The sequence below is a fragment of the Pleurodeles waltl genome, chromosome 3_1 (genome assembly GCF_031143425.1).
Source record: "Pleurodeles waltl isolate 20211129_DDA chromosome 3_1, aPleWal1.hap1.20221129, whole genome shotgun sequence".
NCBI lineage: Eukaryota > Metazoa > Chordata > Amphibia > Caudata > Salamandridae > Pleurodeles > Pleurodeles waltl.
Genome location: NC_090440.1, coordinates 1786979783 through 1787238753, shown reverse-complemented (window position 1 = coordinate 1787238753; position 258971 = coordinate 1786979783). Strand labels below are relative to the sequence as shown.

Below are 258971 nucleotides of genomic sequence, written 5' to 3'. Positions count from 1 at the left end.
ATTTGTCCCCTAAAGGGAGGGTCCAAGAGCGCCTCTGGACGGAGCTTCCATGTGGGTATGAGCGGAGGGTCTGTGCCCCAGCGCACATACAGTAGTACAGGGTTGTGATCAGATACGGTTCCAGTCAAGTATTCTACATCATGAATCTTCTGATGAAGGGGCAGGGAACCAAGGAATTTGCACATGTAAATTGTAAACTGAGGAGAAATATGAATATTCCCGGCCATCAGGGTTAATAACCCACCAGGTGTCCATCAAGGCCCAGATGCTCTCCCAGTCCTGAAGTCTGCGAGCTAGTTTACGGATAACAGTCCCATACAGAGGAGGGTGTGATCTGTCTTTGTCGGGGTCACTTACACAATTGAATTCACCTCCATTTAGTACTTCCCCAGTGATGTAGGAAGCCGATTGTCGGGATAGCTCGTTAAGGAAACCTGCCTGATTAACGTTTGGGGCATAAATGTTAATGACAGTGATTTGTCTCCCAGCCAAGCGTCCCCGGAGCGCCACAAAACGCACCTGTGGGTCCACCCTATGATCCGTGCATTGAAACGGGACCCCAGGTTTGACCCAAATTAGCACTCCTCTCGCAAATGCCAAGTATGTCATATAGTACAGCTGTCCCCTCCACCTCCTCTGTAGGGCTTGTCCTTCCTTCTGCAGTAGGTGTGTTTCCTGGAGTAACGCAATATGTGCACCCCTACGGGACAGATATGAGAATACTTTATACCGTTTAGTAAGTGTATGGAGACCCCTCACTACTGATAGTTCATCCTTGACATTTTTTTATTTCTGATACTATCTATCACTGGTAAGAGACTGAGGCCCTCATTACGACCCTGGCGGACGGTGATATTTTGGAGAAAAGTACTGCCAACATGCTGGCAGTACTCCTCCCCAAAATATGACAAACCGCCAATGTACCAGCCCTTGGCTTCAGTCTCCAGGCAGACGGCCGTCACTGTCCCACCCATGGGAATATGACCCCGCCTACCGCCATGGTTTTCGTGGCTTCCTTACCGCCACGAAAACCATGGTGGTACGATCCCCCCTCCGCTCCCCAGAGTCCTCCCCCACCCTCCCCCTCTCACTCCAGACCCCCCCATGACAGAAATGCACATTCCTGCACCATCATATACACACATACACACACTCATACCCACATTCACCCACGCATGCATACATCCATTCACACACACAGTTACATACATACAAGCACCCACGCATTCACACAACTCAACATACACGCACACTCATTACCATGCATGCACACACGCATTCCACACCCCACACACACACCTGCATGCACGCACACACAAACATACACCCACACCCCCACACACACACAACACCCCACACCCCCTTCCCCTGTCGGAGCACCCGACTTACCTGACTGCGGGGGTCTTCCGGCAGGAGACGGGACCAGGTGCTGCTGCCAGCAGAACACGGCCAGGCCGTATCATGTGTCATGATACTGTCTGTGGCGGTCTACTGGCGTGGTGCTGCTGCTGGCAGCAGCGCCCACCGTCCGCCGCCATAGCCGCAGCCTGGTGGAGTTCCGGCTATGGTCATAATATGGCGGACGACAGGTAGCCGCGGCAACGGTATTTTGGCAGCCGTCACCGCAGCGGTAGGCGGTCAATACCACCTTTGTCATAATGAGGGCCTGAGTATGTCAGTTCCATGACTGATCTGTAATAATGTCTTTCAACATAATACATGTCACTAATTTGACTCATGGCAGTGACAATTTGTCCTTACGAAGCACCAGCTAGTGTGTTTGATTTCACAATTAAATTTATGTAGGCTTCAGCAGTCTTAGACGGGGTACCATGACATTGTATGGGCACTCAAGAAGTAGTTAGAAGAGTTTTTCCCTGGCCTGTAGTTGTAATCTTGCAATCGCATACCACATTTCTCAATTTGAGGAAGCATCTTGGCTTTTGGATTGCTAAATATAGTCAGTAATGCTTGATGATCTGTCACAAGTGAAAGGTTTTCCATACAGGAATACATTGAAATGTTCACAAACCCACACCACAGCTAACCTTGCTTTTTCTGGTTGTGAAGAAGCATGTTCAGTCTGACAGAAGCTTTTTCTTGCATAAGCCATATTGGGGGTCATTCTGACCCCGGCAGGCGGCGGTAGCCGCCGGCCTGGCTGGGCCCGCCAGAATACCACTGCGCGGTCAAAAGACCGCCGCGGGTATTCTGGGTTTCCCGCTGGGCTGGCGGGCGACCGCCAGAAGGCCACCCGCCAGCCCAGCGGGAAACACCCTTCCATGAGGATGCCGGCCCGAATGGAGCCGGCGGAGTGGAAGGGGTGCGACGGGTGCAGTTGCACCCGTCTCGATTTTCAGTGTCTGCATGGCAGACACTGAAAATCTTTGTGGGGCCCTGTTACGGGGGCCCCTGCAGTGCCCATGCCATTGGCATGGGCACTGCAGGGGCCCCCAGGGGCCCCACGACACCCCATACCACAATTCTCTTCCTGGCGGTCACAACCACCAGGAACAGGATGGCGGTATGGGGCTCGGAATCCCCATATTCCCCAGGGCAGCGGGAAACCGGCAGTACACCGCCGGTTTTCTGTTTCTGACCGCGGCTGTACCGCCGCGGTCAGAATGCCCATGGGAGCACCGCCAGCCTGTTGGCGGTGCTCCCGCGGTCGTTGGCCCTGGCGGATTTTACCACCAGGGTCAGAATGACCCCCATTGTGTCTTCAAGCATTTGGCTATCTGCTATATTGTGCAAGGATAGTGCCTATCCTGACAGGGATAGCGCCAACAATGACTATGCCATTTCAGTAGTGTTTTGAATAGCTTATTTCATGTTTTTAAAAACTCTGCTCACCTGTGAAATGGAACATTATTTTTTGTAAGTTCTCTCAGTGGAGCACACACCGTAGCAAAGTCTTGTATATGTCATGAACATTAACTGTCCATGCCAAGGAATGAACGCAACATGGAAACATGATGGCAGTTGACAACACTTGTACTTTCACAGGATAAGGTGTCATACTCCCATTAGAAAAGATATGGCCAAAAAACTTTAACTGTGTCTTCACATTTTAAAATATTTAACGTTAAACCTGCATCAACAAGTAAATAACACACTTGCCATAAAGATTTGTCATGTTCCTTCTGTGTAGCTCCAAAAACCAATATGTTAATGCTGTAGTTAAAAGCATTCACAACAGACTGTATGATAAGTCTGATGACATCTTGAAAACCTCTACAGCTGATGTCACACCAAAACCTATGGCCTATATTAGAAGTTGGTAGACTGGGTACTCTGTCATAACAGTGACGGATATCCCGTCTTCCGAATTCTAAATCCCATAGGATTTAATGGAAATTAGATTTTGGCAGAGGGGATATCCATCACCGTTGTGACAGAGTCACCCATTCACCAAGTTCTAAATCAGGCCCTTCGTCTTTTGTATCAAAACAGACCAATATGTCCCAAAAATGCTTTAATGTGCCTGCCATTTTCCTTAAGTTCCAAATGATGATTTCCTTTGTTTCCTTTGTTTAAATCAAGGCTAGAGAAGACTTTCACACCGTTCAATTGTGTTATCATATCAGCAATGTGCGGACCTGGATGTCATTCTCTTTCAATTGTCTTGGTCGCTTGACCCATATCCACACAGATGTGTACAGCTCCTTCACTGTCCTTTTTGAGCACTATCACTATGGGAGAAACCCATGGCATCAGACCAGCAGAAAGCTCATTAATATCATGCTTAAGTAATGATTTGAATTCCTTTTCAACAGCCTCTACAAATGAGCCTATACTTTTCAGAGGCATTTATCCAGCCCATGTATATACTTCAGTTTTCAATGGTATCAGTCACAGTAATGGAGACAGGTCATTGTATTTCTCCTCAGACATAGGGGGTCATTCCGACCCTGGCGGTCATGGCCGCCAGGGCCGGGGACGGAGGAAGCACCGCCAACAGGCTGGCGGTGCTTCTGGGGCAATTCTGACCGCGGCGGTAAAGCCGCAGTCAGAAAAGGGGAACCAGCGGTTTCCCGCCGGTTTTCCCCTGCCCCAGGGAATCCTCCACGGCGGCACTGCAAGCAGCGCCGCCATGGGGATTCCGACCCCCTTCCCGCCAGCCTGCTCCTGGCGGTTTACACCGCCAGGAAGAGGCTTGCGGGAACGGGTGTCGTGGGGCCCCCTAACAGGACCCCATTCAGATTCAGATTCATTCAGATTCATTCAGATTTTCAGTGTCTGCAAAGCAGACACTGAAAATCGCGACGGGTGCCACTGCACCCGTCGCACACCAGCAACTCCATTCGGAGCCGGCTTCATCGTTGCTGGGGCTTTCCCGCTGGGCGGGCGGGCGGCCTTTTGGCGGTCGCCCGCCCCCCCAGCGGGAAAGTCAGAATGACCGCCGCCCGCCGGGGTCGGAATGACCCCCTAAATATTGATTGTCACACCACTATCAATGATAAATGGTATTGCACAACCATTTATTTTCAGTGTAATCTTTGGACAATGTTTGAATGACTTGGGTGCTTTCTCATGTCGACTTTTGACTTGTATTTCTCTTCACATGCAGCCAGTCCAACATGTGCATGTTTCTCTGAGGTAAACATTGACATTGGACAATCATCTTCTTCACTTCTACTACATACTGAAGAACTTTTTGAAGATGATTTAGATGACGATAGACTTAATTTGGTGTTGATTTGTCTTAACTGGTGTGGGCACATGAATGTTGCTTCTGGAACGTTCGGTTGGCCATTTTGTTACCTCACTGCGACGTGCTTCTTTTTCCCTTCACTTTGCAGACTGTTTAAAAAAAGGTTCTCTTTACCACAGCCTGTGCATATCTGTCCAATGGCAGAACATTTACCTTTGTATGGAAATGGTAATCCACAACTGAAACACAACTTCTTTTTCTGTGGAGACATCACCTTGTGTCCTTCATCTTTGTGTTTCTGCTTACTTTTCATGTTCATAAATCAATCAATCAGTGTTTGTTAAGTGCAGCTACCCACCCACAAGGGTCTCAAGGCGCTGAGGGGGGGGAGGGTGTGGAGCGTCCATCAGTGCGGAAGTTCTTCAAATAGCCATGTCTTTAGCTCCTACGTGAAGTTAAGGAGGGGTGTAGCGTGTCGAGGTGGAGTGGTAGGGCGTTCCAGGCTGTGGCGGCGAGGTAGGAGAAAGAGCATTCCCCTGTTCTTGTTTTCTTGATGAGGGGTACTTTGGCAACAGAGAGCTGGGCTGAGCAGAGGGTCCTGTGTGGTATGTGGAAATTGAGTAGCCTATTCAGGTAGGCTGGTCCAGTGTCATGGAGGGCCTTGGGTGTGTGGGTGAGGATCTTGAAGGTGATTAGTTTCTCTATGGGAAGCCAGTGTAGTGTGCGCAGATGCTGAGAGATGTGACAGTGTCGAGGTAGGTCGAGGACCAGTCTGGCAGCGCCATTCTTGATGTTTTGTAGTTTGCAGGTGAGTTTCTTGTTGATCCCGGTGTAGAGCGCGTTGCCGTAGTCCAGTCTGCTGATAACAAGGGCCTGTGTGACAGTCTTTCTGTGTTCGAGGGGGGATCCATTTAAAAGTCTTGCGTAGGAGGCGGAGGGTGCAGAAGCAGGTGGATGTGACTGAGTTGATTTGGCAGTCCATGTTGAGTTTGGAGTCCAGGATGATCCTGAGGTTGCGGGCTTGGTTCGTGGGGGTGGGCGGGCTTCCGAGGGTGGGTGGCCTCCAGGAGTTGTTCCATGCGTTGAGTTGAGGGCCCATGATGAGTACTTCTGTTTTGTTTGCGTTGAGTTGTAGGTAGGTGTTTTTCATCCAGTTGTCGACAGCTGCCTTCACAGACATTGTGTCTGGCTGTGTTGGGTTAGTTGGAAAGGGAGAGAATAGGGAGAGGATGTTCATGACTTACTGACTTTGGGCACCTACGACCTCCATGTCAGGAGCTAGTTGATTATCACGCTCTTCAGCTCTGGCAGCCATGAGAACTCACTCTAAACTAAGAGTCTGTCTCAGCATTTGTTGTCTGAATGAATAACTCACTCCAGACTAAGGCCCTCATTACAACCTTGGAGGTAAATGCCGCCTACCGCCGTGCTGACGGGTGCCAACATACCGTGACCGCAGCAGTAAACCGCCACAGGTATTATGACCCACACAGATAATACCGCCACAATACAGACACCCACACAAGTCCGCCACACCAAAGGTCAGTGATAAACTGGCGATAGCAAAACCCACACCGTCACGCCAACAGGAACACATCCACAGTATCACGACCCACGAACAACGCAGCGGTCATTCAACCGCGGTAAACCATTGGCAGTACACACCGCTGCGCTCAAAATGCACACACACTTACAAAACCACACCACATTGGACAAATCGAAATACACACACCTGACACACATACACACACCACACCCTCACACTCATACCACTATAAAACACACACCCACATTATCCACAACTCTTTCAATGAAAAAATTAGAACAAGCAGAGAGAGAAAAGCACCTTCACTGAGAGGCACAGAACACCATCACTCAGACACCATCCACGCACATCACATAATACATCACAACACATCACCCCACACATCACCTCACACATATCACTCACACCACATCATGGCACCTCAAAGACACCCCAGGTTTTGTGAGGAGGAGCTAACGGTCATGGTGGAGGAATTCATCTGGGTAGAGCCACAGCTACTCGGATCACAGGTGCAGCAGACCTCCATTGCAAGGAAGATGGAGCTATGGCGGAGAATCGTCAACAGAGTCAACGCCGTGGGACAGCATCCAAGAACCAGGGATGACATCAGGAAGAGGTGGAACGACCTACGGGGGAAGGTGCGTTCTGTGATATCACAACACCAGATTGATGTACAGAGGATTGGCGGTGGACCCCCACCTCCTCCCCCACAACTACCAACATGGGAGGAGCAAGTCTTGGCAATCATGCATCCTGAGGGCCTCGCAGGAGTAGCAGGAGGACTGGACTCTGGTAAGTCAAATTTTCACTACTGTATTTCCCCCACCCTGCCTGCATGCTGTCACTAACTCCTATCCCTACCCTCACCTCCATCACTCCACCACCTCACATATACCCCACCATCACAACCCACACATCCCAATACCAAGCCCTGGATGCTCCACCAATGCATGGACCCCCATTACAGACCTCCATGGACACCCATCATCACAGCATGCACACTAGAGAGACTCACTCACCCCCACACAATCAGCAATCACACAAGGCCAAAGCGACAGGGAAAGCACAATTCTATAAGGGAAAAATACCCATTGCACAAGATGGCACACACAGATACAATAACAATGCATTTGCATCCCAACAGGACCCCTACCCAACGTCACCGGACAGTAAGTGCCAGATACATCCAGTCCCCCCACAGAAGAGGCCCACAGTGATGACAGCAGCTCTGCACGCCTGGATCAGGATGACCAGCCTGGCCCATCTGGGACCTCTGGACAGTCGGTTCCCCTGCCACAGTCCCAACCCACCACAGACCCTCCCCCCTCAGGGAACACCACCACAGCACCCACCCAGCAGGCCCATGCCACTGTCCCCACAATCAGCAGTGTGTCCACCACTATAGGGACCCCAGGCAACCCAACTAACCCAGGACGATCTGGGACCTGGGGTCAGTGGCAGTTGGCACACGGTTCAGGGGACAGAGGCACAGGACAGCAGGGAAGCTAGGAGGACTGCTGTGCCATAGGGGGAGGACAGGCCCAGGGAACCCACCCTCCAGGAGGCACTCTCCAACATCATGGGAGCATACCACCATTCCCAGGAGACCATGGGCACGGTACTGGCCAAGTTTAAGGAGACCCAGCGGCTCCAGGAGGGACAGTACATGGGGATCAGGGATGACCTCACCATAATCTACACCATCCTGGTCACCATAGCAGGGGTGCTGGCTGATATGGGCATGACCATGAGGGAGGCAGTGGCTCAACAAAGGGCCCCTGACACTAGTCAAACCAAGGAACAGCCTTCCACCTCCGCCAGCGCTAGTGGACAGGAGGCACTGCCACAGGACCAACAGGCCACCAGTACCCAACCCCCTGCAGAAGGAGAACCACCCCGCAAACGGTCCCTGCGATCCAGGCAGAAGACAGAGAACATTGCTAAGACCCCCGCCTGGAAATAGGACCCTCCTGATTGTCACCCTTCTGTCCTACTCTGTTTCCCTGTCCACCATGAACTAACATTGCTCCAATTCATATGCCCCCTTGGACAATGCACCTGTGATACCAAGAGACTGGACTCGACCATGGACCTTCCTCCACCGTCACCCTAGCCCCTTGCACATACCCCTATACTCATTAGCACCTAAATAAACACCCTTTAATCAAATACCAATCTGGAGTCAGTCTGATGATTCACAAATGTATTACTACAACATTAGCAAAGCATTGCAAGGTATATGTTCATTTACTCATACCAATGTTTGACAGTTGTTGGGCAGCAGTACACATAGCAGAATGCAGAATGCAGAATGGGGTACACAAATCTGAAAAAAGGAAATCCAAAGGGAACAGTCAGTGTCCATAGACAGAGGTTAAGAGGCTGCCATGTACAATGTCCTAATGTAAACTGATATGTGAAGAGGAGTTACAGACTCTTACCTGTGTGTCACTGGAAGTACTGCAGGATGATGTTTGTCCTGTTGTCAACATCTTCTTCCTCTACCTCCTCTTCCTCACTGTCCACAGGCTCCACCGCTGCCACAAGACCATCACCAGGCTCATCCTCCAGCAGAAAATGCACCTGGCGTCTCAATGCCGGGTTGTGCAACATGCAGCATGCCACGATGATCTGGCACATCTTCTTGGGTGAGTAGTACAGGGAGCCACCTGTCAGATGGAGGCACCGGAATCTGGCTTTCAGGAGGCCGAATGTCCTCTCAATAATCCGCCTAGTTCGCCCATGTGCCTCATTGTAGCATTCCTCTGACATTGTCTTGGGACTCCTCACTGGGGTCAGTAGCCATGAGAGGTTGGGGTAACCAGAGTCACCTGCAAATATTGAGGGACGATTGTGAGACATACACTAACCCTTAGGGACAACCCCATACCCAGACACCTACTCATACTGTGTGGGGACCTTGAGCTCACCTATTAGCCACACCCGGTGCCTCTGGAGTTGGCCAATCACATAAGGGATACTGCTATTGCGCAAGTTATAGGCGTCATGCACAGAGCCAGGATAGTTGGCATTCACATGGGAGATGTACTGGTCCGCCAAACACACCATTTGCATATTAATCGAATGGTAGCTTTTTCTATTCCTGTACACTTGTTCATTTCTCCGGGGGGGGGTGGGGACAAATGCTACATGGGTACCATCAATGGCATCAATGATGTTGGGGATATGTCCCAGGGCATAGAAGTCAACTTTCCCTGTGGCCAAATCCTCCACCTGGGGGAACACGATGTAGCTGCTCATATGTTTCAGCAGGGCAGACAACACCCTGCTCAACACGTTTGAGAACATTGGCTGAGACATCCCTGATGCCATCGCCACTGTAGTTTGGAAGGAGCCACTTGCCAGGAAATGGAGCACTGACAGGACCTGCACAAGAGGGGGGATACCTGTGGGCTGGTGGATAGCTGACATCAGGTCTGGCTCCAATTGGGCACACAGTTCTTGGATTGTGGCACGATCAAGTCTGTATGTGATTATGATGTGTCTGTCTTCCATTGTCGACAGGTCCACTAGGGGTCTGTACACCGGAGGATGCCGCCATCTCATATGCTGCCTCAGCGGTTGTAGCCTATGGAGGAGAACGGTGAGCAGAAGGTCATTTACCACATAGATAGCACAACTGTGTCTGAACTAATGTTACAGAAGCCGTGTGTTAAATCGTGAGTCAGTATATGTGCCAATATGTGCTGTGACGCAGTTAGGTGCCATGCCATGTGCTCCCCTGGAATGGCGGCTGCCTGACTTGTGAGGAGGGACAAGGGGAAATGAGGTAACTGCGCTGGCGTTGTGCAGCGTCGCGGTAGGCGGTCGAAGATCGCCGCGCAACTCTGCATTGGTTATCATTGGGCCTTATGGGTCCTAGGAGCCAATGGCGATGTACGCCGGCGGTGACAGTATGCCCCACCACGGACGTCACCATCATTTTCTACCCATTCACTCACTTGATACCTGACCATCAACAGGAGAGGACCTACACTGCAAGTGCTGCTGTGACCTGAGTCTGGAAGCAACAATGGCTACAGTGTCTGGGGAAAGGGCCCCTGCCTTCACTGTGGAGGAGTTGGACAAGGATGGGGTCCTCCCCCAGTACACGCTACTCTACGGTCCTCCAGACAAACAGGTGAGTACACTGTAAGCATGATGCGTGGGCAATGCCTGTTTGGAGTGGTGTGGATGTAAGCCACATGTTGGGGGGTGGCATGAGTGCTGCATGTGAGGTGGTCAGTGTATGTGCATCAGGGCATGGGTGGGAACTGGTGGGCAATGAGTATGACGGTCCGGACGGGTGAGTAATTACATTTTTTCGCTCTGTTTACCCTCTAGGTCAGCGCCCACCAGAAGAAGGGTATTTGGCGTGCCATCGCCAAGGAGGTGAGGAACCTGGGGGTCTATCACAGGCGGAGCACCCACTGCCGCAAGAGATGGGAGGGCCTGCGCCGCTGGAGCAAGAAGGCGGCGGAGGCCCAGCTGGGGCTGGCCTCCCAACATGGAAGGGGGGCCCGTCGCACCATGACCCCCCTGATGTTCCACATCCTGGCGGTGGCCTATCTGGAGTTGGATGGGTGCTTGAGGGCATCACAGCAGCCACAAGGGGGTGAGTACAGTTTCAGAAAGCTGACTTTGCGCACTTTAGGAATTAGCTGGGTGGGGGATGTGGGCTGTGGGTGACCCTAGGCCAGGGCGATCATGCCAGGGTAGGTCCCTTGTTTGCAGGCTCAGAAGCACCCCTACCCCAATGGTACAATTGGGCAACTACTAGTGTGCAGGGTCCTGCGGGTGTCAGGTGTGCAGGTTCTCGCGTTAGGCATTGTACGCCATGAGCTAGTGACTACCATAGTGAGTGGTTGGGCAAGGCCTAGTGCATAGGGCAGCTCAGTGTGTATTGTTTCCGCCAACGGAAGTGGTGTTGCTGGCATTGACCATGTGTGTCCTCTGTCTTTCCCCCCTTCTTGTTTTGTCACCCTGTCCTTGTGTGCATTAGCATCATCTGGGGGAGGATCTAAGGCACCAGCGACAGAGGGCGCTACATCCCACATGGCCCATGAGGGTGAATCCATGGAGGGTGAAGGCACCAGTGGGACGGAGGGCGAGGGGAGCTCCATGACGGGGACAAAAGGGATACCAGTGAGAGCGACTCCTCCACTGATGGAAGCTCCCTGGCGGTGGAGGACACCTCTGTGCTCACCCCAAAAACAGGTACAGCCGCCGCCCCACCTACCAGCACCGCCCTCCCAGTAACCCCTCAGCGTGTTTCCCGTGCCCGCTCACCCAGGAGGGTGGGCATCTCCTTCGCCCCAGGCACCTCAGGCCCTGCCCCAGTCAGTCCTGCTGCCCTCAGTGAGGAGGCTATTGACCTCCTGAGATCCCTCACTGTTGGGCAGTCAACCATTCTGAATGCCATCCAGGGTGTCGAGAGGCATTTGCAACAAACATGGAGGGCATTCATTCTGGTGTGGCGGAGAGCATTTCAGGCTCTGGCCTCAGCACTGATGACAGTCATTGTCCCTGTGTCCAGCCTCCCCCCTCAAACTTCCACTACCCAGACACAATCCCCTCTACCTCAGCCTATCCCAAGCACACCTTCAGACTAGCGGGCACACACATCAACACACAAAAGTGGCTCAGGAAAACATAAGCACCACACATCATCACACAGGCACTCACACAAGCACCATACCCATGCACACATACCAACATCCACTTCCTCCACTGTGTCCCCCTCCTCCACGTCCTCCACGTCCTCCACCTCCCTCCCACTATCGTCTCCATTCACACCTGCATGCACTACATCATCAGCCACTGCCTCCATCACCAGCACGCCCATCACAACACACCGCTCACAAGCAATCACCACCCCCACAACCATTCACACGTCCCGTGTCCTCTCCCAGTGTGTCTGTGAGCCCTCCTCCCAAACTACACAAACGCAGCCACACACCCACTCAACAGCCACCCACCTCACAACAGCCTCCAGCCCATGCACCTTCACCCAAACTCAGCAGACGTACACCTCCTACAACCACTACCCCTTCCTCCACTCCCACACCCCTTCCATCTTCCCGTCCCAGTGTGTCAAAAAAACTTTTCCTAGCTAACATTAACCTCTTCCCTACACCTCCCCCCGGCCTTCCCCTAGGGCCAGGATGTCTAGATCCCAGCCCAGCACCTCAGCCACCAAATCTGAGTCTGCTGTGGTTCCTGCAATTCTGGGAGGATCAAAGGGGGCACCCGTCAGAGCTGCCAGTGTGCCACCTACAGATGGGAAGGACCACCCGATTCCGCCACCTGCCAAGGTCAAGAAGGGGCCGGCATGCAGCAGGGGAAAGTCGCACGACCCACCCAGCAAGGCCTCATCCAAACACAAAGAGGACAGTGCCAAGGTCCCAGCAGCGACTACCAAGGTGGGGAAGGGACACAAGACAAAGGCCAAGTCACCTCAGGGCACGAAGCCTCCTGGTGAAGGGCTGGTGACCATAATTTCCCCAGAGATGACAGCGACCTGTACCACGGTCCCCTCCGCTGCAACGACCGCCACCTGCACCGCCACCTGCACCGCTGCTGCCACAACGTCAGCCTGCAGCATCCTCCCCAAGGATCAGCCATCCGAGGCTGCCGGAGACGGTCTGGTGTCTCCCTCCACCACTACAGACACCTGCACCACAGACAGCAAAGCGGTATCTCCGCCGCAGCCACAGCCGCAGCTACCGCCACCTGCACCACCATCTGCGCCACCACGAGCCCAGCCGGTGCCACTACATCGAACGTCAGCAGCATCACCAGTGGGCAGCCTGTTCGAGGCTGCAGGTGACGTCCTGGACCCCGGACACACCACATGAGGCACCACCACCAGCACTGAAACTACCACCAGTTTGCAGCCCAAGTCGCAGCAGGATGGAGTGTGGGTCTGTCTCCATGGAGTATCATGCTACCTGTTCCATGTACATCTCGTGGCTCAGACACCCAGGTGAGAGGATGTTAACTGCCACACCCCTGGTGCAGCATCACTGGGCACGATGCCCCCTCCAGAACCAGTGGAGAAATGCATCCACCATCACTATCCTTGGCAGGATGAAGCACTCTGGGCACAATACCCCCTCCAGAACAGGTGGAGAAAGGCATCCACTCCTCCAATCCTTGGCAGGATGAAGCAGACTGGGCACAATGCCCCCTCCAGAACCAGTGGAAGAAGCTATCCACTTGAGAGACTGTGCCCTTGCACTCCCCAAGACCAAGCAGTGGGCAAAGCACCCACTTGAGAGACTGTGGCTTTGCACTCCCCAGGACCAAGCAGTGGGCAACCCACCCACTTGAGAGACTTGAGAGACTGTGGCTTTGCACTCCCCAGGACCAAGCAGTGGGAAAACCACCCACTTGAGAGAATTGAGAGACTGTGGCTTTGCACTCTCCAGGAGCAGGCAGTGGGCATGGAGCCCCCTCGAGGAGCTGTGGCGTCGTACCATCTTCCGGCTGAGGTGCCCCCCCTCCCCTTCCCCCTGAGGTGCCTGTGTTTTTTCGACCTGATGCCCCTGCAGTGTTCTCCCCGTTTTGAGGCAGGTGTCATGTGTGGGCTTTGCCTATGCTTTTTGGGACCACTGGTCCACGGACATTTACAAGGGACAGTGTACGGCCTTGTGTACATAATGTAATATTTTGTACATACTGATTATTTAAAATTCTATTGCTATATCTGAATGCTCCAATATAACACTGGTTAAACTCATTTCCTTTTGTCCTTGCGTTCTTCCAGGGGGTGACAGGGTGTATCAGTAATGTTGTTGGATGTGTTAGTGTGTATGGTGTTGTGGGTGAAGGGGGGGGGGTAGGTTGGATTGTGTGCCGTGTGTGTGTGTCACTCTCTTTTCCCTTCCCCCTCCCCTGTGTGCTAGGTGCAGTACTCACCGTCGCCGCCGTCTTCTTTCTACTTCCTGGTGTACGAGAAGATACACCAACATGGGAAGGATCTGCAATTCGGGCTCCATGGCATCCTGGTTCTTCGTGGAGTGTCGGAAGGTGAGTGGTTCCCCTTCAATGTACTGTTCCGCCATGCTTTTGATGTCGTTGGTACCGCTCCGGAAAAGCTGGCGGATTGGCCTCTCATGATATGGTGGGCGGTACATTGTTTTCTGCCTGTCTGTTGGCGGTGACCGCCATGGTGTTTGTTGCTACCGCCCTCACTGTCGGAGTGTTAAGGTGGCTGTCTATGTTGGCGGTTTCCGCTGTGGTCGTTATCCCATTTTTTTACCGCCGACTTGTTGGCGGAGTTACCGCCGCTTTAACACCGATCGCCAGGGTTGTAATGAGGGCCTAAGAGCCTTTCTGGGCACTTGTCTTAATGAATATGATAGGCGTCTGTCAATAACTCAGGGAGGTATTGCTTCTTTGTCATTAAAGTAATTGAATCTGGAGTGTTTTATGTGTGTATCCAGTCTCTCAACAAATTAAACTATGGCTTCACCAACTCTGTCATTCTTTACAGAAAATATATCTTTCATAATTTACATTTTACACTGGATTGAACCTGAGGGTCAAGGCTTTTTTAATTTGACAGTACATAACTTAATCAGCTTGAGTCATTTTCTTTATGACTTCTTTGACACCATCACCAGCAAGAATTTTGAGATACTTGATAATCTTTTTGTTATCTGTTTCTTCCAGTGCATCAATGAAATCATCAACTGCCTCTCTCCAAGCAGCAAATCTATCACCAATATTTTGCTTTTTGGCAGTATCGAGAGGTGGTTTCAGGAAGGCAGCATCATTTTAATTGTTCACAGGATTGGCTGACACTGTGACTGGAGCTCTCTCCAGCTCCCCTTTCCCAGAAATCAGGATCTGCTCCTCTGATGTCCCTACCCTATCCCTGCGATGTGCCGACCTCAGGGTCATCTTTTATGGGCTCCATTGGCAGAACAGCTTTCTGCCGGACCTCTCATTGCTGCAAGTATGGATGGCTTCCTAAGCACAACCCCAGGCACGTGTCTTGGAGTCACCCTTGGCAGTGGTATGATGACTCTCTTTAATTAGTTCAGGTAAGAAAATGACCCTTTCATGTACTTGAGGGGTCATGATTTCAGTCTCTCTTTTTGTTCTTTTAACACAGGGCTGGACAGGGAACACAAAGCAGACCCGGCAACCTGTCAGACCTGTCCCCTGTTGGAGAGGGGGCAGTTGGGAGTGGCAGGGGTTGGGGGATGGGGTCTCGGAGTGCAAGAGTGAAGAACTGCTGCTTTTCTTACTGGGGGTCTATATTGCAGCAATGCTAGAAAACCAGCCCCCAAAAACAAAACTAGACCCCACTGCTGCAGAACCGGGCCCCCACCATTCCAGCCTCCCGGGGAAACGTTTGATGCCTGCTACAGCCAGAACTGCCCTGTTTTAAGACCTGGTTGATATCCGTCTTACAACGCTTTTGATCAAAGCAGTATTACGTATTCAACCGTTGCTAAATGCTGCACTTTCAAAACCTGGGTGTATCGCCTTCAGCTCTAGCATTCCATATGCTGTATAGCTCTATATTACGTAGTAGCATGGTACCTTTCTGTATGCCCTTGTTTTTAGTTTCTTGACCACTGATGTGTAGACTTCTCAGTAAAGCTTTCTTTATCTTCAAGTGCTTTAAATCAGCTGGAATTGCACTTTGACGGTGACCGATGATTCAGCACTTCGACAAAGGGACTCATGGCACACACAAGCAGTTTGCTTGGATCACTGACATTCTTAAGGTTACTTATCCCCTATCTCTTCACCAGTTGTAGCATCCTCCCCAGCCTGGGTACCCGCTAATGAATATGGAGCTATGTAATTACACGTCTTTATTCTCAGCGTGTAGCGGCAAACTCAGCATTCTAAACTTGCCTTCACTGTACCACGTTCTAATACTTACCTCATCATGCTACAGAATCCTTCAGGATCCAAAAGGTTCAATCATTCATACTCATGAGACACAACAGTTGTAGCCCCTTTCCCTTTGAGGAGGTTAACAAAAATATTTCTCTTAAAAAATAAAAATGCAACTTTTCATCTTACATTTTTTAATGCATCCCTTTTTTCTTTAAGGAAAATAGGCTGCATTTTAAAAACATTATTGCTTTATTTAAAAGCATTCACGGACGTGGTGGTCTGCTGACCCCGGCAGGGCACTATACCTATATAGCGAATCCTAGTGGGTCACAGATTGCAACCTACCTCATTAAAATTCATGAGGCAGGGCTATTTGCAACCCATTAAGAATCACTACTGGGCCAGATATTGCACTTTTTCTTTGGTAATAGAGATTACGAAATAGTGATTAGCAAAGAACGCTCTTTGGTAATCACTATTACTAATCTTTGTACATTTAGCCCATAGTCACTAAACAATAAAGTCTGACAGAACAAAAGACCAAACATGAGAAGGGCAAGAGAAGCAAGTTACAAAAGTACTACTCAGCTTCAGTGCATCCCACTTTTCTTTGATGTTATTGATCTTCCTTTCTTTGTCAGGGTACAGCTATAGAGATAGGACATATTGGTAGTCATTTTGACCCTGGTGGTCTTCTGTCCACTAGGGTAAATGTGGCAGTCCCACCACCAACAGGCTGGTGGTGCAGACCGCCACATTATGAGTGTGGCGGGATGGCCGCTGCCAACCCGCCACATCTCCACTCATACCGCCATGGCGGTCATAACCGCCAGGCCGGAGATGATTATCTTCGACCCAGCAGTCCACAGAAGACCGCCGGCGGTATTATGAGCCTCCTTTCTGCCATGGTTCCCCCGGCGGTAGCACCGCCACGAAACCACAAAAACCATGGTGGAAAGGCTACCGGTGACAGGAAATTTCTTCCCTGTCACTGGTAGACGACTCCTCCCCCAGTAAGCACTAGACACCCCCCCAGCCATGTGTCCCCACCCCACTTTCTGACACAGCGCCTCCCCGAACCCCCATCCTCTTTTGGCACAGCGCCTCCTCCCCCACCCCTCTTTATGACACAGCGCCCCGTCCCACATACATGCACACGCACACGCACACAGACACCCACACACACAACGCATACATTAGTTCACCTACACTTACATGCACGCATTCACTTACACGCATCCATGCATGCATTCACTTCAACATTCATACACTCATTCAAGCAAGCATACTCACACCAATCCAAACACTCATACTCACACGCATCCAAATATGCATACTCACACTCAGACAAACAAGCATTCACCACAACACTCAAACTCGCGTACATACACGCATACACACTTACATGCATACACGCACTCACTATAACATCCAGACACGCATACAACCACGCATACACACATTTATGCCCACACGCAGACACCACACACTCACACACTCACACACGCACACACAACAACAAAATCCCTTGTCGGACGATCACCTTACCTGGTCCGGGGAGAAGGTCATTCGGCAGGGAACAGGAAGGGGCGCTTCCACCGCTAGCAGCAGGACACCGCCAGGTCGTATTATTTCCCATAATACAGGTGGTGGAGTCATACTGGAGGGAAGGTGCCGATGGTAGAATGCCCATGCATCTCTGCCAGCCAGCATGACTAATGCTAGATTTCCACCCAAAGTGTGGCGGAAATCCAGCAGTACCCGTGATATGGTGGGCGGAAGACCACCAGCACTGGTGCTCATCTGGCCCCCACGGCTTTGGTGGTCTTCTGTGTAGACCGCAAAAGTTGTAATGAGGGCCATTGTGTCAGCTGCCGGCTTCCTGGAAAGGGCACAGACATGGGAAAAGGATATGCTGTTTCTGCAAGCAGAGAGCTAAACAAATGCTTGTAAAAAATCTCTGCATTTTAGTTGCTGTATCATTCTTTTAATATTTGCCAGCACCATATTAGATTTCTGACAAATCGGTTTGCTGATTTCAGTCTCATCCTAGACTGCGCCTTTATCGCCACACACAGCATTGAGTGCATTGTGGTCAGAGGCAGGGTGGCTGCTAATGAGGGAGCAACAGGAAGCAAATAGGTATCTGTTCTCTGAAAAGGGGAGGGGCAGAGTATTGCCTTTAATTCTGATATAATGCAACATTTTTAATGGAAAGTGTTGAAAAATGGCCCTCTCTGAAGGGTCACTGTTAGTCCTGGCATCCTTGGCGTGGTCTTCCTTAACTTTCTGCCTCTACTTCCCAGGTTGTTGCCGTATGCTGGACTCTGTTTTTGCTGTTTTTGTTACTCTGGCCACTTTGTCATTGCTGACTAGTGCTAAAGTACAAGTGTTCCATTTGTGAAATTGTGTATGTGTAATTGGCTTTACCCTAATAGCCAGATTGGATTTACTAGTAAGTCCCTATTAAAGTTCACTAGTGGTGCATAGGGACTGTAAATCAAATGCTACTAGTGGGCCTGCAGCACTGATTGTGCCACCCACCAGAGTAGCCCTGAAGAGATGGCTCAAACCTGCCACTGAAGTGTCTGTGTGTGCAGCTTTTTAAACTGCTGATTCGATTTGGAAAGTGTACCCACTTGCCAGGCCCAAACCTTTCGTTTTTATGCATGTAAGGCACCACTAAGGTAGGCCCTATGTAGCTCCTTGGGTAAGGTGCAGTGTATGTTGGAGGTAGGGCATGTATTGATGTGTTGTACATGTCCTGACTGTGAAATACTGCCAAATTTGTTTTTCACTATTGCAAGGCCTATCACTCTCATAGGTTAACATAGGGGCTGCCTTTAAATATCCTTAAAGTTCAGTTTCCATTTGAGAGCACATAGGAATCAGGAGTTTGGGGTCTCTGAACTCACAATATAAAAATACATCTTTTAGTGAAGGTGGTTTTTGGATTGTTAGCTTGAAAATGGCACTTTTAGAAAGTGTGCATTTTCTTGCTTAAACGATTCTGTGACTCTGCCTCTTGTAGATTCCTTGTCTGGGTCACACTGGCAGTTGGGCTGTTTGTGCATCTCCACTAGATACTGACACAAAGGGTGCTGGGGTGTAACCTGCATATCCTGATGGGCCTTCTGGGCTAGTGGTCACTTACACCTGAAAGGGCTGAGCCTGTCCTTACTCAATGAAGTATCCAACCCACTGGTGTGTCCTCCTCCTTTTTTTCTGACCTCGTTTTTGTTGAGTTTAAGCCTCTGGGCACTTTACCACTGCTAACCAGTGCTAAAGTGCATGTGATCACTCCCTAAAACTTGGTAACATTGGCTCATACCCAATTGGCATATTAAATGCATTTGTAAGTTCTTTAATAAAGTGCAATATATGTGCCCAAGGCCTGTAATTAAATGTTCCTAGTGGGCCTGCAGCACTGATTGTGCCACCCACATAAACAGGCCCCTAACCATGTCTCAGGTCTGCAAATTGCTAGACCTGTGTGTGCCATATCACTGCTACTTCGACTTGGTATCTAAAAGTACTTGCCAAGCCTTAAATTCCCCTTTTCGTATACATAAGTTACCTCCAAGGTAGACCCTAGGCACCCCATAGGGCAGGGTGCTATGCAAGCAAAAAGCAGGACATGTACTTCTAAGTTTTACATGTCCTAGTAGTGAAAAGCTCCCAAAGTGTTTTTTCACTACTTTGAAGCCTGCTCCTCTTATTGGCCATCATTAGAGATTCCCTTCGGTAATTTATGATCTGAGAGGAATAGGCTTCTCATACTTGATATGGTTGGAATGGTAGTAAGAAATCCTACTTACTGGTTGAGTTGGATTCTACATTACTATTTCAGAAATGCCACTTTTAGAAAGAACTGCTAAATAAAATGGGGCCACACAATATTCCCCATGGAACTGGGTAATATAATGCTTAGAGAGACATTTTTCCAGTGGAATTATTTCTATATACTATAGCAATATACAATGTTAGTCACCATAAAGCTCCAACCAGAGCTATATCAGAAATGGTATATCATACAAACAAACATTGTGCAATGTATAAATGACTTAATTATATTATTATAAGCATAGAACAAATACATAGGGGCTTAATATGACTTCAGCAGGCGGAAAAGCCCGTCCTCCGTAGTCCTGATGGGCAGGTTGCCGCCAGTGTGGCAGACTCCCCACCAGGCCCATTACGAGTTTCCCACTGGGTCAGCGGGCGGAAACTCGGTTTCCGCTCGCTGGCCCAGTGGGAAATGGCCTACAGCATTGCTCCGACGCATAATAGAGCCGACGGCAATGCTGTAGTGCATAGGGTGCACCAGCACCTGTTGCAGTGTTCACTGTCTGTAAAGCAGACAGTGAACATTGCAATGGGGCTGGTCAGGAGGGCCCCTGCGTCTCTGCCAGCCCTTTCATGGTGGTGTTACCACCATGAAACCACTGGCGGAGAAGGAGGTTGTAATCCCCAGGGCAGCGCTGCTTGCACCGTCAGCACTGCCAGACTGTCGTGTAGTCGTAATCTGATGGTGCTGGCGGTCCGACTGCTGTGCTACAGCTACGGTCGTAATATGGCGCTCAGAACACTACATTGGTGGCAGTCTGACCGCGACTCTGGAGGTCATTAGGCCAGCATCAACAATCCCAATCCAGCACTAGCACTTCCTCATAGTATATGTACAGTTCGGAAAGAAATGCCCGATCCTCCTAACAATGTAAGTCCACAAAAGGCAATGTCCTATATCTTCAAGATTTGCAGCACTGGACTATTCCACCATATGTAGCCGTAATCATAGTTAGAGAGGCTATAGTTAGAGAGGCCCCATCGTTGAAGTTTCAGTCTCTCAACCCAGAGGGGTCCACAAGACCATCATCAGGACTTGTCAAGTAGGAAATAAAACCTTAAAAGCTAAGCCAAACCATAACAATAACCCACAATGTACTCAAGAAAGAACACCACACATATGTGCATCACCTGCCAACAATCCAAACGTGAAAAACCATACGCCAACTCAATATAGGTGTTCGGTGAACAAATCAACACCCAGGTGCCTTAAACCAAAAACTGCTACCAATGCACAAATACCCATGCATCGAATAATCAATGCAATGCCTGCAGAACTTGACGCAGTGCCTGCCTCACGGCTGAAAAGTAGCTGCATTACCTATTGGAATCATGCAGTGCCTGCTGCTTCTTACCAGCACGTCAATGATTTTCAACCCATTGTCCCTGGGGGTCAATATATCCTGCATTGCAGTGAGGAACCAAGGCTGCGCTCCTGGAAATCGACACATCACCTTGCAGCGTGGAAAGAAATGATGCATTGTCTTTGCTGCGCTGGAATATCCAATGCATTGCCTTACTTTTCAATGCATCTCCTCCTCTGCGTCCCCAGTGCACCGTTATTTTTTACGCATCCCAGGTACTGTGCGTTTAAAGGATATAACCTTTGAGTCTTAAGGACTAAGACTCATTTAAACCTTTAAAAATTGATATCTTGACTTTTGCATGTTGGATTTTTGTCATTGTGGCTTTATTTTATTCAGATAAATATTATCTATTTTCCTAAACTGCTGTGGAGTACTTTTTGTGGTGTTTCACTGTGTTACTACGAGTTACTGTACAAATACTTTACACATTGCCTTCTATGTTAAGCCTGCCTGCTCTCTGCAAAGCTACCAGAGCGTGAGCACAGGATACTTTAGATTGTGTAGTGACTTATCCTGACTAGGATTGTGGTCTCTACTTGGGCGAGGATGTATACCTCTGCCAACTAGAGACCCAGTTTTTAACATAAAGCTGTTACCTTCCACCCAGTAGCGATGTCACATCCGTTTAAATTCGGCCTGAAGGACCACCAGATTAATCCTGACGTCTCACTTTTTAGGTGCTGTTACTCCCTGTACAACACACCTGGAAATTAGAAAACACCTAATTCTAAAAAGTGGAAGAGGGAGTGTGGAATTAGAGACTGAGAGGGCATTTGTTTCCAGCAGGATGGTTAGTAGATCTTGACTGTACTCTAGGACATATTGGATGGCATACAGTCACAGAACCACAATGCGACTCACTGTCAGGAGAGAAAACAGAAGACTGTGAGGTTCCGATAATGAAAGAAGAGTTCTTATAACAGGTAAGTATTATAGTAATACTTACCACAGCCTATTCTGAGTGCAGTGAAGCATTGCTGTAACTAGTCCCCAGACAAACCAGGAATCTTTCATAAGCACCAAAGTCATGTTGCACTCCATTCCCCCAGAAAGCTGAATGGTAGTTGCCAACCAAAAGGGTAACTTAAAAGCAAGACAAAAAACAGGTTCCTAGTTGACCAAGGTAAATCAACTAATGTTGACAGACTCGGTGTTCTGTGTCAACTAACCCTTTAGAGTGTTCTGCTCTCTCTGATCTAGAAGTCAACCACCAATACTGTGGAGGCTGGGGAAGTATGTTTCAGACCCTATTCTGCAAGTTTTTGTCCACCATGATTGTAGTTTCCACTACGCCGTACTCCATCTCCTCCATGTAGTATGTTTCCTAACTTTCTTATGTGGCATCTAAACCCAATACCTGACAGTACCCTCCTTGCAAAAGCCCTCTCTCCTCTTGGGCCTAGGTTTGCTTTGGAACCTTTTATGAAATCGCCTCACTGATAATCAGGGCATGGACAAGGCTGCTTTTTACCAGGACTTGTCAGATGCATTATACCCAGTGCTATCAGATATTGGAGTTGTCCTCAATGGTATCTCTACTTCTGACTCACTTTTTCCATCCACTAAAATGGGGATAGAGAAGCAAAGAAGAGGAAATAGCCTTTTTTACTTTGGATATATGAACTACAGTATGTGTCCTCCAGTGATCATATATCCTTAATTCTAGTGCATGTTTTGATATTAGTCCGACAATCGGAAAGGGACCTACAAACCTTGGTGCAAACTTTGGATGGGACCCCAGAATGGACAGGTAATCAGTAGGTAACCAAATTTCTCACCTGTCTTAAACACTGTTCCTGTACTATATTTCCTGTATGGAAACCTTTTTATACTGAGCTTTTGCCATTCTTAAATGTATTAATGCTGCATCTTGTATTTTACACGTCTTTGAGTAGAGATTGTATGGAATAAAGTGTGGAGGAGAAAAATGTAGGTGGCCAAATGTGTTTATGGAGTCCTGTGGAACAGAAAAAAGGAGTGTATCCCAAAGAGATGTGCAAGATACTGTTGTAGAAAAATTCTGCAATATGAATCCATTGCACCTACATTAGAGAATGATTAATTAAAAACATCCTAAATACTGTTTAAGTATTTGATTCAGTCTTTCCGTCTGGGGATGGTAGCTAGTCAACATGGAATGTACTACTCCAAGTTGTTTAACCAATATTCTATCAAATCTGGCAATGAATTGAGACCTTCTTTCTGTAATGATGAAATGAGGAAATTATCTGGCAATTTCTTTGCAACTGTGGGAATCATTTCTAATGGAATAAAATGCCCCATCTTAGTGAGATAGCTAATTACCACTAACAATACAGTCTTTCCTTCTGAAGGGATCTGTGACTTGGGTTGCTGAGGTGTAGGCAAGGGCTGCAACAATCACACTGGCTTTCGTCAAGGGACCTTGACTTGCGCCCAGATGACACAGTGCTTTACAAAATTCACAACTTCTCCTTTTAATTTAGGTTACCATAATTCATGGGTTAACAAGTCCTGTGTTTCTTTTTTTTTTGTCCTCATTCCCTTAGTTCCCTGATCTGAACCGTTTCCAAATGCCTATGTAGTTTATCGTGAAAGAAGTCCAGACCTGGGAAAAAGTCCATCTTTGGGCTGGGTAACCCTCTGAAACAGTAAGTGTACCATTTCTTGGACTTCTAAGAGTATAAACATAGGACCAACTGCAACTTGCTACTATACAAACCAGTTAATTAACGGCTCCCAAAATCCAGAACATTTACTAGTTTCCCCTTCTCTAGCGTTACATACTAGATTATAGAATAACGAGCCCTTCCAGTCTTCAAAAGTTGGGGCAGTTGGGTAATCCACTTTCTACATATCTCTCTTCTGGCCAATAAGATCATATAAAACAGTAGCTTGGCACAGTCTTTTTTTATCCTGTTATCTCTCTGAGAACAACCAAAGATGATCAAGGAAGGACTTAACTTGCACTCCATGGGCAAAATCTGGTTAATACCTTCACCCACCTCAGACCAGAAGCGTTGGAGGCAGGGACAGTTTACAAACATATGCAGATCCCCTACTGACTCGGCCCCACACTTGCGGCAACAGATCTTATTGCCCGACTCCAGTCTTGACAGTTTTTCCTGGGTCCAGAAAACCCTGTGAATTGTAAATAGATGGTTCCTTCTTAAACAAGCCAGTTTTACTACAGAATACAACAAAGCTACAGATACTTGCCACAACTCTGTAATCTGCACTCCTGAGAGGTGATCTTTCCAAGTATCTTCCGGCAGCACAAAATCGCCATCCAGCGTATTCAGGAGGGTCCAATACCATCTTGATAGTTCTTTTTTGCCAATTCCCTCCTCCTGTAATAACTCCTCTACTGGATTTGTGCTGCCCACACATCCTTTGACTTGCATCACCCAGCTCCTTATTTGCCAGTATTTAAATTTAGATAGATTTCCTGCTGTGCCCCTTAAAAGTTCGCTGTAGGGGGTCAGACCTTCTTCCGTACATAGCTGCCCCACTTGCAACAACCCAGACTCCCGCAACGGAACAGGTAAAATATCCTTTGTCCATTCAGGTGAACCTGGAGAATTCCATATGGGTGCCCATTTACTGTAATATGGCAGGTTAGTACCTCTCCTTATTTCATACCAGATTTTTGCTAAATCGGCTAATACTCTAAGTCTCACTTTCTTGAAAAATTTAGGGTCTCAAAATTTGTATAGAAAGCCCTCTTCTGCAATCTTTGGCATTTTCATCATTACCTTTAAGAGTGACCCAAAATCAGAGGCGGCAGCGCCACTACAAGCCTTCCTCATATTCTTTATAAAAGTTGCCCACACATACAGTTGTAAAACTGGTAGTGCTAAACCCCCTTTCTCTTTCCTCTGCCTCAACTTTTTCCACGCTATAAGAGCGCTTTTGTTGCCCCAAATAAAGATGCCAATCTTGCCTTGAAATGTATGTATTCATTCTTTATCAAATCTTAAAGGTAGTGCATTGAAAATAAACAGCACCCTCGGCAAGAGCCGACTAACTTGTCCCTATGTAGAATCGTAAGAGGCAGGTTAACCCACTTCTTCATCTGCTTACATGCCTCAGTCATAATTCTCACAAAGTTTATTTCCGCTGTCGCCCCCAGGTCTTCTGTTATCATAATGCCCAAATACTTCACCTCTCTACTTATCTTAGCGTTCCCCAGAGCAGTCATCTTGGGCATGTTCCATATACCTCGCTATTCCCCCAAATTCCGTTATCAATTCTTCCAATACAGGTAGGGATTGATTTAAATTACTCGTATAAACCAACAAATCATCTGCATATAACGCTGCTTTCTTATACCAACTTCCGTGCTGGAAAGGGAGTATTGAAGAGCTGTGCCTAATCATATTAGCCAAGGGCTCAATATATAAATTGAATAACAAGGGGGATAGCGAGCATCCCTGTCTTGTTCCTCTCTCAATCCTATCAGGACCGGTTAGGGAGCCATTAACTAAAATTCTTGCCACTGGATCATGATATATCATCCTTATAAACCTATTCCCCAAATTAAGAGGTTCACAAAGCGTGACCAGGAAGGACCAATTAACCATGTCAAATGCCGTAGCGGCATCGATCATCACTACCGCAAGAGGAAGCCTACACGTGCTTGCTAAATCTATTATCCCTATCAAACCATGTGTTAATTCATGCATATATCTACCCTTCATAAACCCCCTTTGATCTGCATGAATCAATTTCCCAGCAAGCTTACCCAATCTATTTGCCAAGACTTTTGCGAAAATTTTATAGTCGCTAGTCAGCAGGGAGATGGGCCTATTTGATTCACACCTTGTAGGGTCTTTCCCTGGCTTAGCAATTAAAATGCTCATTGCCTCCCTCCAAGAAGGAGGGAATACTGCCCCCTCCTTAAAGATACTATCACACAACCCTACCAAAACATCAATTATGCTGTCTCCTAAAACCTTATACACCTCCAGAGGTAATCCATCAGGGCCAGGCGCCTTCCCCGATTTCCCCGAGGCAATCACTCCTTCCACTTCATCACGCCAAATTCCTTCATTCAGGTTCTCTCTATCCTCATCCTCATTACCCAGGGACAAGAGATCTACACCCCGCAACCAGGTCTGGACCCGCCCTGGGGGTACGTTTAACCTTTCCCCATAAAAATCCCGAAAGTACTCCCAGAACGCCTCTTCTATTTCCTTATTCCCTGTACAGGAAACCCCTCCATTCCCCCCTGAATTTCCACCACTCTATTCCTCGTCAGCTTAGATTTTGTTTGCCATGCTAGTATTTTTCCACAATTTTCCCCATATTCAAAGAAGATCTTCTTGTTAACCTCACATCTCTCCTTGACTCTTCTGTCTAGTTCAGCTACAAGTTCATTGCGATATTCTTGGAGTACCATAGCTAGTTGTTCCTTTTCTTCTACCTGACCATCTTTGCCTAAATACTGTTCCTCTGCTATCTGTATAAGCTCTTCCAAACCCGTAATCTTATTTTTATATACTCTCCTTTTGAAAGAAGCTGCTCTCATCAATCTGCCTCGCAAAAAAGCCTTATATGCATCCCGAACCACCTCTGGTGCCGCTGAACCACCATTTAACTTAAAATACTCTTCTGTGTCCTTCTTCAAATCTGCCACAATAGCTTCATCTAAGAGGAGAGTCCTATCTAACGTCCAACTTGACTGCCTAGCACTCCTGCAGAGCTTAAAGCACACACTAAATGCTGAATGGTCAGACAAATGCACATCAAAATGCAAAACCTCTTCAACGCACTCTCTCACCCTCCCATCCACTAACACATAATCAATCCCGGATTGATGTTTATAGTTCTTGTTATGAAAAGTATGCCCCCACCTTGTTCCCATCCTCTCTCTCCAGATGTCGTGTAACCCAAAATGGGACATCAGATTAATTACCTGAGATCTCATCTTCTCATTCATTTATGCTCTGCTCAACTTAGACCGATCAAGATCATAGACGAGCACAATATTAAAGTCTCCCGCCCAAATTATTGGATCTGTATACTGAGCAGGTGATGATATAATTCTCGCAAAGACCGGACATCATCCCTATTTGGCCCATAGTATCCCACTAACGTGAGGGGCTGATTAAACGCCAGAAACCTCCCTATTACCCATCTCCCAGCTCTGTCCACTATTCCTCCCTGAAAAGAAATCTCATGATGGTTCTTAACTAATAAAACCACCCCATTGCTACCTCCTGCCTGAGTGGAACATAGGATATGCTGAATTCAATTATGCAGCTTAAGCAACTTACTATACTCATCACCGGACAGATGCGTTTCTTGTAAAATTATCACCATAGCTTGAGAATATCTGCAATATTGCAATAACCTCTGTTGTCTGGCCCTTACTCTTAAACCATTTACGTTCCAAGAGAGAAACCTTAGTTCTTCATCCTTCATCCGTTTCCTCTCTTCACACACGCTCTGACCCTAGCCCTAGAAAAGAATGACCATTTCCTAACTGAATCAGGACAATTTGTTTTTTCCCACATGCTCCCCACCCTGTGCCCTTCTCCAACCTCCTCTCATCTCCCACTACCCCCTAAACCCACCACCCTTTCCCTGAGAGAACCCACCCTTTCTCGTCACACGGCACCTCGCCGTGGGAAGCTCCTGCCGGCCTAGAGTTAACCTTAAAGAGAACAAAAAATAAACGCGCTCCTTATCCCAAGGGCTGATGGTCCTTATCTAATGTCTTAATCAGACCGTCTACCTCTTGAGTGTCTCTAAATATATACATTTTATTGTTTGCCATCACCTTCAAAGATGCAGGGAATTTCAACTGGACCGTAGCCCCTAATTGCTTCAAAACATCAATTATTTTCCCTAACTCCCACTGGCTATTCAAAGTAGCGGTAGATAAATCTGATCTAATCTCATAATGGATACCCTCTGCTGTTAAAGTCTTATTCTTCAATGCTGTGCATTTGTTCTTTCATGGCATATGTGTGGAAGCATACTAGTATCTTTCTAGGTTTATTCCTATTGGTAGATTTCCTAAAAGGGTCTCTATGCACTCGCTGAATATCTTTTAATAAGACTTCCTCCTACTCTTCAATCTGGGTACCTTGCTTAATCAGACGGACTACCAAGCTTTTCAGATCTCCTTTTCCCAGTTCCACCGGGACTCTCAAGAGTCTCCAATTGTCTCTCCTCATTCTATTCTCCATTGTTTCAAGCTTCACTTGCAGACTTTCCTCCTCCAGTTTCACCTGATGAATCACCTCCCTATTTTCTTCTGTAACTCTCCTCAGATCAGAAACTTCGAATTCCAGAGCAGCCATCCGCTCTGCTAAATCGTCCAGTTTTTGCCCAAGAGTTTCACATAAACCTCTAATCTCTTTTTGATTAGTATTTGAGGTCTCAAAACCTCCTCTCAATTCCCCTGCTAAGTCCCATATCATCTCTGCAATAGATTTGACAAGAGGTTCATCCCTTGGGGACTGGCACTGGATGGGTACTACCTAATCATTTTGGTGGACCACCTCCTCACCTTGCTTCTCTGCTGGCATCCCATCCTGCAACATAATAGGGCCCTCAAAAGAGAGTCTGAGACCCTCCTCTTGACTTGAGACCCTGCTACTATCACTACTCTGGTGTAGATTACGAGACTCTAGCAACTGAAACCTATTAGGGGAGAATTCAATCTGTGAAACCGGGCTGCTCTCTACACCCTCTTCTGGACTATCATCGGGAGTCCCCAGACCTGATACCTCCATCCCCTTCTCTTTCTCCTGTGTACCAGGGAGGACGTTAAAGTATGTCCTAAGCATAATTCTTAAACAGGGTAATTCTTGTCCTCCTAGAATCTGAAACTGAGTGTCTGGGGTTCAGCCGGGCCCCACATAAATGACTGGAACCTCCGCTCTTCCCTGTGGCCTGGACCTCGACCACAGCCGATTCACTAGTTTTCCAGCTCTTTACGAGGGAGGGGGTACGACCTGAGGTACAAAACTTCTTTTTAGGCTTGGACTTTCCTTGCTACTTCTCAAGGAGTAGCCCAGGTCACCTCTCTTCCCACCTCCACCTCTTCTTCTACCTAGGCTCACCCCCTTTGTGCTCTGCATCCTAGAGTTAACAAAGGGATCCACTCCATACCGGGAGAGAAATAGTTGTAGGGGGATCAAAAAATGTGGCTGCCCCCCCCCCAGCAAAGTCCCAATACCTTTTTCTTCTGATGAAGTCAAATGAGGGAGTAAAATCTTCTCTATTCTTCTGTCCCCCTCGTTCGGCGTCCTCCTGGTCCTGAAAACAGGAGTGCAGCATGTGCTGACACTTCTCCTTGTTCCCCCGGAGGGGAACTCTAGCCACAATGTGTCTTCCTCGTTGCAATTCCTGACCGGCCTGCGTCCAAATCGCGGGCCGAAAAGCCGCCATTTCCCCGTTCACCCTTGACTCGACATTAGCCGCCGCCCGCGAGCAACTGCACGGGGGCGGAGCGCGATCTGTGTGTGCGCACCCAGACCGGCTCAGAGCTCCTCCGCAGCCCGCGTCAGCCGGCCGCCATGTTCTCCACTCCCCAAGCCCCCAAGTCCTGTGTTTTATGAATCCCTGGGTGCCCTGCCACAGGAGTTTCATGTCCCAAACTTTCATTCAATCAGTCATTCAGGATTTATAAAGCACAGCAAATCACTTGATAGGGTATTCAGGCACATGCTGGTTATGGAGGCTTATTTGAACACCCAGTTCTTGAGGGCCATTCGGAATTGCGGAAGTGAGGTCATGGTCCGGTGGTGCGCTGGAAGGCTGCTCTAGTTTTTGCTGTGATGTGAGGAGCGTCCTCCACTTCTGCTTCAGAGGCAGAATGTAGTCTTCTCAATGGTTGGCGGTAGCTCAGGCAGTGGTTAATGTGCACAAGTCCTTGGTTGTGTAGAGCCTTGTATGCATGGGTCAGCAGCTTGAATTGGCATCTCTTCTGTAAGGGGAGCCAGTGAATTTGCCTGAGGTGGGGTGTGGTGTGGCTTTGTCGGGGAAGTCTGGGGATGAGTCTGGGTGCAGCGTTCTGTAAAGTCTGAAGTCTCTGTAGGAGGTGAATGATGATTCCTACATAGAGGGCGTTGCCATAGTCCAGTCGGCTGGTGATGAGGGCCTGTGTCACGGTGCATCTCGTGTGTAGGGGTAGCCACTTGAAGATCTTACGTAGTATACACAAAGTGAGAAAGCATGTGGAGGAGAAAGCGTTGATCTGTGATTTCATGGTGAGCTTGTTGTCAATGAGGATTCTGAGGTTTCTGGCATGGTTGGAAGGAGTGGGTGTGGGTCCTAGGTCTGATGGGCACCAGGAGTCGTTCCATATGATGCTGCTATTGCCAATGATCAGTACTTCCATCTTGTCTGTGCTTAGCGTCAGGCAGTTGTTCTTCACCCAGTCAGCAACACTTGGTAATGCATCAGTGGAAGTTGGTTCTGGTGGTGCAGGTGTCTTTGGGGAGTGAGAGGATGAGTTGGGTGTCATCTGCATAGGAAATTATGTTGAGAGTGTGGGATCTGAGGATGTTGGCCAGCGGGATCATATATGCATTGAAGAGTCTGGGGGAAATCCAGGTGATCTCTTTGGGCGCAGAGGTAAAAGGTAGAAGGTGGATCCTCTGGGTTCTTCTGGTGAGGAGGGAGGTGATCCATCTGAGCATGTCCCCTTGGATGCGGATATGGTGGAGTCTTTCAATCAGCATTTGGTAGGATATGGTGTTGAAGGCTGCCAAGAGGTCAAGGAGAATCAAAGCTGCTGTTTTTCCTCGGTCGAGGAGGGTTTGGATGTCATAGGTGGCTGTGATCAGGGCAGTTTTGGTGCTGTGATTGCTGTGAAAGCTGGATTGGGAGGCATTGACCAGCTGGTTCTGCTCCAGGTATGTCATGAGTTGCTTGCTGATGATCTTTTCCAGTACATTCACTGGGAATGGGAGCCGGTAGTTTTGGGGTTTTCTGGAGTCTACGGAGGGTTTTTTGATCGTCCAGATTGTGTCCTGCGCTATGTGTCTAGGGTCGTAGATGATCTGGGTCAATATGAGGCGCCTCATGTTCTTTAGGAGGTGTGGGGTGTTGTTGTGGTTGTCGATGTGAAAATTTAGCTCGCCGAGGGAGATGTAGTCCTTGGAGTCTAAGGTTAGGGGCACAATGAAGTCTGTGACAATGTTGTAGAAGCTGGAATGTGGGCCTGGAGGTTGGTATGTGAGAGAGCCTCTAATGGTTGTTTTGATGTCCGTGTGGAACTTGAAGTTGAACTGTTCCATGGCATGCTTGTGTTGTCGGTGGTGCACCGTGTGCACTCTCTGTGGATGATAGCTGTTCCTCTTCCCAGCTTCTTGGTGCGGTCCTGGTGAATGATTTTATATCCTACTGGACTCGCTGTGGCAATGTTTAGGGTGTGTATGAAGGTGGCCTGGTGTGTGGTGGGTACCCAAGGTACTTACACCTTATTCCAGGTCCAGGTATCCCCTCTTAGTGAAGTGTAGGCAGTTTCTAGAAGCCAGACTCTCTAGAGGTAGCTGTGGATGAGCACCCAAGGCTGATCTAGGAGGCATGCAAAGCTCATGCAATACCACTGCGGTCACACAGCACTTACACACATGAAAGAAAACACTCAGTTGTACAAAAATAAAGGTACTTTATTTTTGGAACACAACACCACAACGTTCTAGAAGGGCAACCCTCCAATAGGAGGTAAGTAATACACTAAATATATACACTAGTAAACAGTAATAGGCATAGAAAAGGTTAGAAAATAGCAATAACCAATAGTGACCGTGGGGGGAGCCCAAACCAAAAATGGAATGCGAATACAGGACTCCCACCTAGGTTAGTGGGTTGTGTAGAGGTGAGCTGTCCCTACTAGAAAACCACAGAGGTAAGTAACACAGTACCCCACAGTGACCAGGGAAGCAGGAGTAAATCACTGGAACTTCCCCAAACCACCCAAAATGAGGAAAAATAAGAAAAGAAGACACACAAGAAAAGACTGCAAGAAACCAGCAGTGGATTGCCGGAGAAGAAGACCTGTGGAGAGAGTGGACCAAGTCCAGGAGTCACAGTGTGTAGGAAAGTACCCTCTTTCTTGCTATGGTTACCCCCTTTTTTGCCTGATGTCAGTGTGTATGACTGTGTTCACTGGGATCCTGCTAACCAGGACCGCAGTGATTATGCTCTCCCCTAAAACGCTGTACTTTATCCCACAATTGGCACACAGGCGCCCCACTATAAGTCCCTAGTCTATGGTACCGAGGTACAGGGCATTGGGGTTCCAGGGATCCCTATGGACTGCAGCATATTTGTTGCCACCCATAGGGAGCCCAAGCAAAGGGTTCTGCAGGTCACTTATAAGTCATCCCTTTGGCAGGCCTTCTAGCCCAGAGGGCAGGGTGCAAAGTACCTGTGTGTGAGGGCACCCTTGCACTAGCAGAGGTGCCCCCACGAACTCTAGGCCCATTTTTGCCGGACTTCGTGAGTGCAGGGACACCATTTTGTGCGTGTACTGGACATAGGTCAATACCTATGTCCAGCTACATAATGGTAATTCCAATCATAGGCATGTTTGGTATCAAACATGTTGGAATCATACCCCAATGCTTTTGCAAGCATTGGTTGTATGATTTCATGCACTCTGGAGGGCTCCTTAAAGGCCCCCCAGCATTGCAATTACAGCCTTCTGAGGTTTCCCAGGCAGCACAAGCTGCTGCCACCTCACAGACAGGTTTCGGCCCACCTGTTGCTTGAGAAGCTCAAGCCCAAGAAGGCAGAAAAATGGATTTCCTTTGGGTGAGAGGTGTGACAGCCTTTCCCTTTAAAAATAGGCGTTACAGGCTTGGAAGAGGTAACCTCCCCAAGCCACTGGCTATGCTTTGAAAGGAACATTTGGTGCCCTCCTTGCATAAACCATACCCCCAGTCCCTGCTCTGGCACGCAACTGGACAAAGGAAAGGGGAGTGACCACTCTGGTGCTCAGACCTCCTCCAGAGAGTCCTTGGGTTTTGCCATCTTGGATTCAAGGTAGGCAGGGAACTCTGTGAGCATCTGAGTGGGTAGTGCAGGCAGGTGACATCAGAGCCCCCTCCTGACAGGTTGTGTTGTATGTAAGATGTTGCATGGACTACTTATCACACTGCATACTGCCATTGCTGTTTTCCAAGGGGCATTTGTACATGCACATATGGAGAAACACATCATTACTGCCTTTACCTTTGCTGGTGCTGGGTGTGCCTGCGGTGTCAATGTCAGTGACACCACTGCCAGCTTCAGGAAGCAGTGTCGACTCCACCATGTCTTCCATTGGTGTAGACAGTGTCTGGGTGGGTGGTCCTCCTCCGGTGCTCCTTGCCTCCTTCAGCCTGCTTGCTACCATCTCTTTGGCACGTGAATGCAAGTCGTACTAGCACTTGCATATCTCCTCGACGGAGCGATGCGCAACACCCACTGTGCATATTTTGGTCTGGATGTCTGACCACAGTTTCCTCTTCTCACTTTCAGGCACCTGTAGTGTGTGTTTTCCAAAAGTCTGTCATGGTTCCTGACCACCTCCTCGATGAGCACCTCCAATTCCTATTCACTGAACTTGAGTTTGCGCTTCCTGTCTCCTTTCTCCTTCACATTCCCATCAGTAGCCATAATCCTGTTTGGTCCTGGCTGGCTCTCAAGACTGCCTCCCTGGTGCTTGGCTGGGTCTCTCTGCCTGCTCCTGTGGTGGGGTTTCTGGAAACAGCATAGACTGACTCACTTCCTGGTTGTGATGTCATCAGGCTCTTCCAGGTTTGCGTTTTCGCAATTTGCAAATACCGACTCACAATTTTCATACATCCCATTTTGCATTTCTTAAATAGTGATTTCTTAAAAAACGCTATTTAAGAAATGCAAACCGGGAGCTTGATACATCTGGCCCTTCGTCTCTAAAGTTTAGGTAAGCTAGGGTCTCATCATAGCCCTTGCTCCAAACGTCTTTCAGAGAGACCAGGAGTTAGATAGATTAGCTGAACCTTACACTATCCTAACACACACCATGTCTGCAGCTGGTCACACCTCTAAGGTCATGGACTCTCCCTATGAGAACCTGGCCTTCAAAGAACTGATGGGGGTTGTGTGCAGAGAGAAAGTTAGACATGGGGAGAAACCCTAACAACAGTCTGCTCTTGGGCCTTCTCTTCCAGGATGACCAGGCCCAAGCTGGTAGTCAGGAGGAGGAGGAAGAAGAAATATACCCTAACCCCACTGATGTAGAACATGACATTCTAGATCTGGAGGAGGGTACCTCAAAGGGTCTTGATGTTCCTAGCAGACCCACTAACATAGCTGGTAGTGGGAAGGGAAGTCACACTAGTTGGGCTCCCTTTACACCCAGAGGGCTAGTAGAAAGGGTTACTAAGCCTAGGAATAGATTCACCTCTGTTCACTCTCATATCACTTCAGTGTCTGAGGGATCATATTGCACAACTCCAGGAGAGTCATTGACTCTATAGATATGGAGTTCAGGAAACAGAGACTGGAGGAGGCCGGGTTGAGGCTGCAGCAGCAACAGCTGGCCCTAGATAGGGAGGCCTTGGCAGTGGAGTGAGAGAGGCAGGAGTTTGGGTTAACACCCAATGGTGGCAGCAGCTCTGGCTTCAGGGGTCACATTGTCAGGGAGGACTCCTTTGATTCCAGAAACCTGTACAAAATTGTTCCCCCATACAAGGTGGGGGATGACATCTACAAGTGGTTTGCTTCACTTAAGAGGGCCTGTAAAGTTCAAAGAGTCCCTCAAAGGGGAGGGATAGACTTCTCAATGTCAGAGAAGATGATGCAGACAATTACACCATTTTCAAAGCTGCACTCTTAGATGGTTTTGGTCTCACTACTGAGCAATACAGAATAAAGTTCAGGGAGACATGAAAACAGTCCTCACAGGATTTGGTAGACTTTGTGGACTGTTCTGTGAAAGCTTTGGATAGCTGGTTACATAGCAGCAAAGTGTCTGACTATGAGGGCTTGTACAATTTAATATTGAGAGAGCATATTTAGAATAATTGTGTCTTATTTGTTGCACCAGTACTTGGTAGACTCAGATCTGACATCACCCCAAGAACTGGGAAAGAAGTCAGACAAATGAGTCAGAACAAGGGTGGGTAGAAAGATTCACATGGGGGGGGGTTCAAAAAGAAAAGAAAAAGGAAGCAGGTACGTCTCATGACAAGGGTGGGGACAAAGATAAGAAATAGTCTTCATCAGGCCCACAAAACTCTTCTGGGGCTGGGTCTAAATCCTCTTCCAATAACAATGAGAACAAAAAGCCTTGGTGCTATATTTGTCAAAACAAAGGCCATAGGGCAGGAGACAGCTCCTGTCCTAAGAAAAGCGCCAAACCTCCCACCACTTCAACCCCCACTCCTTCAACTAGTGCCCCTAGCAAAAGCAGTAGTGGCGGTACGACTAATACTACTAATAGTCAGTCCAAGGGTGTAGCAGGGCTAACTCTGGGAAGTGTAGTGGGGCTGGTTTAGTTAGGGAAACCAATGAGGCTATTTTAGTCTCTGATGGTGGCATTGACCTTGCCACACTTGTTGCTTGTCCCCTTAATATGGATAAGTACAAGCAACAACCCCTAATCAATGGTGTTCACGGTGACTGAAAAACTGGTGTCCCCTGAGCAACACGTACTTGGTCATCAGTACCAAGTGACTGATGCCCACAACAATACTGTGAGCCACCCCATGGCAGTTGTTGATCTCAGCTGGTGGGGGTGAGAGAGGTTACTGGTCCTAAAACAATTATAGTGTGTAAAGACCTACTTGTAGAGTGTCTACTAGTGAACAACTTGGAGACTTCAGCATGGGCTGAAGTAGAGTTGGAGGCTAATGCAGCCATGCTGGGCAATCCTGGGCATATCTGTGCTTTGACCAGAGCTAAGGCCAAGAAGCAAAGAGAACAGTGAAACTTAGATCCTGGAAGTATAGACCAAGAGCTTCCCAAAAGTAGGGGTAGAAAGGGTAAGAAATGTGGCAATTTCCCTCCCTCCACTGATGATTCCCACTTCGAGGAGGGGGAATCTACTACTTGGACAGAACGTACACCTGAAGAACTCCAGTCTGACACAGCTGAGCTCTTTGGTGCAGGGGGGCCTGCCATGGAGGAGTTAAGTGTGGCTGAAAAGACTTTTCCCACTCTTGAGGGTTTGAGACAGCAAACTGTCAAACAGGAGACAAGGGATGTCAGTGGCACCCACAAAGTGTACTGGGAAGACAACATCCTGTATTCAGAACCTAGGGGACCCAAACCTGGTGCCACCAGGAGATTGGTAGTACCTCTGCAATACAGAGAGTTTTTGTTGACCTTAGAACATGACATTCTCCTAGCTGGTCACTTGGGGCAAAGCAAAACTTGGGGCAGACTAATCCCTCACTTTCACTGGCCCCATATGTCAGAAGACACAAAGGAGTTTTGTCGCTCCTGTGTCACCTGTCAAGCCAGTGGGAAGACAGGTGGCACTCCAAATCCCCCCTTAATTCCACTATCAGTGGTTGGGGTACCCTTTGAAAGGGTAGGTGTTTACATTATTGACCCCCTAGACCTTCCCACAGATTCTGGAAACAGATTTATTCTGGTCGTGGTGGACCATGTAACTAGGTATCCAGAAGCCATACTTCTTAGGACCACTACAGCTCCTGCAGTGGCCAAAACCCTCCTGGGAATCTTTTCCAGGGTGGGGTTCCCAAAAGAGGTTGTATCAGACAAAGGTAGCAACTTCATGTATGCATACTTAAAAGCTATGTGGAAAGAGTGTGATGTAACTTATAAATTCACGACCCTTACCATCCCCAAACAAATGGATTGGTTGAGCATTTTAACAAAACACTCAAAGACATGATTATGGAACTCTGAAAAACGTAGCAGGAGACGGGATGTCCTATTACCATGCCTACAGGGAGGTACCCCAGAAGGGAGTGGGCTACAGCCCCTTTGAACTTCTTTTTGGTCACCCTGTTAGGGGTCCACTTGCTCTTGTGAAGGAGGGATGGGAACAAGCCCTCAAACCCCCTAAACAAGACATAGTGGATTATGTACCTGGCCTCAGATCAAGGATGGCTGAATATAGGAAGAAGGCCAGAAAAAGCTTTCAGGCCAGCCACAAATTGCAGAGGCAATGGCATGACCAGAAGGCTGTCCTAACTGTGTACCAACCAGGACAGAAAGTGTGGATCTTGGAGCCTGTGGCTCCCAGAGCACTACAGGACAAATAGATTGGACCACACACTATTGTGGAAAAGAAGGGTGAGGTAACTTAGTTAGTAGACCTTGGCACTCCAATAAGTCCCCTCAGCGTACTTCATGTGAACGGCCTAAAGCCCTACTATGACAGAGCTGACTTAACCCTGCTCATGGCCACTGATGAGAGACAGGAAGAAGAGAGTGAACCTCTCCCTCATCTCTTCTCCAGTTTTGCAGCTGATGGCTCAGTTGAGGGGGTAGTCTTAGCAGATTGTCGTTCTGAGTCTCAAAAAGAAGACTGCAGAAATCGCTTAGGGCAGTTCTCAGAACTGTTTTCCCTCACACCTGGACAAACCACATGGTGTGAACACACCATTGACACAGGGGACAGTGTACCTGTTAAGAGTAAAATCTACAGGCAGCCTAACCATGTAAGGGACTGCATCAAAGCAGAAGAGCAAAAGATGTTGGTCCTAGGAGTCATTGAGCACTCTGATAGCCCATGCCTACCACAGTGGTCCTGGTCCCAAAACCCCACTCTCAGAATGGGAAAAGAGAGATGAGGTTTTGTGTTGACTATAGAGTGGCTCAATATAGTAACCTAAACTGATGCTCATCCTATCCCAAGGGAAGATGAGCTCACAGATACACTGGCATTTGCCAAGTATCTTAGCACTTTTGACCTTACTGCTGGCTATTTGCAGATTAAGTTGTCAGAAGAGGCTAAACCCCAAACTACATTTTCAACCATTGGATAGCACTATCAATTTACAGTAATGCCCTTTGGTCTGAAAAATGCTCCTGTCACTTTTCAGAGGGTGGTGAACACAGTCCTCCAAGGTTTGGAAGCCTAAAGTGCTGCATATCTAGATGATATAGCTGTCTTTAGCTCCACCTGGGATGATCACCTGGTCCACCTCTGGAATGTTTTGGAGGCTCTGCAAAAAGCAGGCCTCACTATCAAGGCTTCAAAGTGCCAGACATGGCAGGTGAAGGTGGTTTACCAAGGACACTTAATAGGTAGGGAACAGATTCAGCCACTACAGGGGAAGATCCAAACCATTTTGGTTTGGACTCCCCTACTACACAAACTCAGGTCAGAGCCTTCTTAGGCCTCATTGGTTATTACAGGAGGTTCATTAAGAACTACGGCTCCATTGTTGCCCCTCTTAATGAGCTCACATCGAAGAAAATGCCTAAAAAGGTATTATGGACAGTTAGCTATCAAATGCTTTTGAGGAACTGAAACAGGCCATGTGCTCTGCATCTGTTCTAAAACACCCTAACTACTCCAAGACTTTCATAGTACAAACTGATGCTTCAGAAGCAGGGGTTGGGGCAGTTCTCTCTCAACTTAATACAGAGGGCCAGGCTCAACCAGTAGCTTTCATTAGCAGAAGGTTGACCCCCAGAGAAAAGCGTTGTTCAGCCATAGAGAGTGAGGCCTTTGCTGTGGTCTTGGCCTTGAAGAAGTTGAGACCATACCTCTTTGGTACTCACTTAATTGTTCAGACAGACCACAAACCTCTCTTATGGCTTACACAGATAAAAGGAGAAAACCCCAAATGTTTAAGGTGTTCCATTTCCCTACAGGGTATGTACTTTACAGTGGAACATAGATCTGGGAGTAACACTCCAATACAGATGGACTCTTCAGATATTTCCACTTAGACAAGGAAGACTCATCTGGGCAAAGTTAGCCTTTTTGTCCTTCATTTGGGGAAGGGTTGTGTAGGAAAGTACCCTATTTCTTGGTATGGTTAACCCCTTTTTCTGTCTGATGTCAGTGTGTTTGACTGTGGTCACTGGGATCCTGCTAACCAGGACCCTAGTGATTATGCTCTCTGCCAAAACTTTGTACTTCATCCCACAATTTGCACACTGGTGCCCCACAATAAGTCCCTATTATATGGTACCTAGGTACCCAGGGCATTGTCGTTCCAGGGGATCCCATGGGCTGCAGCATATATTTTGCCAACCATAGGGAGCTCAAGCAAAGGGTTCTGCAGGACTGCCAATGCAGCCTGCTTGAAAAGGTGCAAGCGCCCTTTCACTGCCACTTTTCATTGCACCAGGTCACTTACAAGTCACCCCTATTGCAAGCCTTCTAGCGCAGAGGGGAGGGTACACAGTACCTGTGTGTGAGGGCACCCCTGCACTAGCAGAGGTGCCCCTACAAACTCAAGGCCCATTTTTCTGGACTTTGTGAGTGTGTGGACGCCATTTTACACGTGTATTGGACCTAGGTCAATACCTAGGTCTAGCTACATAATGGTAACTCCGAACTTAAGCATGTTTGGTATCAAACATGTTGGAATCATACCCCAATGTTTTCACAAGCATTGGTTGCAAGATTCCATGCACTCTGGAGGCTCCCTAGAGGACCCCCAGCATTGCCATTACAGCCTTCTGAGATTTTCCAAGCAGCCCAAGCTGCTGCCAACTCACAGACGGGTTTCTGCCCTCTGTTGCTTGAGCAGCTCAAGTCCAAGAAGGCAAAACAAAGGATTTCCTTTGGGAGAGGGGTGTTACACCCTTGCTCTTTGGAAATAAGTGTTACAGGCTAGGGAGGCTTTGCATCCCCAAGCCACTGACTATGCTTTGAAGGACACATTTGGTGCCCTCCTTGCATAAACCAGTCTACACCGGTTCAGGGACCCCCAGTCCCTGCTCTGGTATGAAACTTGACAAGGGAAAGGGGAGTGACCACTCCCCTGTCCATCACCACCCTAGGGGTGGTGGTCAGAGCTCCTCCAGAGGGTCCCTGGGTTTTACCATCTCGGATTCAAGGTTGGCAGGGAACTCTGGGAGCATCTGAGTGGCCAGTGCAGGCAGGTGACGTCAGAGCCCCCTCCTGATAGGTGGTCACAAAGCTAGGTGACCAATCCCCCTTTCAGGGCTATTTAGGGTCTCTCTTTTGAGAGGTTCCTCAGTTTTGGTTTGCAAGACTCCATCAGGATTCCTCTGCAACCTCCACTTCAACTTCAGACCAAAGAAACTGCATCTGGACACTCCAGGACCCGACAAGCCGCAACAAAGAAGCAAGACTCTGCCTGCAACATTGTATCCACAGCTCCTTCCAGCAACTGCAACATATTCCCTGTCGTGCATCCTCTGAGGACAGCCCGTCTTCAGCAGGCACAAGAAAGAAGAAAGAATCTCCCTTGGAGTGAAGGAGTCACTCCCATGCATCTGCAGGCACCAACTGCATTGACAACTGGCTCCGTGGATCCCCTCTCCTGCTGAGCTGCGTGGATCCTGCAACACGGGTGGTGGCCTGAAACTGGCCTGATGGTCCCCTCTTCCAGTTGTCCAACTTGGGTGGAGGTAAGACCGTACCTTCCCACACAGGACAGTACCCCCATGTCAGTCATCATTTGCAGCTGCCAAGGCTTGTTGGCATCCTCTGCAAGGGATCTTCAGGCATCTTGAAGCTTCATCCCCCAGGACTCCATCCTGTGATGCACAGCTTCCTGAGTGCTTCTTCTGCGGCGTGGGATCCCTTTTTGTAGTGCTGCGTGGGCTCCTTCTTCGACTTCTGCGTCCCCGTACTGTGGGACTCCTGGGGGTGCTGCCTGTACTTCTGTGGGCTCTCTGTGTTGCTGAGGGCCCCTCTGGGTAGAGTCCACCTGGTTCTTCCTGGTCCCCGGCAGCACCACTTTCAGCTAATCTCAAGTTTTGCGTGTGCCAAGGCTCAAGATGAGGGGAGATCCACGCAGACGGTCGTCGTTGCAGCAGGTGCATGCAAGGGAATGACTCCTTCACTCCAAGGGAGTTTCCTTCTTCGTCTTGTGCAGGCTGAAGAGTTGCAGTCTTCTGAGGATGCACAGCCGGGAAATGTTGCAGAGCTGGCAGGAGCCGTGGAAACAATGTTGCAGAAGACTCTGCTTCGTGGATTGCAGCGTTGTCGGTTCCTGGAGGGTCCAGTCGTGGTTCCAGTGGCCAGAAGTCAAAGTGGAGGTTGCAGAGGAGTCCTGCTGGAATCTTGCATGCTGAATCTGACAACCCACCCAAGAGAGAGACCCTAAATAGCCCTGAAAGGGGAATTGGTCACCTAGCCAGGTAAGCACCTATCAGGAGGGGGCTCTGACTTCACCTGCCTGGCCTGGCCACTCAGATGCTATCAGAGTTCCCTGCCAACCTTGGAAACAAGATGGAAGAACCCAGGGACCCTCTGGAGGAGCTCTGAGCAGCACCCCTGGGGTAGTGATAGAGAAGGGAGTGGTCACTCCCCTTTCCATTGTCCAGTTTCCTGCCAGAGCTGGGACTGAAGGTCCCTGAAATGGTGTGGACTGGTTTATCCACAGAGACCACCAAATGTGCCCTTCAAAGCATACCAGTGGCTTAGGGAGGCTACCCCCAAGGCAGTCACAACTATTTCCAAAGGGGAGGGTGTTACCTCCCTCTCCCAAAGGAAATTCTTGTTCTGCCTTCCTGGGCTTGATCACACCAAGCAGCAGGAGGGCAGAAACCTGTCTGAGGGGTGGCAGCAGCTTAGTCTGCCTGGAAAACCCTGTAAGACTGGTAGCAGCAATGCTGGAGGTTCTCTAAGGAGCCCCCAGAGTGCATGGAATCATACTTCCAATACTTGCAAAAGTATTGGGGTATGATTCTGACATGTTTGACACCAAACATGCCCAGGGTCGATTTTACCATTATGTAGCTGGACATAGGTAGTGACCTACATCCAGTACACGCGTAAAATGGCTTCCCGCTCCACAAAGTCCAAGAAAATGGGCCTGGAGTTTGTGGGGGCACCTCTGCTAGTGCAGTGGTGCCCTCACACACAGGTACCTGTACCCTGCCTTCTGGACTGAGAGGGCATAACATAGGGTTGACTTATAGTGACCTAGTGCAGTGACCTGTAATGAAAACGGGTGCATGCACACATTTCACACAGACTGCAATGGCAGGCCTGCAGAACCCTTTGCCTGGGCTCCTACAGGTGGCAGAATAACATGATCCCCTGGTAACCCAATGCCAAGGGTACCTGGGTACCATATACTAGGGACTTTCATGGGGGGACCAGTATGCCAATTGTGGGAAGAAAAAGGTACCGTTACCACGTTAGAAGGGAGAGAGCATAATCACTGGGGTCCTGGTTAGCAGGATCCCAGTGAACACAGTCAAACACACTGACAACAGGTAGAAAATGGGGGTAACCATGCCAAAAAAGAGGGCACTTTCCTACAGGGCAGATGTGGGGTGGAGCCAGGTCTCGGTGAGGAAGACGATGTCGGGTGCGAGGGTGGCGATGAGGTCCCATAATTCAGTGGAATGCTCGCATAGTGAGCATGCGTTGAGAAGGGCGCATGTGAGCTGGTGCTTTTTTATGTTCAGGTGGTGCCTGTTGTCTGTTCTGGGTGAGGCTGGTCAGTGGGCTGGTGTGTGTGTGCTGTGGCAGGTGAAATGGCAGTGGGTGCAGGTGAAAGGTCCTGATGTGGAGGTGGGTCGGCACAGCAGCATTGTTTGTTTCTCCATCTGGTGTCCTGGTTGTACAGCTCAGCTCAGAGGGAGGTCCAGCGGTCATGGACCTGGGTGCAGTCCAGACACGGACGGGCGCAGACATGCTTGCCTTTGGTGCGGCATTGGTGTGCCAGTGGCACACCCGCTGCGCACGTCCACTACACGGTCACACTGCAGCCTGCATTAAGTAGGTTCTGGGGTGGGTGCGGCTTCTGTTGGTGGGAAGAACAATGAGTCAGAAAACCCAGTCGGGGAAACCTCTGCGGGAAAACCCAGGCAGCTGCAATGTCACTGGATCAGTCTGGAACAAGCAGAAACTGGAAGCCATATGCAAGTGGCAGGCTAGGTGTCCAGGTGCCTACTAAATATAGGATCTGGAATGAAACTTTTCCTTTGTGCCACGAAAGCTCTGTCTGTCGTTTTCAGCATGTTGGACTTTCGGCAATTCACTCTGTTATGTTGAGGCTTTGATATTGTTCCATTATGGATTGCAAGAATGTTTCTGCATCTTCACTCATTTTTCCTGTTAGCACCAAGATCGAAAGAGGATGGATTTTTTTTTCTTTATTCTCCTTGACACAACAAAGCATCTGCTTTTCCATGCCTGTTACCTGCTCTATCCGTGATTTCATACTTGAATATGGAAAAAAAAGACCGCCTAGCATGCCCTTGTTTCATGCACATTATTGATTTGAGATATCCTACATGTATATGATCATTCTAGATTGCAATTAGATACTGAGATCCTAAGCTCCAAACAAATAGTGTAACCAATGGGTCAATGTGTCTTTGATAGCCAATAGACTTCTGTTGTAGAAAGTGTAAGTAATCGCTGCACTATTGAGGGTTTGGGAAAAAAACGTGCTACAGGATGTTCGGCCTCAGTCTTTTTTTGTAATAGAACCGCTCCAATATCAAATGATGAGGTATCAGCATCCAGGGTAAAAGGCAATTCACTGTCATGATGTTTCAAAATGGTTGCAATATTGAAGGCCTTTTTAAGTCTCTGAACTGCCTATTCTTTGTCAGTTCCCCAATTAAATAGGACCCGCTTCGGTTTAAATTGGGTTACAGGCTTCACAGTCTCTGGCAACCTGTGTACAAAATGCCTTTAAAATCTGTCAAATTCCAGAAAAACTTTCACTGACTGAGGGGACGGACATTCTTGTGCTGCCTTGACTTTGTCTTGGTCCATGGCGATTCCATTGTCAAAGATATTTAAAAAAAAGCCCACCTTAGTAACCTGAAGGAGACATTTTTCAGCTTTTGCAAATAAAGGGCTAGATATACGAATCATTTGTAATTCGCAAATTGCAAACAAATGGGTTAGTGTCTCATAAAAGGCAATTATCAAGACATCAAAACCATTCAAATTTTTTTGTGTGATAGCACAGTTTTGAGAATCGCTAATTTTTGAGACTCAGGTTTGCAAATCGCATTTATAGAATCTATAATTGCAATTTGAAACCCATATGTTGAAGGCTGTCGCAATTAGCGGCTAGTCGCAATAAAGCCTGTTTGTACATGCAGTTTACCACCAATTCAAATCAGATGTTAACTATGAGCAAACTATAAAAACTGGCCCACAGTGCATCAGGGGTTTCCACTCTGGCTGCATTGTATGTGATTGCGAGAAGGTTGTGAATACTGGCTGCTCAGCAGAGGAGGAAGCAGCAACAGGAGAGAATTTTCCGAGTCAGACTGACCATTTTCCAACAAACTGAGGAAGAAATGTTTTGCAAATGCAGGCTAAGTAACACTGTAATATTGGAGATTAATGCACTTTTAAAGCAACACCTATAAAGGAGTTTTCTGCACAGACATGTTATCCCTACCAATGTTCAGGCATTGTGCTCTTTACACCTTTGGGCCTTTAGCAGTTACCAGAGTGTGCTTGCTGTAGCTGGTGGTGTCTCTCAAACTGTGCTTTCACGTTTTTTCTGTAGATTCCTAGTTGCCATGCTTCTCTATATCAACCGCTAAATATGCCTACCCAGAAATGCACAGAAAATTCAAAGCACAAAATTAAAATTTTACAAGACTGCTAACTACCCCCATGTCATAGGGCGTCTAGATGGAATACAAGTTCCTATTTGTCCTTCATCTCATCTGGAGTATCTGTTTAGAAACAGGAAAAACAAACGATCCTTCAATATTCAAGTGGAATGTGATGCAAACAATTTAATAACTGTTACTGTGTCATAATATCTAGGAAGGACCCATGACTCCTCCATGTTAGGCACACTGGATAGATGGCTGGAAAGAGGGGCATTTGATGACGGCTATTTATTAGGTTATGATATTAAATACAATGGCATATTTTTGTGGTAATAAAATGAAAAATGAAAGAAATCTCTCAGTTATTTGTTTGCTTCAGGTGATAGTGTGTATGCCTTATGTCACCGGATTTTGACACCATACCTATCTCCCACAATCCAAAATGAAAAGGGATGCAACACATCGAGTCATCACACTATAGCTGTGACTGAGAGGACATTTGGGCTGCTGAAAACTCATTTCCGATGATTAGGCAAAAGTGTTGTGCCTTACAATATGCTCCGGAAACTGCAGGCATGATAGTGTCAACGTGTGCCATTCTACACAATATGGTGCCCAGGAGAGACCTATAAATCACCTACTGAGTCCCTGATTTGGAGGATGAAGATCCAGAGTTAAAATGTACACTTGCTTGATGCTTCAAAGTGCAGCAACCTTTATTGTTAGGTTTTGTCATCCAATGTAAGTTAGATCACCAAAAAGACAAATATACAGTACTAGTGGTACTTTGGGTACTGTCCTTGTCACTGCTTCTTTCGGCTGCATTCCAAATGGGTTGTGCCCACATGTTGATGCATCTGTGGCAAAGATGCTGCTGACACTGGAGATTTCCTTACGATCTTGAGGTTCAGCACCTACCCCACTAGCTTTTTGAGCAGTTTGTAGTGCCTCAGCTGCAGAGGTAATCTGCCTTTAGCCCTTTGAGATGTCACCAATAAAGTGACCTATTTACACTTGGAGAGTAACTGTCCACCTGGATACGGATAAAGTCGCATTAGCCAATCTCTCAATTGAATGGGTTAAAGCATTCATTTTGGCCCCAGTGCTTCTCTCTTTATGCTTTTGAGTGCATGGTGAAGCTATGTATTTTAGTGTCCATCTTTGCTCAGTTTTTGGCTAATTAATTGGCCACATTTGTGAACCCAAATGAAATGTATTGTTGCATGTTCTGTAGTTTTTTTCTCACTATTGTCATCTGCTTATGTTGCAGATGCTGTATTTGTAGAATGGAACACTGAAGGCCACCAATCAACTGGACCTGTTTTGCTCTAACTTCAGACAACAATGCTTGGTTGCCATGAGGCGTCTCAAGCTGCCGACTGCCAGCATGCACTGGGCCACACTGCTGTTGTGGCCTCACAAATGGCAGCAGGATTGAACTGTGAGGCTGCTGGACATCATTCACATCCTCTGATGGTGCATGTGCAGAGTATGAAGTGCTGCTAAAGTGAGTAGGAGGTGGGGCTGACCGACCCTCTATTTCTATAGGATCTTCCACCACCATGTATGAGTCATGCTTACCCTCCACATCATTGTCTTCCTCGGGTTGATCTGTTTAAAAAATGAACTAACAATTAATTTTTGTATGAGGGAAAATTACCTTTTCTATTTTGCTATCATTTTTTAAATACATTTCTAGCACTGGCTAAAGTGAGTGAAATTTTGATAGGATGTCACATAATGCACTCTGATGGTCTTTTTACAACTCCTTAATGACATCTCTGTCTTATGTTACTTGATTATTGCACGTAGAAGACAGTTTTAGGGTAAAAGATGTTAAAATACAAAGGGCCATATGTACGAAAGCTTTTTCCCATAGACACAGAATGGGTAAAATCCTTTCGTACATCGTGCCCAAAATGCTTTAGACTTACTTTGAGATGCTGCAGGTGCTGTTGTATCCAAATCCCACAACTGGCTCTGACTCCAATGTAGTCTCCACCATAGACTCCAGTGTAGTGGGTAGGGACACAATAGATGGGACACCTTCTTTTGCCTGGTACTCACTCAGCTGCATAACAATCTTCTCCTTTGTACGCGAACTGAGGTCATACTACCTCTTCCTAATTTCATCAATGGAGCCCTGGGTTACCCCTACAGCACTGATTTTCTGCTACCTCTACTGCCAGATTGTTTTCTGACACTTCGGGATAGTCGTGGTTGACCTTCCAACCAGAAGGTCATAGTTGTTGCAGCACTACTCAGTTAGGATCCCAAGTTCTTTGTCTGTAAACTTTAGTTTTCTTTTTCTTCCTTCGCCTCCTTCTCTGTGTCTTGACTGGCCACTGCTGAGGTTGAATGATGTTGCTCGCTAGTCCATGTTGCAATTAGCACTGCCAGCTGTTTAGAACCTCCACCCTGACTTTTTTTCAAGCTTGAAACGAGAAGCACGTAGTGGTTTTGATTTATTACCAAAACCAGGAATTACTCTTTGGTGTATGCGGTCACATTTGCAATTTGCAGGCCGGGTTGCAATTTTGGTAATCCCATATTGCGATTACCAAAATAATGAGCAACTATTTTGTGAGGCCCAAATTACTATGTGAATCACAGATTCTCAAGGCAAAATATAATGTACATATTGATTTGCAATTTCCTAATTGTGATTCATAAAAATCGCTATTTGGAAATCCCAAATCAGGACTTTCGTACATCTAGCCTTAATAGTGTTTCCTTAACCTCTTTTAACATTTCCTTTATATGTTTCCAGTGTTGTTCAAACCAGGTACAGTATAACACAGAGAACCAAGATATCTTTAAAAGTGCCATTGACACAATGTTTAAATACCGTAGGGCGTTGCACAGACCAAACGATTCAAAATGTCCAAACCGGGTATTAAAGACAGTCTTCCTCCTAGCTCCCTGTCTAAATCTCTTCAAATTAGATCTACCCCTGTTGAATCTGACATCCTTAGTGTGGTTTTCCGCAACCTTCTGCTTTCAATCCTCCTATTTTTCCTGACTTTTTTTTTCTCTGTTCATAGGACTCTGCACACTTTATGACTGCCTACCAGTGCCTAAGTATTTGCGCTTTCTTCCTAAAACAAAGTGACCCTAGCTTCCACCCAATTGCCCTCTTTACTTTGGTTGGAAGTCACTAGTGAAGTGGTACTACACGTACCCAAGGCTGAAGATCAAAAGCTACTATTAGGCATGCAGCAGGATTGTGCAACCCACTTTAGCATCCCTTTAAACATGTATCAGGCCTGCCATTGCAGCCTATGTGTGAAGTTCAAACTGCCATTTTGACCAAGCAAAATAAATCTCTAGCTAGGCCCAAATCTTTGGTTTTGATAGATATAGGTCACCCTTAGGGTAGGCCTTAAACAGCCCATAGGGCAGGCTGAAGTGTATTTAAAAAGTTGGACATATACTTTTAACTTTCACATGGACTGGTAGTGAAAAACTCTTAAATTCGTTTTTCACTACTGCAAGGCCTACCACTCTCAAAGGATAGCATTGGGTTAAATTATTATAACGGTAACTTATTAAGTGGTAACTTTCAATTGGTACCTAGTAGGAATATCGAGCTTAGTCTCTAAAGAATTGTATCTTAGAACCCTCCTTAATGGTAACATTGGATTTTAAATCACAATTCTGAAAATGGCACTTTTAGAAAGTTGAATTTTTTTGTCCTAACCATTTGGTACCTGCAGTCTGGATCCTGGGTCACATGACTAGGTGTAGCTGGTAGTTGGTCTTTGTGTATTACTCCCAGACAGTGGGACAAATTGGTACTAGGTGTTGGAAGGATAAGCCATCCCTGACTTGATAGGGGAACCGAGCTGTCACCTACCAACCACACTTGCACATCACAAATGCTCTGTCTCAGCACACTCGCAAATAATTTCACACTAATCTTTTGTGCCCCCAGACAAGCTGGGGCCAAGGCAGGTAGGAAATTCCAGACACTTCTGTAAGGGAAGGACTCTAGAAACTTATCCCACTTCAAAGCAGGCACCAGGTATGAATAATGGACCCATCTCTTCAGATCACTTCTGGACCTGTGAAATACTAAGAAGAAGGACTGCTCTACTGCATGCTAAAAAAAGGCCACTCTGCTGCCCTGCTGCTCTGCTGCATTGCTGCATGAGTAAGATAAGACTGGACTGGCACCTGGAACCCAAGACACCAGAGTGATTCCAAAGGCTAGTTGGCCGGCCTCTTGATCAGAAGTTCGGGGACAGAAAAGGCTCCAACCATCTTGAACTTTGCACCTGGACTCTGCCTGCCGTGAGTCATAATCCTCCAAATGGCATCTCCCTATTCCTGGAAGTGGGGATAAAGATGCTCAATTAGCCCAGCTACAGGCCACATCGGAACTGATCATCTGAATCAATGCTGAGTGACGCAAAACCTTGCTGAAGAACTGACAGCTTTTTCAAAACTCACACAGAATGATGCAAGCCCCTCCAAGGTTCACTGCACAGCTCACCAGTACGGATGCAGAGCAGTACAAAGCCTCACCACACAGCTGCATCAGAACAAACTCAGACGACACAAAGCCTAGCAAAGCAACATTGTGCAGACCGTGCACCAAAGACGTAAGGTACAAACCTCAGTGAACCAAATATGGCCATGTGCCCGGCCAGCGCTCAATCACTGTCACCCTGAACTTGTGAATTTGTCTTGGTACGGCACACCCAGATAACTACAGTCATTGCTTTGTGCTTTTAGCTACTATTTTAATAGAAATCATTAAAATTGCATATCTCTGATTGTACTTATTGGGTTTCTGTTGTTTTAGTAGCAAATCATTTATTACATTTTACTTTATATTTCTAAACTGATGTAGGGATTTTCTTGTGTTGTGTTTTCACTTTATTCCTGTTGGTGTGCTGTATAAATTCTTTACACATTTCCTCTCAATTACGTTTGACTGCTACCAGATGGTTAAGCACAGCTTAATTTGGGGTTTGCTTGTGTTTCACCTTGACAAGAATTGTGGTTGCTGCTTGAGTAGGGTTTTACCGCCCTTAATCAGCAACCCAATTTCCTACAACCACTCAAATCCAATGTTGAGAATATGTTATGTTAAGTCGATTTGTAGAGAGCTTTAATCACCCATGAGGGTATCCGGGCACTGAGCAGGTGTATGGGCGAGAGGCCCTCACAGAGTTATTCGAAGAACCAGGTCTTCAGCTTCTTGTGGAACTCAAGTAGCGAGGGCGAGGCTCTAATGGGTTATGGGAGGTCATTACATGTTTTGGGTGTGATGTAAGAGAAGGAGCGACCACCTGTTAGGCTTTTGTGGATGAGGGAGGAAAGGGGGAGTGCTAGTGGGAGTGAGGCTGAGCGCAGGTGTGTGATGGTTTGTTTAAGTGCATGTGGCTGTTGAGGTATGTGTGTCTAATGTCATGTAGGGCTTTGTAGTTATGCATGAGGAGTTTGAACTGGCTGGGTTTGTGGATAGGGAGCCAGTGAAGCTCTCTGAGGTGAGGTGAGATGTGGGTGCAGTGAGGAAAGAACAGTATGAGTCTAGCAGCAGCGTGCTGGATGGTCTGTAGTCTGTTCAGGAGCTGCTTAGAGATATTGGGGTGCAGTGAGTTGCTGTAGTCAAGTCTGCTTGTGATGAGTGTTTGTGTGACGGTTCGTCTGGTGTTCTGTGGGAGCCATTGAAGATTTTCTGCAACATCTGCAGGATGTGGAACCAAGCTGAGCTCACTGCATTGACTTGTGCAGTAATTTTGAGCTTCTCATCAAGGATGAGTTTCAGATGTTTGGCCTGGCTGGTGGGAGCTGGTGTGGGTCCTAGCTCTGTGGGCCACCAAGTGGTGACTCATGAGAGGGTCCTCTTTCCAAAGCCTCCTACTCCTGTTATACCACAGTTGAGTTTCAGGCAGTTGGTTCTCATCTACTCCACTACCAAGGTCATACAGTTGGTGAAGTTGGTCCTGGTGGTGGGTGTCTTGTCTGTCACTGAGATGATGAGTTGAGTGTCGTGTGCATAGATGATGATGTTGCAGTGCTACCTAGACATTGAACTGGGTCGGACTGACAGATGATCCTTGGAGGACTCTGCATATTAGGTTCTTGGCATCTGATGTGAAAGGAGGCAGTATGACCCTTAGGTTTGTCACATGAGGAAATAGCAGATACAGTTGAGTGCTGGTCCTTGGATACCAGTCTTCTGATGAATGTATGGTAAGAGACTGTGGCGGTCATTCCGACCGTGGCGGTCGGCGGTGAAGCGGCGGTAAGACCACCAACAGGCTGGCGGTCTTTTTTCTGACATTCTGACCATGGCGGTTACCGCCATGGCCAGCCGCCGCTTCACCTGGGTCTCCAGCCCGGCGGTCGTCACATACCGCTGGCGGTATTCCGACCCGCCTGACCCCGGCTTACCGCCATGGATTTCATGCGGTTTGGGACCGCCATGAAATCCATGGCGGTAAGCACTATCAGTGCCAGGGAATCCCTTCCCTGGCACTGATAGGGGTCTCCCCCACCCCCCACCCCAACTCCCTCCCCTCCCCTACCCCCCCACCACCCCCAAAAGGTTGCAGGACCCCCCTCCCCACCCCGATCCCCAACATGTACACACGCACGCATACATGCACGCAGTCATGCACATACACACACCCCCCGCATTCATGCACGCACTCATACACACAACCCCCGCATTCATGCACGCCGTCATGCACTTACGCACACCCCCATGCACGCACACAACTCACAACACCCCCCACCCCCTTTCCCTAACGGACGATCACCTTACCTGTTCCGGTGATCCTCCGGGAGGGAACGGGACCCATGGGGGCAGCTCCGCCGACACCGCCACGCCAACAGCACACCGCCACAGCGAATCACAAGTCGTGATTCGCTGGGCGGTGTTCTGTTGGCGTGGCGGTGGAGGTGGAGCTACCTCCACTTCCCCGCCTGCCGCCAGTATGGCTGTTGGCGGCTCTTCGTCCGGAAACGGTCGTAATGGCCCGTGCGGAAGAACGCCAGCACTGGTGGTCTTCCGTACGGCGGTCCCTCGGCGGTCTACAAAAAAGACAGCCGAGGTCAGAATGACCACCTGTGTGTTGAAAGCCGTGGAGAGGTCAAGCAGGATGAGGGCCGCTGTTCCCCTTAGTCTAAGATACTCATGATGCTGTTAGTGGCTGGGATGAGTGCTTTTATTGTGCTGTGGTTCTTTCTAAACCCTGGTTGTGTGCTGTCTAGCAGTCAGTGGAGCTCGGGACAGACGGTTGATAGCTGGCTGGGGTCAGCTGATGGTTTCTTGAGAAGAGTGTTGATTGCTGTGTGATTCCATGGTTCCGGGAAGGAGGCTGTGGTGATGGAGGTGTTCAGGATGTAGGTGTGTATTCTGCTGACTGGTGTAGTGCCAAGGTTAAAGATGTGATGGGGCAGTGGTCCTTTAGGGGTGCAAAGTGGACTATCTTCATGATGGTGGCTGTTTCTTAACTGTTGAGGGTCTTCCATGCGCTCAGGTAGTTGTCTTGATTGGTAATGTGAGGGTCGGCAATGAGTTTGCTGGGGTCTGGTCAGGGTGTGAATTTACTGTAGATGTTCATGATTTTGGTGTTGAAAAAGTGGGAAAGGGCAGTGCACAGGTATTGAGCAGGGGCGATGAGGTAGATGCACGGTGGCTCCTCCAGTAGGGCGGAGAAGTGTTGCCTTACGCCAGCAGCAGAAGCTGCAAACCTTTCACGACAAAGGGATAAGAAACTAGGTTTATTATTCCTTTGTGGCAAAAGGGGCGGGCCATGGAGTTGACGGGCAGTGAGAGAAGTGCACAGAGCACTTCCCTCAGAGCACATGGTTGTTTGGCCAGTCGTCTCAGGCCGACCAAACACACATGCAGTGTAGGCTCTCTGCAGCCCGGCACTGTGTTGCCGGGCTGGATACAGCCTGAACAGGCTCCCAGTCTGCCAGGGAGCCCCCAGCCAGGGCTCTCCCAGCCAATCCTGATACTGCTTTCAGCAGCGTTAGGATTGGCTCAGGGCATACTGGGAGCCTGTGCCTGCCTGTAGCGACAACGAGGGAGAGAGGAGCGGCGCGGCAACGGAGGAGGTAAGGTTTTATTATTATTATTTTTTAATTAAAGGTAACCCTCCTCCCCCCCACACACTGTACCCGCCCCTCCCCTTTACAGGTCAGCGAGCTGCAACTGTGTAGATGAAGGACATGGGTATAGTGGAATCCTTAATGATCAAGAAGACTACTTTGCAGCTTTTGGAGTTTACTTCAATGAGTTGAGCCAGCACTTTTTTGTTGGTGTCTCTTAGTTACTAGTGGTATTGTGTGGGGGCTGCTTTGTATGTGGTCCTGTCTGAATCTTCGCAGCTGGCTCAGTGTCTCTTGGTGTCACAAAGCTCCTCTGTTGTTGTCCTCCCTAACTGTAGTCTCCATTGCACCATGCTCCAGGCTCCACGTCCTCCATGTGGTATGTTTTCTAACTCTCTGGGGCCTGTCAAGTGTCTACCAGTACATTTGGCTCTTTTATTGAGTTTAATGAGGACATGTATGTGAGCAACATCTATTTACAGTGTTTTGCATGTCTTGGTTAGGAGCTATGTATGACAGAACTATGTGGATGTATGTACATGCACGTGTCTCTGTGTGTGTTGGTAGGACATATGTGTTTTAATTAAAGATCATGAATAAATCCTGGAAAAAGCACCCGCTTTGCTCTACGTGCCTCGTTTACTCTGTCTTTTTTTTTTTACTCTGAGCCTTCACAGAGGACAGTAAGTGTGGTATATATATCATATTAATATACTCACTGCACATTCTGTCCAGACAGTTCATTTCATGTTTTGTCATATGAGATCAGGACTACCTCTGTTTGCACTATGTCTGTGACTGCTTTTTAATGCAGCAATTAAACAAAAAGGCAGCCCATTTTCCCTAAAGGAAAACAGGATGCCTTTAAAAACAAAAAAATTAAACTTTGAAGTTTCATTTTTTAGGAGTAGGTAGTGGTCCCTCGACCACTGCCTGTTCATATAAATATTTTTTCAACATTCTCAAAGGGGCGGAACCACTACTTTTAAAATGGTGGCAAAGTATTACTATTTTGCAACCAGAATTCAGTTGCAAGACAGTAATACATACCATAACGATTCAATATCTGGAAGGGATACCCAAAACACACCCCTTCCAAATACAAAATCACAAATGCAAATAACAAGTTACTGAATCAGATTTTGCCTTTTTACATGTGAAAATGCATTTTTCTGGTCACAACCAGCCCAATTCTGTAAATGCTATGGACATCTGTCCCTAGGTCTCTCACTTGTTGCTCATTCTAATGCAAACACACTTCAATTTATTCTGGCACAACTCTAAAGAAAAATATCCCTCTCATACACTTACCCACACTGCCTTTCACACAAGCATTCATGTCCTACTTTTCTTGTAGGGGTGGATCCTTCATTAGGGCGGAGGTCCTCCCACCAGCAGCAGCAGCTGCAAAACCTTTTCAAGAAAGCAATAATCAACTGTATTTATTATTGTTTTCTTGAAAAGGGGCTGGGCATTGGGGGGTGACAAGCCCTTGAGGGGAGTGCACGGAGCACTCCCCTCAGAGCGCATGTGTGTTTGGCCAGCCATCTAGGGCTGGTCAAACACACATGCGCAGTAGGCTCTCTCCAGCCCGCAATACTGTTGCAATACTGTTGCAAATAATATCAGTGACCTCTGCCTATTTCTCCAATGTGAGGTCCTCTTTTGCTCTATAAGAATCTTTTTTTATGGACGTTGCTCCAAACATCAATGCAACATTTCTCTGCAAATTGTCTGTAATAGAGTCCCGCAGATCACCCACATTAAAAATAAATTAAAGGTAAATGGTGTTTAAAAGATTCTGCAGATCAGCGGTGGCTCTATTAGGGGACCCCCCCCTGAAAGGCTAGAGCCCTGAAGCATCCCCATTAGTGTCTATATAGAAATTCATTTTGTAGATTCTTTATCTCCATTGCAAATAATATGAGTTAGAGTGCAGGATTACATTAAACTACTTGTTACACTATTTGCTCTGCTCAATGAGAGCAGTGCATGACTCATACTGACATCACCCATAAATCAAGGCCTAATCCTAACTCAGTGGGTTAACGTATTACATTCCACTGTGTCTATCTGCACCCTTGTTGGTATATGTGTGTGGGGAGGGATGGAGGTGATGTGGGCATTTGAGTGAGAGAGTTAAACTTTTTACATGTGTGTCTTAGGATGAAACGCATGACAGAGAATATGGGCCTCATTACGACTCTGGCAGTCTGAAAACAGTCAGGGTGGCAGTGGTGGTCGGACAGCCGCCATTGTGGTGGTCCGACTGCCACATTATGACCGTGGCGGTAGTGCTACGGTCGTACCACCAACACCGCCAGTTTTCCTCCATAGGAGGGGCTGGCAGTGCTAGCGATCCTAATCCACCAGGGCTGCGCTGCAAGCAGTGCCACCCTGGGGATTATGGCCCCCCTCTCTGACAGTTTTTACATGGTGGTAGCACCGCCATATAAAGGCTGGTGGAGACAGGGTGCAGGGAGCACCAGGGGAGCCCCTGCACTGCACAGGCATGGGCATTGTAGGGGCCCCCATGGCCAGCCCCATCGTGTGGGCAACAGGTGCTGGTGCACCCTACGCACTGCAGCTTGCAGCCGGCTCAATTATGAGCTGGTGCTAATGTTGTAGGCTGTTTCCCGCTGACCCAGCGGGAAACTCCTAATGGGGCCCACCAGAAGGCAGCCATACTGGTGGCAACCTGACTGCAGGAGTTTGGGGGATGGCCTTTTCCGTCCGCCAAACTCATAATGGCCTCCTATGTGTCTGTGTATGCATGTGTCCATTTTAGCAAGCTGTGTGGGAGAGAGCATGTTGGTTAAATCTGATGAATGTCTGCATTGTTTGCTCCTACCTCCTCCCTGTATCTCATTTACTTTATGTCATGTTCAACTCAGTGTTTTCAGATAATACAAATCATTGCATGTGCATGGTACAAATCACATTGGATTGTGGCCGGCTGTTCCTTGCAGGCTACCATCTGCGTTTGCAGCCAACTGCAGGGAGTCACCAATTGCAAAAGGTCTAATAAATATATATTAGGCAGGTTGATCTGCAGTGCCCTGCAACTAGAGATGTTGTGGTGTGACCTAATAGTTCATAGGTCACATATCAAAATTAAAGACTGGTCTAAAAAAGTTGGTGCGTAATTTGTGACCATTTTTTGATACCAGTCTTTCAGTAAAACAGACCCTAGATAAGGCAATCATTTCTGCTATAGAGCAAAGTGAAATCTTTGTAATACATATAGGGCCTGATTTAAAAGTTGGTGGTAAGGGTCCAGCCATCGACTTTTTGACTGAAAACCCATCCGCTGCCATGACGGTCCACCCGCCGTATTTAGATGTTCCCGGTCCCATGAACGAAAGCCTGCATTTGAACTGCCGTTTCCGCCAAGAAACACCACCTGGTCAAAGGCGGGAGAGGTAAAAGTGGATGCCAGCAGAACCCCAGCCACCCTTCCTGCTGTGCAGATTTGGATGTGCCTTACTGCCACTTCTGAGTCTGACCTCCACTTCTGGGTTGGTGGACTGGAGGGAAAAGGGGTGAAAACTCACCTTTTTCCCCCATTCCACCTCAGTCTCTGACTGAACACGACTGGACAACGCATGCCATCACTGCTACCACCAACCCACGGAGAAAACATGACCCACACCCTGTCACCAGACTCAAAGTTAGGGACCCTGTATTGCCAGTGTATGTTGGGTGGGCACTGCACAGGAGGTCGGGACCACTGCAGACATATACATGTCACAGTATTTTTTTAAAATCATATGCCGGGGAGACATTTGTGTCACACATGCCTGGGGACACACTGGCATGGCACACATACACGTCATTGTGAGTGTCATCATACATTTCCAAATGAATGCTAGCACCACAATGACGGTACACTCAACCTGGACAGCAGTGTCCATGTGTGCGAATTGCAAGGGGACCTGCACACGTAGGTTTGTGCTATCTGTTTTCTTTGTGAGTCAATATGTGTATGTGTGTGTGGATTGGCTGATTGAGGTGGAGGAAGATGTTTATGCAGGCAGGAGCTATGCAGTTTATAGGATGACCATGTTCCTGATAGTGTAAGACACAATGTAAATTCAATTTGGCACCCCACGCTGGAGGCAGGGTCTTTCCAAATGTATACAGTTTCTACATCCAGGTTATTTAGATCCTGGCGAAGCACTCCCTGAGGTCAGTATTTCTTCAAAATAAGCAATCAAAGAACCCTAGAAAGGGCTGGATATAGGTTAGGTGCAGTCCCTCAAGGGTCGGGGAAGGGGTGGATCTCTTAGCAGCAAAAAGTAGCCACTGAGGCTAGGCAGAGTAACAGAACAATCCTCATCTATTAATAAGTCACTAGCAAAAGGTTTTGTGGGTTTTTTGACTGCTATCCTATGGTCACTGCAGGAACCACTACCAAAAGATATTTAGAAAAAATAACAATACTCCACAATAAGTTGGCAGCAGGTGATTGACACTGTTCAATTTAGGATATAGCCACCCATGTGGGACACTAAGGTTACATTTGTCAGCCGTGACCTAGAACAGAAAATACATTTGAATAGAGTACCAAAAAACAGGCGTGTAATATACCTCAATGGAAATAAAAAAATATGCAGGATTTTGTTGTTCCCGATAAGTAGTGGACTATGATATCCATGTTTTGAAGGTAAATGAAATGCTGTAGTGCCCTGTTCTACAAAATGTTCCTAATGCCACAAAGGGATGTCAAGGGCCGACCCCTTTGGGCTCCCTCAAAGCTAGATCATCTGTACCCAATCCCTTCACGTCCAGTGGAGGAAAGAGTAGTGGGAAGGAGGAAGACCTACACAGCAACCCCAGTCTCTTAATCAGCAGAAGACAAGAAGTGCTGTCCGAGATCTGGGCAGCAGCAGCAGTCACAACTTCGTGACCTCGGGATTGTAAGTACGGGTTCAGCTACTGACGCCGCTCATCTGGGGATCCAGCTCCACATCTGTTGCTGTAAGGGTCTGGAAGAGATCTCTCAACTGAAATAACTTCAAACTAACCGAGGAAGCGTTTATTCTCCATAGACTCCATACAATATTTTGATGACCTGAAAAATAACTGAAGCCTTTAGTTCTCCAGATACATTGTCATCTACACTTATGAGTTTGGAGAAAGGGCTGCGTTCAGTTTGTTTGCACTAAACAGGATTCCTCTTTTGAAGTTGTTTATGTGTTATGTTTGTAGTTAGTGCTTGTTTTACCAAGAGACAGGCACAGTAATAGGGGAAGAAAGAAATCAAAATAATCCTATATTTACTCATACCCTGGTTCAAAGACATGGACTGTTAACAATCGACACAACAGATACTATAACGTAATTTTAAAGAGAAAAACATGCCAAATCCAGGATGTAACAAACTGGAAAGATAAGCGTTTATTTACATTTCAAAGAATAGGGACATTAGAAAATAAGGAGAAAATAAAGTGCAGGGGTAAAAAGTACAACAAAGGCATAGAATTTGTATTTATCTACATGAACAAACACAGTCTTAGTAGCAATAAACTTTTTTCTAGGACCATAGAAACACAAGAGGGAGGATACGAAAATCCGGGCTGTGGACTGATCTGTTTATGTTTAGCAGTGATACCTAATAAATTATTATCAGTCGTATGACAGTAGAATAAAATTTTCTCATAGATATGCTCCGTTCTTGCAGAGAGATAAAACGTGTTTAGGCGATCTAAGAAAAAAAAAAAAGAAAGATTTAACAGATTTAAAAAACTATTCGGATTACATATAAAGACACCTCAAAGAATATATGAGATGGAAATCACAGCCTGGATGGAAACAACCCTTTTGGAAAAATGCATATGTTCTCTGTGGAACAATTCGAATTGTATGTAATGATATATTAAGTGCATCCATCAAAGATTACAGATTGTTATTACCACTTTACAACTTTAGCAATCAATGTCTTAACTCTTCTTCGTCATATCCTGGCCCTTCTCTTAACTTCATGCTTGCTGACTTCGCCAGTTGCAGGCCACGTTCTTCCTCAGCCTTATCCTTCCTTCACTTACACCCCGCATGTTCCTAAACGCCTGCCTCCTACTTTCCACAGCCACTACAGCCACTAGCGCTTCTCTTTCCCAAATGCAGCATCCCCACTTCCCTAACCTTGGATTCCACTTTTTTCTTCAATTGCCTTCTCGCTTTGACCTTGATGGAATCCTTCCCTTCAATAATGCTACCTGTTGATATAAGTACTACACATTACATATATGTTATTATGCAAATCAGAAAGGAACTACAACACTTCGTAAAATCCTGATCAGGCCCCTTCTCCTCACGATTAACGCCCTATAAATACCACTCACTCATGACAGACGCAGTTTTCAGCATTTCATGCTAATTTCAACCTCTACACCCCCATGGCCTACTGCAAAAACAAACTGAACTCTGCATTTGGCTAGGTTTGCGCTAAGGAAATACGATTTACATACATTTACATATTGAAATGTGTACAGACATGTTTGTGTGATAACAATGGGCCAGATGTACAAAGGTCAGGAATAGCGATTTCCTAATTGCAATTTCCTGCGAGTCCAAATTAGGAAATCAGTACTAATGTATGAAACTCTTGAGTTTCACTTGCGATTCCTAGTAGGTAGCAAATAGACATACCTCATGGATTTTAACGAGGCAGGTGACAATTTGTGACCCACTTGGAATCGCTGCCATCACAGGGGTGGTGGCCTGTGGGGGTCAGCAAACCAACATGTTTGTAATTGCTTTTTAATAAAGCAATCTCTTGTTTTTTAACTGCAGCCCATTTCCCTTAAAGGAACCCGGGATGCATTTAAAAAACTTTGAAGTTTCATTTTTTTAAAGCAGGCATTGGTCCCTGGGACCACTGCCTGCTTAAAAATATTTTTTCAACATTCTCAAAGGCGACCCCTTCTCATTTCTGAATAGGTTACCACCACTTTTTAAATGGAGGTAAAGTATTACTGTTTTGCAAACAGAAACTAGTTGCAAAACAGTAATGCATACCATAACGATTCTGTATTTGGACTGGACACCCAAAACCCACCCCTTCCAAAGACTGCATCCCAAGTGCAAATTGTGATTCAGTAACAAGTTATCGAATCACATTTTGTACATTTAAGAAGACATTTTTCTGATTGCAAACTGCCCGATTCACTAACCCAAAAAATCTTTGTACACCTGGTCCATTACCTTTTTATTTCAGTAAGTGTGGTTACACCAACTCTAATAATTCCTTCCTCTTGTCTCTGTTACTCACTTCTGTGGGTGCACCCCCCCACCTTCCTGCAAATTAGACCTTATCAAGACAAGCTGCATAACAGTGGCTCCCATGGTTTTATCCTCCAACTGTAAACAGTAGCAATTTTATTATTTTATGTGTATTTGTACAGCCCTCTACTATTTTTGGCTGGCTCACAGAACTTTCGGAAACAGAACATCAAATACTGTTCTGGGGTTCACATTGATCAGAGTCAAAGTGACCTTTTGGCATTGTAGGTAACTGTGTTTGATAATGTAAAGGTGGAGGATACATCGTACAGTGGTCGGCTGCATCCTTCTGTGTGTCTGTGTGGAGCATCATGGGCTTGGATCTGTGTCTGTATAATGAAGATAGTAAACCTCAGCTGGGATGCACTAGGTGACATATTCATTTGAGGAGGTTCAATGAAGGTTTAATGTATGTACAGGCAATATTCTTAGCATCTGGTTTTGCAATAATTCTCATATTCAAAATATTTATTTAAATTTTAAAGTGAAAAGGACAACACTAAAAAAGTACAGAAATGGTACATTGTGTATGAGGATATGAAAATATACAAAATCAATTAATATTGTATCAGTAAAAACTAAGGGCCTATTACAAGTCTGGCGGTCACAAGACCAGACTCGAGGTGTCGGTCAGACTCCAACGGCTACGGCGGTCCGACTGCCACATTATGAACCTGGTGGTCGGACTGCCATCTCCCCCAGGATCTTTGATCCCAATGGGATGATGGCAGTTGTGGTTGTAATCAGCCACGGCGGTGCTGAAGTCAGTGCCACAGTGCTGATTACAACAATGTTCTCCGCCAGCCTTTCCATGGCAGTTCAACTGTCAATGGCATAGGCCCCCTCTCCCCAGCACTGTTGGAATGTGCACTGTCAGCGGTGTGCATTCCGGGAGTGCTAGGTAGGCCCCCTGTGCAACGGCATTGGACTCGGCTCCATGTGGATCTGAGTCCAATGCCGCCACACGGTGGAAACCTTGCCCTTTGAAAACTTGTAATGGGTAGGAAGCCCACAATCACCACTGTGGTCTTCTCTTTAATAGCAGGTTTTTTTACACTTATTGTTTTCATTGATAGCAATATCAACATTCAAACACCATCTTGAGTGAGATTGTTTGCTTTATCCAGTTGTCAACAAAGAGAGGTCAAGGCATGGTCCGAAATATCAATGTTTCCAATAGTAGGGTCAGAGATAGCATGGACTAAGTATTTTGAGGATAATGAATAATCAATTTGTGAATATGAATTATGAGGATTAGAGAAAAGTTAAATCCGTATGTGTTGGAAAAGCCAGGTGCCATATATCAATAAGTTTGATGTTTTTAAATAGTGTTTTGAGCGCATAAGAAGCTCTAGGGGGTCTAAATTGAGAAGAAGGGATTCCAAATTAGGTTAAAGTCATCAAAACAATAAGCAAAACATTAGCCAAATTAACAATTTCAGAAGTAATATTATTCCAAAAAGTCGGGTCATCAGCCATTTGTCTATAAATATTAATTCAATGCAAAATGGTAGCGTAAAGTTTAACTTTAACAAGCAGAAATCTACCCTCATTATCGGAACGCTTATCTAATATCTGTAGTTGAAGCTTGTTTGAGAATAGAATTGCACTCCATTTATTCCTATGGTGGGAGAGAAGAGAATGTGACCTGCCTATTTTCTTTTCGCATAAGATAACATGTTGTCATCAACATGTGTTTCTTGAAGTAAGCAAATTTCAGCCTTATGTCTAACCAAATAATGTAATATTTCCACATGTTTAACTGGGTGTCGTAAACCTTTAACATTAAGAGATACAATTTTAATATTGCACAACTTATCATAACTGTAGACATTAAGAAATGAGGATAGGCAAAATACAATCATAAATAATAGGACTGGAAACTATGATAAAGTAATCATGAGATTGTACTAGCCCTGAGATAAGAAGAGATAGGAAAGAAAAAATACGGAGACTAACATATAGAAGACATCAACCAAATATTAATAGCAGTTTGGAATTTCACATAAGCATGTACATGAAGAACCAGTGGAAAGTGTGCCTGTAGGGTAAATATCATAATACCAGCAGGCCAACATTTGAAGAAAAGGTGGAGGCACAAGAAACATCAGTTGAAAGTCTGATGAGTATCGGTGGAGAGAGGGAAATGAAGATCCAGAAGTGCACAAACATCATCAGGGTGATAAAATGATTTAGAGATGTCATCTTTCTAAATGCCCATGGTTGACTGATTGAAGAGGGCATATTTGAATCCAGAATTCCGTAGCATAGTCGCAGAGCAGTGAATTCTTTGCATATGGTACCTTTTACATTAGCAAAACCTTGATGAATAAAGATTTGATTGCAATTAACCAGTAGAGAAGGAATATCTCTTGCAGCTCTTGCAGCTTTCCTTATCATCACTAAGTGGTAATTTTGAAAATAACTTTGGCTTGGCAAGGCTGTGATGTGATGGAGTATCAATCTCAAATTTTGAAGGAATTTGAAAATCAAAAGCTAGGCAGTACGTTCTACAGATACTGGCAACAATTATTGACCTATATAACCACAGGCAAATAAAATTTCCTATATTACATCACCTATTTTTATTTTTCAAATCTAATGAAAGTTTATTCAGACAAAAATGTTTGGCTGTGATAGGAAATATTTGTAATATTTTAGTTTTGTTGGCTTGTATTTTAATTGAATTGTCAGAAATGTTCATAGAGAAACCACTCATATCTTCACAAATATTTTTAATCTCTATAGCAGTGTTATCAGTATTAAACCTAACAGCCTATAACTCTTACGGAAGTGTGGTTAAGGTTCAACAGAGTCGACAATTTTGGATTTATTTGGTGGCAGAGAAACTGCATGTTTATGCTTATTAGTATTTACAGTGACATGTTTAAATCAAACCATTTGAGGTTTCAGGTTCAACAGCTAAAACCAGGTGTGAGAGGGTCTCAGGCCCAAGTGTGCCCTTTCCTGAAGTGAACTCCACCTCTCCTAATAGAAATCCCAGTTACAGGACCAGTGGAGCCTCAGAGCAATAGCTGTAATTCTATTTGGAAATCAGCAGAACACGTTGACTGCAGGCAACCAAATGCAGCTCCTGGTCACAACAGGCAGAGGAAGTAAGGCATTAATAATATTGGCCCCAAAATAAGTGTAAAAAAGATTGTTGGTGATTTGGGTGTCACGGGGGCTATCAGGAGACGTCAATCTTGTGCTCTCAAGTGACCGTTCTACAATCATTCTGATTACATTCAAGTTCATGTTGAAGCTTCTTGGGTCAAATGAAGCATCTAATAACATGTATGATTGTTGCTCCTGAATGGTACTTATTTATTTGTTTGTTTAATTTGTTTATTCCATTTTTAGTAACCCATACCAGACATCGGGTGCCAGAGAGGCTTAAAATAGGTATGCATATAACAACAGCGTATGCACAAAAATATATAGTGTGATAAAACATATGACAGAGGTGAAATTTTAATAAGAGGAGTATAACATTGTTCAGATTAATGTAGAGGCTTAGTACTATATCTAATTCTTGGAATATTGTTGAAGGTGGTTGTTTCAGGTCCTGTTTAAATGCCATGAATGAGGGGGTTGGTGTATACTGAGGGCGGAGATGAGTTCCAGATGTTGGGGGCATTCCTTGAAATAGATAGGACAAGACTCCACAGTCTTTAAGGAGTGGCTTGTGCCAGGTGTCTTGGGGTGCATGTTCAAAACATTTAATTCCCGTGATCAGTCTTGCTGCTGCATATAGAGTTGCTCACAGAGGCACTAGATGCAGTTTACGTATACCTGTATAAAGGGAAATTACCTAGTCACAGCTTGATGAAACTAAAGACTCCATCGCTGTTTTGGAGTCCATTGATCTGATATAGGGTTTAATCCTCCACAAAAGTGTCATCTAGTACTAGGCAGGCTTAGTTATTGAGCTTATTTGAGCTTGAAGGTTCAAACTTTTATCAAGTTTGATGCCAAGAGATGTATATTTGATACTCTGGGATTTGCAGCTGAGCAAGGTAAGAAAATCAAGCCATGATTACATTGAAATTACCACACTTCCCTTTTGCAGCCCTGTTTCTGCTTGTATTTTCTCTACAGTGTACCTTTCTATTTCTTGCCAGAACAACTGATTTCCAAATATGTGAAAATATAATTGATAAAAAGGCAACCGAATAACTTGAATAATACAAAGCAATGGCTGTTTCCAATTGTGAATTTTCTGTAGGGAACATATTCTGATGTAGTCCAGAAGATATGCCAATGCACCCAATTCACAAACTGCATTTTGCAGTATGTAAAGTAGCACTACAGTTGTACTCCTTACTTACTACACCATGGAGGGAGCAGGGTGGAGTGGTGGGAAGATGGGTGTATCTACTACAAAATGGAAGTGGTTTATCAAAATGTTAAAGAGAACTTGAGAGACAGGCAGGTTACTGCAATAACCCATACACCAAAGAGTAAGCCCATTGCTATTCACAAACCACATTTCTAAAGTTACTACATCCCTAAAGTTGACCAAACAGTTGCAAATGTAGTCCAGTCCAGCACTGAAGTCAGGCACCGCACAGGTACTGCAACATACCCTCATAGAAAATAATGGCGTCAGAAACTTAAACTAACACCTCATAGAAAAAATAAATAACTAGATTCTTTCAACTTGTACAGTTGATATCTATATTTTTTTAAAGTTAAAAATTACATAGAATTATTAAATATTTTTTTCTATAACAATAAACTTCATTTAAAAACAAAAATTAATTATTCTTTTAAACTTTTGTTAAAAACGTTAAGAATAATACAACAAATAACAAACGTTAATAATAGATAAAAACAGAAATGTTACTGTAAGCGAGTTTTTAAAATGATTCCTCTAGACATGGTCAACATCCACTTTGTTTATTTTGAAACACTGGAAACAATAAGTTTTGTAGACAAATGTGCTGTCAAGCCACACCTAAAAGGGAGGGACATAGATCAAGTACAGGGTTGGACTGGCCCATGAGGTAATCTGGCATTCCCCGAAGTGCTGGTTTGACAGGTCGATGTCTATGCTGGTTTTATGGCAATTGTTTACTGCTGATTTACCCGATACTACCACAAGCACTTCCTGCAACATGCACAAATGCATGCAGTCTCCCATACCTTGCAAATCACTTATACAGCATGTCTTCACAAGTGCAAATGTTGGCCACTGTTTACCTAATTAGGTGCATTTTTATTTTGGTGCTGGGGTCTGTTTTCTGTTCTAGTGATACCGGGACAATTTTCAGAGTGGGGATTCTCCCATCAATGTTACATCAAAGATGTCATAGGGATTGTGAAAAATCCAGGGGTTACACAAAGAACAAGTGTTGCAAATGATCCCATGCCCAATTAGCAGGAGAGTGGAAAGGATGTGGTATGTAGTCGATGGTGCATTTTGGAGCACACTGTCGTAAAGTTAATACTGAAGCATGGTGAGGTAGTGTTCTGTCATTTACAAGCAGCACATTTTCCATTAAAAAACAAATACAATTCACACTGCCATTCAGTTTTACTGATGAAAGTATACAGCACACAAATGATTATGGGCCTCATTGCAAATTTGGCAGTCGGACTGCCAGACTGCCATGGTGGCGGCTGCCAAAAGACTGCCATGTTGGCGGTCTCACTGACCGCTGTATTCTGAGTCACACAGCCAGGCCCATTTAAAGACAGCCAGAAACCCGACACCCATCTGGACTCGGGAAGGCAGGAAATAGGTGGTCCAATCCGAGGAACCACCAGCCCATCAACCTACCACCGAACCTATTACATGTCAAAAACCAGCATGGCAGTCATGCCATGGAGGTCTTCCAATGGCCGTGCGAACTGTAGCAGTCCTCACAGTAATCAACTACACCACATTGGTGAGCTTTGAAAATCACACACCTGACACACATTCACACACTTGACACACCTACAAATTACACTATAAAACACACCCCTTCACCCACCACAATTCTTTGCATCTACAATGGCCCACACAGAAGACAGAGCACCATTTAAAAGTACAGTCCTGGAGAATAGGCACCCCTCCATCTTTCACTGGGCACATATCCCACACCCTCACAGCACCCCCACCACACATAATAGCACCTCTACACCTAATTTGTTCTCAATTACTCCCTCATTACACAACACCTAAATTTCATTACTCATATTGTTCCTTGTTTCCCACCAATATGTCACCACAGAAACATCCCCGTTTCACAGATGACGAGTTAGGAGTCATGGTGGATGAAATCATTTGAGTAGAACCACATTTATTTGTAGCCCAAGTCCAGCAGACTACAATTGCAAGGAAAATGAAAATGTTATCCTGCATCCTGAGGGCTTCACAGGAATACCTGGGGGAGTGGAGTCAGGTAAGTCAAAACAATACAATTTACACAAAAATGTATTGTCATGCATGCTCACTGATCACCTTTTGCCGCTGTAACCGTCACTCCACTCACTACCCCTGTGTCCAGCTGTCCAAATACCTCTGTCTGGCATCTCACATGTGAAATAGACTCACCTGGGAGCACAGCATCTGTGTATGGTGTGTGTAGTACATGAACTGACAGCACTACAACTCCCAGCAGGCACATTATAAAAACCACAACAGTGTACCACACCCAAAATCACCTTGTTGTGCAAATCACTGTGAACTGTACTCACCTGAGAGGGTCCCATCTGTATAGTGTGTGGGTAGGACAGGCAATGACAGGAATTCTAAAGCCATTAGGCACTGGGATTCACACTCAAGTTAGCAACAACACTGTCCTCTGCTAATATGACCCTTCTCCCACTACTCAGCTATTGAACTCTAGTCATCTGAGAAGATCTCAACTGCATAGTGTGTGGGTGTAGGACAGGCAATGACAGGAATGCTAAGGCCAGCAGGCATTGGGACTCACACTCTACTCAGGAACAACACTGTTCTCTGGTACTATGCCCCTTGTCCCACTACTCAGCTATTGAACTGTACCCACCTGAGGAGATCTCAACTGTATGGTGTGGGTATAGGACAGAACATTACAGGAATGCTAAGGCCAGCAGGTACTGGGACTCACACCCTACTCAGCAACAACACTGTCACCTGCTACTGTGACCCTGCTCCCAGTACTCAGATATTGATATGTACTCAGCAAGAACACTGTCCTCTGCTACTATGACTCTTCTCCCACTACACAGCTATTGAACTGTACTCACCTGAGGGAATCTCAACTGTATAATGTGTGGGTAAAGGACAGGCAATGACAGGAATGCTAAAGCCATGCACTGTCTACCCAATGCAAAACAAAAGCCCACTGTGCATCTGTCCTAACATTCTTGTACGTTAAATTGCAATGGAGCTGTACTCACCTAAAAGGATGACTTATGTATGGTAGGTGTAGTACTTACTGTCACATGACTGTAAATCCCAGGAGGACCAGTCCCTCCAAATCCAATGACCAGGACAGGGTCCAAATGACATTGTGCAGCTGTCTGTGAACTCACAAATGAAGTTTACATACGGGGAAGGTACCCAAAACAGATAATGCTACACCCCTTGATGTGCCTAATCAATTAGATCCATCTTGATTAGATAAGCCAAGAGGAAAATAATGTGGATAGGAAGGAAAGTCCAACCAGTATGCCACATCAATGAAATACAAATCAAAGGTCACAAGATGCATCATCTAAATGCTTGTGGCAGAACACATATCCACAATGCACTGACCACATGATGACAACTAACAGATAAAACAACAAGGTTACTGGTCTGCCTGCATAACAGTCAACTAGACCTTAAGATGACCTAAACCACATCATGCCCAGCCGCTGTTTTCACTGCACTGCTAGAAATATACAAGTCTCTGGACAGACCTCCAAGTGCCAAGAGACACAGACATCCTGTAGCAAGTTGGCTTCAAATGGAAATGGTCTGTTCACCATATGTCAGCTCTAAACTGTTGACAGAAGGTGTCCCTGTCACATAAGGGAATACTGCAAAGCCACAGTGTACATGGCCCTAAACAAATGTCACTGTAAACTGTTGGAGCTACATGTAACAATACAACCTGTAACATTCTGTTTCTCACTTCAACATGTCTACCTAACATTGAGAGCACTCCAGAGACTGCCACTCCCTCCTGGATGAACCCCTCAGTGAGGATAGCACCCCTGGACGTATGGACGTTGAGGACAGCTCTGACCCACCTGGGAAAACTGGTCAGACGACACCTGTCAGTCTCACTCTGCCCACATCAACTCCTCCCAGCCCTGTTGCATCAACATTGCAGGCAACCAGTCGCCCGCAAACCTGTGTCCTGAGGACAGTTACAACCTACTTGTGCCCCCAGTCCTGGTACCGGAGTCACAACAAGACACCCCTGACAATGAAGGACCTGGAACCAGTGGTAGGGGGCAAGCTGTGCCAAGGGCACAGGCACGTGGGAATAGGGTGCATGAGAGGAAAGCTGTGGGCCAAAGGCATGAGGATGCTGGGGATAGTTCTGGCCAGGACACCATCACCCAAGTTTTGGCCGCTTACCAACAATCCCAAGGCTTGATGGGCCAGGTACTTACCATACTCGGGTAGATCCAGAAGCTGCAGGGGTATAACCATTATGCAACAGTGGGAGGTCCACAATGCCCACATGGCCTCTTTAACAGGGGTGCTGAGAGGCATCAACACCACCCTGAGCAGGGATCGTCAACAACACCAGACCCCTTCCATTGGCCACCTAACACTAGCACCTTCTACATCTGTGGCAGCCAGTGGAAGGAAGGCCCTGCCTCAGACACCTCTGCCTCTGTAGCTGAAGAACCCCCTGCAAGAAGGGACGTCCATCCAGACATTCAAGAGGTGCAGATGGCAAGACCACACTCACTGCCAGGAAGTGAGCTCTTATTAATGAAACCCCTTTGTGTGCCACAGATTTACTCTGTTGACTGTTCTTCAACCACTTTCCATTTTCCATGATAGTAGGACATTGGACTTTGGATTTCAAATGAAATGATGTGGCAGCTACTCGGATGATTACATCCACCATGACTGACCCCTTCACTGTTTGACATTTATTTTTCACATTTTCACCCTCATGCCCTGTGCAACAAATGCACATTCAATGTATACTAGTCATTGTGAGATGTTCAATCTGAAATTCATGTTATGCAAACGAGGTACTCATAACATGGTAATGTAAGGAGGGATATGTCACAGGTAGTGTCATGCTGAGGATCACTAACAACACAATGACACTAGTGACACACACACAAAACTTTGTATTTACACTGTGCAGCACATAGGCTGCCAAAAGGCCTGGACTGTTACAGTGAAGAATGACAAAACATTGTTGCTTCTGGCTAGATATCTCAAATTACTGTTCCCCTGACCACAGCAGAAAAGGCTACGTCAGACCATGTCCCATAGATTAGGCTAACAGCTTGGTGGATTTTGTCTTCAGCTTGACCCGCATCACATACCAAAACCATGTCTACCAACTTAACATTCCCTATGACACAGACAGAAGACAGTACAACATTTCCTACTCAGAGGTCCATCCTCTTACAATGGTCAGCCATCTGTTGGCATGTTACACACCTTTGTCAGTGTTGTGGCATAGGCACTGTGGCCTGCAATGAGGTAACACTTTGACAGCTACATAGAGGTCTTACACGATCCTTGTCGACACATTGAGAAGATAGAGGAAATGGTTTTCACAGAATGACATGTGGCTATGGCACATGATCATACATATGAAACCATTGTGCCAACATACTAGAGTAAACAGATTTTATTGCGTAGCTCACCCACTGTCCAGGCAGCCTGGGCATTGGATTCATACACCCTAAATCTGCAAACAACAGTACCTGGATCGATCCATGTCCACTTTACATGTCAGACCAGCAACAGACACCTGCCAATGACACAACTCTAAAATGCCCACATGAGGATGGCATGGTGAAGAGACCTGCAAGGAAAAAGTGATAAACAAGGACTTTAGGCCGGTAACGGCAAACATGAGACAGTAAACTCTTCTCTAGATACAGTAGTTACTCTGACAATGCAATGTGAGATGATGCCATAGAACTCTGCCTTCACATGGGCAAAATCCTCACGTTGAGGAAAACGGATGTAGCTGTCCAGGTGTTTCAACATTGCTGAGAGAACATCCTTCAAGACCAGACTAAACATAGGCTGGGACATCCCAGCAGTTAGGGCCCCTGTATTTTGGAAGGACACTGTGGCCAGGTGTGCAACACTGACATGACTTGTGCAATCAGTGGTATACTAGTTGGATGATTGATGGCTGGCATCAGATCAGGCTCCAACTGTCGACAGAGATCTATGATTGCTTGCCGATCCAGGCAGTAGATCTGAATCACATGTCTGTTCTCCATGGCCTGCAAGCCTTCTAGTGGGTGTTACACAGGAGGTTGTCTGAAACTTCTCCTCCCAGGGTAACTATGTGAGAAAAAAAGAAGATATGGCCCTCACTTATTGTGTCCCTTGCAATTTACATAAAGCATGTCATATACTCCCTGTGACATGTCATGTGAGTCAGTGTAAACATGATACACAGTAAACATGATACACAGCACACACCAAGGCTAACAATAGCACACCTGTATGACGTTACCCCCTTGCCTTTCAAAACATGTGTACAAATCAAGTATCTTGACTGCAACATTATGTGCAACTAACTTCCAACTCTGCTTGAGAGTCAGTGCCCAAGATCATGGATTGCCCAAGAGAGAGAGGGTGGTGACTGTACCCCCAATATGTTGTTATATGTGCTAGACAACATAACAATATGATCACTGAAACGATTGACCTACATGACAGGACAAAGCCAGCACCCGAAATTCAGCTGAACAGCATTTTCACCCTTGTGACGCATCCAAAATTAGCATCTAATAGCAATGTATGTCTCTAACATGGAGGCTGCCTGAACTACTCCACTGAACATTAGGAACCACTCGCGACCCCTAGCAGAAATCATCATGACGGTAGGTCCAATGGCAGTGTCCGCCGGTGGTGACAGTCACGTACATGGTGGACGTTACCGCCATCTTCTGCTGAATCTCTCACTCAACTCCTGAAATTGCTGCCAGCAAGACCTCCACAACCGGAGCTGCTGTGTACCACTTATGGGAGCAATCATGCCGCGTCCTACAGGTAATGGGGCCCCTGTCTTCTCAACAGAAGAGCTCGAGAAGCTTGTGGAGGAGGTCCTACCCCTGTACGGACAGCTCTATGGTGCACCACAGGAGCAGGTAAGTGCACCATGTGCACACTTTTCAATGTACCTCTACTTATCTTAGCTTTAGTTAGGCTAGGTTTTGGCCCACCTTGTCAGATTGTGTCCTCAATGCCCTGTAGGTGCTGTCACTGTGCATCAACAGTAGAGTCAATGAGCATGTGCCTATGTCAAGTGACATGTTTGGAGTCCTGAGGCAATGTGGTGAGTGTGCAATGAGTGTTTCCTGACCCAACCTGCGTTTGATGGACATAGCTAGGTGAGGTGTCATTACAGCCATCCCCAGGCATATCTTGCCAGACGATGTAGAAAATGTGTGGTCACATGTGGTTGTATGACAACAGGCGGGGTGAATGCATGTTGTATTGGTCGGTTGCTCACTATTTGAGGCCTTACTTTGTTGGCACATTGATCTCTGGCCACATCTGGCCTTGTCGGATTGTTATTCTGAAGCCAGGTAATGACTCACTAAGCCAATCAGCTCTGCAGATCGACAATTGGCTGTGGGCTACATAATGTTCTGTGAAGCATGTGGTTTATTGGACATGGTGTATTGACTGGGTATGCTGCCAAGAACGGGCATTGTCAATTGTTACTCACTGCAAAACTTGAAATCTGGGCTGCTATTTATTCCTTTCTGCACTGTAAGCGTGACACTGTGCCCACTCCCTGTATTCCTGGACAGCCTGTGATGCTGCCAGATCATGCCTCACTGCCAATGTGCAGCTTCATAAGTGATGTTGTTTCTCATTGTACAACAATTTGGTGTCCTCCTTTTAGTGATTGCAAGGTCTTTCTCTCTCCTTCTAGCACAGTAAGTTGTCAACTACAAACACACTCAGAAGTTGTCATGGAAATGGGTGTGAGACATTGGAGGGGGCTGTCCTGGGCCTTACAGGGCCATTCTTGTGTGTAACCTGGAGACATTTTTCCATGATGTTTTGCACCGGACTTCATTGTTGCCCCTTGCAACACCACATGTGGGCACGTCTGCGTGACCTTGCTGTTACCTCTTTGACTCAACTAGGGCAAGTGTTACTTGCAATGTGGTAATTTTTTGGGATGCGTCCATAGTGACATGGATGTTTCCATGTCACCTAATGAAGGAATAACATGTTGGTACCAGTGTTGTCTGCCTTTCCCTAGCAACATCTGTTTTTGTTGATACATGATATCAGTGCTAGGTAGATGTGTGCACAGGACTGTGTCTGTGTAATTGGTAGGGTACCTTACAATGGTATCCAATCGTTGGCTACCGGTTCACTGTGTTGTGCTGCATGTGGCACAGGTTTCGGGTGGAGTGGTCACCTAGTTGTGGTATGGTTAGTGCAGTAGCTAGACGCCTTCCCTGCTATTGTAGTCATCTGTGACCAAGATTTGCTCATGTATTACCTTTGTAATTCATGGTGGCATGCATGGTTGTGTGTTGGCACATGATGGTGCCACTTTACTGTCAAATCATGCGGGGGACCACTTGACATGATTATATGTTTTGTCCCTCACAGTTGTGATTGATGTATTTTCGTGTACATATTATGACCCAACTTCACTTTCTTTTGGCAGCATCAGCAGTGGCAGGTGAAGGAGATGGGGCCGAGCCAAGTGGGGAAACATCTGGCCAAGAAGCCTCAGGTCACAACACCACCATCACAGAGGGAACCGGTGGCCCAGAGGGAAAGGAGAGTGCCACGGGGAGACCAGAACAGACTCTGCATCCTCAGATTCCTCTTCCAGTGACCACTCCCTAGTGGATGCGGACCCCTCAGTCCCATCTTTGTCCGACACCCCCGTTTTATCACCCCAGGTGGCCGTGCCCGCTCACCCCAGAGGTTAGGAGTCTCCTTTGCTGCAGGCATCTCTGACCCAGCTCCTGTTCACCCTGCTACCCTCAGTGAAGAGGCTACAGACATATTTTCAGGCTCTGGCCTCCACACTGATGGCAGTCAGTCACCCCTTGTCTACTGCCCCCCCCCACCCTTCCTCTTCCCAGTCAAAATCCCCCCTTTCCAGACCCAGCCAACAGTCACGACTTGTCATGAGACCCCCCACATCCCCAGCATCACACACACAACATCTGGCACACCTACAGACACCATATCAACAGTCACTGATACAGCCACCACACCCATCCTACCCACAGACACCACCCCAGTAGAACCTCAGATATCCACCCCAGTCACCACACCCACAGACTCTACAACCACAGACACACCTGCATGCAGCGCACCCACCATACCTTCAGTCACCACCCCAAAAGACACCCACCCACATAGCACCCCCCGCAGAAACCCAGGCCAAACACCCTCACTCACCCGCCCAACAGACACCCACCACACACAAGCACACCTCCCACAAACATGCACCCAAACACCCGCACCCAAACACCCACACCCAAACACCCACACTTACACCTACATGTCAACCATTCACTCAACCTCCAAATCGGAACCCCATTTGTGATGACCGTCCCCATGTGTCTAAAATAGTTTTCCCTTGTGGTCTTGACCTTACCCCTGTTCACCACCTATGCCACCCCCAAAAGGACAGTTTCCCTCCCAAAGTCCCTTCCTTCCTCCTCCAAGGCCTCCCTTGCTCCCCCTGCAAGCACCCATGACCCTCCGCCCACCAAGAAGGCCACCCCTTCCCAGAAGGCTCCCCCCAGCCCAAACCCAACCCCCCTCAAAAGCAACCCCCTCCTGGTGCCCCCCCCCCCCAGGTAATCCCTGAGGTGCCTGCCTGTCCCCTTGATGCCCCTACCTGTGCAGGTTACATGGCAGCCAGGAGTTGAGTTGGGACCCAATGTTGTGCCTTTTGGGCTACAGACTTTGGACTGTCCTCTGGCCTTGGACAAAAACCCTTTTAATAGACGTATTTATTATTAAAGCCAACCAGTTGTCGTTTTTTTTTGGATACACCTTTGTCCTGCATTTCCTTCCCTAGGTTTCTGTTGTCCCAGGCTTACATTGGTTGTGTGCCTGTAGTTATGTGTGTTTGTGCTGGTTGCTGCTCCATGTTGTATTTTTTGCAGTTTGTGTGCAGTGCTGTTGCCCCCCAAAGTTAGGGTGTGTGAAGGGTATGTGTTGGTGTCATTGCACTGTGGTATGTGTTTGTTTTTGTGATGTGCGAAGAAAGCATGTATGGTGTATGACTTTTCCCATGATATGGCTATTGTCTACATGTGGTGTGTGTTCTTGAGTTTTGTCAGTGCAGACATGGAATGTGTTGAGTTGTGGTAGATTGACTGGCATTTGTATGCACATGTGTCTAATAGGTGCGTGTCCCTCTGAGCTAGTTGGTGTAGGAGTATGTCCCATAGAGTGTGAGCTGTGTGTGCTTTGTTGTCTTGCCCTTCACCCATTGTGTGACTGTGCATGACAATTGATATTGGTATTGCTTCTCTCTGGGAACCAATTGTAGGCAATTCCTGTGCACATGTTTTGTGGGGCCTGGTTAAACATGATATGAATCCCAGTGCAGCCTCCTTTCATGTATCCTGCTGCTCCCATTGCAGCTGTGCAGGTCTTATTGTAGTAGTGTGCTTTGTGTCATTTGTCTATGTGTGTATGTTTGCATGGCATTCTGCTTCCATTGTGAAATGTGTGTGCGATGTGTGTGTCGATTGCAGGGTTGTTTGATGGTGGTGTTGTGTGTTCCATGGCACATGGATGTATATATTTATGTATGTGTAGGCAGTCCCGGGCCAGTGTTGAGTGTGAGTGTGTGGAATGTATTTGTATGTGTGCAGTAGTTGTGTTGTGGTTGCTGTATATGTGTATGTTGTGTGGCTTTCAGTATCCCTGAGGCTGTGCTGTGTTACTCTGTGTATATGTGTAGTATTGCCTTGTAGTGTGTGTGTGCTGGCTGAAGTGTGTGTGTCCTTGTTGCAGTATATGAATGTGTGTGTCTAGAATGATCGGTGTAGCTGCTGTCCGTCGCCCCCCTATGATGTGTTTGCCAACTAAGCATGCTGCTTTTAAAGGGTTAATGTTACAGGTAAGTGTGTGTACTTACTGCTGGTGTCATCCGCGTTGATTCTGTTGTCTTTCGGGGAGCAAGAGCTGCAGCATGACATTGAGGAATGGCTCCATGGCGGCTCCAGATGTGTATGGCTCTCTGCAGGTGAGAGGCTACATTTATGCTGTTTGGGTCCACCTCCTGATACGTGGTGGTTGGACTTCCGTGGTCACATTGGCGGTGTGCAGCCACCTAATAGGTCGGTGGAAACATGGTCTCCGCCAGTCTGTTTGAGGCTCAGACATATCGCAGCGGTTTATGCTGCCTGGCGGTGGCGGCAGGCTGCCAGCGGTCTTCTGTTGCCTCCACCCCCAAACTCATAACATGGCAGTTCGCTCCTCCAGCCTGTTGGCAGTCGCACCGCCACCGCCAACATGGCGGTCCTCGGACCCACAAACTTGTAATCAGTCCCCATGTGTGGAAATTGGGTTTCAGCAAATAGTTACCATATGCACATCACCAAGTAAAGTGCCTTGATTTGCTTTGTTTCCACCATACTTCATAGTTACAAAAAATGAGCTTCATTTGTGCTTGCCTAATGTCTGTGTTTTGAAACGTTTGTACAGTTCATTTACATATTTAAATATTGAGTGTTAGACAAACTCTGACATCTTACAGCCTTTTCTTTCACACTCACTGTACCCCAGCAAGACTGTCGGATAGTTCACTTTACAGAATCCTCTAACTTTACAATCAGAGAAAGAAATGTAAACAGCAATCTACATGCTAAAAGAGTGATCAGCAATTTGCCATAAGACATATCCTGACATTTAACTCCTGCCCTTGAACACGTAGCAAATGTGACATAAATTAAAAGGCATGCTGATCGCTCATTCGCCTACAGTACTTCAGCATGTTTATTCTGTGGGTGCTGCAGCATCCCACCATCACCCCACAGCCCTACTTCCTGCACCTTTGTTCACTTCTATTCCGGCATTGGTCGAGTATGATGGATATCTTACTATTTGCTGTTCCAAAGATCTTAAAACAGAAAACAAGGGAAAACTGGGCACCACCTTGCCTGATGAACCAAGTAGGAACTATTCAGTGTCCACCGCAAGGAGAATATCAGAACCATACATTGGGTTATTTGTACTCACACACTCATCCACACTCACATATTTGTACACATTGTTCAATATCGCAGGACATTCAGAACACATACCTTTCAGCCCCCAGTGTTGCTTGACATTTTCACCCCTCCAGCAATATACAAGTTAAACTACTTAGCAATCCATCATTTCCATGTACTGCTAACAGACACAAAGGGTATTTCTGAAGCCCTACCCCATAATCATATGCTAATCTGTCATATATTCCTCCTGTTTTCAGGCGCTCTAGTGTTACATTTAATATCAGGCACGTAGTGGAAGTGTCTGCCTGTGGGTGTATGTGTGGTGTGTGACAGGAAGTATTAAATCTGCGCCCCTATATCTATGTTGTCTGTGTATACATACTTGCATACATGTTTCCTGTGCTGATATGTGTGTATATGCTGTGTGTGGATGCAGGACTGTGTGTATCTGTATTGTCTGTGTGCATGTGCTTCTATGCCTATCTGTAAGTTGTCTGTGGGAAAATATTTGTGTTGTCTGTGTTGTATGCACATGTGCCCTTATGTTTAGCACAGGCGCTGCTCCTCTGTTTGGCGGAGGAGCGTCACCCCCCTCTCCTGCCAGCAGCAACCGCTGCAAATCCTTTCCATGTGCACTCCCCTTAGAGCGCATGTGTGTTTGGCCAGCTGTCTCGGGACGGCCAAACACACATGCGCACAGGGCTGTCTCCAGCCCAGCAACCGTGTTGTTGGCCTGGAGAGAGACTGCACAGGCTCCCAGTCTGCCTGCGAGCGCCCTGGCTGGGCGCCCCCAGGCCAATCCTAATGCTGCTTTGAGTAACGTCAGGATTGGCCACAGGGCAGGCTGGGAGCCTGTGCCAGCAGCAGCAAAAGGAGAGGGGCGTTGCAGGAGCAAAGCAGGTTAGTGATTTTTTTGGTTGATTTTTTTATTAATTTTCTACCACCCCTCTCTTACCCCCGTCAGCCCCGACAAAGACCCGCGAGCCGCTCCTGGTTTTGCATATTTACATGTGCTCCTCTATAAATATTGTCTGTGCGGGCATATGTGCCTGATCATTGTCTGGGTGTTGTAATTAGCTCTGTATATTTGATAATTGTGTTTAGTAATATCTAATGATAAAACCCTCATCATATCCCGGTTATGACAGTATGTAATCAAATGCCTATCCGCCCACTACACCTGCCTGCCTACTTGCCCCCAGAATCTGGTGTTACAGCTTTGAAACTGGGAAACGGCTCAACATCCTGTAATTTCAGGCAAATTAATTGTTTATAGGGATGAGAAGATTAAGTAAGTGTGACCTTGAATAATGTAATTGGTGTGCATATAAAGCAGCTCCAATACCTTCGGGTCGTGTCCGCTGTGTATAAAAACTGTAGAAAAATGCACGAAGAGGTATAAACAATGCCTTAACATAAAGAAAGGCAAATAGATACCACATTACTGGCTGATTTGTTCAAAGTGAAACCAGAAAATCTGGATGAGTCATGGCTTCTCCCTTAGATTGTGTGATCTTAGGCAAATAATTTATTTCACCAAAACTCTTTTTCTTCATTATCAAGTATGAAATTCCTTTCAAACGTGAGTTCTGAATACCAGTTTTAAAAAAAACAATGTGTTTGATTTAATAGTCTATAATGTTATATTATAATAATCTGGGCCACTTACAGGGTTTCATGACAATTGCCTTGGCTCTTAGTTCACTAGTGGTTCATTTTCATAAACTATCACTTTTAAGTTCAATGTTATAATGTGACCTATTATTGTCAAAGCTTCCACATGTTAAAAATACACTTTTTTTGAAAGTTGAAGTGATTTCATCAATTCATAAGTGTCCAATGTTGTTTGATAACATAGCAGACATTTTCAGGGCTCGGCTCATACACCCAGGCTCTAAGATTCGAGCCAGAGCTTTGGCTCGGCTGTGGCTCGGTTCTCCCTTTTAATTTGTTGGCTCGCTCACCTCTTATGTCAAGCACACTGTGTGGGAGCAGGTTTCGTCATGACAAGTTAGGGCTCTGTAGGTACTTTGAGGGCACCTTCTGCAGCAGCCTGCAGTACCTGCCCTCACGCTGACAATAGTCCCATTAACACATTTATCTGGAAAGTCGTCGCTAGGGAAGCACCTCAAGAAGGTCCCCGAGAGTGCAAATGGAAGCCAATGAGTCGTGAATGAAATGATATAGCGCAGCCATCCCAAGGACTTGTGCGATGGGCAGGTAATTTCCTGAATATTAACACAGGTTAACCTCCTAATACCGAAGGAGAGCGGCTCTAGTCTGCATTAATTTATCAGTCTTGTCTTTTAGGCTTGGCTGACATTGATAATGGGCAAAACACTAAAAAATAAAGTAGCAGGAAAACCGTGTTTGGAGAAAGTGTTTATTGGATTTATAATCGGTGTCTCCAGATATTATAACGTGTATTAGTGGATGTAGTGGGCCAATGAACTCTATTCAGCTCCAAACAAATTCATTAAAACGGTGCAATATTTCTAGTCTGCTGAGGGGAAACATACAACAGTTCCCTATGTCCTAAATCCTACTCATCGACATCCTAAATGAGGTCCGAAACATCCTAGCGCCAGGCACAGACATTTTCCTTGGCCTTAATTGTACTCTGCTGGCCCTCATCACCAAACCAAACTCACCATGTCCCAATACACACAAGCCCGTATCACGAGCAAACAGCTAACAGGAAACTGAACAAAACAGTCACCCTTTGACTGCTCAGCGCCCCTCCTGTTTGTATCCAATCTGTAGATCACAGGTACTTGCAAACATTTTTCCAGGGGCCACAAAAGTGTGACTTGTAATATGGCTAAGGGCCGCATTAATGCCAACAAGGTGGTGGTGAAGGGGTGGGGTTCTGTGCTAAGGTGGGTGTAGGGGAAGCAAAGCATATACATCTAGTTGCTGAATTGACCAATGTGAATCCGAACAGCAGCTCATCCATTGGGACAAATTAATGTTGCCCCACCACTTAGAAGCTGGCAACGACAGACACTTCCTGATAGCCCTGCAATGTGAGTTACACAGGAGGAGGTGTGATCCTCCTCTCGTAATGTGCAAACAGGTATTCTACATGGCGAGTACCTACACTTCTAATTTTCCATTTAAAGCACTGGCTACAATGCTGAGTTAAGTATGCTTTTCTTCTGTGCCACTTCTAGAATCAATGGAATGCAAACTATTTTCCCCTCTCCCAGTGTCACTCAAATATGTAAATTGAAACATACACATATTTCAATAATGTAGGAAGAGGCGATTATAGTTTGCATTCCGTTGAATCTTGGAGTGATATAAAAGGAATATGCGGCCCCACCACTTTTAAATGGCACCAGCTGCCGCTGGTGAAAACAGATAACCAGGGATTAATCCTAGATTACCTACTTTACCAAACTGTGTGATCCTAGGCCATTGTTTCATTTAAATTCCCCTCCTTTTTTCTGCATTATCACATATAAAAGAATTGTGAAATACATGACTTCATATTGTGTACTGTACAACACCTTCTCCTGTGTTTGATTTAATAAACTATGAGGTTGTTCATGTATAATAGAAACTCAAACCAGCCAGACAGTGCACATGACAACTGACGTGTCTTAGTTCACTATGGACATTGTTGTCAGTTTGGGGGAAAGAATTAATGTTTCTAAATTCATATTTGAAAACCATCACTTTAAAAAATACTTCTCAATGCACTGATATTTGATAATCTGATGAATTTACCCAGGGGTCTTCTCCCCAGGGGGGCCTGCCCCGTAGTTTGGAGCTGAAATGATCCTGGGGGTGCGGGTTGCCAGACTCTGGCCTAAAGAAGCATTATGCTGATAACAAGGCTTTGTTTTAAGCTGAGAAAATGTGCAGCAGTAAAACGCTCTGTAAAGGGGCATAACTAATATGTTTTGACATTTATATCCAAGCTAGGAGTATGTGTCAAAACAGAAGAGACTCCACATACTCTTCAAAACCCAAAACCCCACCCCCAATAATCACACTGTGGTTCTTTTACATCTCGTATTTTGACACTTTTGTTGCAAGATGTCTTCAAAAATGAAGGTGGTCCTAAAGTCAAGAAGAGCAGGACAACCCAGTTACTTCCTTTCTTTGTCTTAAATTAACCTTTGAATAAATGCTTGCCTATTTAACATTTTCTAAATGTTATTACTGTCGAGTAAACAGCAGCCCATTTCTGCTGTTGACCAAGGGTCTGCATGTAAAAGTCAGGAGGGTCACATGAAGCCCCCGGGTTGTACTTTGAGTATCATTACTCTAGATCCACAAATACAAATTTATATCAAGATCATCTCTACTGTTGACAATGAGGACTAGGCTCTTTCCCATGTTGTAAGCACCCTCATAAATTATAATAACCAAAAATTGCACCGATCATCCAACACATAACTCAAAAACACACACATAAAGTTGAGTGTTTACAAAACATTATCCTTTCCAAGCTTATTGCCCCTCCAGCTTGTTTCTATTAATGAGCAGTAGCCTTATTTAGACCATGGGGGAGGCTTGCTTGTCTCACTAGAGGTCATAACAATGGCCACCCTTCTGGAGGACCATCTACCGGATTTAGAGATCCCCACCTGCCTGACGTGGATCTCTCTGCTGTGAAGGAAGGTGGTAGTTCCCTTAACAGCAATGAAGTTTGCTGTGCAAGTGCTTAATTTGTAGCACCCTCTCGGCAAAAAAAAATTTCATAGAAAAAAACTCTCAAACAAAAGTTTGTTTTGTCTGAACCAAAAAATTAGTTTCCAAACAAGTGCATGCTGGGGGTTTAACACTTACTTGTCCACAATAGGGAGGTACAATGAGTGACAGTCATTCTGCTCTGAACATGGCAGTCATTGTAACTCAGCAGTACAGTGGCAGACAGACCTCAGTGTCAGGAGTAACTGTCAGCTGATCCTTCAGAGTCTCTGTCAACAGTAACCTAGAAGTGCCCTACTCTAAACAGAGCAAGGGCAACCACGGTTTGGAGAGGATGGATGACAGGTGGTTTGCGCCATTCATTTTGCTCTGCCAAACCCTAAATAATGCCTCCACTCTGCAGCGTATAACCCCTAAAAGTGACTTTAAAGATGACACACATTAAAGAGGCCTTGACACAATATCTGGACACTATTAATGCCTCACACAGAAATGGCACTTTACCGTAATATGATCATCGGCCAAATTGTGACCGGTTCAAAAGTCCCAACAATGAATAGGACAGCCACATCCATTATCAATCAAGTACCTGTCTCATTTCATCAGCAAGAGCTGGGGCATTACAGCTTTACATTCACATCAATTGCCACAATCTATTCCAAGAATAACAATCAGCTATCTGCCCATGTTACCACACAGAAACTGCAGCCTCACAGCTTGTTGACAATTAGAACCCCTGCGCAATGATGGACTGGGACAGAAAATAGTCCAGGGCACCAAATTAAAAGTGACCAACCATTGGCGAATCAGATAGCTAAAACATAGTCCACATTTGTAAATCAGGGAAGTTTTATACTTGTAAAGACAAGCTGTACAGAAGTCTTGCAAGGTATGGGAGATCACATATGTTTGTGCCTGATCAGGCAAAGTTTGTAGTAATATCAGGGAAATCAATAGTAGAAACTAGCTCACCAGACCACAACCAGCAAAAAACAGCCCATGCACTGATCTGTCAGACCAGCCCTTTGGACACTGCCAGATTGCTCTATTGGTAGGACTGTTCCCACTGGGAACAAGGTCAAGGCTGATTTGTATTTGGCTGGGTCCAAACTGAGGTGGCATGGTGAGCAAAAGAATGATGGGTTGGGATGCTACCCGAAGAGATTGCCAGTGGTTAGACAAATTGCAAACATTCCTCCCATCACCTTTTGTGTGTTTGATGAATCATTTTGCATTGTCATCAGCAAGCTCATTTTGTACAACAATGGGCCCAATTATTAAAGCCATCACAGATGTAGACATATGTTTATAGACAAAAATGGCCCAACTTTCACTTAACAACTATCCACAAAACGTTAGTTGACAGAGTAACTTCGGAATTCCACACAACAACTGCATACAATTATGCAGCAGTGAGAACATCACATTAAAATGATGGGGAGTGGGAGGTTCAACTCACAGGTTGACACAAGAATTTATGAATGCCCACATAACTTCTAGTTTGGGTGATTCAAAAACTCCTCTCTGATACAGTTCCACCCTCAAACAAACGTTGGCAAAGCCAACAGGTCTCAGCGATCTGAGAGCTATTGGTGTGGTCAATGTCAAATGTCTTTTAGCCATGCTGAATAGTAGCATGGCAGCTTTTCAGCATCGCTGAAAGTCATGTAAAAATCCTAAGCTTATGGCAGCACCTTCAGTTTTTTTCCTGACGTATCACGCAGGCGTACAAATGCTCCAAAGCCACAGTGCTGCTGTTTTCGAAAGTGGGAGACAATTCCTGGGCACACAAATATAATGCAGGCTCTTTGTAATCAATTAAGTAAGCCAGAACAGATTTGCTGTAACATTTGTCTTTGTGACAATTTGTTAACAGTACATTTTTTAAAAATACATGTATAAGAAGACTGTCAAACTCTGCTTTTCAAGCCCCACCCCTATGATTGATTCTATGACTTTTGTATGCACATGTCTTCACTGTGTAAAACTTGACATGTTAATTTTGTGTAAGTGAGGGAAAAGGGGCACTTCATGTTTAAATTGTATTTGCAACCATCTGTTTAGCAAGTAGTTTACAGTCTCCCCAGAGCAGCCTCGGCTCTGGGAGCCCCCGTGGTGGTGGGGAGAGGTGCTCACGCTGACCCCACACGCTGGTGCTGCTGCCTGGGTGACAATATGTTTGTACATCTTTGTCTATTTCACGTTTGCAGCCATGTAGGACTGATGTGCTTGAGGCAGAGCAGTGTTTACAGCTCACTCCGGGTGCATTGGCTTCACTGATGGCTGCTGGCTCAAAGGCTCATTTGTAACTGATTACAAACAGTCTAAGTGAACCATAAGTGATGCAGTGCTGCTACGAACTTGCTTCTCTCTGGGCTGCTCTGACTCACTTTGAAGTCAAAGAAATAAAAGTAAACAGGTACCCTTGGAAAACAGCATCTGACCTGGGTATTTGAATGCACAGCAAATGTGCCGAGATAAGAACAAGATTGACGGACCTGTTTACAGAGGAGCTCAGAGCAAGTGGAAACACAAGTGCTCATGTGAAGTGCTCTTTCCCAAAGAAAAAAGTAGTTTCTAAAACAGTTCCTAAAATAGAAGCAGTAGACGGATAGTAGCAATTGGTCCATGCTCTTAGGGAGAGCTAAACACAGGCTTGATGGATGCATGCCATGGACAAATGGGTAGAAAGAATCTGAGAGCGATGATGGAGCCAGCAAATGGGAAGCCTATGGTGAGGTTGAGGTCCACAAAGTATATCCAAGAGTCTCTTGGAGACAGCACATGTGCTGTACAGCGGAGACCTAAAAAATTGGAAATTTTCTCCAGCCACAATCTGGAATAACGCACCTTCCAGAGTGGGAAGTGCAAAGGAACACTCACAGACTTTGTGGGCATGTAGGTAAAGGAGTTTCTCAACGGGCAATTATTTTCCCAGTTCTGAAAAAAAAAACATAAGGCCGTGGATTTGCCTACCTTCTGTTTTTTTTATATTTGTTTAGCACAAACTCAACCCAAAGGTATTGGAGCATTTTATATGAGCACAACTTACATTAGACAAAATCATATTCATGTTTTACGCACTTGGAGATTATTTGATTTGCTCAGAATCCCAGTCAGTTGAGCCAAAGCTGAGACTCAAACCTGGTTCCCCAATTCAAAAGTCATCCTCTCTCTTCTCCTGATCCTCCCCCGGTGCAGGATTGTACATTATGTATAATTATAAATTGAGGAAATAGAAGCCTTAAAGAAATTACATGGCTTGCTCATTAGTGAAATTGGGACAACTTCCGAAGCTTACTTAGTTTTGGGAATATGGGAAAAATTGTAAATCTGCACCTGTGATGATAAGTACTTCTATGAGAACAGATCTACTAATCCCTTTGTGAATTGAGCCTGAAATGCCCAGATGAAGTCTCCAAATCACTCTACGTATTTATAAAAGTTCCATTTTAAACCAGATATCTTTGGTCTTTACTGCCTTCCATTACTTTGTGACAAGGTGGCATTCCATAGGTGGTGCATGGACATTCTCATGCAACCACCCATGGGTTTTGAAGCATCCACAAGAAGTTATAGACAGGGATTTACCCCAAATTCCTGCGTCTTCCGGAGGAGAAAATTTAAATTCACAATTTCTTTCCTCTTTGCATGTGCGCATACAGCCCACATACCATGAGGAAAACATTTTAAGCATAGTTCTTGTACAGGACGGAGCCCCTTTCTTCACAAACACTATGCTGGCCACAACACAGTCATCTTTACACTATGGCGCAAGGGTGTCTGCATTAGCATATGGTACCAAAAACTGCACCGGCATAGGGAGAGAGCAAACAGTGCAGCCTCTTTGTAGACATGGTGCTGTTCTACTCTCTCCCTTTCACGCAACGCAGCGCAGAGCAGCAACTTTACTTGCTGCACTGTGTTGCATGACTTCTTTTTAAATCTGGCTTTGATTACTTACGTAATTGATGTGAACAAATAATACAACTAAACAAGGACCTAAATGTGAGACCCCGCCCACCACTGACATCCATCTGCAAATGCCCAAATCCTCAACCAGTTGTTGAACACGTAATGTCCATATGTAGTAGAATGCAGTAAAATCTCTCCTCCCCCAAATGGCTGCAGATTCTGACCAAAAAAAAACAGGAATAAAATCAGTTCTCGAGTAAACAAGGAGGGTTTTGACTCTTTTGCTTCAATGCAGTCCTCTTATGCAATGGCTACAGAAACAGCCCGGCATTTAGCATCCACTTTGACAGGGCATAACGAGAAGAGTGGCTATCCTGAAAGCAAAAGGCACAATCCCATTTGTGTAGCACAAGAAAGCAAGACCCTAGCACCACAGTAATTACCAGTGTCCCCAGCCCTCTACAACCGCCCCAGGGGAGTCGAATTTATCCTCCTCCCTTTCTTCAGGACTCGGAGTACTTTAATTGACAATCAGTCTTATGTGATGTACTGTTCAATTACATTAAAAACGAGAGAGGATAGTGCATCTTAAATAAAATGGAGAAGTACAATTTCATTGCCCACATTTAAAGAGGAGAACGTTTTCAGTTCAGCGAAAACAATAGTGTCAGTGTGCCACAGCAGACTTTGACTCCAACCCCTAAAAAGCTCAAGGTAAGGACCCCTGGCGAGCAATGACTACAGAATTATACCATTGCATCACAATTTTTATTTCATGGGATTCATCACTTTCACGTATAGGTCTAAAATGCCTTGCTTCTGGATAGGACTGTATTATTTCAGATAGCTTTTATATGTTGTAAAATTCTTTTGTGAAGAGGTAACTGGGTACTGCCATATATTTCTTTGTTATGTCGAAAAAATGGGGCAACCCAGTACCCTGGGACCTGGGTAAGTGAATAATATAACAGAAAGATGTTTGGTCCCTCCGGGGGAAGCATATGAATTAACTTCCACAACAGTGGTTGTACCATAAAGAACTTTCTGTACCGATTAAGTTTGTTAAAAATATGTCACATTTATTAGAAACTTAAATTACACAATTTAAAATAAAGTAATCAAGGTGCTCTTGTACAACGGCGCAGTACGAGTAAATTATGTGTTAGTATAAGGCTTTCAGTGCTATTTACATGAAAACTAAAGCCAAACTGTGGTTAAAAGCATGATGTCTCAGACAATAGGTACTGTGAGCCTGCTGAATTTTTCAAAAGCCAATCCACATTTTCAAATACAATGTCGACTTTTCGACCCCAAAAAAAGAAATTAATTCAGGCGGGTCATTATCAGGACAGAATATTGAAATATTGTTATAAATTGGAGTGGGGTATTGTACAGTAGAGTAGAGAGCTGTTTCATATACAAAAGTGTTGTATAGTGAAATAGAGTATTACACATTGGACCAATCTGAACCATTTTGGCCATTTCCAAGATGGCTGAAGTCTTGAGCCACACTAAACTTTGGCTCTGCTGGCTGGAGTTTTACCTGAGAAGGAAACTATGGTAATCCAGTGTCCTCCAGCATCTAATACTAAAATCATTAAAATTCGATTTAGACAGCGGCTGTACCCACAGGAACCCAGAAGTCTGGTAGTACTAAGCTGTGCTTTCAGCAATCAGACAGTGGATATGCATAAATTGTTTTGGCATGCTAGTTCCCTCCTTTGAAGTGTGCCATAAATGTCATATTAAAAAACACAGTAGACCTATCAAGCAGGTCTTGACATTCCAGCAGGATACTGCAATTGTAATTGTATTTATATAACTCTTACTATTCCTGAAGAGGCATCAAAGTGTTTTTCGGCGAGTAGCACACTACTCCGGAACCAAGAAGGAAATGACACTGTGACATCAACAAAGAGCCCACTGTGATGGGGGCCAGTCTGGCTGGAGGGACAAATTAAGGGGATAGGCTTGGGTGTTAGCTTTAACTGCTTGTGACAGGTTAGGTCTCGTTGAAGTTAATCAAGTCCTTGGACCAAGCCCACAGGCCATCCTCCAAAGGGCCCAATCACACCTCCCTGCACCCTCAGCCTTTTGTCCCTGTCACAGGAGCACATTCACACCTCTTGCACGTCTAAGGCAATGCTAATTACTGGCTGGCAGAAGGCATAGAGCAAAATGTAGATTTAGCTTCCAGTGACTTTAGTCAGGGCAAAGGTGACTTTTTAAAAGTCATCTTTTCATAATATTTTTTAGAAATCAGAGCTCACCAGTAAATTGGGCTTGTAATAAATATTTCAAAAAGTCAAAAAATTAAATTTGTAGCTGTTTCTGAGGCGGAAATAACATTTATTAGTCTTAGGTCCTGTTTTGGACTTTGGAAAAGAGGGTACTCCAGTGCAATGGCAACGGAGTAGCGTATCTGCCAAAGTGAAGTTCCACTTGCCACATTTAGAGTTAAGTGAAACTTCAGTATGTATATGGTGGAGATTAAACTGTCTCTGCCACCTACATACACCTCCGATGGCCAAAAGAGTAAGAGCCTTTGGAGCTTTGGCTATGTGTTCACCCACCCTACTGTGAGTCGGTAAACACTTGTAAAACCTGATGGTAACGGGCAATGAAAACTGCTACATGACACCCACAAAGGGGGTCATCTTTGTATATTTTAAAAAACAAGATCCCATTTTGGAATTCGGTTTTCGAAAATAAAAATAAGAATTGAAAGGTTCATGGATGGCTTGGTCATGTTGTCGGAGCCATCCGTCAAATTTTCAGTACATTTACAGGAATGGCTGTGATGGCGGTTCCTGGTATTGCAAGAAATGTATGATGGGCCGACCAACATCTCTAAATTTGGGAGCAAGAGTACCCTCACCATGGCAGGAGTAAAGTACCCCGCCATGGCCATGTCCACCAAATTATAAGCAGGACCTTAATATTGTATCTCAGTACCTTCCAATGGAACGGACAACCCTGCTTCAGTGAAAATAACTTTGAGGTGCTAGTCTCTGTCAGGACATTTTTAACAGTAACCTTTACATGTTTTATTTATAAATACCGTGTACCCTGCCTTAATGGCCAGCAAGGCTTATTTAGGGGTGATATAAATATTTAAAAAGAGTGTTTTAGGCCTTTCAAAAGGGGTAATTTTGACAGGTCAAATGTCCAGTTTAAACCTGCACCGCCAGGCTACTGGTGGCAGATCTGCAATCATGTTACTGCAATGGGTGGCACCATGAGTGCTGCTGCCCACCGGCGACAATATAACTTACAGGAACTGAGTACACTTTGGGCATCATATACTCAGGACTTAGAGGTAAGTTAAATATGCCAGTTAGGGATATGTAAATTACATCATGTCGAAAGGAGGAGCACAAGTACTTTGTCTCTGGTTAGCAGTGCACCGTGTTTTATAACCTGCAAAAATAAGGTTCAGCAAAAAGACTACAAAAAACGGAATGAACCTGCAGAAAGGTACAATTTCCAACACAGCTCCCCACCACCTCACCAAAAGCTGGGGAAAACCAATCAATACCATGATGGAGTTCCCTAGTCAGGTGATAGAACATGGAAAATGTGCCACTTCTGCAGTGAGACATCTCAGTTCTGTGCTCCTCTGAACCCATTTGTGCCCCTCTGTCACCATCCTCTTGGACCACTGAACTGGCCTTTAGGGAACACGGTGATGTGGTCCTTTCTGTCCCCTAAGTCAGACTTCTGTTCCCAGCATAGTAAAGCCTAGACCCACAGGGACAGATTCCAAAAGAGGCCACTGGTAGCTGTCAGTGTCAAGAGTCAGACACCTGGCCATCCACTGCCAAGTGGAGCTTCCAGTCTGATTCCTTGAGCAGGCCTCACTTCCAGCCTGGGGACAGACAAGGGGTCCATCCTTTGCTCCGGAGATCTCTCTGGCCTCTTAGGTATTTTCAGAGTGGAAGTCTACAACCTCAGATGGTAGACACTCTCCTTTCACTCTCAGTCCTGCCAGCTCAGGGGTGTTATCCTGGGACTGCCTTCTCACCCATGAGTGTGTACCTTGAGACTAAATCAGTGCCTAGCCATCCATGATTTCCATGGGGGAACCACAGCCCTCAAGGGCGACCCACTCTGTGAGTCATGCAAGGATCTGCCTATGACAGGTATCTTATCCCTCATTTCATTTCAGGCCAGAAGAGGCCTCTCCAGGGTCAGTCTTGGAGTAGTCTTCTCTCAGAGCAGGTAACTCCTTACCTGGTCTTCCCACTGTGGGTCGCCTCCAATGACCTACACCTTAATAGCCATCAGGAGTTTTTACTCTCTGCTTGGAAATAGTACCCCCAGAACTCTGGGGGTCTGGGCACCCGGCATGGCCAACCCAGCTGTTCTCTCACCTCTGGAAGTTCATTGCCAAGTATGCACTCAACTGGCACCTGGGGACTGACAATTACCCTCATCTGCCACCCCATTCCAGGGGTACCAGTTCCCAGGGTCAAAACAGTCTTGTCCATGGTCCTGGGGTACCCTACATACCTGTCCTGACAGATACAGCTCTGAAAAAAACAGCTTTTCCATCACTATAGTCTGGCTCCCACAGGTGTCCCTCAAAGCAGTGACAGGGATCCCATTCACAGTGATCTGATGAAAGTGAGGACTCCCACCCTTAGGGACCACCAGCTTATCTTTTGTGTCCACTTCCTAACCAAGGTGTGCTTGGGTATGCTCTTTCATCTCCTCTTGGGGTAAAGCTCCCCCCAATGCCACATTGGCCACCCCTGTGGGGCTCCCACCTATGGGTCGGTTCCTGGGACATCTCGTGTCCCCCTTAGGCCACTGATTTCAAACTAGCCTAGCTGAAGTGGGGTGATACCCCAAAACCGGTCCCAGGATCCTTGATTTACGGTCCAGGGACGTCCTGGCCTGGCAGTTCGGGCTTCACTATTCCCATGGGGAGCAGGGTAAAGGCTGATTTGCATATGGCTGGATCCAAACTGGAATGGCGTGGTGAGCAAAATAACGATGGATGAAATCCAAATCTGTGACTGGGGTGAATATTTGTCAATATTCAGCATTCAGTCCATCATCTTTTAGTGTTGCATTTTTGCCTTAAGTGGGAAAGGTATGCCCAGACATGGGTCCCGTGCTTGCTACACCACCGGTTTCAAGCTAGCCTGGCTGATGACGGGTGATACCCTGAAACTAGTCCCAGGATGCTTGTTTTCTGGTCCGGGGAGGACCTGGCATGGCAGTTCAGGATGGACTATTCCCATGGGGGTAAGGGGTCACGGCTGATTTGCAGATGGCTAGGTCCAAACTGGAATGGGGTGGCGAGCAAAATGATGATGGATTAAACCCATATCTGTCACTGGGGGTGAATGTTTGTGTCAACACCAGGGCAGTGCGTGCTCTATTGGCGACTAGAATGCAAAAACCCAGCACTCTCAAAACAACGTAATTTATGCATTGTGCTGAAATGTTGTTGTTTAACCTTTTGCATTGCAGAGTTCAATCCTGAAGACTTATTTTTAATGTGCTTACAAATGCTGTTCATTTGCAATGTATTGCTGCAGGCTTTCAGAGTGTGTTAGGGTGTGGTCCCTTTCCAGGGCCTTCTAGAGACTTTCCCTGCAACATGCCTGGGTGTGGTTGTGGGCTGGGCCAAGACTCTATAAAAAGGAGCGAGCCCAGCTCAAAGTGCTCACTATTCAGAGGTCCCGGTGCAAAGCAGCAGCTACTTCCTGAGCTCCTGTCCCGGTGGCCTATTTGATCTTCCAGACTTCTGACTTTCATTCTTCATTTGGAGATCCTTGTTCTGGGCGGTAAGATGATGGTTGGGCTGGCCTCCCGACGCTGTTATCGAGAACTCCTATGTTCGTGGGCCTAATTCTTTTATGATTTGACAGAGTACTTCGCGCGTGTGAAATATATGCTTGAGTGTTTGTGACATTTGCAGGATGACTTGCGAATCGGCAAGACGCGTGATGTGTTTCATGATAATTTAATCTTGTTATTCATTGCACGCTACCATTTCTTGACAGTTGCATGGTGGCTTAAGAATCGGTAAGACGCGCAATTCGTTTTATGGTGTTTTAACCTTGCTGTTCATTGCCCGCTACCATTTCTTGACATTAACATGGTGGCTTAAGAATCGGCAAAAGACGCGCAATTCGTTTCATTGTACTTTGATCTTGTTATTCATTGTGAGCTGTTATTTCTTGGCATTTACATCGTGGTTTACGAATCGGCAAGACGCGCGATTTGTTTAATGATAATTTGACTTTGATATTCATTGCGTACTACCATTTCTTGGCTTTTTACATGGTGACACTCGAATCGGCAAGACGCACGATTCTCTCCTCAAGTTTAATTTATGTTGCTTATTGTATGCCACTATTCTAAGATATTTATCATGCAATATTCGAGTTGACAAGTTATGTGATTTGTTTTTCCTGAATCCATATTGTGTTATTCATGGTGCACAATCCTTTTATGGTGTTTACTATATATATATATACATATATATATATATAAAAATCTACATTATGCGCAATTTGTGTTGAAACATTTTAAGAGTACACGGAAGATCAGAGTTTCTAGATGCAATATTGTATAGTCCTAGTATGCATTCTCAAAAAAAGGATTTATATGACTGGTTTAAAATTTAGTCAGAATGTTTTTTTTTATTCTCATGTAAAGGAAAGTACTTGAATAAGAAAGTTTTCATTTAATCCATCTTGATTCCCTTACAGGTATCCAGCCATCTTGAAACTTAGTCATTTTAAACTTAATTCTTAGATTGTTCATGTTTTCAGAATGACTATGCTTAGAATCATAGTCTAGTATTGATTTCAGGAGATATAATTTTCATATTGTGTGTTCTAACCTTTTTCTTACTACAGGTCTCCTTCCCAGCGGTTTCCCTTCATAATCCCCTCTTCCCCTCTTGAACTCTCTTAGCCTCTGTGATTTACCTATCAGAGTCTTGGAGCTGTTCAGTGGTGGACGTGTTGGGAACTTGCGCAGACCCCGAGGATCTGGTGATTCTGACAGAATAGTGAGCCCACTAATTATTATCCTCCTGGTTTGTGTATGTTCTCAGCATGGCCACGCTGGACGAGTTAGTCAAGGCTATCACCCAGCTCCAGGCAGAGGTGGTATCATCCAAAGAATTGACAACTAGCTTAGCTGAGAGAGTGAGTCAGTTGCAAGATAAGGTAGAGGAGAAGGAACAAAGTCCCACAGGTGTGTCCTGGCCAGGTACTTCTTCTCAGGATTCTGGAAGTAATCCGACAAACATTTCCCTAAATGTTCCTTCCGCAATTCCTTTAGCTCCCCCAGAATGTTTCTCAGGTGACCCTTTGAAAGCGCAATCTTTCCTGGTTCAAGTGGGACTACACTTCACCTGCAGACCACATACTTTCCCCGATGCCCAGTCCAAAGTAACTTTCTTGTTATCATATTTGGCTGGGGATGGAGCTACTTGGGCAATTCCTCTTGTGCGTAAAAATAGTCCCTTGTTGTACAACTGGAGAAATTTTGTTCGTGAGTTTGAGAGAGTTTTTTCGATCGTAGAACTGTAACACAGTCAGCAGATCGTGAATTGTTAGATTTACAACAAGGGAATCAAGACCTAGTGTCGTATTTAGCCAACTTTAACCGGCTGGTTGCCGAGACATCCTGGCCTGAAGAAAAACAAGCGGTCTTGTTTTACAAGGGACTCAAAGAGGAACTAAAAGATATCTTAGCGCAAATCGACCCACAACCTACAGGCTGTCAAGAATTAATAAACCTTGTCTTGAGGCTTGATCATCGTTTAGCAGAACGTAAAGGAACGCGCAACAAGATTGAAAAATATTCATGGCGTGTTCATAACAGAGACTCAAGAACTCCGAAAGAGAGAACGCCGGAACCGATGGAAATTGGAACCATCAGAAGACCTTTGACCAAAGATGAAAAGGACTTACGCAGAAAAAATGGACAATGTCTTTATTGTGGGCGGAAGGGTCATTTTGCCAAAGGTTGTCCAATCAAACCAAAGAACAAGCAAGGTCCAGTTCAGAAGGTAGCAGCCAATGTACCAGTCGAGTTGGAAAACTAAAACAGCCAAGATGCAGAGAAGGGTTGCTCTTGGGTGTCACCGTGGACCCTTCACAATCTAGACATCTTAAACTGGAAATAAGAGTTCAGGTCAAGAAAAAGATCTATTTCCAAAAAGCCCTAGTCGATTCTGGGGCTACTGGGAACTTTGTTGATGTCCAATTGGTTTGTGCATGGGGGATCCCATGTATTGAAAAGAAGACCCCAGAAATCATCCAGGCAGTCGATGGAAAACTCTTGACTGGAGGTCCAGTAACTCTTCAGACTATCCCCTTGTCCATGATTTGTGGAGATAAGAATCAAAGAAAGAAACATAAAGAGAAAATCATTCTTGACGTGATCCATGCTCCCCAATATGGGATTATCCTCGGCTTGCCATGGTTAACTCATCACAATCCAGAGATCAATTGGGCAGAACGAAAAATCGTGTTCTCATCTGCGCATGTAATGAACAATGTCTCCAAAAGATTCAAGTACCAAAAGTTTGTAACTCTTACATAGCTACTGCCGCGGAGAAAGAAATTCAGCTGTCAAACAGTATTCATCTTACAAAGATGTATTTGATGAGAAAGGAGCAGAGACTCTACCTCCTCATAGATCTTATGACTGTCAAATTGATCTAGCCCCAGGTGCGACACTTCCCAACTGTCGTGTATATGCCCTGTCAGAACATGAAAATCAACATTTACGAAAATACCTAGATCAATTTTTGGAGAATGGCTTCATTCACCCCTCTAAGTTTCCTGCAGCTTCGCCTTTCTTTTTTGTTCCAAAAGCTAATGGAGAACTTTGAACTTGCATTGACTATAGGGGTTTGAACAAAGTCACCATCAAGAATAAATATCCTTTACCCCTAATTCCGGTATTATTGGAACAAGTAAAGAGAGCAAAAATCTACACAAAGCTTGACCTTCGAGGTGCTTATTTGGTCAGAATGAGAGAGGGTGACGAATGGAAAACAGCGTTCAAGACAAGATATGGCCTTTTTTAATACACAGTCATGCCTTTTGGTCTGTGTAATGCTCCAGCAGCATTTCAATTTTTCTAGAATGACGTTCCTAGAGAGTACCTTGACATATTTGCCATAGTCTACATCGATGACATTTTGATCTACTCTGACAATGAAAACGAACATATCCAACATGTCAAGAAAATTCTTGCAGCCCTTCGAAAGCACCATTTATATTGCAAAATAACCAAGTGTGAGTTTTATGTTACCACAGTTGAGTTTTTAGGGGTTATTCTTACCCAAGGTATGGTGATGGCAGGAAAGAAAGTAAAAGCTGCATCTGATTGGCCCACCCCAAAGACTGTTTGTGATGTACAATGTTTCCTGGGGTTTGCAAAGTTTTACCAGAGATTCATAAATCATTTCTCCCAGACAGTGGCTCCAATCACTAAGCTACTAAGAAAGAAAGAAAAGTTTGTATTGTCCCCAGAAGCTGATCAAGCCTTCTCGACTTTGAAGAAAGCTTTCTCCACTGCCCCAGTCTTGACTCATCCTGATGCGAATCAACCTTTCATAGTGGAAGCTGATGCTTCAGATGTAGCAATAGGAGCCGTCTTTTCACAACGAAATAAAGACACTGGTCAACTTCATCCTGTAGCTTATATGTCTCGGAAGTTGAACGAAGCCGAACAGAACTATGTCATTGCTGAAAAAGAGCTTCTGGCGATTCATGACGCCTTTAAAGAATGGAGACATCATTTGTTGTGTGCCAAATACACTGTCACAGTATATACTGATCATCGTAATCTTCAATTCATGAGTTCCGCCAGACTTTTGACCCCTCGGCAATTATGTTGGATGCTGTTTTTTGCCGAATTTGATTTTGTAGTAACCTTCCGGCCTGGTAAAGATAATCGCAAACCTGACGCCTTGTCCCGTCAAGAGTCTACCAGGTTGCCTGCATTTCAAGCCTCCAGAGCTATCATTGCTCCTGACAAGGTTCTATGTATCATAAAAACTGAAGATTTCTTTGAAGAAATTCGCAACTCTTTCACTGTTGAAAAGTGGCAAAAATGGGCCCAAGCAGATCCCAAAAGGTCAATCAAGCAAGGACTACCCTTTCATGACGCTCGTTTGTTCGTACCCACTACCAAACTTCGCAAGATAGTGTTTCATTGGTTGCATGTTATACCGATGGCAGGTCACCCAGGTACTCATAAAACTCTTGAACTGATCCAATGCTATTTTTGGTGGCCTACCCTAACAAAAGATGTAAAAGCAATGGTAAACAACTGGGGAGTTTGTGCTCGCATTAAAACAAGTCATTCAAAACCAAAAGGGTTGTTACATCCACTTCCAACCCCAAGTCGTCCATGGGAGCACATTTCTTTAGACTTTATTACCGATCTGCCAGTGGTTCAACAACATTCAGTAATTCTGGTGGTGGTAGATAGTCTCACGAAATATGGACATTTCATTGCCTGTAAAAAATTGCCCACTTCTAGTGAACTGGCAACTATTTTACTGAACAGAGTGGTTCGTTATCATGGACTGCCAAAAGTTATCCTCTCCGATCGGGGGTCCCAATTTGCCTCCAATTTCTGGAAGACATGGTGTAAAACACTCCAAGTCACATCTACGCTATCTACTAGTCACCATCCTCAAACAGATGGTCAAACGGAGAGACTAAATCAGACTTTGAAACAATACCTACGTGCCTACGCTGAAAAGGCACTTCATTCTTGGACATCTATGCTCTGGTTAGCTGAGTTAGCTTACAATAACTCATTCCACACTTCTATTGGCGTTACACCCTTTTTTGGTTTATTTGGCTATCATCCTGACACCCTGCCCATCACAATTCCTCAAGAAAGTTCTCTTACTCCAGCTGTGTCAGAAACCATTCAGCATTTGCATCAAACCCAGAAACTGATTCAACAGCATTTAGAAAAAGCCAAACAAAAATACAAAAGGCATTATGACAAGAAACATTGTGAGGGACCGCAATATCAACCAGGTGACAAAGTGTGGCTTTCCACAAAACATATAGAATTCAAGAAGAAGCACATGTTTAATCCCAAATATATAGGTCCTTACACAGTCCTTCAGCAAATCAATCCGGTAACCTGTAAACTACAATTGCCCAGATCCTTACGGATTCATCCAGTGTTCCACACTTCCCTATTGAAAAGGGCAGTCCAAAAGGTCCACCCTCATCCAGCTCCTGTTCTAGTACAGGGAGAAGAAGAATATGAAGTTAAGAAAGTGTTGGATTCTAAACTACGATTGCGTAATCTATGGTACTTAATCTCATGGAAAGGTTATGGTCCTGAAAATAACTCATGAGTTTCCGCATCTGATGTTCATGCTCCAGTACTTGTGAGACGCTTTCATCGTCTTAATCCAGGCAAACCGGGCCCTAGAGCGCGTCTGGGAGAGGGGAGTACTGTCAACACCAGGGCAATGCGCGCTCTATTGGCGACTAGAATGCAAAAACCCAGCACTCTCAAAACAACGTAATTTATGCATTGTGCTGATATGTTGTTGTTTAACCTTTTGCATTGCAGAGTTCAATCCTGAAGGCTTATTTTTAATGTGCTTACAAATGCTGTTCATTTGCAATGTATTGCTGCAGGCTTTCACAGTGTGTTAGGGTGTGGTCCCTTTCCAGGGCCTTCTAGAGACTTTCCCTGCAACATGCCTGGGTGTGGTTGTGGGCTGGGCCAAGACTCTATAAAAAGGAGCGAGCCCAGCTCCAAGTGCTCACTATTCAGAGGTCCCGGTGCAGAGCAGCAGCTACTTCCTGAGCTCCTGTCCCAGTGGCCTATTTGATCTTCCAGACATCTGACTTTCATTCTTCATTTGGAGATCCTTGCTCTGGGCGGTAAGACAGTGGTTGGGCTGGCCTCCCGACGCCGTTATTGAGAACTCTTCTGTTCTTGGGCCTAATTCTTTTATGATTTGACAGAGTACTTTGCGAGTGTGAAATATGCGCTTGAGTGTTTGTGACATTTGCATGGGTGGCTTAAGAATCGGCAAGACGCGCAATTCGTTTTATGGTGTTTTAACCTTGTTGTTCATTGCGCGCTACCATTTCTTGACATTTACATGGTGGCTTAAGAATCGGCAAGACGTGCGATTCGTTTTATGGTGTTTTAACTTTGTTGTTCATTGCGCGCTACCATTTCTTGACATTTACATGGTGGCTTAAGAATCGGCAAAAGACGCGCAATTCGTTTCATTGTACTTTGATCTTCTTATTCATTGTGAGCTGTTATTTCTTAGCATTTACATCGTGGTTTACGAATCGGCAAGACGCGCGATTCGTTTAATGATGATTTGACTTTGATATTCATAGCGTACTACCATTTCTTGGCTTTTTACATGGTGACACTCGAATCGGCAAGACGCACGATTCTCTCTTTGAGTTTAATTCATGTTGTTTATTGTATGCCACTATTCTAAGATATTTATCATGTAATATTCGTGTTGACAAGTTATGTGATCTGTTTTTCCTGAATCCATATTGTGTTATTCATGGTGCACAATCCTTTTATGGTGTTTACTATATATATATATATATATATGTATATATATATATATATATATATATAAATCTACAATATGCGCAATTTGTGTTGAACCATTTTAATAGTACACAGAAGATCAGAGTTTCTAGATGCAATATTGTATAGTCCTAGTATGCATTCTCAAAAAAACTATTTATATGACTGGTTTAAAATTTTGTCAGAATGTTTTTTTTGATTCCCATGTAAAGGACAGTACTTGAATAAGAAAGTTTTCATTTAATCCATCTTGATTCCCTTACAGGTATCCAGCCATCTTGAAACTTAGTCATTTTAAACTTAATTCTTAGATTGTTCATGTTTTCAGAATGACTATGCTTAGAATCATAGTCTAGTATTGATTTCAGGAGATATAATTTTCATATTGTGTGTTCTAACCTTTTTCTTACTACAGGTCTCCTTCCCAGCGGTTTCCCTTCCTAATCCCCTCTTCCCCTCTTGAACTCTCTTAGCCTCTGTGATTTACCTATCAGAGTCTTGGAGCTGTTCAGTGGTGGATGTGTTGGGAACGTGCGCAGACCCCGAGGATCTGGTGACTCTGACAGTTTCACAATGTTCAGCATTCTGTCCATCATCTTTTTGTGTTGCACTGTCCCCCTTATTGTGCCCTGACTGGTGACAGTCATAGCACCTGGATAGGAAAAAGGGCACCCTGGGCTTCCACCCCTCAGAACCTCCCCCTTGTACTCAGAAGGGTTATGGGAATCCTTTCCTTATAAACTTGTGTGGGACCGTTTGAGGGGCTGCTCTGTTTCATCCTGGACCTTCCTCTCCTTCTAGTAAGGGAAGCCTGAACCACAATTCTTGGGGATCACTCCAAGGTACCTTTTTGGACACACTGGTGCTGGGCCAGAGGTCTGCTTCTTTCCCAAACTCTGGGTACAGTAAGCTTGGAAATAATAAAACGTTGGTGCAGCTCTGAAAACCAATTACTCAACATGAGGTCCTTCAGTATTAAATTGTAAAACTCACAATAATCATTTACTATATTGCACTTCAATAACCATGTATTGCCTTAATAGAGTAATCTGCAAAACCACCCCATGACTGGTGTGACTTCTTCTGGCTATCACTGAATTTCAGGTCATACTTTTCTAGGGTTAAACCAAACTTCACAACAAGGACTTACTTCATGGGGATATATCTTATTCTCTCAGCTTACTTAAGGTATCTTTCCCTGTAATGGGTATGCTCTTCCACAGGCTTGTCCCCCAGTCCTTCACTGTGACTCTATGGATACATTAGGCAACCTTCTAGGTCTCATAACCATTTATCTCTGTCATTCCCTACCACAAAGCTAGGCACCAAGCTTTTTGGGATGTGGGTGCTATTACCTCTCATGGGAACTTCCCTGTCATTGCCACCATCTGCATTGGACTCTGTAACCGCTTTGCCTTCAGGTTCAGTTTTTTCTAGCTGATTTCTTGAACCAGCAAGGCACATTTCTCTTCAAAGGGCAAAGCTAGTTTTTTCTCCTCCAGTGTAAGTTTCATTTCCTCCAGGGAACGGTTGTCAGTTAATACTTTAGAACCCGTTCTGCTTGCCTGTCCACTAATTCTGACTGGGTCACGCTGTGAGAGGACACACTGTTCTATGCCATGTAGAAAGCAGGTGACCTCACTCCTGCGAGCACCTCTTTCTCCACTGACTGGGGAGATTTCAAGGCCATCTTCTTCATCCTTATCCTGATCCTCTGAATAATCATCCTCTTGGTGCTGTTTGTGGGCATGCAGCAGACTGACCTCCTTCAGGGCTCTGAGGGCTATCTGGTACTCCAATCTCTTGGCCCCTCTTGCCAGCTTCACCCCTCTCTCCTAGAACAACATCTTCACTTCTACCATATTAACCCCTTAGCTGCTGGGCCTTTCCCCCCCCAGTGCTGAGCCCTTTTTTGGCTATTTGGGGTAGTTCGCGCTTAGGGCTTCATAACTTTTTGTCCACATAAGCTAACCACGCCAAATTTGCGTCCTTTTTTTCCAACATCCTAGGGATTCTAATGGTACCCAGAGTTGGTGGTTTCCCCTGGAGGAGACCAAGAAAATAGCCAAAATACAGTGAAAATTTAGTTTTTTCCCAAAAAATGGGAAAAAAGGGCTGCCGAAGAAGGCTTGTGGTTTTTTCCCTGAAAATGCCATCAACAAAGGGTTTCTGGTGCTGAAATCACTATCTTCCCACCTTTCAGGAACGGGCAGACTTGAATCAGAAAACCACATTTTTCAACACAAATTTGGCATTTTACTGGGACATACCCCATTTCTACTATATTTGGTGCTTTCAGCCTCCTTCCAGTTAGTGACAGGAATGGGTGTGAAACCAATGCTGGATCCCGGAATGCTAAACATTTCTGAAAACTAGACAAAATTCTGAATTCAGCAAGGGGTCATTTGTGTAGATCCTACAAGGTTTTCCTACAGAAAATAACAGCTGAAATAAAAAAATATTGAAATTGAGCTGAAAACAACAGCCATTTTTCTTTATGTTTTACTCTGTAACTTTTTCCTGCGATGTCAGATTTCTGAAAGCAATATACCGTTTTGTCTGCTGGACTCTTCTGGTTGCGGGGATATAAATGGCTTGTAGGTTCATCAAGAACCCTAGGTACCCAGAGCCAATAAATGAGCTGCACCCTGCAGTTGGTTTTCATTCTATACTGGGTATACAGCAATTCATTTGCTGAAATATGAAGAGTGAAAAAGAGGTATCAAGAAAACCTTTGCATTTCCAAAATGGGATCAAGATAAGGTTTTGAGGAGCAGTGGTTATTTGCACATCGCTGAATTCCGAGGTGCCCATACTAGCATGTGAATTGCAGGGCATTTCTCAAATAGAGGTCTTTTTTACACACTCTCTTATATTTGGAAGGAAAAAATGTAGAGAAAGATAAGGGGCAATAACACTTGTTTTGCTATTCTGTGTTCCCCCAAGTCTCCCGATAAAAATGATACCTCACTTGTGTGGGTAGGCCTAGTGCCCGCGACAGGAAATGCCCCAAAACACAACATGGACACATTCTATTTTTTTTATAGAAAACACAGCTGTTTTTTCCAAAGTGCCTACCTGTAGATTTTGGCCTCTAGCTCAGCCGGCACATAGGGAAACCTACCAAACCTGTGCATTTCTGAAAACTAGAGACCTAGGGGAATCCAAGGAGGGGTGACTTGCGGGGCTCGGACCAGGTTCTGTTACCTAGAATCCTTTGCAAACCTCAAAAAGTGGCTAAAAAAACAAGTTTTCCTCACATTTCGGTGACAGAAAGTTCTGGAATCTGAGAGGAGCCACAAATTTCCTTCCACCCGGCGTTCCCCCAAGTCTCCCGATAAAAATGATACCTCACTTGTGTGGGTAGGCCTAGCGCCCGCGACAGGAAATGCCCCAAAACAGAACGTGGACACATCACATTTTTTCATAGAAAACAGTGCCTACCTGTGGATTTTGGCCTCTAGCTCAGCCGGCACCTGGGGAAACCTAGCAAACCAGCACATTTTTGAAAACTAGAAACCCAGGGGAATCCAAGATGAGGTGACTTGTGGGGCTCGGACCAGGTTCTGTTACCCAGAATCCTTTGCAAACCTCAAAATGTGGCTAAAATACCAAGTTTTCCTCACATTTCGGTGACAGAAAGTTCTGGAATCTGAGAGGAGCCACAAATTTCCTTCCACCCAGCGTTCCCCCAAGTCTCCCGATAAATATGATACCTCACTTGTGTGGTTAGGCCTGGTGCCTGCGACAGGAATAGATCACACAACGGTCAATGTTGGTCCTTACGTGAGGCAGCTGTTGACCCTGGGGTGATCCATTCCTGACACAGGCACTAGGTGTAGGCACTCAAGTGGGGTAGTGTTTTTATCAGGACAGGTGAGGAGTCACTGGGTGGTAGGAATGTTGTGGATCCCAGCATATTCCTGTAGTTTGTGTGACAGAAATGCGAGAAAAATAGAGTTTTTTTTCAACATTTCAGCTTTGCAGGGTATTCTGGGTAAGAAAACTTTGGGGAATCCACACAAGTCACACCTCTGTGGACTCCCCCGAATGTCTAGTTTCCAGAAATGTTTGGGTTTAGTGTGTTTCTCTATATGGCCGCCGAATCCAGGACCAAAAACACAGGTGCCTGTCTTACAAAACCAGTTTGTTTTGCCATAGACAATTTTGATGTCTCCACAATATGATTTGGGTGGTGGAATTTGGGGCTGAACTAAATTGGTGAGCTCCCAAGAGAGCACTCTCTCTCTGCTTGCCGCCGCATTCACCTGCTCTCTGGGTTGGCCTAACCCACTATTACCCAGTTGCACGAACAGCTTGGGAAGGGACAGCAGGACTGTCCTATCACCTCCCTCATAATGTACTGGAAGAGGAGTTTTCGAATGGGACTCCTCTGACTGAAAAATCACTCCCAGAGTCTGCGCCATTGTCCTATCCCTCAGATGCTGTCTCAGTATCTGATGTCTCAGTCTCTGATCCTATGTCAGAGCGGTCCTCCATAACCCGAGTGCAGGCAGCAGTCATCCATCAAGATGCCATCTCTGCTATTGGCTAAACTGTTGCTCTAAAACACTAGCCTACGTAGACAGTCACAAAATTGATGGTGTGTGTGAGATACGTGCAACAGTAGAGGCCACCTTACCTGCGCTTCTTCCCTCAATCAGCACGTACTTTCAAGACACTCAAAAAACACCTTGTCACATACCATTCGTCACAGTCTTTAGCACCTCCTGCGCCCAGTCCAACAATCATTATTGGTGCTCCCACTCCCTCCTCCTCGGATTCCCTCATTACCACCCAGCAAAAGTGCCCTTCATCTCTCCATAGACTTTACTAATGTACTCAGCTATTTACATAAAATACAGATGTGCTCTTTGCAGTAGGCATATAAACCTTCTGCGCTTCTTTATGGCACTAAAACTGCCACTAGACAAGTCGGACCCTTTTCCCCCCAAGGAAACCACACACATATTGACAAAAGTGATGTATATATGACAGCCAACCACCTGAAACTCAACTCAAGCAAAACCAAAATAATCCTCTTTGGCCCACACAAAAACACCTGGGACCCCCCATGGTGGCCCACCACGCTAGGCCCTGCACCCACCCCCGCCAACTACGCACGCAACCTCAGCATCATCCTAGACTCCTCCCTCTCTATGACCCAACAAATCAACGCTCTTACCTCCTCATGCTTCAACAAACTCCGTATACTGAAAAACATTCAAATGGATCCCCACAGAGACCAGAAAAACTGTCACTCACGCACTCATCAGCAGCAGGCTTGATTACAGAAACGCCCTCTACGCCGGCACCACTCTAAAACTCAAGTGCAAACTACACGCATCCAGAACTCAGCAGCACGACTCATCCTCGACCTCCGCCGACACGAACACATCTCTCCACACCTCAAATCCCTCCACTGGCTCCCCATTGACAAAAGGATCACCTTCAAGATCCTCATCCTCGCACACAAATCACTCCACAACACAGGCCCTGCCTACCTCAACGAGAGTCACCTTCCACACCCCCACACGAAATGTCCGCTCAGCTGACCTCTCTCGCCTCTGTCCCCCGCATCAAACACACCACCACCGGGGGCAGATCCTTCTCCTACATTGCACCCAAAACCTGGAACGCACTCACAACCCACATTCGCAAGACCCAAAACCTACTTCTTTTCAGGAAGGGCCTCAAAACCTGGCTTTTTGAACAGTGAACATCCTAGCCCCTTTCCCTCCCCCCCCCCCCCCCCTCCCAGCGCCTTGAGACCCTCACAGGTGAGTAGCGCGCTTTATAAATCTCTTTGATACAGATCTACCTATATATATATATATATATATGTATATATATATATATATATATCTATCTACATAGATATATCTATAGATATATCCATGTACCTAGATATATCTATCTACATAGATATATATATATAGATACATACATATATGCACCCGAGGATTTATTAATGCCCTTCCTGGTGTCGGCCACTGGTCGTGACCCGCACCAGGGAGGGTGTGTGGGCGTCGGCCAGTGGCCGACGCCCGCACCTAAGAGGTTAAGACTCTCATTGTTGCTAAGATTCAATTCTATTCTCTTAAAAAGCACAGGTGCAAAAGGCCAGAGGGTATGAGTGAAATGTATGAAAAATCAAAAAATGGCCCATCAAAAATCAGTTCAATCTTAAAAATAAAAGTTTATTTTGATGTCAGATTACAAGAAAGAGAGTGGTACTGCAAAACAGAAGTCCTGGATCTCAATACTACAACACCAACGTAAGACAGTAGGTTATTAGTTAAGAGGAGTAAGTACCCAACCCAAGTAATAATCACAGTCCTTATCAGGATAAAGCAATGAAATCACTAAATAAAATTCAGCTCATCCCTTGCTGCTATGGCTCAGAAGAGACAGGCTTAACTTAGAGGCAATGTGTAAAGTATTTATACAGTACTAGAACAATTGTAAAACTGTAAAGTCGAAATGCAAAACAATAAATGTCCCAAAATGATTCATAAAGATAGAGTAAACTTTATTATACAAACTTACACTACAATGACAAAAATACAATAAGTGGGATGTGGAGATGTGAATTTTTAAAGTTTTTAGTAGAAATAGAGGCAAGAAGCACAAAGTGCCAATGACAGTCAATGGTCGCAGTAAAACAGGAACAAGGCACAATTTGATGTTGACCGCAAATGAGAGTGGGTTGTATACACTAAACAGCTTTGTCCTGGTCAAAGATTTTACCTTCTGACTTACTTCCTTTAAGTTCTAATCTACCACAGGAGTATACTTTGAAAGCCCCCTCCAGGTCCTCAGGGAAGGCACATAGAGGCTCACAAGGTGACAGACAAAAACCAACAGCAGGGTCCTGTCCAGGTGCCACTGCTCAGATGGGAAGTTTCAGGAAAAGGCCTCTTGTAGCTTGTTGTGCTCCTTTAACTTTAAAAGGAGGTTCAGCTTACGACCCTTGGAGTCCACCTTGTTGTTCTGGGTACAAGTCAAAGAGTTAGTGCAGTCCTCCGGGCTCTTCCCAGGTCTCAGACAGCAGGTTCAATCTTCTTCCTCCACAGGTCCAGGAGGGTTTTGGCTTGGGTGCCTGGAGATGCCACATTTATGCCTGGCACAAGTCTGCCAATGAGGGGTGGGAATGGCCCCTGGAGATGACCCAACAAATAGGGTTAGGTTCCCGGGGTTAACCCTACCCATCTTGGCTTTCTCAAGATGGCACAAACTTTGGTCACACTAAACATGGGCTCTGGGAGTGTGCATGGGGAGTTGTTCTCCAACATCTGACACCAAAATTCAGTTTTAGGTTGTCCCTGTACCCACAACAACCTCAGAGACAGAGGTCTGGTTGGACAAAGCTGTGCAATGAGCAAGCAGACAGTGGATACACACAAATTGTTTTGGCATGCTGTTTCTCTCCTTTGAAATGTTCCCTACATATGATATTGTAGGAAGCCAGATTATTGATTGAGGGGGCTGAAGCAGCAACCACAAGCAGTCAGGCTTAACTCAGAGGCAATGCATTAAGAATTTGTGCAGGACTTCGAACAGTAGTAACGTGAAAACATGACACAAGAACAAGCCCACACCAAATTAGATAAATAGAGTAAATTTAATAAAGTATTTGAGACCAAAAATGAAAAATATCCAAACAACAGAACCAGAGATATGCAATTTTAAAGATTATGTAAAAACCGTGCTTAAAAGCACAAAGGAGAAAGTGGCAACTGTGGTTATCTGGTTGCAACGTACTGAGACAAAGTCACAAGTTCATGCCAACCAAGTTGGAGCATGGGTCGGGCACAGTACTGAGTTTTTTCCACTGAAAAGAACCTCGTGGCCTGAAGTCCTTGCTTTGCGCTGCATGGGCCAGAGTCGAGGAGCCATTAACGATGCACTGTGATAGGATGTCCAGAGTCGAGAGGCATCCTGCAGCGGTGGAGTCAATGAGCCATTGAGGAAGAGATGTGTCACTCTTTATGCGTCAGAGTCTTTGTGATGTGTAAGGGTGGTAGGCGACAGCTCCTACCCCCTCATTCATACCGAGATTGCCCATCCGGACAATCCCTATTGCCCCTTTGTCTCAATGTCTAGGAATAATACACAAAGACCAACTGTCAGCTACACCTAGTCATGTGACCCAGGATAGAGGCTGCAGGCACCATATGGTTAGGACATGAAAATGCCAACTTTTTAAAAGTGGGATTTTCAGAATTGTGACTTAAAACCCAACTTTATAATTAAACAGAGTTTTAAATTACAATTCTTTAGAGACCAAACTCAACTTTCCTACCAACTCCCAATCAAATGCTAGCACTTATTAAGTGTAATAAGGTAATCCAATGTTATCCTATTGGAGAGTTAGGCCTTGCAATTGTAAAAAATTAATTTAGGATTTATTTTTACTACCAGGACATATAAAACTTAAAACTTAAAAGTACATGTCCAACCTTTTAATCACAGTGCACCTTGCCCCATGAGCTGTTTAGGGCACACCGCAGGGTTGCCTTATATGTATTAAAAAGGAAGTTTTAGGTTTAGACCTGGCAAAAGGTTTATTTTGCCAGGTTAAATTGCCAGTAAAAACTGCACACAAAGGCTACAATGCCTGGGGCATGCTCAAAAGGTTACTTATGTTGGTGGCACAATTCGTGCTGCAGGCCCACCAGCAGTATTTAATTTACATGCCCTAGACACATAGAGTACCACTTTACTGGGAACTCACAAATACATTAAATGTGCCATTTTGGTGTAAACAAAAGAGAACAAGCACTTTAGCCCTGGTTAGCAGTAAGTCCTAAAAGGCACCAAAAACGGGTTCAGAAAACAGGAGAGTAAAGGCAAAAAGTTTGGAGATGACCCTGCCAATAGAGCCATTTTCAACACATAAGGAAAACCCCAGCAGACCTATCAAGCAGATCTTGACACTCCACAGGGTCTAACACCATATATGAACATTAGCCCACTCTAGTGGAGTCTGGCATCAACAAAAAGGCAAACAAAGTCTAGGGTGACCCTGCAGAAATGGCAAGTTTCCAACAGATAGTTAGGGAATTTAAGGTCTAGGGATGGGTTGTCTGTAGGGGTCATGGTTCAGGAATGGGTAGTGTATAGGGACAGTAAGGATAGGTAGAGCAAGGTAGTAGTAAGGAATTTTTAGGGCTCAGAGATGGGTAGTGTATAGGGGTAGTAAATAGTTTATAGGGTTCAAGGATAGGTAGTGTATAGGAGTAATAAGGAGTTTTTAGGACTCAGGATGGGTGTTGCATAGAGACAGTAATGTTTTTAGAGCTTAGGTATGGGCCGTTTATGGGGTAGCAAGCTTTTTTAGGGCTCAGGGTTGGGTATTGCATAGAGCCTTTAAAGGGGATTTTTGGTGCTTTTTTATGCGTAGTGCACACGTCTAGTAAGAAGATTGTAGGTCTCAGTTATGGGTAGTGTACCCTGGTAGTAAGGGTTTTTTAGGGATCAGGGATGGGTAGGGTATGTGGGCAGTAAGTGTTATATTATTATTCAGGAATGGGTGGTATATGTGGTAGTAAATGTTTGAAAGTTCAACAAGGGGCAGTGCAAAGGGGTAATAAAGACAATTTAGGGCCTGTGATATAGGCATTCAGGGCGTACGGAGGTTTTAGGGTTCGGGTATGGGTTAGTAAGGAAGTTTTAGGGCTCAGGGATGTGCATTTACTTTGGGTGGTAATGAGTTTTTAGGGTTAAGTGATGTTAGTGTATTGAAGTAGTAGAGAGCTTTTAGGGCTCAGAGATGGGTAGTGAATAGGGCTAGAAAGGCATTACTAGGACCCAGGGATGTGTGCTGTATGGGGTAGCAAGGGATTTTAAGGGACCAGGGAATGGTAATGTTCATAGGTAGAAAGGTGTTTGTATGGTTCAGTGGTGGTAGTGTACTGTGGTATTAAGGAGTTTTTAGAGCTAAGAGATGGGTAGTGCATGGGGTAGGAAGGTGTTTTTAAGGCTCGGATGTTTAGTGCACATGAGTAGTAGCATTTTTAAAGGCCGTGGAAGGGTATTGTACAGTGGAAGTAAGATATTTTCAGGGCTTCAGGATTGGTTTTTGGATAGGGTAATAATATGTAGTTGGAGATCTGTTGATGTTGGTAGGGAAGCACTATGCATCACTGACCGCTGAGAACCCTTAAAGCTTACCCACCACAACAAGCTTTATTGAAACAGGGAACGTTTAGCAGACGTAGACAGTCAGATCTAAAAAACCTCTAAGACACCACATGAGAACATGAGACTGGATACAACTATGGTCCAGTATGATGAATGACCTAAGTAATAAGATGAATTACTTCAAACTGGACCTTCATCTTTGTGGTGAGCCAGTGCTAAGAACAGCATGACACATGTGATCATATTTGCGTAAGACAGAGATGTTCTCTGTTCCCTGGAGTTCCCTTAACCACATCTTAAAGAGACCTAGGTCCGGGAGATTGAAATTGTACAAAATTTTGATGGGTCATTATCATTGATCCCATTACCTTGGCTCACTTCTCATGAGAGATAAAATGTGATACCTTATCTAGAGTGCGCAAGAACAGAAAGCAAGATGGCCATAGCTTCTGAATCTCGGCATTACTTCTCAAATCCTCGGTTAAACCAAACCCTCAGATTTTTACCTAAAATAAGACCTGGTCCCCAAACTGAATGCAGATGCCTAACCTCTGTACCACCCGCAAATTAAGCACAAGCAAGTTAAAAAAAAAAAAAAGACATTCAAAGGGTGGATGTACAAGATATTACCACATTTCTGTCTTAAAACACGTTAAAGTGCAGAACCATTGTAGGATGAATACACTAAGGTTTTTTAAATATCTTGTCATGTGCCCATGTACCCAAAAAAGGAATACTCTTTCCTTTTATCTCTGACCTCCCACCCTTTAATATTTATATTATTATTTATATTACCGCGTAAATATCTGAGTCTATTCATTCTAACAAGCCTCGTTAAACTGGTGAGGAGGCAGACTATATGCTAACTACCCCGCTTACATAGGCTATAATATATCTTTGTCTGCACATATGTCATGTTATGCTACTAGCATTATTTACCAAGAAATTACCTTGTTGAAATCACTTAACTGTTGTACAATATTTTCTCTTATACCATAGACCTGTATTTTGAATGCACATTGGTCCTGATGGTCAGCATGCGTATGAGTAATTCCCTCAATCATGCCCTGTTCACAGTTTCTGATATTCAAGCTACCTCGACAGGCAACAAGAATTTTCACTAGCTCCCATTTTTTCTTTGTAGAACTAATACAAAACGGTGTCTTGGCTACCAAATGTGGATAGTCGATAATATGATGACACAGGAAGCAGAGTTGTTTCGATGGACATTCATGCGTATAAGAGAATAACACAAAGACAACCACTCACTCAGACTTTATAGACAGTGCTTGTTTCTTTAGAAAAGCTTTCACATTTGCCTGTGCTAATGCTCTAGTAATTCTCATAGTACTGCAAATGCAAATCTTCTAGAAAAGGATAGCCTACAGTAAATTAATATAGCATTTATAAGTCCTTTTGTGTGTGTGCCCTAGTTTTAGGGGGATACTGAGGAAGGATCCCTGTAAAATTCACCTGCAAAATATATTTAGCAGGTTACATAACTTCGCTATTAATTCCTACTGAATGCGTGCAGTCCATAGGTGAGTTTTTGACATGTCCATCTTTCCAGCACTGTGGAGTCATCAGCTATACAAGTACTGTAGTATTAACTTCTCGTAGGGGCCACAAGAAATCAATAAGGTAGTTCTTAAAACTTTTGAGGTAAAACATAACCTAATGGGCAGAATACTGAAGTATACTAGAAGGGAATCCCATGGACTTGCTAACAGAAGAATACCAATTTTTACACCTTCCTTGACAACGTCTAGAACCTTTAATAAACGTTTATAGATTTCAATTTATGGAAAATATTTACACTTACATAAGTAAGTAGAAAGTTCTCGGTTGATGTTTCTCCTAAATGACTATGGCAAACATTTGCCAGGACAGAGAGCAAAGACAGCATTGTAGGTTCAGATGATCCCTCATTTGAAGAGTTGGTGTTTTGTAAGAAGATCTGATGCTATGATAAGCGGTTCACCTTTAGACATTCAAGGCAGCATGCGAATACTATTTAATATTATTTTGGGAAACCGAAAAAATTGGGGTTGGATAAAGCTGTGGCTACAACACAAACAAGCATGTTTTTCAGGTTTATGTTCTTTTACATACATCCACCAGTGTAGAAAATATGTCGGTACTGAGTAAACTCCCCCATTTCCTTGTTTGGTCACTTCTCTCAGACTCCACCAAGGTATATAAAATGCATTTTTATGAGGAGTTGTCTTAGGTTTATAACTTGGAATGGATGGAGAAAGGGGGGGAAAGCAACTGTGTTTGAATGGTTAACATTAAGAGAGTTGGAAGAAAACAAATGTTATATATTTTCAACAATTCATTCCCGTTAACGAGAGCCACAAGATCAAGGTATTGTTACCAAGCCTATAGACAATTCCACTCCCCGGTATGTAGCCTTGAAACTAAAAGTGCGGGCTCACATCACAAAACAGTTTAAAAACGCGTCTCTTCGAACCCCCAGCTTTCAAAAAGGAATGCTGTAGGGTGCCGTCATTTGCAGACACTGCTACAAGAAACTGGAACCTTTTCCATGCTAAAGTTCACACTAGGCACTTGAAATCTTGAATGTTGAACTGAAACTTCCCCTCTTCCAAAGACACCTCGCAGTAGGCGTTTGATAAATCCTTCTCTCTCATTCTAATATTCTTTGTTCTCCCCTCACTGCAGATCTTTCCTCTACTAAGAAATACAACTCGAGCCCCTTTGTTACTAAAACTGTACAACATTGTTCAGATTTCTGTAATTCCCCTAGTTTGTACGAACATATTCCATATTAACAGATTTTCTTCAAGAGTTTACTATCTATATGCTGTGTAGGGCTTGTTTTTCTTGGCTAACACTGTTATTGATTAGCATACTACTAAGAAATCTTCAGTTGAGAGACCTACTCCATACAGATCAACCCTAAAGGCCAGATGTAGCAATATTCCGAATTGCGATTCAGAGCGACTCGCAATTTGCGAGTCGCAATTTGGAATGTTGGATGGTGTCCCTAACACCATCTGCGACTCGCAAGGTGGTCGCAAAGGCCCACCTCATGAATATTCATGAGGTGGTTCACAATTTGCGACCCCCTTGCGAGTGGGGGCATTCACAGGGATGGTGGCCTGCTGCGGACAGCAGACCACCATGTCTGTGACTGCTTTTTAATAAAGCAGTTTTGTTTTTTTGTAATGCAGCCCGTTTTCCTTAAATGAAAACGAGATGCATTACAAAAACGAAAAATGAAACGTTTTTGTTTCATTTTTTTCAGAGCAGGCAGTGGTCCATAGGACCACTGCCTGCTCTGAAAAAAATGAATTTTTTTTTGCAGTGCCATTTACAACAGGGAAGTGGTCCCATGGGGACCCCTTCCCTTTTGCGAATGGGTTAGCACCCATTTCAAAAGGGTGCAAACTGCGATTGGTTTGCGACCGCGTTCACGGTCACAAAGCAATCCTGCATTGCACTGTGACTCGCAATTAGGAAGGGAACACCCCTTCCTAACTGCGACTTGCAAACCCGTTTTGAGATTCAGTAACCAGGTTACCGAATCGCAAAATGGGTTTTGTGCATTGCAAAGTGCATTTTGCACGTCGCAAACAGCGAAATTCGCTGTTTGCGACTTGCAAACTGCTTCCTATATCTGTCCCAAAATGTTTAAAGTTATGAATCTCATTATAACAAAGGGGGCACAGTCTATATATAGGGTACCACTTTCAGTGTTTGATAATAATGGTAAACCTGCAATTTGCAAATTTAGGAACAACCTCTATAATTAGTGGACATTTAACAACAGAACAGAAAATATCGATTTTGTTTTTGTTACTAGGCACAAATTGATGGGACATAGTTGAGATGTTCCTGAAAACTAACCTGTTAGCACGTGTTCCATAGCAGCATTCTGGATGTTTTTTTCAACTTAAATACATTGTTCTGTGAGGATAGATGAGTGAGTCTGAGTCCAAAGTTCAGAAGAATGTCTCTTACATTTTTGTTAAAGGTTGCAGCCTAATTCGAATTAGATCAGAATTCAAAATTTACTTTGTGAAGAGTTTCTTTAATCCCTATCACAGGGAATAAAGTCTGAGTTGATCGGTCTTTTTGTGGTACCTAGTAGGAAATATCAAATGTTTCCCTTACTTTGTATTCCTGTCTGTAAGGAATGAAGCATGACATCATCAGGTGTGCCTGGGTTGCAGTTAGGATAGGTTTTAGTGGTGGCAGATGTACAAATCGCAAAAGCATACAGAAAAGCATCTGTGCAGTTATGAAATGTGAGCATTCTGGAAGATTCAGGTCGAAGTGAGTTGCAGGAGTTGGCAGCTTGCAAGTGCCCTGGCAGCAGGAGAGCCCTGACGGGTATTGCTTTAATGCCCCTGGTAGGAGGATTGGAGAAGGAAGACTGGATAGGTATCTTAAAGAGCTGAGACAAGACTCTTGTGCACTCAACCTAGAATAAGCTTGGCGCTAAGTACTAGAAGGACAATTCCTTGTAGCCATCCTAGCCTGTAGACTATCTTCACAGCAAGCCGTAAATAGGACTAGGAGAAAGTCAGGATCCAAGGAGTACTGTTATGTGGCATACTGCGGGTCACTACAAATACCAGTCGGTCAGATATGACACAGGTAGGGCCCACTGTGCTGTGAAAGTTCAGCCCTATGAGAGGTGCCAATCACATATTTCTTGGCTTAGGACTCCGGGCATCACCATCATATGGTAGACTGTTATGGGAGAGCTTGTGTGCAAATCCCCAGTGAAGGTGAGTCTCTTGGAATGATCTTAGGGAGGCTAAAGTTGCCGGTGTCCCTGAGTGAAGAACAGAAACGCCGTCTGTGAGATACCCCGTGAACCATATATGTGACAGAGGGCCACAATGGTCATGAGGTACATATGTGTTTCTATATACATTTCCTTGTCTGAGCATGATTTATTCTGTGTGACTCAACTATGCAAGTTGCAATGGTGCTGTAAATATTCAAATCAGGTTATTTATTGTAGACAGCAACACACAAGACCAACTATTTATCAGGGACCTTAAGTACTTATATGAATAAGGACCAGAGCGTGGCTTCCTCAGCAGCACCTGGGACTTTTTTGATGATGATTAGGTGTACAGAAGTTGTTTCTAGGCCTTTAAAACAAGGATGAGGCACAGTTTGTATAATGAACTTAGTTATTGTTGGGATGTTTATGCGTGCTGCCCACAAAGAAGGGTAACCTGTGAGCATGTTGTCTGGTCTACACTGCAAATCAGAAAACAAATTACAGATGAGGGACAATACTGTCATTGCGCCATAGGACATGGGTCCATATGGGTGGGTGTCCTCAAGGACTGAAGTCTAGCCTAGTCTAGGAAATTTATAAAGGGCATGGCTAGTCGGAAGCCTCCCAGCGCTGGTACAGTGCCACTAGACAAGACAGCAAGAATTAGTAAACAAAGAGGTCTTTAAAGCCTCGTGGAAAGAGAACTCACTGGAAAGTTGCTGCACTTCAAGAGGAAGGGTATTCCACATTTTGGGGGCTAAATAAGAAAAGGACCAGCCTCCGCATAGAGCTTTCTTCACTGTGGGAATCTAAAGCAGCTCGGCAGACGAGGATCTGAGTGGTCTGTTTGGAATATAAGGGGAGGCAAAAGATGTCAGTAGGAGAGAGGCTCTCCTGTAGAAAGCTTCATTTTGAATACATAGAGCCTTAAAATTGGATATGTTGTTGGACTGGCAGCCAATGCAGGGCCTTTAAAGCTTTCCTTGTGGAGTGGTGTCTTGGAAGATCCATCAGCAGTCTACAGGCTGCATTTTGTACAACCTGTAGCCTATTAGTGACATAACCTGGCGAGCCAAGATACAGAACATGGCCATAATTGAGGAGTAAAATGATTAGGACCCCGATAATTAATCTCTTGCTAAAAAAGGAAGAGTAGAAAGAACCTTTCTCAGAGGTCTGAGTCCCAAAACAGTAAGCAGCCAGCTTGTTGATTTCATATTCCATAGCAAGACTACAGTCCAGCCACAGTCTGAGACCTTTTATCACCGCCTTTGGGCTCAGCAAACCTTTTAAGCAAGCTGGAGGAGTGGTTGGAATCTTGTTACTGAGGATATTGCCTAGAATCATGACATCAGTTTTATCTTCGTTAAGCTTAAGCTTACTATTGGTCACCCAGCTTGGCACGGCTTTCAGGCAAGCCACCAGGTTATGGTGACTGGAGCTGGAATCAGGAGAGATGGACATCACCAATTGAGTGTCATCGGCATAAGAAACTAAAAATAGTCCAAATTAATGTACAATTTTAGCCAATGGAAACAAGTACAGATTGTAAAGAGTGGGGCGAAGGGAGGAACCTGTCAGCACCCCACACCTTAAACGAAGACTGTCCAAATAACAAGAGTGGTCAAGAACCTGAAAGGATCTATTTTCCAAAAAGGAGGAAAGCCACTTTAGAGCAGAATCCGCACCTCCAACATTAGAGATTCTGTGAACCAGAGTAGAATGATCAACCGTGTTGAAGGCCACACTCAAATCCAATAAGAGCTGCTGCTCCGCTGCGGTACATCAAAGATCGTAGGGCCAGATGTAGGAACAGAAAATTTTGCGAGTTGCAATTTGCGAGTCATACTGACTCGCAATTTGCAACTCGCAAAATTGTATGCAGAAAGGTGTCTCAGACACCTTCTGCGACTCGCTATGGGGTCGCAAAGACCCACCTCATGAATATTAATGAGGTGGGTCGCATTTTACGACCCCATAGCGAGTCCATGCACTCACAGGGATGGTGGCCTGCTGGAGACAGCAGACCTCCATGTCTGTGACTGCTTTTTTAATAAAGCAGTTTTTTTTTCTTTTTGCAGCCCGTTTTCCTTAAAGGAAAATGAGTTGCAAAAAGAAAAACTTCCGAAACCATTTGGTTTCGTTTTTTTCAGAGCAGGCAGTGGTCCATAGGACCACTGCCTGCTCTGAAAAAAAATTTTTTTCGGCATTCACAAAGGGGAAGGGGTCCCATGGGGACCCCTTCCCTTTTGCGAATGAGTTACCACCCACTTCAAGTGGGTGGTAACTGCGAGTTGGTTTGTGACCGCATTCGCGGTCACAAAGCAACTCAGCATGGCGATGCGGTCGCAAATAGGAAGGGAACACCCCTTCCTATTTGCGAGTCACATCCTCAAATTGCGAGTCGGTACCGACTCGCAATTTGAGGTTGTGCATCGAGTTCGGCCTTTTGCATGCCGCAAACTGCGTTTTTCGCAGTTTGCGACATGCAAAAGGCTTCCTACATCTGGCCCTAAGTTCCTCAACTACAGTGAGCAGTGCTGTTTCTGTACTGTGTTGTAGTCTAAATCCTATTTGTGAGGGGTGGAGAATGTTGTTTGCCTCAAGAAAAGAAGAAAGATGCTTGTCAACATGTTTTGCAAGGCTTTTGGTAGACTGGGTAAAAAAGAGATAGGTATACAGTAACTTAAACAACCCGGATCAAGCCCTGGTTTCTTTAGAGTTTGACCACAGCGTGCTTCCATTGTGGAGGGACTTCACCCGTAGTGAGAGACAGATTCAACATGTCAACCAGAAGAGGGGCAGTGCTATCAAGGCCCTGTCATAGAATATGTAAGGTGGCGGGATCAAGGGGTGAGCCACATTTGACTGATGATAAAAGATCAGTAAGAAGATTAATCAACAATTGATGGAATGCCTGAGAGAGACCCTACTGGCCATGCAGATATGGGCTTAATATCTGGTGGATCCTCAATAGTAGCACTATTGGGGAAAGAGGAATAAATATCCAGAACTTTTTTCTAAAAGTAGAATGCCAATTTATTACTGTGTTGAGGCGATGTCTCCTGGGCAAGATCCCTTGACTTGGACTCCGCAATATCCTCAGGATCTGAAAAATCTCCCTGGGAGAGTTGACAGAGAGCTCAATTTTTGCGGAATAATAGCAGACTGGGCCGCTTTTTTATGGCAGCGTGATAGCACCTAACAGAACTTCTGTATTCATTTTTGCACTTCTCATCGTAAGCATTCCGCCAGCGTCTTTCCAGGCGTTTATACACCTTTTTAAGGGCTAGAAGGTTGGCATTCAACCAAGGAGTTTTGGGGGCTGATTCTAACCCCGGCGGTCTCCGACCGCCGGGGCGAGGGTCGGCGGGAGCACCGCCGACAGGCCGGCGGTGCCCCGCAGGGCATTCTGACCGCGGCGCTTTGGCCGTGGTCAGAAAGGGTAAACCGGCGGTCTCCCGCCGGTTTACCGCTGCCCTCAGAATCCCCCATGGCGGCGCAGCTTGCTGCGCCGCCATGGGGGATTCTGACCCCCCCTACCGCCATCCTGTTCATGGCGGGAAAGCCGCCATGAACAGGATGGCGGTAGGGGGGGTCGCGGGGCCCCTGGGGGCCCCTGCCGTGCCCATGCCAATGGCATGGGCACGGCAGGGGCCCCCATAAGAGGGCCCCGCAAGGTATTTCAGTGTCTGCCTTGCAGACACTGAAATACGCGACGGGTGCTACTGCACCCGTCGCACCTTCCCACTCCGCCGGCTCGATTACGAGCCGGCATCCTCGTGGGAAGGGAGTTTTTCCCTGGGCTGGCGGGCGCTCTTTTGGAGACCGCCCGCCAGCCCAGGGAAAAACTCATAATACACTCCGCGGTCTTCTGACCGCGGAGCGGTATTATGGGGGCGGAATTCTGGCGGGCGGCCTCCGCCGCCCGCCAGAATTAGAATCACCCCCTTCGTCTCCAAGTGGGGGAGGAGGTGGGGTGCTAAGATTCTCAACAAGACCATACGAAGGAGTTAGAAATCCATTCATTGAACAACGAGAGAAGGGGTGACAGAGTCCAATAAACATGGTCTGGTAGACTGAAGAATAGCAGACCAATCCTCTGGGTTCAGCTTGGACCAACATCAGTCCCATCGGTTGTCCAGAGGCTTGGATGTCAGAAGTTGAAAAACCAATAAGGTGTATGAGACTAAGAAGCTAGAACTATACATATCAACAAGAGCCTTCCACAAACCAGAAAAAGAAAAAGATATAGACAAAAGGGACGCATTAAAATGGTGATGTAACATCTAGCTGTAAAATGTTCTTGAAAGACATGTTGGACATATGGTCCAGTTTTTAACCATTTTGTTCACTAGGCAGCCAAGAACAAATATTTGTCAAACCTTCAGCCCACTCAAGAATTAAATGCAGGACAAAACCGTTAACTATCAAAGAGGTCTGGCAAAGTAATCAAAGAATAAAAATGGTGACCAAGTCCACTGAAGGCAAAGTAAGACCCATCTCTTTCCCTTCTCACCACAACAGGTCTCTCTCTTTCCCTCCCTCTCTTTCCCCTTGCTTCCTTCACACCATTTTCTGCTCAAACACCTTGAATTACTCCGCTATTGACATGCTAACATCTTTTTCTGGTGGCAATGGTTGACACCCCACTTTTTTGGCCTAAGTTTCATGGCTATAGGCTGCCCTGTCTGATTTGGATGCACCACTAATTCTGAAGGAAGGTGTGCTGGAGGGCGCACTGGTGGGTGTGTTGACAAGGGCAGAAGGAATGATATGCCACTTGGTGGTGATAGGGCAGCTAATGGTAGTGAATCACAGCATTCACAACTGTCCCACATCCACTTGTCCCCAATGTGTGAGAGAGAGGGACGGAGAGAGAGTATAGTTTGAAATGTTCTCCCAATAAGTTCCTCCATGGGGATGAAGTGTGGGTGTGTGCTTGGTCTACCAACTGATCCTGCTGCTTCCTGACTCTTTGTGGCTAACTTATGTGTGCATGAACAAAGCTCATACCACCTCTTGTGTATCTCCACTACAGGCATACATCCCCCACAATCCCATTTGCAACACAAACAGCATTTATCCTCTGCAGAATCTGCAGTTATCTTTGTCACAGTTATGGGGGTTTCTTAAAATATATACCATTTTCACTGACACATACTTCCACCAGATTTCCAGTTCATTATCAGTGACATTTCTCATCACTTTTCAATCATTGTCTCCCTTATCATGTGCCTTCCTGTTTGCCATGCTTTCAATGTGCTTTTTGCAGGTCCTATTCTCCTCTCTAGTGCTCCCCAAAACTGCTGTTTGCAACTGCTCGTGCTTTTCTTAGGTTATAATATAATCTGCGACTGCGAATGCAAGGAGGACGATTTGCAGAATCACCCAAATTGCAAATTACAAGTTCTTATTTTGCAATACATAATCATTTAGATTCACTCTCCTGCCACATACTCTGCACAAGCATAGACTTCAGCAAATCACAATTGCCTGGCTAGACAGGAAGAGAGCATTATGTGATAACTTTTTTTAACTTCCTTCTGAGCAGCAATCACTAAAAGTTCCAAGAAACTACATCACAATTAAACAGAACTCTGAAGTCCAAATAAATCTCTCTGTCCTCCGTGGTCTTCCTCTTTTGCTTGCTGCTTCTGAGCAGATAAGCATTAATCAAGACTGTTTGTTTACATACTGTATTAAGATGTTTGATTTAGAAAGTATTACAGATATTGTTAATATATTGGTGTTAATAAACCCAATTCATGGGTTTTAGGGAATTTATTTAAGGAGAATTAGTTATTTAAAAAAAAAAACAGTTTAAAAGACATAACCATGGTGTTTCTTGTATCAATAATTGCTTGGAGTTTAGCAGCCGGATGACTACGATTGGTGAGTTTTACGTTTTTAAAATTTGTTATTTCACATTTGTGTTAGAAATACTAGTGTTTTTGAATAAACAAAAGGAAACTTACTTGGCAGTTGTTAGTGGGCTAGTGTGATGACTCACAGAGACGATCAGGCCAGGCGACGTTGCTGCCGATCACTTTTATAGAGAATTAGAGTGTTTCGCAAATTGCCGTTTTGCTACATCTGGCCCTAAGTGTGCAATAGTAGCACATGTGTTTCTAAAGACATTGGGCCAGATGTAGCAAATCGGCAATTTGCGACTTGCAAATTGCGAGTCCCTGCGACTCTCAATTTGCAAGTCGCAAATTGCTATGCAGTACGGTGTCTCAGACACCGACTGCGACTCGCTATGGGGTCGCAATGACCCACCTCATGAATATTCATGAGGTGGGTCGCAAATTGCGGCCCCATAGCGAGTATAGGCACTCGCTAACATGGAGGCCTGCTGACGTCAGCAGACCTCCATGTTCGTGACCTGCTTTTAAATAAAGCCGTTTTTTTTTTTTAAGTGTAGCCCGTTTTCCTTACAGGAAAACGAGCTGCACTTAAAAAAAAACGAAACCTTTTGTTTCGGTATTTTTTCAGGGCAGTGAGTGGTCCCTTGGACCACTCCCTGCCCTGAAAAAATATTTTTGGGTCCAGTCACAAACTGGAAGGGGTCCCATGGGGACCCCTTCCAATTTGCGAGTGGTTTACCATCCACTTGAAGTGGATGGTAACTGCGATGCCATTTCCCACCGCGTACTATTGCATCCCACTGCGACTCGCAAATAGGAAGGGAACACCCCTTCCTATTTGCGAGTCGGAAATGCATATTGCGAGTCGGTAACGACTCGCAATATGCATTTCTGCATGGCAAACCCACGTTTGCGACTCGCAAACGGCGAAAATCGCCGTTTGCGAGTCGCAAATGGTTTGCTACATCTGGCCCATTATGCAGTTTCACTGAGAAATAGTAAACACGCACGAGCAGTACTTGTGTTTGATGATCAGCTGTTTGGTTTCCTAGCGACGCACTGTGCCGGCAGTTAGTTGTCGGACCAATCGCATTTTACGTAGTAGGGTGGGTGGAAGGAATATATATATTTTAATAAAAATTTAAGAGTTTCAGAAAATAAATAAACAATTACAGTAGATTTAATAAAAGAACAAGGTTTTACAATATGACTGAGGAGGGATCAGCGCAGGCATCACAGGAGGACCTAGTTACAAAGATTGTCTCACAACAATTACATTTGGCAGTTAAAGAGTCGGTAAAGGAGAAGTCAGGACGAGGAGGAGTATTTCTTGATCTCAGAAGGAGAAATTTGCAAGTGTCCAGGAGGTAAATGTGTAAAAAAGGGAAGGCACTTAACAAGCGGCTTTAAAGGAGAAGTTGCTAGCGGCTCAAAGAGATTAGACGTCCAAAGTGACAGTCAAAATGGGCATTTGATGATGGCAACCTGTATGGGTTTACGCAGACCGATGAGCGGCAAGAGATTGATGAATATATTTTGGACTTAGACTATAAGGATAGTTCAGATAAACAACTAACTGATAATTTGAGAAAAAAGGAGACCAGAAAGAATATGATGTTGGACGCCTTGGACAAAAAGATGTTTGAGCCTAGGGAGATAAAAAACCCTAGGAGCAAAGAATGGTGGCCACTAGATGACATGGCAGATTACATTAAGTTGTGGTTCAGAAGGCCGTTAGAAAAAGGGAGAAGGAGAGTTTTGAGAGCGGTATGCTCACACCCTATAATTGATGATAAAGTTACTTTGACCCTAAAGATCGATCCTGAGTTAATCACGTATCTATTTAAGATGGGCGAAGACCCTAGAAACTGGTTGGGAAAATCCCTGAAATTATGTCAAGTTTACAATTATTCTTCCTTGGTCAAGTGACAAGGATTTTGGATTTAGTGGAAGAGGTATATATAAAAGGGACAGATGTAAATGTTCACCTGTTACGACGATTGTGCCAAAGGGCTATTTCCTTCTTAGGCACTGCCAATGCAGGTTGTTGGCCGAGAGACAAAAAAACTATTCAGATGCATAGTAATCCAAAGCTGCTGGACTTTGTGTAAAAAAAGAGTCCAGTGATGAGGCAAAAGGGCTGTTTTTTAGTGACGGCATGGTAAAGAACACTGCAAAATATATTCAGACTTTTGCAAGCCTTGATAAGCCTCAGTATTCCATGAATATGGTGTTCTTAATGACAGGCTGGGAGGAGAGTGCAACATCCCAGCCAAGGCTCCTTTAAGACCCATTTCTCTGGGAGACAAGGAAATGGTTACCAAAGAAGAAGTTTCACTAGACAGCCAGCTTTTATCCCAAAAGAGGGAGAAGAGGTAGATCTAAAGGCTCTAGAGTCAGAGGTCAAGCCCAGAACTCATCTACAGGACAAGGCAATTATGAAGACTGATTTTGGTTCTACCCAAGAAGAGGTTGGTGGAAGACTAAAATTGTTCCTAGAACAGTGGAGAGAGGTCATGGGGTATATCAACAGCAAAAGGCTATTGGATAGAATTGGATATGGAACATTGTCAAGTGAAGGAACCAAGAGAGTACATTTTTCACACAAAAAATGGAGGACATTGTGACAAAGGAAGTGGCGCAGAAGTTAACGAAAAACGCAATAATAGAAACAGAGGCAGACATAAGACGTTATGTTAGTACCCGTTTTTAGTGAAAAAGAAGGACAGGGTGGAGATGGCTAATACATTTTAAAGGGTTAAACAAATTTATAATGTACATGCATTTCAAGATGGAGCGTATCCATCTTTGAAGAGACATGTTGTTAGACAGAAACTGGATGGTGAAGTTGGATCTCAACGGTGCTTATTTAAATTTTCCAATTCATCCAGTCAAAAGTTATTGCAATTCAGATGGAAGGGTCATTTTTATGAATTTCAATGTCTGCCCTTAGGCCTATCATCAGCCCTTTGGCATTTTAAAAGGGTATTGAGGCCACTGCCAGGTTATTTGAGAGAGAGGGGCATAAGAATGATCATTTACCTGGATGACAATTTGACAATGAATCAATGTGGGGAAGAAGTGAAGAAACATTTGATGATGGTAAGGGATTTGCTAAAGTAGTTAGGATTCACAGTCAACTTGGAGAAATTGGCTATTATTCTGAACAATACTTTAGAATTTTTAGGTTTTGTTGTGGATACAATGAGAAGTCAACTGCAACTTCCAGTAAGGAAAATAAAGAAAATAAGAGAAATAAAGAAAATAAGAGAGTAGATAAAAAAAAGTGATGAAGAAAGAGAAGATAATTCGGAGAAATAAAACAGAATAGGAAAAATATGAAGGACAGAGAGATTTATATGGGCTTGAGAGTTCTGTTTAATTGTGATGTAGTTTGTGTTCTGTTTCTTGGAACTTTTAATGGGTGCTGCTCAGAAGGAAGTGAACAAAAGTTAAAGCATAATGCCAGCTTCCACATCTTTAATAAAACTGTGAGTCTTCATTCAGTAAACTTTTAGGAATTGACATGCCCAAGTCAGTTGGATTGGGAATCACCAAACTGTTCAATCGTAGATCTGACTAAGGGGGTTATTACAACTTTGGAGGAGGTGTTAATCCGTCCCAAAAGTGACGGTAAAGTGACAGATATACCACCAGCCGTATTACGAGTTCCATAGGATATAATGGACTCGTAATACGGCTGGTGGTATATCGTCACTTTACCGTCACTTTTGGGACGGATTAACACCTCCTCCAAAGTTGTAATAACCCCCTAAATGTTTTTGTAAGGTGCAACAATGAACCTTTGGAATACTACTAAGGTGGTTATGTAGGGTCTTGTGGGCAGCCATATTTCTAGATGTGCCCCTGCCCGAAGGAGATCTCTGTGGCTCCATAAAAGCTACTGGCACAGCAGCTATTCTGATGGCACTGTAAGTTTGCTGAGTGGCTTGCGGTGTTTCAGATGGCCACTTAGCAAACTATTTTTGTTTAAAAAAAAAAAACTACCAGAGCAGGAGCTTGTTTTTCAAACAAAAAAGTAATCGCCCTGTTATTCATTTTTATTTTTTTTCTGGTCGGGACTACCACGTTTTTCTGGCCAGTCCCAAACAAGGAAAAAGTATGTCTGAAATACTTAGACCAATGTCCTTGTGAAGTTGTTGGCGTAAGAGTTATACCCAGGCAACATGATGGTTTGTTTGACCTTAAATAGAGCGGGTGAATCTCCAATTTGATGGATAGGATAATCTGCAATGTTTGTGACCTAGTATGCTGTCCATCAAATGCTAAATCACCCCTTAAGTATCTAGGATGATGGCATATGGGTCCAAAAGATATACTGAGACATTTACTCTGTAAATGTGCTCATTTTGGTTCTTTTTAAGAATGAAATAAATAATCTGCTGGGTGAAATAATTAAGTAACTGTAAAACTTCAAGAAAGAAAACTACACCAACTAAAGTACAAACAAATAATGCAGAGTGGCTCAGGAATGAACGCAAATCATCAGTGACAAATGATCTGCACACAGAGATTGTCAAGGGCTGCTTTTTATATGAGATGGCCCATTTAATGTGCTACCAACATTTTCATATGTTTTATTATGCATATGTTACACACACCAGTGCAATAGTGTATCTTACAGTTTCACTCTTATGGGACCTTATTGGGCCCTATTTATCCTGAAACATCTCTCACAGAACACTGCTAAGTAAATTACATTACCGATAGTGAGCCTTGGATTAGTATGCCTTAATCAAAACATATGTTTACCACAAGTGATACCTAGGTAAATTACATTACTGATAGTGAGCCTTGGATTAGTATGCATTGATCAAAACATATGTTTACCACAAGTGATACCTAGGTTCCCTATCCAGACCCACTACTATCACAACAAGCCATTGCTGAACTAACCCATGCCAATTGTTGGGTACATTGGAGTTCAATGTTTTTTTCACTTTTATATGTTTCTCCCTTATCAGAAAGCGTGCTACACTGTTGCACTATGCACTGTGCCACCAATGTCTGTGGTCAGCTTATGCCATGCCAAAAGCCAGGATTAACTTCATACAACATATTTTTTCCACTTGGCTTGTGTTTCATTTTATTGTAAGCGCCAGTCTTAGGGGCACATTTACTTTCATGCAACGCAGAGCAGCAAGCAAAGTTGTTTCACTGAGTTGTGTGAAAGGGAGAGAGATGAAATGCTCCATACTTACAAGGATATGAAGCATTACTGCTTTCTACTTGCGCTGGTGCACTTTGTGCTGACACATATGCAAAATCTTATTTCAAGTGGGCATTCTAAAGAATAGTTTGCCTTGGAAGTTTGGTAAGACCCACAAAAGTACATTTATGGGCATTCTGAAACTCCTTTCCCAATTATTTTCCCTCTCTAAATGGTCAGAGATTTAATCCAGCCAAGGAAAAGACAAAGGATCATCCCCAGAATTTCTGGTTGAGTAGCAGAACAGCTTTCCTCATGGTGAAAAATGTTATCTTTTTGGAGAAAATCAGATGTGCATGTGCACAGAAGGCTCCATTACCCCAGTGCACAGTTCTCGTCTACAAAAAACTGCATACCGGGGGAACAGGAGTCTTTGGAAGGTGTCACAAGGTATTTCTGGAACAACACCTATTCCTGTTACCCTGTACATGGCATGCTTTCCAGGACTACTTCTGGGAATGTTTGTGAGTGAATAACATAGATATAAGTTCATATGATTATGTAAACATCCACCCAGATTTTTAACTTTTTTGGGTTAATTGGCCCCAGAGTATGGACTGCCTACTTACCTGTGTGATTGTACTGGGCAATTGTTTTTGATCTATTTTCTTTTCCCACATCAGCAAATTACAGCTTCAGAGCACCCCAAAAGCCAATGAGAATGGTGAGAAAGAGATGCAGTGAAAAGTTCAGTAGATGGCAGGGGTTTATGGAGAATTGAAAATAAAGGGCTGTCCTTCAGCATTCTTCTAACCTTCAAACTGTAAGGTTTGAGGTGGAGATAGGCTGGGAACGATTTTCAGAATCAGCAGCCTTAAAGTCGCAGGGATCCAACCCCAAAATAAATGTACTTTGGCTGATGGGTGGCCAGCAGGCTTTGGGTGGCCGTATATTTCCATGAAAAGCTATGTAGGTCTAGCTCATGATCTTAAACTCAATGCACGCCAGTAAGATGGTTCAGTGAGTTAACAGGCTATCGTCTGAGCAAAGCATGCTTAACCTTTAATTTAGTCAAGGTTCTTACACTGGATACCATTAAACTGAGTTATAGTAACACCTGTTATTTACAGCGTTGACCACATATTAGCACTTCTAAGTCATGTTGTACAGCAGCCTGAACTGATAACACTATATGTAAGAACATTAACAAAGCCAAATATGCAAGTGCTATTTATTTTTGTTAATGCTTTTTAAGAAGTGGATAGAAGGTTTGATGTGTGGAGGAGGAATAGGGGTGAAAGTAGCAACACAATGGATAACTTTTAAAAAATCATTTTATTGAACCTCAGATAAGACAGACAGCTATGCAAGCTGCCCATTTTGGTACTCCTGGAACAACCAGTTCCTGTGCTCTGTATTCTATTCTCATTTTAAACATGGGAAATCAGCAAAATAGAGATGTTGTTAGCAGAGCACTAAACGCATTCTCCCAAATCACTTGCTTGCTGTTGTCCTTTGCAGCACTGAAGAGAAACTAATGTCAGTCAGGGTGGGACTGGGAAAAGAAAATAGGCATGGGCAACAAAATAAAAGTAGCCCCCTGATATGGAACCCAAGGGGGTTACCTTGATCAAAGAGTGGGGGCCTAAGGGAAAAAGATGCTCCCAACCTGCATGAACATAAGCGCTCATATACTCCATTCCGGTTTTTCTTACTGCAACAGGAAGTCACCCGGCCACCTTATTTCTTCCCCTCACTTACGTCATAACACAGACCATTACACTGGCAATTGTAAACTTGTGAAGACACGCTGTGTACGTAATTTGCAGAGTATGGGAGACTGCATACATTTGTGCTTGCTGGAGGAAATGCTTTTTTAATATCAGAGAAAAAAACAGTAAAAGTTGGCCCAACAGACCATAATATTGGCCTCCAACAGCCAAAAAACTGGCACACCCAGATCTATCATTCCAGTCCGTCAGGCACATCCTGATTGCCCTATAGGCCAATCCAATGCAGAAGTCAGTACATTGGCCACTTTCTGCTCCTGTCCATTGTTTTATTGAGCCGGACAATTAGTCCACTGCGATGAACAGGAAGATGGGGAGCTTCTGGCAAAAGGAAGCCCAAATTGTAATTGTTTACTGCCTCTGTCATAAACTGTGCACCAAAACACTTATAATTTTAAGAATAATAATTTCTTTATTAATGGGTCAGTAAGCGATGTCCCAAAAGCAACTTCACTTTGCATTCCTTCCCTCTGTGTGTTTTCTTCTCTTTTCCAGTCACTTTGTAAACTCTGTATTTATTGCTTATCTGGTGATTTTAAGCCCTGTAAGGTCCTTGTAAGCAAAAGTAGCTCCTTACTGCACTTACATAAAGCTAAATTAAAAACAAGTAACAATGGGCGGTGGTCCAAGCAAGAACAGGAGGACTGGTTGGTACGTGGTAAGCAGCAACAAAATGGGGGGAAGGCGAGTGGATGCATGGACAGTGCATTCTGGTTAACAGAAGCAGTCGGGTCAGACAGGGGGTGTTAAGGCTTGCCAGACTGGGCAGCGTGATTTACAGTGATTAGCCATTTCATTTAGGTAGACATACTTTAGGTGGCCCATCACCAACATTGAGGATTTGAATTTGTGCTCGGTGTGCGCATGCCACGTGGCCAGACGTGGACTTCAGCTGGGAGGGGGGGCGTTATCCATGTAAACTATGATTAAAATACACTAGTAATTTCTGGGGACAGCTGGCTCTGCAGACACTGTGAGAGCAGTGGTGCATGGCTACAGAATCCTGACTGTGACCATGTGCATGGCCATATATCAGGGTCTGACCTGGGAGTAGCTGCAGCTGATTGAAGCATTATCTGAGCATGTCTAACGACACAGCATGCCAGTGGTGCTATGACGCTTATGAAGGTGCCTTGAGGAGTCAGGACTTTCAAACTGATGATGGCCATGTTGAAGTCTAAACTTTAGTAATGCTTTTAGTGACCCAGACATCAGCAGAAGGTTTCATGATTAACAGCTTAACGTAGAAAAGCTGCACTGACACATATTTTAAAAAGTACTCATGTTTTCATTTGTGGTGGTCACCATTGTGCCTACAGGATTCAGCAATGTGCTAATAAGATTTAACTGATGTCAAAGTATATTTTAGCCTTTGTATTAATTGCTAGTATGAAAACAAATTTTGTTCTCTAATGTTTAATGTGTGATTTATGAGTTTAAAGTTATGTGTGCATAAACATAATGCCTTAACAAGTTTGCAATTCTTAATTAAATGTTTTACTTATTCTGATGATATATTATTAATGTTGAATTTACAAGTTTGCATATTATATGTGTTTTATTAACAATTATATTAATGCATTATATTTTTTGTGTTAGCATAGGACATTCGCAAAGGCCAGCAACACCCTCCCTATTGCTGCCAACTCCCTCCAATTTGAAGAATTGAGGGACTCTCACTGTGACCATTCCCCCTGTACCTCCTGAGAATCCAGAGTTGCCCCCCAAATCCCATTGATTGGCGTCTGTTATAAGGATCAGGGTAAGGGGAGTGGCAGGAGATCCAAAATGGGAGTCCCTAGGAAAAGGTTCTGGGGGAAGAGCCACCACTGGAGAGCTAGAATGATGTTGGGTGTAACCAGGATCTGAACATTGTAATCTAGGGAAGCAGGAAACCAGTGAGCCAGAACATGATGGATCAATGGTTTGAGATGAAGACGTGACCAAGGAGAAACTGCCATGCTAGATGATATGAGACCCTGTAGTTGCAGCCATTGCTTGGCAGTAGCTGAATCTTCTGCAACAAGTAACTGAGCCAGGATTGGAGAGTGACGATCCTGTCTTCTGGCAGAAACAACCCCGATGAGCTGCCTCTGATGTACAGGAAGCAGATTCGATTTCTCCTGGTTCAGAAGGAGACCCAGAGAAGACAGTAGGTGACTGGTCCTATGAACATCTTCCTGGGCCTCAGACAAAGAAGATGCCACAGTTAACCAATCGTCTAAATAAGGAAACAATTGAACCCCAACCAAATGCACGTGAGTGACCACAAGAGCCAGTACTTTCAAGAAGATCCTCGGGGAGGATGACAGGCCGAAAGGAAGCACTCAGAACTGCAAATGGTTGTCGGCCACTGTGAAACAAAGGTACCTTTGAGATTGTGGATGAACAGGAATGTAAAAATAAGTGTCCTGTACGTCTATGGTGGCCGTGCAATCTGCTTGCGAGATGATCTACTGTAGTGTCACTATCTTGAATGGAAGGTGCTGCACAAAAGCGTTGAGCCTTTTTAGATCCAAATGGGTCGGAAACTTCTGTCCGGCTTCAGCACCGAAAAAAGATTAGAATAAAACCCTTGCCGATGTTGATGAGGGGGAACTGAAACAATGGCGTCCTTCTGAAGCAAGTTCTTGATCCCCAGATGAAGGGCTTGAAGCTTCACATGAGTCTTTGGCAATTACATCTGAACAAAGAAAGGCTCCATAGGAAGGATGTAAACCACAGTTTGGTAGCTCTTCTGGACAGCATTCAGCACACATCTATCTGAAACAATGGCTTGCCAATTTGGAACAAAGTGGGTGATTCTTTCTCCCACCATATCTGATTGATTGTGGATGGAAGCTGCTGTTGGGACTGCAGCTGCAGTCGGGATTTGCAACCTGCCGCAGCTCCAAACCACGAGCCTGGGTATGAATGGGTAAGTCATCAGCCAGTGGAGCACTGTACCATGAAAGGAATTCATCCTCCACTTGTTGCTTTTCATGGAACCCCAACATTTCTCTCATATGTCTCAGCATGTCCTGAAACTGAGAGCCCTGGACATATCTGCCTCTGGGACCCACATCCGAATCATCCTAATCTTCAGGAGACAGCTTTCGCTTCTTGGACTGTGATTGAGCCAAGGCTGAAGCAACAGCATTATCGATCAAACCCTGCAGCTCAGAGCCGGATACAGACAAGACTTTGTCCACCCCGACTGCTCTGCTGAAGTACTGGGAATTGGCTCTGTTGTGGCAGCGTTTTCCTGTTTAAATATGTTTCACAGCAACCATATCACAGCTCACGAGAGCACATTCCCAAAATATAAACATTTGCACAATGCCCAAGTGCATGGCTGTCCAATGTGCGCTCACACACAAGCACCAAGACCAGCGAGACAGAGTGCAAAATGGGACCGCAGTCATGCTCCGGAGCAGACAGGACACGCAGGCAGCAAAAGGCTCTCCATCTCAGCATAAGCACCTGACTGAGGAGCGCGAGTCCTGGCAGCAGTGACGGTAAAGTGACTGATATACCACCAGCCGTATTATGAGTTCCATAGGATATAATGGACTCGTAATACGGCTGGTGGTAAATCCGTCACTTTTCTGTCACTTTTGGGACGGATTAACACCTCCTCCAAAGTTAGAATAACCCCCTCAGTGTGTTCGTGGGCACTAATTCCAGAATTTCCTTGTTGTTTTAAGTAGGCATAAGCATGGTGTAGAGTTTGTTTTGGTATGCATACTGACATCTACTGGCCAACCTTTTATTTAAAATATTGAATTCCACAGTTTTTGGGATTTTTATAGTACGTTTAAACATCACGGCAGCTGGACCTCTGCTGTCACCTAATAACTGACTAACAACATTATAGGTTAGCTCCAGAAACACTCAGAATCTTCATATAAATATTTATACGAGGCTTCATAAAGATGAATGCTCCTCAAAAACAGCTGATGCACTTCTTCCTCAAATAAGTAAACATCAGAGAATGTATGCTACATCTGCATAATGATGGATTAAGGCCCAGATCACTGACGAGGGGCGAATGTTTGACATTGTTTATCATTCCAACCATCCTCTGCTCTTTTTGCATTGATCACCCCAAGTGGGAAGTGTATGCTCAGACGTGGGTCCCGTGCTCGCTATGGCATCTTACTCAAGCTAGCCTAGCTGATGAGTGATGATACCCTGAAACCGGTCCCAGAATGGCGGTTTCTGGTTCAGGGAGGACCTGACCTGGCCTGGCAGTCCAGGCACGGTCAACGCTGATTTGCATGTGGGTGGGTCCAAACTGGAATAGCTTGGCGAGCAAAAAAACAATAGATTTAGGCCAAGATCTCTGAATGTGGCAACATGTTTGACATTGTTCAATATTCTGTCTATCTTCTGTTCTTTTTGCATTTGTCACCCTATGCAGGAAGGGTATGCCTAGACATGGGTTCCACCCTCACTATGCCATCAGATTCAAGGTAGGCTAGCTGATGAAGGGTGATGCCCCAAAACTGGTCTCAGGATGCTTGTTTCTGGTCCAGGAAGGACCCGGTCTGGCAGTTCAGGCTGGACTGTTTCCATGGGGAGAAGGATCAAGACTGATTTGCATATGGGTGGGTCCAAACTGGAATGGCTTGATGAGCAAAAAACAATGGATTTAGGACCATATCTCTGACTGAGGCTGAATGTTTGACATTGTTCAGCATTCTGTCCATCTTCGGTTCTTTTTGCATTTGTTACCCTAAGTGGGAAGGGTATGCCCAGATGTGGGCCCCGTCCTCACTATGCCACCTGGCTAATGAGGGGTGATACTGCGAAACCGGTCCTGGGATGCTTGGTTCTGGTCCAGGGAGGACCTGGCCTGGCAGTTTGCAGGACTGTTCCCATGGGAATCAGGGTCAAGATTGATTTTCATGTGGATGGGTGCAAACTGGAACGGCGTGGCGAGCTAAAAAAACGATGGATTTAGACCCATATCTCTGAATGGGTGTGAATGTTTGATATTTTTCAGCATTCGGTCCGTCTTCTTTTTTTTTTTATCTGCATTGATGGCACTTTCATGGCTATGCTAATAGCTTGGTTTACCCTAGAGGGGGGAAGATGATCTTGCGGTTGAAAGGGTCATTTTAATTCCTTCATGCATTCCTAAACAGGTCCCAGAAACAACAAAGCTAATAACATTGAGAAATTGCATTTTAAAATGTTTCTCCCGTCTGTCTACGTGGGGGACCTCTTTTGAGAAATGGGATTGTTTCTGGCCCTTGAACATATTTTGCAGTAAAGAAAAATATTTTATACACTATTCTTTGTAGAATCTCATAACTCCCTCATTTTGTTGATTATTATATATTATTTCGGTTAGATCTTGGCACTTAAAGGCAAAAAATTGGCATCTTCATTCAATAGGCTCTTCCAACTACCCTTACTGATGCTTAGAGAAGTTCTATTTGTTACTAGTTAAGATGGTATTAATATAATATTCATATTTGTTTATCTATTAAAATGTCTATCATAGCATGTGTAATATTTGCAGTAGGTCCAGGGGGAAGTTGCCCATGTTAGCGGTGTCTCTGATCATTTAACCAAGCTTTCTATACGTCGAACATACTATACAGCTCATGGAGTGTCTTTCGAGACATATTGGCTTTGCTAATAAAAAAAAGCGATAAAATGTGGACAGCGCTAGCTGCATCGTTGTGCTTTTTTCCATGCCTTTCAGCCACGCTGAACAGCAGCACTATTGCTATTCGCCGTGGCTAACGGACATTGACATTCACAACGCTAATAGCTCTCAGATTACCAAGACCTATTGGCTTTCCCAATGCTAGTTAGCTATTGTCTTACTGCCTTGCTGAGCAGGTGTAGGCTGTTTTGGATGACGGTATTGTATTCCAGGGCACAGAGGGCACATGGTATCTCCAGATGGTAACATTGTATTTGACCCAGCAGTGCAGAGCGCTACGGTTTACTTATTTGTGATTTTATTTACAACATAGCAGAACTCTGTTTTTCCCTCTTGTGAAAATACATGCCTTTAAGTGTCTCGCAAGAGTTCAGGAGCTGCATTATTTAATTGCCCTAGTTACTAAGGGCAGCAGAAAGCTTTGGTGCCTTTGTGATTTGATCCACACGCCACGATGGAGGAGCTATCTGGTCCCTCGTCTGCTTTGCCTTCCTTGCAGTCCATTCAGCTGTCGACTGTGGTGCTTTGAAGGTGGGTTTCCTACCCAGGGATTCAGGAGAGCCTCCTCCTTCTAAGCTTCCACACCAGGATGAAGTCCCTTCACACAACCCTGAGGAAGAAGATAAACAAGGTTGTTTTGTGCAAGGGACAGAAATGGCTGAGATTTTCCAAAATATTAGAGGAAACTTGGATTTGCCTGTTCTTTACTTGAGTACTGACAAGGAACATTTATTTATAAAATACCATTGTCTGGATTCAGAGTCATTGCCACTTTCCAGTGCAGTGCACAAGGTGATGGCTTAAAAGTGGAAGAACACTGACAAATCCTTTTTTTTTTTACACGTTTTCTAAGCGTTACCCTTTATAAGGGTTTGCAGAGGAGTTTCCACCAATGGTGAAGGTGGATATTCTGATGGTTGGACTATCTTCTCGCGGGACAGTTATGCATTGCCCTTAGATCAAGTGAATATTAGGGTTGAAGAGGCTGTAAAGAGGGCTTACTCTGCACTGAGTTCTCGGTGCAAGTTAATGCCAGTTGATTTACACTGTCCAGTAATTACTGAAGGATTCTCATGCCCTAGCAGAGCAGGTGTAATAGGGACAGGATACATTTTCTCTCTTGGCTGTTATGGGATCTCAGGTCCAATTTCTCCCTGATATCTCCTTTGATAACTTGTGTGCATGTGCAGCAGCAGCATTTGGGGCTGTCATAGATGCTTGTCGTCATATCATGATGCTGGCCTGGAAAGTGGACTGGTCCCAAATGACTGTCCTCATGAAGTTGCCTTCTGAAGATCTTTGGATCCCAGCTTGAGGACATGGTATAAAAGTCAGTGGAGAGCTAGAAATTGCTAGCTCCATTGCACCAGTTCTTGAGGGGTGGAGGTTTGGGGTATTGTAGAGCCTTTGTATCTTTCGAGGCAGTGATCATGACCAGGGGGCTCTAACACTGACAAATCACAGTTCCAGCATCAGGGTCCTTAGCTCCACTTCCTCCAAAGGCTTGACTATGCCACTCTTCCGGTGGGGGGATGATTATTGTTCTTTCAACAAGAGGGTAATCATTCAGATGTCTGGACTCTTCAGACTGTTTCAGAGGGATATCACATCAACTTTTCCATCCTCCCTCACGTCATCTTTCGTCAGACTCCTCTGCCAAGGCAGGCATGACTTTCTGGTTTCCAGCTCCTATTGGAAAAGTAAAAATCATTCCAATTCTTCCAGATGAACAGGGCCTTTGTTTTTAATTCTATTCTCGTTTTTGCCAGAAGAGTGTCAGGAGATTATCGTCCGGTCCTGGACCTCAAAAGGCTGAATCATTTAATTTCTCACTGATCATTCAAGATGGTAACTGTTCAGATTATCCTTCAAATGGTAAATCAAGTTGACTTCTTAGCATTCCCTTGAAATGTTGGATGCTTTTTTTGCATGTTCTCAACTTTCTCTCCCCTCCTCCCCTAGAAGCTCTTGCGGTTTGCCATGAAGGGGAATCATTACTAATTCCAGATCCTGCCATATGGCCTTTTCTCAGCTCCAAGGGCGTTTTATCAAGCTCTTGGAGCCTTTGGTGGCCATTTTACATTCTCCAGGTATTCATGTATACTCCTATCTTGATAACTGGCTGATTGTGTCTTTGTCTATTCCTCAAGGGAAGGACCATGTTCAACAGTCCTGCAAATTTCTGATGAGATACAGGTTCCTCCAGAACTATAAAAGTCACACCTTCATGGGACTTTGTTTCAGACAGACCTGGGGAAATCCCTCTGGTCCAAGGACTGAAAGAGCACCCTCGCGTCTTGCCTGTCCTCTCTGTTGTCACAGACTTCTGCACCAGCTAGATTTTGACTAAGGGGCCAGAACAAGATGGTTTCGACATTGGCCATCCTTTCCTGGAGCCAGCTCTGTTTGTATCCCTTAGTCCGCCACCTCTTACAGTACTAAAACCCCCCTGCCTCAGGATTAAAAGGATTTGGTCTCGGTCACACCTCCCATCTCACATCTCTCAGACCTCAAATGGTGGCTTTAGTCTCAGAGCCTAGAGAGAGGCTGCTTTCTGAATCCTCCCCCTTCCACGATCCTCACCACAGATGCCAGTTGGGTGGGCTGGGAAGCAATTTGGGAGGGTCGACAAGTCCTGGGAAGATGGAACTCCCTAGTGAAGCTTCAATCTTCCAACTGGATAGAGCTGGCATCTGTTTGAAGGCTTTCTTTTGGTTCTCTCCACTTCTTCAGTCCTGCTGTGTGTCTTCAGACAGACAAATAAGTGGTCATGTCGTATATTGCAACCCGATTTTGTCTTCTGTACATGCTGTATAATGTCTGATACGATCTTATTAACTTTGCAGATGCAGCACCTATAATGTGTTCTGTGGTTATTTCGATTTTGAGTTTTGATCAATCATCGCCTGCTTGTGTATTGGCTCTTTCTGTAAGGATTCCGGGAGGAAGACGGACGAGAAAGTAGTAATGCTGTTATTTATCAGTAATCTTCATTACTGTGAGCTCAAGCCTTCTTGTCGCAGTGCTGAGCCGTTTCTTGGCTTAGTCATGTCAGAAAGGGGTCATCTCTAGTTCCTCCTTTTATGAATGCAGGGAATGGGGGCAATCTTGGAGGAAATGTTTTGTTTTAAGGTAGGGAATGGTGTTCTGTCAAGCAGGGGAACTGCTAACTCAGTAAGGACTGCAACAGAAAGAGACAGACTCGAAGTAATGAAGATTACCAGTAAGTAAACGGGTCATGAACATAACATAGCATAACACGTGAATTACATCATACAGTATGCTAGTATATTAATTAAGTAGCGTAAATTAACATTTTGTGAATCACAAATATGAATTTCCATTCAGAAATCTGGAAGATTTACGAGGAGATGCATTGCTGCCTAGCGCCTTGGGAACATTCTTTTAATTTTCATCAATAATTTCTTTGAGGTGCAGAAGAGGTTACTAATGTTGATCATGGGGCATGGCTCAGTCAGCAGCCATCATCTGGAGCTTGGGTGAAAGCAGGAAGAATATTTGTCATCTATCAGAGAAAAGGTAGACTATCCAGCTGAAGGCTCTGTTCTAGGTTCTCTTGTAGGGCCAGTGTTTGATTAAGATGAGAGGTTTATATTGTCAGAGGTGGTCAGGACATTAACGAGGATGGGAGCTACAAGTCTCTCTGGCATTGCCAGTTTTTCAGGGTAATCCTTTACAGATATTAAGGGAGTCTTAAGCCCCTCTGGATGGACGGAAACAGGCTTTGTAGTTGTTATGTTATGTTGATTTGTAAAGCGCATTGATCTCCCCTGAGGATATCCAGGCGCTTGAGCACGAGTGGGTGCACGGTTCCTGCTGAGTTATTTGAAAAGCCAGGTCTTCAGCTCCTTAGGAACTTAAGGGAGGAGGTGGCCCATATGTGGTGAGGGAGGTTGTTTCATGTTTTGGGTGCTATTTAGGAGAACAAACAACCACCTGTTCTGTTTTTTTACTGCAGGGTTGGGTGTGCAATCAAGAGTGTAGGTGCCTGGTCAGCTGGTGGAAGTGTAAGAGGCTGTTAAGGTATGCTGGTTTCATGTTGTGTAGAAATGTGTATGCGTGAATGAGGAGTTTGAATTGTCTGCGTTTTGAATGGGGAGCCAGTGGAGCTCCTTGAGGTGTGGTGCGATGTCAGTGCATTGGGGGAAGTCCAGTTTAAGTCTTGCAGCGGTTTTCTGGATGATCTGGAGTCTTTGTAGGAGTTTCTTGGAGACTCCAGTGTAGAGTGAATTGTCATAGTCAAGCCTGCTTGTGATGAGTGCTTTGGTGGTGGTCGGTCTAGTGTTCTGTGCCAGCCACTTGAAGATCTTTTGTAGCATGCGTAGGATTTGGAAGGTTGTGGAAGCAGGCAGCAATCACTGCATTGACTTTTGCTGTCATGATGAGTTGGTCATCTAGGATGATCCCCAGATTTCTCGCGTGGTCAGTGGGTGTTGGTCCAAACTCGAAGTCCCATGGGGAGGACATGCTTTCGAAGATCAGAACTTCTGTCTTGTCGGAATTCAGCTTCAAGCTGTTTTTTCTCATCCAGTCCGCTACCAGGGTCATGCAGTTTGTGAAGCTAGATCTAGAAGTGGTTATTTTTTCCATCAGGGAGAGGGTGAGTTGGGTGTCGTCAGCCTATATGATTATAGAGATTTGGGATCAGATGATGTAGTTGCTCTATGTGTGGAGCAGAAAAACGATGTTTGAAAGGCGAGCTTGATTTTATCTGATTTTCAGAGACCAGGGTGGGTGTCTCAAGCCAGCATTTTATGTAAGCAGTTTTAAATTCGATTGGTATTGTCCCAATTGTATGTTTTAGCTACAGGCAGCTTTAAGTGTCTGTATGGAGATATTTTGTTTCCATTACAGAACATATTCTTACAGTGGTTTGAAACAGCCCCTTAGTCATGATTGGAGGTGTTTGTTATACATTTCAGTTCTCTGCTCTTGATTAATTAGCTTTCCTCCCTGGAGCAATTGATTATCAGTATTCTAGTTGGATGAGTTGTATCCTTCCACTGTATATTTGAGGAGGCTTTTTTGAATTTAAGCACTCCGTTGGAATGCATGTTTGTTTTTCTTGCTCTCTCCTTCTTTTTCCTCTTTCCCCATGCTCTCCCTGCAGGCCCTGATGCTCTCTGACCCGCTACCGATTCTGCTTCTCATCCCACTTCCCATGTTTTCATTTTTTATTATTGTAATTATTTTAGGAGGGCCCCTCTTTCAGTAGAAAGAGCAGCATTATAACCACCTGGCCTGGGACTGCCACTTGTGTGCTTCGTGTGCCTGCTCCCTTCTCCACATCCCTGGCATTTAGAGAGTGCCACCGGCTGGAACAGTGACAGTGCTCTAGAGCTGGCACACGCTGAGGCCAGTCTTCCCCCCTGCAGGTTCCCACAGCTTTAGAGCACCACCAGCACATAGTGGGCACCTCTGCCCCTCCCACAGGAGCCCCCTTAAAGTGAACACAATAGGGGCTGGTGTTCTGTGCTCCAGTGACATGTGAGGTACAGGGGCACAAAACAGGTCCCTGCAGCTCCTGTGTCACAGGTGGCATCTAAGGTTCAGAGAACCCCATTTCATCCCAAAGCTATGAGTATCAGTGAGATATGAGGGGATGAGGGGTCCCTCAAAGCATTCTGCAGAGGGGCACCCATCATGTTTCATTACACCACAGATGAGGGGTTCTTCTGTGCCAAGCACCATTGTGGACCTACTACATTAGTGACAAGGAAACACATTTTCTAGTCTGTTAATTATTCGCCCTGAAGAAGCAGTGTCTAGTGTTTTGTTTCACACAATATTTCATAGCACCAAGAGAGGTCTCCAGACACAGGAATGTTTGCCTGTCAAGGTTTTGGGGTGGTTTTAGGAATTGTTTCCAAGGAAGGAGAGGTTGGTATGAGACCCCTTACAAGTAAAGCACAGTTTTGTTGCCAGAGAAGTAGTGCCAAAATAGGGAAGCAAAGGAGAGGGAGCCATATGTGTGACTGTTTTTATTGACCGGCAGGTAAGACAGAGTTGTCGAACAAATAAATCTTCCATCCAAGTCAGTTAGAACTAGTCCTCAAAAGAAGAGGAGTCGGCATAATCCCTGACATTTTCGCCTCAGATAAAATAAATGCATTTTTTATATTTTATATGCTCTTAGATCGAAGAGCCGGCCCAAAAAATAATAACTATTTTTTTAAATAGCGCTATATGCCACAGCACTATTTTAAGTACTCTAAATAGTCCTTGTGATGAGACAGTGCACCTGATGACCCAGTAGGACTATTTAAAAAAGTCATATGTCAGGCTCCCTCTGAAAGGACAGTGGGTGTGGGAGAGAGATAGTCATGTGACTGCAAAGGGTGTCTTTCAAAAGCTGCTAGAGCTGTAGTAGTCACATCACGCATCAAAGCCTCAGAATGGCGTGGAATATAAGGGAAAAGTCAGTCACGTGTCAGTCGGTGATACCACAGAGATTACACTATAGCTAAGGCCTAGTCAAGAGGCGGATATGGCTTTGACAGAGTCAGTCACATTGTAGTTGAGAGGATGGAATGGCTGGCGTATGGTAAGTCGCATCTGTCACCTGTTTCCCTGACTGGCACAGAGTATGAGGAATATTCAGTCCCATGTCAGTTGCTGTTACTATTATTCTGAGGTACCCTCAGTTAAGAATCTTGGGGATCAGTTTGCAGGGTCAGCCACAACAGTGCTTAAGTTGCGCAGGCGTTTGTCGGTGGTCGGCGCTAGCAAGTATTTCTCAACACCGGCACTTCTTATTTATGACAGTTCACCATGTGGTGGCACTGCCTGCCTATTGTTTTAATAGAAAAGATTGGCAGAACGTTTATTAATTCAACACAAAATGTCCAATTTGTATGAATAGGTGCTTAGTAAATAGCACTGACACTGGCGTTCAGGTAGCACTGGCTTGAGAAGCGGATGGCGCATAAGGAGGTGCACTGTCTGTGTGCTAGAAAAAGATGGCACACAGTGAGTGAGCTCTCTGAGGGGGATCCTTTGAAAGTGGACATAGGGTTCCAATGACCATTCACTACACCAGCCTGCACAGAAATCTCTGCCCCCTCAGCCCTTTCGAAAGCAGGCTGGGTGCCACCTGCACTGTGTAAGGCGGACCAGCTGGTTCAAACACCCAGTCCACCTTTTACTAATGCACTGCCCACCGCACCCCGGGCAGGTGCGAGTTCATGGCTGAGGCAAAGTCGAGAGGCACACCCATTTGAAACAGCAGGATCAGATACACTTTCAGATGCAAAAGCTATATTGTACTGGAAGTTTACCCTAGTGCTGTGCCACACCCCTTTGCGCCATCCCCTCTCTAACGTATGCAAGGGGGTGCATGTGGGGCAGACCAGCCTAAAAACCTTAGGTTCTGGTGCAAAACCAGACTTACTAAAATAGTGCCATCTGGTCTTGCCCCATATCCTAACATCAGACAAAAGCAGAATCAAGGAAAGGTTCAATTGGTATATTGCCTGATATACCTGAATGACGCATCTGAAATGTCTGACCCTTGCACTGATATCTACACTTTGGGATTTCTACTGGAGGGTGTACCTTCAGTTCAAAGCGTATACTAGACAGTGCAGACTCACCTTTGATCCACAGTAAAAGGCTGTGCATGATGCAGAACTCTCAGATTTAGAGTGAATGGCATCAATGACTTCATCTGCAGGCAGCTTTTATTAAATCTGATGTACTTCTGTCTTAAGTGTAATGCAAAGTTACAATGTTTCACATGTACTCCTTCGCATAAAGGACAGTAAATCTGGACCACGGTATTCCAAATGGAGGCCTGCACTAAGGGAAAAGGGTTTGAGCGTTCACCTTAGTGCAAAGCTCTAAGTGTGGATTGAATGGTATAGAGTTAGTTATCGTGTATTTTTGTTGTCAGTTTGGCGTTTGTTGTGTATGTGGGTGATATGGGAGGGAAAAGAGTTTGCTAGGGGGCTGATGCAGATTTGTAATGGGTATTTATTCATGGTGGATTTTGATGGGGTTCTTGGCTTCCCTCACTCTCAACATTTCTAATATAGTCAGGTTTGTTATCCACTGTACTGATATCACACCACTCTTGGGCTTGAAAGGTGGAAGAGGCATGATTAAGATTTGTCTCCATGTCTGTTATTTTAATGGTTTTGTATAGGAAGGGTGCAAGGAAGGTTTGACCAGGACATGAGACAATAAAATAGTTTCCTACATTTAGGTTATTCTGGTTTTACCTTAGAGAGAGAACACTGTTTCATAAATGTGGCCCATTAAGTGAGTGGTCTATAGGGTTAGAAGCCTCGACCTACACCAAGGGCCGCAGGTCGAGGACTCCACGTTTCTCCATGAGATTGTTTGTGGCTTGCTTGTCTAATTAAAGCAGATATGGAGTAAACATCGGAAGTTAACGTAAAGTTGGTATATAAAGATTGTTTCAAAAGGATCAGTGCATTAGTGAAGGAGAGTCTGCTGTTTAACCACAGTGGTTTTTCTGGGTACACGTCGGTATGCACTTTCATGTCCATGTTTGTTCATGATTAACTCCTGGACTCTAAAGAATCTCAAGTGTAAATGCGTTTCACTGCAATCTCTTATCCAGTAGAGTTTCCTACATGTAAATTAAGGCCACAGACATTGTGATCCTACAGGAAGTGTAGGACTTTGGTTGAGTGGAGGTTGTGTAAGAGGGAAAGATATCTCGAGTCTGTGTGGTCATTAAACAATAGGCACTAACAGTCTCCAAGGGCTGACTAACTTTTGCTGCCTTCCTTGTGTGGATGGTTTTGTAAGATAAAATGTATTTTGGTGTTTCGTGAGTGGTTGGCTAGGGGTGACAGTTATTGGTGGGCAGTCTATTAAGTGGTGTTTTATTTATGGGGAGATGGTATTCTGGGGCGCATTAATCTTGGCTGCATTATTGATGTGGCATCTCCATGCACTGCTGATCGGGCTTGCTTTACAGGCTCCCATTTTATACTAAGGTTTACTTTTATGTTTAAAGTCGCTCTGCTGGGTCTGTTCTTCAATTTCTCCATGAATTGAATCGCATATGAGGCATCACATCAGTAAAAATAGCCAATAATTATACATGCTGGGATCCCTCAGATGCATGTAACAAAGGGAAACCTCCTAGGACAACTGAAGACAACAGATCCCTTTCCTTTTAATGCATTCCTATTAAGAACATTGCATAAGCAGTAAAAGAGACTGGCACGGGTAAGCCCTAGCCCGGATGAACATCCCCCTTGAGAAAGCCCTTGGCAGACCTGTCATTAGAAGGTGAACCCCTTGTTGACTGAATCTCCTGCTTTAAATAGGAAACAGAATATTGTTTTTAGAAACCCGTGTTATCTGCATAATAAGCACCTCTGCAAGATGCAAATGAACTGGTCTGGACTGTATTTTGTACCCAAAGAAAACTATGTAGACACAGAATTAATAATAATATCAACCATCTATAATACCTAGACATTATATATCTGTGATATTCAGTGCCAGGATCTCCATTCTGTAAATTGCATGCTCTAGTTATTGATGTCAGAGACTCGCCTAAGGGAGGGCGTTCAGTCTGCCCCCTTCTTTGCTACAACGAAAGTAATGAATTGAATTATCACAATATGAATTAGTTGAACGGTGATAGGCATCACGATACTGTACAGAAACCGGGCAAAATATATTAGGTTCCCTAGCGCATGATCTCCGTATGAAAGCACATTGTATAAAAAAAACAGGTGCCCTTTTCAGTTATAAAATGCAAAGAATAATATATTCATGGTCCTAAATATTTATTTTTAAATGTGTCAGGGCGGGAAAGAAAAAGGTAAAAATATATTTTCCAAGTGATTCAACACCATAACCGATATTCTAAGAAAAAAAACATTAAAATACAGAATCTAAACCAAACCAAACATTTGCTAAGCGTTCACAAAGAGTTCACAATTTAAACCGACATTTTAAAGGGCACATCATTCCTTCGACACAATATCTATTTGACTTACTGATACAACTGAGAAGGTAGACCTCAAAAATGTTTGCTCAAAATGTGTGCCATTCCAAGCCAAAAACGTGGTTCCCTTCTGGGGCTGCAGACGCTAGGTCATGCAATAGTATCAGCGGTGTGAGAACACATTGTTTAATGCGAGGTAGATATGCTGCTGCTATTATAAAGTGCGAGTCAGACATAAAGGACGGACAAGGGTGTTCAGAGGTAACATGGCTCTTACGTTGTTCAGCGGCTCCTTTTTTCAACCTTTGAGGTATTTCGGTGAAAGATGTTTCTGTCCTGCATAGTCCGCAAACGCAGACGCGATGGGGTCAGAGTAGAAAGCCACTGACATCGGCCTCCCATTATCCAGCGAGAAACTGTTGGGGAATTTGTCGACATCAACGCCTCGCCCTGAGAAATAGGCCTGGAGAGTCCGGAAAAACTGAGGACAAAAAGAAAGACTGCCTTTAGAGCAGAGACTGCGAATTACAATTAAGTAACTTTGGAGATGTTTGATGATATTTTCTAAAAACAATCGGCATACCTCCATATGCCCACGGAAACCCTCACATGTGAAAACCAACACAAAAATAAATGTTGTATCTACTATACTTGATACTAGAGTTGACTCCATCAAAAACACCCCCGTTTTTGACCGATAAGAGAAACAAGGGAAAAGGAGAGAAACACCTCCTCCCTCCTTTGTAACTACTACAGTTAATTTATGTGTGCAGCACCATGACATAAGCCTTTATGTACACACTTCTTATAATGAAATGTGCATCTTTTTTATTTGTCGTATCCCGTTTATACTTTAGAAATGATCTTCAGCCACCTTCCATCCTTGGGCCTTTAGAAGCTCCTCTTTCCATTAGGTCCCTGCAGAGAAGTTATTTACATTACTACCAGGAGGCACTGTAAGATTCAAAGGAAGTCAAATGTTTCACAATTTTCCTTCAGTATCACCTTGTAGTAACTCCGGCTCAAAGGACTGTAGCTCTGCTGTAACAGGAATTTGCACAAATGATGAAACAAAAAATTCTCACGACCGAGCAGGAATCTTTATTTCTACCCTGTTTAATTATGTGTACATATGTAGAAGGACAATTGACAAAGAAAGTAGAAAAGAAGGTCTCAGAATTTATGACTGAGAGTAGTTTGACTACTTTCTACTTCAGTAGGAGTATTCAAGGAAATTTGCGCCTAACACGCGTTTCAATGTGGATTCCGTTGACAAACATGCCAACATTCCTGATTTTGGCCTGACACTCCTGGTTTTTATAGCCAATAATAGCTTTATTGTGGCTTTCTCCAGTCTGAAATTACCTCAATTTCAATGCAAGTCAATGGAGAAAATTAATTCACCCGATTTATTTTTAAAAGCCTTCAGGGGTGTAGATTCAGGGGGATGTCACACCCCTATAATATATATATTTTCTGATAAATAGTTGGGTACAAATGCTTTCAGTAGGGTATGATGAGATATCTATCGTATTTCACCAGAGATGTTTACATATACACAGATAAAAATGCACACACACTCTCCCTTTTTCTGTTTTGAAATTCTTCAAAGCTGGTGGTTACTTTTTTTTTTTTTTTTACAAAATCTTGTGTTTTTTCTTACTTACTAATCCTAACAATCTGCATTCCTCTCCCTTTTCACTGCCCCTTAAGCCCCTCTCATATACCTTAACAGTAAATGTCAGTGTGATTGTTGGAAAACCTGAACCTCACCCCCACCCAATCTCAATGTGCAAGCTACGGGCCTGAAAACCTTCTTGTATCTCGCTTCCCAATGTTCGTGGGTATGCATTAAAAACCATGCAAACCTATTCTGTGTTCCATTTCTTCTGTATGGTGTTCTCAGTGGTGGAGATCTCTGCACAGGTGGAATAGAATAACTATTCACAGGTAAAATATTTTCCCTTATTCAGAAACCCCTTTCCCAAACCCCCAGTACGTTTGAGGATGATACATTTCCCTTTCATCCTGGAAAGGGATTTATGCCAATATTTGGCTGGAGTACACCTACGACCCTTTCTAGGCTAGAAAGAGGAATATAGGGAATCTGTGAATGCCAATAAACATATTAATTTATCTATGTTTACAAACTTTCAAAGCTAACCATGCCTTGTAATGACTTCGATCCCACTCACTACGTGAGTGGGATTCATGGGTGAACTCTGCGATAAATGAGGTGATCTCCCCATAAGTGAATGGGCTTATGTCTACCTGGAATCCCTTTGTGAGTTCCTGGATGGTGCAACCAAGGTAAATTTGATCATAAACTTACACTTACCACCAAATTTATCCTTAGTGAATAGGCCCCCGTTTGTGCATCAGCAGAGCACTAAGTAGTAGAAATATTCTGCCACGCTCCAGAGACATGAAAGAGGACACACCTTTGCTGCGTGTCCTGTGCTATTTTGTTTCTACACAACTGTCATTTTGTGTTGTGCCACAATGATTTGACAGATGTATTGAAGTCCGCCACTCTTTTAGGCCTCAAATATAATTTATTTCTGTTTGTGACTAATAGATCAATATGTAAAAAAATAAAATCAGCTAACAAAGCTGCACAAACATCCCTTTGCTAGGCCAGTTTCAACAAGTATAAAGATAAATATGCATAAAAATAATAACACTGAATCCCAATGAAGGTTGAGACCCTGCCCTGAAGTGATCCTTGTAAGACGCCCTCACTAGGATAACTTCCACTGTAGTTGTCACACATGGAGTTTCACATTACCTGTAAGCACCAGGGTGACATTGCCTTTATTTCACAGATGACCTCAGAGACTCATCTCTTGTTGCAGCAGGAAATTTTACCCTTTAGCTGTGCTTACCTTATATGCCCTTCCAGCTGCCACAGCTCCTTGTATTATTATTTTCTGAGACCTCTACCTACTTCTCTATATTCTGTCACGTTGATCGAGGTTGCTGTTCTGACTATGCTCCTGATGTCTTTGTCTTAGTTTGACTTGTCATCTCATGCGGTGTTTCAGCTTTACCTGTGCCACCCGTCCACCATTTTGTTCCTTTGCACTGATTGTTCAGCAGATGAGATCACAAGTTCCAATTCTGAAGGGCTTTCTCTGCTTCCCAGCACGATACATTTGAGTGGGAGCGAACTTTGTTTGTTTTGTGTCTCTCCTTCGCGCACATGCTCATGGCAGCCATGGAGCTTTAAATCGGCTCGCTTATATCAACTGTTTTACTTTTCATTTTCAATTTATGTGGCAAGAAAAGTCCACTTAGGAATTTACAATGCTAATTGCTCTAACTCGAGCTAATGCTAGACCCATTGCATTGCAAATACTTGTTTTTTAGTATGTATGTAGCACAACCAGGAGAGTTATTTGGGATTTTTACATATATATCAAAAGTCGTGAATAGGGGCTACCTTGAGATAAGGAAGGAAATTAGCCAAGGAGAATTAGTAAACAAACGTAGGTGTTCAGCATCTGAAGCTGATTGCCCAAGCCATCAGAATCAGTCCCCATCTGGCCCCTGAGTTAGGAGCACAATATCCAATAAAAGGTTGAACCAGGAAAGAACCCTAAGCACCAAAGTAGGAGATGGGTTTAAGAATGGGGCATGATAAAAAAAAAAACACAGGTAGGGCTCACTGTAGATAAGAACCTCTAAATCACCAAGCACCCTGACTGAAGTGATAGCAGGCAGGAACACCACATTAGGCAATACCAGCTTGAGAAGAATACCCTCTATAGCCTTAATAGCAGGCATGTGAAATACGTAAGCATCAAAGGTAGATCCCACAAAAGGACCTAGAGCTCACAATAAGACAGGGATGGTTAATCCCCTTCAGGGATCTGGAAGGATAACCAGCAATGGAAATCTGGAACCACGTAGTCCACCCATCAAGGCTTCCAGGAGTCACTGATAGTAGCCAACAGTGTACACAGAGCGGAAGAGGCCCAATCCAGATCAAAACCCATCTCTCTGCAAGTCAATAAACCTCACATCGTGAAGGAGAAAAGGAGAAAGAGAATGTTCAGAACACAAAGAGGTCAAGGTTTCGACCAGTTCTAGGGATATTCCAAAACACATTAAACCAAACCTTCCAGGGTCCATGCCATTACTTTTAACTGAGCCAACTATGGTGAACTCAGAGTCGGTCAACTCAGAAACAAAGAGAAAAGGTAGAAACTATTCTGGCAGAGTCACCAACATAGAGCACAAGCATCATGGAGCAATCATAATACTGGCCACCTATCCCTTCTGTTCTGTAGCAGAACACTGGGAGGAAGGTGAAAAAGAGGAAATGCAGACACCAGGCCCTGGGTGCATAGGAATGACAGCACATCTACACCAGTGTGAAGGAAAAGGCAAGAGCTACACATTTTGAATGGATGCAAACAGATTCAATAAGAGATCCACCAGATTGTCCACAATGCCTTGAAACACCTTGAGGTGAAAGTAAACAATCCTTAGTAGGAGGAAAACATGTTTCACCATTTCAGCAAAAAGAAATCTTCAAAACCTGGAAGGTAAAAACCCCATACACAGTGTAATTTTAGTTATGCTGATGAATGAAAGGAGTTAGCTGATTGATCCAGAGATGGGGACATGATGTCACCCTGCCTGGTGAGGTGTATTCTGGCTACCTAGTTGGCTGTCCTGTCTCTCTTGAACAGCAGATGCACTCTCTTGTCCATGCATCAATGGACTGAACTTCCATCAATATGGTCAACAGTACTCTCATCTTCTTTGACATACAAGAATTCTGGGAACACATGCACTCTATGCAGACTCCAGACCAACTGTAGCCACCACCCTGTCTTTGTCCAAACTAATGTTATCAGCTGACTGAGCATGAAACCCTTGTTATAATTCTTCACATTGAACCATAAATGCAGAGGGTTCACCAGAAGCCTTGGTGCTGAAATGGTTAGATAGTAGAAGAAGAAGTTTAAGCCTCAACAGGTCATGGAATGCTGAATGAAAGGCTTCAGATGTAATCTGGGTGAGGCCAACACAACTGCATAAGTTGCTACGTTCCTTTGATCTGTGAGCAATGAAGAGCTGAGGCACTGGTTTCAATAGGAAACCCTGCACTAAAGCCACCATTTCAGAGTCCTAGCAAGAGGACAACAACATGGATAAATGAGCTGTCAACCATGGCCTCTCTCTCACTACTGACCAGGAACTAAATTGGATGTTTCAGTTTCAGCCTCCACCTGAAGGCCCACAGAAGAGCACAGATTATGTATGTTTCTGACTGGACCTGGGATGGGAATGATACATAGACTAAAAAAGTGTCCCACCAGAGAAGACACACCAGAAGAGCCAGAACAATCAGAAACTGCTTTTTGGCTGTATTCAGTCAAAAAGACAGCAATCAAAACTGGAACTGACTTTATACGATTGGAAAACTAATGAGCCTCAGGTGACAGGGACTAATGGATGATAGGAAGTCCCTTTGGAACCACAATTGGGAAAGTTGATAAGTCTTATCAACTTGATGGCCTCCTTCACGTTGCTGATGAGTCAGAAGGCATCACTGGACTTGACAACCAAAATGAGGATCAAGAACACACCTGAATCAAACTACTCCAATGAACTATAATGATACTCCCTTCTATAGCAAGTCCATAATCCCCTGAGAGTCTGCTTATTGCATGTTGTTGAGCCAGTGTGTCAGATGCACACCTGAACCCAGAGACATTGTGAAGATCTGAAACATGAATGTGTCTACCAGGTCTAAACAATGGTGTAGGCTGTGTAATGTTCCAAGCAGATAGTAACCTTCTTCAAGGACTCCTCTACTCGGCTATCCAACATTGTTTGTTGTGAAGGTCCTCCTCAAAGTCAACCACACTGTGCAGCCTCTACTAAAACAAAGTGCCACTACCCTATCAGGCTTAGCATCCACACTTATTCAGTGTCCAAATGGAGAGGGAGCTGTAATTAAAAAAATACTTGCTAGATAACAGTTTCTGAAGTTGGTTAGCCTTACTCAGAACAAAAGGGATGAAGAGGTAATAATCATATGCATCATATGTGATCATGACAGCACTTCTAGCAATATTTGCATTGATATCTCCAATTATCTTTGGATTGTTAGGATGAGGCCAAAGACTAAGCAAGGGCGTTTACTAAATGCACACTTTGGGAGTAAAACATTGCGGCAGTCACAAACCCCAACATGTATTTTTTTGTAATGGAAGGCAAGCCTTAACCATTTTTTCAAAACTGGTTTCACTATCTGCCATGAGCTTAGCAAGCAGAGACCAACATCAGAAGGTTTTCTAGGTATACCCCCTAGTGCCAGGCATGAGAGAGCAGGTAGAAAACCGTGACAGTATGAGTTATGAAGATCTGAGGTGTGGTATCAGAATAGCGTTATCAGAATATTGTCTGACATAAATGTTGTGTCATAAATATTGTTTACAAAAGTTTTGCTCCTTAGCAGGTAATAGTAGGACATGTATACCCATTGGACCGATATTTTTTATAAACAATATTTATGAAATAATATTGTGACTGATGATATTTATGTATACAACATTCTAACTTAAAAACAGATTTGTGGTATGTAATATCTGCATTATCTCACGATCAAATTAAGAGAACTAAAAAAAATGACACCATACCACCGTATGCTTGTTAAAAGTGGACAATCTCAATGGGGAAAAAGTCACCAGTCTCATGAGGGGGAGGGGGGGCACGATTAATGTTTTTGTGAGCTAGTAAAACAGTTCTATGCATTTTGCTGAAAATGCTTGAAAAGTATCTGTAAACTCCAGTTGCCCACATTTGAGTAGAAGGTGAGCTCCATTAGACTTTAGGTGATGTGTGACATATATGTAGGCTTGAAGGCTGAACAAGGATAAGTTTTGGCTAACTTAGCCTTTCTGCATACATTTAGGCCTGTGGACAGATAAAGCCTATTCTAAATTTACATGTGGACTGCTGCATAGTGATGCTGATTTACTCTTGGGTCAAAAGGAAAGCACCATTCCTGTTAGTAAAGTGAAGGGACTGTCACTTGCCATGTACTCTATATGTGTGAAATGTGTGAAAGTGTAATTTTTAGGGTCAGGCCTGCGAAAACATGTGCAAGTGCATGCGTCTCGCTTGTGAGACATTGTTACAAAAGGACTTAGAGCCCGGCCGTAGTTTACCATTTGTTGGCTTGTGTGGCACTCTTCGTTACGCCTCGTAATTAGTCACTGCAGGCCTAGCATAGTTTCCATTCAGTTCTATGTAGCAGGGCCAAGCCACTGATTGAGTCAACTTAATCAGTTCCCACCCACTGCTCCTGACGTGACTGAGGTACTAATTTGCTAACTTCTAGTGCCCTGCAAACAGAAGTTTTGTGACTGGCAAAAATGTGCTCAGCAGGACATACAAAATTGCAAAGTTTTATCTATGATAATTTTCTTTTATTTTGCCAAGTCTTTGTTTTTTTTTAACTTTACGCTCATGTTTTATTTTGTTTTTGCTTGTGGACACGGTTCTCAAAAATGCCAATTATCTTGTTCTAAATATTGCTAAGTAACATTATTTCTTTCTTATGTGTAATTCCTGAAACTATGCTTTAAGACATAATCGTGCAGTACACCCAATCCACTCCACTCCAATCTGTCTGCCCCACTCCAATCCACCCCACCTCACCCCACACCAATCCATCCAAGACCAATCCAATCCACCTCACTCCAATTAAAATCACTCACACCAATCCAATCCACTGCAGTCCGCCGCACTCCAATCCTCCCAATCTGCACCACTCAAATCTGCCTCACTCCCATCTGCCCCCTCCAATCCAAAACAATCTGCCCCCTCCAATCCAAAACAATCTGCCCCAATCCAATCCAAAACAATCTGCCCACTCCAACCTGCCCTACCCTAATCCAAACAATCTGCACTACTCCGGTCCAAACCAATCTGCCCCACTCCAAAACAATCTTACCCACTGCAATACAAAGCAATCTGCCCCACTCCACTCTGCTTCACCCAACCCAAAACAATCCACCCCACTCCTATCCGTCCCACCCCAATTATAAACAATCTGCCCCACTCAAATCTAAAACAATCCACCCCACTCCAATCTGCCCCATTCCAATCCAAAATAATCTGTCCGTTCTAGTCCGAAGCAATCTGCTTCACTCCTTGTAGGAGGCAGGCCTGGCTTATAGTGGGTACCCTGTGGTACTTACACAGTGTGCCAGGTCCAGTTATCCCTTATTGGTAGAATAAAGATGTTTCTAGCATCTTAGGCTGATAGAAGGTAGCTATGGCAAAGCAGCTTAGGCTGAACTAGGAGACATGCAAAGCTCCTACTATACCACTTATATCATATGCACAATATCATAAGAAAACACAATACTCAGAGTTACTAAAAATAAAGGTACTTTATTTTTATGACAATATGCCACAAGTATCTCAGTGAGTACCCTCAGTAAGAAGGTAAGTAATATTCACAAGTTATATGTACACAAACCCAAAACAGGTAAGTAAGAGTCAGAAAAATAATGCAAACAGTGTAGAATTACAATAGGTTGCAATAGGCAAACATAGGTCTAGGGGCAACACAAACCATATACTCCAAAAGTGGAATGCGAATCACGAATGGACCCCAGACCTATGGGAGCTTGTAGAGGGTCGCTGGGACTGTAAGAAAACAGTCAGGGTGTCCAAGATACACCACCCCAAGACCCTGAAAATTAGGAGTAAAGTACACCTACTACCCCAAAAGGACACAATAGTCGTGATAGGAGGATTCTGCAAGATCCACAAACACCAGCAAAGCACTGAAGACGGATTCCTGGACCTGAGGACCTGCAAGGCAAGGGGACCAAGTCCAAGAGTTGCAATAGTGTCCAGGGGGGGCAGGAGCCCAGAAAACCCCGGATGAAGGTGCAAGGAAGCTGCCTCTGGATGGAAGAAGCTTGGAGTTCTGCAACAACGAAGAGGACTAGGAACTTCTCCTTTGGATGGAAGAAGTCCCACATCGCGATGAAGGTTGCAGAAGTGTTCCCACGCACAAATACCGCAAACAAGCCTTGCTAGCTGCAAGGGTTGCAGTAGAGGTTTTTGGGTGCTGCTGGGGATCAGGAAGGACCATGATGTCGCCCCTTGGAGGAGGAGACAGAGGGGGCACTCAGCAACTCAGAGAGACCCCACAGAAGCATGTAGCTCCCGCAGAAGTGCCCAAACAGGCACTTGGAAGATTTGTGAACCGGAGCTGGCTCAGAGTCACAAAGGAGGGTCCCACAATGCCAGAGGCCAACTCAGAGGGTTGAGCACTGCAGGACGGAGTGCTGGGGGCCCAGGCTAGGCCGTGCACGAAGGAAATCCTGGAAGAGTGTAGAGGAGCCGGAGCAGCTGCAAATCACGCAGTACACAGGTTTGCAGTCTAGCGTGGGGAGGCAAGGACTTACCTCCACCAAACTTGGACTGAAGGATCACTGGACTGTGGGAGTCACTTGGATAGAGTTCCTGTGTTTCAGAAACCACGCTCGTCAGGATGAGAGGGGACCCAGAGGACCGATGATGCAGTCTTTTGGTGCCTGCGTTAGCAGGGGGAAGATTCCGTCGACCCACAGGAGATTTCTTCTTGGCTTCCAGTGCAGGGTGAAGGCAGGTGATCCCCAGAGCATGCAACACCAGGAAACAGTCGAGAAAGCCGGCAGAATGAGGCACTACAATGTTGCTGGTAGTCGTCTTGCTACTTTGTTGCGGTTTTGAAGGCGTCCTGGAGCAGTCAGCGGTCGATCCTTGATAGAAGTCAAAGAGGGAGATGCAGAGGAACTCTGGTGAGCTCTTGCATTAGTTATCTGAAGAATTCCCCAGAGGAGAGACCCTAAATAGCCAGAAAAGGAGGTTTGGCTACAGAGAAAGGAGGATTGGCTACCAAGAGAGGTAAGAGCCTATCAGAGGGGGTCTCTGACGTCACCTGCTGGCACTGGCCACTCAGAGCAGTCCAGTGTGCCCCCAACACCTCTGTTTCCAAGATGGCAGAGGTCTGGGACACACTGGAGAAGCTCTGGGCACCTCTCTGGGAGGCACTGGTCAGGGGAGTGGTCACTCCCCTTTCCTTTATCTAGTTCCGCGCCAGAGCAGGGCTGGGGGATCCCTGAGCCGGGGTAGACTGGCTTATGCAGAGATGGGCAGCATCTGTGCCCATCACAGCATTTCCAGAGGCTGGGGGAGGCTACTCCTCCCCAGCCCTTCACACCTATTTCCAAAGGGAGAGGGTGTAACACCCTCTCTCAGAGGAAATCCTTTGTTCTGCTTTCCTGGGACAGGGCTGCCTGGACCCCAGGAGGGCAGAAACCTGTTTGAGGGGTTGGCAGCAGCAGCAGCTGCAGTGGAAACCCCGGAAAGGCAGTTTATCAGTACCCGGGTTCTGTGCTAGAGACCCGGGGGATCATAGAATTTTCCCCCCAATACCAGAATGGTATGGGGGTGACAATTCCATGATCTTAGACATGTTACATGGCCATGTTCGGAGTTACCATTGTGACGCTATACATAGGTAGTGACCTATGTATAGTGCACGCGTGTAATGGTGTCCCCGCCCTACAAGGTCTGGGGAATTTGCCCTGAACGATGTGGGGGCACCTTGGCTAGTACCAGGGTGACCGCACACAAAGTAACTTGGCACCCAACCTTCACCAGGTGAAGGTTAGACATATAGGTGACTTATAAGTTACTTATCTGCAGTGAAAAATGGCTGTGAAATAACGTGGATGTTATTTCACTCAGGCTGCAGTGGCAGGACTGTGTAAGAATTGTCAGAGCTCCCTTTGGGTGGCAAAAGAAATGCTGCAGCCCATAGGGATCTCCTGGAAACCCAATAGCCTGGGTACCTAAGTACCATATACAAGGGAATTATATGGGTGTACCAGTGTGCCAATGAGAATTGGTAATTTTAGTCACTAGCCTGCAGTGACAAATTTAGAAAGCAGAGAGAGCATAAACACTGAGGTTTTGGTTAGCAGAGCCTCAGTGATACAGTTAGGCACCACACAGGGAACACATACAGGGCACATACTATAAGCATTGGGGTCCTGCCTAGCAGGATCCCAGTGACACAGGGGCTAAAACATACATGCAGACAGTGAAAATGGGGGTAACATGCCAGGCAAGATGGTACTTTCCTACACAACCCCCCCCCCCAAACAAAGGACAATAAGACTAGCCTGTCTTCATTGTCTAAGTGGAAATATCTGGAGAGTCCATCTGCATTGGAGTGGGTACTCCCAGGTCTATGTTCCACTGTATAGTCTATTCCCTGTAGAGATATGGACCACCTCAACAATTTAGGATTTTCACCTTTCATTTGTTTTAGCCAAAGTAGAGGTTTGTGGTCTGTCTGAACAATAAAGTGAGTGTCAAACAGGTATGGCCTAAACTTTTTCAGTGCCCAGACCACAGCAAAGGCCTCCCTCTCTATGGCAGACCAACGTTTTTCTCTAGGGGTCATCCTTCTGCTGATAAAAGCAACTGGTTGATCCTGGCCCTCAGAATTCAGTTGTGATAAGACTGCCCCTACCCCTAATTCAGATGCATCAGTTTGAACAATGAATTTCTTGAAGTAAAATGGGCTTTTTAGGACAGGTGCAGAGCACATGGCCTGTTTGAGATCCTGAAAAGCTTTCTGACAGCTAGCTGTCCATAACACCTTCTTATGCATTTTCTTGCTTGTGAGATCATTAAGAGGGGCTGCTATGGAGCCATAATCCTTGATGAATCTCCTGTAATACCCTGTGATGCCTAAAAAGGCTCTCACCTGGGTCTGAGTTGTAGGGGGAACCCAATCCATGATTGTCTGGATTTTCCCCTGTAGTGGTGCAATCTGTTCTCCACCTACCAGGTGGCCCAGATAAACCACTTTCCTCTGCCCTATCTGGCACTTTGAGGCCTTGATAGTGAGGCCTGCCTTTTGCAGGGCCTCCAAAACGTTCCAAAGGTGGACCAGGTGCTCATCCCAGGTTGAGCTAAAGACAGCAATATCATCAAGGTATGCTGCACTGAAAGCCTCCAACCCTCCAGGACTGTGTTCACCAACCTCTGAAAAGTGGCAGGTACATTTTTCAAACCAAAGGGTATTACTGTGAATTTGTAGTGCCCTCCTATAGTAGACAATGCAGTCTTTGGTTTAGCATCTTCTGCCAATCTGATCTGCCAATACCCTGCAGTCAGATCAAAAGTGCTAAGATACTTGGCAAAAGCCAGTGCATCAATGAGCTCATCTGCCCTGGGGATAGGGTGAGCATCTGTTTTTGTTACCTGATTGAGCCCTCTGTAATCTACACAAAACCTCATCTCCCTCTTTCCATCTTTGGTGTGAGGTTTTGGTACAAGCACCACTGGGCTAGCCCATGGGCTTTCAGAAGGTTCAATCACCCCCAAATACAACATTTTCTGCACCTATTGTTTAATGCAATCTCTGACATGGTCAGACTGCCTATACATTTTACTTTTGACAGGCAGGCTGTCTCCAGTGTCAATTGTGTGTTCACACCAGGATGTAGTACCTGGTACCAGTGAAAAGAGGTCTGAAAATTGGCTGAGGAGATTGATGCAGTTGTCTTTCTGTTCTGCAGTCAGACAATCTGCTAAAACTACTCCCTCCACTAAGGCATCTGCTTCAGTGGTGGAGAAGAGATCAGGGAGAGGGTCACTCTCTTCTTCCTGTCCCTCATCTGTTGCCATGAGCAGGGTGAGATCAGCCCTGTCATAGTAGGGTTTCAGGCAGTTGACATGAATCACCCTAAGGGGACTCCTGACAGTGACCTGGTCTACCAGATAGGTAACCTCACCCTTTTTCTCAACAATTAGATGGGGTCCACTCCATTTGTCTTGGAGTGCTCTTGGGGCAGCAGGCTCCAATACCCACACCTTCTGTCCTGGTTGGTACTGGATCAGAACAGCATTCTGGTCATGCCATTGCTTTTGTAGCTCTTGGCTGGCCTGAAGGTTTTTGCTGGCCTTTTTCATGTACTCAGCCATTCTGGTTCTTAGGCCAAGTGCATAATCCACTATGTCCTGTTTAGGAGCTTTTAAAGGTTGTTCCCAACCCTCCTTCACAAGAGTGAATGGACCTCTTACAGGGTGCCCAAAGAGGAGTTCAAAGGGGCTGAAGCCCACCCCTTTCTGGGGAACCTCCCTGTAAGCAAAAAGGAGGCAAGGTAACAGGACATCCCATCTCCTCCTGAATTTTTCAGGGAGTCCCATTATCATACCTTTGAGAGTTTTATTAAACCTCTCAACCAGACCATTTGTTTGTGGATGGTAAGGGGTGGTGAACTTGTAGGTAACACCACACTCCTTCCACATTGCTTTCAAGTATGCAGACATGAAGTTGCTACCTCTGTCTGATACTACCTCCTTAGGAAAACCCACCCTGGAAAAGATTCCCAGGAGGGCTTTTGCCTCTGCAGGAGCTGTAGTGGTCCTTAAAGGTATGGCTTCAGGATATCTTGTGGCATGATCCACTACCACCAAGATAAATCTATTGCCTGAAGCAGTAGGAGGGTCAAGGGGGCCAACTATGTCAACCCATACCCTTTCAAAGGGCACCCCAACCACTGGAAGTGGAATTAGAGGGGCCGTTGGAGTGCCACCAGTCTTGCCACTGGCTTGGCAGGTCACACAAGACTTGCAAAAATCTTTGGTGTCTTCTGACATATGAGGCCAGTGAAACAAGGGGACAAGTCTTTCCCAAGTTTTCGTCTCCCAAATGCCCAGCCAAAGGAATGTCATGTGCTAGAGTTAGAAGAAACTCTCTGTACTGCAGGGGAATTACCAATCTCCTGGCTGCTCCAGGTTTTGGGTCCCTTGACTGTGTACAAGAGGTTATCTTCCCAGTATACTCTATGGCTGTCACTGACATCCCCATTTTGCTGTTTGACAGCTTGCTGTCTGAGACCCTCTAATATGGGACAGGTTTGCTGTGCCACACTCAGCTCTTCCCTGGCAGGCCCCCCTCCAACCAAAAGCTCAGCAGTGTCTGCTGCCCGCTCCTCTGGTGTAGGTTCTGCAGAAGGAGGAAATTCCTCTTCCTCAGAAGGGGAATCATCTGTAGAGGGAGGGATAATGGGTAGGGATTTACCCTTGTTACCCTTAGCTTTAGGGAGCACTTGGTCCATTGTTCCAGGATCCAAGTTACCCTGACCTTTTTGCTTTTTGGCCTGAGCCCTGGTTAAAGCAAACATATGCCCAGGAATGCCCAGCATTGCTGCATGGGCCTCCAACTCCACTTCTGCCCAAGCATCTGAGGCAACCACAACTTTCTTTGGACCAGTACCCGCCCCCCCCCCAGTTGAGATTCACAACAGCCATGGGGTGGCTAAGAGTATTGTTATGAGCGTCTGTCACTTGGTACTGCTGACCAAGTAGGTGTTGCTCAGGGTGGACCAGTTTTTCTATCACCATAGTTACACTGGCTCCTGTGTCCCTGTAGGCCTGAAACTCAACACCATTTATTAGGGAAAGTTGCTTGTACTTAGCCATATTAAGGGGACAAGCAACTAAGGTGGCAAAATCAATGCCACCATCAGAGACTAAAATAGCCTCTGTGGTCTCCCTAACAAGACCAACCCCAACTACATTGCCAACAGTGAGCCCCGCTACACCCTTGGATTGGCTATTAGTAGTAGGTTTCCCACCACCACTGCTATTACTAGGGGCACTAGAATTTGCAGCAGGGGTTGTGGTTTTGGGAGGTTTGGTGTTTTTCTTTGGACAACTGGAATCAGTTGCCCAATGGCCTTTGACTTTACACAAATAACACCAAGGCTTTTTAGGTTGATTATTAGAAGAGGATTTGGAGCCACCACCCCCAGAGGATTTTTGTGGGCCTGACGAAGACTCAGAATGTTTACTTTTGTCCTCACCCTTCTCAATAGACTTACCATCCTTCTTCTTGCCATCCTTGTCACCCCCTGTATGAACGTTTCTGTTCACCCTTGTTCTGACCCACTTGTCTGCCTTCTTTTCCAATTCTTGGGGAGAGGTCAGATCCGAGTCCACTAGGTATTGGTGCAACAAGTCAGACACAGTTGTTCAGAATATGCTCTCTCAGAATAAGATTGTACAGGCTTTCATAGTCAGATACCTTGCTGCCATGTAACCACCCTTCCAAGGCCTTCACTGAACAGTCCACAAAATCTGTCCAGTCTTGAGAAGTCTCTTTTCTGGTGTCTTTGAACTTGATCCTGTATTGTTCAGTGGTTAAGCCAAATCCATCCAAGAGTGCATCTTTCAAAACTTTGTGGTTGTTGGCTTCACTTTCTCTAACAGTAAGGAACCTATCCCTACCCTTTCCAGTGAAAGATAGCCACAAAATAGCAGCCCACTGCCTTTGAGGGACCAACTGTACCATACAGGCCCTCTCAAGTGCAGCAAACCACTTATTAATGTCATCCCCCTCCTTGTAAGGGGGGACTATCTTGTGCAGATTCCTGGAATCTTGTTCTCTAACAGGATTGCTATCAGGAATACTGCTGCTGCCACCATGGGGAACTAACCCCAACCTATGACTTTCCTTCTCTATGTCTAAGGATTCCCTATCTAAGGCCAGCTGTTGCTGTTTAAGCTTCAGTCTGGTCTCTTCAACCCTCAACTTTTTGAGTTCCCTTTCTAACAAGTTATCCTCAGGGTGGATGGGTTGGGAATGCTTTGACACAGATGACATATTGGAAATTTCAGAGGGGGACCTCTCCCTAACTGTCTGGACCCTGGTAACCTGGCCTCTAGGGATAAAGGATGCCCTACTGTTATGGGAACCCTTATCACTACCAGCATCACTAGGTGCCCTGCTAGGGGGCAGACCCTTGTCAGAACCCTCCCCAGCTTCTCCAGGGAACTCCTCTGAATCAGACTGGGAAGCTTCTCCCTTTTCTAACCTCTCATTTTATGGGCCAGACTGGTTCTGGTCATCTACAACAAGCATGTTAAAAAGAAACTCTTTTGTAGGGTTCTTTCCTATACTTAAACCTCTATCCAGGCACAGACCCCTTAAACTCTTGTAGTTCAGACTCTCATAGGTTGAATTAACAGTTTTGAGAGTGGCATCTACAACAGACATGATAGTAAAAAAGGTTTAAGGATAGTGAGAAAAGAGAAAAAGTTTTAGAACTTTTGAAAGTACAGAGAAAAAACTTTTTCTATCTTTTAGAAAACTTTTAGAAGTTTTAAGAAACTTTTCAGAACTTTGTAAAAAGTTTTAGGATAGAAAAGCAAACTTTTTGGGTTAAGTGTACATACACTGAACTGTTTGGTATATGATTCTCTTATGAAAATTACAAAATGACAAAGTGGTAAAGCAGTTGCAAGTACCTATCCCACCGCTGCACCACCAATGTAGGAGGCTGGCCTGGCTTATAGTGGGTACCCTGTGGTACTTACACCCTGTGCCTGGTCCAGTTATCCCTTATTAGTAGAATAGAGGTGTTTCTAGCATCTTAGGCTGATAGAAGGTAGCTATGGCAAAGCAGCTTAGGCCGAACTACTATACCACTTATATCATATGCACTATATCATAAGAAAACACAATACTCAGAGTTACTAAAAATAAAGGTACTTTATTTTTATGACAATATGCCACAAGTATCTCAGTGAGTACCCTCAGTAAGAAGGTAAGTAATATACACAAGTTATATGTACACACACCCAAAACAGGTAAGTAAGAGTCAGAAAAGTAATGCAAACAGTGTAGAATTACAATAGTTTGCAATAGGCAAACATAGGTCTAGGAGCAACACAAACCATATACTCCAAAAGTGGAATGCGAATCACGAATGGACCCCAGACCTATGGGAGCTTGTAGAGGGTCGCTGGGACTGTAAGAAAACAGTCAGGGTGTCCAAGATACCCCACCCCAAGACCCTGAAAAGTAGGAGTAAAGTACACCTACTAACCCAAAAGGACATAATAGTTGTGATAGGGGGATTCTGCAAGAACCACAAACACCAGCAAAGCACTGAGGACGGATTCCTGGACCTGAGGACCTGCAAGGCAAGGGGACCAAGTCCAAGAGTCGCGATAGTGTCCAAGGGGGGCAGGAGCCCAGAAAACCCCGGATGAAGGTGCAAGGAAGCTGCCTCTGGATGGAAGAAGCTTTGAGTTCTGCAACAACGAAGAGGACTAGGAACTTATCCTTTGGATGGAAGATGTCCCATGTCACGATGAAGGTTGTAGAAGTGTTCCCACGCAGAAATACTGCAAACAAGCCTTGCTGGCTGCAAGGGTCGCGCTACAAGTTTTTGGGTGCTGCTGGGGACCAGGAAGGACCAGGATGTCGCCCCTTGGAGGAGGAGACAGATGGGGCGCTCAGCAACTCAGAGAGACCCCACAGAAGCAGGAAGCACCCACAGAAGTGCCCCAACAGGCACTTGGAAGATTTGTGAACTGGAGCTGGCTCAGAGTCACAAAGGAGGGTCCCACGACGCCGGAGGCCAACTCAGAGGGTTGAGCACTGCAGGACAGAGTGCTGGGGACCCAGGCTAGGCCGTGCACAAAGGAAATCCTGGAAGAGTGCACAGGAGCCGGAGCAGCTGCAAATCACGCAGTACACAGGTTTGCAGTCTAGCGTGGGGAGGCAAGGACTTACCTCCACCAAACCTGGACTGAAGGACCACTGGACTGTGGAAGTCACTTGGATAGAGTTTCTGTGTTCCAGGGACCACGCTCGTCAGGATGAGAGGGGACCCAGAGGACCGGTGATGCAGTCTTTTGGTGCCTGCGCTAGCAGGGGGAAGATTCCTTCGACCCACAGGAGATTTCTTCTTGGCTTCAGTGCAGGGTGAAGGCAGGTGATCCCCAGAGCATGCACCTCCAGGAAACAGTTGAGAAAGCCGGCAGGTTGAGGCGCTACAATGTTGCTGGTAGTCGTCTTACTACTTTGTTGCGGTTTTGCAGGCGTCCTGGAGCAGTCAGCGGTCGATCCTTGGTAGAAGTTGAAGAGGGAGATGCAGAGGAACTCTGGTGAGCTCTTGCATTCGTTATCTGAAGAATTCCCCAGAGGAGAGACCCTAAATAGCCAGAAAAGGAGGTTTGGCTACCAAGAAAGGAGGATTGGCTACCAAGAGAGGTAAGAGCCTATCAGAGGGGGTCTCTGACGTCACCTGCTGGCACTAGCCACTCAGAGCAGTCCAGTGTGCCCCCAACACCTCTGTTTCCAAGATGGCAGAGGTCTGGGACACACTGGAGGAGCTCTGGGCACCTCCCCTGGGAGGTACTGGTCAGGGGAGTGGTCACTCCCCTTTCCTTTGTCCAGTTTCACGCCAGAGCAGGGCTGGGTGATCCCTGAACCGGTGTAGACTGGCTTATGCAAAGATGGGCAGCCTCTGTGCCCATCAAAGCATTTCCAGAGGCTGGGGGAGACTACTCCTCCCCAGCCCTTCACACCTATTTCCAAAGGGAGAGGGTGTAACACCCTCTCTCATCCTTTGTTCTGCCTTCCTGGGCCATGGCTGCCTGGACCCCAGGAGGGCAGAAACCTGTCTGAGGGGTTGGCAGCAGCAGCAGCTGCAGTGGAAATCCCAGAAAGGCAGTTTGGCAGTACCCGGGTTCTGTGCTAGAGACCCGGGGGATCATGGAATTTTCTCCCCAATACCCGAATGGTGTTGGGGTGACAATTCCATGATCTTAGACATGTTACATGGCCATGTTCGGAGTTACCATTGTGACGCTATACATAGGTAGTGACCTATGTATAGTGCACAGGTGTAATGGTGTCCCCGCACTCACAAGGTCTGGGGAATTTGCACTGAACGATGTGAGGGCACCTTGGCTAGTGCCAGGGTGCCCACACACTAAGTAACTTGGCACCCAACCTTCACCAGGTGAAGGTTAGACACATAGGTGACTTATAAGTTACTTATGTGCAGTGAAAAATGGCTGTGAAATAACATGGACGTTATTTCACTCAGGCTGCAGTGGCAGGCCTGTGTAAGAATTGTCAGAGCTCCCTGTGGGTGGCAAAATAAATGCTGCAGCCCATAGGGATATCCTGGAACCCCAATACCCTGGGTACCTACGTACCATCTACAAGGGAATTATATGGATGTATCCGTGTGCCAATGAGAATTGGTAATTTTAGTCACTAGCCTGCAGTGACAAATTTAGAAAGCAGAGAGAGCATAAACACTGAGGTTCTGGTTAGCAGAGCCTCAGTGATACAGTTAGGCACCACACAGGGAACACATACAGGGCACATACTATGAGCACTGGGGTCCTGCCTAGCAGGATCCCAGTGACACAGGGGCTAAAACATACATACATACAGTGAAAATGGGGGTAACATGCCAGGCAAGATGGTACTTTCCTATACTCCTATCCAAAACAATCTGCCCCACTCTGATCTGCCCACTGCAATCCAAAACAATCTGTTTCACTCCAATCCAAAACAATGTGCCCCACTCCGATCTGCTCCACTCCAATCCAAAACAATCTGCTCTATTCAAATCTAAAACAATCTGCTCTACTCCAATCCAAAACAATCTGCCCCACTCCAATCCACAACAATCTGCCCCACTCCAATCCACAACAATCTGCCCCACTCCAATCTGAAACAATCCACCCCAGTCCAATCTGCCCCACTCCAATCCAAAATAATCTGCCCACTCTAGTCCAAAACACTCGCCCCACTCCAATCCGCCCCACTCCAATCTGCCACACTCAAATCCAAAACAATTTGTCCCACTCCAGTCTGCCCCACTCCACTCCACTCCAACCAATCCAATCCACCCAACTCCATCCCAGTTCACCCCAGTCCAATCCACCACAATCTACCCCACTCCAATCCAATCCAACCCCTAGGAATCCAAACCACCACAATCCAGCCCACTCCAATTTTCCCCACTCAATCTAATCCACCTAACCCAAATCCAATCTACCCCACCCCAGTCCACCCCACTACAATCTAATCCACCACAATCCACCCCACCCCACTCTAACCCAATCCAATCCACCCTACTACAGTACAATGCACCCCACTCCAGTCCAATCCACCCGACACCAATCCAAACCCACGCCTCTCCAATCCACCCCACCCCACTCCAGTCCAATCCGCTCCACTGCAACCCACCCCATTCCAAGCCAGCCCACTGTGAGAAAGGACCTCCTTTGACATAGTTAGTGCCCCACTTTTTTTCTGGTGTTTGATGTGGTTTAGAAGCTGGTAGTGCCCAGGACCCCGGCTAACCAGGCTCCTTGGGCCAGACCTCTTCCCCACAATCGGCAACACCTTTAGCTGCCACTATAAGTCCCTAGTAAATGATACTTAGGTACTCAGGGTATGGGGTACTATGGGTAGGCCCCTGAGGGCAGCAGCAAAGATTGTGCCACCCTCAGGGAGCATGCATCTAAATGCATCACACACTTCCATTGCAGGCTGTGTCCTGGTGCAATCCTAAAATGTAAAAATGACATGGCACACAGCCTGTGTGACCTGTCCACTATACACTGCATGCAATATATGTAAGCCACCCCTCTGGAAAGCCTTCCAGCCCTAAGGCAGGATGCACTATAATGCATGTGTGGGCATAGATGCATGACCAATATGCTCCTATGGTGCCCTTGCCAAATGTGGGACATAATAAGTGAACAGAGCAGCCATTTAAAATCCATGTGCTGGACACTGGTCAGTACAAGTTTCACAGCTACACAATGGCCTCTCTGAACTCTGAGTTGTTTGGAATCAAACAACTTAGGACAACAGATCCAAACAGTACCAATCTTGGATTTATTGCAAAATGTACCCAGGGGCCACCTTAAAGGTGACCCCTGTAAAAGCCTCCCCCAGGAATGTGCACTGCCCTGCCAGTGATCTTCAAAGGGCTTGCCGTCTTTGAAAATTGATTCCCGACCCTGCTGCTAGCAGCAAATGGCCACCCCCATTGCAAACCCCCACTTTTGGTGGGAGCAACAATAGGAAAATGCACAAAGGACAGGAGGAGAGACCATCCCCCAGCTTGCACCATCCCCAAGGTGCTGCATACGAGGTGACCTCTCCATTTCATTTTCCTCCATCTTGCATGGTAGGAAAATAGCCAATCAGGGATAGGGAAGTGACCTCTGCTCACAGGAAGTGGTTGCCTACCCCTAGACCTGCAGATCAGATTCCAAGGACACAAGAAGGCCAGCAACAAAGAAGACCCAAGGCTCTAGAACTGCATTCCTGCTGCACAAAGAAAAGCACACCAAACCCTGCCTGCTGCATCCAGGACTTGACAATCAACGCTGAGGGGTTGCATGGACTTTGGATGGACTCTACAAAACCCTGGAGGACCTCCACCCTTCAGCAAATTGCCAAAGATCTCCCTACAGAGTGAAGGCATCACTTCCTGCAACAAAGAAGCAAAGACCAGTAAAGACCATTTTTGCTAAAAATTGAAAAATTATAACTTAGAAAGTATTTACCCGATTTTGATGATCTTGGTCTTAAAAAAAATATAAAAATCTGAAGTATTTTTGCAAATTCGTCTTCAGTTATCCTTTTGAGTGTCTGTTCACATTTATTGATACTATGAGTACAACAAATGCTTAGCACTTCTCCAAGATTGGCCTAAATGTTCGACCAGGCTACCATAAACATTAGAGCGCTAGGTGGTCTAGTTTTTATCTCTGTAAACCAAGGTCGGGTTGCCTGGACTCTGCATAGTGCACATCATATTTTTGCACTACATAGAGAGCCAGCCTCCGACACCCACCCCACGCCATTCCACCCCATGCCAATCCAACGCACCCTTCTCCAATCCAACCCACTCAAATCCAATCCACTCTAATCCACCCCACTCCATTCCACCCCACCCCATTCCACCCCAATCCACCACACTCAGACATTTCACCTCACTCCAATCACCCTCTCATTGCAATCCGCCCCACTTCAATCCACCCCACCCCAAACTAATCCAGCCTAATCCAACCCACCCCACTCAAATCCAGCCCACCCCACCCAAATCCAGTCTACTCCAATCCATCTCAATCCAATTCAACTCAATCCAATCCACCCCACTCCAATCCAGTGCACCCCACTCTAATCTAATTCATCCCACTCCAATCCAAACCACCCCACTCCAATCTACCTCAATCCAGTTCACACAACTCAAATCCAGTCCATCCCACCAAATCCAATCCAGTCCACCCTAATCCAATTCACCTCACTCAATCCAACTCATCTCACTCTGATTCAATCCACCCCACTGCAATCTAATTCCCTCTAATCCAATCCACACCGCCCCATGCCAATCCAATCAACCCCACTCCAATCCACCCCAGGTCACTGTCCTCCAATCCAATCACCTCAAATCCAGTTCAGTCCACTTTCCTCATTCTAATCCATCCAGCCCACCCCACTCCAATCTAATCCATCCCAATCCACCCACCTCCCGTCATATCCACCTCACTTTAGTCCAATCCACCCCACTCCAATCCTCCTCCTCTAATCCATTCCAATCCACCCCACTCCAGTCAAATCCACCCCAATTCAAACCACCCCACTCTAATCCAATCCAGCCCACCCCAGTAATCCACTTCACTCCAATCCAATCAACCCACCCCAATCCAATCTAATTCACCCTACTTAAATTCACCCCACTCCAATCCACACTAATCCAACCCACCTAACTCCATTTAAATCCTCCCCATTCCAATCCAATCCTCCTCATACAGTCCACCCACTCCATCCCACTCCACTCCCCTCAATCTATCCCACTCTACCACAATCTAATCCAGTCCACTCTACTCTAATTCAGCCCACTACCTCAATCCACTTCATCCCACCCTATTCCACCCCACTTCCCTGAACTCTACACCACTCCACTCTTCGACATTGCATTCTACGACACTCTCTGCCACTGAACCACTGAACTCTACTCGCCTCAACTCAACAACATTCTACTCCCCCTGTTCCACTTTATGACACCGCACTCCAAAAAACACTTTCTGACACTCTACTCAACAGCACTAACTTTTGACTATGCTAAACAATAACCAGACTGGTGTACAACATGGCAAAAACACATTGCCAGAGCCAATAGCTCTTGTATAGGTGAGACCTACTGCCTTTGCCAAAGCTTGTTAATTGGCACATGCTATCGAGAGAAGAGGTGGTCCTAAACATGGGGCTTGTTGGGCCAGTAACTCACATTAAGGGTCAATTTTTCTCTACATGAGCTCCTTCATGTAGCTGTGCATGACGTACAATTTTTCCAATTTATTGGTTAATGAAATTCGCTCATGACTGAAGAGGTTACGCCAAGATAATTAACTTTGCTTGCAGATCAAAGTCCCTTTAGAGAATACACCCGATTCCAGCGGCAATCAGCTTTACAGCCCTATGTAAGGGGCGGGCTATGAATATCACTGGCTCTTTTCAGATTGTTTTCTATACCTCCCCCCAACAGGCCCCTTTGAAGCTTGAGAAGGACTGGAGGAGCGGAGACAAACAAAGCAAGATAATATGACCATGTTTTGGAGAATGTTACTGTTGGAAATATGGGTCTCTAGTTGGCAGAGGTTTGCACTCTGTCCAAGTAGGGAACACAATCCTAGTCAGGGCAAGTAAGATACAAACTAAAGGTTTCCCTGTGCTCGCCCTCTGGTAGCTGGCACACAGCAATCAGGCTAAACTAAAGAGGCAATGTGTAAAGTATTTGTGCACACACACATTAACACAGTGAAAACACCACAAAAGAACCCCACACCAGTTTGGAAAAATAGCCAATATTTATCTGAGTCACACAAAACCAAAACAACAAAAATCCAACATACAGAAGTCAAGTCATGAATTTTCAGATTAAATCAAAATGCAGTGCTTAGAAGACAATGACTCTGACCGGAACTATCTCACTCTGGACCTGGTCAAATTCAAAAGTGCAGTCCAATCGCAATAGAGCATAGGTCGGGTACAGGGGTCGCACAGACCCACTGACAGTACCTTTGTTGCGTTGATGCTCAGTGATGATGTGTTGATCCAGAGAAGGGGATGCGCCCCTCTTGCAGGTGATACATCATTTCCTGATCGGGTAAAGTCGGTGATGTGTCAGTATTCAGGAGCTATGACTTCTGGTTCCAACGTATTGGTGCTGCGTCAGCCAAGCTAGGGCTGCGTTGTAAGTTGGGGTTGTCAGCAAGCGGTGTCTGTGGCTTCAATGGAGGCAGTGGCAAAAGCGGTGTTTCTGCAGTGGGATGCGTCAGTTCTAAGTGATGTGCCAGTGTTGTTGTGTCAATTCTTGTGTTGCAGCATCACACTCACCTCCAAGGGCCCAGGACTGGATTTGGCACCACTTGGCAGGGCAGGACTCACAGCAGAGGAGCCCAGGTGCTGGTAGCAAGTTGCAGGTGAAGTTGTTGATATCCCTGAGACTTCATAAACAGGAGACAAGCTCAGTCAGGCGCTTGGAGAACTTTAGATTGCAGGATGTAGAGAGTTAAATCCATTCCTCTCACTCCCAGGCAATTAGTAGCAGGCCAACACAGTAGAGCAAACAGCAAAGTGGCAGTCCCTCTCGACAACCCAGGGGACCTTCTTACTGGTGGAATGTCCTCAGTCCAGAAGTGTTCTGAGTATATGGTGTCAGAGGCCCAGTACTTATACACAAATGTGCCTTTGCAGTGGGGGAGACTTCATAGAGTGGTTTTGAAATGTCCCAGGTCTCTTTCAGTCCAGTCCTGTCTGCCAGGAGGTCTGTGGGGGTTATCAGTCCCTTGTGTGGGGTCAGGCCACTAGCCTTTGAAGTGTAAGTGAGAGCACCTCCACCCTTCCTCCCCAGGAAGACCCATTGGTAAGCAGATGGAATTCAGGGGCAGTTGAGTATCCTGAATTTATGGCTGTCTGGATGGAATTCACAAAGGTAGCTGCTACCTAACCTTACACAGATCAGACGTGGATTGGAGGTAGGCTAAGGCACAGGATAGCTAAAGTAAGAAAATGCCAACTTTCTAATTCTCAGACCTGCAATTGAAAAACCACCTTTACCAACTTTTTAAATACACTGTACCCTGACCTTGGGGCTAACCAGGTCCTACCTTAAGGGTGTCTCACATGCGGGACGTTTTGGACCTGGCAAGTGGGTACATTTGCCAGGTCGAAATGGCGGTTTAAACTGCGCACACAGGTTCTGCAATGGCAGACCTGAGGCATGTCTGAAAGGCTACCATAGTGTGTGGCACAACCAATGCTGCCAGCCCACTTGTAGCATTTGACTTACAGACCCTGGGCACACATAGTGCACTTTACTAAGGACTTACTAGTAATTAAAATAAACCAGTCATGAAGAATCCAAAGTTACCATATTTTAGACACAGAGCACATGCACTTTAGCACTGGATAGCAGTGGTAAAGTGCGCAGAGTATAAAGCCTGCAAAAACAAAGTTCAGCACACAGTCAAAACAGGAGGTGAGAAAACAAAAGGTCAGAAGAAACCATTCCAAAAGATGCCATGCAAACAGTCACCATCTTGAAATTCTCTCAAAATGGTATAATGGAGCAGGATAATTAATGGGCTGACACCTAATAGTGTGCGATGTAGATGGAGGGATAATGTGGAGTAACAGATCGCAGAGAGGGTGAGTCATTCTAATGACTAAAATAATCATCTCCTTTCGAATATCCCGCACAAGAAGAAATGGAAAGGCAAGAAAACTGCCATAGGAAGGAAGGGAGAAGAAAGACCAACACTGCTGTTTGACCCATGTCACCGACTCTCCTGACTTGCATCTCTGACTTTCAACTGGACTCTCACTCCATGACTGATGCTGGCAGTCCCCTGACTCTATTCTAGGGCCAGTAGGAAATGGGCCTGCTGGATCCTGGAGCAGCCCTGCTTGACTCAGCCTCTGATCAAATGGAAAATTAACTTCTTTTGCTGTTCACTGGTGCCCTAGAAGATGCTGTGGGGCCGGATTACTGGAAAGGGTGGCCTCCGAGTTCTGTGGTTGAGGAACTAGAGAGGCGCTGTTGTGGAGCATCTGTCATTCCAGGTTAGGGGACCACAGGGCTGGGCAGGAGGTCAGGACCTGAGCCCCATTAACGAACTGTTGTTTGCCTCATAGGAATATGACCTCCTCTCTGTGGTGATGAAGGCGTCTTAGAAGCATCCGGTCTTGTTGAGGAATCAGCTGCCCAGAAACTGTGCAGTATTGAAGATCTCATCTGTTTGTGTGGGACGTAGGGAATGGAACAGGGCTTGCGTCTTGCTGATGTGCACTTCCTTTTTCCCTGACTCAGCGTGCGTTTAGTTATCCGCATTGAAAGTTAGAAAGGGTCCCCTGAACAGAGTGCTCCAAGTAAACCCGCGTAGGATTGGTACACTAGTTGCCTCTCTTGTGCACTGCTCTGTTCAGGCCATTCGCATGCCCTGAGACGTTAGGCACCTCCCAACATGGTAACGTCACAACCGCATTCAACAGTTTTATAGATATGGACCCATGAAGTTCTGTTGAAATATTTTCTCAGCATTCCCATATATCACTTTCCAAATTTAGGGGCTTTTGAAAGAAGCAATCAGTGTGTTAAAATATCTTAACTGTGATAACCCATTCCAGAAATAATTCCCTTGAAAGATGCAAGCACTTTGAAGTGTGTGGGTTGGAAATCTTGAACCTGTATTCACCATTTTCCAAAAAACCTCAGTTCGGCTCTGATTCCACTTTGGTAGTTTTCTTTTCTTCGCTGCTGTTGCCCAGGTGTGACACTGTGAGGCCCCTGGAGCAGCATGGGAGCCATCCGTGTCCAGTCCATTGGGGCACAAGCGCAATAGGATTTTATCTGAATGCTTCTGGCTGCCTACTCTCATGGACATGTGAAATACAGGGCTGCGCTTTGGCACTTAGAGGGGTGGTCCATGGAAAAGGATTGCAGATATCCGGTGGGGGGGTGGAGGGGGAGACACAAGTATCTTGGTAGCTTAGCAACTATGCAACCACAAGAAGAACGTGGTTCTGGACAGGTGAGAGCTTTGACAATCAAGTGAAAGGCCTGCTGTTAAATATTAGGTCATCACTTGGACGAACCCAAAAAGAAGGTTTTTTTTCACTACATAAAGCCTATAATATAGGTAGTGGGCTTAATTTTTTATCTACGGTAAAACATCTCCCGAAGGCAGTAAGCCTTGCAGTGGCGGCTGGTGAAGTTTGAAAATGGTGTGGCATGAAATAAAGCCACCAATGTTCCATTAATGGGTGAGCCTGCACTACTTTTCAGAGAGGGCAAAAGCAAAAGATGTATGTGCAGACTGCAGTCTTTGTGAACAGAAAGGCTAAGCCTTGCACAGAGACATGCTGTATTTGAATGGATAGGCCTATTCTGATAGTAATTGATCATATTAAAATCTTTAATTTTAATAAACAGCATAGAAGAAACCTAGGGGTTAAATGCCCTTACGTAGTTTATGAGTGTCATTACTACCCTCTTTCATGAATTATATGAAGCACCCTTTTTAAAATCATGCTAAAAGAACGTCATTTTGCACTATGTTTGATATATCTTATCCTGCTGCCTCTGTAGAGGGATGTAGCAAAAGGATCATTTAACATGACACAAAAGAAACACACACAACTTGCATCCAGGATTCTATCATAATCTTGGGACTTGTAGGTAAGTTACATATCAACCCAAAAGGATGATGGACAGAGTGCTGAAACCTTTTAAACTCTCACCCCCAGTCACAAATCTGGGTTTAATCCATCGGTCTTTTGCTCACCATGCCACCCCAGTTTGGACCCAGCCTTATGCAAATCAGTCTTGATCCTGTTCCGTCTGGGCATACCGTTCCCAAAAGAACAATGGATTAAACCCAGATCTGTGACTGGGTGCAAGTGTTTGAAAAGTTTCAGCACTCCGTCCATCCTCATTTTGTGTTGCTAATGTCGCCCCAAGAGGCCCTAAGTAGCAGGGTATGCCCAGATATGGGCCCCTTGCTCACTGCGTCACTGGATTCAAGCTAGCCTGGCTGATCAGGGGTTATATCCCGCAACTGGTCCCAGGATGCTTGCTTCTGGTCCAGGGAGAACCGGGCCTGGCAGTAAAATACCTGTTTCATATATAATGTAGTATTTACCTGATGCTAAACTAAGGACACTTTTCTTTTCAAAGGCAAACCACTGGCCGGACAGTATTTATTGAAAATTAGTATATGCTACTGAGTTCTGAGTTTCTAGCCAACAGCACCTCCATGAATGAGCCCAAGACTACTATGGCTAGCTATCCTCCGAGTCAAGTGCTAAAACAGGTAGTTGGTACAGTCTGGGAACCCATAGTGCATAGGTTTCAGGACACCAAGGTAAAAGGACCACATTGATAAAATTGGGCCCCATTAGCACCTGAGACCCCTGAATCAGCTTTCTCACACAGACCTACCATATATATGAGTTGGCATTCTGGTACTACTTGCCAGTTTCATATTCACCCTACACAATAAATCAGGACAGTTCCAAGGTATCCGGAACTTTGCAGTTGATATCTTGGATTTTTTCGGTCAGTGTGGTCTATTGGTGGCATTTCATCAGAGGCTGCCAGACTCACAAAATGTTCACCAGGTAATCACAAACATCTACAAATCAGCTTCGGCTACCTGATTTTACTGACGCATTGAACAAAACATTGACCACCTTTTAGGAGATGTCACACACATTGTTAACCTCTGAACTACTTTGGCTTCAGGGAGTATCATACACACATTCAGCTAAACCTTTGGAGCACATTTCTATTGATTAAAAAAAAAGGGGGGCTCTTTAGTACGTAGACTATCAACAAGTATGCCAAAATCATCTCTTCTCAAGTAGTCTTCCTTACGGGATGTTAATCTAGCACTCTAGTTGTTTTCTTGTTGGATTGATAACATTTATTTCTCTTTAAAGCTTTGGGCTTTGTCTTTCAAACTTACTAGGCTTTTCTGTTTAGTGTCTTTCAAGAAAATTTGGGCTGTCAGGGAGTTCAGTTTGTCATCCAGACTGCGTACTCCTCTGGGGGCTTCATTAACCATTTGAAAAGAATCAAAATGTAATCATCAGGTGTAGAATATCCATATTTTGTTGAATATCCAAAACTCTGTGATGTTTGCCGTCTTCAAGCGTAGGAAATATACTGTAGTATGAGAACAACCTTTCTTACTGGTTCATTGGGTGAAACGGATTATGGAGTTTAGAGGGGCTTATGCAAAGTATTTTGCGATTCACTCAACTAGATAATCTTTGATCCAAAACCTTTTGGATAGAGTTTATTTAGAGATTATTTTAAGAGTGGGTGACTGGTTAAGAGATTACATTTTAACAAGTTCTTCAAGCTTATTTGACATTAATAAATATGCTTTGAAAAAGCATGATCTCAGTCACATCACTGCTCTTGCAAACAATTTAGATGTGTATGGTGTTAGTTGTCAAACTTAAACGAAAGGCTATGGTGCTGATGGGAATCATGCTCCTCTTGCTATCTCTCTATTCATAGGCAGAACACAGACATGTTAACCAGAGAGTGTGAGGGGAAGTGGAAAAGGGAGCAGGAGAGACACTGGTGAAGCACCGTAAGACAAGTAACCAAACAAAGTATTGAATATTAAGCATTTCTCACCAAATTCCATGGTGGAGTGCACTATAATGAGCCCCATACTAACCATGATACAAGCATGAACCCCAGGAGATTGAATACTGTATGAGGTAAGAAAGTACAGAACAAGCAGAATAGCCAGGACCCTGCCTAAAGCCCACTAATACAAAGGAAGTGGGAAAAAGGGAAAAACAAAATAGTGAATGGATCAGCAAAAGGTTACAAACTTGCAAAATCGGGCATCCATACAACAAACGGACAGCTGTAAGGTAGTATCTGCACACTCATTTTGAGCTTAAATAGTTCCAATGCCTAGACTGACTCAGAAGTGATGGGACTAACCCGGAAGTGAGTATGCAAGTGGGTTCGCAGTCTACTTTTTACTCCCAATTTTTACGGCCTGGTTCTCTGCTGCTTCAGCCATCCCTGAAACCCTGTCTTGCAGTTCAGACATCTGTAGTTTGCCTTGGCTCTTCCCTGTACCATCTGTTTCCTCACTATGGTTGTGACACTCACTTCTTGTAATGCAAGAACGACCAGGCCTCACAAAACTGACATTAATGAAGGAACATACTGATTTTACTAAAAGACACATAATCCCATATCTGTGTGTCATGTTATGTTAAATTAGGATTATAGATTTTATAACACACCCACTCACTCTCACTACAGAAGGAGTATCCTGGCGCAACAAAAATAACATCCACCTTATGGAGAGCTGAAAAAAAGAAATGCTGTTGGTTAATCTGGAAGGAGCCAGATTTTTTACATTTTTCTAAACTTCCCCAGGTTAGGCATCAGAAATATATTGTCTAGAAGCTTGTTCCAGTGCCAGGCCACTAGAAAGAAAGAGGATTTAGCTCTTGTTCTTGATAGGGTGTGGTTTCACATGAACCAGAAAACATTGACTTGAGGGCTCCAGTTATTTTTTAGATGTTAGATCTGCTGCAAAGGTAGCGCAGACCTTTGGTGTGGAGTACCCTACGGACGTGACCAAATATGCAAAAATGATGCGCTTTCGTATTGGCAAGCAATGAAGGTCTTTCAGTGCTAGATGTATAGATTGTGTTTTGTCAGATCAGTAGGATTGAAACCAGTTCAAGGTTTTAAAGCTAATTCCTGTGTTATGTGGTCTTCTAATCATGAAGGTGTGTGATATGGTGTCAAATGCGGCTGAGGCATGAGGTAGGATGAGAGCCCCCATCCAAACTCAGCCTGATTTCATCTGCGACAAGTTATGATGTTAAATATTTATTTGCCAGATGTCACATTATTGCGATCTTCTCATTCAGAAAATGTCTTTGGACAGTGCAAATGTTCTTAGTATGGATATTAAGAGAAGATTTAACCCGTGCTTTCTCTAGTTCCGGTGTCCAGAGTTGCTCTATACACTTGTATAATTATTTTTGCTCTTTTAAGTAAACAGTTTATCACTTGGCCGAGGGTATTTTCCTATTTGATTTACTAATCTTCATGCAAGTATTAATGTCAAGAGTTTTGAGAATAGCAGTATACTACATATTTACAGCAGCATGTATATTCAAAACCTGAGCTATCTGAGATAGTACTAAGGTGGTGTAAGATTATCCTTGTTCACCAGTTTCCAAGGATGGTAATAACCAAAATATGGCTAACAGTATGGGTGAGACCGGTGTAAGTTCTTCTGCTTCAACATCCTCCATGAGCCTAATATTAGTGGGATCAGTAATATCATCAAAATGGCAAATTGTCTGAACTTGATGAGATGAGGGACAAGCAGGTCCATCACTGTAGCACTAAAATTCTTTTTAGACCTGAGGGTGGGGTGCTATAAATGTCAGCTTCCTCATCCACGGTAAAGGCATTCATTTCAAGTGTGAACATGAGAATGTAATCTTTCTTTGTGAAGTGGTATTCTATTAAAATACATTTATGCCGAACATTAAAAATAATGGCAATCTACCTCGCCAGTCTTCTCTACCCAGTCAAATTTAATAACACCACGGTTTTGAGGAATGGCAATAGTTACATTGGGATTAGTCACATTATTAGGCCAGGTGGCTATTAGCAAATGGATGCCAGGTTTTTAACGAGTGATTGTGCCCCAGACTTGAGTACTGTATTTGGGAAGTGATCTGAGATTAAAATATATGCATTTTACTGACACATGTATATGTGGTGTAAAAAAAAGGTAGAAAATGATCTTTTACACATTCTTATCTAAAAACCTCCAAATGAACATTGTTCTGTAGATTCAGCATTCTTATTTGGGGGTGGGTAGTATGCATGAAAGCTGTAGTTTGAACATTAAAAAGGACCAAAGGTCTTATCGGGGTAGTTTGTTCAGCAATTACTGGAAGAAGTATATTTATTACTAAATGATAGCATCTAGGAACATGTGAAAAGCTTACTTACTGTGCTATCAAACAGAAAAAGCCAGGGATCCTGGCACCTGGGGTTGCCTGGGTGTAGACAGGCTGGCATTTGGGATGCCTTCTGTGCACCTGCTGCACAAGTCTTATGTGGAGATATGCTTCACCCTCGTTTGTATTAATGTTGGCGGTGCAAAGACTGGAGTGCAGCAGATGGGAGAGTCTAAACTCCTCATGGCCACTGTAGCACAGTGATCAGGACTCTGGAAAAGGATTCCCGACTGACCCTGTCTGCTCCAGCGTTCAACACTTAAATACAGTATCACAGATGTAAGGTGCAAAGTGCAATAAATTGAGTGCTATAGATGCAGATCTAGAGGCATCTAAGGTGTCCAACTAGGATCAACATGATAAAATGTATTAAATTTAATAAGAACATTACATAAATACATCTAATTCCTTCTTTCACACACAGATCTAATGGTAACAGCAAGTATGACAAAAAGAAGCTATTAGTTTCTATTTAACTTTATGATTGAATATTTGCTTATAAATAATACCCCAGCAACACAAAAGGATGATTGACGGAGTGTTGAAACTTTTCAAACACCCCCCCCCCAGTCACAGATCTGGGTTTAATCCATCGTTCTTTTGCTCACCATGCCACCCCAGTTGAGACCCAGCCATATGCAAATTAGTTTTGTCCCTGTGCCCCAGGAGAAAAGTCCAGCCCGAACTGCCAAACCAGGTCCTCCCTGGACTGGAAACAAGCATCCTAGGACCAGTTTCAGGGTATCATCCTACATCTGCCAGGCTAGCTTGAATCCAGTGGCACAGTGAGCAAAGGAGCCATGTTTCGGCATACCCTTCCTACCTAGGACAACTTTAGCAACACAAAAGGATGATGGCTGGAGTGTTGAAACTTTTCAAAGACTCACCCACAGTCACAGATCTGGGTTTAATTCATCGTTCTTTTGCTCACCTTGCCACCCCAGTTTAGACTCAGCCATATGCAAATTAGTTTTGACCCTGTTCCCCATGGGAACAGTCCAGCCCGAAGTGCCAGACCAGGTCCTCCCTGAAGGGGAAACAAGCATCCTGGCATCAGTATTAGGGTATCACCCTTCATCAGCCAGGCTTGCTTATCCAGTGGCACAGTGAGCAAGGGACCCACATCTGGGCATACCCTTCCCACTTAGGGCAACTTTAGCCACACAAAAGGATGATGGATGGAGTGTTGAAACTTTTCAAACACTCACAGATCTGGGTTTAATCCATCGTTATTTTGCTCACCATGCCACCCCAGTTTGGACCCAGCCACATGCAAATCAGTCTTGAGACTGGTCCCCATAGGAACAGTCCAGCACGAAATGCCAGACCAGGTCCTCCCTGGTCCAGAAACAAGCATCCTGGGACCGGTTTCAGGGTATCACCCTTCATCAGCCAGGCTAGCTTGAATCCAGTGGCACAGTGAGCAAGGGACCCACGTCTGGGCATACGCTAGCCACTTAGGGCGCACAAGGCAAAATGATGGACGGAGTATTGAAACTTTTCAAACACTCACCCCCAGTCACAGATCTGGGTTTAATCCATTGTTATTTAGCTTGCCACGTCACCCCAGTTCAGACCCAGCCATATGCAAATCAGTCCTGACCCTGGATGCTTTAATTCTGTCCAGGGAGGACCTGGCTTGGCAGTTCGGGCTGGGAGCAGGGTCAAGACTGATTTGCATATGGCTGAATCTGAACTAAGGTGACATGGCAAGCAAAATAAGGGTGGGTTTGAGTGAGTTATGTTTTAAATGGTATACCCCGTCCCTTCTTCCTAATTGCCATCGGTTGCTTCTATATGAGGATCGGTGATTCTTTGAGGGACGATTATTTCCCCTTATAATTATTTTGAATAAATAATTAAGGTTTTTAATTAAGTTGAGTTTAGGTCTATATAAGATGTAGCGAGTGCTTTGTTGTATATATACTTTGACGATCCCCCAATTATGCTTGTAACATAGGGGACGAAGTAATTGGTGCAAGGAGCGCAAGAGCGAGCGCGGTATAGTTGTTTTGGTAGAAAGGACTCACTTCCTGTTACTTGTACGTGGAAGAGCAATGAGAGGATCTTCGCGGTGACATACATAGCACAGGAGTTTTAAAAAAGCAGCACAGAACGTTTTCCGCGCTTAAATATATGGCGAAGACAGCAGCGCTTGACCGCGGAGCTGCCTTGTGTGAAAACCGACAAAGACTGTGAATCCGGCCATGTGGTGGAGCCTAGCTATGTAAGCAAATATAACAAATAAAGCACAAGACGGTTAGCATGGTGCTTAATATTTTGTCTTTTTAATTATGGAGTAAGCATTCTGAGACAGTATGTTGTGCTTTCCCAAAGAAACGCTGCTGGCAGCACATTCCCGTGAGTAGAGAGGTTCCTACATGGATGTGAGTCTACACTTTTAAGATTTTTTTCATTCAACTTTCCGTTTTCTACACTGGGTGCTAAGCTCACGAGGGAAGATTTTCAAGCCAGCCCTACCTGCTGACCATCACGTAATGCACAATGGACTGGGCTACCTATAAACTACTAGATAATAAGCGAATATTAATCTAGTGGAGTATGTAATGCATGAGGAAAAAGGCAGTGTCGTCCACAGCGGATAATGGATGCTTTTGACACAAGAGGGTGTACATAATAACAAAAAAGCTATTTTGTATTGCAAGAGACAATGACTAGATTTAGAATTGTGATTTTTGTATTTATGTGTTTATCTTATTTGAAGGGATACACCAGAATTAAATAGGCTGAAACGCGTCGACATCAACACACCAGAAGTCCTTAAGATCCATTGATTTGTGCTTAGCGGAGGATTCCACTATCTGTTCTACAGCAAAAATTACAGCACTAGAATGTGGGAAATAGGTTTAGCCCAAAGGACTACCTGTTTAGACGGACAAGTATTATTAGAAACAAAGGTAGATTATAGTTGTCTGTCAAATCATGCATAAGGGCGATGTACTGTATATAGTGTTTTTAGATATTATATGAGATGTTTGGTTATGGTTGGTGGCAGCAGACTTGTTACAGGAACAAGAGCAAGAGCCCGATACGGGTGCTGCAAATGTGGACACTGCGCTGGTGGCAGAGGGTTGAGTTGGCTGAATGCGGTAGATCAATGTAGTCCCCACCGAGCGGCGTGTTTGGCATTCCCCCCTCTGCGGGGGGGCTCAGCAGAGCAAGCCAAGAGGAGGCCTGAGGCTGCGTGTTGGCACTATGCGATCAAGTGACTGGATGATGATGCAGGAATATGCAGGGGGAGGGGGGCTGCTGGGGACTGGATTCCGGACAAGGTTATTGTGTTGTTGTATTGTTCTTAACTTCTTTGATGTGCACTACACAACAGTTGCCTGCCGAGTAGATGTATCAATATATTATGTCTCCTATGCTGATCAAAATCCCGCAGTTTGGTGATATGTGATGTTATATAGTCCTAATGTACCACCACCTCAGCCCTACTTGTACATCTTAACCGTCAACAGATGCAAGATTTATTGTCAATTAACATGATCGAAATTAATGTTATAACATGGGTGATGTGATTCTAACTATCAAAAACTGCAGTTGATGAATATGATTTGTATTTCTATTTCTTTATATAAAAAGATTCAAGCAATAAAAAAAATAAGAAAAAAATGAGATGTTTGGTTATTGTTTCAGAGGTGTTTTTTAGAGTGGCAAGTGGTCAATACTGCAAAGAGTGTACATTGAAATAATAAAATAAATCATATATAATAGGACCATAATAATTTATGTTTTATTAGTCCAAAATGATGTTGGTTGATTAAGCCCTCAAGAGTCAACTTTGTGTTGTATAAATTTGTTTCAGACCCCTGACATTTATTTTTACTTTTCTTGTGAAAGTCATTAACCCTTCCACTGGATTGTTGGCTTTGGCCACCCGAGGAGCTTTAAAACATTCTAATAAATGCTAAGATAATGTACTGAATTAGAAATTGAATAAGAGCAGCAGTGTTTCTTCATTGGCTGGCTAGTAAGTAAGGATTATGGGGAGGAAGAGCAAGACATTTCACTGTCACCATGGTAAAAGGAACTGATATCATCACACATTGGAGCATGCATCTCAACAGAAAGTAAAATCACTTCATTAGCCAGTAATAGGAGTTACGTTTAGTGATATCACTGGTTTCTTAAAACTATCTTTAACCTTTTCCCTGCCATGGTGGTTTTTGCACATCTGTGCCACAAAGTTTTTTTTTTAATTGCATTAAGTTGTTCAAGCACGTGTAGCTCTTTGGTACCTCAGCCCATCAATACAAACTATGGCCCTGATTCTAAGCTTGGCGGGCGGTGGGAGCCGCCCGCCAAGCGGGAACCGCCAGAAGACCGTACCGCGGTCAAAAGACAGCGGCGGTCATTCTGGGTTTCCCACTGGGCTGGCGGAGTTCAGGGTGTTCCCAGGTTATAAAGTGGATGCAGCGCATTTAGAAAATTTGGAGCATTTGGGAAAATGTTGTTTCGGTAAAAGGTTGTTCTTTAAAGGCTACTATTTAGGGTAGGCAAAAAAATGAAACCTAATATTCACCTCAGTGTCTTTAATAAAATCAGAGCCTGTCTTTAAATACAAATATTGAAGATATAAGATCTACATAATCTCTCTTTGCTTTTATGTCTTACCCATGATTATTGTGAAGTCAGAATCTATAAAAGTGATTGTCTGCAAGGAAATAACAGAACTTTGGTCTGAATGCTTCCAACTTACATGCCTTTTTATCAGTGTTGCAATATGTTGAACTGGCTGTTAGTTTCTTTCGATTATTGACTTTCATACTACTTTTTTATTGGATCTGTTCTCATCGCTGACTCCCTCTCTGGTGCTGGGTCCATTATTTTACTGTTTAACTGCTTTTTTATAACTAGGTAGTTCCCTCCAGTCTCCCCTGTTCATGGAATTGTACCTGCCATAGCTTGACCCACAACCTTGTCCCTTTGGCTATTCTGAGTCTGTGTGTACCAGACATGTTTGATTTTGTCTTGGGGTCACGGTGCCCACAAGCCATAACCTGGGTGCAGTGCATTTAGGAAAATTAACTTAAAGTGAAATTCCGGTTTAGAGTACCTTTGTCTTGGTCACAGGTATCTCCCAAGGGCTCAAAGGAAGCCTACCCCAACCATACATTTGTTACATCTACCCATCCGAAGGTTTCTATTGTTGTTGAGAATCAGACCTCCCTTGTCCTGCCTGCCTTACTGGGAGAATGCACTGAACATCTCTTTAGTCTCCCTTGCACAGAAACATATCCTTTCAAAGGCTTGAATCCTAACTATGTTCCTCTAGGACAGGTCTCCTCAGTGTGGAGGTATACACATGCAAGGGTTTCCATGGGATTTCAGTGCTCTCAGCCAATAAACAGGATGCAGTGCATTTGGGGTAATTGTGATGGAACTGTACCTGACTTTTAGTCACATATATTGCTCCTGGGCTCTAAGAAACATACCACAATGATATTTTGTTAATATGTGAACATACTAAAGTTTCTATAGCTGGGTGTAAGATATTTGCCCTGGTTGGCTGACATGATGAATGCGCTGAACAAGTCTTTAATCATATTGTTAGCAAGTGTCTTCCGAAATATGGTTCAGGATGATAACTTTGCCAAGCTTTACCTACATCTGTGTTCTTCAAGGCCTCCTCAGTGTGTATGTACCAGATGTGTGGATTGTTAATGGGTTTGAGAAGGGATCCACACAATAGACAGAAGGAAATGTTTTTGCTGGTGGAGCTACCACAGCGGATGTTTGAAGTATTTGGATTAAGGTCAGTTTGCATCTAGAGAAATTTATCAGCCTCAGACATTTCTTAAAACTGGAAACCAAGAGCAAGTAAGAGTGATGTAGCTTGCTAGTACCCCAGGATGTTTGATGAACCGGAATGGCCTGCAAATGTCAACTTATGAGTTAAGATATCACAATTTCTTCACTTTTCTGAAACAGAAAACTGCAGAGCTTTCCTCAAAAGACAAAAGTCCTACCATCTAAAAGTCCCACATTTCCCCCTAATATAAAGGGTACTTCCGGTGTTTGGGTGGGTATATTACACAGGAATAGACCGAAGCGTTGAAGGTGTGAAGACCATATTGGCATTAAACTGACTTCATATTGTCACAGTTGTGAGTTGTTTCCATCCATTACAATAGGCCTACTGACACATGCGAGGTGCTGGTTTTAATGGTAGAATTTTGGGAACACTGGGTGATGGAATCTTGCTGTACCCCACAATATTCCAGACTTTGTCAAAAGAATGTATGGAAAATCTGATTGTTGAACCAAAGTTTGAAATATGAAGGACATTCAGGGTAAGTAAAAACTGTGCATCCATGCAAGCCACACAACCTGGGACTCCCTTAGATGTGTAGTTTTCAGAAATGTATGTGTTTAGTAGGCTTCCCTAGGTTTTGGCCAGCCTCACGCCAAAATACTGCAGCCCACAAACAACCTAATTCCAAGCTTCTTTCATGCACTTTCCACACTTTTGTTCATCAGGCCTTTGCTCTCCAGGTGGTAGGCCTACCCAGGCTTACATGGTACAATTTTATTAGATGAAGTGTAGGAACACAGGATGGTTTCAAAATACTTCTCCAGAATTACTTAGCAATATTTGTAATTCAGAATTTAGTGGTTCAAATGACGACCAGTCAATACACACAAATTCTTGAGGACATTTCTGAAGTACATATTATTAATTAACTCCTATGGCATATGTGGCAGGCCTTTTTCTGATGGTATGTGCATGATACATACAAATTAGGCCTAACTGTACAATAAACATGATCACACTAATCCTTTAGAGTGAGGGCGTGAAAGGCTTAGTGCCTAGTAGAAAACTAATCATTTGAATTGTGAAAATGGCTAATACAGTGTGTGAGGCTGCCATATTATTTTGGACACAGGCTGTTCCTCCTACAAATTGCAAGTCGATTTGAAGCACGAAAATAAGAATTGTCTGTTTCTTAGGCTAAGGAAAAGTCCAGTGTTGGACTCCTTGCTGGTGCTCAGTCACACAGCTACTTCCTCACACTTTTGGTGAAAGGAAGGAGCTCTGCGTCACCCAAGAAGTCAGACACTTCGGATTTCTTCTTAACTATATATCCATGCAACAGCAAGGAGTTATATGCTGTTTGGATTTAATTTGTGCCTCAGAAAAGATCCAAACTGTATCTGATTACTTGCTGGGGCACAGAATTGTGTGCCTGCGTCCCTAAAAGTAGCCAGATGTTTTGGGGATTTTCTTAGACTAAGCAAAAATCCAAACATCATTTGGATATTTCCTGGGGCTTAAATGTTTGTATTCTCAACTCCCTCAAAGTCACCTCCTTTGAACATGATGGCTTATTCTCATCCTTCATCAAAGCATTGTCAAACCATACCCTCTTATCCTTATTCAACATCATCCCTCACTGAAGGCATCTTCTCTGAAGCTCTCAAGAGAGGCTAAATTCTCCCTTTCCTAAAGAAACTCACACTAGACTAGACCATGATGACCTTGTCAGCTGCTAGCCCATCACTCACTTATCCTTAATTGACAATTTTATTGAAAGGCAATCTATGCACAACTCAGAATTACATAAATAAGAACCATTGTGTGCATTATTGCTAATCCGGCTTGAGGCCATGCTGTAGCACTGAAACAGATAACTTACAAATCATGAATGTCAACCTCCTGATCACGGATAAAAATGTCCTATGTCTCTTTATATTGCTGGACTTATTGGCCGCTTCACCACCCTTGGCCATCCCACCCTCATTCTTACCCTGAAATCTGGAATGGGATTATCTGGTGTCTTCCTCCACTGATTCTTCTTCTACTACTCCAACTGGCACCACATAAGCTTCTCCAGATCACAGAATCTCCTCATCGCCTGTGAAGTCTATATTGTGCCCTGCTATCTTCCATCTCTGTATGAAATCTTTGGAATTCTGGTCATTGAGAACAGCAGCAAATTTGATTAATATTCCATTGACACACAACTCTATTCACGACTCCTCCACTCTAGACATCCAGTGCCTCATACATTACCTGCAACTCATCGAGGCTGGGATATCTAACTGCTACCTGGAACTTAATGACAGAGAAAAACGGAATTCCTTTTATGAGCAACAGCAACAGACAGCAACTGGTCCAAATCCTGATTCAATGACGTGAACCCAGACAGATTCAAAGCCAAATGGTCTACCAACCACAAGACACTCATATTCACTCTTGGGCCCATCCTCACCCTCAAGGAGCAAATTGCCATCTCTGCAGGCTGTGGATACACCCACAGTAAGGACATTATCAGAGTGGAGACAAAGACATGCACGAAATAACTAGGCAACATGATTCTTTTTATGCGCCATGGCTGTCAGGATTCTTTCTCTCTGTCACTGGGTGGCACTGTACAGGGATCAGCAGTAACCTTGAAATCACCACCAAAACTCACCCTGAACCCTTGTATGACTTCTACCCACATGTTATTTCAGTCTTGGACACATTGAAAAATATAGAATTTTTAACTATCTACAGCCCAGAATGCAATGCCAGGAATTCACAAAAACCTGGCGATTATTGTGCAGTAATTTCAATAATAATATATGTGCTGATCCCCAGGAGAGGATTCCAACAACCAAGACTTGGGATAATAGGGTAACTCACACATCTCTGTCTAGACTGGTGCAGCCCAATCACGAGACTCCACCCATGGCTTGCTGCTGCCTGGAACTGATTATAAGCTTTTAGTTGCCTTGCACTTGCATATCTTGATGAACCACTGCAATGCTTGTTGCCTGTATGCTGACCATTCTTGCCTTACTTCAGCCGGACTTTGTGTCCTGCTCTAGGGCAGCTTGCTGCAGAATTAACCAGCCCTGCACTGCAAGTTTCTTTCATGCTTTTTCTGTCTTTAGTACACAGCCAGCTGTCAAAAATCATCAGAAAAGGCCAGTTCAGCAGAAGGATTAAAGTATTATCAGTAGTATTATTACATGACATCAGAATGAACTTGCAGACAGTCAGCCATCAGCAAGACCTGAAGCGGATGTCATTCTCTACGAAATGAAATCGAGTTATGATTGTGTTCAGTGATTAAGAGAACTGGCAGAAAAAGGAAAGGCGCATGTGCAGAACAGGACTGAGGAAAGAATGTTTTCTTTTAATTCTGGAAACTCGGGAAGAACGTTAAATGAAATTGTGGCTACAATACAGTGAAGAAGGATGCAAGGAAAGAGTTAGAAGAGACAGGAGGATGAGGAAAGGGGCTAATAGAAAGATCAAGAGCCTGTTCATATTTTATCAGGGCTCACTGTTTTGTAATAGTTAACTGGACTTCAGACGTTTAGGCTTGTTTTCAGTCTATATTTGGGGTCTGCAGAAAATGATTGAAGAGTTTTGCTCTGTTAAGGAAAAAAGATATTAGCAAAGGAAACAAGCACTGGCAAAGACAATACCCCTTGCCTTTAAAAAAACATTCCCACACTATTGGCTTTCACAATTGTTTCCATTGCCATTCTAAGATAGAAAATAAGCAATTAAAAATGGTCACTGGATACAAGGAATTGGGTTATTAGTAAAGAAGGGTGATAAACCACCTTAATTAATAAACACATTCCTTGTCTGGGTAAACCACTAAATTCACTAATTTAGCCTGAGATCAACCCACTGGTAACTATGGCACAGGGCAGAGGGGCTTAACTTAAAGGCAACATGCAAAGTATTTATGTAGTACTAAAACAGTAATAAAATCAAAAATACAACACAAGAAAAATCTAAAATCAATTTTTAAAAATAGATTTTAATAAATGAAACCACAGCAAAAATTCCAGAGATACGGATGTTTACGTTTATATTAAAAATGGAGGCAAAAAGCTTTAAGCACCAACCTCGGTCAACTGCTCATGCAATTTTAGGCTGACTGCAATGGAAGGCGGGTCCAATACTGGGACAAGGTTCGACCTGCTCAGAAGCTTTACCTCTGGACTTAGTCTCAAAAATGAAAGTCCAAAGTCCTTAGTGGGGCAAGGCAGCAATCTGTAGTCAAGGAGGGCTCCACAAAGTTGGATAGCCATCAAATGAGGTCCTGGTGAAGGTACTGGTGTTTGGCAGGAAAGCTCGGAGTGGGAGAAATTTGAATTTCATACCCCAGGAAGGTCCCTGCGCCCAGATACTTTGGCCACTTGCCAGGATAAGATTTCTTTGTTTGCACTTAGTTACTTTTTTGGAGCTCAGATTCCTCCAGCGGGGCAAAACTGCAGGCTATAGCCGAAGAGGGCTCCGCAAGACCAGATACCTTTTCTGCGGATTCCACTGAATCAGATTTGGTGCTGCGAAGAAGCTCTGAATGGGAGAAACTTGAATCTCAAGCATAGTAGCAGTGCACACCATTCAGATCAGCTTGGCAGGTTGGTTCCAGTCCTCCAGACGTATTTGGAGCCAAAAGGTGTTCAAGTCAAGGGTTTCAGGACCTCAAAAACAGAACATAGGAGTCTGCACTCACTCCAGCAGAGGTAACCAACAGGGTCCAGGTCAGGGCCAGTTGGAACTGGTCAGCTGGACAGGTGACAGAAAGGAGTCTTGTAGAATTTGGTGTCCATTGAACCTGATCAGGAGGTCAATCTTAAGACCTTTGGACTCCACTTCATTGTTGTAGGTACAAGAGAGATCAGGCCCAACCATTGAGGGTTCCTCTCAGATCACAGTAGTGTTCTGAGAGGTGTACTTGGGGTGCCATATTTATGCCTGGCATCTGCTTGTGGGCTGGGGTGACTGCTGGCTCCTCCTCAACCAACTGGGTTAAAGTTCTGGGGTCTACTCTATCTGCTTTTGCAGCATTTCCTCTGTGCCCTACTCAAGACAATCCCACAGTGCCCTTCTCTGCCTAAATCCAAGATGGTGAAGCTCCTCTCCCCTTATGGAGACCATGTGTGCCCATCCCAGCAGTGTGACCAGGGAAGTGTGCGACCACTCATCTGCGGTCACTTTAAACCAGGACTGGAGACAGCTCCTTCCCTCCTGGGATTGGTGCCTGACTGACTGAACAAAGGAAGCGTCCTAACCAGGTATCATCTTACATGCCTGTGGTATGGGAGGCCCTTTTAAAGTTCATTACGTTTCTAGACACTGCCCAAATAATTGTCCTGCCAGAGGTACAGAAACCACCTCTCCACACCCAAGCCTTTGTCTCTGCTCTTGGAGAAATTTTCACACCTCATTCAGGGCTTGAACACTCAGAGGGTTGCCGCTGAAAGATAATACATATTAGCCTCCTGATGTTTTAAACAGGGACAGTTTAGGTTCTAAAAGTACCTTTTCCTTAATATTTACTAAACATCTGACTTCATCTGTGACTTGGGCTTTTAATAAATATTACAAAGAGTCCAAGAACAACATTTCTAGATTTCTCCTATTCAAAGATAGCATTATTAAATGTAATATTGCATCCCAGTGTTTCTCTTTGGGACACCCATCCTTGCTGTTGTAAAAAAGCTTACAGGTGCTTACAGGTCACTGTAAGGACATGTTTAATATTGCCTTTGTATGTGTCCTATTTTTAAATGTTATACACCGTGCCTTATGGTCTACAAGGTCTACTTAAGAGGACTGACTGATTTTTAAAACAAGAAGGTTTAGACCTGCCAAAAGGGCTTATTATGACAGGTCAAACTCCAGTATAAAAAACTGCTTGAGTAGGATACATTGGTAAGACTGAAGCCCTGTTTTACACTGCCACTGTAACAGATGGCACAATAGGTGCTGCAGTCCACTAGTGACATTTAACTTACCAACCCTGGGTAAACTTTGTACCATAAATTAGGGATTACCAGGCAGGTTAAATATGCCATTGAGGGTTCTGCCAATTCAACCATCTTAAAAGGGGAGCACGGGCTCTTTACTACTGGTCACTAGTACAGGGGTAAAGTATACAAGGCTCTGGAGCTAACAAAAATAGATAAGACAAAAACCAGGGGGTACACCAAGCAAAAGATGGTAATTTTCTTCATCAGTGTCTGACTCACCACCAGCCATCTTGGAATAAAAAAAATCAGCATAGGCATCCATCTTGGAATACATTTTCTCAAATAAAATTGATTCTAAGATAGCTACCAATGCATGACCATGCATGTGCATTCAGTGGCAAGTTTGGCATTTTATTCTACCATTTTATACATGATCAATGCCAATTTTCAAACAGTATATATATTTTTTTTAAGTATGCACATGAGCACTAAAAGAAAGAATGGAATGGTCCAGTAGAGGTAAGCAGCAGTCAGGCCCTTGCACAAATAGTAACAATAATGAATAAAGTAGAATAGAAGCATAGACATGGGGATCAGTGGAAGAGGAAGCGAGTAGGAAAGCGAGAAACCAAGCAGCAGTATGCCCTCATACAAGCAATTTAAAAAATGAAAAACATATTAAAAAAAGAAGTATCAGTGGGGAAGCTGGGGCTGACAGAAAAAGAGTGTAGAGAGATCAGGAAAGCAACAACCTCCAACTGAGTGCTGAAAGACAGTTTAAAAAGGGCCCCTCACATCATCAGCGGGAGTATACAAACCATCATGTCAGAAATGGTGTAAAGAAGAAATATTCCATGAGTGGAACAAACACAAGAATAAGGAGGAAAGCTAATGAAAAAGGAGCAGGGATCCAAGACAGAAAAGAAAGATGTCCAGTCACAAGCAAGAGGATGACCCAGAGTCCAGTCTATGTACTTTCTATTTTAGACAGTAGATCTTTGACAATGGACAACTAAGCTAGTCTTTAGGCAAGACCTAAAAAGTGAGTTCCTAGCCTTCTCTATAATCACATACTTAAGAGACATTCAATACTGCTTGCTATTGAAGTTAATTAGTGCCTTCTGTTAGAGTTGTGTTCTGGTTGTGATTAGTTATAACAAGTCAAATTCAAAAGGCAAGTAGAGACATCTGATGGTCAGGGAGAGGGGAGACGGGTGGTAAGAGATGGGCGACTGGTGATAAGAGAGTGGCCAGGTGGTGAGAAAAGAGGTTCAGGAGGAGAAGGGAAATTGTAAAGAAGAAATAGCTGCATGAGAAGAGGTGGGTGGAAAGAAAAAGAAACTAGAAAGAGATTATAGGGAGAAAGGGTGTAGTGGATAGAGAATACGGGTACAGTCAGAAGAATGGAAGAGCATGTGGAGGGTGCTGAGAAAGGAGAAAGATGGAATGTGGGGCAATAACTGAAAAAGCTGAAGAATGAGAAGAGGTAAAGAAGTGGAGAGAGCAGAAAAGCAAAATAGTTTAACTAAAATGGTGTGGCCACTTCTGTATATATGTAGTAAAAGTGTCTTAATTACTAATATTAATTAAAGCGAAAAACACATTTCAACAAGAAAAGGTGTACTTAGAATAAGGAAATGGTACGTGCATTTTCAAAGAGTGATTACATATCAGTAGCTTTAGCCGCAGTGACTACCATGAGGAGGGCAAAGGATTACATGAAGGATATCCACCATAACAAATGATTTCCCCTTCATGAGTATATGTGTGCATATGATATGTGTGGGAGCTTTTCTTGCACAAAATGTAGTGATATACAAACTTGTGAAACATTAAGTGTGAAAGCTATTTCATGATTCCCTATGAAACACGGAACTCGTCATAATGACAGCCCCCCCCCCCCCCCCCCCCCTCACACCACTCTGAAGAACTTTAAAACTGTTTGGGCATCTAGAATTATGCAGGAAACGCTGCAACCACAGAATCTGATAAATCATTCGGCCCTCTCCCATGTCCTTTATTTTATCAACAATTTGTTCATAAAAGGTAAATCTAATTATAAGTACAATATAGCGTTATGTATGCTCTATCTCGCTCTCTATCTCCCTTTGTATACAAATAAATAAATAGATTATATTACTATATATGTGCAAATGTGTATTATATATGAGATAAAATCGCACTGAAAAGCCCTCTATTGGATGGCACCATTGCTTTACGTCACAGAGGCACTCTGTGCAATTAGCCTGGATGTCTACGACGAATAAATGATATCTAAAGAGCAGACTGCCATTTCACGTTCTGGATACATTGCACGATGATAGGTCTACCAGGCAGCTTACCAGATCTCTGTTTCTGGGGTTGTCCAGTGGCTTCCATTTCTCCTCTGCCCGCAGGGGCCCCGCACGAGCACACCCCAGCAGAGCCAGGGAGAAGTAGAGGGCTAGGACCAGCACCTTCCACATGCTGGGGCAAAAGGTGAAAGCAGCGTCGAGGGATGCACACAGCGAGGGTGCAGAAAACTACAGCCGGCTGCTGCCCCACACAATTCCACCTGCCTGCGGAAAAGAGAAACATTAGCTTCGTGGCGCTGCAGTCATCGGGAGTGGGGTGAATGCACACTTGAACGTTGTGCTGCATTTATTGCCGTAATGTACTACTAACACTTGTGATGAAAAGGGTGTTTACACATTGCTAAAAATGTACTTTAACTAACTAGAGCCATAATTGACCAAGCACACGTGCTGCGCGCAAATATGCCAGAACAAGCAAAAGTCCCAGAACTCCGCTCGCAATAGTAGCTAAACGCGCACAACGTCGGGACAACATGCTGCATGATTTTTATCACCTGTGCGGGGAGCCGCGCCGGACATCGCAGAACAACCTTTACAACAGAACCCAGCCAACCTTTCCTCTTCAACACACACAGATTGACTTCTGGCCAGAGGCAGGCGGGCGCTGTACACCAGAGACACAAGCCACGAGCCGCACAGGTAAGAAACCGCCACACAACCAGCCCTCCTTCTAGCAGCGGTAAAAACACCGAGTCCGCGCACCTGCGGCTTACCAGTGGGGCTAGCTGCGCGCTCTCGTGCGGCTGGATGCGCCGGCAGCCCCCCTAGCGGCACTTTTATGCGCGAGGGCCAGAGTGTGGGTGGCTGTCACTGACGTTAGCAGGGAGTGTATGAATTATAGTAATGAGTCCATCCTTGAAAAGCAGGCCCTTGCGAATTACATCCTCGAGCCTCTTCAGTGGTAACGAGGCCTTCGACCTCTCAAACGATCTCCAAGCGCTCTTCCCCCCTTCACCTCTCCTCCGCCAGCTCGATACTCTCCTGCGGGGAACAGCTCTTGTCTCTGCTGTTCAGAAAATATTTTACAACTTTTCATGGAATCGTGAATTCGGAGCGAGCGTGGACCCCTCTGCAAACACTTAAGGAAGAATATGCAAATAGTTTATGGCAATCACATGTAGGTAATATATAGTCGGGCTTCATTACTAGAGTATAATGTGGCTTATACAAAAAGCAATGTGTGCATTTTTTAAAGTGACACCTCGGTGCGTGGAAAATGTTAAACTTATTTGCTTATACATACGAATAAAAAAATATTTGAATAAAATACCAATTCCTTCTTTGAGCTACACGTATAAATGTACCACGGGTGTGTTATACTTTTCAACAGAGATATTATACTCCCGCACGGTAAGTGGGAGCAGAATGTTGTGAGGAGTCGCGCTAAGATCTGCTTACAAGGTAGAGGCCATTCATTTACGTCGGGTTGCTGGCATTTGGTATTTTCTGCATTGACTGCCGCCGGCTCCCTGCTCATATCCTGGACAGAAGCCGGGAGAAGATTACTGCGCAGGCAGTCAGGCTGCTCGAGAACAAGAAGGATGGCATCTCGGCACTATATTGTGGCGATGTGAGGCTCGCGGAAGACATTGGGAAGGCAGTGGGCTGCTTTGGTAGCAAGATCTTGCGAGCACAGGATTACATTGCTGAAGGAAATTGGAGTATTATTTGAGTGTGGTGAGGACCCACCTCAAATAATATTCAGATTGCTTGTCAGGGTGAACCACAAAAAGTCACTAAATAAACCTGCGCTTAACCCACTGGCAGCTGGCACAAAGAAGTCCGGCTTAACTGAAAGGCAATGTGTAAAGTATTTATGCAGCACCCAAACAGTAATAAAGTGGAACACAACAGAAAAAAATACAAACTAATTTAGAAAAATAGGGTCATATTTTAATGAATAAAAATACACCAAAATGACAAAAATCCAATAAGTAGAACCGAAATTATAAATTCTTAAAGTTACAATTAAAAATAATGCCAAAAACCACAAAGCATCAACCACGGTGATGTGGTCATGCTAGACCGAGTTAAAGTAAAAAGTTAAGGCTGACCACGATGGAGTGCAGATCCCATTTAGGGAACAGGTTCACGCCTGTGGAAAGTTTATTTTACCTTCTGACTTAAAAAAATTTCTGGTGAAAAAGTTGTCGTCGGCAAGTTGTCAGCAGCGCAAGCTGCAAGATCGGCAAAGGCAGGAAAGCTCCAAGTGGGTAAAATTTGAAGTGCCCTGGATGGTCTTAACATTGACGGGTTGCTGCTCAAGTCAGTCCTAATGAAACCATCCATGTTCGAACTTAGAAACGTTTCTGGAAGTCAGGTGTCCTTCAGCAGGCCGACATAGCAAGATGAATTTGTCTGGCGATTCAACATTGACAGTGGTCTCGGTCTCCTGCTGGTTCTTTGGAAGAAAAGTTGACAAAAAGTTTCCAAGTCCCAACTTTTGCAGTTTGGTCAGAGGACTACACTCTAACACCAGGAAAAGGGGCAGGACCTAGCAGGCACCACTTGAGAGTTAGGACTCACTCCAACAGAGGAGCAGGGTCCAGTGCAGGTCCAGTTGGAACTGGTCACCTGGGCAGTTACAGCAAGAGGGGCACCTGTAAGGTTGTTGTGTCCCGGTAGCTCAAACAAGACAGTCATCCTACTGACCATTGGAGTCACTTTGGGGTTTGTGGGTTCAGTGAAAGCAGGGCCAGCCTTTATTCAGGTTGTTCAGATAGCGGGGCAGTCCTTAAGGTTCTTCACAGGTCCAGGAGTGTTCTGATGAGAGGTCTGTGTGGTCCACTTTTATATCCACTGCCCACGTATGGGTGGAGGGCAGGCCTTTGACCATTCCCTAAAAGAGTTCTTATGAGTTCTTCACCCCCTGCTGGATTTTGTGCCAGCCTGACTAGAGAGACAAAGGAGAGGCAGGCCTTGGTGTGAGAGTCATCTGTCAATGACAAGGTCTGCATTCCTTGAAGCTCAAGAAGGGGCCAACCACAGCCTCAAGGTCCTGTTGTCAAGAGAGGAGCACCTACACACCCCCAGGGCCCTTTGTCCACTATTTGGAAGCAATACACTTCTCACCACAGGGAAGCCATCAGGGGTCAGGTGACAGCTGAACACTGGCAGGAAAGCGTTTTGGTTTTAGGCAGGAAAATGACAACTTTCTAAAAGGGTCATTTTCAAAACAGTAATATAAAATCTGACTTGACCATTAAGTTAGATTTTTAAAGTGAGTCATGAAACCAATTTCCAGCTACTCCCAAACTGAATTTAGCACTTATGAAATGTAAGAGTGTAAACCAGTTTTAGCTTATGGTAGAGACATCCTTGCCACAGTAAAATATGACTTTGGGGTTTCCACTGCCAGAAAATGTAAAACATTAATTATACATGCCTTACTTTTTAAATACCATGTACCCTGCCCTGTGGGAATTCAAGGCATACCTTACGGGTGACTTATAGGTAGTAAAAAGGAATACTTATGTCTGGTCAAAGGTTTGTTTTGCCAGGCCAGAAATGGCATTTTCAAATTGTACACCTAGGCTGCAGGGGTAGGCCTAAAGACATGCTTCACAGTGCTACTCTAGTGGGTGCCACAATGAGTGCTGCAACCTACTAGTAGCATTTAATTTACAAGCTCGGGGTACATGTAGTACCATATACTAAGGACCTATAAAAGCAAATTGAATGTGCCAATTAGGTGCACACCAATTATAACATGTTTGAAAGGCAGGACACAAGCCCTTCACTACAGGCTAGAAGGGGTAAAATGCACAGAGTCCTATAGCTGACATAAAATCGGGTTCAACAACAGAAGACAAAAATCTGGGGAGATCCGGCAGAAAGGGCAAATTTAACAGTTACAATGGAATCTATTTTAAACAAGAAAAGTGCTGCTTTAGAAAATTGTACTGAGTGCAAGATGGCTGTGAGAAAATAGCACAATGTCGAGGTGCAGCAAGAGGAGGAGAAAGCAGTCTTCTAGATTTGAAGGTCCGATCTACAGACTTTGATGGAGGAAGCCGTGGACTCAGTTTTCACATAGACAAGGGCAAAAAACAACAAGCATTTGCAATGCAATGGATCTTGCGTTTGCTCAAGTTGGAGATGTTAACATTGTAAATGCCTAACTGGACTTTTCTTGCCACTTACATTGAAAATGAAAAGTAAAACCATTGACATAAGCGAGCCGATTCAAAGCACCATGGCCGCCACGTGCATGAGCGCGAAGGAGAGACACAATAGGAAAAAGAAGTTCACTCACAGTCAAGGGTATCAACAGTCATGCAATTATCCATGTAACAGGGTCGATGTCCAAGGCGGTAACCAAACCCCCCCAGGAGGACCAAACTTAATGCATTTACCAATGATAACAAAGGATTTTTTTAAGTCAAGCCCATGAACGAGTGATAGTGATGGGCATGAGTTTAGATTACAAGTCAGAGCGCTTGTGCACTCGACCTAAAAAAGGGGAACAGGAGGTTGTTAAAGAAGGTGATCCGTGGGGGAAATACGTTTAAGCATCTCAATTACAGAACCTGCTGAAACATATCAAGAGGAAGCCTAAGAAGAGGAGGGCCCTTACCCCCAATAGAGTGGTGTTACATTGGAGGATTTACCTCTGCACTTCCTATAGAGAGAGGAGTTACTGCCCTGGAATGGAAGCTAAAGGTAGAACTGAGCTTGTGCAAGGACCATTTCAGATGGATCTTAGCATAAAAGCGTTTATGTACAACATCATATTGTTTCTCAGTAGTGACTCAATTTCTACCATTGTGACAGCCATTTGTTTCTTTTAATGGCCTGTTCCCCCTTTTGCTGCCTTGGAGGTGACCTGCTTACCTTGTTTTGATCACCTGTCATCTGTATGCATCAGGGGTTGCCTGCTTGAATCTGTTATCTCCTGAATGCATGGACTGGTGGCTGCCTGCTCCACACCTGTTGAATCTTGGATACCTGGGTGGTTACCTAACTCTGAAACTGGTTGGTCACACCAGTCTCCTACCTTATTAAGATTTCTGATCTTTGTTGAAATCTGTATCTGCAACAACTTTAAAAAATAGACTATAGTCTTTACTCTATCTGCCTACACAACCTGAATTATTCCATACGTCTACAGTGTACCCATCTGATCTGGAGTTCATGTTTTAGCCACTAGTGGGAGTGTACGTGTTGTTAACTAGTATTGTGTGCGACTTCGTTTCCCTGTTCTTGGTAAAACCTGTTATTTCTTATGCACATATTAAATGTATGGTCATGATCTGTGGGGTCCACTAACCTCTTTTTGATTGGCAGGTGCACAGCCCAATACTCCAAACTGGCAGGTTGTATCCACATTAAAAGGAAGTAAAGGCTGGCAGTCCATGCAGAGTGTTGCTTTGTGAGAGGCTTTGTGTCATCAAAGGACGCAGTATTGCACAGCATCTAAAGCTAATCGAAGAAACTACTACTGAAGCTATCGAGCACACATTTCTCGTGGTGCAGAGCATTGTTGCAAGGCAGTTGAGATGCAATGTTGTTGCCAGAATTCATGGAAAACCTTGGAGATTGTTTGTGAACGTTTTTAGATATGAGGAAACTCCAACTTAAATATCGAAACGTATTCTTAGGAATCCAATTGAATTTGTGGACGTGAACTGTATTGTTCTAATACTGTTTCAGAGGTGTCTTTAAAGAAGTATAAACTCATATGTACTTCGTGTGTCTTTGCTTATCTAAGTCAGAAACAGGAATGATCCTTATCTCATTTTTTCGTGATGGATATATATTTTAAGGTAGCAATAAAGACTAGGCAAGTTATTATTTGCTATCCATGCTAATGTTATAATTCTGATGAATCTTTGTTATTTTGTAGTTTAAGATAACTGCCCTGAATATACTTTTGAACTAGAAAGTGTTTTGTCACAAGAAAGAATGTAGTTGTCTCATCAATGAGAGAAGTATCAAAACGTTTTTTCATAGATAGTATGTATATTTCAGTATTTTCAAAGTTCCTCCAGGACATAGAGAATCAGAAACAGGAGGAATTCTGAAGGTGTACTGTTTGTAATATAAAGTATTAGATGCTGCAACACATTGATAATATACTAAAGATCTTAATCTTCCCTTTAGATATCCGCCATGGCCCAGTAGAAGTCAGCGCCCAGCTGAGTAAAGAGTCAGAGTGGAAATAACCAGGTCTCTATTTTCTCTCTTATTCCCATTCTCCTTCCTGAGGTCTACAGCAAACCAACATGTTCAAATTGCTTATAGTTGGAGGTGGATTCAGAGAGGTGCAGAAACATTCATTGCTTCTGTTGGATTCAGACTTCAAGGTTAATACTGTCTGACACATACCTACGCGGTTCCTACGTCCTTTATTCAGAAAAGTTTATAGTGAACATTTTCAGGGCACATAGTGAAGGGCATTCTCGAGCTCAGTAGGGGATTTGGATGAATTAAACATAGTAGTAACACGATTTTTTTCTTTCCCTTTTGCAGACGATGCAATGGAACTTTCCCCTACGTCAACTTCATCAACGCTTCATGACGCTCCCATAGTAACCTATGGGTCTCCTTGCACCTTGCTGCACTAACGTAAAAATGTTTGACGCTAGTGTAGCAAAGCTCCACAATAGTGTCAAAAATGTTGACACTATTGTGCTAACGACCGCCATGGTGCATTGTATTATAAATAAGGCGCAACCATGATGTTGTTAGGTGCTGGTAGGGGCGCAAGAAAAGTGGCGCATCATAGCCGATGCACCACCTTTTCTTAAATATGGGCATATGTGAGATAATTGGCACATGTTCCAGTGGTATGGGTGACCAGGAGTAACATGAACTGGAGATACCACGGCTTGCTATATCGGGACTTGCAGTTCAGGCTCACAGCTAGATATATGATTTACGATTGCTTTTAGACAAAGGTCCTTAAATTGTTAGATGAAAATGGGTGACTTTAGAATGTACTTCTGGCTCTATTTCCTATAAAAGTGTAATATGTCTGTGACCAAGGCGCAAAACATACTAGTTTAGAACTCACATATTTTCTATGTGGGTGCAAACAAAATCATTGCCAAACATGCTAGAAAATGCACGACAATGAAGTATGGAATGGGCTTCTTCTTCTTTATTTAACTTTTATAGGTAGCTTCACAGCAATAAATGCACTTTATTTCTCATTTCACATTCTAGAGTGAAATTCTTTTAAGAAAAAATATCGATAGCTAATGGACGTTGTTGGCTATTAAAGAAAGCAAGAGAACTATCATACACAGCAAATAACAGTGTGATTGCTTCCGTTAGCACATTTGAATACAATTGTATTCCTAAAGTGAAGAGATTAACATATAATGCACCATTTCTGACGCAGTAAGAATATGAGCTATGTTTATGAAGCTTAAATGTAGCATTACATGTCATTGGAATCTTATTATCATTTTGTTCTTAGTGGCGAGAATGCTAATGTATTTTTGTTCTGTAGGACGACCCGTTGTGTGGTCCGTGAAAGCTTTTAACAAAGGCGATAGATATCATTGAAGACAGCTGAAACACCCTGCCAGATTTAGAAAGAAGATAGCCTAATTCCAGGCTGGGGTCTTGGAAATCAACAAGGACGTCTACCTCTGGTGCACACGTGAATAATGAAAGATGGCTGGGGTAGACATATTCCACAAAAAAGCCCACCACAAGCCTGTCCGGTGGCATCCTAACTACCACCCAGCCACTGAAATGGCAGCAGTAGGGATGCCAACATGCAGGGCTCTCTTCAAACAACAGAGTCTGGTGCCTAGCATCACAGAGGACCTTGACCTAAAGAAAAACCACCCCATCTCCTGGAGAATGTCGATCGGCTCTGCAGGCCACAAGGTCACCCGTGCCTGTGACACTCAGATGCCGGAAATGTAGACGAACCACCTGTTAACACCTAAGGCGCTTCTCCTTCCACCTAAACAAAGCGACATCCGCGTCAAATTCAGTAATGTCACATCTCATAAAGATATACAGGAACTCCATCAACACAAACTCAAGGCGAGAACTAGAGGACATCATATGGGAAATAATCTGTGTGTGCCACAAATGCAGAAGTTAAAGGCAACTGCAACCCTTTTAGGGCTGTTCGTAGTTTTGAGCAAATCATTCTGAGGCCCTCTCTTTGTCGGAGACCTTTAGTGAAAATTACCTTCCCTTCCAGTTGAAGGAGCGCCGTACTCTGTGTGAATTGTAACTAATGGGACTGCTAACGCACATTTTATTCATTTGTGTCATATGTCAATTCATACAGATCTGTCCCGCGTACATCACCTATAATCGCAGTGCTTCTGTGATCACAAATAAATAACTACATATCACATTTTGGTGGGAGGGGCTTTTATATTGTGTAAACTCGGGAACACATACCGTAAATCTTTACATAGAGACAGGGTCGGCTTTAGCGCTGGTGAATCCCGGTGCGGCAGTCTTTTTGGCGCCCTACTCAACCCCCATGATCTCCTTCTCTACAAATTCCCTTACTACCAATCTCCCGCAGTGTGTCCCTTAATGATATACATTTCATTTTTTTATACTGCTACTCATAGTTCACTCACACTCTGTTCTGTGATCTGCATGGTGCACGTTCTTTGCAGCTGGCACATTAACCCTCTGCGCTACTTTATGATGAATCAAAATTGCAACTACTCAAAATTCAGATTTCTCACCAGCAGGAACATTAATCACAAGAGTTATCTTGACATTTGTATTGTTGCCTGAAAACTGCTGCCACAAGGAGGAAGTCCACATGCTTTTAAACTTATTTTTAAACACAGTGACCTCTACCGAAGTCGGCGGCAGGTCGCACTGCCCTAAAGCCAGCCATGCATAGGGATCGTTGTTTTGACATTAAACCAGTCGCGGCTTGCTGCGCGGTGAAGGAGCGGTGCACCGGGAGGGGTTTGGGGTGACAAAGTACACATACAAATAAAAAAAATAAAAACATACCTGCCTCGCTGCTCCTCTCCTCCTTCCTGGTCACTGCAGGCACAGGCTTCCAGCCTGCCCTGCAGCCAATCCTAACGCTGCATGAAAGCAGTGTTAGGTTTGGCTGAAGTGCCCTGGCTGGGCGCTCCCAAGCAAACTGGGAGCCTGTGCCTACTCTGTGTTGCGGGCTGGAGAGACCACAGTGCACATGTCGTATCTGGCCAGCCCGAAACGGCCAGCCAAAGATACATGCACACTGAAGGGGAGTGCTGTGCACTCCCCCTTTTCCCTGTAATCCCCAAGGGCCTGCCCCTTTAACAATAAAATGGTAATAAACACATTTTATTATCGCTTTATTGTTAAAGGTTTGCAGTGGCTGCTGCTGGTGGGGGTGGTGACACTCCTCAGCCATGGCGGAGGAGCTGCTGCTGCATTAAACAATGGTATTAAGTAGTGCCCAAGACATTTCCACTGGTATCCCAAGTCAGGAGGGGGCTATAGAAGTCTGGGGTTCATGATGTAAATTTGCAATGTTATGTGTAGTATTTATCTGTGTGTGAGTGATTTTCCTTTTCCATTTTCAAAGCCAAATCACTGGAAGGGGATGTATTTATTGAGTGTTATTAATGTTCTTTGATGACTTTTGAGTGTCTAGTTCTGAGCAGTGCTTAATTTGTAAATAAAAAGGTGCCGGTATCCAACGCCCTTCTCTTAAACACGCGGCTGCTGCAATTACATGTGCCAACACTGAATACTGAGGCAGCGTAATCCTGAAGCCATCTCGGGCCTCTTCAATCCATTTATAGCCACTCCTTGCCCCTTCAGCGCACTCTTGCAGCTTTCTACTTTCTCCTTCTGTGACGCTTTTTCGTTTTTCTCTTCCTCCGCCTTTCCTATATGTGTCTTTTGCTCACAGTCAATGCCTGAGGCAAAGGATTAAGCGCCAGCCCTCAAAAATAAGTACCGGTGCTAAGCACTGGAAACAGCAAGCACAAATTAAGCACTGTTTCTGAGTAATCCTTCATTTGGTGTTATTGGTCGTCAGTTTGGGTCCAACACTAGAGGGCCTGAGGACACCACAGAAAAAGACTCATTTCGTTTCAAGCAGATCGAGTAACCCATAATTGCCCTGAGGCTCTCCAAACATCAATGAGTGAGTGTGGGGGTGGCTGAATGAGTGATAATTTGAGTGATGGATAAATGAATAGGTGAGTGGGCACATAGATTAGTAAATGCCTGGATGTATGTGTGAATCCATGAACAAAGAGGTGATCAGTGCATAAACGGATGGATAATTTAGTGAGTGAATACAAGGCTCAATGAAAAGGAAAATGAGTGCTTGGATGCGAGAGAGAGGGCTTTGATGAGAGAATGCATTGATGAATAAACAGATGGTTTTATTTATTTATTTATGCCTAATTATATAGTGTGGACATTATGAGCACTTTACAGGGAAAATATTTTGTGACATGAAAATTACAGATGGTTTAACCCCTTAACTGCTGGGGGTCCCAAAGCCCCGCCCCCAAATAGCTTAGCCTTTTTCTGGCTATTTAGAGTATGTTGCGCTTATGGCTCCATAATGTTTTTCCACATAAGGGATCCAGGCTAAATTTGAGTCCTTTTTCTCCAACATTCTGGGATTCTAAAAACACCCAGAGTATGTGGATTCCCTTGGAGGGAAGGGAGAATATAGGCAAAATATAGCTACATTTTGTGTTCTTTAAAAAAAAATATATATGAAAAAAGTGCTCTGGATAAAAGTGTCTGTTTTTGGCTTCAACATAGTTTCCTGTACTAAAACCACTATATTTCTAGCTTTCATCAACATCCAGAGCTGAATAAAAAACCTAATATTTTCCCACATTTTTGGCATTTTTCAAAGAGGTAACCCATTTTTCCTACTTTTTGGGCTCTCAGCTTACTTTCAATTTGTGATGGGAAACAGTGTGAAACCCACGAGTAATCAGGGGGTCGTATATAAATCCCTCAAGGTATTCTCAATGAAACTAAGAGCCTGATTTAGATATTGGCAGACGAGTTACTCTGTCACAAGGGTGACGGATATCCCATCTGCCGAAATCTAAATCCTATTATATCCTATAGGGTTTAGATTTCCGCAGACGGGATATTCGTCACTGTTGTGATGGACTTACTCATCCACCAATATTTAAATCAGGCCCTAACTGTTGAGCTAAAGAAAAACTGAAAATGAGTATGAAGAAATGACCATTTGTGACATTTTGTATCTGTAACTTTTTGTCAAAATGTCTGATTTAGAAAGACAATATACCATTACGTTTTCTAGACCCTTCTGGTTGCAAGCCTATAGATAGTTTGTAGGTTCTCCAAGGACCCAAGATACTCACAGCAAACAACTGGGCTGCGCCGAACAGTGGTTTTAATTGTGCACCATGTATAGACCAAATCATATGGTGATCATAAGGTGAAATATGTAGAGTGAAAATGGGTATTAGGTAAACCTATGTATTCCTGAAATGGGCACAGGATTTGGAGTTTGGAAGCAATGTTTTTGTACATCTCTGAATTTGTGGGTACCCATACTAGCCTATAATTGAGAGTGTATTTTTTAAAATGACTTATTTCTTATACATTGGCCTACATTTGAAAGGCACAAATGCAGCAAAATCCTATTAACAAATGTTCTACTATTCTTTGCTCCCACATGTGTGCCCATAAACATAGGATTTTACTTGTGTGGGTGGGCCTAGTGCCTGTGGCAGAAAACTGCAAAAAACACAACATGGACATGTCACATTCTTCCACTGAAAACTGAAACTTTTATGTAAAGTGGGTAGCTGTGAACTTTAGGCACTAGCTCAGCCAGCATCTTGGGAAACCTAGCAAGCTTGCACAGTTTAAAAAACTAAGCACCTGGGGGAATCCAATGTGGGGCTAGTTGCGTGGTTTTCACTATGTTTTCTTTTTTTGACCCAGAATCCCTTGCAAACCTACAACTCTGACTAAAAAATACATTTTCCTTACATTCTTGTGATGCTGGAATCTGTGGAGAGCCACAAACTTCCTTCCACCCAGCATTTCCCCAAGTTTTCTAACAAAAATGGTACCTCAATTGTGTGGGTAGGCTTAGTGCCCGGAACAGGAAATGGCCCAAAACGCAACATGGATAAATCACATGTTTCCACTCAAAACTCACCCTTTTTTGCAAGGTAGGTAGCTGTGGATTTTGGACACAAGCTCAATCAGCACCTAGGGAAACCTAGTAAACTTGCAAATGTTAGAAAACTGGACACCTGAGGAAATCTGGGTGGGGTGATTTGTGTGGCTCTCGCCAGGTTTTGTTTACACCAGAAGCCCTTGCAAACATCAAACTGTGGTAAAATAAAATACACATTTTCCTTACATTTCTTTGACGGAAAGTTCTGGCATCTGTGGGGAGCTACACAATTCCTGCCACTCTAAGTTCCCACTTGTCCCTCGGTAAGAACGGTAACCCACTTATGTGGGTGGCCCATGAATTCACGACAAAAAAAACCTAAAATGCTACATTAAGAGGTAAGCAATCGGGGTAGCTGCGGTATTTGGGATCATGCTGTAGTGCCACCTATGCAAACCTAGGGACCACACACATTTTTAAAAACTAGACAACCAGGGAATTCCAGGGTGGTCTGCCTTGTGTGGATCCCATGAGGTTTTCTTACCCACAATGCTCTGCAACCCTCAAAGTATACCCAAAATCACCCATTTACCTCACACTTCTGTGATGGAAACTTCTGAAATCTGCAGGAATCCATAAAAAATACTACCTCCCTGCTTTATCCCACTTGTGCCAATCAAAATGCTTCACCACTTGTGTGGCTGGGACTAGTGCCAGCAACAGGAGCGGATCAAACCAAGGGGAATGGAAGTCCATGTAGCGCTTTAGGGCCATTTGTGTCAAGGTCTTTTGGCCCACCACACAAGACAGGTACCATTGTTATCGGAAGACTTGGGGGAATGCTGGTAAGAGATTTTTGTCTCCATACAGATTCAGGAAGTTTTCTTCACAGACATATGAGAAAAGTATGTATTTTTAGTCAATATTTGCGGTTTGCGGGCATTGTGAGTAATAAAATGCTGTGGGATCCTCATGAAGCACACCAACCTGGATTCCCCCAGGTGTCTGGTTTTCAGAACTGTCTGAGTCTGGTAGGTTTTCCCAGGTGGCAGCCTACGAAAGCCCAACAAGTACCTCTATTCACTTTAGCAACTGGAACAATATTGGGCATTAGCCACACTCTCCTGGCCCATATGTAAAAACAACACCCAAAGGAATCAAATGTCCTCTTGTTTACCATTAGGATAGGATTTCTTAGTCTGCAGGGGAGCAGGACGACTGTTGAGGCTTTAGGGGTGAGAGTGATACGGATGTTAGGATTGTCCAGACCCATCCCATTATTTATTTAAAAAAATATTCCTACCATACAGGGAGCTTTCTGGCCCGCAAGGGCAAACTTGGACAAATCTCCTGTCTGTCCCTGGGGTGGAGGGGATGGTAAAAAGACAAATTTGTTCCTTTTTTGTGCGTGGGGGCATGGCCAGTGCCAGAGTGCAACACCCACACCACTTTTTTTTGCCATGAAGGCAAAATCTGTGGTGTCAGTAGGGCTTTCTATCCCCGGGGCATATGTGGGGTAATTTCCCCAAATGGGACAAACCTCCTTCCAGCCCCCAGGGGGACAGAAAGACACATTTTCCCCTTCTAGGACTGGAGTATGGCTCGATGCCAGGGTAGGCCATACCCTCCTGCTGTTTGTTTTTGCTCCTTTTTGAAATGCCTGGGGTTTAGTGGGCTTTCTTCTCCCTGGGGGCAGATTCAAGGTGAATACCCCTATCTTACCCCTGGGAGGGCTACAGGAGGGGGGGCATGGGCCCTCCCCTGAGGGGTCGCCCCAAAGAAAATACTGCATAAGTGTAGTCCCTGGTGTTTATTGGGGTGGGCAATTTGAGGTAATTGTCCCAATCCACCCCGAGTGGGGGCAGACAGACTATCTGGCTCTTGTTGAGGTGGAGGAATGACCATGCCCATGGTGGGCAGCTCCCTTCACAATATTTCTTTTAAAATCCCCTGATGTCTAGTGGACATTCTGCCCCCATGGAAGCAGTTTGAGAGTAATCACCCCATCTGCCCTTTTGGGGTCAGAAAGACTATTACCATAGTTTGTGGAGGAGTGAACAGCCGCCACCCCTATATATAATTTAAAAGTAGACCCTGGTGTCTAGTGGGATTGTGCCCCCGGGGGGGGGGGAGCAAATCAGGGTAATTATCCCATCCACCCCTCAGGGGCAGAAACACTATCTCTCTTTTTGGGGTGGGAGCATGGGCATGTCCATGGTAGGCAGCCCCCCTATATTTAAAAATAAATCCCTGTTGTCTAGTGGGCTTTTGTTTCCCCCTAGGGGGGGCAGATTGGGAATAATCACCACCTTCTGCCCTCCAGGGATGGTAGAAAGACTGCCACCTTAGCTTTGGGGATGGGGACATGGCCATGCCCATAGTAGGCAGCTCCCACCCCTATATTCATGTTAAACATAGATGCTGGAGTCTAGTGGTCTTTGGGTAATTACCCCCATCTCCCCCCTGGGGGCCAGAAAGACTTCCAGTATGAGGATGGAGACAGCACAAGCCCTTGCCCAAGGTCCCAATCCTCCAAACTCCCTGGTGTCCAGTGGGTGTATCCTTGCTTGGAGATCGCTCTACTATGGCGATCCTCAAGCAAGGATCCACTGGAGAGAGATATAATTGCAAAGGAGGGATTCTCCACTTTCAACGATACCTCTTCCACGCCAATCAGTGCTGGAGGACCTGAGATATGCTCCAGAGTACTGATGCAGTAAAAGTAAAACAAGTCCCTCGGCTCGTTTTACTTTCACTTTTGTGTAATGACTTCAGCACACCCTGCTTGCTGATCATCATTACACTAAAAATAAAGAAAGAAAAAGAAGACTCAGGCTGCTTGGTAAGCTCTTCCCAAGCAGCGAGTTTAAAAAACAATAAATGAATCTGAGGGTTCTTTATGTGCCTCCCCAGTGTCGGTCAGTGGCCGACAGACCCACTGGGGAGGTAGCGCGGTCATTAGCCATGGTCCCAAACTAAAGGGATTAGATAGACGATACAACTATAAATAATTACAAAGGATTGAAAATAGTTTAAGGTAAATCACTACATAAAACAGAACATACAAAAGCTATAAAAGGTTGTGATTGTTTACAGAGTGACAAAGGTACATATAGCTGTATAAAGGTTGAGGTAGTATAGCGGTCTGTGCGAAGAGCTGATTACAGTGTTTTAGTTGAAGTACCACTAGAAGAGTAGGGCTTTTAGGTTCTTTTTGAAAGGTGTCAGGGAGGTAGTAGAGCACAGATTTGGAGGTAGTGATTGTGAGTGAGTGTAAGAACAGATGACTCAGCGAATACCTGAATCAATGAATAGGTGACTGTTAGAATTAATATGAAGGTGGATGAATATGTAGTCTTGGGGTTTCCTACTCTAGCAGAGCCCAGTCTGGCCAACACAAGATTACCTACACTGTCAGCATGGACGCCCGGAGAGGGGAAGGGGGCACTTGCCCACACCTGGACTTCGGCAGAGCCTGGTGTGCAGACTCACAGTGCAGCATACCATGATGGCCATCATAGTATGAAGCTGCCTCAGGATGGAAAATGTATGCCCCCCTGGAAAAAATATTCTGCAGACGCCCATGACTGTCAGCTTCTCACTCAACAAGTCTACTACTGGTCACGCTGAATTCTAAGACTACTTCTCTTGGCCCAAAACGACAACCTGCTTTGAGGTTCCAGCAAACCTATATAGCAGCTATACATAATACACAGAGTTTAAGAGGAAATAACCATGGGGTAGATTTACAAAATGCTTGTGCAGTACAGTGCTGCAACCAAAGTTGTTGCACTGGGAGAGAGAAGCGCAGAGCCATATTTGCTAAATATGGCCTGCTGCTGCTCTCTTATACTGTCCTAGCGCACAAACAGGCTGGCGAGCGCCAAGCACACATCTTTGCACCATTGCGCGAAGGTGGGTGCATGAGGTCTAGCATAGGTTTTGTACTGGAACGCACCATTGCAATATAAAACCCTTCACACACTGAAGGTGTGCTGTACAATGCAAATGTTAGGAGAAACAAAAGATTTCTCCAACTTGGAGTCTGCCTCAAGGAGTTCCTATATCTTGACAAAAGACCATATCTAACACTTTTAGTAGTGAAAGCTGGGTTCAGTTCGTCCCTGGAAGGCATAGACTCAGCTTAGTGATGGAGTTCTTCTTTATTAGAAAGATTTAGGTTGGTCAGATCTTTGCATGAGAAGGGAATCAAAAATACGATTTCGACCTGTCAATTCAGCGAGATGTGTTTTGTGAGTCTCTTGATTTAAGGTTGCCTCAAATCTTCCTTTTCCTTCCAGGTAATGCCGATACCCTGGCCTGAGTACCTCACAAAAAGTAGACACATTTAAGTTTACCCTGTATGTGCTTTTTATTATTCCTTATTTATCCTCAGCTGGTTTCTCCATCGTTTTCTGTCTTGAGATCTCTCGTTGTTTCTTTTTCTGTATCTCTTGTGTTGTCTTTTTCCCATTTCCAGTTGTCTGTTACTTTCCCCAACTTTAAGAGTTGTTTGTTCTTTATTTAATTCTGGCGAAACACCACTTGAACCTAAGGTATGTGCTTCTACCTTTATGTAGTTTTTTGTTTTAGCTGACCTCATGCTATCAAGATTAACCATATTAAAAATAATTCAGGATTTTGAAAACTAAGAGGATGGCTGAAGAAAGAAGGGAAAAGAAAAACCTCTGCCCCTCCGAATTAGGCTGTATCAGCTCTCCTTTGCAATCTAGTCTCGTAAACTGAAGCATCTCTCTGCTTTCTGACGGTCTCAGGAGTTTGCTGGACGAAAACACAGACTGCCTTTTTTGCAACTTTAACCTTGCTGTTTGTTGGCGTCTCAAGAGTCAAGTTCAAGGCTAAATTCAAGGGAAGAAATGCCATCCACAAAACCGAGCACCGGCCTGTGAGTGCCACACCCCTCCAGGATTCAGTCATTCCGGGTTATATTCCCCCAGAAATTCCTTAATGTGGGAGACACGTTTTGTAGCCGACATTTTCAGCCGAAGATTAAGAGATCTTCGGTGTTTCCACAGATTTTAGAATTCCAGTGCAGCCAGTAACTGCGGCTACCGAGCCTTCGGATTTTAGAGGCCACTCGTAATAGTGTCTGAGAAACTGACATGCGGCACACTTAAACTCACTTATCAGGTGCCCTAGCCTGACTGATCTTTCGCCACTGCCATGCACCTTCTGTTGCGTCCTACTTTCTGCCACAGTGAGAGCTTGGCATGTTGTTATTCCCACACTTACCTAGGGTTTCGATGCCTTTCCTGACAGCTCAGGCAGTTAAGGTTCCTCTGTGCTCACTGTCCTCGGACAGAGACAGAAAGTTAATCATGTCTGTAGCATTAACGATTATTGTGATTTCTGTAGTGCCAAAGACTGGTCCTCCCTGCAGCCAGTGTCTCTGAGTGTTTTCTGTGCAAAAGGCAGCAGCACAGACCTCACTGCACACAGCCTGGAGCACTGCCAGTGATACACGGCTGAGCCATCACCCCTACAGTGGCTTGCTGAGCACTTCTAAAGGTCCGGGGGGCGTCTCAGGAGCAGCATTGTTGGCAGTTTCTATCAGGGGTTGGGCTGTCCTTTCCAGGGCTGGCCTTACTTCAGACCATCTTTTTGCACGTTTACTACCTCGAATCAATTTCTAAGTAATGATTACACTCATGACACAAAATGGGATCCGCTGTGTCTGGCATATAATCCTTTTGCCCAGGAACATGGAGATTGGACTTCAGCGTTTGCCACTGTACTTTGGCATTTAAGGTTGTGCCTGGGCATCTACGTCTGTGCCTTGGCATGTTTTGGAATATGGTGACAGTGACTGGCCTCTCTAGGCTCTCTGGCCTCTGACCTTTAATAGCTAAACTAGCATTTCCTGGTTGCTTCCCTGGGATAGCACGACAACATCCACGTTTTTAGATGGTTGGAAACTAAAATATGTTTAGTACTCTCTCTTTATTTCATCCATATTATTCTTATGTTTTGTGGAACATCTTTGAAGTCACCTCCAATTATGCAATTAGACAACTGACATAACTTAATATGATGTCTTCAGGGTCAAAAGTGAGATGATGTCACGTTCTGTGATATCATACGATAAGTTCTTAGGTCAATACCACTAGCTTTGGTGTTTCAGTAAACAACATCTGTAGTAATCACCAGTCATTTTCTTGAATCACCAGGAGCACCTCAAGCAGATAATTTTGCTCAGTCGCCCTCTGTTGACTGAGCACCCTCTTTTCAAAATAGACTACACCAGGCTTCTCCAATGAGTACCTTGTGAACTAGTGGCAGCTCTCCAGGTATCTGTAAGCAGCCATCCTGTGTGCAACCCAGAGTACTAATTAGATGCCTTTTCTTGGCTCAATTAATAGGTGTGTTCCAAAATTGAGACTGCATATTGGATTAAAAAAATGATGTTTATTTTCAAAACTCATAAGCTGATATTTGTAGAAAAATGGCTGATTTTCAAAAATATATTTAAAGCTGATATTTGACTGATAAATCATGTGGCACTGGGGAGATATTTTACAAATGTGATTACCTTGATGTCAAAGCATCGTAGCTATGGCTGTTATATATCACTTTCATAGAGTCATTCCATATTGACAAAACCTTTTTTATATTACTGCTGACAAGCATGCCTAATGCACTGAGGTGATTGCTGGTAGTGATCTTGCAAAGGGTGGCCACTAATGTAATCCTGTCTTGTGTGCTATTAGAACACTAAAAACACGAGTTGCTTGACATGATTTTCAATGAACTTAAGTAGCTCTTATCATGGAAAAGGTTGGCGACCACTGCACTACACCATGACTAGGGCATGGGAAGGTGGACTCCACTAAACCTTCGAACCGGCTTCCCTTTGAATGGGGACCCTTCCTCTGGCAATCCCTTCCTCTCCCCTCCCCACATTCTGGATAACAATCGTAAACGGAGGGCCCAGGTGCCTCTCGGATTACAATAACCTTGTAATGTAGTCATCTAACAGGCCTAGGCCTAGAAGGCTCGCTGTGATTGATTCTGTGCGTGTTGGGACTTCACACCCACGGGCACTGGAAAGCAGGCTTAAATGTGGTTATGTGCGAGGGGTACACCCCGGATCCTCCAATTCTTCAAGCACCGGTAATATAGAATCATTAGAAGAGGAGACATTTTGATCGTAATGTGTGTTTTATGAATGATGTTCTATTTGCACACCTTGACATTGATGTGTCCTTCATAAGAGGCTGGCCTTAAAATCGCTAAGAAACATAAAGACTGAAATGAAAATTCTAAAACAAAATACAAAATAATATGACTATATTTATAGCAAGTATGAACCCAGCAAGTAATCTGTCGGAGGCCAAGTGCAGAAAGCGCCTAATAGACCACTTTATTTGGTTTCTAGAAGGTAAGCTTTGAGTGACACTAGAGTAACATCCCTCTCTGAAGCTTGTCGCGTGTGACCGAAGCAGTGCACGTTTTACAATCCTATGAACATTCCTTTTATGGTGGTACTGCTCGGAGAATTAAAACGTAAATAACTCGATTACTAATTTAAATTACAGTAGAGCACTGGCTTCTTTTTCAAATGCTTTACTCAGTGCCAGCGCCATCAGTTCGTCTTCTGTGCGCATTATTACTCTGCACCCCAGAGGAGGCTGCGGATGGGGAAGCAAAGGGTTGGTCGGCAGGTGAGGCAGAGAAAGGGGGGTGTTATGGTAGCGTGGTTGTAGATGGGAGCACTGCTTGAAACGGGAAAGTAGAAGTGCAAGTAACTCTGAACCAAAGTACCTGCCTGTTTCTGAGAAGTGCCGGTGTTCTCCCGCTCAAAATAAAGAAGTGCCGGTACTCAGTACCGGACAGTACCGGCCCATTTTAAGCACTGGATGTGAGGCTGGGAAGAGGAGCTTCAAGGGGGTCCGTCCCATCGGAGACTGATGCCAAGAGTCCTCAACGCAGTCCTGTGAGTGGAAAGGAAGAGGTGGGCGGTTTCTCAAAGGCAGGTTTAGTAAAGGTTTGCATTTGGCGCAAAATCAGATCTACTAAACCAGCATAATCTGACTTTTCCCCAAATCCCAATTCCAAGTAACAGCAGGTGCAAGCTTTACCCCAGAGCACACATTTGCATTTTTGGCCGCTGTCTTCTTGTCTACACCTAGACTTGAAAGTGTACCTCGAGTACAACTTCTAGGTTAGACACTGTTGGTCATTGTTTGCGCAAGAGCACAAGGTTGATGGTCACACAGAAGAGCCGTCTTTAGCGCAAGCACCACCACTGATGTCTTCAGCAGCGACACTGACTAGCCCTCATGCTGTTCTGTTTTCTGCCCTTGACACAGCTCAGCGCTCCACCGCATGAAGGGCAGTGAATCTGGACCTATGAGTCCTTGACATGGGGTGTGGCCTATGTAACTAAGGTCACGGCCTAACGTGAAATTAATCCCAAACTAGACCCTTCCTTTACACGGAAATATGAAAGCAACAAGATACTTACGTAAAAAAGTATATTTCCCCCATCCCTAAGCCATTAGCAGAAAGATAACAAGGTATTTCCTGAGGGCAATGTAAGTATTAGTAAATAATTTACATACTTTCTTCATGATTTATTTACAAACAAACTATCATTGCAACATACTGCATGCAAGTGCAACATTGAGGTTTCTGGGCTCATCTGGGTTTATCAGTGAGGGGAGCAGTAATGGGAAAACACTATTTGAAAAGATGAGTTGATAAACATGTCTAACAGCTGTTCTCTCTACCCATTGCCTCCCAGCATACCTTGGCAAACACACATAGTAATGGAGGATGGCCACAGGTAGACGTCTGCCTCCACAGCAGTTAAGGGAATCCTTAGTGCACGCTAAATTCGAGCTGAGGAGGGTTCTTAAGCACATCTTCCACCAGAAGAGGTGAAATGCCCTGAAATCCCCCACCCCATTTTGAGAAGATTGGCAGGCACCCCCTTCATATTGTTTAATGTCAGCCACAAACCGCTTGCCCCTGTTTTTATTCTTTGTATTATTGCACTCATAGTTTTGCTTTCCCCCCATAAATGTAAGGCTACAAGTATCAGACAGCAAACAAGCAGCGGCAAAGCCAATATATATCTCTCACTTGGTCAATAATTTATGGCAGCCATTATTGGCTTTGCCAGTGCCAGATACGTTTATAATGCACCGACAATGGCAAACCAATAGTGGTGACTGGCCATGCTAAAAGTAAAGCAACTAATAAAAAACATTGTTTTCTATACTTTCAAGATGGGTGCCATGTTGCATGGCAGGTCCTGACAACACAATGCGGCAGCCACTTGTAAAGAAAAGACAATATTGTTTTCTATACTTTCTATAATATCAAGATGGCTGACACATTGGGTCATGCAATGTAATCACACACCTTGGGGATAGTGCCAGTACAGTGTAAAAAGCCGCAACAGAGAAGCTTGCCAGTGAGCATGGGCAGGGCAGCAAGACATTAATAAATAAAAAGCTGAGCAAGGAACGGGGGAGCAAAGAAGGAGCAGAGAGGGATGGGGAGGTAAATGGAAAGGAAAAGACAAGCAATAAGTAGTGCAGGGAGGGGCGAGATGTGATGGGGAAGCAGGAATACAAGAGGGAGAGACAGCATGAAAGCACATCCACTGCCATGACATGCTATGAGGATGGTAAAGAAAATATACACCAGGGAGTGTCAAACATGATAAGAAGGAGGCAAACCATTAAATGAGAAGCAAGCACATGAGCAATATAGCCTTTTGGCAATACAGACTTAAAAGCTCTCTGTAGGTAAGAGCTAAAAATACAAAAAGGATCCCCTGGCATAAAAATCAGTCAGTCTTTGGAAAGTCATGCGCTTAAGGAAGGCAGCAATTGTACTTTTTCAAATACATTTCAGAATTCAAAAGCAGAAAAGGCTTGTGTCTGCTAAACCAGGAAACGCAATTTTTCAGCCAAGAAGCTTGCTAAGGCTCTCTAAAATATCTTTAGTTGTGTCTCAGGCAACAGTCCCCAAGTTCCCATTCACAGGTGAGTGACAGGAAGGCTGACACATGGATGTACCCCTTTGTAGTTGCTGAATCACAGTTGGGAATGAGAGATGTGACTAAACCACCAACACATTCTATCAATCAGACCAGGTTAAAGCTTCTTAAACAAGTCAAGTGAATGCCATTGGCACAGTGCTTTACCACCATGGTGTAGCAAAGGTGTCAAGGCCCTAATGCAAGCAAGAAAAATGCCCGATTGCACTTGTTTCTTAGCAAAATAACATCTAAACTTGGGGTGCAGTGGTTCCTCAGACCCCTGGGTGCCAGTTTTATGGCAGCTGCAGCGCTCTTGATGTCTAGGCCCCTGCCTTCCCATTCCATGCGTACACATGCGTGTGCACGTACTCTTTCCTCCCCATTGAAATGTATTGGTTAGTAGACCTGAGAGTAAGGGGCTGGAGGTACTATCCCAAGCCACATTTTCACCCCTAGCAACTTTTCTTAAATGTAGGGCAACTGGTACGGAACTTTAAATATGTTAACATTGTCATGCACAGAGTCCATATGCATCTAGCATGAAAAAAGGCACAGTGAACAGCTTTTGCAGTCAGCTCACTGGGCCTTTTAAACTACAAAAATATGGTCTAACTGAGCAGTAGTCCGAACTGTGTTAATACACTGTCTACTCTCTAAACATAGTAATTACAAACTGTTCACATTTTAAAACCATGGTTTAGAAGCAAAACGATTCATCAGTTTGCACTACTGTGGATTGCTCATTCCAAACAAATCTGGATAATGTTATGTGACCATCTAGTCAGTGTTGCCTGAGAGACAAAGGACAATAGCTGCAACACATAACACACCCACTCTCCCTCAGAAAGTGAGACAGTGCAGATGAGAGCCTGACCACTATACAAGTGGTACCAGGACCGTTAATTTTACTGGCATGGAATAAATATTGACTTAGGTCGGTTCCGAAGCAGGTGTTCATCCTCTGTGCACATACGTGTATCGACCTTTTTACCATTTTATATAGTTAAGAAACAACAATAAATAAAGATTCTGAGAAAGCAAGTTCTATTAATAGATAAAGGTATGCACAACTTTTCAACTTCTAAAGGCATTCATTGAAAGAATAAAAATGCCATGGTCCACTCAAACCTGAACTTCCCAGTGGTAAAGTGCACTCTTAGGCTGAAAGCATCTTTGTGATGCAGCATGAATCTATTACTTATTGGTAATGTTCATTAATCCGAATCAGGAGCTCCTCGTAGCCGACATCAGCTGTGAGCCTCCATCCCCCGGCCAACACGTTCCCACGTCCTTTTCCTCCTATGGAAAGTAGTTCTTCTCTTTTGTGGACTACCATATAATGCTTCTCCCCTCCTCAGTCACTTCTTGCCTTCACAAGCTAAATTTTTTGGTGCCAAGATAGGAAGGAGCTTTGGGAATTGATCTAATAAGAAACTGACTATTGACTCTTGCTCTAGGGCCCCAAAGAACTTTAAGTCCAGGTGGGTTCTCCGGTTCCCCGGAACTCACACTTCAAATGCCTGAATGGGCACTTTGATTTTCCCCATTGACACCAATGGTAACAGTTTGACTGCAAGAAACAGTATTTCCCAAAGCTTCTTAAATTCATAACTCCAATTATATGTAAGATAAAAAGTTCATTTGGGTGTCTAAATTTATATAACAATAAGCTTTCTTTTTCTAAATTGAACTTGGATTTCTTTTGAGCTGTGTCATTTACATATCATTCATGATGGTATTGTGAAATACTTTACACATGTTCCTCTAAGTAGCCTGACTGTTCTTTGCCACACTACAAGGACAGAGCTAAGGTTTACTGGTGTGAACCCGAGGTCCACTACAAGGTAATGTGCTAGTACAACATGGTAAGCCCACCCCCAGTCATAACACACAATACTGACACCTTGCTACAGATACTATCTGAACCTGTTCCTGTTCACTACCCCACTCAGATAGCCAGGATATATTGGCATGCTCTGTGTGGGATTTTGAGAAAAGTGTGGCACCCTAGCAACAGTCTCTGCCCCAAAAGGGACGTTTCCTCTCCTGAAGCGCCTGACCCAGCTTTTTCTTTAAAAATACTATTTTAAATAAGGAGCTCAAAATGCAAAAAAAATGTCCTTTCTTCAGTGGACATTTTCACTATTTGATACAGTTGCGCATCAAGCAACTAAATCACCCAGAAATGGAAGGCAGTGAAACAAATACCTCTTTGGCGGATCGACTTTCCAGAGCTTCAGCCACAATAGCCTCTGACTAGTTATTAATATCCTTGATGATGTTGCTGCTGTCCAGAGTGAGTCAAACACAGTATCCGACAAGAATTGCACTAGAAATGCCATCTTTTCAAGAACTTCTGTAGAGTCCCTACCCTCATGCAAACAATAAAAAGTATCTGAAAGTCTTTCAACATCACCTGCAAGGCAAATGCTGCATCGGTGTTCACCCACAATGCTTATTTTGAAGGAGCTCTCTGCCTTTCTGTCCACCACATCCAGAAGAGACAACATCTCTGAGGTGAAAAAAAAGTGGATGCCATACTGGCTGAAATAATATTCACCTTTCCAACCAGATGAAAGTTCACATCAAACTGGTCCAAAGACCTCTTTGCTAGAATAGAGGATTACTCCAAATTCTTCATCTCTTTCAGGACAATGGACTTAAATTCCTCATTGAAAGTTAGAACATAATTCTGCAGGGGCCTGTATCCCGTAAAAACACCCTTGTCATCCTGCTGGGGCTTCTCCTGAAACTTAAAAAAATCTCTAATATTGGTAGAGACCTCTACCAAGTGATGATCTTAAAAGTACTTTCCTTTACGGTTCTTATCCAAGTCCTCCACGGAGTCCAGCCTCTGCCTTCTGTCATGTGGTTCACCAATGCTGTGTTTACCGTGTGTAGGAAACAGGCACTTGTTGCAGTTACCCCCCCCAACACTTTTTGCCTGATATTGATGCTGACTTGACTGAAAGTGTGACGGGATGCTGCAAACCAGGACCCAGCACCAATGTTCTTTCCCTAAAAATACCATTGGTTCCACAACTGGCACACCTCTGGCACACAGATAAGTCCCTTGTAAAAGGTACCAGTGGTACCAAGGGCCCTGTGAACAGGGAGAGTCCCTAAGGGCTGCAGCATGAGTTGTGCCACCCTGAGACCCCTCACCTAACACATGCACACTGCCTTTGCAGATTGTGTATGTTGTGGGGAGAAAATGGCAAAGTCGACATGGCATCCCCCTCAGGATGCCATGCCCACAAAACACTGCCTCTGGCGTAGGTAAGTCACCCCTCTAGCAGGCCTTTCAGCCCTAAGGCAGGGTGCGGTATACCACAGGTGAGAGCATAGCTGCAGGAGCAATATGCCCCTACAGTGTCTAAGTCCATTCTTAGACATTTCTTAGACATTGTAAGTACAGTGTAGTCATATTACGTATATGGTCTGGAAGGTTGTCATTACGAACTCCACAGTTCCATAATGGCTTCACTGAATACTGGGAAGTTTGGCAGCCAGTTTGGTGGGATACTTAAGAAAAGCAAGGAGGAGTGACAACTTCAGCTGGGAACACCCCTAAGGTGTCCAGAGCTGAAGTGCCCCCTCCCTGCAGGATCCTCCATCTTGGAATGGAGGAAAGGGACCAATATGGTCAGGAATGTGCCCCCTTGCCAAAGGGAGTGGGCACAGGAAGGGTGTAGCCACCTCAGGGACAGTAGACATTGGCTACTGTCTTCTGACGCCTCTAAAGCCCCTAAATCTTGTATTTAAGGGCTTACCCAAACCTAGCTCACTAGATTCCTGGTGACCTAACAAGAAGAAGAAGAACTGCTTAGCTGAAACCCTCAACAGAGCAGAAGGAAGACGACAACTGATTTGGCCCCAGCCCTACCGGCCTGTCTCCTGCTTCAAAGAACCTGCCAAAGAACAACGATGCATCTAGCAGGACCAGCGACCTCTGCCAAGCTCCAGAGGACTGCCCTGCACCCAAAAGGACCAAGAGCTCTTGTGGACAGCGGCCATGTCCAAGAAGAACCCAACGACTAAGGACTCCCACCTCTCGCCAAATGTGCAAGTCCTAACCACTCTGCACCCAACACCCACCGCCCATGTCCAGGTGGCCCAACCAACTAGAGAGGATCTCCAGGCGATTCTGAGCAAGTGCCCACCCTGGGTTGACCTCTCCACCCCTGCACAACAACACCTGCAGAGGGAATCCTGAGGACCCCCCTCACCCTGAAAGCTCCGAACAAAGATATCCGAAGCCAAAGGACCCACTGCACCCGCAGCCCTCAGGCCTTGGAGAAACCGACACCCAGTGCAGAGATGTTCAGCAGGCAGCCCTCCTCCATGTCCAGCTGGTGGTGTGCCCAAGACGACCCCTTGGACCTCGCCTCCAGTCTCTGAGTGACCCCCGGGGTCCCCTCATAAAGAATCATTGGAGACCCAACATCTTGTTTGCACCCTGCACCCGGCCGCCCCAGTGTCGCTGAGGGTGTATGTTTGGTGCCTACCTGTGGCCCCCCAGTGCTCCTCTAAACCCCCAGATCTGCTCTCCAAAGTCGCGGGTACTTACCTGCCTGCAGATCTGAAATCGAGTGCCCCCAGTCTCCATAGGAGCCCATGTTATTTTTGCCTACACTTTGACCTCTGCACCCGGCCAGCCCCGTCTTGCTGGTGGTGGGTGTTTGGGGTTAACTTGAACCCCAACCTGTGGACTTCCTAACCCCTGGAGACTGGAACTGTAAGCGTTGTACTTATCGGTAAAACGATCAAACTTTTCTTCCCCCCAGGAACTGTTTCTGAAAGTTCCATTGTGCCCATTTTTAAAACAGATTATTGCCAATATTTCAAAAACTGTATAACATATCAATTTCAAACAAAGTACTGTTGATACATGTGTGAAATATGAATCTACTGAAGCACTTACCTGCAACTTGAATCTTGTGGTCCAAAAAATAAGAAAATATATTTTTGCTATATAAAAACCATAGGTCTGGAGTTGTCATTGAGTGTGTGCTTCTTCTATTGTCTGTGTGTGTACAAAAAATGCTTTACACTACCCTCTGATAAGCCTAACTGCTTGACCACACTACCACAAAAGAGAGTATTTATATTATCTACTTTAGCCTCTGTTAAGCCCCTGGGAAACCCCTGGACTCTGTGCACACTATATTTCATTGTGATATAGTATTTACAGAGCCAGCTTCCTACACCAATTCCTTGATTAGATACTCCAATTCTGATCCTATAGACAACACCAGTTCCTCTAGCTCTGCTTCATTGGTTAAGTACTGGTGGTTTCTTCACTGTGCACTTTTCTCATGTTCCATTGTGACTTCTGAATCTAGTGCACTGTCTTCCTCCATCAGCAGAGAGTGACTCTGCTTTCAGGTGATATTAGCATGTAAACCAGTTGTAGATGGCTTCCTTATTTAGGAGGTCCATAATAAATCACTTATTAAATAATCAAATGATTGGTCAACTACTCTGTATTTAAATTGTCAGTCAAACACTGCAGAGCCTTTCTTTCCTCTTGGACTCCCCAAGGATTACACCTGCAGCCATGCCGCTGCGTTTGTTGACATATATAAAGCAGACATGTGACCCTTATTATATCACAAGTTGACTCCTTAATATTTAGAGTCTGAATCTACGTCCTTATCCATTAAGCCACAAATGACTCTCTGCCAGTGTCTGTAAAGTAGGTATGGGCCCCCACATCCCCGGCACTATGCATAATCCTGACAGGTTGAAAATGGGAACTGATCAAAGCACATCTCACACTGCGAAGAGCCCACAACTTGGAAAGGTCAGTGTGAAGGCCAGTTTTGTGGTCGCATGGACCGTGACAAGACCAAGAAAAAAGCTATCCCACACTCTGGCCCACAGGACCCAAAAAACCCACACAATGACTCTTTGAAAATGGCCCATCTGTCATTGCTAGTGTGCCCACAGGACAGACCAACACTGATTATCTCGAAGACATTCCAGGTTATATGTAAAAACTTTAGACACCTCAAACGTTAAAAAAACAAGGGCATTGCTCTTCATCATACTGGAGCAGAACAGGGAGTACTGACCTTCAGTGGCTCCCTTAGCCACCGACAGTCACCTCAAATACTCTTTACATTAACAAAGCAGTGTCTAGAGTTATGGCGCTCATTCTGGGGTACTTCCAGCCAGTGTCAATATAACTGAGTTGCTTTCTCGTAAGCCTAAAAGACTTTGTTAAGACTTTTTTTTTTTAAAGCTTTTTATTGCAGAGATTCTATATGCTCATGCGAGACAAACATAGATCGCTCCTGGGTCCGCTATCTCAACACCTGTTCTTTTGGGGGGTGTGTTGGTACTCAGCAATTGCAGGTCCCGGCCCAAACCTCACCATGGTGGTTTCAATAGTCTTATTCGGATGGTGTCCAAAATGCTGGGTCATAATCACAACAAACATGTTGCATAGCATACCATTTTTAGTCCTCATTTTTCTGAGGCATAACATGAAGAAGACTTAAATAGAACCAGACCATATCCGTGCATGCTTATTGCAGAGTTAAAACTTATTTTTTACAGTTATTGCAAATGAGAGCATCGGGCCATAATAATGTCACCGTATTACTCATGAGGTAATAATTAAATATGTCTGGTATAAACTTAAATGTACATAATTAAAGCTGTTGCATATCAGGACTATTACAATGAAAGTAACATAACCAACATAATTTTCTCATATGCGGATGATACAGAACTTGTATCTTTGTCATCTAAAGATAACCAGACTCCTGCCGCTCTACCATCCAGTCTCCTACATGTGTCAGACTGGATGAGGTTCAACTCTTTGAAGTTAAATGGAGACAAGAATGAAGTTCTTCTGGTGGAAATTTCCTTTTCACTCTGGGATTCACACTTTTGGCAGGATTCCATGAGTGTTCCCCCCAACCTGGCCCCTTTTCTGAAAAATGTGTGAGTCTTGTCAGATCAGGAGCTGACCATGAGGCATCAGATTACCAAGGAAGAAGAAATCTGCTTTAGTATATTGGAAAAATTCTTGATTGCATCCTGTCCTCTGTTCAGCATACAGTGGTACAAACCTTGATTACATCAAGACTGGACTATGGGAATGTTCTATACTTAGGGGAAACTAAGGGTCTACTCAAACGCCTTCAAACTGTACAAAATGTTTCTGCTCGTCTGTTGTTTCGTTCCCAGCAGTACTGAAGTACTGCCAGCCTATTAGAAGGTTTTCGTTGGCTTCCAATTGAATGCAGGGTGCAGTTCAAAGCCCTTTGTTATATGCATAAATGTTTTTATAACTCTGCTCCTGCCTACTTGAAAGCCTTATTCGATAACTTTGTGCCCAGGCGGTCTTTTAGGTAAAGCCATCCTAATCTAGCAGCTATCCCAGGAATAAGGAAGGCTCGCCAAGGGGGCTTCTCTATGGGAAGCCGTTCATGTCAAAATTACAGCTCCCCATATTGGACACCTCCTGAAATGCATAGTGTGCTGCAAAATTAATATGACACACACCAGAATGAATGTACTATGTGTCAAAATAGTTATGATACCTGGCAGAGTGAATTGAACCAAAACAAATATGAAACCTGGCAAAATGAATATGCTACTTAGTGATTAATATGAATAACACAAACACCAAATTGAATAAGAAATATACTGATATATATATAAATAATACTGAAATTAATATGGCCCTCACTGTAAACAATAAAGCAATCACTGAAACAAATACAATATTCACCAAAAAGAATGGGGCATTTCTTGAAATGATTGACTTATGCCAAGAAAAATATGACATACATTGAAATTAATATGGCAGATTGAAAATAATATAAAGTATTGAAACAAATATATTATATTCTGAAAAGAAAACAATGCACATTGAAACTAATACAATGTACATTGAAATAAACATTAAACATGTTGCAATGAATTTGAATTGTGTTGAAATAATTATTACCGAGATGGCAATGAATATGAGACACACAGAAATTAATAGGAGATGATTGAAAATGAATATGGCTTGTTTTGAAATTAATGCAACCCCATTTAATTGAAGTTGACATGTCTTCAAATGAGTATGACCACAGCTGAAATTCACATGAGATTTGTTCAAATAAATATGGCACGCCTTGAAATTAATATGACACATATTCAAACTAATATGATACATATTCAAATTATTATGATATATGTTAAAATTGATAAGTTGCGTCTTAAAATTAATATGACAAGTGTTAATATGAATATGACATCCATTGAAATAAACTTAACATTGATTGAAAAGAATATAACACATGTTAAAATGAATATGACGTACGTTGAAATGGATATGACCTTCATTGAAATGAATATGACATGTTTTAAAATTAGTACGAGTAACATTAAAATGATCATACCATTAATCACAACATGATTACAATATATGTTGCAATGGATATGATTCATGTTAAAATTAAGATGTGTTAATATGAATGAAGCATTCATTGAAAGAAATATGATACATGCTAAGATGAATATGACATGCATTGAAACAAATATGAGCTCCACTGAAATGAATTCAACATGTCTTAAACTGAATATGACCAATGCTGAAATTAAAATGAAACTTGTCAAAATGAATATGTTGTGCTTTGAAATTGATATGAAACATAGCAAAGTAAATACTGCATATATTGAAATTAATATGACCTATGTTGAAATGGATATGACCTGTGTTAAAATTATTATGACAGGTGTTAAGGTGAATATGACATCCATTGAAATGAATTACATTCATAGAAAGGAACATGACACATGTTAAGATGAATATGAGCCACTTTGAAATGAATATGACAACTGATGAAATTAATATGGCCCACATCAAAAGTTATATGACATTCTGTAACATGAATATCACACTTTGTGAAATGAAAATGAAACTGTGAGATAAATGTAACATGCTTTGAAATGAATTAGGCAAATATTGAAATGAACACAAGCCATGTTTAAAAGAATATGACTGCTGTTTAAATGAATATGGCTTGCTCTGAACTTATGTGGATTTGCTTTAAATTAATATTACATATTGAAATTAATGTTACATATTCTCAAAGGGTCACATTACGAGTTTGGCGGTTTGTGCACCACCATGGCGGCGGTGTGACCGCCATCTGCTTGACAGTCAGACCACAGTATTACAATGCTGGCAGTCCAATAGGGAAAGGCTGCCGCAGTCCCGCCAGCACCACCAGGCAGCGCAGACCACCACGGTGGCGAGGCAGGCCAAAAAGGCCAACGGAGCCAGTGTTTCGGATGGAAACATTATGATGTTGCCTACCGCCAGCGTGACTGTGGCAGTCCAACCACCACATCCCAGCAGGTGGAAACGGATAGCATAAAGGAAGCAACTCACCTGCACTTACATGACCTGTGCTGCCATGGAGCCCATCACACACACGTCCTGCCGCAGGTGCTGCTCATCGATGGACCCACATAGCACCCACATTGCAACACAATGGAAGGTCAATGGGATGCACAATAGGTTGTGAAACTAATATCCAAAGCTCACAATGCAAACAATACCTGCATAATAGTTATAGCGACATCAGGAGCATTCATGGACACATTTCACTTTGCACATGCCCCTAAAACAGCATTTGCATAGGAACTGACCCTTCATGTATCTCAGGGACAAACAATATTTGAGCCAAGTGATATGCCTAGCTGCCAAATGTGTAAGTGCAAGTCAAGAAAGCACATACAACGGCAACAGCATGGTCCAGACATCTAGATGATGTATCTGTAAGGTACACACATCAAAGTGGACACAGCGCACCGACCCCCTCAGACCACGCACGCAACCTCGGTTTCATCTTGGACCCACTTCTCACCATGACCAAACAAGTCAACGCCGTATCATCCTCCTGCTTCCTCACCCTCCGCATGCTCCGAAAGATCTTCCGTTGGATCCCCGCCGACACCAGAAAGACCGTGACCCACGCCATCGTCACGAGCCGCCTGGACTACGGCAACACACTATACGCAGGAACCACCGCTAAACTCCAGAAACGTCTGCAACAAATTCAAAACGCCTCCGCCCGCCTCATCCTCAACATACCCTGCAACAGCCACATCTCCGCCCACCTGAGACACCTGCACTGGCTTCCCGTCAACAAAAGGATCACCTTCCGACTCCTCACCCACGCACACAAAGCCCTCCACAACAAGGGACCCGAACTCCTCAACCGCCGCCTCAGCTTCTACACTCCCACCCATCCTCTTCGCTCCGCCAACCTCGCTCTCGCTGCCGTCCCTCGCATCCGCCGCACCACGGCGGGTGGGAGGTCCTTCTCCTACCTGGCGGCCAAGACATGGAACTCCCTCCCCACCATCCTCAGGACCACTCCGCTTTCCGGAGACTACTCAAGACCTGGCTCTTCGAGCAGCAGTAACCCCTTCCCCCTAGCGCCTTGAGACCCGCATGGGTGAGTAGCGCGCTTTATAAATATTTATGATTTGATTTGATTCAAATCCAAATGAAGCTACCACAATTTAACACCCTCTGTGGGAAAGTACCATCTTGCCTGGCATGTTACCCCCATTTTCACTGTATGTATGACCCCAGTGCTTATAGTATGTGTCCTGTATGTGTTCCCTGTGTGGTGCCTAACTGTATCACTGAGGCTCTGCTAACCAGAACCTCAGTGTTTATGCTCTCTCTGCTTTCTAAATTGTCACTGCAGGCTAGTGACTAAATTTATCAATTCTCATTGGCACACTGGTACACCCATATAATTCCCTTGTATATGGTACTTAGGTACCCAGGGTATTGTGGTTCCAGGAGATCCCTATGGGCTGCAGCATTTCTTTTGCCACCCATAGGGAGCTCAGGCAATTCTTACACAGGCCTGCCACTGCAGCCTGAGTGAAATAACGTCCACGTTATTTCACTGCCATTTTTCACTGCACATAAGTAACGTAGAGTCACCTATATGGCTAACCCTCACTTGGTGAAGGTTGGGTGCCAAGTTACTTAGTGTGTGGGCACCCTGGCACTAGCCAAGGTGCCCCCACGTCATTCAGGGCAAATTCCCCGGACTTTGTGAGTGCGGGGACACCATTACATGCGTGCACTATACATAGGTCACTACCAATGTATAGCGTAACAATGGTAACTCCAAACATGGCCATGTAACATGTCTAAGATCATGGAATTGTCACCCCAATACCATTGTGGTATTGGGGGGACAATTCCATGATCCCCCGGGTCTCTAGCACAGAACCTGGGTACTGCCAAACTGCCTTTCCGGGGTTTCCACTGCAGCTGCTGCTGCTGCCAACCCCTCAGACAGGATTCTGCCCTCCTCGGGTCTGGGCAGCCCCGGCCCAGGAAGGCAGAACAAAGAATTTCCTCTGAGAGAGGGTGTTGCACCCTCTCCCTTTGGAAATAGGTGTGAAGGGCTGGGGAGGGGTAGCCTCCCCCAGCCTCTGGAAATGCTTTGATGGGCACAGATGGTGCCCATCTCTGCATAAGCCAGTCTACACCAGTTCAGGGATCCCCCAGCCCTGCTCTGGCGTGAAACTGGACAAAGGAAAGGGGAGTGACCACTCCCCTGACCAGTACCTCCCAGGGGAGGTGCCCAGAGCTCCTCCAGTGTGTCCCAGACCTCTGCCATCTTGGAAACAGAGGTGTTGGGGGCACACTAGGCTGCTCTGAGTGGCCAGTGACAGCAGGTGACGTCAGAGACCCCCTCTGATAGGCTCTTACCTTTCTTGGTAGCCAATCCTCCTTTCTTGGTAGCCAAACCTCCTTTTCTGGCTATTTAGGGTCTCTCCTCTGGGGTATTCTTCAGATAACGAATGCAAGAGCTCACCAGAGTTCCTCTGCACTTCCCTCTTCGACTTCTGACAAGGATCAACCGCTTACTGCTCTAGGACGCCTGCAAAACCGCAACAAAGTAGCAAGACGACTACCAGCAACATTGTAGCGCCTCATCCTGCCGGCTTTCTCAACTGTTTCCTGGTGGTGCATGCTCTGGGGGCTGTCTGCCTTCACCCTGCACTGGAAGCCAAGAAGAAATCTCCTGTGGGTCGATGGAATCTTCCCCCTGCTAACGCAGGCACCAAAAGACTGCATCACCGATCCTCTCGGTCCCCTCTCATCCTGACGAGCGTGGTCCCTGGAACACAGGCACTATATCCAAGTGACCCCCACAGTCCAGTGATCCTTCAGTCCAAGTTTGGTGGAGGTAAGTTCTTGCCTCCCCACGCTAGACTGCAAACCTGTGTACTGTGTGATTTCCAGCTGCTCCGGCTTCTGTGCACTTCTCCAAGGATTCCTTTGTGCACAGCCTAGCCTGGGTCCCCAGCACTCCGTCCTGCAGTGCTCAACCCTCTGAGTTAGACTCCGACGTCGTGGGACCCTCCTTTTGTGACTTTCGTTACACCAATCTTCTAAGTTCCTGCTCTGGTACTTCTGTGGGTGCTGCCTGCTTTTGGGGGGGCTCTCTGAGTTGCTGAGCGCTCCCTCTGTCTCCTCCTCCAAGGGGTGACATCCTGGTCCTTCCTGGTCCCCAGCAGCACCCAAAAACTCTACTGCAACCCTTGCAGCTAGCAAGGCTTGTTTGCGGTATTTCTGCGTGGAAACACTTCTGCAACCTCCAGCACGGCATGGGACATCTTCCATCCAAAGGAGAAGTTCCTAGCTCTCTTCGTTGTTGCAGAATTCTAGGTTTCTTCCATCCAGAGGCAGCCTTCTTACCCCTTCATCTGGGGTTTCCTGGGCTCCTGTCCCCCCCAGGACACTATCACGACTCTTGGACTTGGTCCCCTTGCCTTGCAGGTCCTCAGGTCCAGGAATCCGTCTTCAGTGCTTTGCTGGTGTTTGTGTTTCTTGCAGAATCCCCCTATCACGACTATTGTGTCCTTTTGGTGTAGTAGGGGTACTTTACTCCTAATTTTCAGGGTCTTGGGGTGGGGTATCTTGGACACTCTGACTGTTTTCTTACAGTCCCAGCAACCCTCTACAAGCTCCCATAGGTCTGGGGTCCATTCGTGATTCGCATTCCACTATAAGCCAGGCCAGCCTCCTACACCCTCTATGTGTGGACAAACAAAACTTTAGCTCCCGCACATGAAACGAAAGTACAGTCTGTATCAGGGGACAAATCTACACCATACATGCTGACATTGGCCAACACAAGATTAAATACTTATCCTAGCAAGTATAACACAATGCAATGACACCCCAATTGGATCAACACCCACATATCCATACAATGAACATCTACTCTTGTCTTGGGTGGCCAACACTTCCCACAAAGTCAGATATTATAAAACAACAGAAAATGTGGTGAATGTGTCTGTGGGTGTTGTGGTGGTGTCTGGGGGTATGGTGACTGAGGTGTGTGGGGCTGTGGGTTGTGAGCTGTTGTAGGAGGCTGGCCTGGCTTGTAGTGGGTACCTTGGGTGCTTACACCTTATAACAGGTCCAGTTATCCCTTATTAGTGAAATGTAGTAGTGTTTTAGCAGCTTAGGCTGATAGAGGTAGCTGTAGCAGAGCAGCTTAGGCTGAACTAGGAGACATGCAAAGCTCCTGTAATACCACTTATAGTTACACAGTACTTATACACAATAAAAGACAATGCTCAGTGTTACCAAAAATAAAGGTACTTTATTTTAGTGACACAAGACCAAAATTATCTTAGAGGCAATACTCCTTCTGGAGGTAAGTATTATACACAATATATACACTAGGCCCCAAAATCAGTTAAGTAAATAGTCATAGGATAGTGCAAACAATATGAAATACCATAGAATGCAATAGGAAGAAATAGGCCTTAGGGCAACACAAACCATATACTAAGAAAGTGGAATGCAAATCACGAATTCCCCCCTATAGCAAGTGTAGTGTGTAGAGGGGCACTGGGAGTGTAAGAAAACCACAAAGGTTGGTAAAATACCCCACCCCAGAGCCCAGGAAAGTAGGAGTAAAGTACTGCAGGTTTCCTTAGGACACACTAAAAGTCGTGAATAGAGTTATTGCAAGAACCAAGCAAGACTGCAAGCAACAAATGGTGGATTCCTGGACCTGAAGACCTGTAAAGAGAGGAGACCAAGTCCAGAAGTCGCAGAAGATTCCAGGAAGGACAGGAGCCCCTGCCAACCTAGAAGATGGTGTAAAAGAGGATTCTCCAGTTGGAAGAAGTCTGCAGAAGAGCACCAAAGAAGATGGCTGTGGGTTCCTGCATGATGCAAAGTATGTCCCACATGGAGTTGTTGGATGCAGGTGAGTTGTAGCGCTTGATTAGTCCAACAAGCCTTGGTTCAAGCAATGTCGCGGATTGTGTCAAAATGGCACTGCCTAAACCCAGGAGGGACCTGGGGGCCTCAACTCAGACTGAGGAGGCAGAGGGGGCTCGCAACACTGGAGGAAATCCACAGATGACCAGGCAGCACCCACAGAGGTCCCAGGACACGGGGACAAAGAAGGTGCAAATTCCGGTTGCTGCAGCACTACAAAAGAAGGTCCCACGCCGCCGGAGAACAACTCAGCAAGTTAAGCATCACAGGATAGAGTGCTGGGGTCCTGGACCAGGCTGTGCATGAAGGATTTTTGCAAATAATGCACAGAGGCCTCAGGAGGTGAAGATAACGTGGTGCACAAGGGTACTGTCGCAAACGGGGAAGGCAAGCTCTTACCTCCTCCAAATTTGGACAGCTGGACCTTAGGACAGTCTGTGTCAAAGGGGTCCACCATCTGTGTTCCAAGGAGCACGCATGTCATCAGGAGAGGAGTCCCAGAGAACCTGTTGTTGTCTTAGAAGGTGCCTGCTGGAGCAGGGAAGTGACTCTGTCACTCCACAGGAGATTTCTTTGGTCCTTCTGGTGCAGGGTGAAGACAGGGAGTCCCCAGAGTGCGCACACCATGGAAACTGTTGCAGTTGCCGGCTGGAGCTGAAGTTGTAGAGTCGCAGTAGCCTTTCTGGATACTTTGTTGCAGTTACAGCGGTTCCTGGAGCAGTCTGCGGTTGATCCGAGGTCAGAGGATGAAGCAAGAGTTGCAGAAGATTCCTGGTGGAAACTTGCAAGCTAAATCTGAAGAGGAACCCACAGGAGAGACCCTAAGTAGCCCTGAGAGGGGGATAGGCTACCTACCCAGGTATGCACCTATCAGGAGGGGTCTCTGACGGCACCTGTTGGTACTGGCCACTCAGAGATTTCCAGAGTGTCCCCACACCTTGGAAAACAAGATGGCTAACGCAAGGGACACAATGCAGAAGCTCTGGGCACCACCCCTGGAGTGGTGATTGACAGGGGAGTGGTCACTCCCCTTCCCATTGTCCAGTTTTGCGCCAGAACAGGGACAGGGGGTCCCTGAACCAGTGTAGACTGGCTTATGCAAGGAGGGCACCATCTGTGCCCTGTAAAGCATTTCCAGAGGCTCTGGAAGGCTTCCCCTCCCAAGCCTGTAAGACCTATTTCCAAAGGAAGAGGGCGTAACACCCTCCTCCCAAAGGAAATGCTCTGTTCTGCCTCCCCGGGACTGGGCTTCTCAGATCCCAGGAGGGCAGAACCCTGTCTGTGAGGTGGCAGCAGGTGTTGCTGCAGTGCAAGCCTCAGAGAGCTGGTTTGGCAGTACTGGGGGTCCATAGTGGAGCCCACAGGATGCATGGGATTGGCCACCCATTAACAGATTTGGAATGGGGGGACAATTCCATGATCCTAGACACCTTAGATGGCCATATTCGGAGTTACCATTGTGAAGCTACATATAGGTATTGACCTATATGTAGTGCACGTGTGTAATGGTGGCCCCACACTCACAAAGTATGGGTATTTGGCCCTGGACAATGTGGGGGCACCTTTGCTAGTGCAAGGGTGCCCTCACACTTAGTAACAATGTACCTAGCCTTCAGTAAATGAAGGTTAGACATATAGCTGACTTATAAGTTACTTAAGTGCAGTGAAAATGGCTGTGAAATAGTGTGTGCACTATTTCATTCAGGCTGCAGTGGCAGTCCTGTGAAATGGTTTGTCTGAGCTCCTTATGGGTGGCAAAAGAAATGCTGCTGCCCATAAGGATCTCCTGGAACCCCAATGCCCTGGGGACCCAGGTACCATGTACTAGTGACTTATAAGGCAGGGTCCAGTGTGCCAATTGGAATTGGTGTATGAAGTCACTAAACTATAGTGACTAATTTGGAAGCAGAAAGAGCATAAGCACTGAAGTTCTGGTTAGCAGATCTTCAGTGACACAGTCAAACACTACTGACAACACACACAGTAGGCCACAAACTATGGGCACTGGGGTCCTGGCTAGCAGGATCCCAGTGAGACAGTAAAAACACGCTGACATACACTCACAAACAAGCCAAAAGTTGGGGTAACCATGCTACAAAGAGGCTACTTTCTCACAGGTGTTGTCTGGGTGTATGGTGGGTGTGATGCATGTGTCACTGGGTGTTGTGGTGGTGTCTGTGGGAATGGTGGATGTGGTGTGTAGGTTAGTGGGAGTGTATGTTGAAATGGTGGCTGATGTGGTGTCTGTGGGTGAATGTGGAGTGCCTGCATGCCGGCGTGCCTGGTAGAGTTTGTGTCGCTGTATGCTGCTTGTGTGTGTTGAGGTTGGTGCATGCAGATGTGTCTGTGTGCTTAGGACAAGCAGGGGAATAGGGAATTTGAATAGGGAAGAGAGACGATGTGGGAGGGAGGATTGGGGCTAGATTGCTGTCATCATTGAGGAGGCCAGAGCCTGAAAAGATTTCTGTAGGCCAGACACCATCGTAATCATGAACACCATCCACTCCGGCTCTCCATATGACCCCTGCACTCACCACATCCTCAACAAAGCAAGCTCCATCATCGCACACCAACTACGGAAGATCATCAGCAGCTCCTTCGAATCTGCCACCTTCCCGGAGAGCTGGAAACACGCTGAGATCAACACCCTCCTCAAAAAATCCAAGGCGGACTGAAAAGACCTCAAGAACTTCTGGCCTATCGCCCTGCTCCCCTTCCCGGCAAAATTCATAGAGAAGGCTGTCAACACACAACTAACCCGCTTCCTCGAGGAAAACTGCACCCTGGACCCTTCCCAATCCGGATTCCGCAGCAACCACAGTACCCGAAATCGCCCTCATCGCCACCACAGACGACATCAGAACCATACTGGACAAAGGCGAAACCGCAGCCCTCATCCTCCTGGACCTCTCGGCCGCGTTCGACACCATCTGCCACCACACCCTACGCTCACGCCTCAGCAATGCAGAATTCCGTGACAGAGCCCTGGACTGGGTCACCTCCTTTCTCACCGGCAGAACCAAGACAGTCCACCTCCCCCCATTCCGCTCGGAGGCCACCAAAATCATCTGCACCGTACCCCAGGGTTCGTCCCTCAGCCCGACCCTCTTCAACGTCTACATGGCCCTGCTTGCTAACATCACCTGATCCCACAACCTCAACATCATCTCATACGCCGACGACGCCCAGCTGATCCTATCCCTCACCAAGGACTCCGCCAAGACCAACCTCCACGAAGGAATGAAGGCCATCGCCGAATGGATGCCTCAAACTCAATTCCGACAAGACGGAAGTCCTCATCTTCGGCTCCACCCCCTCCGCATGGGATGACTCCTGGTGCCCTGCCACTCTCGGAGCCGCTCCGACTCCCACCAACAAGGCACACAAACCAGGATTCATCTTGGACTCCCCATTATCCATGACCCAACAAGTCAACGCATCTCCTCCTCCTGCTTCACCACCCTCCACATGCTCCGAAAGATCTACAAATGGATACCCACCGAAACCAGAAGAACAGCCACCCAAGCCCTCGTAAGCAGCAAACTGGACTACGGCAATGCCCTCTACGCAGGAACCATGGCCAAACTCCAGAAGAGGCTGCACTGCATCCAGAACGCCTCTGCATGCCTCATCTTGGACATCCCCCGCCACTGCCACATCACAGACCACCTGAAAAACTTGCACTGGCTCCCAATCAACAAAAGAACCACCTTGAAACTCCACACCCACGCTCACAAAGCTCTGCACAACACCGGACCAGAATACCTCAACAGACGGCTCTCCTGCTACACCCCGACCCGGCATCTGTGCTCGCTCCACTGACCTCGCCCTCGCAAGCGTCCCACGCATTCGCAGAACTACAACCAGCGGTAGATCATTCTTGCACCTCGCCACCAAAATGTGGAACACTCTTCCAACCAATCTGCACCAGACCAAAGACCTCCTTACCTTCAGGAAACTTCTAAAGACCTGGCTGTTTGAGCAGTAAGAACACTCCCTCTTTCTACCCCCCTCCTCAGCACCTTGAGACCCTCATGGGTGAGTAGTGCGCTTTACAAATTCCTGATTGATTGATTGATTGACATTTCACTATGAATGTCTTCCAGGAAAGCATTTGTCTGAAGTTGGCTTACGAACCCCTGGATGGTATTCACAATGGCAGTCTGCCCCACAGAAGGCTATTGACCTCCTGATACTCCTCAGGAGGTCAATAGCCTTCTCACTCAGGGCAGCAGGATAACAGGGGCCGGCACTGAGGTACCTAGGGCAAAGGAGACGCCCACCCTCTTAGGTGAGTGGGCATGGCCAATTGGGTGGGGAGAAAAGAGGAAGGGTGGTTCTAGTACTGGGGGTGGTGGACAAGGATGGTACAGGAACAGGTCCTGATGGGTCCCCCACCACTAGGGAGTGGCCACTGGAGGTAGAATCTAAAGATGACGAGGTTGATCCTGTGTCCTCGGTGGCACTCCCCTCACCTTCCGGGCCACTGGGTCCCTCCGTGTCGGTGGTGTCATGACTGGATGTACCGTGGCCAGATGCTTCCCCACTTGGTTTCGTCCTGTCTCCTTCACTTGCCTGGGATGATGCTCCAAATACAAATGGGAAAAGGGTCTCCACATGTTCCTGATCACACATGAACAAAAGCTGTTATTTACAAGCAGTACCATGACGTCAAGTAGGCACCAGCAACAAACTACTTCAAGGTGACTCCTACATGAATCATACATATGCATGTATGTCATATGAACTGTCAACAGTTGCCCACAGAAAAATCAGATCTCGATCTCCAATTGCATGGGCAAAGTTGTGCAATCATAATAACCATTGAACAAGTAGAAGACCATATCACCTTCAATGCTTTGCCTCATGGAGCATACCTGTTACCTGTTGTCATACAATAGAAGGCCAACGCCAAGTTCATTCCAACAGATCCCACACAAAGTCATGCAGACATCTATTTGTCACATACTCAATAACACAACAATAAGAAATGATGCTCCAAATCCTGCCATGTTGCTGACAGCAGTACAGTATCCTGAAGAAGGTGACATGGAAATTCACCATGTGTAAATTGTCCTAATTGAGTCATGGAGGTAGTACTAATGTTGCTCAGATATACTACATATTTGGCAAGGAAATGTACACTGTAGTCACAATGTGCAAATTGACAGGTAGATATATTGCTGAAATGCATAACACAATGAAACAGCTAGCCCCTGGAAAATCACCACTACTATATGGCACCCCTTACAATGACAAACTCTGATTGCATCAGTAGAAGCCATTAGTTCTTTGTATATTGGAGAGGCCCAGGGATTTACAAGAACTTGTAGAAGGCCCTGGACATGTTGCCCAATGGGAAGCTACATCACTGTCTCCATTTTGGTCCTGCAAACCCAGATGTCCGTGGATGAATGGTTCTACCCAAACACATGTGATTCCAACAAAACTGCAAGTCACTCCATGATGTGTGCCAACAGTCAGGCAACACATCTTTCCCATTTAACATGTGCAGTGCACTTTACTCCTTGATGCCACATCAATGGCATGGAAATGGACATTGTGTGTAAAAACTCTACTGAAGTTGTACATGCCAAATGACATGCAATGACGGGTGAAAGTATGTGTGAGCCAACAATCAATGGTGACACAATCCTGTCTGTGGAACCACATAAAATGTAGCCCCATTGCATATGTCCAATTCCAAAGACAGGTTGGCATGCAACTATATGTGAGGGAATACAGAAATCTTCCTGTGAACACAGGTAGACGAAGCATGAAACAGCAGTGTACACATTTTGTTAAAAGAGAATGGGACAAATGCTAACATGTCAGCACAAGGAGTTTTGACAACAGTGAAACTGGGACATAAATCATGTCAATGGACATTCACCATTTACCAAGGGAAAGTTTTGATCTGTAGATGCACCAAAAGAACAATGTATGCTCTGTCACATGTGTGATGCCACCTTCACATGTCAGACAGTAGTGAGGCACCAGCACTCATCACACACTGAAAACAAGTGGCCTCTTGGGAGCAGATGCCAATTTACTCACTTAACCAGACACATGGCTGAGGACAATGATCCATCACTTCTTTTTCTTTGGACTGTAACACTGAGAAGTAGTGGTCTGTTGCATAGAATTTAGACCCACTACAACAACAAACCTTCCTTGATTGATCACTGTACAAAGCAATGTGTTGTCCTCTGAGAGCAATTGTTTTGTGGATTGTACTCAGTTGTGATCTAGGTCCCTGGGCTACTAGGCAAGGCACATCAATATGCACCAAATTACATATCTACACAAACAGTTACTCATCTTGTGTGTCACACATGGTCCATCCCCAGTCATCAGGAGATGTCAGAACCTAACACATTAACTTGGCTGTGTGACAGGCAGTAATATGTCCTGTACTCATTGTGGCTGCTGTGCTCCCTGCAAATGCCCATCAAGGTCCGGGTATGCTACTGCCAGAATGCGGGCCCTTAGGGGCGTCATGCTTCAAGGTGTGCCCGCCCACGTTGGGAGGAAAGCCCTATCTGAATCTATGAGATCTTCTGGCCTAGCACCTCAGGTCCTTACACCTCTTGCAACAGTGGTCACTTTGCCGGCTATGGAACCCCAGGGTCTGCACCTCCTGGGCGATGGCTCTCCAAATCTCCTTCTTTTGATGGGTGTTTACCTATATGGATGCAGGAGACAAATCAAGCGATTACAAACACAAGTTTTTGCTCAAATGGTTGTGTCACATACGTCAGAAACACCAAGCATAAAATGGGCAATTTGTCAACACACCACAAGTGTGAAGCACATGCCAATCAGTACAGGGACATGACTACACACTTTTGGATTAATTTGCAGACTAACCCACTACCCTGCTCAAGGCCTACAATGACTAAGCAAGCCTAATGACATCAGGTATTCGATGCTCCAGCAACATGTACTGTGATGTGAGCCACAATGAAACACCTCACAGCAATGTGGTTTCTGAAGGGTAAACTCGTTAGGCCTGACTGGACAAACACATTTACACTCTGCAACACTGACTCAATGCATACAGTCCCTACAGGCAACTATCATAGTACAGACTTCACCCTTACACTTGATTGACAATAAAAGGGATGGCATGGTGGGCACGGAAAGTATCTTCCCTGTGCATGTGTGAACATGTGGCCTAGCAAATGCAGACTAATGTCACTTAAGAGTAGGTTTCAGTGGTGTGTACCTGTACCACAAAACACTCCTTTAAACATATGTTTCTAACCTACAAAGAGAACAACTCAGCGAGTTGAGTGTCACAGGATTGAGTGCTGGGGACCTGGGCCAGTCTGTGCACGCAGGAATTCTGCAAAGAGTGCACAGAGGCCTCAGGAGGTGAAGAAGACGCAGTACACAGGGGTACGTCACTCTCAGGGAAGGCAAGGTCCTACCTCCTCCAAATTGCGTCAGCAGGACCTCAGGATAGCCTATGTCGATGGGGTCCACCCTCTGTGTCCTTAGGAGCACGCTCGTCGCTGTGAGAGGAGTCCAAGGGTACCGGTCATCGTCTTGGAAGGTGCCTTCGTGAGCAGGGGAGTGACTCTGTCATCCCACAGGTGATTTCTTCGGTAGTTCTGGTGCAGGATGAAGACAGGAAGTCCCCAGAGCGTGCACACTGTGGAAACTTGCAGTTGCGGGCTGGAGCTGAAGTTGCAGAAGAAAAGTATCCCTTGTGGATAGCGGTTCCGGGAGCAGGCTGCAGTTGATCCGAGGTCAGAGGGTGAAGTAGTAGTTGCATAGGATTGCTGAAGAAAACTTGCAAGCGGAATCTGAAGAGAACCCACAGGAGAGACCATAAATAGCCTGAGAGGGGGATTGGCTACCTCATCAGGTAAGGACTTATCAGGAGGGGTCTCTGACATCGCCTGCTGGCACTGGATACTCAGAGCCCCCCAGAGTGCCCTCACACCTTGCAAAGCAAGATGGCTGAAGTCTGGGACACACTGGAGGAGCTCTGGGCACAGCCCCTGGGGTGGTGATGGACAGGGGAGTGGTCACTCCCCTTTCCTTTGTCCAGTTTCACGCCAGAGCAGGGGACAAGGGGTCCCTGATCCGGTGTAGACTGGTTTATGCAAGGAGGGCACCATCTGTGCCCTTCAAAGCATTTTCAGAGGCTGGGGGAGGCTACCCCTCCCAAGCCTGTAACACCTATTTCCAAAGGGAGAGGTTGTAACACCATGCTCTCAGAGGAAATGCGTTGTTCTGCCTTCCTGGGACTGAGCTGCTCAGACCCCAGGAGGGCAGAACCCTGCCTGTGAGGTGGCAGCAGCTGTAGCTGCAGTGCAAGCCTCAGAGAGCTGGTTAGGCAGTACTGGGGGTCCACGCTGGAACCCCCAGGATGCATGGAATTGGCTCCCAAATACCAGATTTACTAAATTGCGAGTCGCAGTGCAATGCCAGATTGCTTTGTGACCACGAACGCAAACCCATTCACAAAAGGGAGGGGTCCCCATGGACCACTGCCTGCTCTGAAAAAATGAAACGAACACATTAATTTTTTTAGTTTTATAATGCATCTCGTTTTCCTTTAAGGAAAACGGGCTGCATTACAAAAAAAAAAAATGCTTTATTTAAAAGCAGTCACAGACATGGTGGTCTGCTGTCTCCAGCAGGCCACCATCCCAGTGAGTGCCACGAATCTCAAGGGGGTCGCAAATTGCAACCCACCTCATTGAAATTAATGAGGTGGGCTTTTGCGACCCCCTTGCGAGTCGCAGATGGTGTCAGGAACACCACCTTACATTCCAATTTGCGACTCGCAAAATGCGAGTCGCTCTGACTCGTAATTTGCAAGTCACAAATTGGAATATACCTACATCTGGCCCTTGGTACTTTCCTACAGCAGTATGTCATTATCATGTAAACATGTCAAATACCCCAGTATATGACCTACCTTTTAAATACACTGCACCCTGCCCATGGGGCTGCCTTGGGCCTACCTAAGGGGTACCTTACATGTAGTAAAAGGGAAGGTTTGGGCCTGGCAAGTGGGTGCACTTGCCAGGTTGAAATGGCAGTTTAAAACCGCACACACAGACACTGCAGTAGCAGGTCTGAAACATGTTTACAGGGCTACTCATGTGGGTGGCACAATCAGTGCTGCAGGCCCAATAGTAGCATTTGATTTACAGGTCCTGGGCACACATGTTTTAACATGACTCATACCAATTGCAACACATATTATAATCATGTCAATGTATATCATATTACTTTCAATGCAAACCATATTCATTTTCATTATAAATGTAATGTTCATTGCACATTATGGGGGTCATTCTGACCCTGGCGGTCAGCGACCGCCAGGGCCAACGACCGCGGAAGCACCGCCAACAGGCTGGCGGTGCTTCCTGGGCCATTCTGACCGCGGCGGTAAAGCCGCGGTCAGAAAAGGGGAACCGGCGGTTTCCCGCCGGTTTTCCCCTGGCCCAGGGAATCCACCATGGCGGCGCTGCTTGCAGCGCCGCCATGGGGATTCCGACCCCCTTCCCGCCATCCCGTTCTTGGCGGTTTCTACCGCCAGGAACAGGATGGCGGGAACGGGTGTCGTGGGGCCCCTGGGGGCCCCTGCACTGCCCATGCCACTGGCATGGGCAGTGCAGGGGCCCCCTTACAGGGCCACATAATGATTTTCAGTGTCTGCTTTGCAGACACTGAAAATCGCGACGGGTGCCACTGCACCCATCGCACCCCAGCAACTCCGCCGGCTCCATTCGGAGCCGGCTTCATCGTTGCTGGGTCTTTCCCGCTGGGCCGGCGTGCGGCCTTTTGGCGGTCGCCCGCCGGCCCAGCAGGAAAGTCAGAATGACCGCTGCGGTCATTTGACCGCGGTGCGGTCTTTTGGTGGTCTCCGCCCGGCGGGCGGCACCCGCCGCCCGCCGGGGTCGGAATGACCCCCTATATTCCTTTCAGAATAATGCAGTCTCATTTCAGTACCTTATATTCATTTCAAGCTGTCATATTCCTTCCAATGTGTGTCATATTCCTCTTGGCATATGTCAGTCATTTCAAGAAATGTCTCATTCTTTTTTACAAATATTGTATGTGTTTCAGTGATTGCTTTATTATTTACAGTGAGGGCCATATTTATTTCAGATGATTGATATATATTTCAGTATATCTCTTATTCAATTCTGAGAGTGAGTTATTCATAACAATCACTAAGTAGCATATTCACTTTGCCTGGTTTCATATTTGTTTTGGTTCAAGTCAGATTCACTCTGCTAGGTATCATATTTATTTTGACACATAGTACATTAATTCTGGTGTATGTCATATTCATTTTGCAACATGCTATGCATTCCAGGGGGTGTCCTATATAGGGAGCTGTAATTTTGACATGAACGACTTCCCATACTGCTCTTTCCGCTTTCTGGGGCCTAAGCTTTGGAATGAACTTCCCAGTAACATGAAACAGTGTAATTCTTTCCCAACATTTCGGAAACTTCTGAAAGCCCGGCTGTTTCAACGCTCAGGTCTATATTCTTTTGTATCTGGCTATATTTTCGCACACGAATATCTGTATTTATGGCTACTGCTGGAAAACCTTGTTGGTAGCTATGTGCTTTATAAATAATGCAATTATTCAATCAATAACATTCCAATTACTGTATATTGCAAATAGAATACAGGCTTGTTGCCATTGTATTTTTTAGAACAGAACTTTTTGTGGTGAATATGAAAACAGAGACATTTTGAGTCAGCCGTCTTAAGACGTTGCTTGTTGGGTGAACCTCCAACAAGCCATTGGTTGGTGGCTGGAGTGGTTTGAGAAGGAAATTTCAACTTCTGGTTGTGACACCGCAGAACTGACGCGCGTGAACTTCAGCTGCTGCATCCCCCCCTATCACAGAGTGCGCCACTGTCAGCTCACCTATTACTTCAATAAAGTTCACAACGTAAAAACCCAATCGACCTAGTTTATCTATGTGGGCGGTGTGCTCTGTCTGTGTTTGTTTTCAGCGTTGCTACTCCTGTGCAGTGCTTCCTATTCTGGCTCTGCTGTGAAGTGGACTGACTTTCAGATTCCCTCATCTGGGGTCGCTTTCTGTGGGGGACAAAAGTTCTCTTCCAGCAAAAACAGAAGCAGAAGTGTCCGGCCTAAGAGATTCACCAGGGCTCCCCTATGTACAGCAGGGACTACATTCTAGGCACATTACATTGCAGCAGGCGACGTTGAGGGGCGGGGGCTTGGGGGTTCCATCCCACCTATTTCCTGCCTTGTTTTAATCCGGATTTCAGCAACATAGGTTAAGAGCAAATGAAACAGTACAGTAAAACATATAATAAAAAAATAATAGGCCTCCAAAAAGAGTAAAGTATCTCTCGAAAATAAACTGAAAAAAGTGTTCTCTGGAGAGCAGATGACGACTATTAGCAAAGTTACTTTCTGTCTCTTGCCTCTTCATTTATTGGTGAGTTTGTGGGGTATCCTGGGTTACGCATGAATGCAAGAATGGGTAAGAGTGCAAGCGTGAGTGACAGGGTGCATGCATGATGATTTATCAAGTGAATAACTCACCATTGAATGAAGAGGCACTTTCAGTTATAAGCCAGACCTGCTAGCTTTGCCAATGCCTCTTAGTAATAGATTTGATTTTTAAATATATGATGCGCGTGAAAATCAAAAAATTATTGTACACGATGAGACATATTTATGGGGGTTTGGTGTAGGGCAGTGCAGCAAGTCACCTTGCTGCACTGCCGTACGCCAAAGTGAAAGGGCAGGAATGCACCGTATTTATGCAATCCAGTGCATTCCTGTCCTTTCCTCTTGCGCTGGTGCACAATGGGCTGCCTAGCTCCAACGCAGGCACCCTTGTGCCATGGTGCAAGGGTGCCTCATTTGCATGCAGGATTGCTTTTGTGCAGGAAGGGGCACCTTCCTGCATAAACGCAATCCCAAAAGGTGTTTCCTCTTTCTATGTGTGCAGCACACATGGAAAGAGGAAAAACCGAGTAGAAATAAAAATATTTCTCTGCGTTATTCTTCACCTCAGGAGGCATAAGGTTTTGGCACTGCCCCAGGTTTATGTGACTTTGTAAATCTGGGGTAGTGTCAAAATCCATGGGTTTGCATGGGAAAACCCACTGCAACGCTCATGGAACACCTCCCTGGTGCAGACTGAGACAACGCACCAACTTGCACTACCCTGCTTTACTCCAATCTGTAAGGCCACGTAAAGTCAAGCAAAGTGGCTTTGTGTGGCCTCATAGATATGGTTCTGCAGTCTGACCTGCCAGAGCTTCCAAAAAAGTGACGCTCCGGGGCCACACAGGGCTCATAAATATGCCACAATATTTTGTAAGAAAAAAAAGAAGTTGCTCCACATAAGGAGGCTGACATTGCAGTACACACAAGGGAGAACTGTGCATCATAGAGGTGTCGGGTTTGCAGAAAGTTGAGAATAGGTTGTGGAAGCATTTAAAAACGTACATTGTGTCTCATAGTGCCTTATGCTGTTTGTCAAGTGCCATGTCATGTTATTGTTTCTTCTAAAGCGCAGGACGACTTCTTCTGGTGATGCCTCTCAAAGGCGTGTTCGAGATATGTCTGGCCCGTAGCCCCATCATAAATTGAGTGTTTGTTTTATAGCTTCTGACCTTCCTGCGTATATGTTCACAAACAATGACTACCTATGTATTATGCATTGCGTAGTCCTCCATGGATGACTATGTTTTAACTCTTTTTTATGGTGACCAACTGGAAACGTGGATTATTTTCCATTATGTAATGGTTGTTTCATGATGACTTGTTTGTGCAATGGGCTGAATTGAAGTCATTTGTATTCCCGCCCCATTCAGTAGCCAGTGAGACTGGGAGGGGGGCTTTCCCAGTGGCAGAACCACCTGCGAGGTTGCCGTCATAAACATGGGTGTAGGAAGTGTGGGGGACGCGGGAGAAAAGAATTTCCCCTTCTCTTCTGCGATTCGCAGGGCCATTAGCGCGTGAAAGCGCTACCTATACTGACGATGCACTTGACGTGTGACCTGCCTCCAGGACACTCTCCCTCTGCCCTTTTGTTGTGCTGCAGCACACAAGGAATTCTTTCTCACCTTGCTGCCACAGCTGCCTGCAGTCTGCACTTCTGAGAACAAAGGGAGGCGAGAGAGGCCCTTTGTTGATTGCTGTCTGCATCCTGTCCCTCCTGACCCCTACCCTTCCTGTCCCTTGAAGATCGAACCCTAAAGACAGCAGCAAGATTTGAGAAGGTAAGGAGGTTTGGGTAATTAAATAAAGTATTGCCAAGTATCTCCCTTTCGTTTTAAATATGGTGCTGTGTTGCCGAGTATCTCCCTTTTTAAATATAGTATTGTTGAGTTACTGTGAGATATGAGCAGGGCAGGCTTTAGCAAGCTGGTGGCACCCTGTGCGACAATGTTTGTTAGGGCCCCCATTTCTGTCACCTCTCTCTCACTCTCTCCTCTCGTCTGTCTCAAGCTTGCCTGACCCAGTGCTAATTATTGTCCCCTAAGTTGACATCCTGTCCCCCCAACATTCCGTTCTCTGTCTCTCCCTCAGCCATCCTGACATTTGTGACAGCCCGCTCTGAAGGCCACGGGTTGTCTGTAAATCTAATTTCCTGCCAATGGCCTGTGGTTGCAAAGCCAGCACTGTGGAAACTCATAGGCTTTACAGGACTTCACAGGCCGCGGTGGAACAGAGCCTGACACTGCCGTATAGACAGAGGAGAGGCCAGCACACAACACGGGTCCCAGGAAGAATCAGATGGTCTGAGAGATGGACAGGGCCAGGTAAGGCAGCAGGGCCGGCTCTAGGGCGGTGCGACTGGTGCCACCGCACCGGGTGCTGACTTAGGAAGGGGGTGCTGTGTTTGCAGGTATATTGTGGCTTTAAAAGCACCTCCTGGGTGTTCCTTGCCACCAACAGTTTTCAGGCAACAATAAAAATCTCAAGATAATTCCGGTGATTAATTGTCTTCCTGGAGAGAGATTGAAGTTTTGTCTAGTGGAAGTTTTGACTCATCATAACGTACAAGGTTAATATGCCTGCTACAAAGAACGTCTATATGCAGATCACAAGGTGCATATAATGTGAAAAGGTCAGTGGGTTACACTCTTTTTGGCATGGTTACCCCCACTTTTTGCCCGTTGTCAGTATGTCAGTATGTTTTGACTGTTTTCACTGGGATCCTGCTAACCATGACCCCAGTGACTGTGCTCTCTTCATTTAAATTGTTGTTTGGACCACACACACCCCACATTTGGCATCTGGTACTCCCTTATAAGTTCCTAGTATATGGTACCCAGATACCCAGGGCACTGGGAGACCAGGGGTTCCCCATGGACTGCAGCATGTATTATGCCACCCATAGGAGCCCATGTAAAATGTGTCTGCAGGATTGCCATTCCACCCTGCGTGAAAAGGTGCATGCACCCTTTAACTTCATGTCACTGCACCAGGTCACTGTAAGTCACCCCAATGGTAGGCCCTCCTAGCCCAGAGGGCATGGAGCAGGTACCTGTGTGTGAGGGCACCTCTGCAGGAGCAGAGGTGCCCCCACAAACTCCAGCTCCATTTTCCTGGACTTTATGAGTGCGGGGAGGCCATTATATCACCACCTATATCCAGCTACATAATGGTAACTCCAAACCTGCGCATGTTTGCTATCAAACATGTTGGAATTATACCCCAATACTACTGTCATTATTGATTTTATGATTCCATGCACTCTGGGAGCTCCTTAGAGGAACCCCAGCATTGCTCCTACCAGCTTTCTGGGGTTTTCTGGGCATCCCACGCTGTTACTACACCTCAGACAGATTTCTGCCCTCCTGCTGCTTGAGCAGCTCAAGCCCAGGAAGGCAAAACAAAGGATTTCCTTGGAAGAGGGAGGCAACAACCTCTCTCTTTGGAAATAGGTGTTACAAGGCTTGGGAGGGGTAGCCTCCGCAAGCCACTGTTATGCTCTGAAGGGCACATTTGGTGCCCTCCTTGCATAAACTAGTCTGTAGCTGTTCAGGGACCTCAATCCCTGCTCTGGCGCACAACTGGACAATGGAAAGGTATGTAACCACTCCCCTGTCCATCACCACCCCAGGGGTGGTGCCCAGAGCTCCTCCAGGTGGCCACTTGATTCTGCCATCTTGAATCCAAGGTAGGCAGAGGCCTCTGGGAGCACCTGAGTGGCCAGGTCAGACAGGTGATGTCACAGCCCCCACCTGATAGGTGGTCACCCTGCTAGGTGACTAATCCCCCTTCCTGGACTACTTAGGGTCTCCCTCTTTGGTGGGTCCTCAGATTCGATGTGCAAGATTCCAGCAGGACTCCTCTGCAATGTTTCCTTTGACTTCTGGCCACTGGAACCGCAACTGGACTTCACAGGAACCTACAATCTGCAGCTCCAGGGATGACTTCACCCTGCAACATTGTTTCTCCAGCTCCTTCCAGCAACTGCAACATTTTCCCAGCTGTGCTTCCTCTAAGTGTAGCAAGTCTTCAGTCTGCATGAGAAGAAAGACGGAATCTCCCTTGGATTTACTTACCTGCATCCACAGGCACCAACTGCAAAGACGACCGGCTGCGTGGATCTCCTCTCCTCATGAGCTGCATTAATCCTGTATCAGATGTGGTAGTCTGGAGTGGTCTCCTTTGTCCTCTCTACCAGCTGTCCAACTTAGGAGACAGTAGACCCTTGCCTTCCCACGCAGGGCAGTACCCCCATGTACAGCATCTCTTGCAACTACCAAGTCTTGTTGGCATCTTCTCCAAAGGATCTTTAGGCTCCATGTAGCCCCAGCTCCCAGCACTTTTCCCTGTGAAGCACAGCCCTCTGCGCGCTTCTCCTGCGACGTGGGACAGGTGTGCTGCGTGGGCCTCTCTGCGACTCCTGGGCTCTTTACCTGTGGGTCTTCTGTGGAGGCTGCCTCTCCTTCTCCAGACTCTCTGCACTGCTGAGGGTCACCTGGGATACCACTCCATGGGTTGAGTACCCCTGGACCTTGCTAGTCCCCGGCAGCTCCACTTTTCTTCTATTGACAACGTTTGCCGTTGCCAAGGCTTGTTGGTGGTTTTCTTTTTTTTTTAATAAAGATGCTTTATTGTTTTCCAAAACGAGATTTACAAAAACATTGCCAAGCCAAGTAATACACATTATTGCATAGCGCCCTACTGTGCGCATAAAACTTATTTCGGATTTAATAGGATCACTTGAGATGGGTAAAACAATACGGAAGAAACAAACCCAGGGGAAAAGGTGTGAGAGTTGAGTAAAGGGAAAAGAGTGAAAAGGGTGAAAAGAGTGCCTCCTGTCCACGGGTGATTCGTGTTGTGGGTTGTAAGTTTTGGGGGAATTTTTGGCGCCTTGCGGCCAGTTTCGATTGTGAGTTTACCCTCTGTTAGTCGAACCCACTCAGTTATGCGGGGTAGGGCTCCCCCGGATCCAGAACGAGATTGAACAAGAGGACCCGGTCCGCGAGTATTTGGATCCATCAATGGATTTGGTTTTTGTTTTATGTAAGTGTAAATTGGGGTCCCATGTACCCTAGTCCTCTCCCAAGGCCTCCCAACCTCCCCAAATCTTATCATATTTGCCCGGGCACCCCCTGGCCTCATACACCACTCTCTCTTGTTGTGCACACAGGTCCATCCCCCGTTTCCTTTTATTCAGGGATGGGGCTCCCTCTGTCATCCATTTGGCCATGATATCCCTTTTGGCAACCAGACATGCTATTCCCACAAAGGATCTCTTCATTCTTCCCAAATCTGTGTCTCCCGCCACCCCCAGTAGGAACAGGGGCGGTTCGGGGGGTAGGTCTGTTTGCAGGGCCCCAGAGATTTGTGCTGCAATCTCTTTCCAGTATTCCTCTATGATCGGGCATAACCATGTCATGTGGAAGAAATCTGCTCCCGGCTGGGAGCATCTGGGGCAGGCAGCTGTGGAGCGGAGGCCCGCCTAGCATAGTCTCTTGGGTGTCATGTACACGGCGTGTAAAAAGTAGGATTGTATCAAACGGAGCCTGGAGGATATAGTTAGGGTACCAGGGGCTGCCAGGGCATCATTCCAGTCCCCTTCTTCTATTCTACCCACCTACCCCTCCCACTTGTTGCGAAGTCTGGTCATTGGACTAAGGGTGTTGGAGATCAGTGAGCGGTAGATTTGTGAGATTCCTCCCTTGCCCAGGCTGCCCATCAGTACCTTGGCCTCCATTGGTGAATGGTCTGGCGTGGGTGTGTCAGTATGCATGTGTGCCATTAGAGCATGACGGATCTGAAGGTATCTATAGAACTGGACTTGTTCATGGAGAAGGTGCTCTGGAGGCCCTCAAAGGATTTCATGTGTGAGTCCTCCCAGACATCTCCAAGTGTGGAGATTCCGATTTCGTCCCATTTCCGGAATCCCTGCAGTCTCCTGACCTCAGTCAGGAGATTACCATGCCACAATGGGGTTTGACCTGTGATTCGTTTCCACCAACCGGTAATCCTCTGGGCCTCTCTCCATCCCAGGAGCGTCACCTTGGTCACCTCCGGGGTACAGTTGGGAATTGGACATCCGTAAAGGGCGTCGAATACTCCCGCGTATTGCAGCGTGCCGAGCTCAAGTCTATAGGCCGGATCCGACCAGCCTCCACTAATCCAGTTGTTAACCACAATGAGTTGCGTCGCAAGGTGGTAGTAGTATAAGTTTGACATCGCGAGACCCCCCTCACACAAGCCACGTTGGCATGTAGCGAGTGCCAGCCGCGGACGGGCATTTTTCCATAAAAATTGACGGATCATTGAGTCCAGGTTTTTAAACCATTTCTTGGGGATTCGGAATGGGAAATTTTGCAGCAGATAGAGAAATTTGGGGAGGACCATCATTTTGAAGAGGGCGACTCGCCCAAGTAAGTTAATGGGCAGGGTTTGCCAACGCAGAAGGTCTGTCTTGGCTTTAGCTACGAGGGGTACCACATTGAGTTCCCACGCTAACTCTGGTACAAGGGAGACTGAGATCCCCAGGTATTTAAAACTGTTTCGCCGAATGGGGATGGTTTGCTGCCAATCTAAGCAATCCCTCGCCGGGTGTAACGGAACAAGTAGGGACTTACGGTGGTTCAGAGTGAGGCCGGATGCTTCAGAGAAAAGATCAAGCAACTGCAGAATACGCGGACCGCTTGTGGCTGGGTTCGCGACATATACGAGAACGTCGTCCGCGTAGAGGGCCACGCGGTCTTCAGAGCCAGAGGGCCAGGACCATCCCTCAATCAGAGGGTCCTCTCTGAGCAGTTTGGCGAGTGGTTCTATCACTAGCGCGAAGAGGAGTGGGGACAGGGGGCAACCCTGGCGCGTGCCTCTTCCTATGTGAAAAGAGTCCGACACCGTTCCACTCACCTGTACTCTGGCCGTCGGCTGTGAGTACAAGAGTTTCACGAGTCTCCTAAATCTGGGGCCAATCCCGTTGCCCTTCAGGACCTGATGTAGATATGACCAATCCACTGTGTCAAATGCCTTCTCGAAATCGAGGAGGAGAAGAGCTTTAGATGAGTCGGCTAGGATATCACGGTGCGCCAGGGCCTGGTGCAGGCATCTAATGCAGTGCCTGGTGCTCCTGGTTGGCATGAAGCCGCATTGGTCCGGGTGGATCAGCGCTGAGAGGGCAGGTTTTAGCCTCGCTGCGAGGATCGAAGAGAGTATCTTAACTTCAACGTTTAAAAGGGAGATAGGGCGATAGTCCGCACAGTTCCGTGATGGTGGCTGGGTTTTAGGAATCACAGTAATTGTGGCTTGGTCGATACCTAGTGGAAAATGGCCCCTGTTCTCGGCCTCCTCATACATGTAAAGGAGGTGTTGCCCTACTGCGTCACCGCAGCTTTTATATAACTCTACTGGTAAGCCGTCTGGGCCGATGCTAGTTCGGTTATTGCGGTTGTCACTTCCTCCAGGGTTAGTGGCTCGTCGAGCGCATCCTTGACTGTGGATGACACCTTGGGAAGGGTGATTTCGTCGAGGAGGGGAGAGTCCCTCTCTGTTTGTGTCCGTGGGCGCTCTTTGTACAGGCGCGCGTATTAAACAGCGAAGCTCTGTGCAATGTCCCTAGGGGCTCTAGAGAGCCCTCCGGACCCGTCCGAGATCTCGGGTATAATTCTGTTAGCCATAGGACGTGTGGCCAGCCAGTGCAGGAGTTTCCCACTTTTGTCTCCCCCTCCATATACTCGGGCGGTGGAGGCCCTCCACATGAGCTTGGCTGATTCTAGGGTGAGGTCCTTGACCTCTTCACGCATTTTCAGGAGCTGGCGAAGGCTCTGGGCCGAAGGAGAGGCCAGATGCCTGCGTTCGGGGATTTAGTGTCCGTGATTCTAGTTCGGCTATTTGGGAGATACGAGCTCGTTCCCTCACTCGGATGAGGTGTTTGGCGTGGCCTCTAATTGTTGCCTTGCATGCTGCCCAGACCGTGCCCGGCGACTGCACTGACCCTACATTATCTTCAAAGTTCTGTATCAATCGGGTTCTCACTGCCTCTTTATAATCCTCCTCCTGTAGGTACCAAGCATTCAGCCTCCAAGTGGGCCTGTTAGTCGGGTCGGCGTTGCCTAGGCGCACTTGTACAGGTGCATGATCGGACACCCCATGTGGAAGGATCTCTGTTCCCGTAACGTTAACTATGTCTAGCGCTGGGGCGAATAGGAGGTCTATTCTGGCATGTGACCCATGTGCCGCTGACGTGTGTGTGTATTGCCTAGTGTTGGGGTGCCAGGTTCGCCATATGTCACACAAACCGAGGCTATCCGCCCAGTCTCTGAGCGTCGACACTTTGGACGAGCGGCCGGCTGTTTTGTTTCCTGATACATCTAGCTCAGGGTGTAATACTGCATTGAAGTCCCCTCCTATTAATGTGGTACCCTGAGGAAGGTCAGCTATAATCTGTTTGAGGGAGGCCAGAAAGGTCTCCAATCCCCCCGGAGGGGCGTATACACTTACTAGGTTTATGGGCCTCCCATGTATCAGCCCAGCCACCATTATGTATCTACCCTGTGTGTCGGCATGTGTGGCTGTTATTGTGATGGGCAGAGAGCGGTGAAGCAGTATAGCCACACCCCTGGAACCTCTAGAGAAGCCCGCGTGATGGACCCTGTCATATCCCCCTCTGGCGAGCATGGGGCATTTGGTTCCGAGGAGATACGTCTCTTGTAGCATAATCGCCGCGGGGGCATGCCGGCGCAGGGTACTATATATCGCTGATCTCTTAATTTTGTCCAGGAGTCCGTTTACATTCCAGGACAGAATTTTAATCATTGGAAGCGGCATATGAGTGGGGTTAAGTGTGTGTGAGCTGGGCCATGCCAACGCGGTGCCTCTCCAGGTGTTTTGTGGCGTGGGACAGGAAAGAGGAGAGAAAGGAGAAAGGAAAAAAAAGGGGAACTCTCACGGGTCAAGAAACGTAAGCATACATTAATTTGTAACTGTGGTGTAAACATAACTCCTCCCAACTCCCCCCACCCCATACTTCCACCGAAGAAGCATCTGTCGCCCTAACACCCATTCTAACCAGTTTTATCTACTAAACCTGGCGTTAGTGTGGAGTGATGGACCCCTCCTGAAACACGGATCTCCTGCAATGTTTGTTTAGAAGGTTAGCCTAAGTGCCCCTTTCGGGCATCAGAGCTTAGTCTCGCAGCAAATATTCAGTATATACTCGGCGAGCCCCCGACAAGCGCCCTTCCAGCAGGGCCCCGCCGTCCGGCGCAAACCAAATAGGTTCCTCAGCCCAGCGCCTAGGACAGGCCTGGGTCGTCGCCACTAGGCCCCTGGCTGGTGTCTCTTTTTTCCGGTGTGAATCCCGTCGCTGCCTCAGTGTTCGACTCTGGTGTGACCTCCCGATCTTCACTCGTCCGGGTCGCCGGTTCTGTACCGCCTCGGCCTCCACGTCTTCGGCTTCTCTTGCTCTCCCTCCGGGGGAGCGAATGGTCCCCGGCCGAAGCTTCTGCCTGCTCCTTAGGCTCCCTGCTAGGCCTCAGAGCCTCTTCCGTCAGCCATGTCCATGCCTCCTCCGGTGAGTCGAAGAAGTGAGCTTTTCCGTTTAGGATGACCTTCAAGCGTGCGGGGAACAACAACATGTAAGAGAGCTGCATGGCTCTTAGCTTCTGCTTAACCCGCTCGTAGGACCGGCGTCTGTTTTGTACCTCGCGGGTGTAATCTGGGAACACCAGGATTTTGTGATTGTCCCATAGGAGATCGGTCACTTGTCTGGCTTCTACGAGAACTCTGTCGCGGTCTCTAAAGTTAATAAAGCGAGCTATCATCGGCTGACGCAGGCCACCGGGGGGTGGCCGGGGGGCCAGCGACCTGTGTGCCCTTTCAATCGAGAACCACGGCGATAGCGACTGGTCTGGCATCCAGGATTTGATCCAGCTCTCCAAGAACTCGACTGCTTTGTTCTCTTCCACTCCCTCCGGAAATCCCACAAAGCGCAGGTTGTTCCTCCTGGAGCGATTTTCAGCGTCCTCGGCCCTTCGGTGGAGTTCGCCAGTTCGGGATTGCAGTTGGGCCACTTTAATTTTAAGTTCAGCAAGGTTGTCTTCCGTCTGTGAGACTCTAGTTTCAACCTCTGTTATGCGGCCCACAGCATTCCTGAGGTCTTGCCTAATGAGGCCCATGTCCATACGGACCTCTCCTATCTTGGACTCCACTGCCAGTTGTGAGGACTGAATGGCCATTAGGATTGCGTTTACTCCGTCCGGTGTGGAGGTTCCTGATAACGTCATAGTCTCCCCGTGGGGGGGCGCCGGGACGGTATACTGTTCAATTTTCTGCTGCGAGGCCAGGGCTGCCTGGCCGCCCTGTCCTTTCCCATTTTGTCTCCAGCTCTCTCCCGGTCTGGGGGCAGGTCACTCAGGGGGTATCGGAGATCTCGCTGCAGGATGAGGACGGAAAGATGGTCCCCGCTTCAGCCCACCTCCGGCGTCGGCCAGGTCGCTGTGTCAGCATCACGGTCCCCGCTCAGTGCCCCCTTCGCGGCTGTAACAGGATTCTCGCTAGAGTCGGTAGGGTCCCAGCACCAACCCAGGTTCTTCAGGTATCCATATCCTACTAGATAGGGAGTTCATTCCTCAGGTCCGGACCTCTCTCTCTGATGGCCTGGGCAGGCCTCACTTCTCTGAGCGTCTCCCCCGTTGGACCAGGCTCTCTTTAGTGTCCGCAGGGGCCAAGGCCCTATCAGCAGGATATGCGTGGCACTCGTGGCAGGTCTGCTCACCAACCTCCCCAAGGCAAGGGAGCCCAGGATCCTCTCTCATCCGTGGCCACGGGCCCGGACCACAGAATCTTCCTTGCCGTCCCGGGGGCGGCCCGAGCCCGCGCCAGGGGCCCGCCTCAGCCGCGGGGCCCAACCTCGGGTCCAGCGGTCCTCCGCCCCCCTGGGCCCATGCGACTCACCAGCGGCCGGCAGCGCCTGGCTCCGCTCCTCCGGTCCCTCGTTCTGCGCCCCCGCGCGCAGGGTCTGGAACACCGCACCCGGCTCCAACAGCCCCAGGCTCCGGCCACTGCTCGGCTCCCCCGTCCCGCAGGGCCGCCTTGAATCGCGCCAACTCCGCTCCTCTCCCGCCTCTGGGCCCGACCCTCTCCAGGGCACCTTCCGGTGTTGGATTTCTTCAGATTTTTCAGCCACGGGCCCCGCGGTTCCCAAGGACCCACAAGGGGTCTCTTAGGTTTCCGCTACGGGTGCAGCATGGCTTGGCCTTCTGGGCGGATGACGGAGGGGTCCAGAGCACTCTTAGAGTGCGACCGCCATCTTGACGCCCTTGGCCACGCACCTGTTGGTGGTTTTTCACACCAAAGACTGACTGCAATTTTTAATTCGGCATGGGACGTTGACTGCATCACCCAGGAAATCTTCATCTGCTCCAGTGCTGCATTGCTGACCGACTTTGTCTCCCCGTCGACCAACTCCTGCATCCACAGACCAGTGGGTAGTGGCTCCTGCCACAAATCGGACACTCCAACGTGAACTGGACTTGGCCCCCTTCTTTTCCAGGTCTTCCTCTTCCAGGATCCACCTCTGGTTTCTTGAGGTCTTGTCTGGGTCTGGCAATATCCTTCTCAGAAGTCTTTTTGGTGGGTTGGGGAAAAACCAGTAACTCACCTCTTTCCTCCTGGTCGGGGGGCGCTCTGGTACTTATCTTTCGGGTTTCCTAGTTCCTCCAGCTCCCCTTTACCGATTCCACTTCCTTGGGTGGGGACCCGACTTTTGCATTCCAATTTTTTTGTATATGGTTTGGTCCCCCCTAGGCCTTCAGTTTTGCCTATTGCTTTTCACTGTTTTTTATTGCTTTTTATGCCAATTTCTGAATGCTACTGTGCCACGTACCTCCTATTGGAGTATTGCCTATCTAGTGTTTTAGTGTTTGTGTTACTGTAATAAAGAACCTTTATTTTCGTAACACTAAGGCCCATATTTATACTTTTTTAGCACCGCTTTTGCGTAGTTTTTTTACGCATAATCGGCGCAAACTTAAAAAAAGTATAACTATGGGCCTGAGTGTTTCTTTCATGTGTGTAAGTGCCGTATGACTACATTGGTACTGCATGCGCCTTGCATGTCTCCTAGATAAGTCTTGGATGCTCATCCACAGCTACCTCTAGAGAGCCTGGCTTCTAGACACTCTCTACACTTCACTAATAAGGGGATACCTGGACCTGGAATAGGGGGGACAATACCCTAGGTACTCACAACACACCATGCCAGCTTCCTATATCAGAGAGCTCCTTTTTTTGTCCCCTGCAGTTTATAAATTAAAACCTAATATAGAACAGTGAGCAATTAACTCATCAAAGAGCTGCATGCAAACTTCAAGGCATAGATTAGAGCGTTATGATTTCCCCCCACTTTTTTATTATCTTAATGTTGCAAAACAGGTTCACTTGAGTGCAAATCAATTCTTATTGTTAAAGAGAGCCCCCAACCATGGTGTTATCTTTTAAATAATGAGTTCGCGCTTCTCCAAACAAAGCATTCTTAGACTATACCTGCTACCAGTATGCAAGACCTGTGACGCCTACACCTTGTAGTCCTCTGTCTTATGTAACATTTTCTATACACTGATTTACACACGTATGATGATTGTCTTTGTGTAATGTCTGTGTGATGTACAGTGCTCTGACACCCTAGACTGGTATGAGGGATGTATTATGGAACAACATATGCGTATATCATGCATGCCTTAACAGTGTGGTCTCAACAATGACCACGTCTTTACCACACCTGCCTTTACAACAAATTTAGTTGTAAAAGCATGTTTGGTAAAGGAACATGCATGGTAAATTCTCCCCGCCCTGCCCCCTTACACCTGATACCATACTCCACCCCGCCCAAGCACTTAAAACTGCCACTGCCACTGCCCTGAACCCTAAACCCCCTCCCCGAGACCTAAAAGTCATCCTGCCCTGTCCTAAAAACTACCCAACCCCTGCCCCCTCCCTGAACCCTAAAACCTATCCTGAACTGCCCTTAAAACTACCTTGATGCCCCTGCCCCCTCCCTGAACCCTAAAACTCACCCCGCACTATCCTAAAAACTACCCCCACTCCCACACCCTCGTCCTGAACCCTAAAACCTACCCCACCCTGTCCTAAAAGCTACCCGATCCTAACCCTGTCCTAAAAACTACCCCAACCTCCCGCCCTAAACCCAGCCCCAGCTCTACTTACCTCTCTATCCTATGCTCCTTCCTGTTCCACCTGGACAGCCAGACCGCTCTCTATGCTGTAACCACGCATATGCATGGTAAAGACGTGTGGTAAAGGCATGCGTGATAGACCCATATGTTTGGTAATGACAGCGTGGTCAATGCATTGCATTGCATTGATCGCGTTGTAAGTGATGTTTCCCGGTATGACTGGTGCTATAAAACTAATGAAATGCATCTGAGAGAGAATGGTGATGGATGGTAGTGAGGGAATCCGTGGCGGAGGTGGTCAGTGGGGGGCGCCAACAAACAATGTCATGCAGTGCGCCACCAGCGCTAAGCCCGGCCCTGTCAGACAGCACATTAGTTCACAGGAAGGCAGCAGCACAGAGACTGCCACTTGACAGTCAGACAAGGACCTAGCAGCAATCATAGGCCTTATTGGACTTCATGGGCAGGCGGGGCCCAGAGACTGACACCGCCTGACTAGAAAGGAAGCTCCCAACAGGCAGCACAGTGCATGGCAAGCAGCACAGGTATCGACAGGAGGCACTGCACCCATCAGGCAGCACAGGCCTCTTAGGACTTCACAGGCAGACAGCAACACAGAGCCTGTCACTGCCTAACAGGCAGCAAAGGACCCAGCAAGCAGGGAACTGAGGCCGCACAGGACTCGACTGGAAGAGCTGGGCCCGGCAGACAGTGCAGCCTTTTAAGGACATCATAGCTAGACACCAGCACACAGCCTGCCACCACCTAACAAGCAGGAAGCCCCCAACCAGTGGAACCGCACCTGCCAAGCAGCTGTTAACAGGGAAGATGTTCATTACTTGGTAGGCAACACAGGATATAGAGGGTTTCACAGGCAGGTGGTGAAAGGCAGCCTGACACTATCTGGCATTCAGAAAAGGACCTACAGTCAGTGGCACTGTGCCTGGCACACTGCCTTAGACCTTACAGAGGTCCCAATCCTCGCAGGCAGAACGGGCCTGATAAACAACATAGGGTCACACAGACTCTCGCACAACAAATGGCTTCGCCAGTGACACAGGGTGCGTCTTGACGCAATCTTTTTTGAGTGATGCCGAGTTATTCTGACTGGCCAGGCCTGTCACTAACCTCTCAACCCCCTTTCTCTCTCTTAATATGGCCAGGTACTGCCAAGGCCTCCCACCTATCCCAGAGTTTTCTCTCGCACATGTCCCATTACAACTTTTTAGTCAATAAAACACACTTCTTGGGTCAGGGGTCGTAAAACTCTGGCCCTATTTTATTTGTGAAACAGCAAAGTAAGATCAATCATCACTTTAAACATTTATACGCAGTAAACCCATCATATTTACAGATTAATTTACATGTGTAGATGTCTAGCCTTGATAGAGGTGCTAATAAATCTGATTTCCTAATATTATCTAAATTTAGTTGCTACGTATCCACTTCAGTGACTGCGGATGAGATCATGACTGGCCCCGATGAGTCCCAGGCCCGGATCCACCCCTCTGGCTAAGCGGGCCTGGGGTAGGTCCCTCCATATGGGAGGGCATTCCCCCCCTAAACCTGTTCCCCATTTCCTCCTCTTCCCCCCCACGACAACCCATCTGGGTGCAAACTTTGTGCAGGGGGCCCACCTCACGGTTGTCCGTGTCCCCTCCAGAAATGTAGTGTCTCCTACGCCCCTGATCATGAAGACCCTTATGGTGGTGCACCCGCCAGTCTACCTGCTACAATGGCTGCCCTCTCCATAACCGCACTCCATGCCTGTCGTGTTCTTCTTGAACGGCTCCACAAGGTGCACAATGATGCCCCAGACCTGCCACTGCAAAATGCCCTCCCATCCGGCGGGAGACAACTCCCGCTGCATCTCAGACACTGATTTCTTATTTTCCGAATACAAGCCTCCAATGTGAAAAGCTACCGCCTGCAAATAAAAAAAGCATCGCCAGCTCTGCCCCGGCCACCATGTCACGGCAGACCAGCTGTTAATATTTTTTGCTTTTTGTTATATATATATTTTTTTTTTAAATGAAAGCGGTTTCTGGTTATAAATGGTGGTGCTTGGTTCGCTGGTTTAAACACGAGATCCTAATAATAGTTTCATGGAGGCGACCAATGCCCATTGGGCTAAAAGACCTTCAGCCTCCTCCCTCGCCTACTTCACCCGGCTGTAGAACGGCTGCAACTTCTCCTTCAGGGCACGGATTTCACCTCAGTTTGGCAGCTGTGCATCAAGGGGGAAGCTAGAGTTTACTGCAGGTAAACTACAAGGAAAGGTGGCAATGGAGGATGCTGGGAACCAGTTTCTTTTGACAGAATTCCTGCCGTCGCTTTAGTTCAACATCCAAAGGACTCCAATACACATCCATATTGAGTGTCATACTCTTTTCAGCTGAATAGCCAGGAGATTTGCTAATCAGCAACAAAAGTTGGCGACCTGATGGGAGGGGCTGGAAGCCTGGTCTGCGGCGCTATTTCTGTTAAGGAGCTGGCTCAGCCCACCCCAGAGAACATGATTATTTAAGGGGCAGCACGAGCCCCAAGTTGCTCTGTTGCGGCAGTGAAACTGAACGAGGAAGTGAGGGGGAGGGAAGGGAGGGCATGTGGGAAACCAGTAGCACCTGAGACCCTTAAAGGGCCAGATGCTGATGACAGTGCAATGAGAGGCGGCAGAGTGGGAACTGGAGGCCCTGAGCGAGCGCGGCACTCTATTTCTTTGATTAGCAGATGGATTTGTTACCCTCCATAATTTGTGCTCATTTTGCAGACCTCAGAAGGATGAAATAGTGAGCCGAGCCAGAATTACCAGTATGTAACATAACACAAAGGCTACACGGAGATTACCGCAGCTAGCACATTAACCAGCTATGCTACCTCAAGAGTTAAACATGCTTTTATAAAAGGGATTTAAATCAGTGTCATCTTGTTACTGTATATCAGAATTTAGTGTTCAAGTCTTTAAAATCTGGCAACAAAATCAGTTCTGTCCTTAATTTAAAATGTGAACTGTTGGAAGCTTCAGTGCCAAGGGGTGGGTGGAGGGAAAGGGTCAGGCAGGAGACCAAGGACAGATGGCACCGGCGTGGGACAGGCAGCCATGGAATGGCTGCGTACAAGGGCAGGGTGATATGAGGGAATGGAGGAGGGGTATGTAATGGGTGGAGACAAGGGAGGGTAAGAGCAAAGCACGTTTGGAGGGACTGGCTCGCTGAGAAAGACAGGGATGGACAGAATGATAATAGGTGCATGGCGATACTAGCAACCAGTGGGTGAAACGGGTGACAGACAAGTTAAAGACAGGAAAAACAAAGTCACAGTATGGGCGGAAGGAAAATGGGAGGGGTGAGAGTCATGGCCTGGGATTCGAAGAGGGGCTGTGATTAGTGGTCAGACAGGGGATAGGAGATACACTGGTTTTAAGACCACGACAGGGGCATGCTTTGGAGAAAAGCTCAATGAATAGGTGGAGAGATAGGCTAAAGAAGCGATGGGTAGCAAGGTGAGCACTGGGTGGAGGGAAAAGGGCTAGGCACAGAGACAATGCCAAGGGAAGCATAGTGAGTGGACCAGTGGAAGACAGAAGAAACATGGTCCAGAAATGGGTCAGCAGACATAGCAAATGGATGGAAAGTGGAACACAGTGCTAGGGGATGGCAAACAAACAAGGTCAAAAACAACAAATAAAATAAACAGATTTACAAATAGAATGTGGAAAGAGTGTGTTCGATATTTGTAAATCACATACTTATTTTGCATAAATAAAAGGCTAATTGGGTTTTGGAATGGGTCAGAGCAACAAAAAATGCATCCTTGGTGTAAGAGACAGTCAGAACAGTGACAGTTTTGTGGCATATAGCTCATTGCATGAAAGCGCAACTGTGTGAAACAGTGCAATCGGTAGACAAATAAGGATCAAATCAGTGCTTAATTTTTGCTTGTTGTTTCCGGTGCTGAGCACTGGCACTTATTTTTGAGGGCTGGGGCTTATTCTTCTGCCTCAAGCATTTGCTGCGAGTAAAATACACATATGGGAAAGACGAAGGAAGGGAAAACGAAAAAGCGTCTCAAAGGGAGAAAATAGAAAGCTGCAGGAGTGAGCTGAAGGGGCAGGGAGTGGCTTTATATGGATTGAAGAGGCCTGATATGACTTCAGGATCACGCACTATTCCGTGTTCACACATTTAATTGCAGCAGCCGCATGTTTCAGAGGAGGGCTTTGGGCACCGGCACCTTTTTATTGACAAATGAAGCACTGGATCAAATAGATAACATGGCAAAGATATATGTAGAAAGACAAAGTAGCCTGAGTGGATGGGACGGCTAGCTGAGTGCATTTAAGAGACCAGCAGTGGTATGAGGAGAACAGTAACCTAAGAGTTGCAGATGGAAAGGACAGTAATCTGCAAGGTAGCAGAGGCCATAGGACTCAGAGCAAATACAGCACTCTAATAGGAAGAAAGAAAAGCATTGATCTGAGAGGTGCTTCAGAGGAAGCAGAAGCACCTTGACAAACAGCACAAAAGAGGAGGACAGCAGTACCCCTACAGAGTAACACCTCAAGTAACAACAGTGCACTAAGAACTGGGTGGTACCTAAGAGAAGGCAATATCATAAAGATACATCAACACTCTGAGAAGGTAGACAGGCATACCCTGATAGGGATTTCCCCGGAAAGGGGCAGTACCTGAGAAATAACACCAGAGTGAGAGGGCAGCTGCATCCTCAGAAAGCAGTACTAGAGATGTGAAAAAATATCTGAGAGAGGTGTTACTAGGAAGAGATTACAGATAAATATGCACTCCAGAAGAGTTTTCTCTTGGAGGGGACAACGCCCCGAGATACAGCAGCATGAAAACTCTATAAAGAAAGTAGCACCTTCTAAAGGATTTCGCAGAGAGTGCTCATCGCTCATGAAACGCAGCAGCATGAGAGGATGTTAGTAGGTGGAGCAGTACCAGAGAGGTATAGGGTGGAGCTAAAACAATCTGCAGCACCCCAAGAGTATGTAGGTATGTACGGTCAGGACTACAGAGGCAAAAATACCACCTATGCAGAGGGGGCATACAGAGAGATAGTAGCCCGCTCAGAATAACAGGACAGTACCTTGAAAGGAGAGAATTCTACCCTGATGAGAATTAAGCTGGATGTAGCATCCACAGCATGGGCAACGCCCCTTTTCAGATGGCAATACCCTAAGAGACAGCTGCACCATGAGTGTGACAGGAATGCACATTCTGAAAACAAGAGAGCAGCAGCGCCATGGAGGGAATCAAGAGAGAGAGAAAAACAGCACATTGAGAGGGGAAACATCCTTTTTTACAACTTTTTTATTACGAAAGTCGTGGTTAACGAAAGCGTAACAACGCTTTTTTTAACCACGACTTCGTATTTTTGTGCCTTAACTACGTATGTTCTGAACAACGAACATGCGTGGTTAAGGTACAAAGAAGGGAGTTGGCGAAGGTAAGTGGTGGGTTTAGGTTTTGGGGTGGGGGTGGGCGGTCAGGGGGTTTTAGGTTTTGGGGTGGGGTTGGGGGGGTGGGGCGTTTTTGGTTTTGGGGAGAGGGTGGGGGTTAGGGGGTTTTAGGTTTTGGGGTGGGGTTGTGGGGGTGGGGCGTTTTTGGTTTTGGGGAGGGGGTGGGGGTTAGGGGGTTTTAGGTTTTGGGGTGGGGTTGGGGGGTGGGGTGTTCTTGGTTTTGGGGAGGGGTGGGGGGGTCAGGGGTTTTTAGGTTTTGGGGTGGGGTTGGGGGGTGGGGCGTTTTTGGTTTTGGGGAGTGGGTGGGGGGTCAGGGGGTTTTAGGGTTTGGGGTGGGGTTGGGGGGGTGGGGCGTTTTTGGTTTTGGGGAGTGGGTGGGGTGTCAGGGGGTTTTAGGTTTTAGGGTGGGGTTGGGGGGGTGGGGGGTTTTAGGTTTTAGGGTGGGGTTGGGGGGGTGGGGCGTTTTTGGTTTTGGGGAGTGGGTGGGTGGTCAGGGGGTTTTAGGTTTTAGGGTGGGGTTGGAGGGTGGGGCGTTTTTGGTTTTGGGGAGTGGGTGGGGGGTCAGCGGGTTTTAGGTTTTGGGGTGGGGTTGGGGGGGTGGGGCGTTTTTGGTTTTGGGGAGTGGGTGGGGGGTCAGGGGGTTTTAGGTTTTAGGGTGGGGTTGGGGGGGTGGGGCGTTTTTGGTTTTGGGGAGTGGGTGGGTGGTCAGGGGGTTTTAGGTTTTAGGGTGGGGTTGGAGGGTGGGGCGTTTTTGGTTTTGGGGAGTGGGTGGGGGGTCAGCGGGTTTTAGGTTTTGGGGTGGGGTTGGGGGGGTGGGGTGAGGGATGTAGGGTGAATGGTGCCTATTGCTAATGATTTTATCAGGAATGCCTTTACAACAAAATATCGTTGTTAAGGCATTCGTGGTAAAATCATTAGTAGTAAGGACGAGGTCGGTGTTCCGACCTCGTTGTTAAGGTTAGTAGTTGTTTTTAATTCGGTGTTCCGTCATATAATCCATTGAGAGAGGCATACCGTAACAGAAAGTGTGGGTTGCATGGTGAGCAGAGAGGAGGGGCCCAGCATACCTTGGAAGCATGATAGCCAGGGGCGGCTCCTCCATGAGAGTGGAGGACCGTCGTCACCCCACCAGCAGCGGCAGCCCCAAACCTTTTCCCCCAAAACGATAATAAACTTTGTTTATTATCGTTTTGGGAGAAAGGGGCGGGGCCACAGGGAGGCCAGCAGTGAGGGGGAGTGCTCCTAGTGCATGTGTGTTTGCCGGCCGTGTTGGGCCGGCCAAACACACATGCGCACAGGGTTCTCTCCAGCCCAGGAGCACAGTTGCTGGGCTGAAGAGAGCCTGCACAGGCTCCCAGTCTGCCTGGGAGCACCCTGGCTGGGGGCTCCCCCTGTTAATCCCACGCTCGCTCCCCCCGGGCACCACCCTGCCCCTTCTGGGTCGCCCGAGACACTCCTGATAATAGCACCAGCATACAAGAGTAGAAGTACCTTGATGAGCAAAGGGGCGGATAACATCTTGAGAATTAATTGTTACCATTATTTTAAAATATATATATGGGTCATTGGAAAAGTTATGTTGGAGGCCATACGTCTAAAGTTTTAAGGGTGGGTGGATTAAGGAAAGATTGTTATAGCACTGTATAAAACATGACTGCAGATAGATACTGTGTTACACAGATTCTCACACATTACTGAAGTCGGCAAGGGTTTTGGTATAGGTTTCTCCATTCAATAAACCCCTGGGGTCGAAGATTAGCACTGTGATAGTCCTTGTTAGACCTTCCTAGGGAGTCTTGCCAACAATAATTTTATTGGTAGTAGTAATTTTGCTGACTCTTTGCCGGATGCCTGCCTTATGGTGCAGTAGACCTGACTTGATTGTGAGAATCATATGTTAAAGAAAATAGGCCTTTAAGGTGGAATCTTATTACACTGTTTGAAAGCCTGTAAACAGGTTTTTTTTGTTACATAGATTCTCTGGATCACTGTAAGAGATGAGATATTAGTGTTGATTACTTTCTTAAGCAAACCCTTGAGGAGTTGCACTAGGATAATCCTTGCAAGGCCATCTTAGAAGGACATAGCAGGTGTCATTTTCTGCCAGGCCCTTGCCTGCGCAGTTCGTGAGGGAGTTTTACAGGACTGCAGAGGGATAAGTGGGTAAATGCAAGAATGGCTCAGTGGTAAATGAATGGTTGGAGATGTGGATGGCCCCAGCCCCACTGCCTTGGTATGTTAACTCCACCCAACCCCTTGGTGTGTTAGCCCTGCCGTATATCTTTGTGTATTGCACCCTCCCGGGGAAGTTCAGGCCTAGTTGCGCCCCTGGTTTCATGCCAATAGCACTCCACTAACACGGGTTTAATATGGGTTTTAGCGCGCGCAACGGCGTGCTAGTTACAGTCTAATTGCTTGGAGCTGGTTTACTCCTGTTTCCAGGTAACCTGCCGCATCTGTGCCTGTGATTTCCAAAGCTTCCTTCACTACGCCACTCAAGCTACTTTGACTAGCCTTCCGCAAGAAAATGCTTTTAGCGCTACATTTAAAGACCATAAATGCATGCCTATTTAAACTGAGTGCAATACTGATGAATGGCTGATTAGTTCTTCGGCATGTATTTTCTCTAGTGTCTAAAGTTTAAATTCTGTCTTCCTCTCCCATATGTAGAGTAGGAGAGCAGCGGTTGATGTGGTGCGGATTGAAGGTTTGTCTTAAGCATTATTTCTGCGCAGCGCAGTTTTTCCACGGAATGCCGCTGATTCTCTTCTCTGGGCGACATCCTCTCAACGGGGAATTTGAAGTCAGAAGAGAGAGCGATAACGTGTCTTTTTCTATGAGACAAAGGTCTGAAGCAGGTGCAATGGTTAGGTGCTTGCAGTGGTGTGTAAAAGTCAACACTTTACTCACATCTTTGTCATGAGATTACCATACAGGCCCGGGTCTAAGGGTGGGGCAGGTGGGCCAGGCCCACCCAAACATGACCTTTGGCCCTCCCCTATCATATCAGTAAAAGAGGCCACAGAGGAACCACCTGTTAAGTGCTTCCTCCGTGTTGGCAATTGTGATTTTTTGTTTCCCTTTTGTTTACTTAAATTTTCCGCCAGGGGTCAATGAGACATTTCTAGAATACATTTTATAGTACATTGTTTTAATAATAGCTGTTTTACTTGTGTACTGATAGGGAAAGAAATTACACCTTTAGATGAGTTTCTCTATTTTCCTACTGTCTGAGACAAAACTCTGGGCATGACTGTGTAAAGAAAACAGCCCGGTGGAGACCTTAGCTCATGTCTGAGGCAAGCTGCAGTGGGTAGGTGTGTGTTGGGGAAGAGGAGACAGGGGTTTACCTGCCAACGATGCAGCAGGTGCAGTGGCACAAGAGCCCAGGCTGTAGGACACCTCTAGAAATGACAAAAGTTGGTCACACATTGGCCCACCCAAACACACCCTTGGCCCCTCCAGACATAAATTCCTGGAACCAGGCCTGCTACCATGACATCCCCATAAACCGATATAACACATCTAAACATATAAAGTTATAATTTATAAAAACGTAATTAATAAATAATGGTGCAATAAAATCAGAACTGTGAAAACACCAAATAGTATAAGTGGCATATTTACTACAATATTGGCTTGCTGCGCCACAGGTAAAGGGCAGAAATGCATTGTATTTATTAAATACGGTGTATTTCTGTCTTTTCCCCCTGTGCTGGCTTCATTTAGGCAACCTAGTGCCAACACAGGCACCCGGTGCAAGAGTGCCTCCGTTACATGCAGGATTGTTTTTGTGCAAGAAGGGGCACTTTCCTGCACACAAGCAATCCATGGAGGCTTTTTCCTCTTTCTATGTGTGCTGCAGAAGGGGTCTCTTCCTGTACTAAAGCCACTCATTAAGGCTTTTCCCATTTTGAATGTGTGATGTACAATGCAGCACACATGCAAAGTTGTAAAAACAAGGAGAATCTAAAACATTTGTCCTCGTTGCACCTTCCTTGAGAAAGCATAAGATTTAGCTACAAAATCCTCTCTATCAATGTTTATAGTGTTTTGTGTCAACCCCATGGGTGATTGCATGGGAGCACCCATGTACCGAACATGCCCCCTTGATGCAAAGTAATGCAAAGCAAAGCATAGGACAACATTGCTTTACTTTGGGATACTATCCAACGCAAATCCTGATTTGCGTTGAATAGTAAATTCCACCCTAACATGCTGTGCAAAGATTTGCATCACAGAAGTGACACAAACCCGATTGAAGTCATGACAATGCAGGCATTTTCAGCAAAATTTGCAGATGTGTACCAAAAATACCTCATCGAACTACAAATAATATTCTCTTTTTATCAAATATAAAGAGTTTTAAAGCATTAGAAGATATGTTAACACAAAAAAACATGATATGGAACCATGGTTGAAATTCTTGTACTAGACATCTACCAAAACGTTGTCTTATTTGAAGCAAACTCTGAGTCAAAACAGTGAATCAGCCAATTATTAATTCAATCAACCTGTGGGTACCTGAGTCCAAAAATCCCCTATCAGCTCAAGTATGTTAGCAGTGCAGTCTATGGGTGAAGCTAGTATTTCAGATGACAGTTCACTTTTGCTCCCCCACTAGAACACAGTTGAGCCTGGGTAGATTTCCAATTGGTTGTGTTAAGGAAGTCTGCTACTAACAAACAAGGTATACTTATTGGACATTTATTTGTACAGACACCAGACCAAGTTAAACTGTATAATGATCTAAGGAATACCAAAGCCAACAACTAATGAATAGCGGTGTAAAAGATGTTCACTAAAATTTAAGTAAAGACAGTCTAAAAAACCTGGAGCCTGTTCCCTTATAACTGACCAATTCTGTTTCAACATACACATTTGGTCCTAAAATACTGGAAAATCACTTTTTTCATAACTCATTCAGAGTCTTTCAACTGACCCTTTTGGGAGTATAAGAAATACATAAGAAATAGTTAGATGGACTAACATAAGCTCAATGAATGGCTCATCAAAATAGGATGTATGAAACAATTAAACTGAATAGCAACAAAAAAGCATTCAGACGTGGGAAAGCAAGACCCTAATAATATGAAGAAAATGAAAGCACCTGCAAATGCATCCCAAAGGGGCAAAATGCCCACACAAACCACTTTTCCCAGTGGTGATCAATGCAAAAACCTGGGTACATGATTGTCTTGAAAGAGAGAGACTTTCTTGAAATGAAGGTCAAATATGGACTGAGCGGGATCTTAGATAACATTCTAAATTTCATTTTAGA

At 45.4% G+C, this 258971-nt stretch overlaps 1 protein-coding gene across 1 annotated transcript; it reads right to left on the bottom strand.

The window, feature by feature from the left end:
* Nucleotides 1-58403: 58403 nt before the first annotated feature.
* Nucleotides 58404-187974, bottom strand: C3_1H2orf66 (chromosome 3_1 C2orf66 homolog). Its single transcript, XM_069221378.1, has 4 exons — nucleotides 187899-187974; nucleotides 187174-187389; nucleotides 141413-141616; nucleotides 58404-58691 (listed from the first exon to the last, which is right to left on the bottom strand). The coding sequence occupies exons 2-3, from the start codon at nucleotides 187294-187296 to the stop codon at nucleotides 141434-141436; spliced, it is 306 nt and encodes a 101-aa protein (XP_069077479.1). The 5' UTR covers nucleotides 187297-187389; nucleotides 187899-187974; the 3' UTR covers nucleotides 58404-58691; nucleotides 141413-141433.
* Between the last annotated feature and the right edge of the window lie 70997 nt (nucleotides 187975-258971).

Excerpts from the sequence above, each read along its gene's own strand:
- C3_1H2orf66 (XM_069221378.1), bottom strand. The coding sequence starts at position 187,296 with ATGTGGAAGGTGCTGGTCCTAGCCCTCTACTTCTCCCTGGCTCTGCTG. Across the intron at positions 141,617-187,173 it reads ACCCCAGAAACAGAGATCTG|TTTTTCCGGACTCTCCAGGC; the intron begins GTAAGCTGCCTG and ends TTTTGTCCTCAG.